The sequence below is a fragment of the Schistocerca americana genome, chromosome 4 (genome assembly GCF_021461395.2).
Source record: "Schistocerca americana isolate TAMUIC-IGC-003095 chromosome 4, iqSchAmer2.1, whole genome shotgun sequence".
Classification (NCBI taxonomy): Eukaryota; Metazoa; Arthropoda; class Insecta; order Orthoptera; family Acrididae; genus Schistocerca; species Schistocerca americana.
Window position 1 is genome coordinate 352595498 of NC_060122.1, and position 288358 is coordinate 352883855.

Consider the following 288358-nt stretch of genomic DNA (forward strand, 5'->3'; position numbering starts at 1 on the left):
ATAGCTGAAAAGAATAGCACAAGCTAAGGGATGGAGAACAGCATCAAACCAGTCGAAAGTCTGACGTTAAAAATGTAGTAAGCGGAAAGATACATTATTGTTTGATTACGCTGTTGGCGACTAGTCAGTGGGAGCAGTTAAAAGCGATAAGTATCCCGAAAAGAAAGAAATGATAGTGGGCATGAAGTACCATCCTTCACCCACCGTAAGGTGCCTTGTGCTATTCGTGTAGGTATATAACTGATGAATAGCTGAGAGAGAAAAAAAGAACTGTTTGTCTGACCTATTTTGGCGAAAGACCTAAACGGCGGAGATCGGCCATCTGGTACAAGCCGTTTTATTTGACGCCACTTCGACGAGTTGCGCGTGGACGGTGAAGAAATTATGATGAAGACAAAACATACATACTCCCAAGTCGATAAAATCCGCGACCCGGCCAGGAATCGAACCCGGAGCCCCGTGATCTAAAGTCTGCAGCGCTAATCAAAATACGGCGAGACAAGACGTAATTGAAATGTAGGAGACACTGAGAAAGAAGAAAAAAAAAGAGAAGTAGGTGGAAGGGGAAGTTAAAAGACTATATTATTCTGTCAGTTCTTTTGCAACATTTTGTACATTTTGAGAACTTTTAAGACGAAAAATTGCTTGAGTATGACAAATTATAGTGGGACGTTTTCTTCCTTTTTTTTTATAGCAGCGTGAAAAAAGGAGCATGAGAATTTCTGCTCCTTCCACAATTGATTTGAAGTCGTTTATTATTTCATTAATCCTCGAGAAGGCACGAGATAATTGAGCTATTTAAGCCTGCATATTAACGATGTCACAGACAGAAAAAACTGATATCTGGGAACCGGTTTCTTTATAAGCTGACAGTAGAACAGGGTCCCGTTGCAACGTTTCGTCCCGAGCCCGCCCATTTTACGCCATAAGTGAGAGTTGTGCGCGCTCGACTCATGCATATATTATGAACAAAAATACCTAGCATTATTTTTATTACATATCGTTATCGTTACTATCTCGTTTGCGAACAACTTAATGTTCAGATTACCTTCTATAGTTACACGTCTTTTATTTTTAAAATAAACGGAACTCCGCGATCAGGAAGTATGCGATTAGACCATGAGAACCAAGCGATCCTGACCGGCCGCGATGCCGTTCTCTGTTAAAGGCTTCTATTGGATGCGGTATGAGGCAGCACAGGTTGTAATGGTACTTGAATTACGTAACCATTACGGCACCTCATCTGAACCTCTCGATACCAGTAATATTCTACTGTGTTTCTGTGAAGTAGTTAACATATTTCTGAGACAACATTCACATTTGATTTCATTTGTGATACATCTATATGTTTATATTGCAATGATATTATTCTTATGTGTATTCTTTCTTTTGTCACTATGATCTTTGACGTACTTGTAACTCTGACTATTGGGCGCGTAAGCGATAGTTAGTTGGTTGTTAACTTGTTAGAGAGTCGGACCTTAAAAAAGGTCAAGTCTTGGAAGTCATGTTGGAAAGACGCTTGACGTAGTCAGCTTATAAAATGTGAACTTTAACAGTGACTGTGAGGAAGATGTTTTCAAGTATGTTTTGTATTGTGAAGTGATGTTTTGTGTTTACGTGATATTGTGATTAAAAAGAAGTGTAACTTAAATTCGGAGTGCTGATTATTTTTTTACGTCACCATTGTCCAGCAAAAGTGTAATCTTGAAGAATGTTTTGTGAAGCGCATCTACAAAACTTTTGAATATAGCAGGATAAAACCTAGGCCTCTTTGCATCCGAGCTTGAAATCATAACCACCTAGATTTTCAACGATTGAGCCATGATAATACGAGGCCAGCGTGGGAAACACAATAAGATGAGTGCCTAGTTTTTTGATTATTACATGAAATAACTTTATTAACTGTGCACTAATGACACCTGCCACATAACTTAGTTGTTGCCCGAAAATGCAGTATTTAGTATCGTGAGCAACTCCACAATCGTTACCAAAATTTTAACCTTTGTTGTGGTAGGGTTGTTAGAAGGTCAACACTCAATGCACCCAGCCATCGTCAGCTTTCAGAACCTTGGAACACCTTCTTCTCGTACACAGAGTTCCTCATCTGCGTTCATAGTGCACCACTTTTCGGTCCTACCACTACGAGAAAACCCGATAATACCGAGAACTGAACCCGGATCCTCCGCTTATCGCTCAGTTGCAACGGTGGAAATCAGTATCGTATTTAAAGGCAATATCTAAACTATGATTTTCTAATAAGGGTGGGAGATTTAAGGGTGGTAAACTGCGAATTTATCAGCGTAAATGTTTATCGTATTACGTATAATTCAGTTATGCATCCCAATATGCGTTTCTTCCCGCCATGTGTTTTTTTTTCAGTGACGCCTCTTACAAAGTTTTAATAATTAGCTACGCGTGCAAAAACTTTGCTGTCTGCACTTTAACTACGGCAAAAGGTATGTCGTGCAGCTATCACTCTCGCTATCGCAAACTATTTAGAAAGACCGATACATTTTGAGAACCAGCGGTTATCCAGTTGGTATCCAGTTATTATCCTGACGTAGGATGAACTATTTGCAACGCTTTTTTTAACATAGGCTTCAGATTTCAAAATTCTGGAAATAGTATTTGATCCCTCTAGGAAGCTGATACATTAGAACGTGCTATGGAAATATGAACAACACCCGTAATAGCCACTTTAATTTGAGTGTACCTCATCCCAACGCGGATGAATGTCGAAGATCTCCAAATAATGCAATACACATTTTATCGCACATTTTTAAGATTTTTGAGATGGAAATATTTGTATGTACTTGAAGCGACCCTAAAGTGATCAACTACATATTACAAAACCATTTTGCTCTCTTTTTCTTCACTCCTACTACAGAACACATGGATGGTAACTACATCTAGCTGCACTGTATATATTAATGATGATGTAATTACGGTAACAGTGCCAATACCATGCTCTCTAATTACGGAAGGATAACTATTGCGTGCCCTAAGGGCAGTTCAGTAATTAATGCTCACCACATTTCCATCCGGAATAAAACCAAATACGAGCCGGAAACGCATCTTTACGATGTTTCTGTGAATACGAAAACATGTTCTGCAGAATGCTAACATCGTTGCGGAGAGGGAACTATTTCGTGAGAAAACTATGTAATATGAAGCACATATTATACACAGTGAATTGTCCCTCACGTTGAATTGTCACAGGTTTGATAATTACTCGTACATTACCACGAATTGTTGCGGTTTCACGTGACCACTAGTTCCTAAAGGAACGCTTAGACGCAGGTCCTCAACCTTTAGCTATAGTGAGAAAAAATACTTACATTTCTATAGCCGTGGGTCCATTGGTCTGGTGTATTTTAAAACTGTAATCAAAGCAAATTACCGAGATTTTCCAGCATATTTAAATTAATATTTTATTTTATAAATAATACATATTTATCAAATCTACAGTAGGAACTTACAATTTTGTATCCAAATGACACAATATTAGTCGTTATTTACATAGGCTGAAAAAGTACAAAAATGTAAATAAAATACAAAATAAACGAGTTTATCAAACCAATATTTGGTCTCCTAAATAAGAAAAGTGTGCCGTGACTGTAAATTATCAAAAAATATAGCATATTTCTAAAAATAAACTAGCAATTCCCCAATTACAGGCACAAAATGCTCATACATATGGGCTGCTTACACTCAGTGCATAAATGGACAGTCTTTGTTCTCTTCCCGGCCAAACAAAATGAGCATCGCTTCCTATTATACCTATCCAATTTTACTGTCTCCCCAGGCCTATGGTATTGTGAGTGCTGCTGCCATGCTCATTCGGAATTGCGCGGGCAGTCTCTAGTAGTAGAATCTCAATTTCATGTATGGTTCACGTAAAGACTTAGCAAGGCATTTCAAGAACATCATACGTGTCACATTAGAAGTTCTGTCATGACTCTGCTGGATGATGTAAACATTCAGTGCACTGATGTCCAACAATCTATACAGATTATGCGTAGGCCAACGACGTGCTCCACTACTGCTTAAATACACTGAGCACATTCGGCCAAAGGCGTCAACGACTGACGGCATCGACGACCGCTTTTGTGCCGTTATGATTTCGGACTTGGTCGTGAACTTCTCCGCGGTGTTACCGTGATGCATCAAAGACACGGCTATGACACTCTTATTTATCTTTTTTCCGTATATATCTGACACCAGATGCTTCTTTTGTGAACCCGATGAGTGAAGACGCAATTGGACGATCTATGTAAGAATTTCCTTTTTGTTTTTCTTCATCGTTCCTACAACCATAATGCATTTTCTTCGCATAGTCGCAACAAGATCCATTGAGGTGCACCAACAGTCAGTCGTAATGTTACGGTTTGTGTTCAAAATTGGCTGTCATAATCGTAGACAAACTTGTATTGATATCAAAACCATGATCGATGTATAAACCTTTCTCCATCGTTTCTTCTCTGGCTGCGGGAGACCTTGTCAGAGGTGAAGTGCGGAAATCCCACCAGAACGCGAAGGAATACCGAATACGTGGGCAATGCAGAGGGCACAACATTCCAAACGTGAAGTCGGCAATTTATTTTTAGACTGAAGGTAATCGATCTTCATTCTTACGTTGCAATTTTGAAATCTAAATCGTATCTTCCTCCTTCCTGATAAAATCATTACGGTGTTTATAAATCTCAATAGCTTCTATATAGGTTGAGTCACCTAACGTTACCGCTGGATATATTTCGTAAACCACATCAAATACTGACGAACCGATTCCACAGACCGAACGTGAGGAGAGGGGCTAGTGTAATTGTTTAATACAAACCATACAAAAATGCACGGAAGTATGTCTTTTAACACAAACCTACGTTTTTTAAAATGGAACCACGTTAGTTTTGTTAGCACATCTGAACATTTAACAAATACGTAATCAGTGCCGTTTGTTGCATTGTAAAATGTTAATTACATCCGTAGATATTATAACCTAAAGTTGACGCTTGAAACCTCCGACGTTCAGTTGCGTGTTGTAACAAACACGGGCCACGGTCGGCGAGCAGCATCTGCAGGGACATGTTTACGATGACGACCGTGTTTACGAGTGTGGCTGTAGTGCACTGTTGTGGTTTGGTCTAGCTGTCGCAGTGTCCGCATGTAGCGCTTGCTGCTATTGTTATTCTGCATTCGTTCAAAATGGTTCAAATGGCTTTGAGCACTATGGGACTTAACATCTGTGGTCATCAGTCCCCTAGAACTTAGAACTACTTAAACCTAACTAACCTAAGGACATCACACACATCCATGCCCGAGGCAGGATTCGAACCTGCGACCGTAGCAGCCGCGCGGTTCCGGATTGCGCGCCTAGAACCGCTAGACCACCACGGCCGGCATTCTGCATTCGTCTCCGCACGCAGACCAACTGTAGTACACCGTGTTACCAGACATCTGTGATAGTGTAGTGTTGTAGGAACTGTGACCATGGTGTGTTCGAACTCTGAAAAGGCGGAGATGATACTCATCTATGGCGAGTGTCGACGAAATGCAGCTGAAGCCTGCAGGGTGTATGCAGAACGGTACCCGGACAGAGAGCATCCAACGTGCCGCACATTGCAAAACATCTACCGCCAACTGTATGCAACAGATATGGTCGTAGCATGCAAACGGGTCCGTAACAGGCCCGTCACAGGAGAAGCAGGTGCAGTAGGTGTGTTAGCTGTTGTTGCCATGAACCCACACATGAGTACACGGGACATTGCGAGAGCCGGTGGACTGAGTCAAAGTAGTGTCATGCGCATACTCCATCGTCACCGCTTTCACCCGTTTCATGTGTCGCTACATCTGCAATTACTTGGTGATGACTTTAATCATCGAGTGCAATTCTGTCAATGGGCATTAACAGAGAATGCGTTGCAGTTCTACCTGTTTACCGATGAAGCGGGTTTCAGAAACCACGGGGCAGTGAATCTACGGAACATGCATTACTGGTCAGTGGACAATCCTCGCTGGCTCAGACAGGTACAGCAACAGCGACCGTGGACTGTAAATGTATGGTGCGGAATCATTGGTGACCACCGCATTGGTCCTCACTTCATTGCAGGGGCCCAAACAGCTGCAACATACATCGCGTTTCTACAGAATGATCTACCAACGTTGCTCGAAAATGTCCCACTGGAAACGCGTCGACATATGTTGTATCAGCTTAATGGTGCACCTGCACATTCCGCAATTAACACTAGGCTGACCCTTGACAGGATGTTCGACGGGCGTTTCATAGGAAGTGGAGGACGCATAAATTGGCCAGCCCGTTCTCCTGATCTTACACCTCTGGACTTCTTTCTGTGGGGTACGTTAAAGGAGAATGTGTACCGTGATATGCCTACAACCCCAGAGGATATGAAACAACGTATTGTGACAGCCTGCGGCAACATTACACCAAATGTACTGCGGCGTGTACGACATTCATTACGCCAGAGATTGCAATTGTGTGCAGCAAATGATGGCCACAAGATGGAACATCTATTGGCCTGACATGTCGGGACACACTCTATTCCACTCCGTAATTGAAAACGGAAACCACGTGTGTACGTATACCTCACCCCTCATGGTAATGTACATGTGCGTCAGTGAAAAAGACCAATAAAAAGGTGTTAGCATGTGGACGTAATGTGCTGTTCCAGTCTCTTCTGTACCTAAGGTCCATCACGGTTCCCTTTGGATCCCTACGTAATTCGGTACTCTCCGATACACACGATCGAACAGCGGAGGAGTGGTACTCAAGCATCAACTTTAGGTTACAATATCTCCGGATGTAATTAACATTTTACAATGCAACAAACGGCACTGATTACATATTTGTTTATATATTCAGATGTGCTAACAATACTAATGGGATTCCATTTAAAAAAATGTAAGTTTCTGTTAAAAAACATACTTCCGTGCATTTTTGTATGGTTTGTATTAACCAATTACACTAGCCCCTCTCCTCACGTTCGGTCTGTGGAATCGGTTCGTCACTATTTGATGTGGTTTACGAAATATATCCAGCGGTAATGTTAGGTGACTCACCCTGTATACATACGCCCACGATTATGTATTATTTTCGAAATAGCTCGTCTCATTCAGTTTTATTTCGTGATCACCATATTGGTAAAGCTCTTCCACTGTGGCCGATTCGTCCTATGTCCCAGGCGGCAACTCCTCTTGTGTTCAACCAGAAGGATGTTAAGACTTCTTTTCGTGGTAGTAATATAAACCACTCCACAACCACAAGGAATTTTACATACACCCGGTGTAGCCAAAGAATATCGTATATATTTTGCCTATCTTAAACATTGTCTTATCTGCCCCACCACGACCTGTTTTCAATACAATAATGATTTTTATGAACAGATTGACAGGGTGACTGTGGGGAGACCTCTTACTCGGGCTTTAGCCAATTTATTTATGGACAACTTTGAACAACGGGAGTTGCAGGTTGCCAGTAAATAACCAGCCATGTGGTAAATGATATAAAATCTGGATCTCAATATTGCAATGTGAGAACGACGATCGATTTCTTTCAGTTGAGAGTGTTGGCATTACCACAGATAATCTCGTAGCCGATGTCTTGTGATGGACTGAGGTGCCCTCTACAATGCCCATATATTCGGCGCTCTTCGAGTTCTGGTTGCTGTTCGCCACTTTACCTCTGACGATGTGTCCCGCAGTCGGAGAGGGATCGTTAGGGGAAAGTTTTATACATCGACCACGCCTTTAAGCCCGGTAGTTTTAAGTGATGTCAGTACCAGCTTACGTGAAAGCTTACGTTCAATGATTGTACTGATATCGGTAGTTTCTTCTCTTCATCTGTCAGAGTGAGAACTGAAAGAAAAAGGATGCACTTTCGCGCTTGGCGATAACACTTTGCTAACAGTGGTTCCTACATGTAAGTGGCACAATGAGTCCGATGGATCCGCCGTTCGGTTTTGTCACTTATCAGATTTGTCCGGAACACTTCATTCGACTTCCCTGTTTTCTCATTTCTGCACACGCCAGGGAACTAGCAGTTGTAGTATGAAAACTGCGTGGTGAAGTTAAAGTTCCATTTTGTGTTAGTAGCACCGAATCCCGATTACGTTACCATTTCCCTTCATAAATCTCCGCCCACCGCAAAGACCAATTTTGTCATTTAGATTTTTATTCATAATTTTTTGCAACTGTTTTTGAAAAATGCCGATGAGTAGAAATAGCACAGTATTTGCGGTAAGAAGTTTTTTAACGCATCTGATATGCAATATCTTAATATCGGATGCCTTGTTATTCCATTCGTACGTCCACCCCCATGTGCAAGCGGACTTCTTCTTTGTGCCACCTATACTTGCTTCACACGGTCAAAGAGGAATACTGGACTTGAAGAAAGCTCAAAAATAGCAGGACTCCTTCACACACTAAAAGTAAAATTATGTTCTACTACAATTTCAAAAGAACTATTTCAAATGTTTACCGAAAATTCTGAAAATAGTATAATATAAAATTGAAATATCGCCACTCTATATTGCCATTTCGATATCGATATTTAGGGTAAAGAAATATCGCCGATACATATCTATATTTTTGGTATGCAAAAATAGAAGTGTAACGGATGCTTTACGTAAGACTGAATCAGAAGAAAATACGCACGGACGCAATCATAAATGACGGAAACATTGACGACATTGGAACAACGTCAATTTTGCCCTCATAATACGTAGGAAGTCCGAGACACATGCACGAAGCCACTCAAGGTACCAAGACCTACATAAAAAAAATACGGACGATCTTACCTCTTCATAATATTCACATGCAGCTCGTCGTGGACAGAAATCAATGGACAACTAAGATACGGGCAGACCTCTATGCTGGTTGGTTGGTTTGTTGATTCGAGGAAGGGGACCAAACAGCAAGCTCCTATCGCATTAGGGAAGGATGGGGAAGGAAATCGGCCGTGAACTTTCAAAGGAACCATCAGGGCATTTGTCTAAGGCGATTTAGGGAATCGAATAAAAACCTAAACCAGGATGGTCGGACGCGGGTTTGAACCGACGTCGTCCCGAAAGCGAGTCCAGTGTGCTAACCACTGCGCAACCTCGTTTCGTAAGCCCCCATGCATCGACTCAATATAATATTCGGAGTTTTTCGTCAAAAACAAATGAGATTTATTGAAGTCGTCACGAAATATCACATATTTGTAACAGTTAGATGCTGGATGTAGACAGACAAATAGCAAAAATGAGAACTGCCTCAGTCACACAATCTCATATGGTTACACGACGGAATTCATCCCACGAAATCGACGAAATCATCCGGAACTGTACGACATAGTAGTGAAAAGTACGATTCACGGACCATGCGGGCTACTAAACCCCAATTCGGAACCTATGAGTGATGGAAAATGTATAAAAACATACCCAAAACTATACGTTGACGACACACAAACCGCAGCTGACGGACATCGCAAATACAGAAGACGATCACCCCAAAAAGGTAGCTTCATAGCAAAAATACGAATAGGAGTCAGCAATGAACGGGCAGTAGATAATCAGTGGGTAGTGGCATATAACACAGTTCTTTCCAAAATGTTACAAGCACACAAACGTAGAATACTGCAGGTCAGTGAAATCCATCAAATATGTCTGTAAGTATGTGAACAAAGGCAGTGAAATGGCAATATTTCAATAGCCAACGACAGCGAACAACAAAACAGAAACGCCGATATCCTCATGTACAAATGGAAAGGTACATCGACAGTAACGAAGCAGCGTGTGGATTTTCGATTTTCCCTTACACAAACACGAAACAACTTGCAACGTCTAGCAGTACATCTGTAGAATTGACAGAGAGTTTACTTCGCGTTAGTCACGGCCAGAAAAATTGCAAGTGAACCACACCAGAACCCAACATTAACAGGTTTTTACCAGTTGTGTCAAACGGATCCATTCCCGAAAACATTACTCTATGTCGACATACCTACTTATTATAAATGGAACACAACAAGAAAAATCTTTCAACAACGAAAATAAGGAAGTCCAGTAGAAAATCATCCAGTGATAATGAAAACTGGCGCACTAAGCCGAGTATACACCGTACGTCTACACAACGCCGAATGTTTCTATCTCCGGATGCTGCTACACGAAATACAGGGACGTACAAGTTCCACAGATCTGAAGACCGTTGACGGTTACCTATGACAGACGTACAGGAAGCACGCCAATGCTTAGGACTACTGGAAAACGACAACCACTGGGAATTAACACAACAGCCTCAGCTGATTAAGAGACTTATTTTCCATAATTCTAACAACATGTAACACATCGAATCCAAAACAGGTATGAGACTCCTTCGAAGAGAATATGAGTGATGACATACTGTCCCAGATCCGACAGTCTCATCCCGAAGTGACCAACGAATTCAACGACGGCATCTTCAATGAAACACTCATTTGCCTAGATGATAAATCTTTAGTAATAAACAACCAGTCCTTAGTACAACTTGGGATGTAAGTACCACGAGAATCAGCTGAACTTCGAAATTACAAAGAAAGAAAGCTACAACATCAACGAACTACTTCAATACATTGATCACAACAAACCGCTCATGAATGTCAATCAAAAGGAAATTTATAATCTTATAATGGACCGGATCGACAACAATTCTGGCGAAATTATTTACTCGGACGCACCAGGTGGCACCGGGAAAACGTTTCTAATAAATCTATTACTGGTGGGAATACGTGCTAAACAACACTTCGCACTTACGCTGTCCTTATTCGACATTGCAGCCACACTTGTAGGCGGGGGATGAATTGCATATTGCCTATTCCGCCCTACAACTTAAGTCGAATGTAGTCGGAGAACAATTCACGATACGTAAAGTCTCAAGAGCATCTGGACGGGATGAACTTCACTATCACATCGAAAACAGAGGACCTAGGTATGTTCTGGAGTGTGGAAATTTCGCGTGCAGACATATGACACAAGTGACACACAGTCATCTGACCACGTTCGAAGTCTTTGAGTTCCGCGGAGCGCCCCATTCTGCTCTCTCACGATGTCTAATGATAACTGAGTTCACTGATACGGAGAACCTGGCAGTACGTGGCAGCACAATGCGCCTAATTTGAAAAACGTACGTTTCTACGGGTGTCCGGACGCTTTTGATAACATAGTGTATCTACCTCTCATAATAAAATGAAAAATGTTGTTTATGAACAAGTATTGTAAATAGAATAAGTTTTCAATAAAAAATTTTACCTTTATACTTTAAAAAGTATTGTAAATATTTAGAAAATGTTTTCAGTAAAATTTTTCTACCTTTTCTACTTTAATGTTTATCCTTTTCTTCCAGCTACCACAAATCTCATATCAACTCATCGAGCGAAGCGGGGTATCCAGCTAGTTATTTATTAGTATGCAAAGTAAAAAAAATAAGAAAACTACATGCATATCTTTTTTAGATGTAATCCCTATGATGTGTAACACACGCCTTCCAATGCTTCATGGAAATGAGAATACAGCCACTCGTGAACCGCGGCTGCTACCTCGTCATCACTTGTGAAATGCTTACTCGCAGCGCTTCTTTGAGCTGTCCTAATATATGTAACTCGGGACAAGATCTGGTAAGCATCATAGGTGTTCGAGAAGTTCAAATTTCATATCGTATACTGCAACGGTGGAACGGACAGTATAGGGACAAGCATTGTAGGGTTGTAACAAACACCTAAAATCAAAAGTCCTCGTCGTTTACTCTTTATTGCAGAGGGAGGGTGATTACGTAGCAGGTTTGAGTATGAATCACTGGCCACTATTAATCCTCTTTGCATACAATGACGCAGAATTTTAAAACATGCATATGGTAACAAATGTGTATGATTCTTGTAAAATCTGAAATCATCAGCTTCCAATAAGGCAAAGAAAATTTTCCTTTCACATTCTGTGTACACATGCTGTTTTTGCTATAGAATTTGGTTATTCGTTCTCAGACAAAAATTGTTGAGCACAACTGTGTGGTTGCTGCATTTAGGCAGAACTTGAAATTTATGGGATGCTATATTCGCCAGAATCTCTGTGCTGTTGTTGAAATCTTGTTTGTGGCATATGAACTTTTTCTGAAAGCGATGTACTTGTGCTGGTACTTCAGGTTTCTAAAATTCATTTGTAATTTACGTAAGGCAAGTTTCAAACGTTGTGTGGCATTTATCTTCTGATCTATGCTGCATAGAATAATGAATGATGTTTAAGTCTGAAGCCCCGTCCACGTTTTCAGCTCAGGTTTCCCGTGGATTTCATCTGTATTAGGGGGTAAACACGAGGAACATGATCCTCAGCACGTATAATAATCCAGACTTTGTTTAATTACCTAGCATAAACTTGATCATAACTGTAACTAATTAATTAGGTGAATACCATGCCACCGGAAGACTCAAATAATAACGTCCGTTTCGCACAACGATATCCTAATGACAACGAGTACAGTTCAATCAAATACTTCTTTCATCAAGAACACGATGTGATCAATTACAATACCTAAGTGACTAATATTTGCTGAACACTTCCAAGGTTTTGGTAACGGTTCAAATGAATAACGTGTGGTCGAATGGTGGAAGCCAGGTTACACTAATGAAAACTTCCTTTATCTTGTGAAGTAGATGTACAACGTATCTTTTGATAAATTCGTGAGGATGAACCTTTGCGCTTGATGGAATAGTCATGAAGGAACATGATAATAACAATGTCAAGTAATATTCCTGTTTGCGGACTGCCACATAGAAATTACTAACACTATTTCAGTTAAACCAAATTGATCATGTTCTCGTAGATCGGAGATGGCACACTAGTATAGAAAATGTTAGGACTCCTCAGAGGAGCAGACTGCGATTCTGATTATTTTCTTGTATTAGCCAAAGCTCACCAACGGCTATCTACAGCAACATCAAGGTGTCACAATGCAGAACTCGTTAGGTTCGACACTAACAAGCTAAAGGATGAAAACTTTAGAAGAAGGTACATGATAGAAATTTCAAATAGGTTTGATGCTCTCAGGGCACACGAAGATCAAGACGAGGATGTAAATAAACTGTGGATCACTGTAAGGAATAATATCAAAGGGGCAGCGTAGGTCACAATAGGTACAATTAAGAAGAACAGGAAGAAACCATGGTTTCATGAGGAATGCAAGAAACTGGTAGAGAAAAGAAGAAAAGTGCGATTAGATTGGGATAGAATGGGAGATAGAAAACGAGAGGAGTTCCTGAACTTTAGAAGGGAACTTGGTCATAGGCTACGGGTGAAGAAGAGGGATTATTTGAACAATCAAATTACAAAAATGGAAACAAACAGTAAAACAAAAAACATCAGGGAAGTTTACCTAGACATAAATGGGTATAGGAAGTGCTTCAAGGCTAGGACAAATGCACTTCGAGGGGATGCTGCGGGAATACTGATAGACTCCAGTGCTATATTAAGTAAATGGGGGGGGGGGGGCGTATTTTGAGCATCTATTAAATGTACACCAGGCAGCAAGAAATGAGCAGGCGTACGAAATACATACAGCAGAACCCCAGATACCTGAGCCAACGTTAAAGGAAGTAAGAGATGCAATCAACAAATTGAAAAACCATAGAGCACCAGTATCAGATTGCATAACTGCAGAGTCTGTTAAAAATGGGGGACAGAAATTGGTGGAAGTAGTTCACAAAGTGATAACTAAAGTATGGAACTCAGAGATGATACCTAAAGAGTGGCAGGAGTTGATTCTGATCCCAATTTTCAAGAAAGGTGATAAAATGGATTGTAGTAATTATAGAGGGATATCGCTATTACCAGTATGTTCCAAAATTTTCTCGAATATTCTGCTAAGCAGGCTTACACCATACACAAATGAAATTGTGGGGGAACAGATCAACTATAGACCAAATATTCACCCTGAGTCAAATTTTGGAAAAGAAATGGGAATACAATAAACCAGTTCATAATCTTTTCATAGATTTTACAAAAGCATATGATTCAGTATTGAAGTCAAAATTGTACAGAATTCTTTTGGAACTTGGAGTACCAAAGAAGTATGTTAGACTTATAGAAGCGAGTTTGAAAAATACAAAAGGTAGAGTACGCGTGGGGAAATTGGAGTCAGAAGAATTTGTAATAAAGAACGGACTTAAGCATGGAGATGCCCTGTCTCCGCTACTTTTTAATTTAGCCCTAGAATATATTGACGAATGGCAGCAGATAATTCAGAGGGTGTGGAGTTAAATGGAAATATTAAGATATTAGGGTATGCAGATGATCTAAACATCATTAGCGATAGGAAAGAATCTGTAACAGCAAATGCGAATGCGTTAATCAAGGCTAGTGAAGATGTAGGTCTAAGGATAAGTGAAGCCAAAACTAAATACCTGGTTACTACTAGAATGCCAACAGCAGTATATCAGGAAATGTTAAGAGTTGGAGACATGCAGTTTGAAAAAGTGAACGCATTTAAATATCTAGGCGTGGACATCACTTCGAGAAATGAGATTGAATCCGAACTGAAGAAGAGATTAGGGGCGGGAAATGCGTGCTACTTCTCACTGAATAGATTACTTTCATCACGGATATTGTATAGGAATTTAAAGATTAGAATACACAAAACTATTATTCTACCAGTTATGCTGTATGGGTGTGAGACTTTCACTGTGCAAAATGAAAAGCCGTTTCGAGTATTTGAATGCAAAATTTTGAGGAAAATTTTAGGAGCAAAAAGGGATGACATTAGCGGAGAGTGGCGAAAACTGCATAACGAAGAGGTTCACGAACTCTATTCAAGCCCTGACATAATCAGTATTATTAAATCACATAGGCTGCGATGGGCGGGTCACGTAGCTCGAATGGATGAGGGCAGGGCAGCGCGCAGGGTACTGGTAGGGTACCTAGAAGGAAAACGTCCTGTGGGGAGACCGAGGCGTAGTTGGGAGGAAGGCTGATTTGAGGAGCCTAGGTATTAAAGGTGAATGGAAGGAAATAGCCCAAGACAGGGACAGATGGCGAAAATACGTTGCTGTGGTAATGGACTCTCGAGTCCGGTATAATCAGTGAGTAAGTAAGTACGTAAGTATTTCAGATAATATGTTTGCGAGTTATTATCATAACTGCATTGAATGAACAGTAAAAGCTATTTGTTTTGGTTCCATTTATGGAAAAGCGAAGTCTGGAGAAAACTGATATCTGTAACACAATATTTGTTCTCTGAAAGTTATAATCGTTCTGCCTTCTTGTTCTGGCATCAGCAAATACGGATGTAACTGTACTTGGTGTGTCAATGTTGTCAAAATAACTGGACCAGTATATTTCAAACTTGCTTTCAATTTGTAAAACGACAAGCCTTAATTGCAGAAGTAATAAAGCTTTACTGTCTAACTGGGGCCATAGTAAATCAGAAATGAGTATGTCAGTGCTCTTGTTTTATGCAATAAACTTAATTTAAATTGAGGTGGAAGTGACTTGTGGGGTGACGCAGTGATCGAGCACCATTAGCGGTCTATTATTAGCTATTATACAGTGACGGAAAAAAAGCATAACACCTAGAAGGAGTTGCACGACATAAACGAAAGTTGGGAGTCGTTTTTCTACGTCTGAACGATGATGTCTCACTAAATTATACGTCAGTCGCTTAAGAGTGGCGCTAGTAGCCCCACTATGAGGATGGAAATCACGTTTGCTTTAATTACACGCTTTACGGTCGAGAGCTTTAGTTACCTTTAGATTGGACGTGGTGGATTGATGTTAGTCTACAATGCCTTTAACGGGACAAAGACGCCTTTATCAACACCTCACAGAGTTTGAACGAGGTCATGTAACAGAGCTACAAGAAGGCGGGTATTCCTTCTGCGATACTGCAGAAACACTTGGCAGGTATGTAGCCACTGTATTTGATTGTTGGCAGCGGTGGTAACGAGAAAGTAAGATCGCAAGGAGATCGGTCTCATGATGACCACGTGACACTAACGAGAGGGAAGACCATCGTGTTTGGCGTATATCTCTGACGGATCGTACAGCATCTCCAAAAGCAATCTGAGCAATAGTTGACACCGCAGTGACACAGTGAACTGCTACAAATTGGTTATTTCAAGGACTGCTCCGAGCCAGACGCCAAACCACTGCTACGAGGGTTATTCGGAAAGTAAGGAGCGATCGGTCGTTAGGTGGAAACCACAGTGAAAATCCGATGAAGTTTTGCACAGATATGTTGAGCAGTGTCTCTATTATGCCCGTCGATCTTGTTACGTCGTTCTTTTTAGTTCTGAGCACATAAAGATACTTGCAACAATTGTGTCTCCCGCCGAGTACGAGGGCCTGGTGAGAAATTTCGCTATGCAGCCAACTTTACATAACTGTCGTGCGTTTTCTTCTTCAAGACAATTCTCAGCCGCATTCTGCAGGAACAATGAAAATGCTCCTACATAGTTTTCAATTTTCCTATTGAAAACCACAATACAGCCCGTAATTGTCTCCCTCTGAGTTTCATCTGCTCACATGGACCACTGTCTATGAAGACAACTTTTTCACACAGGCAACGAGCTGTAGGCCAGCGTAGAGAATTGGCAGAAATCACTGGCGGCTGTCTTCTGTAACGAGGGTATTGGAAAGATGGTACAACGCTACGACAAACGTCTAAGTCGGATAGGCGACCATGGAGATAAGTAGCTGGAAGTTGAAGCTAACTGTTGCAAAAAAAAAAAAAAAAAAAAAAAAAAAAAAAAAAAAAAAAGTTTTGATTTGCACTGTGGTTTGCATTTCGCGACCTATCGTTCCTTACTTCAATAGAGTCAAGCGAGAGCTCATTGGAGGGCAGAGTGGAGGTCTGTTGCTTTTTCTGATGAAAGCTGGTTCTGCCTCGCGGCCAGTGATGGCAGAGTGTTAGAAGGAGTCCAGTTGTGGTTCTGCAACCCATCTGTTTGCGTGCTAGGCGTACTGGACCTACACCTGGAGTTATGGTCTGGGGTGTGATTTCGTATGTCAGCAGTAGCACCCTCGTGGTTATCCCTCGCACCTTGACTGGAAATGTGTACATCAGTCTGGTGATTCGACCTGCTGTGCTGCCATTCACGAACAGCATAACAGTGGTCACCTTCCCTGCTCTACAGGGTGTCGACATATTGCCTTGGCCTGCTCTATCAACAAATCTGTCGCCAGTCGAGCACATACGTGGCATCATCAGACGACACTTCAATGTCATCAAACTATATTAATCGCGCCTGTATTGACCGACCAAGTGCTTCAGGCATGGAACTCCAGCCCACAACTAGCATCCAGCACCTGTACAACACAGTGCATGTACGTTTTCATACTTTCATTCAACATTCTGGCAGTTGCACCAATCATTAATGTACCAGCATTTCACATTTTCAATGACTTATCTTGCGCTTGTATTAGCCTGTGCTCTTGCAATGTTAATCACTTAAATGTGTTGCCCAGACGACTGTATTCATGAAATTTCATTACTCTACATTAATTATTTTTTGTGTTGCGATTTTTTCGTCAGTTTATTACTAAAAAATCGAACCTACATCTTGATTCAAAGTCCAATTAATTTTTTTCAAAGTAATTTCTTTTGTGTGAACATTAACTACATACGCTGTCATTGATACTAGGCGCCCTGTTGGTCTGAAGCTCATTTTTATCCATTCTATTTAAATCAGTGATCATGATGGCATTTAAAGTAAAAATAAGCAGCAATTACAATTTAAATTAAAAATGAGAAAATTGGACTGCCTCTTTTCATCACCTTTGGAGTAGGTCCTTTTGCGTGAGACATCAAACACCGCTTATAGTGTGGAAAATTAGTCAGTTTGTCCAAAAGAAACTGCTTTAGGGCCTTGGTCTGTGAGTGCTGGTTACCTATCGGTTTGCAGTCTGCGCCTATATCCACTTCGTTGCCGGCCGTTGTGGCCGAGCGGTTCTAGGCGCTACAGTCTGGAGCCGCGCGACCGCTACGGTCGCAGGTTCGAATCCTGTCTCGGGGATAGATGTGGGTGATGTCCTTAGGTTAGTTAGGTTTAAGTAGTTCTAAGCTCTAGGGGACTGATGACCTCAGATGTTAAGTCCCATAGTGCTCAGAGCCACGCTTAAAAAAAGTCTTCCATTCGTTGTTTGTCTCGGTACTCAATGGTTCCGCTCAGTGAAGGACAGACCACAATTTTTTTAAAAGAAGACAGTTTAGTTTTTAAGAATTATTATTATTGTTAAACGTATGTCAATTACACATTACTTAAGAAATAGAAATAAAAGGTTACAAAATTTACAGACATTTTATTGATATAATTGATCATATCTGCTGAGTATCGAAGAAATACGACGAGTTTCGAGGGCATGAAGGTTGACTGCCTGTCTTGGAAAGACAGTGGTGTATTCTGCAGTGGTAATCCTCACTTATCTGCGTAGTAGGTCGCCGCATCTCCCTTGGTTGGTTCGAATCCTGTTGAGTGTACTCCATGTTCTATGGCGTACATCAAGTTCCCACGGTTTGTTATTGAATTGGGGAAAGTTTTCGAGCTGTAGTGCAATCCTGAGTCAAACTTCGCGGAAACTGCAGTTGTAGCGCAGCAGGTAATTACGTGTTCTGTGTGGGGATGTCTGGAGCAGAACCTATTGGTTCAAATGGTTCAAATGGCTCTGAGCACTATGGGACTTAACATCTGAGGTCATCAGTCTCCTAGAACTTAGAACTACTTAAACCTAACTAACCTAAGGACATCACACACATCCATGCCCGAGGCAGGATTCGAACCTGCGACCGTAGCGGTCGCGCGGTTCCAGACTGTAGCGCCTAGAAACGCTCGGCCACATCGGCTGACCAATGTCTTGAAGGGTTATATCTCGTTGACATTTGATTGTAACACATGATACCAAGAACGATGCGTTATTGTTAAATTGTGAATGCCCCGGTTCTTGGAAACGGCATACTTTCGTAGCAAGTAAGCTATAACACGAAATGCACCGAATACGAAAAGGCTTTCCTACTGGTAAGGTGTTCCTCGTCATTTTATTATTACAGATCATACCAAAACCGAAGCATTTTCGAGAGAACCTCAATGCTCCGGTGCTTTGCAAAAGCGCATACTTTCAACACGTAATACAAAAACCACCAAACACAGGCTTCATCTGCGAACGACGTAATCGAATATGTGGTAGCCTAAGTTCTGTTTGCTACGTGGAACTTGATGTTGCATCTCATGGACCAAGTTCCTATCTACGAAGCAAACCCGTGTCGTATCTGATTCTGCGTTTCACGCTTGAACGCTCCGCAACGTGAAATTCCACATTACGACGCCACGAAACGTCCACGTTCACTTTCACGTTCGGTGTGAGAACGACATAAAGCGTTCTCTCACGGAATGTGGAAACGCATGTGGACGAGGATCTATCGACGCCGCAGCGTGGAATTCCGCGTTCCACTACATTCTGGAGCGTGAAATACAGAACCGGGCATGTCAGATTTTTGCGTTTTGGAGACGAATGTCGCCAATGAGGTGCGACATCCTATTATGTTACATAGGTGCTGCCGTATTGTATGACGTTACAGACCGTATTTGGTAGATTTTCCAATCAAAAAGTATGTGGTACGAATATAAGCTGCTTCGAAGCTTCAGCAAATTGAGGATCTCCCGGAAACGCGTCATTTTAGCTACTATTTGTTACAGTAAAATGACAGGAAACTACATGTCGGTAGGTAAAGAGTTCCTGTAGTTGATGTTTTTAATGTTATAACTTGTGTGCTACGAAAGTATATGGTTTCAATGCTACGACACGATGATGATCTATCACAAGCTCGTGTTTCTGATATAGTTTGCATATTAAATATCAAATGAGGAGTTGTAGATAGAGGTTTTGGATAGTATATATCATACACGGAGACACAACAACTATGTTGTACTTGTAACGCAATTGATAGCATCGTAAGCAGTGGACTTTGAAGACAGAGGTAGCAGGTTTGCATCGTCCTCCTCACATAAAAGTATGTGAGTGTTTTTTTATTCATTAATAGAAGAATTATCTCAAAGTCGATGTTATTTATTATAAATGATGTATTTGCTGCAATTTTTGTTGCAAGGGCCAACGACTACAATATTTCGTCAGTGACCGTAAGTCTTAACGCGACTGCCAGTCTACGTCTGATATTAAACGCAAATAACACACTGGAAGTTTTTGTTGTTACGAAACTTCTCTAAAATACACTACTGACCATTAAAATTGCTACACCACGAAGAAATGCAGATGATAAACGGCTATTCATTGGACAAATATATTATACTAGAACTGACATGTGATTACATTTTCACGTAATTTGGGTACATAGATCCTGAGAAATCAGTACCTAGAACAACCACCTCTGGTCGCAATAACGGCCTTGATACGCCTGGGCATTGAGTCAAACAGAGCTTGGATGGCGTGTACAGGTACAGCTGCCCATGCAGCTTCAACACGATACCACAGTTCATCAAGAGTAGTGACTGGCGTATTGTGACGAGCCAGTTGCTCAGCCACCATTGACGAGACGTTTTCAATTGGTGAGAGACTGGAGAATGTGCTGGCCAGGGCAGCAGTCGAACATTTTCTGTATCCAGAAAGGCCCGTACAGGACCTGCAACATGCGGTCGTGCACTATCCTGCTGAAATGTAGGGTTTCGCAGGGATCGAATGAAGGGTAGAGCCACGGGTCGTAACACATCCGAAATGTAACGTCCACTGTTCAAAGTGCCGTCAGTGCGAACAAGAGGTGACCGAGTAACCAATGGTACCCCATACCATCACGCCGGGTGATACGCCAGTATGGCGATGACGAATACACGCTTCCAATGTCGCCAAACACGGATGCGACCATCATGATGCTGTAAACAGAACCTGGATTCATCCGAAAAAATGACGTTTTGCCATTCGAGCACCCAGGTTCGTCGTTGAGTACACCATCGCAGGCGGTCCTGTCGGTGATTCAGCGTCAAAGGTAACCGCAGCCGTGGTCTCCGAGCTGATAGTCCATGCAGTTGCAAACGTCGTCAAACTGTTCGTGTAGATGGATGTTGTCTTTCAAACGTCCCCATCTGTTGTCTCAGGGATCGAGACGTGGCTGCACGATCCATTACAGCCATGCGGATAAGATGCCTGTCATCTCGACTGCTAGAGATACGAGGCCGTTGGGATCCAGCACGGCGTTCCGTATTATCCTCCCGAATGCACCGATTCCATATTCTGCTAACATTCATTGGATCTCGAGCAATGCGAGCAGCAATGTCGCGATACGATAAACCGCAATCGCGACAGGCCACAATCCGGCCTTTATCAAAGTCGGAAACGTGATGGTACGCATTTCTCCTCCTTACACGAGGCATCACAGCAACGTTTCACCAGGCAACGCCGGTCAACTGCTGTTTGTGTAAGAGAAATCGGTTGGAAACTTTCCTCAGGTCAGCACGTTGTAGGTGTCGCCACCGGCGCCAACCTTTTGTGAATGTTTTGAAAAGCTAATCTTCTGCATATTACAGCATCTTCTTCCTGTCGGTTAAATTCCACGCCTGTAGCACGTCTTCTTCGTGGCGTAGCCATTTTAATGGCCAGTAGTGTATATGTATTTATATCTGGTTTTATGGAATGGTTCATGTTTGTGTCTTGCTGGTAAATATATTTTGCAAAGATTGCGAGCAGCTTCGAAAAGAATCTCCTCGTCAATTCAAATGAAGTAACGATACGGATTCGATTTTGAAATCTATATGATGATGTACGTTATTTCAGAGTGTTGGTAGTCAGTGCAACATCGAGAATAGGATATTAGGAATGTGGGAACTAATATTAGACCCTACACCTTAACTAAATTCAATTAACAACCGAAATTAAGGTGAAAATGCAACTGAGTTACCTAGAAAGTTCAACTAGTATATATCAATCGTTGTACAGCATTAAGTACTGTCCCTCTACCAGCAATTTACTATTCAAGACAGCGACGAGTCCAGAATTTTCTTCGCGATTTTCTCCGCCCTTCTTCGACAACCGCTAACTGAGTTAACGCCCCTTTATAAGCGTGTCCATTTTCGTATAGGGATTGTGTGGGTTGCGGGTCGAATAAAGCCGGCAACGGCCGCTGGAGAGCTCTAATAACATTAAGCAGCGCGTCACGTGGTCCAACGGCACTGCCGCGCGTGAGGTCCCCGTGCACGTCAACGTTAGTTGGCTTGTCCCGTGTGAGGTTGGTAGTGCCGCCCCATTGCTAGTAGCGACGCAGTTGCCGAGTACCGGTATCCAGCCCGGCAAGCAGACAGTCGGCGCGGCGTGGGAACGGCCCCGCGCACTCGCAGCTCTGCTCGGCGCGCGCCGGCAGGTGGCCGCTGGCTGCCGGAGCTGGCCTGGGCTGCATGCCCGCCGGCCGCGCCTCCTCCCCCTCCTACCCCTCTTCTGCTTCTGATGCTGCCGCTGCAGCCACGCGCAGGCCGTTGCTCCCACCGCGCCGCCCACTCCGCCAGCGCGATACCGCTCTTCGCTCGTACCGGTCTTCTCTGACTACTCAGAGCCGAGACTGCTCGCGCGCTATGAATGCCAATTTGCTGACGCTTCGTACTGTTGTCTAGGATCTTTTTTTTTTTTTTTTTTTTTTAAAGTGCTACTTCTTCATATGGGATGGCGGCTGTTTACGGCAGCGCCGTACTTTTCGGCCCGCGTTAAGAAATTTCACTCTGTTGTGGCATCTTTTATTTTCCTTTCTGGCAGTCTAATGCCCATTGATTTGTTCTTTTTTTTTGTATACTTAGCTTTCATTATACACTGATGTGATAAGAATCATGGGAACCCCCTAATATGGTGTCCACCAGTTTTTGCCCTGCGTAGTGCTTGCTGTAGCTCGATGTGACATCGACTCAACAAGTCGTTGGAAGTCCCCAGCAGAAACAATGAGGCATGGTGCCTCTGTAGCAGTCCATAATTACCAAGGTGCTGCCGGTGCAGGATTTTGTACACGAAGTGACCTCTCGATTGGTGTTGTTGTTGTCTTCAGTCCTGAGACTGGTTTGATGCAGCTCTCCATGCTACTCTATCCTGTGCAAGCTTCTTCATCTCCCAGTACCTACTGCAACCTACATTCTTCTGAATCTGTTTAGTGTATTCATCTCGGGGTCTCTCTGCGATTTTTACCCTCCGTGCTGCCCTCCAGTACTAAATTGGTGATCCCTTTATGCCTCAGAATATGTCCTACCAACCGATCCCTTCTTCTAGTCAAGTTGTGCTACAAATTTCTCCTCTCCCCAATTCTATTCAATACCTCCTCATTACTTATCTGATCCACCCATCTAATCTTCAGCATCCTTCTGTAATACCACATTTCGAAAGCTTCTATTCCCTCTGTGTCTAAACTATTTATCGTCGACGTTTCACTTCCATACATGGCCACACTCCATACAAATACTTTCAGAAAAGACTTCCTGACACTTAAATATATACTCGATGTTAACAAATTTCTCTTCTTCAGAAACGCTTTCCTTGCCATTGCTAGTCTACATTTTACATCCTCTCTACCTCGACCATCATCAGTTATTTCGCTCCCCAAATAGCAAAACTCATTTACTACATTAAGCGTCTCATTTCATAATCTAATTCCCTCAGCATCACGCAATTTAATTCGACTGCATTCCATTATCCTCGTTTTGCTTTTGTTGATGTTCGTCTTATATCCTCCTTTCAAGACACTGTCCATTCCGTTCAGCTGCTCTTCCAAGCTCCTTTGATGTCTCTGACAGAATTACAATGTTATCGGTTAACCTCAAACTTTTTATTTCTTCTCCATGGATTTTAATACCTACTCCGGATTTTTCTTTCGTTTCCTTTACTGCTTGCTCAATATACAGATTGAATAGCATCGGGGAGAGGCTACAACCCTATCTCACTCCCTTCCCAACCACTGCTCCCCTTTCATGCCCCTTGACTCTTATGACTGCCATCTGGTTTCTGTGCAAATTGTAAATAGGCTTTCGCTCCGATTATATCCTATAAATGTTCGGTGAGAAACATGTCGGGCTGTCTGGGCAGTCAAATCATTCACACAAATCCTCCAAAATGTTCTTCAAACCAATTGCGAAAAATTGTGGCCCCATGAAATGGCACATTGCCATCCATAGAAATTCCATTGTTATTTGGGCGTGCGACATCAAAAATGGTTGCAAATAGTCTACAAGTCTTCGATCATCCAGAGAACCTAGCCCATCCCATTTAAATACAGCCCATAACATTATGGAGCTACCGCGAACTTCCACAGTGCCTTGTTGACAACTTGGGCTTATGGCTTCGTAGGGTCTGCGCCACACTCTAACGCTACCATCAGCTATTACCAACTGAAATTGGGACTCACCTGACCAGACCTCTGTTTTAATCGTGTAGGATCCAATAGGTATGGTCACGAGCCCAGGAGATGGGTCACAGGTATTGTCGTGTTATTCCAAAGGCACTCGCGTCGGTCGCCAGCTGCCACAGCCCATTAACGCCAAATCCCTCCACATTGTCCTAACAGATACGTTCGTCGTACGTCCCACATTGATTTCTGCCGTTATTTCACTCTGCCTTGCTTGTCTCTTAGCACAGACTACCCAAACGCCGCTGCTCTCGGCCCTTGAGTAAAGGCCGTCGGCTATTGCATTGTCCTTGGTGAGAGGTAATACCTGAAATTTCGTATTCTCGGCACACTCTTGGTGCTGTGAGTCTTGGAATACTGAATTGCCTAACGACTTCTGAAATGGGATCCGGCTAGCTTCAGCTACCATTCCGGTTTCAAAGTCTGTTCACATCCGCATGCCGTCATAATCACAGCGTAAACATTTTCACATGAATCACAGCTCTGTCAATGCACTGCCCTTTTACACCTGGTAATACCGCCATCTATTTATGTCCGTATCGTTATCCCATGACTTTTTGTCACCTCAGTTGCCACTACCTAGCCAAAAGGATACGGACACGCTCATATAATGCGGAACTGACCACTGGATGTCACTGGAGGCGCATCCGCCAGTATAAAAGGACGCGGAGAGTATTGTGTTGTCAGTACATAAGCAGTAACAGCAGAATTGGTCGGTCAGAACGGCTCAGTGACTTGTGACGTGAGTTATTTATACAGGGTGGTCCATTGATCGTGACCGGGCCAAATATCTCACGAAATAAGCATCAAACGAAAAAACTACAACGAACTAAACTTGTCTATCTTGAAGGGGGAAACCAGATGGCGCTATGGTTGGCCCGCTAGATGCCGCTGCCATATGTCAAATGGATGTCAACAGCAGTTTTTTTAATTACATATTCGTGTAGTACGTAAAGAAATATGAATGTTTTATTTGGACCACTTTTTTCGCTTTGTGACAGATGGCGCTGTAATAGTCACAAACGTATAAGTACGTGGTATCACGCAACATTCCGTCAGTGCGGACGATATTTGATTCGTGATACATTACCCCTGTTAAAATGGACCGTTTACCAATTGCGGAAAAGGTCCATATCGTGTTGATGTACGGGTATTGTGATCCAAATGCCCAACGGGCGTGTGCTATGTATGCTGCTCGGTATCCTGGACGACAACATGTAAGTGTCCGGACCGTTCGCCGGTTAGTTACGTTATTTAAGGAAACAGGAAGTGTTCAGCCACATGTGAAACGTCAACCAACACCTGCAACAAATGATAATGCCCAAGTAGGTGCTTTAGCTGCGGTTGAAGCGGTATTGAATAACATATTTCATGACAGGTGGATTGGCCGTCGAAGCATCATGCCATGGCCCGCACGTTCACCCGATCTTACGTCCCCGGATCTCTTTCTGTGGGGAAAGTTGAAGGATATTTGCTATCGTGATCCATCGACAACGCCTGACAACATGCGTCAGCGCATTGTCAATGCATGTTCGAACATTACGGAAGGCGAACTACTCGCTTTTGAGAGGAATATTGCCAAATGCTTTGAGGTTGACGGACATTATTTTGAGCATTTATTCTATTAATGTGGTATTTGCAGGTAATCACGCCTTAACAGCATGCGTTCTCAGAAATGATAACTTAACAAAGGTACATGTATCACACTGGAACAATTGAAATAAAATGTTCAAACGTACCTGCGTTCTGTACTTTAATTTAAAAAACCTACATGTTACCAACTGTTCGTCTAAAATTGTGAGCCATATGTTCGTGACTATTACAGCACCATCTATCACAAAACGAAAAAAGTGGTCCTACTAAAGCATTCATATATCTTTACGTACTACACGAATATGTAATAAAAAATGGGGGTTCCTATTTTAAAAAACGCAGTTGATATCCGTTTGACCTATGGCAGCGCCATCTAGCGGGCCAACCATAGCGTCATCTGGTTTCCCCCTTCAAGCTAGTTAAGTTTCGTTCTTTGTAGTTTTCTCGTTTGACGCTTCTTTCGTGAGATATTTGGCCCGGTCACGATCAGTGGATCACCCTGTAGAATATCACGTGACTTGCAAATCCATCACGGACGTTTGTACCATTCTAAGGCTTCAAAGTCACTGTTTGCGTTGTGGTTGTGAGATGGAAACACGAAAGAACAACCACAGCAAAAGCATGACAAAGCAGATGTCTTGAAGTGACGGGCAGGTTTCGTTAAGCATTGTGAAAAGTGGCTGTAAAAAATTTCTCGAAATCAGTGATGGTAATCAGTGAGTTCCAAAGTGCTGTGAGCAGTCCAACTAGCACAATGACTGTGCTCATGGCGTTAATACAGCTTCTCGTCAGCAACACATTTCCGTGGTCAGTGCTAAGCGACGCTTGAGGTCGTGCAGAGAGCATTGCCACTGGACAATGGATCACTGGAAACGAGTGATTTAGAGTTATGGATCTTGCTATAGCCCGTGGCAAACCGATTCAACGTTTTGGACTTGGGAACGCCTGGAGAACGTTATTTGCCATCATGCATACTGCCAACAGTGAAGCACAGGGGATTTGCTCCTATGCTATAGGGGCGTTTTTTGTGTTTGGGGCGTGATCCCAGTAACTCTAAAAAGGGTTCTACTAATGTAATAGTACGAAATGATACTCATCGTGTAGTTTAACGCTATTTGCAGTTGCGGGCTTTTATATACGAAATGCTGACAGTTTATGCCCTCGTAGTTATACGAAAGACAAAATTACAGCACTGTTATATGAATTTGTAACGTAATATTTTTAGTCTCACATTAGGAAGGATTTCCTGTAGATTGGCTAGCAATGATCTAAGTGAGGCGTTGCTCTCTTTACATAAGAGCAATTTTTCACCCAAGAGCATGATTTTGTATTATTTATAGCGAAAATTGCCGATGCAATGTAGCTTTTGCTTGCACCTAAAGAGAACATTTAATACTTTTGCCAGAAGGTAAAAGTGTTAGCTGCGTTAATGTTGGAACCTACTCGGCAGTCTGCAGTCTGGTGCACCAAAAATTGGCTGAAATTACAGAAAATCTTAGTAGTGGTACTTGTGTCGTAGCTCGTCGTCAGTAAACGCGCAGTTTTTTTTCTGAATAAGTTCGCCACTGCGGCTGTATTTAAACAAATTAATTATCCATTAATGGCTGCCAACGGTGAAAATTTCCGTCTGAAATTCATTATGCCAAAACTCAGAGACAGGGTGTTAATTTTAACAAAAATATAATCACATTTCTCTTTAGCAGACATAAGTTATGTTTTAAAGATAACAAACACATTATTTACAGCAGCACAGATCTTTTATCAGCCGAGTAAAATAAGAGCATCCAGATATAACAGTTCGCGCAACGGTAAGACACAAACCAGAATGATCACAAAGAAGATCATAGTCTCTACATTACTAAAGGAACAATTTTATTTAAGTGTTCTTTGGTTTGGTCACATCAGAGGTGCGACTTGTATTCCATTTTCCAAGTCCGAAAAGATTCATGTGTCCCGCGTCTCTGTATTTTACGTCAAATTATAACAGAATTCACTTACACTCTGTGTGTGTGAATTGCTAAGGGACCAAACTGCTGAGGTTATCGGTCCCTAAACTTACACACTACTTAAACTAATTTATGCTAAGAACAACACACACACCCATGTCCGAGGGAGGACTCGAACCTCCGACGGGAGGGGCCGCGCATTCAGAGACATGGCGCCTCTAACCGCACGGCCACTTTGCACAGCACTTACGTTTTACACTAAATTATTCCAAGAGAGGTTATATCCTTTTGTTGAGCTCCATAAAACTGTATATGCGGAAGGATATGAACACATTTCACAGCATTTTGTATTGCGTACAGTAAAGGAACAGCTGGGCGACGATGACTGTTTGTACCAGCATGAGTATGCATCCTGTCATAAAGCAGCATCTGCAAGGTAATGGTTTTTTTATAGTAACATTCCTGAAACGGAGTGACCTTCCCAGATAACCTGAACCCTATGGAACACCCATCAAATGAGTTACAACGTCGACTTCGATCCAGTCTCAAGCGTCCAACATCATTACGTCCTCTGCTTTCAGCTCTTCACAAAGAATGAGCTGCCAGTCCTCCACAGACTCTTAACATAATTAAAACTGTCTCCACCAGTGTTCAAGCTATTCTAAAGGCAAAGAGTGGACACATTTCATATTAACGTCCGCTGAGAGATATCCGGATAATTTCGATCGGATAGAGTATTTCCCTGCCTGGTGGAATTCCTCACCTCGTGACTTAGCTTACAACTCAGAGGAACCATCAGCGAAAGTCTCAGTCAGGATGGACATTTCCTATTGCACTTATTATATTTACGATTTTCTACATTAAATATTTTTCTAGCTTGTCTTTGGGTGTATGCTACTTACTGTTTTGAGCGTTTTTTTCTATGTCCTAGTCCTATGGTGTCTGGTGTAAGGTATTGGCTGAATAGTCACGCATGGAAACGGGTTGGATTTCCTACTGCTGCATCACACGTGCTGAAAGGGCTCCATGTCCCATTGCCCTCGTGGTCGTGCGGTAGCGTTCTCGCTTCCCGCGCCCGGGTTCCCGGGTTCGATTCCCGGCGGGGTCAGGGATTTTCTCTGCCTCTTGATGACTGGGTGTTGTGCGATGTCCTTAGGTTAGTTAGGTTTAAGTAGTTCTAAGTTCTAGGGGACTGATGACCATAGATGTTAAGTCCCATAGTGCTCAGAGCCATTTGAACCATTTGTTTTTACCGATCGCCGCTTCGAAACTGTACTTCACTATCCCTCATCTTAGTCTATTCCAACCTATCTTGGTTTGTTAGGGAGGAATGTTTATGCACGATACTTTACTATTGTAAAGTCGCTTGGTCGATGATTTTTCGGTTAGAGTGGAGTATTGTTTTAGTTATTCTAATTACGAAGTTTGCAAAATATGTATGTTTGAACCTTGTAATGGTGAACTTGTTAGAGTGCAGTTAGTGAATGTTTTATTGGTCCATATTTACTAGCCCCGCCCTCACATATGAACGCGAATGTGAAAGCAGGAGCAGACGTAGCTTCCAGTGTGGTTGATTTCTCGGTAATATTAAGACAATAAAAATCTATGTCACAAACTTAACGAAGTAAATATACCATACAAAGAAAATTACTCACCCTCTCAGGACATATATCACAATAAGACGGTGTAACGCCACCTATAGTCTCGATGATGGACTAAATTCGGCGAGGAAAAGAGTCCACAAGCTTTTGAAGTATGTTAATAGCCTACAGAAGAAGTCGGTCATTCGTGATTAGATCTTGTAGAAGTACCAAAGCCTGGGGATGTTGACTGCTACGTTTTACCTGCTGTTCCAAGCAGTACCAGACGTTTCCTGTAAGGTTAATGTCGGATGGCTTGGCAGGCCAGTCGAAGTGTCGAGATGCGTCTTAAGTGTCTGTCAAACCAGGAAAGTATCAGTGCAACCATGTGGACACAACTGTTATCATTTTGGAAAGCGTGAATACCCACAGCATACTCAGCTACATCAGCATCTACAACCAAACTATATGAACCACCGTGAAGTGCATAGCAGAGAGCACGTCAGTCTGTACCAGTTATTACTGTTTCTTTCCGTTCCCTTCACGTGTGGAGAGCTGGAAGTATGATTGTTCAAATGCCTCTGTGTGTGCTGTAATTAATCTAATCTTGTTCTCACGATCATTATGGGAGCTATACGTAAAGGGTCGAAGTACAGAGGGCATTCATATAGTCTCTATTTTTTTATTTTTAGCAGGAGGAGAATGAATTTTTTTGTGAACATACTTGGAAAATTTAGCTGTACATTGAGCCTACTTAATGTAGCCTCCATCAGCCGTGACGCATATGGCCCAACGTTCTTTCCATGATGTAAATACACTTTGGTAAAATTCTGGCGATTGACCTTTACACCATCGCTTGACACGGGAAATAAGGTCTTTCTCACTATTAAACATTTTACCGTGCATGTGGGCCTTCAGACGACCAAAGAGGTAAAAATCAGACTGAGCCACGTCCGGAATGTAGGGAGGATGAGGGACAATTTTCTAACCCATTTTCCTGATTTTCTCCTGCGTCATAAGGGCTATATGGTGTTTGGCATCGTCATGGAGCCGTCTGATGAGATGACACTGAAATTGTGGTCCGTGGGTCTTCATGGCACGTTGCAGCGTGTCCAGTGACAAACAGTAACGGTCCCGGTTAATTGTGAAGCCAGGTTCCAAAAAGTCAAAGAAAATGACACCACACTTATCCCAGAAGAAGGAGGTCATCGTCTTTCGGCCTGCTGTTCGTGAAAGTCTTAGTTTCTTCTTCCGAGAGGAACCCGGATGACGTCACTCCATAGATTGGGATTTGCTCTCAGTTTCGGACAAAAAGTACCATGTTTCATCCTGGGTAATGACGCCGTCAAAACACTGTTTCCACTCTTCAGTAAAGGTCTTCATAAGACCTTTGCACACATTCTTCCTCATCGTTTTCATTTCCCTTGTCAATAATCTAGGAACCCAACGTGCACAGATTTTTCTGTACCCTGGTGATTGTACCAGTGATACCACACTAGCCAGTGACAAACGAGTCATTTCAGCAAGCTGTCGCGTCGTGACAAACTGTCATTTTTGATGATTTGTTCAATGGTCTCCTTATTCACATCACTCACTGCCGTCGGTGGTCTACCGCATCGTGCATTGTCCAGAGAGAGAAATCACCTTCTTTAAACCTCTGCAACCACCGCTGGATACTGCAGCGATCCACTGTGTCCTCCCCATAAACAAGGAGTAACTTCCTGTGAATCGTTGTGGCAGAGCCATCGCCGGTCTTGAAGAGGAACGCCGTCACCGACCGTTGTTGCAGCCTGACATTTACTTCACTGTCCATTATGACTCACCTCTAAATAAAAGAAAATACTTTTATACACCAACTTATAGGTAAATGTTCCAAGGATGTTCACAAAAATTTCATTCTCCTCCTGCAAAAAATACAAAAATTAGAGGCGACTGTGCACAACTTTTTGAACGCACTTTGTACGTTCCTTTTATCACCATTTAAAGCTGGTTCTTGAAACTTTGGAGGCAGACTTTCTCGAGATGATTTCCTCCTATCTTCAAGAGTCTGCCAGTTCAGTTCTTTCAACATCTCTGTTGCACTTTCCCGCAGGTCAAACAAACCGGGGGCCATTCGTGCTAGCTTTCTCTGTATAAGTTCAGTATCCCCTGTTAGTCCTATGTGGTGCGGGCCCAACACTCTTGAGCAGTATTCTAGGATGGGTCGCCATCTCCTTTGCAGACTGATTGTAACCTACTTTACCCACGACTTTGCCTATGTGATAGCTCCATTTCGTGCCCCTGTTGAGTGTTGTACTCAGGTATCTGCACGGGTTTACCTATTCCAACTGTGACTGAATAGGCTACTACGTTTTCAATTCTGTGAAGTACACAATTTTACATTTATGAACGTTTAAATCAAGCTGCCGATCTTTACATCACGTTGAAATGTTATCAATGTCTGATAGGACACGCGTGCAGTCTGGTTCAGACTATACTTCGTTGTAGCTAACTGCATCATCTGCGAAAAGTCTGAAATGACTATTAATACTGTTAGTAAGGTTATTACTATACAGCATGAACGACAAGTTACTCAACACATTTCCCCGGGGGTATACCCGAAGTTACTTCTACGTCCATCAATGACTCTCCATCCAAGACAGCATGCTGCGATCCCCTTGTCAAGAAATCCTCAATCCAGTCACAAATTTCATGTGATACTTCATACGATCGTACTTTTGATAGTAAACATACGCGTGGTACTGAGTTAAATGTTTTCGGAAATCAAGAAATATTGCATCTATCTGACTACCTTGATCCGTGGCTTTCAGGATGTTATGTGAGAAAAGTACGAGTTAAGTCTCGTATGATCTAGGTCTTTGAAATCCATATTCACAGTAAAGACGTAGTCGAAAGGGCATAACACGGCTACCGAAGACGAATGTCTACGAACAACACCCCACGAAATATTACTTGATCACCTGCGACCTGAACTGCAACCTCCGTGCGCCTTGAGCCGTCGGGTTACCCACTGCATCATTTGAAAAGAGGCAGTATACGGCTAGCAGGAGCACACTACAAGATTGCTGTCAACTACCGTTCATTATTATCTGTGTTGCATGGCACGACGGCGCAGCTTCATGGTCTGCTGTAAGCAATGCCCTTTTGCGAGGTACTCGACACCAAATATCCATTGCATACTGGTCTCTCAAAAATGTTAGTTTATGTACTGGTTGAAATGGACCAGCACTCATTTAAAGAAGCAATTCTTATCAGACATAAAAGCGACTGTCATTGACAGGTTGTGAGGTCGCTGCAATTAAGTATCCTTTTCCGTCCACTGTTCTTATGTTATGTTATATTTGTGAGTGGTACACCATATCTTGTAGACACACTGGACACTACTTACGTCAACACTAGATGGTCATATGTGAGCCATGAGTGGCTCGTGTTCTCGCCATCATGTATTTTACACCAGCCGGCCGATGTGGCCGTGTGGTTCTAGGCGCTTCAGTCTGGAACCGCGCGACCGCTACGGTCGCAGGTCCGAATCCTGCCTCGGGCATGGATGTGTGTGATGTCCTTAGGTTAGTTAGGTTTAAGTAGTTCTAAGTTCTAGGGGACTGATGACCTCAGATGCTAAGTCCCATAGTGCTCAGAGCCATTTGAACCATTTTTGAACCTCACTACGTTAATTTAAATTACTACTGAGTTGCTGCTTTGCTTGACCGTGCTAGCAGCTCGTATCGATATATCCCCTCTAGTAGTATCTTTGCTCGACTGCTATTACTTCCCGGTCGTTGTCTGTCGTAAGTCAGTTCAGGTCGGGAGTTCGGGTTGTGAGTTCGGGGCCTGCCAGTCAGTTGGAACATGTCTGGAGTGCAGTCCGGACCTGCTGGTCGAGGAGTTGCAATGAGGCACTAGTGCAGTCGGGTTGGAGCAGCAGTGAGGTCTGTGTTGACATGGCTCGCCCGACCATTGCCGCCACGCATCACATGAGCCGGCCCACGGTCTTGGTGGATCATCGGTCGGTCGTCCCACCGGACGACGCGTTTTGGCTCGCCGATATTGCATGAGTCGGCTGTGTGTGTGTGCATCTACTCCCGATTTGTCTTCGTGTGTGCTCAATTACTGTTGGGTATCGTTATGGTTTCCGTGCAAGTGTTTGTCAGTTTGTGTGTGTAGTTGGCGTGATTTCCTTTGACAAGTTATTTTAAATGTTGGCGTAATGGCTCTGAGAGGTCGGTCGTCTCATTGGGCGACGTGTAACTGGTTCCCTGAGAGCTTCTTGGCCCCTTCAATTACCACCTTGTGGAACTGGTGCAGGGATGTCACTTGGCCAGTAGGAGTGTTTCCTCTACATGGGTGGATCCGAGCCAGTATTTCCACCATCGGGTGTCTGGAAGTGAGTCGGACACGCACCAGCAGTGCAGTCGCAACGGAGCAGCAGTCGCGGAAGGACCAGCAGGCAGTCGGTCGGTTGTTGCGGACGAGGGAAGTTATCTCCGCGCAGTGCAGTCGGCTGGGGTCGCTGGCAGCCCTTGCGCAGTGTCGGAACGTGTGTGGAGCAGTCCGATTGCTACGAGCTTCGTGGTTCACCGACCCAGGACGTCAAAGTTGAGTAGTGGTTTCAACTACCCAAGCCACGTCTGTTCATGTTGTGGTGATTCGTTTCGGTGTTAGAAAGGTTTTCCTGTGAGCAACATCGCGGGTTTCTACTGCTGAAATTTAGGTTCCATGCGGTGCAATTAACTATTTTGGTTGACTTCAATTTGAGTGCACCAGTGGAATTTTCTGTCTTGTGGCCGTTAGTGTTCTGGTTACCTGCCCTGGGCACTGACGTAAATTTAGGCAGTGTTCTTTTGAGTGAAGTTCAAGTGTACCACCGGCATTTCCTGCCTAGTGGTCGTTAGAGTTCGGGTTACCTGCCCTGCCCTCACTGTTGTCGCTGTCCAACATGGTGTGTAATTTTGACAGCTAATACATACACCATTGTGGATTATCACGTTTGTAACCTTTCCTGTTTGAGTTTTCATGGACTGATTAACGGGGAGGAAGTCGTTGTGTCGGTCTTTCCGTGGCTGTCCCCTGGTTGGTTTCCGACGGATCAAGTATAGTTGGGCTCACCACTTGTCTCGCCTAAGTGAACGAGGGCAGACCACCTCCATGGAGGCTTCTGAGTGCCACCGGTGTTTAACTATCTGTTGTCAGCTACTTTAAATTCAAGGCTTATGGTTATTTTTTATTTTCTTAAAAAATTGCAAAACTAAATTTTAAATTTATCTTTCAGTCTTAAACATTGTGGCCTTCTGACTTTAAAAGATTATGCTAATATATTTTAAAATTGTTAAACTTAATTGTGGCCTTCAACCATTGGTATTGCACCTTGCATATGTATGTTCTATCTGCTTAGCCTTAAGGCCTTCCACGTAGCCGTGATACGTTTTTTTTTATTGATTTGATTTGCCTCTTTAACTGCATTTTTAATCTTGTTGATTTTTAAGATTTATTGTTGTTAAACTTTCTGGCCTTCTGCCTTTAAAAGTCTATGGTAATATATTCTAAAATTTTGAAATTTAATTGTGGCCCTTAGCCATTTGTATTGCACTTTGCATATGTTGCTGCATTATTAAAATTATTTTATTGCTATCTTAATTGGATTTTCGTCTTGTTGTTTGTTAAGATTTCTTGTTTGGAGGCCTTCAGCCGTGAAAGAGTTACATTCGGTAAAGATCTGGCTATGTGCCGCTTTCGTTGTAAAAGTTATTAAATTACAATAAATTACAATTAGAAGGAGAAACTGACCTCAACGTATTTGACCCTTTCCACAATCCTATTATCTGTTCTGCCCAGCGGGTTTAGCTGGCGTACCAATATGAATGTATGGCACCGGTTCTAAGACATTTACTGGACTCCAGAGAGACCAATGCGCTCTTTTAAGAGGGGATACCGATTTATCCTCTGAGCTTGAAGAACGGTTTTCTTGAAGGAATTAGAAATCTACCAGGAGGAAGTAATAATTGGAGCAACCAATGCAGAGATCCACAGAACCATCTTGTAGGAGGTGATCACAGTGACACGAATAAGACCGTGAAAAGACGAAACAGATGATGAAACAGTTACATACTGAAATAAGAATAGAACAGCAACAATACGAAGGTGCAACCTGAGAACTTCAGAGCATAACGAGCTTCTGACTGGTTGCATCGGGGGCGTGTACGGAATGCCATGGAGATGCGATTCCAGGGACCACGAGCACCCTTGCAAGGTATGGTCGTGGGTCGTGTCCTGGAGTGCTACGATCAGAAATTCATGAAAGAGAAGACCACACCAGACAAAAGACATTAAGATGAGAGACATTAGTCCTTCTGGGACGTGACCTGGTGTGCTACATTCAGAACTTCGTGAAAGAGGAGACCACATCAGAAAAACACACAGTACGATGAGCCACATCAACCTTTCTGGGACGTTCCCTGGAGTGCTACAGTCAGAACTCCACGAAAGAGGAGACTGCACCTGCCGGATTAATAGTAAGATGAAACAACTTAGTCCTTCTGCGCATGGCGGTCTGCATCACGCATTACATTTTCCGTTTGCTGGGGACGACAATACATACAGAAAAAGGAGGGAGTACAGAAAAAATGATTGAAAAATACGTTGATTTTCTTTTGCGATAAAACATGGGAAGGTTGGTGACATTTTACCAGTAACAGTGTTCCTGACATTTAGTATCTATATTCTTCAGTTTACTTCATAACTTCACTCATATCATAATTTTCTTCGATTTATTACGACAGAACTTCAACTGTTACAGTCACTTTACCCACTGTAACAGTAGCTGATTTCTGCGATTGTTGATTAAACTTCGGGCAGAAAATATTGCAACCAGCCAGTTGCATTAGGGAAATGCTAAGGTGTATTTCACCCAGAGCTCTATGTGCCACATTTTGCAAAATATGGTTTCACATCTTATGCGCTATAATGCTAAGAAGCGAAGTTATGTCTTGCAGGTGAAGAAACAATGCATGTTTGAAATAAGTGAAGATGTTACATCGAGGCTGCATGTAAGACGTCCTTGTTGAGGGGTAACGCCAATATAAAATTTCCAAAAATTCGTTTTTGTTGCCTCTGAATCTTCTAAAATATGAGACAAAAAGCCTAATCACTGGAAAAAAATGTCTTTATGCAATTCTGAGCTCCTCCTTCAGCGTCTCGAATAGCCCCAAACGGTCTACCTGCGCCATCTCTGGGTGTAGTTAGAGGCATTTCAGAACAATAATGCGCTAGCTTGGCGTCATCAATCGTCGGTACTTGTGTGAAGAAGGCAACTCTTGCGCTTCGAATCTTGATTTTTGTTTACGTTATTGACTTTTCATATTTTATACTGCTGGCGATTAAAATTACTACACCAAGAAGAAAAGAAGATGATAAACGGGTGTTCATTGGACAAATATATTATACTAGAACTGACATGTGATTACATTTCCACGCAAATTGGGTGCATACATCCTGAGAAATCAATACCCAGAACATCCACATCTGGCCATAATAACGGCCTTGATACGCCTCGGCATTGACTCAAACAGAGCTTGGATGGCGTGTACAGGTACAGCTGCCCATGCAGCTTCAAGACGATACCACAGTTCATCAAGAGTAGTGACTGGCGTATTGTGACGAGCTAGTTGCTCGGCCACCATTGACCAGACGTTTTCAATTGGTGAGAGACTGGAGAATGTGCTGGCCAGGGCAGCAGTCGAACGTTTTCTGTATCCAGAAAGGCCCGTACAGGACCTGCAACATGCTGTCGTGCATTATCCTGCTGAAATGTAGGGTTTCGCAGGGATCAAATGAAGGGTAGAGCCACGGGTCGTAACACATCCGAAATGTAACGTCCACTGTTCAAAGTGCCGTCAGTGCGAACAAGAGGTGACCGAGTAACCAATGGTACCCCATACCATCACGCCGGGTGATACGCCAGTATGGCGATGACGAATACACGTTTCCAATGTGCGTTCACCGCGATGTCGCCAAACACGAATGCGACCATCATGATGCTGTAAACAGAACCTGGATTCATCCGAAAAAATGACGTTTTGCCATTCGAGCACCCAGGTTCGTCGTTGAGTACACCATCGCAGGCGGTCCTGTCGGTGATTCAGCGTCAAGGGTAACCGCAGCCGTGGTCTCCGAGCTGATAGTCCATGCTGTTGCAAACGTCGTCGAACTGTTCGTGTAGATGGATGTTGTCTTTCAAACGTCCCCATCTGTTGACTCAGGGATCGAGACGTGGCTGTACGATCCGTTACAGCCATGCGGATAACATGCCTGTCATCTCGACTGCTAGAGATACGAGGCCGTTGGGATCCAGCACGGCGTTCCTTATTATCCTCCCGAATGCACCGATTCCATATTCTGCTAACATTCATTGGATCTCGAGCAATGCGAGCAGCAATGTCGCGATACGATAAACCGCAATCGCGACAGGCCACAATCCGGCATTTATCAAAGTCGGAAACGTGATGGTACGCAATTCTCCTCTTTACACGAGGCATCACAGCAACGTTTCACCAGGCAACGCCGGTCAACTGCTGTTTGTGTATGAGAAATCGGTTGGAAACTTTCCTCACGTCAGCACGTTGTAGGTGTCGCCACCGGCGCCAACCTTGTGTGAATGGTCTGAAAAGCTAATCATTTGCATATCACAGCATCTTCTTCCTGTCGGTTAAATTTCTTGTCTGTAGCACGTCTTCTTCGTGGTGTAGCAATTGTATGGGGCAGTGTATTTGTGAGCGTGTTGCAAACAGTTTTGCCTCTCAAATAAGAATGAGTGGTAAGAAAGTATGCTCGGACAGAAAAGGTATGAAAACGTCCTATCCAATGCGAAGTCGAAGCAATATGTCGTCAAAGCGTTCGAAGAATAGATGGAAGGCTGAAAGCAATTCGAAAGCAGTGAGTGCCTCTGCTAAGAAACTGAAAGACTAGGAGTTCGATGTGAATTACGGATTGGGCTAGAGGATAAAACATTTTCTTGTCGTTTTCTCTGTTATTGATCAGTACGTGAAATGTAAAATGAGCAATGCAGACATCATGTTGCAAGAACGACGTCATCAAGTCTTAACCTCCACAATAATTATTTCTTGTCCAAACTGCCCGGGGGTTGTTGTACCAAGTACTACGTTTATACGGAACGCACATGAAATCAACCGTCAAATCGGCCTAGCAATGCGTCTGCTTGGAGTAGGGCTAAACAGAATTGTAAAGTTTTGTGCGTTCATGGAACAGCCATCGCCTATATTTCAATCGTTCTATGACAACAAGTGAATATGATTTCGATAGCAATTGGAGCAGTACGACGGTCCAGTCCTGAGGTGGTAGATTAATATGGCAAGAGTTTTTTTAAAAGCAGAATTTTTCATTTGTTCATGCCTATATTTCAAAACTTCAAATGTTCTTTTCTCCGAATATGACGTTTCAAAAAAAAAGCACACAGCATGACTCCTACAATTCTTAATCTTTATCACTGAAAATGTAACCACAACGATGAAATGAAATTTCAAATTGAACCACGTAGGGGATTTTCGATTAGTTATTTTAAACAATATTTATTAACAAACTACTGTCCTTTTTTGGTGAAAACTGAACTACGTCATTCAAACATTCGCCAATAACACAAAATTCAATATTTCTAAAATCCCGTATGTGGTTTACTAGCCACATTCATTTAGATTGAACGGACTTTTTTCTTTTTTACAGATTCAAATTGGCATTTATTATAATGCGTGCCACAGATCGCCTCAAATTCAACATGCATCGGGAGAATCTGGAATATTTTTCAACAAAATTCTTTTGTAACATACTGAAATATGGGCTCGATAACTAGCGCAAGTAATGTTTCTCTTTCAAGGAAACACTTTTGTTTAGGCCGTTACAGCGGTGTTACCCATGAAGTTGTTTCTGTATAATATGATACGAACACATTCCTATCAGCGCTGCTGCTAAACGACTAGGAAATGGGAATCCACGGCGCAGAGTGGGACACATTAACATGTCACATAACAAACACAGAAACTGCCCGCGATAGAGTAACGGCTAGTACTAATTTAATTTAGAGTTCCCGGATGCTCCATATTAAAGGCACATAGTGTTTGGTGCATCGGCAAGGGCATCGTCATGATGGAGAGGTCAGTGTACGAATACATGAGGGTACACTATTGGCCACCTAAAATTGTAATAGCGTGAGAAGACTATGAATATAGATAAATATGGCTCGTAAAATATGGATATAGGCATTATAGATGACTCTGGTGCTGAATGTTTTGGGATATCGCGGGCCTCCAATGTAGAAACGTCATCATTTGCAGATACCGCACTTGGCGGCTAAACGCCTCTCAAATATATTCAGTGCCAATAAATTGGTTTAATTCACTAAGTAGACGAACGATAATCCACATTAGTTTGACATTACGTATTTCAGCAACGCTTTATAGTTTTTTGGTACATACATAATTTCTTTGCAATACAATTAAGTGTATTATAGCCTTGTTGTTTTAGATAGTTCTTTCATGTAGGTTATTTGACGACATATTTTTATCCACAGTGCATACATGTACATATCATTTCTGGTATTTATTGAGAAAGTTGCTATTTCTACATTAAATGAAGAAGTTTTGGCGTAATGAGAAACTTTATTAATGGTAACTCTTCACCATGGTTTATCATTCACGACTTCTCTTTAATCTCTAGTACAGATATAATTTATTTTAACCCATTCATTAAAATGCTTTTTAAATCCTTCGTTATTAAGGCGAGTACTCGGTCCTAAAATACTGACTGATGCAGAGCTGCTCCGCTATGGCATACCAGCACCGACCTCACAAAGTTAACACGTGAAAAATTAAACTCGTTCATGTTCTTAAGATTGACTTGACTTCAGCAAAATATTGATTCCAAAAGTGAGAAGTGACTGGTCAAACAAACTGTTTGCACAGTGCTTTGTACACTATGTGACTATCCGGACACCTGGCTGAAAATGACTTACAAATTCGTGGCGCCCTCCATCGGTAATGCTGGAATTCAGTATGGTGTTGGCCCACCCTTAGCCTTGATGACAGTTTCCACTCTCGCAGGCATACGTTCATTCAGGTGCTGGAAGGTTACTTGGAAAATGGCGGTCCATTCTTCACGGAGTGCTGCACTAAGGAGAGGTATCGATGTCGGTCAGTGAGGCCTGGCAGGAAGTCGGCGTTCCAAACCATCTCAAAGGTGTTCTATAGGATTCAGGTCAGGAGTCTGTGCAGACCAGTACATTACAGGGATGTTATTATCGTGTAGCCGCTCCGCCACAGACCGTGCATTATGAACAAGTTGTCAGTGTGTGGGTATTATGATCCTGCCTCAGGCATGGATGTGTGTGATGTCCTTAGGTTAGTTAGGTTTAAGTAGTTCTAAGTTCTAGGGGACTGATGACCTCAGATGTTACGTCCCATAGTGCTCAGAGCCATTTTTTTGCGGGTGTTATGTTGACGAGTTGCGCAACAGATTGATCTGACAAATACCCTTTAGCTCCTGCAAGAGGCAATTTCCACCCCACACTACTACAGAAGTCAGACAGATGCTCCTAACGTATCAAAAAGAAATGCCTGTAAAACTTTCCGCTGTAAGGAAAAGACATAAAAATATTCTAATTTCTTAAGTAACTAGCGGGATACTTGTGTACTGGAGTATTGCTAGTTATTAAACCAACATAAAATATTATTTATTGCAAACTTTAAGAAAAATCTTATGAAACTCTAATTTGTAAATCGATACACAAATTTCCGGGTTCTTTTCGGAATAGGAGGTTACCTCATATGGATAGGAATCCTGTTAATCACATTTATATACAAAGTGTGCGAAAAATCTTTTACCCCTTTTCTTTAAGAATGTTATTTACTCGGCAGAATAGATGAGAGCCGCGCCTAGTCAACTTGAATAATTATCCGATTCAACTGAAGTACAGTCGAGGCTCTCACGTGAGAAATGTAAAGGAGTGACGTGAAAGAAGTATGTTATTTCTAATAAAGGAAAGATGGGGCTCGCCTACGCTGTAGCGCACAATACCGTGAGCTGTGACGACTGCTGTCTGCGTCGTTCGGGCTGCAAAATCACAAAACTATCTCTTCCTATCTGGTTTAACCTTCGCCAATCGAACTCTCACTGCGTCTGATGAAGTCAAGGACTCCTATCTTCCCCTAGTCTAACTATTGGCGTGGTACACCGATCAGGTAACCAGTCCACCGTGATGCCACTCAATGTTCGCTCGGAGGAGCTAACTAATACTCTGTCTGTGTTCACACCGCACATGAAGTGTCGTGGCCAACACAGTGAACAAACACTTAATCGCGAGCAATTCAATATAGAGCATCAACTGGTTCAAATGGCTCTGAGCACTATGGGACTTAACATCTGAGGTCATCAGTCCCCTAGAACTTAGAACTACATAAACCTAACTAACCTAAGGACATCACACACATCTATGCCCAAGGCAGGAATCGAACCTGCAACCGTAGCGGTCGCACAGTTCCAGACTGAAGCGCCTAGAACCGCTCGGCCACACCGGTCGACTATAGAGTATCACTCCGATTCGCCAGCAACAGAGGTGCTCTCTCAGTGCAGTACTGAGTAGAGACTGTCCCTCACTCTATGCGTACACACACGAGCACACTCGCTCCCGCTGTGTATTCCCGCTATAAGAGCGTCACCAGAATGACTTCCATCCACGCAAAAAGCGAAAGGGTATATCATCCACTGTCTTTCCCTCACTCCTCTGGCTCATTGCATCAGAAATAGTCCAACAATCAGCGTTACTCTTACAAACGGGAGAATGGCTAAGCCGAACAATCTGAAAATATATAGCATCTACGTTAGGCGCTTACTGTCCATTTGTGAGAACTCTGAAACTGCGCACTAGGTCTGTCAAAATATGCAGGGGCTGGGGCTCTCACAAACAATACAGCGGATTTTGCTTTTAAGGTGAACATGCGGACCATTATCCCTTTTCTCTGGAAAAAACTGTTTTGGTCCGTGGGCGGTTGGCCGGCTGGCGCAGCTGCGTGCTAACTGATCCTCCTACAGACCTTCCAGCAGGCTGGTTGCCTCCGCCGAACAAAAACTCCTGTGGCCGTCGTGTCTTGAATGTTTTTGTACACCAGCCTGCACTTCTTAAACTCGGTGCACACTTGCGATTTATTTATTGGATTTGCATATCGATTAAATGGAAAAGTGTAAAATTGACTCTACCCAATCGAGTTTGGGCTTGAATGAAACGTCTTGATATGCAAAATACGATGGTGGAGTCGGAATATGTAAGAAATGAAGGTCAGGAGACCACGCCACCGTACAAAATGCTCGATCATGTTGAAAGATGCAGTCGTCATCCCCGAATTGTTCTTCAACAGTGGGAAGCAAGAAGTGTTTAAAACATCAATGGAGGCCTGTGATGTGATAGTACCATGCAAAACAACAAGAGGTGCAAGCCCCCTCCACGAAAAACCGCACCGTAACACCACCGGCTCCGAATTTACTGCTGCCACTATGCCGACTGGCAGATGACGTTCACCGTCCAATGTTCACATTTGTTATACCAAGCGAGGCAGCATTTGGCATTTACCGGCATGATGTGCGGCTTATGAGCAGCCGGTCGACCATGAAATCCAAGTTTTCTCACCTCTCGCCTGTCATACTACTTGCAATGGATCCTAAGGCAGTTTGGAATTCCTGTGTGATGGTCTGGATAGATGTGTGCCTACTACACATTACGACCCTCTTCAACTGTCGGCAGTCTGTCAGTCACTAGACGAGATCGGCCTGTACACTTTTGTGCTGTACGTGTCCCTTCACGTTTCCACTTCACTGTCATATCGTAAACGGTGGACTTAGGGATATTTAGGAGTGCGGAAACCTTGCATACAGACGTTTGACACAAGTGACACCAAGTCACCTGGCCACGTTTGAAGTCCGCGAGTTCTGTGGGCATCTCATTCCGCTCTCTCACGATGTCTAATGACTACTGAGGTCGCTGATGTGGACTACGTGGCAGTAGGTAGCAGAACAAAGCACCTAATGTGAAAACCGTAGCCGCCCGATGTGGCCGAGCAGTTTTAGGCGCTTCAGTCAGGAACCACGCGACCGCTATGGTCTCAGGTTCGAAACCTGCCTCGGGCATGGATGTGTGTGATGTCCTTAGGTTAGTTAGGTTTAAGTAGTTCTAAGTTCTATTGGACTGATGACTTCAGATGTTAAGCCCCATAGTGCTCAGAGCCATTTGAACCATTTTTGAAAAACCTATGTTTTTGGGAGTGTCCGGATACTTATGATCACATAGTGTATCTCATTTGATAACATATTAATAACAGTTTCCTATACTAATGCCATTAAAACTTTTTTCGAATACACTGTACCTCGAAATTAGTTTCACATAGGTAAGCACACCGGCAAAATATTAGTCGCTTCCTACAAAGAGCGCACTGCTCGCTCTGTCGTAGAACTTCACCGCTGACATAAGTCGTGAGAGTGAAGTGTGTGTGTGTGTGTGTGTGTGTGTGTGTGTGTGTGTGAGAGAGAGAGAGAGAGAGAGAGAGAGAGAGAGAGAGGGGGAGAGAGAGAGAACGGTTTATCGCTCTCAGTCATGTAAAATACCTAAGAACAATGACCCCAAGAGATCCTAACCGACAGCAACCGGAGATAAGTGTAAAAACTTTGTCAAACTGCTTATGTCATTGGTCCCTAAGCTTACAAATTACTTAATCCACTTAAACCAACTTGCGCTGTGGACAACACACACACACACACACACACATGCCCGAGGGAGGACTACCTCCGACGGTGGAGCGCGTGAGCCGGGGGGGGGGGGGGGAGGGGGGGGGGTCGCGGACCGACAAGACGCCTCAGACGTGGCTACCCCACGTGGCCGAGATAATTGTAACGCCTTGTCAATGACGATCGGTTTCAAACGCGACAGTAGCTGCTCCTGTCAGTGAATGCAGTTTTCAAGAGGACACTGCGAGGGGAACTGCATGCAATGGTCATTTAGAGTCGATCATCGTAAAAGAGGACATTTCTCTCAGCGGCACGTAAATCAACTGCTTTTAAGTGGCCCATAAAACACAGAAATTGGACGGTAGCTAACGGCGGACGTGCTGTGTGACCCTGTAACGTAGCACACTCTTGTGTGTTATTTTTACTTGCAGTGATGTACGCGACCTTAGGACGTGTGTTTTCTTGTAGCCAGAAGGTAGCTTTGTTCTTTTGCTCGAGACAGATATGCAGCTGTGCGACAGGGTACTGGGTCAGCCTAATGTGCCATCAAACTGTTATTATTTCCCGGTAACTAAAACTTAATTTTACATTCAACTAAGTGTGTTATGAATTTGTTTTTGATAACTCTCCATATTGCTTACGAACCTAAACGAATACCCTCCAAGGCACAAAAACGGCACCGCATCACGAAGGAATTGTCCAAATGGGACGGAAATCGTTAGATATTATCTACTTGTGCAGACAAACGAACGATTACAATTTCAGAAAACAATAGATTATTTGTTCAGGAGAAAGAGTTTGACAAATTGAACAAGTCAGTAAAGAGTTTGTCAATCTCTGGCCCTTAGGCAACCAGTTACACCGCGTGACGCTTATTGACAGAGTTGCTAGTTGCTCTCCTGAGAGATACCGTGCCAAATTCTGTCCCATTAGCTCATAAAAAAATGAGCCTTCTGAGGTCTTAACTTTTGAAGTCATCAGTCCCCTAGAACTTAGAACTACTTAAATCTAACCATCCTAAGGACATCACGCACATCAATGCGCGACGCAGGATTCGAAACTGCGACAGTAGCGTTCTTGCGGTTCCAGACTGAAGCGCCTAGAACCGCTCGGCCACTCCGGCCGGCAATTAGCTCATTAGATCGTCAAAATCCCCCGCTGGTTGGAGGGTGCTGCCAATAATGCTGCAAGCGTTCTCAATTGGCGAGAGATCCGGCGACCTTGCTTGCCAAATTAGGTTTTGTTAAGCACGAAGATAAGCAGTGTAAACTCTGACCATTTGATGGGCATTATCTTGCTGAAATGTAAGCCCAGGATGGCTTTCCATGAAGTGCAACAATGCGAGGTAAGGGTGCCACGGATGACAACCAGGTGGGATACTGCTCTAAAAAAAAAAAAAGGGCACCCCAGATCATCACTCCTGGTTGTCGGGCAGTGTGGCGGACGAGAGTCAGGTTGGTATCCCACCGCTGTCCGTGGCGTCTCGACGCACGTCTTCGGCCTGGAACAGAATTGTCTTCAGTGATAAGTCCGAATTCCAAGTGAGCTCCTATAACCTTCGAAGACATGTCAGCTGACGCACCGGACACTGGTGTGACACCAACCTTACTGTCACCCGCCATACGGCATGACAACCAGGACTGGAGGTCTGAGGTGCCATTTCTTTTCAGAACGGAAACCCACCTGGTTGTCATCCGCAGAACGCTTAAAACACAGCGGTATGCCGACGACATTCTGCATCCTGTGTCGTTGCCCTTCATAGTAAGCCCATAGAGTTTTACTGTTGGTGGATGTAGCTGTAGCAGATTAGCAAAGGAACACCGACTAACATTGTTATTTGCAAAAGGGGCAGTAGGGAAGCTGCAGTACTGATGATGTGGAGGAACATACAATCAGTTATGAACACACAAATGAGAGGCAGCCCTGCCGCAAGTTCCCATAAACTGTCACTCACAGAATGTAGCCGCTGGGCGAGCGGTAGACTTGATGATATGGAGGAACATATAACATGAACAAATAAATTAGACGCTAAATCGAGTAAAACAGAAGTGATATCTGGTGTTCCACAAGGTAGTGTCATACGCCCTCTGCTGTTCCTGATTTACATAAATCATCTAGGTGATAATCTGAGCAGCCCCCTTAGACTGTTTGCAGATGACGCTGTCATTTACTGTCTAGTACAATTAACAGACGATCAATTCCAATTACAAAATGATCTAGAGAGAATTTCTGTATGGTGCGTAAAGTGGTAATTGGCACTAAACAAAGAAAAGTGCGAGGTCATCCACATGGGTATTAAAAGAAATCCTATAAATTTTGGGTATACGATAAATCGCACAAATCTAAGGGCTGCCAATTCGACTAAATACCCAGGAATTACAATTACGACCAACTTAAATTGGAAAGTCCACAAAGGTTCAAATGTCTCTGAGCACTATGGGACTTAACATCTGAGGTCATCAGTCCCCTAGAACTTAGAACTACTTAAACCTAACTAACCTAAGGACATCACACACATACATGCCCAAGGCAGGATTCGAACCTGCGACGGTAGCAGTCGCGCGGTTCCAGACTGAAACGCCTAGAACCGCTCGCCCACACCGGCCGGCAGACCACATAGATAATATTGTGGGGAAGACGAAACAAAGACTGCTCTTTGTTGGCAGAACACTTAGAAGATGCGACAAACCCACTGAAGAGACATCCTACGTTACACTTGTCTGTCCTCTGCTGGAATATTGCTGCGCGGTATGGGATCCTTACCAGGTAGGATTGACGGAAGACATCGAAAAAGTGCAAAGAAGGGCAGCTCGTTTCGTGTTATTACACAATACGGGTAAGAGTGTCACTGATATGACACGCAAGTTGGGGTGGTAGGCACTGAAACAAAGGCGGTTTACTTTGCGGCGAGATCTATTTACGAAATTTCAATCACCAACTTTCTCTTCCGAATGCGAAAATATTTTGTTGACACCCATCTACGTAGGGAGAAATGATCATCATAATAAAATAAAAGAAATCAGAGCTCGAACGGAAAGATTCAGGTGTTCCTTTTTCCCACGCGCCATTCGAGAGTAGAATGGTAGAGAAGTAGTATGAAAATGGTCCGATGAAACCTCTGCCAGGCACTTAAGTGTGAATTGCAGAGTAACCATGTAGATGTAGATGTAGGGCAAGTTAAAGTACACAAATTCACATAGCATAATCATCTTCAGAATCAAGACCCGTCCCCAGAGTAAGCACAGCAATGAAATAGCGGGTATCACTGGAAGAGAAGAAATTAACTATGGGTGACGCTTACGATAACTCTAACAGGAGTCTGCCAAAACAGCTTACCACGCTACATATCGACTGCAGCGCCAGTATCTTGAGGAACAAACATAGCGGTAGTACAGTCGCAACCACTGTAACTGCGATGTGCGTAGTAACCCCTAAACATCACGAGGGTTCGCGGATGACTAACCTAATCTGTTCTCAAAGCAATAGGGACCATTAACCACTACATGGCGGTAATTGCTGCACTCCGAACACCTGTAGAGACTGTAACGGAGTGGGCTGCAGAGCTGTTAGCTAGGTTGTTTAAAGACACATTCAATGAGCTACGGCGTATCTCTGCGGGACACGAAAAGGTCCCTCTAGCCAGCCTAACAGGAGTGAGAGGTGGAACCGTTGCTGATGTTCTGGCCACCTGGAGTGGCCGAGTTCAGGCCCTCAAGTTGGGTGACCTGAACTGACACTAACTTTCAGAACGTGGGAGAACTGCTTTTGCTTCCGCCATCCCGTGGCTTCAACGACGATTCGAAATAATGGCCAGAAAACCAAGGTAGATTTCACGATCCTGGGCGTTTTCGATATTAATTGAACGGGGAACGTTACATCTGCCCTGCCCCCTCCAACCGATGGTCCTCTATGTAGACAATACCTCGGTTGTGTCTGTGGACTTAGGAAAATTAATTAGTTGTTACAATTCAGTAATTAAATTTGATGAATTGTTATTTAATTAATCGACTGCTCTGAGTTAGGTGTCAGTTTACTTGTAATTTTCTTTGGAGCTAGAATCTGTGATCAGTATTGAAGAATTAATTTTATTACTCTCTCTTCCTTTGTGGTGAGGACTCCTTTGGACAGACGCTGTAGTCTCATCAAATGTGTTTTTTGCTTGACAAAGTCACTGCGTTACACACCATCCTGCGCTTACATTTCAGAAGATAGGGCCCATCCGCACACGCTAGAGTTTCTTCTGAATGACTTCACGCTTGTCAAACCCTACGTTGGACTGTACGGTTTCAAGATGTCTCGCCAATGGAGAACGCTTTCAGTATTACTGACAGCGGCCTCAAACCAGTGCGGGCTTTTGACGATCTGAAGCGTCGATTGGAAAGAATACGGAACGATGTCCCTCATGAGGACATAAAACAACTCTATCAGCCAACATCAAGCCAAGTTGGCATAGGGGCCAGAGGTGGACCAAGTCGTTATTAGCTTTCTCAGTTTGTGAAACTTTTTCCCTTGAACCAGTTTTTCTGAAATTGTAATCGTTTGTTTGCCTATACATGCATATCACATTTATCTATTTCCGTGGCATTCAGATAATTCGTTCGTCGTAAGTCACTTTTTTTCTTAGTGTCTGTTATTAATTCTTGGCAATTGCGTTGCCAATTAACTTGTACAGTTTAAATTTCACACCCTTAACCACGATAATTTCAATGATCTAAAAGTTCATTGAAAAACCATAACTCTCCTTGTAACACGAAACTGAGTTAGGGATTGCAATTATTTACGACCTCTTCTGATACTGTGCTTACAATTTCACACCCTTAACTGCGATATTTTTAATGTTCTAAAAGCTCACTGAAAAACCACAACTCTCCTTGTAACACGAAAGTGAGTTTCGGATTATAATTATCTACAACCTCTTCTGATACTGTGCTTACAATTGCAGTTTGTAGAAGCTTCTTATACAGGATTCTTTTATTTTGACTAGAACAGCTTGCTGACGTAAAACTAATTATTTCAGAATTGTTTTGTTAGTTAGTTTTGTTGTGTGAGTGTTGTGGAAATAAATGTCGAAGGAATGTGTAGAGGGCATACGTGAAGCGTGAATCTTTATTTTACCGGACATCATATAGAAGTACGCGTGGGTAAACCTTGTGGAATCGTGAGTCACGTGTTACATATATCCTTTTTGAATGGTATTGTATAAAAGCAGCCAAAATAAAAGTTTGGAGCCAAATAGTTTAATATTTTGTTTCTGAGGGCAATTCCGGCATTTACTTATGTTTTTGTTTTAATTTGATTTTGTAAATTTATATTATCCTTCGTCTTTCTTTTCTGTGATCCTGTTGGCCCGGTCAGGGCTACCATTGGTATTAGAGGACACGAGCCTTTCTTATTGGGCGTTGAGATTATCAGCCTATGAGAATTAGGCATTTCCCTCGGTTAGGGTATGGCTTTGTGCTTCAAATTAGTGAGTCTGGGAGTCGCTCGGTAGTCGTCGTAGAAGTTAGTGGATGTGGAGCAGCGCTTCGCAAATTTCGGCTACGATGCAGAAACGTACGCATTCTTTCTGTTATTTTACAGCAGAAGTGTAGCGACAAAAGTTGGTCAAGTTTCGGAATTTTAATGAAGAACAGTTTGGAAGTTATTTTCGAGTGAAATTTCTGGTCGATTAACAACTCCGCGTGGCGTGCTACGTAACTTTTACGGAACATTATGGCTAGCAGTTGGCTAAAGGTTGAGAAGGAAAACATAGGTACAAAGAAGGTAGCTGCGAAGAAACCATGGGTAACAGAAGAAATAATTTAGTTGAGTGATGAAAGGAGGAAGTACAAACATGTTCCGGGAAAATCAGGAATACAGAAATACAAGTCGCTGAGGAATGAAATAAATAGGAAGTGCAGGAAAGCTAAGACGAAATGGCTGCAGGAAAAATGTGAAGACATCGAAAAAGATATGATTGTCGGAAGGACAGACTCAGCATACAGGAAAGTCAAAACAACCTTTGGTGACATTAAAGGCAACGGTGGTAACATTAAGAGTGCAACGGAAATTCCACTGTTAAATGCAGAGGAGAGAGCAGATAGGTGGAAAGAATACATTGAAAGCCTCTATGAGGGTGACGATTTGTCTGATGTGATAGAAGAAGAAACAGGAGTTGATTTAGAAGAGATAGGGGATCCAGTATTAGAATCGGAATTTAAAAGAGCTTTGGAGGACTTATGGTCAAATAAGGCAGAAGGAATAGATAACATTCCATCAGAATTTCTAAAATCATTGGGGGAAGTGGCAACAAAGCGACTATTCACGTTGGTGTGTAGAATATATGAGTCTGGCGATATACCATCTGACTTTCGGAAAAGCATCATCCACACAATTCCGAAGACGGCAAGAGCTGACAAGTGCGAGAATTATCGCACAATCAGCTTAACAGCTCATGCATCGAAGCTGCTTACAACAATAATATACAGAAGAATGGAAAAGAAAACTGAGAACGCGCTAGGTGACGATCAGTTTGGCTTTAGGAAAAGTAAAGGGACGAGAGAGGCAATTCTGACGTTACGGATAATAATGGAAGGAAGGCTAAAGAAAAATCAAGACACTTTCATAGGATTTGTCGACCTGGATAAAGCGTCGACAATATAAAATGGTGCAAGCTGTTCGAGATTCTGAAAAAAGTAGGGGTAAGCTATAGGGAGAGACGGGTCATATGCAATATGTACAACAACCAAGAGGGAATGATAAGAGTGGACCATCAAGAAAGAAGTGCTCGTATTAAGAAGGGTGTAAGACAAGGCTGTAGCCTTTCGCCCCTACTCTCCAATCTGTACATCGAGGAAGCAGTGATGGAAATAAAAGAAAGTCTAATGAGTTTCTAGAACAGAAACCAAAACATTGCTTTAAAACAAGCGTTCAGTGCATAGTGTTGTGGAATGGGGAAAAAAACCGCAAATTGGCTTTCATAAGAAGAAGAAGAACACCAAAAATGCAGCAGGAGCGTAATATGTAGGAAATTGTCCACGCAACCTGCCACTGATGATGCCTTCCAGAAAATAAAGGCGAAACGCGTATGGCACTAAAATTGTGTTTTATTCAGTTGCTGTCAGACGGTCCATAAGTAAAAATTATTAATATACCGTAATATTACACGCAACTGAGGAAGACAGGACTATAAAAGTTGAAGATATTAAAGCGAATTTACATTGTCGGCCGGTGTGGCAGAGCGGTTCTAGGCGCTTCATTCTGGAACCGCGCAACCGCGACGGTCGCAGGTTCGAATCCTGCCTCGGGCATGGATGTGTGTGATGTCATTCGGTTATTTAGGTTTAAGTAATTCTAGGTTCTAGGGGACTGATGATCTCAGATGTTAAGTCCCATAGTGCTCAGAGCCATTTGAACCATTTTGAATATACATTGATAGCAGTTTCCTCTATTGTTACAGGACTTGATAGCCATTTGATTTGTGGGATAGGCAACATAGCAGAGTTAATTGAACATTAAACCTTTTTAAGCAAATGTTTAGAACTCGGGAAGACCGATACCTTCTTAAGTACTTACAGATACTGTCACCAAACTCGAGTTGTGCGGCCTGATTTTGCTAGGTATTAGCTGGTGTTCCCTCAATGCTGCTTTTCGTTGACTGGAGTAGTATCTGTTTGTACTGAATGACGGGAATGGAGTTCCAGAAGACAATAGAGATACGTGGAGTGAATATTCTGCACCGAAACTAAAACGTGGGCTATTTGGCCAAACTGTTATTTAAAGCACATGTAGGTAGTCCGGAGTCCGACGAAACACGACAATCCGCTATGTGTAGAGGGAGCAGTACAGACTCAAGGTAGTTCTGTGAAGTTTTGGAGTACTTTTCGTACCATGATTTGAGCCCTCTCATTCAGATTATTGTGAACATGAACCAGGATGGAACCGTGTGGCGGAGCGCGATTCGAACGCTGTCCGGAGATCAGTGTATTCTGCCAGTAAGTTTCGAATCAGCAGACACACCGTTGCAGTTCAAAAAATTTCGTTCATGAATAAGAATATTTAGTTCGGCATTCTGGGTAACTGAGAGTCGCCCTCTCTTCTACATGTTCATGATGAGTATGCTGCGGACACTCCTGTGTTCTAAAATGGCACCGTTCTTGTTTACAGGTCTGCAGCATACGTTCCTGGTGTGACGTATATCAGGTATCCGATGGCATCTGACTGGCACGCCAAATAAACCGATCCTGAGTCCACAAAAAATGTACACAACTATTTGTAACTGTGTGTGAAACAGAACAAGCAGCATCCCCACAGTTTGGCAGTTCTACGGAATGTCATCAGTGAGTGATTACAGCTAGATATGGCCGTGATGTAAGCCATGCATTCTGTTTCTCACCGAACTGAGGCCACTGTCAATGTGTCTCGTGGTATCAGATTGATGTCTCTGATGTCTCTCGGAACGACTAATTGTTCGTCCGGGGTGCTCAAGCAGATGTCTTAGTAAGTGGAAGCGTTAAGGGATGTATATCTGACACAGATTTCAGCCTGCCACAATTACGGACGGAAGTACAGTGAGTGAAGATAGAGAGAGAGAGGGAGAGAGAGAGAAAGGCACACACGTCACATTGAAGACGAGTTCTCTCAGGCGAAACAGGTTGTCGGTCGTCAGTGTGAGGCGCTGACGGAAGTGTCTGGGAAGCAGGTGTGCGGTCCTTAGGAGAAATTAATGAAAGGCGGGTTCCGCACTTGAGCAGCTAGGGGACTGTAGCAGTTGTTCGGTAGCAAGCCACGGCTGGAGACGCCGCGAACAAGAGGGCTGTTCTGTACGAGAGACATTGAGCTGGTAGTGCTCCATCAACTGTTCATTGTAGCAGCTGCGCTTTCAGCGGTATCTTGACGTGACGAGAGCTGCTGTTTCTCGCCGAGTGTTCATTGTGTACTCAAGTAAATGGAGGAACTCCGTTGCGCAGCAGCCGCCGCTGTGACTCTGCGAAGCCGTCGCCGAGTTTGTGGTCTGTTTCTCACGCCACGGCAAAGTGCTGGTATTCTTGGGATCGTGACAAGTAATCCGCCCACACAAGTATTCACAATGCGTGACGGTAAAGTAGTCTGAATGTCTTGCGTAATAACTATCGTTTGAGTACTGAGCAGCAGAGTGGTTACATCCATGATGGCGCAAAAAAGAAATTTCTTTTTGTTGACTTATTTTTGTCTCAAATCGGTCCTCTCCCAGAGATCCGAATGGAGAACTGTTTTAACTCTAGATATACATATATTGAGATGCATCTTGAACATTTTCTGTAAACAGACACTTGAAAACACAGATTACCTCAATCTAAGAAGTAGAAGCCGTAACATAAGTGTAAGCTGCGGAAAGTTGATACTGTTGTTGTTTTTGTGGTCTTCAGTCCTGAAACTGGTTTGATGCAGCTCTTCATGCTACCCTATCCTGTGCAAGTTTCTTCATCTCCCAGTACTTACTGCAACAAACATCGTTCTGAATCTTTTTAGTGTATTCATCTCTTGGTCTCCCTCTACGATTTTTGCCCTCTACGCTGCCCTCCAATACTAAATTGGTGATCCCTTGATGCCTCAGAACATGTCCTACTAACCGGTCCCTTCTTTTTGTCAAGTTGTGCCACAAGCTCCTCTTCTCCCCAATTCTATTCAATACTTCATCATTAGTTATGTGATCTACCCATTTAATCTTCTGCATTCTTCTGTAGCACCACATTTCGAAAGCTTCTATTCTCTTCTTGTCCAAACTATTTATCGTCCATGTTTCACTTCCATACATGGCTACACTCCATTCAAATACTTTCAGAAACGACTTCCTGACACTTAAATCTATACTCGATGTTAACAGATTTCTCTTCTTCAGAAATCCTTTTCGTGCCATTACCAGTCTACGTATTATATCTTCTCTACTTCGACCATCATCAGTTATTTTGCTCCCCAAATAGCAAAACTCCTTTACTACTTTAAGTGTCTCATTTCCTATTCTAATTTCCTCAGCAACACCCGAATCAATTAGACTACATTCCATTATCCTCGTTTTGCTTTTGTTGATGTTCATCTTATATCCTCCTTTCAAGACACTGTCCATTCCGTTCAACTGGTCTTCCAAGTCCTTTGCTGTCTCTGACAGAATTGCAATGTCATCGGCGAACCTCAAAGTTTTTATTTCTTCTCCATGGATTTTAATACCTACTCCGAATTTTTCTTTTGTTTCCTGTACTGCTTGCTCAATATACAGATTGAATAACAGCGGGGAGAGGCTACAACCCTGTCTCACTCCCTTCCCAACCATTGCTTCCCTTTCATGCCCCTCGAATCTTATAACTGCTACTGGTTTCCGTACAAATTGTAAATAGCCTTTCGCTCCCTGTATTTTACCCCTGCTACCTTTAGAATTTGAAAGAGAGTATTCCAGTCAACATTGTCAAAAGCTTTCTCTAAGTCTACAACTGCTAGAAACGTAGGTTTGCCTTCCCTTAATCTCTCTTCTAAGATAAGTCGTAAGGTCAGTATTGCCTCACGTGTTCCAATATTTCGTCTACCTTCTACAGTTATGCTTCCTCAATTACAATACAAACTAGACGTAATGAATAACTCTGAAAAAAATAGGTAAATTAATAATTGGAGCTACAGCATTGTAAGCAATAAATCTGAGCTAATCTGAAGATCAGATGACTCATTAATGGGAAATGAATGAAACGTCGGCGTAGGAATACATGGCAAATTTTTTTCTTTCTGTCAAACTTTAGGTCCTCACCACTTAAATTTGGAAAATTTAGCCGAAGCTATCAGACTTTCAATAAGTCAACCAAAAGCCTATTTACACATGTAAGATAAGACAATCCTGTTTTATGATTTCAGAGCAGAAATATCGGCAGCTATCAATACACAGTATCCTTAAGTCATTCTACGTGAAAAAGTCCAAAAAGTAGTGAAATCCGTACAACAGAAGAACAAGACAATTGCAGTTCAGGTAATACCACTTAATTGTAGCTAAGACAGCGACGACAAAAGCATATTTTCTAGCCAAAACAGCACGGAATTAAAAAATGTTGGAGAGACTAACACGTATTTTTGAGTAAAACATACGATTAACAACACATTTCAAGAGAAATTGAAACGATCCAACAAAATTTTAATTGGGGGAAAGACCTAGGAAACCCTCATGAAAGAACGAGTGGGGCCTGATGAACCAAGAAGAGAAGCAGTAGCTATGGGAGGTCGTTTTATAATTTATTCTTTTCTCTACTCAAAGGGGGTCTGACGCTCCAGGTTAATGATTTTAATTCTAGTAGCTATCGATAAAACGTAAGAAAATGTGCTCTCCAAAATTTAGGTTGGGGCACTTTCGAATATTAAACGAAACAATAGTTACACTCCTGGAAATGGAAAAAAGAACACATTGACACCGGTGTGTCAGACCCACCATACTTGCTCCGGACACTGCGAGAGGGCTGTACAAGCAATAATCACACGCACGGCACAGCGGACACACCAGGAACTGCGGTGTTGGCCGTCGAATGGCGCTAGCTGCGCAGCATTTGTGCACCGCCGCCGTCAGTGTCAGCCAGTTTGCCGTGGCATACGGAGCTCCATCGCAGTCTTTAACACTGGTAGCATGCCGCGACAGCGTGGACGTGAACCGTATGTGCAGTTGACGGACTTTGAGCGAGGGCGTATAGTGGGCATGCGGGAGGCCGGGTGGACGTACCGCCGAATTGCTCAACACGTGGGGCGTGAGGTCTCCACAGTACATCGATGTTGTCGCCAGTGGTCGGCGGAAGGTGCACGTGCCCGTCGACCTGGGACCGGACCGCAGCGACGCACGAATGCACGCCAAGACCGTAGGATCGTACGCAGTGCCGTAGGGGACCGCACCGCCACTTCCCAGCAAATTAGGGACACTGTTGCTCCTGGGGTATCGGCGAGGACCATTCGCAACCGTCTCCATGAAGCTGGGCTACGGTCCCGCACACCGTTAGGCCGTCTTCCGCTCACGCCCCAACATCGTGCAGCCCGCCTCCAGTGGTGTCGCGACAGGCGTGAATGAAGGGACGAATGGAGACGTGTCGTCTTCAGCGATGAGAGTCGCTTCTGCCTTGGTGCCAATGATGGTCGTATGCGTGTTTGGCGCCGTGCAGGTGAGCGCCACAATCAGGACTGCGTACGACCGAGGCACACAGGGCCAACACCCGGCATCATGGTGTGGGGAGCGATCTCCTACACTGGCCGTACACCACTGGTGATCGTCGAGGGGACACTGAATAGTGCACGGTACATCCAAACCGTCATCGAACCCATCGTTCTACCATTCCTAGACCGGCAAGGGAACTTGCTGTTCCAACAGGACAATGCACGTCCGCATGTATCCCGTGCCACCCAACGTGCTCTAGAAGGTGTAAGCCAACTACCCTGGCCAGCAAGATCTCCGGATCTGTCCCCCATTGAGCATGTTTGGGACTGGATGAAGCGTCGTCTCACGCGGTCTGCACGTCCAGCACGAACGCTGGTCCAACTGAGGCGCCAGGTGGAAATGGCATGGCAAGCCGTTCCACAGGACTACATCCAGCATCTCTACGATCGTCTCCATGGGAGAATAGCAGCCTGCATTGCTGCGAAAGGTGGATATACACTGTACTAGTGCCGACATTGTGCATGCTCTGTTGCCCGTGTCTATGTGCCTGTGGTTCTGTCAGTGTGATCATGTGATGTATCTGACCCCAGGAATGTGTCAATAAAGTTTCCCCTTCCTGGGACAACGAATTCACGGTGTTCTTATTTCTATTTCCAGGAGTGTATAATTACTCTGGTTTATTATAGTAAAATGAATATTAAATACTGGCAGCCTGTGGCAACATTACCAAGGTAAGTCACAGAGATAAAAGAAGTAAATGACAACCTGTGACAATTTACTAGGCTTGTCCAGAAAGTAAGTTCCGATCGTTCACTAAATGGAAACCTCAGTGAAAATCAGAAACGTTTTATTTGCAAGAGTTAGCTACACTTTCCAGACACTTCTCCACACAGGCGCCGCTTCGACTTAGACATTTGTTGCAGCGTTATACCAGATTTCCAACACCATCGTCATAGAAGGTAGCCGCCTGCGCTTTCCGATATTTCTCTACGCTGGTTTATAGCGCATAGCCTGCACCCAAGTGTTGTCTTCGTATCCGGCGTTTCATGTGAACAGATATGATATTCAGGACGAGCCAATTAGGGCTGCGTTGTGGGTGATCGAACACTTCCCATCGAAAAGGCTGCAGGAGCGTCTTCACTGCCCCTGCAGAGTGCGGCTGAGAATTGCCACGAAGAAGGAAGTGCGTGGCAGTTGTGTTAGGTGGGCTGCATTCGTTAAGGCGGAACCTCTCAGCAGACCACCTACTCGGCAAGATACATCGTTGTTCTAGGCACCTTTACTCGCTCAAAGTGCTCTCACAACTGAAAAGAGATTCTTGAAGCGATCGACAGCCATACTGGAGACACTACCCAACACATGTGAGCAAAGCGTCATCGAGTTTTCACAGTGGTGTCCATTTTGCGAGCGATCGGAACTTACTTTCTGGACAACCCTCGTAGCCCTTACATAGGGGCCGGGGAGAAACGCTAATAATCTCGCAAGAAATTTACTTACAACTGTGCAATACCTAGTAACTGTAAGGCGAATGGAAGTAACATATACTACAAAAAGGAAAAGCGTCACCTCTGTGGACGAAGTTGAAAGCAAACCGTTTATTACTGACAAAACGCAAGCTTCACACTTGAAACAATAGAATTAGGAAAAAGTGATTCTGATCCTATGCCTCACCTCACAGCAGTGGCATGATCTCACCATAGTACTGCAGGTGATCGTTCATGTAGCTGCAGAATCGATCATTGATGGAACCAATGACTCTCGCCAGCAGCTAAATCCAAATTAGCCTGGAATATTTCTAAGCCTGGAGGCTCCGCGGCAGCTCTCAGCATAAAAGTTGGATGTTGGACGCTCCGTCTCTTGGTCTTGATATCAGAACTCTATTTCCCCATTTGATTTCCAGTCGAATGTGAAGTAAGAGGAAACTTCGCATTGCCGCGTTTAGCGTCTCTCACAGTATTTGATTCGCTCAACTCCGAATCTTCCGTGTGCTGACCAAACTGCTCGTAAAAGGAAACTCCTAGTCTCCTTCCAATGACTGGTTAACCAATTGCTTGTTCCTACTGTACTCTACCGAAAAAATCCGCGTCACTCTCTCTCCATAGTTTTCTTCATCCGGTGAGGTTCTCTGCCTCGTCACCATCTGGTGACTCCTTTTAACTTAGAGTTTGCTTATGTTTCCTAATAGTTGCAGGTTCACATAAAACATTCTTTTTCTGTGAAGTCAGGGTGTTTGGCGCCCTCCCGCAATTCCAGAGGCTTATCGTTAGTTTTCTGTGCTTTTGGGGGAAGGCCAACTTTTGACATCTCATGTACGAAAGTGAGTTCCAGTTAAAGAGGGCGAGTTCTTACGCCATTCCCTGCTCGTAAAACGTTTTCGCCAGCAGTTTCTCTACGGAAGATGTTAACTGCGTTTCTGCACAACAGACCAACTTCCTGTGGCGCCTCTGCCCAGGAACAGCCTCTGTCTGGTGGCCAGTAACCCCTCGGACCAACCCTGGCGGCCTTTCCCGGAACTTGACACTGGGGTGTGACTCTCTTATGTATTTAGCCAGTGCACATCCCTGCTCATCACCTCATGGTACTTCCAACATTTTCTTCTGCTAAATCGCATGAAAATTTGGATTAAAAGTGAGGGAACAGAAAGACTGCGTCAATTGTTTACTGACAATCGTTAGTACTGTGGTATATCAATTTTATAGATGTAAATTAAGCATTCCACTTAAATGGGAGTTTGATTACTGATTTGTATATGTTGCGATACTTTTTCCGAGAAACCGTCCTGTCACATAGCCACATTCCGTTTGACTACGGAATGTCATTGTTTGGCCAACCACTGCATAAGATCTCCACCCTGCTGTCTGCAGAATATGTTTTGTGTCACAAGATCGGTTCGACTGCGATCAAAGAACATTTAAAAAGAGTGAACAAAATCAACTAGCTGTAATTCAAGTTAACAGCACTACACTGGGATGCAAGAAGATGATAGATAATAAGTCAAGTGCCAGAAGGTTAAAATAGTGACAATAACAAAAAGAATAGGCTGATTAATTTTAGGTTACTTCCAAAGAATCAGGTCTAAATCATAGTTTTGAGAAACCGTGGAAGGTGATGCAGTCGACAAGAAACTGGAATCGCAGTTGGGAGGAAGCCAGCTCAAATTCCCATCTGACCATCGCGATTAAGGTTTTCTGTGGTTTCTCTAATATACTAGTTCTTTCCCCATCATCCCCCAGTCCGTACTTGTGCGCTGGCTCTTCTTTGGTTCTCAGCGGGTCAAGCATCAGCACTTAACATAAGGAACTCTCTTGACGTAGCATTAAGACTTAAATGAAGTTTGAATTCTGTTTCATTCCATATTTTAATTATTGTGTTGCCTCAAGAAGTAACGGAAGGGAATTATGAGAAAATTTCGTTCTCTGTGGAATGTGTAACTGTATTAAATCCATGATAAAGAGGCAGACGAAAATTTTTTTGAAATCTAAATGAAGGCTTGAAAATGTGAAAACAGTTGATGCTCCTTTTTTTTTTAAGCCATCATGATCCCTGCCTCCGTACTTCCTTATCTTATTGCTGAAATTACCTATTCATACCTGCCGCAGAGACCCGCATGTGAAGCCACTAGGTCCCTTTTTGTAGAAAATAAAGAAAAATTAAAAATTATGTAAGAAAAAAATAGCTGAGGTCCCTAACGCATGCTTATGTGGTGGCGCTCGACTCGGAGGTAAGCAGGTTCGAATCCTAGTGATGGAAAAACTTCACCCCAGTATTTGGCCAGTAAGGGAAGGAGAGGTGTTGCAGTGTCCTGAATCAATTTAAACCTCTAAGCAGTATCTCATGAAGTTAGAGCTTAATGGTGAACCGTCAGTTGTTTGGGGACATCAAGCTCAGTGGCCTGCTTGATGCTATTCTAGTGGAATAAGCTATCTGCTGGCACCAGGCTTCACCCCTCGCCCTTATCTACTCATCATACACCATAGAAATAACACCACACTGTACAAGCTTTCATCACAGTTATCCACAGGACACAGATTCACACTCGACGCTTCGTAAGAGATCGGAGGAAAGCAACGGCAAACCACCTGCAGAAGGATTCTCTAGAACGGGAATGCAGTATTCTTGTATGTGATCCTATATGCTCATTAATTGAGTGTGGGACTACTTTGTCTTTGAGGTGCCATAGAAGAATTAATACCTGTTCATTCGTCGTATCTGTCCAATAAATTTGTGGGATTTCCCCACTTCTTCTTCTGCAATGGAGTCATTCTCAGTTCTAATTTCTATTATTCAAAATTACCAACGTCTTAGCTTTCATTACCCTTAACCTATGTCTCGTTCGAAGTATGCTGTTCGTTCCATTTAACACATCTTCTAGGTCTTCCTTACTTTCAGCCAGAAGGATTATATTACCTCTGAAGCCTTTCATTTGGAAGCTGTTCTATTTCCCATTTTATTCTTGTTTTGAATTTTTTTTCTCCTCCTTCATCGTTTCTTCGCCTGACAAGTTTAAACTGGAACCATGCATTCACACTTCGAACACGACCTGGACTTTCATACACTTATATGACTCCCACTATTTTTTGTAGATGTTGCAAATTACTTGTCTGTCTCCCATTTTAGTGCAATTTAGGATTGACAACATTTTCTCCCACCTTATATTGTCAAACTCTTTAGCCATGTCTACATATGCTTGGAAGTTATCCTGATTTTTCGTTATTCTTCTTTTCCTACGTTAGCACACTGGACTCGCATTCGGGAGGACGCCGGTTCAATCCCGCGTCCGGCCATCTTGATTTAGGTTTTCCGTGATTTCCCTAAATCGCTTCGGGCAAATCCCGGGGTGGTTCCTTAGAAAGGGCACGGCCGATTTCCTTCCCCTTCCTACCCTAATCCGAGCTTGTGCTCCGTCTCTAATGACCTCGTTGTCGACGGGACGTTAAACAATACTCTCCTCCTCCTCCTTCTCTTTTCCTACGTGTTGAAATAATAAATACTGAAAATGAATTGGCTATAGAGAAGATGTATAGCCAGGTGAGTAGGTAACCGATAGAAGAAACAAGTAATTGGTCTGATTTTAAGAGACAAGAAAAACGAGAAGACAATCTAATCGAACATGGTGGATGACATCAGAAAAGTTGCAGAAGTAACATGGATCCTTATTGCTTAAGGCCGCAGTTTGGAGAACATCTTGATCCACCAGTGGATGACAAATAACTGCTAATGCAGACGATACCGAAGGCACATTGATACACAAAAAAATTGAAGGTGGAGGACAACTTGATTAGTGAAATGAACGCAAAATGGTTTGCGATTGTAAGCGCCAGCTGGAAATCAAGCTTTAGCTGAAACCGGTAACATTTCTCTAGGATTTAGCGGAGACCGCCAACACACTGCCAGTGTGGCCAGATGTTGGATGAGAATAAGATACACACGCTCACAGAAGAATGAAACACCTAGAAGACATGATCGGATGCCTATGTAGCTTCGTACACGTACAAAATGTCACTGGATATGAAAATAATTAGAGGTGAAATTCTCTTTGACGGGAAGAACGGCTACCAAAGTGCATTAGGGTTGTTCGTGTTAGTGTTTTGTGAACTGGGTATATAAAAGGTGTGAATAAGATTGGATTTTGAGTATCACTGTGAATCACACGGAAAAGCCGCGTATTTGTAGAGACGGGGTTATCAGCACCTGTCAGAGTTTGGAAGGGGCCTACTTGTGGGTCTCCTTTTGATCTACTGGTCGAATAGTGTCTTATCCAGATTTGTGGGGCATTTAGATGTGGAAAGAGCCTGATGTCGAACTGCATGGGAAAGTAGGGTTGTAGACACACTCGTCGTGAAGTGTCCAGTCGACCACGTCTGTTCACCACGAGGGTTGATTGATTGTTTGGTGCGAAGGAACCAAATAGCGAGGCCATCGGTCCCATCGGATTAGGGAAGGATGGGGAAGGAATTAGACCGTTCTCCTTCACAGGAACCATCCCAGCATTTGCCTGAAGCCATTTAGGGAAATCACGAGAAATCAAATTCAGGATGGCAGGACGCAGGTTTGAACCGTTGTCCTCCCGAAAGCGAGGGCAGTGTGCTAACCACTACGCCACTTACCACGACGGAAGATCGGCGTAGCATGCACCAATCATTCCGTAACCCCTTCACTTCTGCACCTACCAACCGAGAACAAGTGATGGACTTTTCTTTGTTCTGCTGTATTTTTCTCGGCCCGCTGCCTCATTTCTTGTTGCCTTGCGATGGGGTCTCTAGACGCTGCGTCTGGTACTGTGCACAGGGCATACCGAAACGCCAACCACGTACACAGTTGTCCGTCACTGCCACGTAGAGACGGACCATTTGTATTTTCTTTATTTTTTCTTATTTTTTGCTTGTGTATTGCAGCTTTTATATTTATTGAACATAAAATACCCATAACTGTGAAAAAGGAAATTACAGTATCTAAATTTTAAGAAGAAAATGGAAAGACGACACGACAGAGTAAAGACGAGAGGTTTGTTCCACTTCCTTAGGCGTCCGGAGAAGTCTCGGTATGATCCATCCGTACGCCTTTAATATTTTAATTATTATAGTCCTCACGTTCAATTTTAAATTATACTTGTTTTGGCTTTTTTATGTGCCATGCGTCTTTGGCGTATGTGCTGTGGCAGTTATCTCAAATCTGTTTATCTGAGGAAAGGTTTAAGTGAAGCCTTGCAGTGCAAATCTACTCTTTACGGCTATCTCTATGTTTTAGGCTATTGTTAGGTTTATTTTCTAGTCGCTTACTATAACTGAGTTCTGTTTGCTTTGTGATGCCAATCCTGATCTGCAATTACGGAGTAGTGTAACTGAATGACTACCTGATCAAGAGAATTAGCATATTGTCCTCAGAAATATGTTAGTGAAAAATTTCAAAGAAAAATGGCCTCTTACAGCTTTCAGTCTGTATTTGCATGTGTTGGTTATGTTCCTTCTGATATTGATTTTCGTGCATTCACTTTTCGTCCTTGTTTGTCTACTAAGCGGAATTTGTCCCAGTGTTACATATTTTGTAGTCAATGGCGTGGACACCTATTTAGATATTCACCGTGGAGTGCTGAAGAGATTGTATCTGCTGAAGTGCTGAGCGTGTTCCATGCGTCTTCGTTACGCAGTATGCTGTATGTGGTGTCCCCAGTGTTACTGCATTTCTGTGTTGTCCTGTTTACCGTTGGTTACTGAACAGCCTACCAGCCAGGCCGGTGTGCTCTGGGGCTCCAGTTGCCCCTTATTTAGAGTTTGAGTCGTTGCTCAGTGTCGCGGGTGTAAGTGCGTGGGATGAGGGGAGGGCCGTGTCCGATCGGAAAGTGAACCATTCAGCGGTTGGAATTGGCGTAGCTCATATTCAGCCACCCCTGTATGTCAGGGTATATAACAGTAGTAGTAGTAGTAGTAGTAGCAGAAGATTTATTCATCCGTAGATCTCTTTTTGCAAGGATATAAGACATGTCAAAGTATTTACAAGTCTAGACCAATTTAAAATAGACTAATTCGTGTACACATACGTTTAGTTAAAAACAATCATTAGATTTACTCCTGGTATACAATACCTTGTTTTACAAATAACTTATTAAATAATGTAATGCCACATTGTTCACTCATATCTCACTAACAGTCACTGTACACACTAGACACACATTGTTTCAAAACACTTCACTCACTACATACACAAAAACACAAACCCACACGCACAAACGCAAACACACACGCACACACACACACACACACACACACACACACACACACACACACACACACACACACACTAGTGATCTCTGGGCCATTTCCTGTACCGCAACTTCCCATTTACTACCTTGAAAAACTGAGTCAGCATCCCTCTATAATGAGTGAGATGTTGAGCTCAAAAAGAGGAAGAGATGTTAGTACTGTGTTATGCACAGCTGAGGGTAACTTTTTCTTGAAAAGGAAACAAAGAAGGAAAAAAACATAGTGTGAAGGTGTTATGTGGAATGTTGGATGTTTTATAATCATTATTATTTTGTATATGTATAATTTTTTTGCAGCAAACCCCTACTCTGTTTTATCTAAGTAAACCTTCAATGTATAAAATGTAGTGGATAACAGGTACTTTCTAACTGCCTTTTTAAATAAGTTTATTTTTGCAATTTCTTTAATCTGTTGTGGTAAGTTATTGTACTGTTTTATTTCTTGGTCGGAAATGCTGTTTTGTGTTTCAAGTCTATTTTTTCTTGATAAATGTAAGTTGAGTCTAGCCCTTGTTCCATGGTCATGGACAGAGCTGTTTATTACCAATTTTGTTTTTGATGTACACAAGTGACTGGTAAATGTATTCACACAGAGCAGTTAAAATCCTGTGTTTTGAACAGATCTTTTCAATGAGCTCGACTATTGTTTTTCGTTATTATTTTTATGGCTTTTTTCTGGAGTTTGAAAATTGTGTTCATATTTTGTGCATTTGTTCCCCAAAAAGGAAAGCCATGGTTAAGAACTTAGTACACATATGAATAGTACGTAACTAAAAGACACTGCACGCTACACACTCATAATAGGATTCTAAGGGTATAACATGCTGATGACATTCTGTTTGCAAATACCTTGGTGTGTTCAACCCACTTCAACTGAGAACCAATATTCATTTCCAGAAATTTTGAATTTGTTACACAGTCTATACAGGTGCCATCTATATTTAATTTAACATGACAATGTTTCCCAATTCAAACTCAAATTCATGGCGATAGTTTTTTTTTATGTTCAATGTCACTTTATTGCTTATTGACCAATCGGAAACTTCCATGAGAGTTTCATTTACTTTCTCTGCAAGGAGTTTTCTTGTTTCCTCAGTGACTATGATATTGCTGTCATCAGTGAGGAGAATTTTTTCACGATGAGTGACACTAATGGGAAAGTTATTCATGTACATTAGGGACGTTATTGGTCCTAGTATACTACCTTGCAGAACCCCTATATTAATGTATTTTGGTTCTGATAAGTGTTTTACTAAATGTTTGGATGTATCTGAAGTATGTGTTATCTCTATTCTTTGTACCATATCTCGTAGGTATATTCGAAACCCGTATTATTCCTAATGCTTCTAATTTATTTAATAGACTCTTATGGTCGACTGTATCAAAGGCCTTAGGAAGGTCCAAAAATACGCTGCGACACACCAGTCGTTGTCAAGAGCATCAAGTACAACCTTTGCGAATTCTGCTATGGCTGACTCCGTATTTTTGCCACTTCGAAAATCAAACTGTGATTAGTTTAAAAGATTGTATTTATTCGGGTAATTCATTAATCTGTCTTTCATAATTGCTTCTATTATTTTTGAGAATGGTGACAGCAGCGAAATGGGCCAGTAATTTTGTATGACTTCTGCATTACCTTTCTTAAGTAAAGGTACAACTCTTGCCTGTTTTAACTGCTCTGGAAATGTCCCTGGTATGAAGGATTCATTTATTATATTTGTTAAGGGGCCTTGTATAACCTCTATGCATTGTTTCCGTTCACACATTGGCACTTCAAATAGCCTACTGACTTTTTAGTTTTTAGTTTTTGAGCAGATTCATTGACTTCATCCTCTGTGGTTGGAAGTAGCATCATTGTATTTAGTGCACCATTATTTACAGGTGTTATATTTGTTTTGGGGAATTTTTGCTATTACTTCTCTGCAATACTTGAAAAATGCTCGTTTACATAGTTTGCTGAGTGTTGTGGATTATTTACGATCTTATTCCCCTCCCTTATCAGTATGTTATTCTGCATTTGTTTGCCTCTACCCGTTTCCTTTTCTTATAACATCCCAGACTGCTTTGCTTCTATTCTCTGAATTATGTATTATTTGTCATTTAGTGACTTTTTTGCAGCAATCAGCACCTTCCTATATATCTTATTGTATCTCTGACAGAAATTTAAGAATTCTGGATCATTGCGACTTTTTCATGGAACTGAGGTGTTTAAGTGTTTGGGAGGACTTCTTAATACCTGCTGTTATCCATTTGTTTTTGTGAGATGTTAATACAGACAAGCATACTTTTGGAAATGCCTTTACAAAGTGCAAATTAAAAAAAGAGGAGAATTAAAAAAATTTCATATTCACATTGGTTTCCTTATACACTTAATCCCAGCTTTGTTTCGCTAGTTCTTTTGAAAAATCTTATATTTTGATTTCTGATAGAAATCGTTTGTAGGCTTGTAGTTTAGGGAATGATTGTTTGCCTGACTTTACTGTTGTTATTTGACAGAGATGGTCTGATAGTCTGAGATCTTTTACAACTACATCACATTTTTTCTTGTCCATATTTGTGGCCACATGGTCAATTACTGATGCAGTCATTGTAGCAACCATTGTTGCACTATTGACCAATAGTGACATGCCAAAACTTTCAAGGATATTAATGAGGATGCTGCTGGATTCGTTTATGATATTAGTGTTGATGTTAATGTCCCCCACAGAATTATGTTCACCTTTGTACTTGAGACTTTTTATAGAACTTCTGTTAATTTATTGAAAAAAGTGTCCACACTACCACTGGGTTATCTATACACACACAGAAGCATTAATTTCTTGGTGATATCAAGCCCTGTTAATTCAGTAGCTGGTATTTCAAAGTGTCTTCACTTACTGTACTGAGGTCATGTCTTGATTTGAAATGTGTTCCTTTTCTGATATAAATGCATGATCCTCCACCCCTTGAAGCAGTTCTGCAGTAAGGGTTTGATATTTCAAACAATGATATTACTACATGTTGGATTTCTGTGTCTCTGCACCAGTGCTCAGTCAAACGAATACTGTGCAGTTCAAAGATTTGAGCTCAACTTATAATAGTTGAATTTTATTTTTATTGATTGCATGTTTTGATGGAGGATTGTTAAGCCTGTGAAATTCCCCATGTTACTCTTTCCAATTGTTTGTTTTTCTTTGTAACGTCTGGTATGTGTCATATTTAGAGTGTTAAAATCGATCCTGTGGTGATTAATTCAGTATTTCTTAAACTGCTGGAGATACTCTTCAGGCAGGGGAATATGGTGTCTGGATTTATCCTAAAGAAGACTTACTTTTCCTACCCATGACAACAGTTGTTTGACCATGTGTGGCCCGAGATTCACCCGCTATACTTTCATGAATCAGCTATACGAATCTTCCCTTCCCAGTCCTGTTTAGTTGTAGCCAATGCCTAATGTAATCCCACTGTTGGTAGTCCAGACGAGCACCAGAGAAATATGAGCAAAGTTGGCTGCCCTCAGAGTCATCCCTAACTCCACATTGATTCGCCTCACAGCTCCATCAAGGTGTAGTCGATAATGACGCCGGAACAGCTCAACAAAGTGTACGTTGGTGCCATGATTCAGGGAAGCTATCTTGTCCTAGGTCATATGTCCCATCCCTGTCCAAACTGTTTCCCACCCACTATCACTACATGGACCTCTTTTGTTAAGTCCTTATATAATGACCCCAGGTCTTCTATCACATGATTTAGCTGTGCATTTGCCTTGAAGAAACTGGTGGCTAGCTACACTGCCCCTAAACTTTCCTGCAACTAAGGGCTTACACGTCGCCCGTGGCTACTACCTAGAAGCAACACTTTCTTCTTCCTAACACTTTATACATTCCTAGGCTTCTTGACCTCTGTTGAAGTGTGCTTCACTTTACCTGCTCCTCGTTCTATCTGACGCTCTTCTCCACCAAACTCTGGCAGTGGTAGATACCAGTTTTTGGTGTTGATGATAAAACTATCATATCCCTTCTCTTTCTTCCTATCCTCCTACTAGCTGCCAGTTCCCAACCACCCTCCTCCCGCCTATCTCTCCTAAAACTTATCAGTTCCTTCCTTGCTTCGTCCAACTGTTCTCTAATCAAAATGTTCCTCCTGCTTACTCTGCAGTTCCAAGTGAGAGCGTCTTCTATTCTCCCAACATTCTCCCCACTACATGCCCCCAGTAAAAATATTTCCTACAAGATTTGCAACAAATCCCTCTACTCACTGCCTATAGCAGCTCCAACATTTCTCACTGATGGTCTGTTTCGAAAGAGTAACTAAGTTTAAAGAATGTTTCAAATTTTCAAGGAAACGAGACTGGCGTTATGTAAACAAAAAAAAAAAAAAAAAAGAGAAAAACGACACAAATAAGCGGCTGTTGTTGTTATTGTACTGATTTAGAGATGCAATGACAGGAGAATGAATTAGTAATTACTCTGCTTTTAGAGAGTTTACGTTATCAAGCGTGTTTCATCTGGTTTTTAAACGTTTATAAATAGTAAAATTTAGGCTAGATCGCGTGTATCTAACGAGTAAACTATATGAAACGTGTTAGTTAAATACGACTTAGAAAATTTTTATTACACTTTTATTGCTGCTGATACACTGATGAAACTAGTAGCTGTCTTTGTTAACGAATTTTGCACTATCAAGAAAACTTTAATAGAAATTTTTGTGTTGATGTCACGCAAAATTTCGGGTTATGTCGCTATTATCGGGATATCAGATAACACGAAGTTTTTTCAAGAACAAGCTGTGCTGGGACGCTAATATTCAGTTGTGTGACAAGAACGGATCTACAGCAAATTTACGAAACAAAAAAAATATTAAATTTGACACTATTTCCTCTTAAATAAGTTCTTTTAGTGGACGAAGAAAATACCTGTGACCTCACTCGGCGGCCATCTTGTATACAATGTGCTCCTTATCACCAGTCTCCTTTGCTTGTTGCCAGGTTTCCACCAGCCAGAGGTTACATTGGCGCTTGTCGTGAATCGGTACTCCACTGATTTGTTCAGTCCTGTCAGGTCTGCCCTTCTTCAACCAGTATGTTACTGCATTATATCAGATCGTAATATCGCTGGGTATATTCTTAGTACTACGTATAGTGCTTCCAGTGATGTGACACCAAACGACCCAGATTGTCTTAGTAGCACACTCCTCTACCCTCGCCTGACAGCTATTTTGTTCATACCGAGAAGATGTTCCCATGGACGCGCAGGAGAGCTCATAACTCATTCGAAGAGTGTACGGTGATACGTTGATAGTCTCTGACCGAGTTTACTCTGCCAGTTTGTGTAGTATCTTTTCTGCATTAACTGCTGCCAATCGTTTATGTTCATTGAAGCTACGTCTCGTCAAGGTGTGCGCCGAAATATCTCGTTACTTTTGTGCGTTAAATGTACGTGGTCCCAAGTTGAATGCAGGGATTTAATTCCAGTGATCTTTCCATTAAAATGTATGTAGTTTTATTGTGGGCGATTGTTAACTTGTTCGTGTTGCACCACTGTGTAATTGTATGAAGTGTTCCAGTTGCTTTCTCTTCTAGATGGTACTTGTTGTGAGCTGATATGATAACTAATACGTATGCAACTACTCCATCCCCTTTTGCATCTCCTTCCACTGTATGAACTAAGGGTTCAATCGAGGTATATAATAAAGTGGGCCCACAGATCTATCCTTACGGACTGCCTTTGGTTATTTTCGTAATAACTTTGCGATTGCTAGGGCGCCATCCTACTGACTCTGTCCCTACACAAATCTAGGAAACTGTGGTATGGGGCCTCATGGGCATCGAGTTCTTTGAATCTGGAAAACATTGCAGGCTAGCAGAGTTTGTCAGAGGCGCCTGAGATGACTATTTTTATCGCAGTTGCATATTTATGTGTGGTTCCTGATACTATTTTGAGTGCTCTGTTCATACTATCATCGATTGATTTCTCTTCCCGGGATCCGAAATGATATGAATTCGTAGTTCACGAAGGGCTGTGTGTACCTACGGGTGGTCGCAAAGGAACCTCTCCTGGACTTAAGCTAATGTGTTTATTAGACAGATTGGTTTGTCTGATTGAATATGATGGGTACTTATCAACGGACTTTTTGATTATTATTATACTGACTGTCTTTTGGACTGTTGATACTTTGCCAAGCCTTAGCGCTTATTTAATGTCCCAGTTAAAAATGGGACGATCTGTGGCAATCCCTGATGGATCCCCTCTGGCTCGCTTGCCTCCGGTGCATAGCTGGATGAACTTCACAATTGCCTATTCGAGATTCAGAACAGCTGTAGCCGTCTTGTCCTCTGTGTTTCCTTTAGCCGTTGTTGCCCTTGTTGGTAGATCAGTTATATTTCCACCTTCGATGGACGGCTATTGTAAACATATGATGCCTATTCTTAGCTAGTCAATGAGTTTTTGGAGTTCCACAGAAACCAAGGTGTTGTGCACAGCATTAAGCTGCAAAAACTCTCAAGGATATTTCACGTGCACATATCATCATGAACCTGTTTGTGGGAAGTTGGAATGAGCTCTCCCATGACTGTGTTTTATGTATGTCAAGGTTTACGGGTCTTCTCATGTACACTTGACGCGTTAGATCATTAAGCGGTTGTGCAGCATTTGACAGGTTTCCTGTCCTCAGGGTGATTCTGTTTGTCTGCTCCGTTGTCGGAAAGCACGCTGAACTACTCTTCGGATGCGTCGACCTTATTACCATGCGCTGGCTGTCAGGAGGTTTTATTTTCTGTCTAATCTACTTATGTTTAGGTTTAAATCTAAGTTGTCGAAATTTGCATTCCACATCGACGGGGTGGAAATATTGCCGATGCTGATTGGGGCTATGCTTGTTGTTGCAAGAAGCTGCTGTGTTGTCACTTGCAGTTTTCTCTTCATGAACCTCAACCCTTTTCTTCATGTTGCCACGCGCAACGGTAATTGGCAACAGGTCGGGTGTGGCTGATGGAAGGTCCCACAAGTAGCGGACTGCCTCAAACATTCTGTGTCACCCTGTACAACTGGTCGGAGTCTAGTGTAGCGAGACTTTGAATTTCACCGCGCTACACTCGTTCCCTCAGATATAAATTATACCGTCGCAGCGGTATTAGGGTTCGACGGCAGAGAAAATACTAAAATTGGAACTCTTCTTTTGTTTTCCATCCGTCTATTGCCTGTCGAGAGCGTAAGCTTAATGCAGACATAAAAAAATTATTAGCTAGTCTTGGTCTGATTAAGATGAAAAAACTTATTAATGTGTAGACATATTGTGGAAGTTGTTATGAAATTCGAAGGATGGAAGTAGCAACGTAAAATAAATTGCATTCAATGTCAAGATGATTTTGATTTGTATAAATTAGTGAATCCTGGACGATTGCAAGATTTTGGTGCAGACTTTTCACGCAGAAATGAAGTAGGAGATTTTTGAAGACCTGGACGCCGCACGAAAGAAGACATGTTAACATGGTAAAGGATGAACTCTTATCTACGCCATTTCCCCCTGTCAGTTACATTTTGTTATTCTCTGTTCTCTTTCAAATAATTTTTGTAGTGGAATCTGGTTTGACGTTTGCTCAGAAACGCCACAAGAACCACCCCAACAATAGCTTTTCCGAATCACGAAGTCCGATAACTATTCTGTAATACGAAGTCCGATTTGCATTTCATTCTTTCCCTTTTTCACGGTCATTAATGATTTTAAAAACCCCTTTTTATTCACCATTTCTTCCCACATTTTCAATCTTTTCTTTTCTTCTCTTTTTCTTTTTTATTAACCATTACACTAGCAGCAAACGTACTGCTAAACTACCGTCCCACATGCTAGCCACAGCACAAACGGCTGTTTTTGCAGTGGTTCTGTAATCGGGAATCAAGGGTTCCTGATAAACGACGTTGCATTATGTTGAGCAGTGAACCGCTGTTCTCCACTATCCCAGATCACCATACTCTTCTCGCACGGTGGTGACATTTGCTGGTGTCTGGGGAGCCTTCAGGTGAAGATCAGTAGTGACTGAGGGTACTCTGATTGTGTCACGGGAATCCTCATGTATTATTTCTCACGCGAGAGTACTATGCTGCGATTTTCCAACAGGACAATGCTCGATCACACATGGTAGGCGTCTCTATGATCTGTCTGCATTATGTTTAGGAACACCCATGCACATGGAGATCCGCAGATCTCAACTCGACAGAACGGGTGTAGTACCAGGTCGGATGCCTATTCCATCCCTGTGCCAGCATCCAGAATATGAAAGACCATTTACAACATTTGTGGATCAGATTTACTCAGGAGTGGATACAATTGCTTTGTAACGCCCTTCCCAAAAGTATCAGTGCGTGTATCCAGGCCACAGGAAGTGCAACGTCATACTGCCATGTTCTCTGCAAATGTAACTAGGTTTTTTAATCACTGAATTTTTATGATTTCCCAGTGTAGCTTAAGGGAAATGCTAGAATGGTTCCTTTTAAAAAAACACGGCTGGTTTACTTCCCCAACTTTCTCCTTATATAATGACCTCTTCGTGAACGAGATGTCAAACGATAATCTTCCTTTTCTTCTTTATGAAGGAAGGATTCCTAAGGGTTATTGTCACTTCCGTATGAAGATAAGTCTGAAAACGTTTACTTGTTGTTTTATGAAAAAGATATGAACACGTAAAAGTTTCTACATTGTGCAAAAGTGTGCAACTGGACCTATCTATAACATTGTAATTATGTACCAGTTCACAGATCTTGGAAACGGCTGGTCCCGGCGGAGGTTCGAGTCCTCACTCGGGCATGGGTGTGTATGTTTGTCCTTAGGATTATTTAGATTAAGTAGTGTGTAAGCTTATGGACTGGTGACCTTAGTAGTTAAGTCCCATAAGATTTCACACATATTTTTGAACAGATCTTGGAAAGCAGTACATCGTACGCAGAAAAGAAAACGACCTGTGGGACACGATGAAAATAAAAGATCAGGTCATCAGCATTGTCTCTGAAGAAAAAAAGAAAAAAAGTCGCTGAAATTCAAATCTGTATTTCTGTCACTGTCCAAGTTAACTACGAAGGCTGCCATCTCGAAATAACACACAAAAACAATCCCACCCACCCACTCACACACACACACACACACACACACACACACACACAGGTAGCAGTAATAGGATAAGACACTAGTGACACCATTACAAACGTACACGAGGGAAATCTGTAGAAGCAATAGCTCACAATTGACTCTTTACGTGTTTCTTTTCCGCAGAGCCTCAACGTCGGATCTCCAGAGGGTAGGTAAACGTATCGTCCTGCCGTTGATGCGAAGTCAGATCACGTACATCAACTTACGCAAGGCAAAGCTTCAGTCATGACGACGAAAAGTCACTCGTTGCTTTTCCCGTAAGCCTGCACACAGCGAAAGGTTAACCGTGCGGAAGATCACACAGACGGGACACACCCTATGCTCTAGAGGGCTTCTGCATTCCTTTCGAAGTTCCACGATAAACAAAACGGTCGCGACATATGCGTTTACTTTGATCGACCACAGCTTTCTTTAACGTATAGCTTTGAAATAAAACCACCCAAACACGTACAGAAATTCCAAACAAGTGGAGTAGTAGTTCTTGAACGATAGCGTCAGAGGACGTTATCTGTATCAGGAGAACGTCCCGATAAAAAAAGTGACAAATTTATATCATGAAATATTTATTTCGCTGATGAAAAGAAACTATTATCTGTTTTTCGCAAAGCGAGGTGAGGGAATGGTTCCTTGTGTAAGGTGAACCCAAACAACACTCACAAAATTTTCAAAATGGCTCGGGGGTATTTTATGAGTATTTCGTTACAAGGGACCCGTGGTCGTCCGGTGAGTCATTTCGTATGATTTCTTAACCTAAAATATTTTTATACCTGTTCCGAAAAATATCGGAATACCAAGACGGACGCTACGGTCGCAGGTTCGAATCCTGCCTCGGGCATGAATGTGTGTGATGTCCTTAGGTTAGTTAAGTTTAAGTAGTTCTAAGTTCTAGGGGACTGAAGACCTCAGAAGTTAAGTCCCATAGTACTCAGAGCCATTTGAACCATTTTGAACAAAGACGGAGTTGTGCGAAATGAACGAAATTTGGTAGACGTGTTTCTACATCGGAAAGATGTTGTCTATTCAAGTTTCGCGCCAGCTGCATAAGAGTAGCGTTAGGAGCGACACTAAGAGAATGCAAATCAGGTTTGCTTTAAATATACACTGTAACTATGGTGAGAGTTAGTTAGCTTTGGATTGGATGTGGTGAGTTAGTATTAGTCAAGAATGTCTCTAAAGGAACAAACACGCCATTGTCAGCACATCACTGAGTTTGAAAGAGGTCGTGTAATAGGGCTACGAGAAACTGGATGTTCCTCATGCGATGCTCCAGAGAGACTTGTCAAGAATGTGGCCACTGCACGTGACTGCTGGCAGCGATGGTCACGAGAATGTACGGTCACAAGAAAGCCGGACTCCGATGGCCCATGTGGCACTACCGAGAGGGAACACCATCGTGTCCCGCGTGTAGCTCTGGCGCATCTCTGCATATGCAATTGGCACCACAGAGACACAACGTACTGTTACAAAGCGTTTACTTCAAGGATAGCCTCGAAAAAGACACCCGTAGCGTGCGTTCCACTGACTCCAAACCGTCGCCATTTGCGACTTCAGAGACGTTATGCGAGAGCTCATTGGAGGGCAGTGTGAAGGTCTGGTTTTTTGTTTCCGATGGAAGCTGGTTCTGCCTCGGTGTCAGAGATGGCCGTGTGTCGGTTAGAAGGAGGACAGCTGAGGGCGTGCAACCAACATGTCTGCGTGCTACACACACTGGATCTACAGCTGGAGTTATAGTCTGGGGTGTGATTTCGTATGAAAACATGAGCACTCTCGTGGTTATCCCACTCACTCTGACTGAAAATTTGTACTGCAATCTGGTGATTCGACCTGTTGTACTGCCACTCATGGACAGCATTCTAGGGGGTATTTTCCAACAGGATAACGCTCTCCCACATACCGCTGTTGTACACATGGGACGACAACTCGAGCGTCATCCACAAATAGCATTAACATTTCCTGTGTATACCTGTTCCGACCATGGAACAGCTTTCCACAAGTCGACACCCGGCACCTGCGCAACACAATGCAATCACGTTTGCATCCTCGAATTCAACATTCTGGCGGTTTCACCGGTCATTAGCGTACCAGTATTTCACATTAGCAATGGCTTATCTTGCGCGTAGATTAACCTGTGATCTTGCAATGTTAATCACTTAAATACTCTACCGAGACAAATGTATTCCCGAAATTTCATTGCTCTGTATCAATTATATTTTGTTTTCGCAGTTTTTTCTGCTAGTACATTTGCATAACAGTGTAAATGCCGACTGTAGGCACTGCGTGTTTAGTTTGGAAAGAAACTTGTTCCACTGACTCACGGCAATAGTTACTGATAACGGTAATAAGTATTTCAAACTTCAGCTCAATGATCGCACGTGTAACGTCTGTGGATTGTTGTATTAATATATGTTGAAGCTTCAGTGATTCCATATTTATGCTTTTACTGTTATGAAAATATTTTCATAGAAATAAAGGTAGCAGAAGCAGCAAACCGAATAAATAATGAATACATTACTACTGAGGAATGAGCCACCAGAGACTACGTGCCCCTCACAATCAAAAAGTATCCCTGAACGATCTGTGGGATTTTGTCGGTGGGGTTCACTCTCCACGTCTTTGCCTAATTCTGACAGCCTCCTGTTATCTCGACGTTGAAGGAAATAGAACTGAATCTTTCCTTTTCTTTTATGTCGTAACTGTTTCAATGAAATTGTCTTCCTCAAGTATTTGTCGGAACTGGTGTAGAAAATGGAATGCAATATACAAATATTGCACAACAACTATTAATATGAGAAAACCAACTTGACACATTTCTGGAAAATTATTTCTTCAATAATTTTAAAGGTCTAAAGAATAACATAATCTGCCTTAATGTTGTTAACAAGAAAAGAGTGGCCTAATTTGAACAGACGCTATATTTCCTCAGCGGTGACGTGTACGGTGTTGACGTTGATAAACTTTAAATATGCCAGTAGCTGTAATGTGTGCATGCTTCATGCTATTTGTGAAGTGATAGAAGTGTAAGGGAACGGAACAGAACATAATTAGTCCACTATGAGAATGTAACGTTCCGTGAGAATAATATTCTATAGCTTTTTTTCCACTTCGTACGCTGAAGATCTTTTACGGGAATGGTGAAACTTGTTGATCTTTGACTTGCTAGAACAAATGTCTCTTCTTAGACCTTCAGCTTCATTCCATTGATGCGACACCAGTCACGGACCAGGTGTCACCACTGCCACAACATTTTTTCCATTTTACATTTAGCAGTCACCATTGGTTAAAGTATTGCAGACTATAATTCTGTCACACATAGTATACTGTGCTTCTTGACCCGTTTCTGAGTGTTAGGCTCCTCCAGTGGAATCGGCTGTTTCCAAACAATCGGCAGAGTTGAGAAAATTTTATCTTTGTGACTGGTACATTTCCGAATTCCATATGGTCGGGTGACACTCCATAATCCTCAATTTCATTCAACTTTCATTCACCCCAGTGTGATTCTTTTATGTCAGTTTATGGTTCGATACCCGCGACACATTACTAGCAGGATTACTCCAGAACCTTCAATTTCTATGGGCTATCAGGATACCAGTAGTGTAATTTCGAAGAAATAGTTTTTGGATAATTTGCCCTCAAAGTTAAAACTCCGGTAAATAACAAGTCACGAACACACTCCTAATTTTGGTTTTGATTTGTTCTTAAGATAAAAAAGTATTTTTCACCTATTCTGGTAAGAATCAACAACATACACACACAGTTAACACAAGTACATTTTCAGAAAACGTAAGTGGTAAATAATAATAAAATGGCAATTATTCATTATTGCAAATTGGTTTTATAAGTCTCTCTGTTGTATTTCGACAAACTTAAAGAAATCAAAAAATTCGCCGTCATCTCACTGTGCTCGTCTGCTTGAACAAGTTGGGAGTGACGAGTGTGTGATACAGCTGGCTGCTTATCGAAGAAAATGTAGTTGTTTAGAGAAATAAAATATCGTAGCTCCAAAATGTCTTTCCTTCACCACTTTTGTAAACAAAAACACAGTCCAACGCAGAGACTTGTCGAACATTCAGTAAGTGTCAGAAGTAGCCGATCTTTACCTTTCTCAGCTACATAGCTTCGAAAGAAAATTCCATTCCCATTTTTTTGGTCGCCCATACCTTTCTTGTACGTATCACTCTGAAATTAAACCTGAACGCGTAAATAAATTCCAAAAAGCAGTTCTTAAACTTTAGACATAGATATCTAGGTACCATATCGAATGGATAAAATGTTGATATATTTACATACGTCATTTCACTGTAGAATAATAATTTGTAACATCTGAGAGTTTCTATAAAATGTTATGACTGTCATTTTATACAGTCATTAGGAAAAAATGAACGCCTAGATGTAATGGAAGAAGTTCAGAGAGCAAAATAATTACTGGTAATTTTAAAGTCGTTATTTTAAATAATAACTATGGGTCTGACATAAATGAAAAATATTTTATACTTTCATTTCCGAGATCAGATTCAATGCTAGCTGAATTAGCCACATAATCTGTACCATCTGATCTGCATTACTCACTTTCAAGTCACAACACGATATTCAACAGTACATAAATAAGAACCGAAACAAACAATAGAACCCAATCTTCCATTCTACCTTTCTTCTCTCTTGATCAAGGACTTGCTTCACCTATCACCCGAACCATAAAAACTTGGCAGGTAACAGTTGTATTATGAATTTCTCACTAAAGTGCGGACAAAATGTCATACTTGAGAATATATTTACACGATATTTGATTTTAATATCTTCTGGACCTGCACTATTTGTATCCGAAAGTCTCATATTCACAAGCTTTTTCTGATAACTGATACCTTCCCTCTACACGATCAGTTATTTTCTCTGCTATAAAATGATGCAGTGTAGCCCATTCACCTGATAGGAATGCTGAATGTGGTCTCACATGTTCGAAGAGGACCAGAACCTCTCTCCATTCCGCCATTAAATAAACCTAATTAGTGTTGACTGGCGAAATATCACGAAGTAACAACTGAAGAGAGTGGATGCGTCCGTGCATGGACTGAAAAAAGAAGTAAAATTCTTGCGAAGAACTGTCGAAACCAATGGATGCATCGAGGCCCGATTTGGTGCAACATCCTAATGACTAGAGGTCTTCAGTATGCTAGTACTGCCAGTTTTGTTCTTAATTTACTTTAAATTTTTTAATCACTTACATGAAACCACAAGCCCTCTGAACATCTTCCACTCTACCCAGGTGCTCATTTTTTTCTAATGAGTGTATGAAATGGTATTTACAGCAGTTTTCGGCGACAGTGGAATCGCGTTTGATAATGATAGAAACGTTCAAATGCTATAAATAAATCTAATGCAGTGGGAGGACATATGTAAATATATCAACATTTTACCCATTCCCCATGACACCTAGTGTTTTCACATCAAATTAATAGAGAAACAGAGGAGACACTCCAGAATGAAGTGCATACATGTCCGATGGAAACTTACATGATCGAAAACTACCTGGCGGGAAACGAAAAGTTTATTGTCTGTAGTACAACTACCAAATCTTGACGGATAATAATGCTATCTGAGAAGCACGTTCAGTGCAGCGTTTTTCAAAAAAGATAATATCATCCTTCTCACCTGGCATTGACTGGCTGTTCTGTAACGTAGTAACGATCGTGAGCATGTACTATCGTTACGTGTGATACGTGGTACCGCTTCGAAAGTGTGACGAAGGAGAGGCTAGAACGATACGGTTGCGGCAGCATAGCACTACATTCTCAGGAAGAAGCGATGAACGAATTGAACAGCTTTCTAAAACCATGAACAGCACACAGTCGCTTTAATTCCCTTTCGCCACTGTAACTACTATGATGTGTCAACAGAATTCCTACTGCTATCTGACGAGGAAATTATTTTAAAAGGAACTTGGTATTTGGCTGTACAACAGCTCGTACATCACCCATTGTTCTTTAACTCAAGTGGGACGGTATTGTCACCATTAACACTTTAGTGCCTTCAAACTACAAAATCAGTTGTTAGAGTTAATACCCACACAAGATTGTGATTTCTGTGTAGCTGAAGAGCACATAACATAGCTTTAGTGGTGTACGCAAGGTAAAACATACAAAGAGTTAAAACACCACACAAGATTCTCAAAACTGTTTACTACTTTTCAGTCTGTTTGGTACGGAGGAGCTCTAATGCTAATATGCTTTTTTATTCCTACCTAATGCGACGTTTCATTTGAATTGTTTTTTAATTCGGGTTTAATTTCAAGAGAGAGAGTGTTCAAATTCTTCATACTCATGCTAAGAAAGTGTTAAGCTATTAAGTTCATAAAATTGTTCTATGTACGAACTTACTCCACATTCAGCTTGTTATATGTTTTATTAATCTCTCATTAGTTTACATAGAACATTTGCTAGAAGCTATTGCTAGTGCCATAAATAATTTTTGGAGGGCTATGCCTCGCGTCGAGACTGACAATTCTTTATAGGTACTTCATTAACACTTTAGTGCCTTCAAACTACAAAATCAGTTGTTAGAGTTAATACCCACACAAGATTGTGATTTCTGTGTAGCTGAAGAGCACATAACATAGCTTAAGTGGTGTACGCAAGGTAAAACATACAAAGAGTTAAAACACCACACAAGATTCTCAAAACTGTTTACTACTTTTCAGTCTGTTTGGTGCGGAGGAGCTCTAATGCTAATATGCATTTTTATTCCTACCTAATGCGACGTTTCATTTGAATTGTTTTTTAATTCGGGTTTAATTTCAAGAGAGAGAGTGTTCAAATTCTTCATACTCATGCTAAGAAAGTGTTAAGTTATTAAGTTCATAAAATTGTTCTATGTACGAACTTACTCCACATTCAGCTTGTTATATGTTTTATTAATCTCTCATTAGTTTACATAGAACATTTGCTAGAAGCTATTGCTAGTGCCATAAATAATTTTTGGAGGGCTATGCCTCGCGTCGAGACTGACAATTCTTTATAGGTACTTCATTGTATCGCAGAGCTGAACTGGTCTCCCTATACCATTAGCTACTTTGCGCTGTTGTTTCTTCTTTATGATCAACGAGCTGAAGAGAAAGCAATGGAAGAGAAGATGCAGAGTAAGTATTAATTTTCTGTAGAATATCCACAGTTGGTTTTTATCTTGATCTATTTGTAAACAGAACACTTAATAAAGCATATTATGTCGAAGGTACCGATTAATATTGTGTTTAGTTTTCGATTTTCTCACTTAAAATTAAAAAAAGAAAATTCACCAGGGGAAAAGTAATTTCAGAAATGAATTGACTATTCGAAATATTATTTTGCTCTGCGTAGAATAACAATGTTCCCTGATGTCGTAGACGGGATCAGCGAGGCAAGCTGATAAAGTTAATACCCACACCAAATTGTAATTTCTAGGAAGCTGAAAAGGCCATATTGTATTTTATTGATACATGTACGCTACAACATACAAAACGCTAAAACACAACACGAAATTCTCAGAACACGAAACAATGAAAAAAAAGACATGTTATTGGCTTCAATACTGTCTACTTCAAACTGCTATAATTAGGACCGGCAGCTTCGTTTTGATACGCAGGACGTGTTCTCTATCTACTACTTTGAGCCTTGTTGCTAACAGACTGTACTCAGTAAACCTCTGACCTGACCACTGGGCCAGACGGTTCGTGCCCTTTGGCGCCTCAGGATAACCGCTTACTAACTTCCACCACGCCTTCCATTCCTTTGATAATAGAAAAAATTGAGAATCCAGTATCACAGAAGCTTCGCAAATTATTGTTATCCAATCAATTTCATCCAACCTCATTTCTGAGATTCCAACTACCGTTCGAATCGCGTACTATTTAGAGGAACCATAGAAGACTGGCAACGAATTTACAAACATATTACAGGGTATCAGTGGATAACCTATGAGCCATTTTTTCTGAATGATGATTTGCCGCATTACAATTCGTATCACGGATTACATGAAATGTACAAAATTCCTTGTAGCTTACGGAACTTGTTATAAAATTTCACGAAATTAAAGCATACATGGTACTCTGCACGTATACATGTCTTGATAAAAATCCAGTGGGTAAAATGCCCATAGATGATAAAATGCACACAACTGATAAAATCCTCGTATCCCCCGAACATGTTGGCGGTAAACATAAATCCCACGAAATTGCCTTACAGCCCTACGCTGCCATAGAATCGGCAGACCAGCTGCGAAGGTACCCACCTCGCCGTTGGATGGCGTGTGTAGTACATGCTAAATGATTACCTGCTGTGGTTACACACAATGAATAGGTTTGTTGGTTTGTAAAGTAAAGGGACCAAACTACAGGGTCATCAGTTCCTTTTTCCTCATCCAAACAGGGTCTGGGGTTAAAACCAGTCCCTAAAGGAGTTGGGGAAAGTAAAAAGGCGTAAAACTATCTGGGAACCAAACTAAAAGGGGAAACGGAAGAAACAAACCAACAGGGGAAACTGTGCACTAAATGGAAAACAAGTGGTGGAAGTTAGTAAAATAATATAGCAGGTGGTCTGAGCAGACTGGTCGCAAGAATAAAAAAGGGTGATACAGCCACTCTGCAACACACTAAAATCGCCAGCCGAAAAACACAAGGCTAGAGAAACACAAAAAGGGAAAAGACGAATATCAAGGCGAACAAACAGCAATGAAAGAGCGAGGAAGAGTTAAAACAGAGGGAAGGTGAAGGCCTGGGAGAGAAGGCCAGACACCCACCCTTAGACTGATCAAAACTTCCCTCTTGAAGAAATTGTAAAACTGAATCAGCCATTGAGGAATTGTCTCCTAACACCATAGGCAGGGCGGCAGGAAGATCAAAAGTCTGCCTCACGGCGACTAAAATAGGCAGTCCAACAAGATGTCAGCCACTGACAAGTGGGAACTACAGTGACACTGAGGTGGGTCATCGCAATGTAGGAGGTGACTTTGAGTCACCCAAACATGGCCAATGTGGAGCTGGCAAAGTACAACAGAATGCCCATGAGTGGCTCGCATGGATGACCTCCACACGTTTGTTGGCTCCTTGATAACATGTGTTTTACTTGGTGCACTGAGGGTGCGCCATTCAGTGTCCCAGATCTGAAAAACTTTACATCGAAATTCTGATCTGAGATCAGTCTCTGGTGTGTCGTACTCTAGGGTCAATTTACTGGTAGCCTGTTTGGCCAGCCTGTCAGCAAGCACATTGCCTGGGATCCCTACATGCCCTGGAGTCCAAATGAAGGACACTGAACGTCCAATGTTTTCGAGGGCATAAAAACCTTATAGATAGTCATTAACAAGGGATGGCAAGGGAAGCTCTGGTCAGGAGCTTGTAGACTGTTGGAGGAGTCACTACAGACGACGAAGGACTCACCTATGCAGGAGTGATTATGCCCAAGAGAGCGGGAAATGGCTACCAACTCTGCAGTGGAAACACTGCAGCCATCCGGCAGGGGATGGTGATCAGTATGTCCACAGTGGGCCTAAGCGAAGCCAACTTGACCATTGATTCATGGTTGTAAACTATTTCTGAGCCATGGAACTCGCCAAAATTTGCCAGTGCAGGACCTCAAGTGGAACTGAGCCTTTTGAGCCTTGGAATAGGTCTAGACATTGCTGTGGCCGAGGCATGGACCATGGAAGTGTACGTGAGTGGATCTGCAAGAAAAATGGTAGACGGAAAGCCTCAAATTCAGTGAGAAGGGACTGGACATGGACTGCAATTGGAATCCCCATGGAGGCCACTGTTGCAGGAGATGGATCAACATATCAGGGAAAAGCAGATGATAACTGGGATGTTGAGGCAAGATGTGAATGTGTGCTGTATAATTTACAAGCACCTGTTGTCGCCTGATCCACAGTGGAGGACCGCGCGGGATTAGCCGAGCGGTCTAAGGCGCTGCGGTCATGGCCTGTGCGGTTGGTCCCGGCGGAGGTTCGATTCCTCCCTCGGGCATGGGTGCGTGTGTTTGTCCTTAGGATAATTTAGGTTAAGTAGTGTATAAGCTTAGGGACTGCTGACCTTAGCAGTTAAGTCCCATAAGATTTCACACACACACACACACACACACACACACACAGTGGAGGAACCCCAACTTCCATGAGGAGACTGTTCACTGGGCTCATTTGGAAAGCCCAAGTCGCAAGCACACGAAATGGTGAGTGCGATGCTGAATGATATACCAGGCTCCCATAGGCAAGATGGGACTGCACAAGTTCTTTGTGCAGCCGCAACAGTGTAGTGTGATCTGCACCCCAGTCAGTGTGACTAAGATGCCACCAGCACTTTTCCTTAACCTGACGAAGACAGGGAAGCCAAGTTAAGTGGGTGTCGAAGGCCAGTCGTAATATATGATAAGTCTCGACTAAATTAAGCAGTTGGCCACTGAGGTAAAAGCTCTGAATGCGAGTGGACATTATGATGACGAAAGAAGTGCATGACGCAAGTCTTGACTGCTGAAAACTGAAAGCCATGGGTAAGCACCCATTACTACACCTTTCGAATGGCTCCCTGCAGTCAAAGTTCAGCCACACCAATAGAGGAGTAGCAAAAGGAAATACAAAAATCGTCAGCGTACAGGAAGGAGGATACTGAGGATCCCAGTGTTGCTGCAAGACCATTAATGACCACTAAAAAGAATGGGATGCTCAGTACAGAGCCCTGCAGGACCACATTCTCTTGGATATGGGACGAACCGTGCGAACTATGAATGTGTGGAGCGACAAAAAGTTCCACATAAAAATCAGGATTAGGCCCTGGAGGCCCCACTCATGCAGAGTTGCAAGGATGTGGTGTCGCCAAATGGTATTGAAGGCTTTCGTCAGGTCAAAAGAGACGGCAATAAGGTGTTGATGGCGGGAAAAGGCCGTTCGGATGGCAGACTCCAGGTAGACAGCTATACTAATTTGTCCATGGTGGAGTGACCTTGCCGAAAACCGCCTTGGCACAGAGCCAGAAGGCCCCAACACTCAAGGAGTCAACTCATCTGCAGGCAAACCATACGTTCAAGCAGGTCGAAAAAATGGTTCAAATGGCTCTGAGCACTATGGGACTTAACATCTATGGTCATCAGTCCCCTAGAACTTAAAACTACTTAAACCTAACCAACCTAAGGACATGACACAACACCCAGTCATCACGAGGCAGATAAAATCCCTGACCCCGCCGGGAATCGAACCCGGGAACCCGGGCGTGGGAAGCGAGAACACTACCGCATGACCACGAGCTGCGGACAAGAGCAAGCAGGTCGCACAGAACGCTGATGAGGCTGATAGGACGATAGCTGTCCACATCTAGCTGGTTCTTACCACGTTTTAGCTCTGGAACAATTACACTTTCTCGCCAAGGAGACGGTAATTCTCCTTTGCCCCAGATATGCATGAAAGTGGCAGGGGGGTGGCCCTGGTAATCCGCTGATAGATAGTTAATCATCTGGTGATGGATGCCGTCTGGGCCAAGGGATGTGTCAGGACAATCGGCAAGGGCACTGAGAAATTCTCACTCACTGAATGGAACATTATACATTTGAATGGTGCGGAAAAAAAAAAATAGATAGGTGTTGTCGTTACACCCACTGTTTTAGCAGACGAAAGGCGGGGCAGTAATTCTCAGAAGCAGAGTTGCGAGGATAATGGTCGGCAAGACGCTCTGTGATTAAGTCTGGGACAGGAACTTACAGGTATACCTGGAGGGGTCTGATATGCATAAAACCGTCTCAGCTTGGTGAAAACCTGGAAAGGGGAGGTTCGTGTTCCAGTGGTGGAGATGTATTGTTCCCAACACTATTGCTTCCGTCATTTGATGGGTTGACGGAAACTGGCACGGAGCCAGTTGGAGGCAATGAGGTGCTCCAGGTAAGGATGCTGCTTGTGATGTTGGAGGGCGTGCCTGCAGTCTCTAACGGCTGCAGTGATTTCCAGCGACCACCAAGGCACAGTCGTCCACTGGAGGCAACATGAGGAAGAAGGAATAGCCAATTCATCTGCGGCAACAATGGTCTGGATCACCTTATAAATTTTGCCACGCAGTGGAGACTCAGCACATGGTAGTGGAGGTGAAAGTGTCCCAGTCTGCCTTGGTAAGAGCCCATCTGTGCACAAGACCAGGTGAGTGACGCTGAGGGAGGGACAGCAAGAACGGAAAGTGGTAACTATTACACAAGTCGAGGTGAGCTCTCCAGTGGATACACGGTAGAAGGCCATGACAGCAGATGGAAAGATCTGTGGCCGAGTATGTGCGCCGGCTGGTGTGGCTGTGCGGTTCTAGGCGCTTCAGTTTGGAGCTGCGTGACCGCTACGGTCGCAGGTTCGAATCCTGCCTTGGGCATGGATGTGTGTGATTTCCTTAGTTTAGTTAGGTTTAAGTAGTTCCAAGTTCTAGGGGACTGATGACCACAGATGTTAAGTCCCATAGTGCTCAGAGCCATTTGAACCATTTCGAGTATGTGCCAAGCACCCCACCGAAATGAGAGGGGGCACTTGTCAAGTTGAGTTAACAGATTCTCGACATCTTTACCAGTCCAGTAATGTTGGTTCCACCCCACAAAGGGTTATGAGTGTTAAAATCACTGAGAAGAAGAAAATTTGAGGGAGTTGAGAAATTAGCGCAGCCAATACAGGGCATGGTATTTCACCATCTGGAGGAAGCTAAAAGCTTCAGATGGTAATTTCCTGCGTTTTACTCACTCTGACAGCAATGGCTTTTAAATGTGTTTGATGGGGCACAGGGACGCTGTATATAGAGGTAAGGTTCAAATGGTTCAAATGGCTCTGAGCACTATGGGACTCAACTGCTGAGGTCATTAGTCCCCAAGAACTTAGAACTAGTTAAACCTAACTAACCTAAGGACATCACAAACATCCATGCCCGAGGCAGGATTCGAACCTGCGGCCGTAACGGTCTTGCGGTTCCAGACTGCAGCGCCTTTAACCGCACGGCCACTTTGGCCGGCCTAGAGGTAAGGAAATACATACAGACTGAACCTGACATCCTGTTACAGTAAATACGATTTTTGTAATACCCCAATAGCTATGAAGGCCAGGGGTCCGGATTGCTGGTAACCAAGTTTCCTGAAGGGCAACTCAAAAAGCAGGTGTAACGCTTAAAAGTTGTCATAACCCAATTGGGGAAACACATCGGCGCAGTTCCGCTGGAGGATGACGCTTTCTTAAGTCTGGAAAGGCATGAAGTGACCAAGGAGGCAGTTTACTCCTCAGAATCACCTGCTGCCACTGGATGAATATTTGTATCCATTGCCAGTTTTCACAGTGGCAGAAATACCTCGGGCCTATTCTAATCCCCAAACCCGCAGGGGCTCAGCAGTAAATAGCGGTGCACTGAAAGAAAGGAGGATTTTTGTCAGTGCCAGATATAACAATTAGGGATGCAACGTGGCCATACATATAAAATTACTATGGGCTTACATTCCGAGTAAAATCTGTAGTAATTACATGCCGGGTACTTATTAACAGTGAGAAAACAACAGCAACAATAAAAAATTTTAATAATCCTGTATCTTTAATTAAGAAAATAACGTGACGTAAAAAGAAAATCACACTGATGAGAGCGTGAATACTAAACCGACCAGATGTGAAGGGGTGGACGCAGAGAAAGGGCGCAAGGAGGGAGCGTGAGCGAAAACCACGCTGCGCTTCACTTAGTTGAAAAGTCATCTAAACCAGATGCGGATGCAAGCCTTACTGTGAGCGAGGTGTCTACTTAAGAATCAGTCGAAATTATATTTACCATAAAATATGTTGTAGATGATTATAACAAAATTAAAAGTATGAATGGCTCGTAAAGGTGCGTACACGAATACGTCATACAGTGCGCATAGGATAACTGAAATCCACGCTGTGTGTCATAAACTGCTGTAAATGGTGCCATTTAAGCAAATGGCAATTTTAAGAATCAAATGGCTGGGCTGAGTCCGAGGCTCATAATTAGTATTATGGCTAAGGGATAAGACGGAATATGCTATATCTGCAGCCCCTAAGGGTATGTAATAACCAGACTTGAAATTAATGCAGCAGACGATGAAACACTAAATCACTGCCACATGAGATACCCGCTCAGTGTTGGGCGCAAAGTGTATATTCGTCATACAGTGTGACTATTAAATGTGGAATATTTTACGTATCAGGTTTGGGGTACTGACATAGTATCTACAAGCTGTTTTACTGTAAATGCCTACATGTCAATACATACATACCTCATCTGTAAACAAACCAACTTAGTATCCTGCAATCTCTTCCCCTGGGCTACCTAGACTTACAGGACATCAAAGATGCTACAAAATTTATTGTCAGCTGGTTCTTATTGAGCATTCAGTAGGTGATCTGGGTATCTCTTTTTATTTCTGAAAATTTGTATGTTTTCCAGGATATTAAGCTTTTTACATTTGTGGGAATTATGAAGAATTTTCATACTTCGGCGTATGCCTACTACTCTATTCCTAGATGTGCGAAGATGGTCCTCAAAGACAGTTCTGTTCCATACAGATGTGGCTCTCTGAAGCGTGTGAAAAATGTTCTCCCCGTGTGGCCAACATCAAATGAGATAATGGCAGCATAAGACTGCTGAAAGCGGTCATCTTGGATAAATAGAAGTGTCAACATTGCGATCGCGGCCTACGAAGTTGTTCATTTGCAGTCATACCGATTGTCCCACAGCACAGCACGTGTAGCTTAGACAATTTTAAGTGGTCGTTTCATTCCGCACCCTCAGTTATAGATATTTTTTCATAGTAATTACTTCCAGTGATTTTGTAGTCATACAATAAAGGGTCTTTCAGTCCATACCCTATTTGTTACAATCGTGTAAGTTCGGAGTCAACTGCCCCAACCTGCGGTCCCCGCACCAAGCATCACGCCTATGCTGATCGTCCTGGATTTCGCCACACTTTCCTAGCGTCGCGACTTCTCTACATAGGACAGTATCATCCCCGGAAAGCATCATGGAACTTTCTTTCAACTTTATCTGAAAGGTCATTTACATATACAATAAGACAGAAAAAAGGCGCACCATGAAGGAATTATCCCTATGAGACGGAAATCGGTTGATGTGATGCACATGTACAGAAAAACAAACGATTACAGTTTCAGAAAAATTGGATGATTCGTTCACGAGTAAGAGCTTTACAATGAGAATGTCAATAACTCGTTGGTCCACCTCTGGCCTTTGTGCAAGAAATTATTCGGCTTGACATTTATTGATAGAGTTATTGGACGTCCTGGTGAGGGATGTCATGCTAAATTCTGTCCAATTGGGGCTTTAGATGGTCAAAATCCCGAGCTGGTTGAAGGGCCCTCAATTACGGAGAGATCTGGCGACCTTTGCTGCCCAAGGAAAGGTCTGACAAGTGCGAAGAAAAGCAGTAGAAACTTTCGCCGTGTGCGAACAGACATTATCTTGCTGAAATGTACGCCCAGATTGGTTTGCCATGAAGGGCAACAAAACGGGGCTTTGAAAATCGTCAAAGTGCCGCTGTGCTATGAGGGTGCCGTGGATGGCAACAAAAGGGGTACTGGTATGGAAAAAAAATGGCGTCACTCCTGGTTTTCGGATCGTATGGTGAGCGACAATCGGGCTGATATTTCACTGTTGTCTGGGACGTCTTTAGACACGTCTTGGACTGGAATCTCATTGTCTACTTTGCAACGACGTATTACTACAGCCTGCTAGGACATCTCGTCTGAAATGCTAGAACGTGTGCAGCAGTCGTTACGTACCAGAATGGAAGCGTGTATTGCCAATGCTGGCGGTCATTTTGAGCACATCGTGTGATGGTCAACTTACTCGTTACTGGTCTGAATCCACACAACCAGTGCATGCACTTGTGTTGTTCGTTAGTGTGTGCTACCAAAGGTATTGTACAAGTGTCGGAGTGGATACTTTTCAAAATATGATACCTCGTTAACGACGGGCACTAGAGTCCCGAAACGAACACCACTAGCACTATAATTTACCCTACTTTTAGCCTGTTAATGTTAACAGACATTGTTCCATTTTGAAAGGGTATGTTCGTAAAAAAACAATTTCTAAGTTTTATTACAATCTGTTTATTGAATAACAATACGAGCTCCTGACTAGCAATGCATTCTGTGAAAACCGCACATCGATAGCACTTTCCATTTCCGCCATCTTTCCGGTGCAAGTTTAAGGTAAATCACCCTGTATATTGTGAAATATGTAGTCCTTCGACACTCCCTAGGAGCACACCCGAAGTTATTTTTGCGCTGGAGACTTCTTTCTGTTTAGATTCGCATGAAATCTTATGTTTGCTAGAAACTCTTCAAATGGCTCTGAGCACTATCATCTGAGGTCATCAGTCCCCTGGACTTAGAACTACTTAAACCTAACTAACCTAAGGGCATCACACACAACCATGCCGGAGGCTGGATTCGAACCTGTGACCGTAGCAGCAGCGCGGTTCCGGGCTGAAGTGTCTAGAACCGCTTGGCCACAACGGCCGGCAGAAAGTCTTCAATCCATTCACACACTTGGTCTGATATTCCATACGATCGTATTTATTTTCATCTGGCGGTAGTGCGGAACTCTATCGAACGCCTTTCGGAAGTCAAGGAACAAGGCATCTACCTGCATGCCTGTATCTGTTGCTTCCTGGTTCTCGTGGACGAACAGAGTGAGCTGGGTTTCACACGATCGTTGGTTTTGGAACTCGTTTTGATTCCTATAGAGCTGATTTTCCGTCTCCAGAAACGCCATAATACGCCAGCAGAAAATATATTCCAAAAGACCACAAAAGTCTGACGTCAGATATATAGCCCTATAGTTTTGCGTGTATGCTCGACGATCCATCTTGAAAACGCATGTGGCTTAGCAGCACGTCGCTCCTCATGAGACTTTACGGTACATTGCTGCTAGAAAAGGGGCAAGTCCATTCGCATACTGTGTGTAAAATCGAACTGGTATCCCACCAGGTCCATTGGCCTTTCCTCTGTTGAGATATTTCAGTTGCTTTTTTATCCCTTAGACATTTGTTTCGAAATCCGTTATTTTGTCGTTCGTGCGACGATTTAAAGAAGGGATTACAGTGTGGTATTTCTCTGTTAAACAGTTTCGGATAAAGACGCTTATTATTTCGGCCTTTCTATGTCATTTTCAGTTTGAGAGCCAATGTGGTTACAGAGTGTCTGGACGGAAGGCTTCGATCCGTTTACTGATTGAACTTCTTATAATTTCTATCAAGTTGGTAGCTAGAATTTTACTTACGTATTCGTTGAACACTTCACGCATAATCTTCCTTACGCTAATTTAGGATTAATTTTATTTTTGTTTATCTGTGAGACTTTGCATATGTTCAAGTTTCTAGTGAAGTTATCACTAGTCTCATGTCTGAAATTGTCCGGCCAGCCTGTTATGTTTTACTACTGTATGACTCAAAGAACAATTCGACTGTAACCTAGGTAAATTTATTTAATGGTTTATAGTTTTTTACTATACAACCTATTGAAAATGGTCACATATCCGGAACTTTGCAATAGTGGTATTAACCTAATCAGTGATAGCTAGTGCAGCAAAATGCGACTATTCAGAAAATTTGTTCCGACTATGGGTCCCAAGGCAGCTGAAGCTATGCAAAAGTTCCCCCTATAGTTCCCCAATCTACAAAATACCATGCACATTGTGTCTCCTGTAATAGCCAGATTGAAATTCGACCACGGTTGTTTTCGAAGATTTCTGCACTGACAGCACTTCCGGGAAACTCCTTTTTGTCTCCTGAAGAACAAGAGGTCGCAGACCATGTTTTCTTTTAGCTTCCCGGAGGATGTGAATTAATGGCACTTACCTTGCACGAACTCGTGCAACGTGTTCATCCGTTGCCAAAGAGCATGACGGGACCGTTAGCAACGCTACGAAATGTTCTTTCGGTTTTTCTCCGCGATTCCACGAATTCTTGCGAAGTCTCTCGCGGTTCACTAAATGTATCGACTCTCTCCCAGCAGTGTTTATTGAGCCATGATAATTATGAGACGTATAAAACAGCTGGTTAGTCAGGGATCGGGGGAATTTTAGGCACTGACACATCTGTGCAAATATCTTAATAAGTGTCATCGGCGTCGTTCGGACTCGCGAGACGGAGCAGAAATTATCACTGTTCAAGCACCTGTTATAAATACCTTCTAACAATCCAGTCGCATACCGAATGATGCCGAGATCCGGTCACTGGACTGGAAAAAGTAAGTCGCACAGAGTCAATATGCAACCTCGTGCCGGTTCCTTTCCTTCTGATGAACTCTCCAGAAAGACAAAACTGGGTAACTGTTCAAAACTACATAGATGGGCAGCAATATTTCCAGGTGTCCCGATGTCGCAAAATGGATAAATTTTTAGATGCCTATCCGTTCCGGATGTTGGTGACTATCACAGTTATATCACTTCTGCTAGTCCGAAAACAAATTTAATCGAGTCCATGTCTCTGTTTCCGAGGCAAAAGATTCTTCTTCTCCCTCGTGCTCTCCTACCTGGTATCTCTCCTTGAAGTATTTTCTGCAGCAACTTATACCTCCTTCCATTCCACATTACTTTGGAGAAACATTCCATTCGAACTACTGACACCCTTGGGAGAGCCAGTCCTGACAAAATTCTACCATTTGGTGAGCAAGATGTATGAGTCAGGCGAAATTCCCTCAGTCTTCAAGAAGAATATAATAATTCCAATCCCAAAGAAAGCAGGTGTTGACAGATGTGAAAATTACCGAACTGCCAGTTTAATAAGTCACAGCTGCAAAATACTAACGCGAATTCTTTACAGACGAATGGAAAGACTGGTAGAAGCCGACCTCGGGGAAGATCAGTTTGGATTCCGTAGAAATGTTGGAACACGTGAGGCAATACTGAACCTACGACTTATCATGGAAGAAAGATTAAGGAAAGGCAAACCTACGTTTCTTGCGTTTGTAGACTTAGAGAAAGCTTTTGACAATGTTGACTGGAATACTCTCTTTCAAATTCTGAAGGTGGCAGGGGTAAAATACAGGGAGTGAAAGGCTATTTACAATTTGTACAGAAAGCAGATGGCAGTTATAAGAGTCGAGAGACATGAAAGGGAAGCAGTGGTTGGGAGGGGAGTGAGACAGGGTTGTAGCCTCTCCCAGATGCTATTCAATCTGTATATTGAGCAATCAGTAAAGGAAACAAAAGAAAGGTTCGGAGTAGGTATTAAAATCCATGGAGAAGAAATAAAAACTTTGACGTTCCCCGATGACATTGTAATTCTGTCAGAGACAGCAAAGGACTTGGAAGAGCAGTTGAACGGAATGGACAGTGTCTTGAAAGGAGGGTATAAGATGAACATCAACAAAAGCAAAGCCACGATAATGGAATGTAGTCGAATTAAGTTGGGTGATGCTGAGGGAATTAGATTAGGAAATGAGACACTTAAAGTAGTAAAGGAGTTTTGCTATCTGGGGAGCAAATTAACTGATGATGGTCGAAGTAGAGAAGACATAATATGTAGACTGGCATTGGCAAGGAAAGCGTTTCTGAAGAAGAGAAATTTGTTAACATCGAGTTTAGATTTAAGTGTCAGGAAGTCGCTTCTGAAAGTATTTGTATGAAGTTTAGCCATGTATGTAAGTTAAACATGGACGATAAATAGGATTGGGGAGAAGAGGAGTTTGTGGCACAGCTTGACTAGAAGAAGGGATCGGTTGGTAGGACATGTTCTGAGGCATCAAGGGATCACCAATTTAGTATTGGAGGGCAGCGTGGAGGGTAAAAATCGTAGAGGGAGACCAAGAGATGAATACACTAAGCAGATTCTGAAGGATGTAGGTTGCAGTAGGCACTGGAAGATGAAGAAGCTTGCACAGGATAGGGTAGCATGGAGAGCTGCATCAAACCAGTCTCAGGACTGAAAACCACAACAACAACAACATTGTGTTGAGGGCATTTTCTCTTTCATCATTTTCAGGAAAATGTCGCCGTAACTAATTTTATCTACCAATGGTGTTTTTAGCATTCTCCTGTACAGACACATCTCATATGCCTCGAGTCGCGTGCCCGCCGTCTTGGTCATAGTCCAGGTCTCAGCTGCATAGAAAAGGATGGGAAATATGCAGCAACGTGGTAATCTTAATTGTAATTGGTGAATGACGAAACCAGACACAGATACTTTTTGAATGTTTTATTTTACTGCGGTAACTGGTTTCTAACTACCGTGCTCATCTTCAGATGGCTAACATTTTTCGTTACATAGATGTTTTAGTTAACAGCATGTCGTCTGCTTCAAACTGCACAAGAATATTTGCATATTTAGTGCCACTTTACCCCTAATTTCATTAATAGAAAATACACAAAATACCCTACATATCGGGTGATTCACGAAGATACGCAAATATTTTAATATGTTATTCTACAAGTAAAACTAAAGAAAAAAGTCCATACGAACCCAGGTCCGGAAATGTTTAGTTACGGCTAGTAATAGATTTTAGCTGAAATTTAGCAACTTCGTTAATATGAAGCTACCGCGAAATTGTACAAGGTTAAAGTAAAGCACGATTTCCATTTTTTTGTTGTTATTGATCTGGCGAATCTAATAAAACATGTCCCAGACGTGTATCTGACCATTAACTGACCTTGACTTTCATGTCGCTCCAATTAGTACTTTGTTGACCTGCTCCAATGCGTCAATTTTTTTAATTACCAGTCTACATTTGATTACTTTGATGATCAAAACAGCACGTTTGACTATAGCTGTACAAGTGCAGCATCTTTCTTCATACTATGTTGTAAGGAAATACCTACCTAATGATTTAAAATTTTTATTTTCTTATGTCAAAAATTTTAGTTCCATGTACTATCTATTTTTTAACCACTAGTCACTAAATCCCGATTTTCTGCAAACTGAATCTGACTTAAGTCTTGGCAGTGAAGTGACATGTATGTGCCAGTCGGACGTCTGGAATCAGCACAATAACGTGACAGAATGCCAGAAACAGGCTGTCATGTTTAGACGTTACCGTGACCACAGAGCAAATGAAGTTGCTCCATTTCTTGTTGTACCAATGCGGACTGTTGAACAAGTCTTCAAAAAATGTTGCATCATTCACAATCATGTAACCCAGTGTAAGCACCGTGGTCGTAAAAATATATTTACTGACATGGCGAAGGGAACTGCATGCAGTGCACATTTATAATACTCGCCTGTGTTTAAGATTATGAGAGTATGCTCTTGAAAATGACAGTGGAAATCAGCTTAGTGGAGCTCCGCTTCTGTTACAACGCTTGAGGGCAGGCAAGCACTTAAATACCCTTTAGATTCCACAAGTCTGCAAGCAGACACAAGAGCAGCAATGGAGCATCACTTACCTGAATGGGTGGCGAAGTCTCCATGTATATTTCTCAAACGCTCAACAAAGATGTGCAGTTGGCACTGAGGGTGCTGCCGAATTGATGAACTCAGAGTTAACCTTTCCCGTTTTATTCATTCATGTGTCATTCTTGCATCCCTTACGACAGGCTACAGGAGGGTGCGAAACAAGAGGACTGAAAAACTATAAACACTCGTTGCTGCTTCGACCAAGTTCAGATATCGACGAATGAACAGTCCCTAGTGGTTATTCCCTGTATACCATGGAAAAAATTGCGTTCGCGCTACGCTCCAAAGGATCAGATCACGTTCAGTAGGGTTGATTGAATCGTCCTCATAGTGTCAGCAGTGTAGAACTTTGTCAAGAATGTCATCCTGTTGCTCATCTCACCTCGAACTGTCGTTTTCGCTTGTGACATGTGTGGGAATCAACGCCCGAAGGGAAGGAGTTGTTTTATTGAAGCTCTTTACACTACATCTACATCTACATCTTCATCCATACTCCACAAGCCACCCGGCGGTGTGTGGCGGAGGGTACCTTGAGTACCTCTATCGGTTCTCCCTTCTACCTCCTGAAGCCTTGCCGTGCCGATTCTGAACGGCGGTGTGTCTGAATTTTTTTTCTCTCTCACCCATAAGAGAACAACGTGATGTCAAGGCTGGGTGTCTCTGTTCTGATCTCCACCGCAGAGGCGTCAAAAGAAGGAATGAAATATGTGTAAGAGAGGGGTGTGACGACTCTCCCATCAAGTGACACTTCGATGTTGCAGCGACAACAACTGAACTGAAATTTGTTGTCAATGTGACATCATTATATCTTATATGAACTTCTGAGCTCTGGCGTCTTTTTTGTCATATGTCGACACCTTGCTGTTTGAAGCGTCGATGAGTCCGAGCGTCTCGCCGTTTTGCAACACTGCACAGGAAAATAGTTGGCGGCTTTGGGCCAAATTTGAAACAAATGCCTTGCAATGCAAGACAGTTATGGGACCTCAAGAAAGTGACCTTTTAACTCTGTTGTGTAGTGTGGTTCAAAATGACCCGTGGCACATGAATAATGGTGGTCTTAGCCTCAGGAAATGTTGATGCAAGTGAATTTTTGCCTCAGAACGTACTTGTAAAGACAGATTGTCAGATTTTATTAATCCTAGAAAATTACACTGTAAAGGGTTATTCATAAGCACCTCCAGGATTTCAGAAGACAATTGTGCGTAAACTACGTGTCATAAAGAAAATAGATACATACCAGGGGATGGAGGATCTCTCCAAGTTCTTTACTGACATCACAGGTGCTCAATATGGGCACTGTTTGTGACGCAACAATCGTCAAAACTTGTACGCAATTCATTGAAATGGTTGCAGCTACTACCCAAGAGAGTGCAGTGACAGAAGCCTGCTTTTGAAGTCTGTGCAATAGGCAGCCATCTGCAAATTCGCTGGTACAATATGCACCGAATGGACTTCATTTTCTGACATTTCTGGCCCCTGGTGGGGAACTTTGAAACTACACAACGGCACGTATTACGAATCGAAGCGTAGAAAGTTGCCTTATCCACTGATGTGTCATTTTAATGTATGTCTTGTTGTTTTGGCGAAGTCATCTTCTGAAATATGGGAGTACTTATGAATAACCATGTCTAATGTTTATATTGTGATATAACGGATTAAAAGAGTACGTAAACCGAATCAGCTTTCTGAATGGTAACTGCGAGTCCACAGCTCTTAGCGGCTCTGCATGCATGCTGATCATGACATCACTGAACTCCGGAAACAAACTACGGCTGACTGCACGCCACATTACCACAGGCAGTAAGTTCCAGAAGCAATACTCAAAGATCACGTAAAGCCGCGAAGGCTTATCCCATCAAAGAACTTGGTGCTCCACTGAGCCAGTGAGCTCGAGGCACAAGCTTAGGGAGATAGAAATTGATCAAACTTCAGTTCCTGCATGATGAAAGGATGTGAGTGATGATAAAAGGAGGAAAGAACAAACACAATCCTATCTAAGCAACTACACGACTAACATTGTGTGTATCTACCTGTCAGATCAGTAGTGCACGAACATTTACAACTCATGTCTGAGGCAGAATTGTGGCTAGAGAAACTTCAATTGCTCTCATTCAAAATTAATTTTAGCGTGTAAGATAACGAAGTCAGGTCATTTTCCAAAATTAAGAATATTTATCCGCTTCTACTAGAATGATGCTTGTACTTCATAACACACTAACGACCATTAAAATTACCATCAAGAATCTAGCACCACTCGCAATGTGGAAAGCGAAGGAATATGTTCCAGAGTAGTGTACTAGGATTCGTATCAATTATGAACCATTTAAATTGCCGCTTGGTAAATCTGTAACACAAGGAAGGATATCATATAATGAAATCGTACTCCTCCTCCTTATACAACATAGTACGACGAAATATGATTAAATTCGTAGGTGGTTTGAGAGTATACGGGGTGTGAAATTTAGTGCTCAGGACTACCGCCTCTGGTAGCCACAACAGCCCGAACTCGGTTGGGCATAGAGTCGAAGTGAGCATGGTTCACCGAGATGCTTGCGTCATTGCAAGGTGCTTCAGTTCTACGCCAGAGTTCATCAGTCGTAGTGGCTGGCGAATGGTGATATGCCCGTATCTCAGCAACAATGACCCTACGGTTTCAGTGAGTGAAAGGTCACTAGAAAATGCTCACTAAGATTCCAGTCGGACACCATTCCAATCGAGGACACACGCAGTCTTCCGTCATCTAGCTGAGACGTAGAATATAAGGTAGAACCACTAGTTTGCTGTAAATAAGCCGGTTTTCTGCTTCAAGACATGTGACAGGGCTGTGAGATCGTGCGTAGCCGAGTGAATAATAATCCTTGTCTGTCCAGTTGGGCACTAGTCGCGTGGGGCACAGAGGTACTGCATGACGTTAACTATGGCCCTCCTGAATTTGTTGTATATTCAAATGACAGCCATGTCATCCACACCAAGGCGACCAACTGAAGTGGCTCCCCTTGGGTAAAAGACTGATTGGTTGCGGTTGGCCATGAAAACATACAGGCTGGTGCTGGTTGTATCGTTCGCTCCCTGAAATGCCGAACATGGGTGTCCACTAAGCAAAGCATGCCACAGTTAGTGCAGCGTCCCTGCTCTTACAAGACGCCAGAGGAAGATTTCTGGAAGACTTGCAGAGGAGGATGATGGCCTCCTCTAGTGGATGAAGCACCTGCGAGTGACGACTTGTGGAAACACTGTACCAGCGTAGCAGGGTCAGTGGGTCCACTGCCTAGGTTTGCTGCTGCTGTGCGCCTGGAGTGACGAGGCACCGAAGTTTGGGAAGGTGGAATTAGTCATAGAAGATGGTGCAGTAAAGGCAGAGGCCCACACCAGCACTGACTGCTTGGTGACCATTATAGAACCGTCGCCTAGCAGTCTTGTCGTGGTTGGTGCTGCCGGAATGCTGATACCTCTGCTAAAATTGGCGTTACTTATATTGGTTAGCGCCCCACTTGCTGAGCCGATGAGCTGTTTCGTGGCACGCTCGGGACAACAACCCTGTGTAACGGCGATAATGAAACTGCTTGGGTCGTTCTGCAAGAGCCCCATTGTACCGCTGCCTTAGCAGGATTACGACGCTTGGCCTCTCGATGCTTAAAAATTCCTTTTCTGCAGCTTGCATGCTAACCCCTTGGCACCCGCCGGTTTGTTTTGACTTCCTTAACTGCCGTGGCTGAGCTGCGGAAAAAATATTGGCGACGCTACAGTATCCTGGACGTATAAATCATAGTCCCGACAGAGCACAATCTTGTAGCTGACGAATTCCTAGACGTGCTGGCTAAGAACTTTCCTTCTAACACTTGGCATAACGCGATATTCCCACAAATAATCAACACAACCTTGGATAGCTACTTCTGAACATAAACCCAATGTGTAATCTTTCCGTATATAGAGAATGTGGATGGAGTTATTCACCTTGTGCGTTTGCGCTGAAATGCTAATCTTTTGCATATCCAAGCGTGCAGTACACTTGATGCCAATTTGATGTTTCTTGCTTGCTTTCTTCGCGGTATTTCAATTTTAATTGCCAGGAGTGTAGATAACTGTGTTTATTAGCGTAGACAGGCATCTTCGTTTAGTATTGCCGCATACAAAAGGGTGATGCTTTCGGCACCCAGAGTCGGTTTCCTTTGGAGCCTAACGGTTATGGCGTGATTCTGAAATTACCAGGGGATACCAGCGTTGCAGCCGTGAACTGGCGCGGGCAGCCGCCCAGGGATCATCGTTATTATTTTTAATAATATAGTAGCCCCAGGGAGAGATGGAGGCCCGCTTGTAATCACGCGGCAAGCCCGCCGATTATTCAGCGCCGCGATGCGCCCACTGCCGATAGGTCCGGCCCAGCGTACGCCTAAACGAATCCATTAATATCGCGGGGCTAATAATGCGGAGTCGTAACTAACGCCACTGTAGATACAAGTGGCAGATTCGTATCTGCTAATGGAAACCCGAGCGCCAGCGGCAAGTGTTCCCAGGCCCTACGCACATGGCGAGAAGCACGCGAAACGCATTCGGATACGCACCAGCCCAGCTTGGTTTCATGCTAACTGGATTTTGCGTTGCTGTACAACAGGAGATCAGTTCGTCTATGAATACTTCCTGCGTGTTTGTGCAAGAGCCTTCTAGTGCTAAATTAGAAAAATATGTACACTGATCTAAATGGAAAGTGTTACCCAGTAATGCATCATTCCTATATTTGTAAATCTATGTGGAGGTGTTCATCACGTAACGGGTATTAAATGATTAAACTTTTATTTCATTCTGAACTGGTGCACGTCAACAATATAAGCGAGAAATGTGTCATAATTTGAGACATGGAGGCAAATAGCCTCCAAATATAATATTGCCAGCCCACGTTACATATTGTAACAGTCCACGAAGATTGTTAGCTACAGACTGTTTTACGTCCTCCAATGACATCTCAACCAGGCTCTGTGGCTGAGCAATCACGGGGCTGGACAAGTCAGTCAAAAATCCAAATATTTCTCAAGGGGTTTGTGGTGTGAACTGTAAGGTTTTCCAGTGCCCTGCAGGAATATTGCAGCCAACTGCAGTGCATTCGTTGTAGTATACTAAGTAGCGTCGCTGGTTGGGGTGCTGCGGGTTCCTATTTCAAACCTGCCCATCAGGAATTTGTTTAGCGTTTATCATGTATCAAAGACTCTTAATTCATCTTATGCTCCTAGTATTTGTATAAATAGCTGCACACACTGTGCAGGAGGTCAGTTGTGTTTTGAATGTACGCTGTTGTTCGTGATGAATGTGTTTTCACTACCAACTGTTGAATATCATTAACGAACACGATGTCGGATCTAAACTTGAGTGTGGTTCCGACGTGACATCGTTTGGTCTAGGCGCAGGCACGTCAAAACATTTACGTCACCTTGGCTCCAAATAGGTAATGCAGCCGTTTCCAGCAGGAGCAAAAACTGAAATACTAGCAGTACACAGTTCCAAAGGTCCTCACAGGAAACTATTGCGTTCCAAGCCAGTAGTAAGTCACCTGCATATCTCACATGCAGCAGTGTTCCACAGAGATGCTGGTCAGGATGAGAAAAAATGGTTGGAAAGGTTTGACTGAGTCGCCAAATACAACAGGTGGGATGACGTGATGTCTTTGGCAAATATTTACTTCTATTTGGATGGCACAGCCCAGCAGTGGTTCGACAACAACGAGAGAGTCTCAATAGCTGGGAAAATATCCACCAACAAATGAGAAAATTTCACAACAACCAGCAGCAAGTCAGCTTAGTGGAAGAACAATTGAAGAAAAGAACTCAACGTTATGGGGAAACGACACAGTCCTACCAAAAGAATTGCGAATCCAAATGTGATAAAACTTCTCACCTGATGAAAAGAGTTGCAAAAGACATGTTACATGCTCTTATGACAAAGGATAGCCCAAATAAGGAATCCATCTAGGGATGTCATTGCGTTGAGGAAATGAAACAGGAAAAATAATCGATTGAATAAAATATGACCGACACCCCAGCAGACCATTACAGAGCCTCCACCAGCTTGAACAGTCCCCTGCTGAGATACAGGACCCATGGATTCATGAGGCTGCCTCCGTACCCGTGCTCTTCCATCCGCTCCATACAATTTGACCGCCACTATTATGTACATCTTCGTACACAACAGTAAGGATGGGTGCGCTAAAGAGTGGTTTGGCAATTATCGGTGAAGGAAAATTGGACAGGAGTATAACTGATAAATTAACACAATAAACATAATATTTGCTTAACTTGCATTTCTCTAAACGTAAGCTGACTCATTACAACTAAGCAGCAAGAAACAGAGACCAGCTATCAGAGCGTTCACAAGGAAGAATTACTCCGTACTGAAGCATACACGATGAAGATGGAGCCCTGACCAGGCGGTGTCAGCATGGTTCCGCGTAGTGACGTGCTCCAAGAGTGAGTGGGCTGAGTGGCGGACACCAGCCCTCCTACACTGTGGCGGCAGAGGGCCCTAGAGGTACCGAGCCATCACAAGCGTGGCCCAGCCTCCATTGGGTCCGCCAGATTCCACAACACCGCTATCGGCGCCTCAAGGAAACTTGCAATTCATTGCTATGACGACCGTGGAGGCGGTTAAGAGCTTCTCTCCCATGAGGCCACACCATAAACGTATCGTCAACGTTCTCCTGAAACAGGTTCGTTTTAAGGACGCCTTCTTCAGCGCCATGTCCTAGATCATTTTAATTCCCTGCATCCTAGCATCAAGTTTACCATGGAGGTGGAAAGTGATGGAAAGCTTCCGTTTCTGGATGTTCTGGTATACAGAAAGGATGATGGGACACTGGGACACAGTGTTTATCGAAAGCCTACGCACACGGACCGTTACCTACATGCATCTAGCTGTCATCCATCGTTCCAGCGTATGTGGGTCTTGCGGACGTTGGCGAGAAGAGCTTATGCCATTTCAGATGGAGAAAGCTTGACACAAGAATTGGACCACCTTAAGATTGTGTTCAAGCAGAATGGCTATACAGATAAACAGATCCGTCGTGCTTTCCAGTTTGGATCTTCGCCTGAACCACCAGAAGATACCTGCAAATCGGTGGCTTTTCTACCTTTTGCTGGAAGCATTTCCTCGAAGATAGGAAGGATTCTGAAAATATATCATATCAAAAGTACTTTTCGTCCGCCAGCCAAGATTAGAGCGCTCCTTGGCTCTGTGAAGAATGACTTTGGTTTGAGGAAGCACGGTGTGTTCAAGATCCCTTGCCACTGTGGGAAGGCTTATATTGGTCAGACAATCCGGACCATTCTGGACCGATGTGTTGAGCATCAGCGGCACACACGGCTGCTTCAACCTGAGAAACTGCAATGGAGGTGCACTGTCTCACCGAGGGACACAGAATGCTGTACGATGAGACACAAATGGTTGCCCCTGCATCTCGCTATTGGGACTGTGTTTTAAAAGAATCCATAGAGATTCCTTTATCTGACAATCTTATTAATAGAGACAAGGGTTACTTTTAAGTAAGACTTGGGACCCGGCGTTATCTGACATTAAAAAACAACGGTCTGTTTCGATCGTCGGAATAAATTTTTTTTAATTTTTAACAGCGATATCTCGATTTCGCCTTTTTCCACCACTGGCGGCGCGGTATGTCTGCTGCGCTAGAGGGCAGTTACGGTACCTTCTCGCGCACGCGTTGTGGGTCTTCTGCGGCCTATATAGGGGCCGCCGCTTGCGTTGGGAAGTCAGTTCCGGCGATATCGTGCACCAGCACTCTCACCTGAAGATGGGGGCCAGTTGGACCGCGGAAATATTGTGTCATGAAGACGTTATGATCCGGCTGCATACCCGAGAAGAATATTATCACATTGTACGGAATACCAACGACAGAACAAAGTGCTGCAGTTACTCCTGGAGAATCTGGTACCAACCAGATAACAACAGCTCTATTCCACTGAATTGGAATCGATTTCTTAGGCACGTTCCCGAAGTCAACATATACGAATCAATGGATAATAGTCTGCCATGACTATTTGAACCTGCTATCTTGATAACAAAGCTGTGCCGAATGTCGAATCTCCAGAAGCTGCGAAGTTCCTTGTAGAAGAGATCATTCTGGATCACAGAGCACTATGTGATGAGCTCTGATCGTGTAAAAGTTTTCCAGTCCATATTAGTATCAGAGGTAATTTCATCACCCACAGAAAGAAAACTTCATGCCGTACACAAATAACTTCACAGAACACTTTAATAAGACATTGGCACATACGCTCACAACAGAGAGAGTGACATCAGTCAGAGAGATTTGGATACAATGGAGCTCTTCGTGATATACGCACACAACACAGAGAAGCTGATACACTACAGTTACACAGTGTTCTTTCCGCTCCACAGTCGCGAGGCTAAAAGGATAATGGATGCGCATCGTCTACCTGCAGGTGCAGAAAGCACGGCAGAGTGTTCAGCCTGTCACAGGTCCGGAATTCACTAGCAACGAGGCAGAAAGTACTTTTACGCTTTGCTTTCATACCTGCTGGTGTTACTTTACCACTCAAACCAGGATGGTCGGACCGGTATTTGAACCTGTAAAACAGCCATTTGCAGGGTTTTTCACTGTAAATTGGCAATACTTATTACAGTGAAAAATGCCATGTTGAACGACGGTTAGGAGCCCACGTTAAACTGCGAGTCTCCCTAAAAATGGCTGTGGAAGTCAGCTCAGGGGTTGGAAGAAGACAATGAATTATAACCTCGTCGAACTGACGTTCGAGTTGCTGTTTTTATTTGCTCCTGACATGATTCCCTCTGCTATTCGTTGCATCTCCTCGGCGATTACTCAAGTCGACAGCGTAATGCATTGAAATCTCACGTCTGTGTGACGTAGTTTAGTTGAGCGTGCTCTGCCTGATACCGCGTGTAAAGGGCACAGTACAGGGTCTGAGCGCGGGTGAATTCTGAACGACGACGACTATAATCGCCAGGGAGATCGAAGATGTCATACATGCAACAAAACATGAGTGGTGTATGGTGTTCTACACATACGAAAATGAAAAGGAGGACAGAAGAATGGCGTAGGGCTGCAAAGCAACCTGAGGGTTAAACATCAAAGAAGAAGGAGCGGCCTTTACTAGAATGCATCCACATACCCACGCAATTCAGGACCCTTGATCCTAGCCAGTCGGTCGTTGCGAAAATGCGGAAAACACGATCGGTACGGAAAACGAGCGTACAAGCAGTTTCTCAGCCTTTAGTAATGAGGTATTCTGCTGGCCCAGGTGGCAGCTGTTAACCGTGCTCGGCACATGTATGGGGCGACATCCCTTCCTGGCCATTTGGCACGTTCACATTCTTTTGTGGTCTGTTTTTCTGCATATTTAATACTACTTATAAAGTGTTTTATTAGGGGGGGGGGGCGGTGGGGGGGCGGAACCTTTGGAGAGCCAAGATTTCGTTTTGTCTAACGTCTGTATCTTAATAAGGCTTAATAAGGAGAGATGGAACTATTTCGAGGCAAACGGTGACCTCGTCCTTTCCTGAGGGTGTCCTGTCAGATAAAGCACGCAATATTTTCATTTACAGCTCCTACACCTCCGTCTAGAAACTTGAGAAAAAGGCTCCACGACTCTAAATGTGTCATGGAGACCATTCATTCTTTGTGCCTGCCGTGCCACAAAGGATAATGGAAACTGGTTAATAAAAAAAGCATGAAAGTTTCTACTCGGTTTACTTAAATGATTCTCTTCACGAGGTTACCAATATAAGATTATAGTAGGTTCCATATTTTAATGAAACTAGTTGTGAACTAAATATGTTTAAAGTTTAGTTAGAAAGAATAAGTTATATACACAGAACTATAAGATGTACGTTTGGCACACGTTGTTTCGCAAATTCAAATAAGGTGAATCTCAACATAGATCCTTTGGACAAAACACTGTCCATATGCTTTCACATGCTTATCCTACTTTGTGGTTCACTTCTAAAGATGAGTCATGTAGTCATACCTGGACCTTTGTCAATGCGTTGTAACACAAATTCTTTCACATATAGTGTTCCTATATAGGGAACAGTCAACGCGGGAAGGTAGCTGTAAATTTCGTAAAAAAAAGACAGTTTTAAAATTTACACGGCTAAATGAATATTCAGAGAAATATCGTGGCCGGTTGTACTTCACTGCACGATATTTCATCATCAGCATGACCTTACAACATCTGCCGAACATTTTTTTTAATGCTTTGATGCGGCCGGCCACAAATTCCTTACCTCTGCCAAACTCTTCATCTCAAAGTAGCACTTGCTACCTACGTCCTCAGTATTCCAATTTCTGTCTTCCTCTACAGTTTTTCTTCTCTGTAGCTCCCTCCGGTACCATGGATGTCATGCCCTGATGTCTTAACATACGTCCTACCATCCTGTCCGTTCTTCTTGTCAGTGTTTCCCACATATTCGTTTCCTCTCCGATTCTGCGCAAAACGTCCTCATTCCTTACCTTATCAGTCCACCTAATTGTCAACATTCGTATGTCGCACCACATGTGAAATGCTTCGATTATCTTCTGTTTCGGTTTTCCCAAAGTCCATTTTTCAATGTCATACAATGCTGTAGCTAGACGTACATTCTCAGAAATTTCTTCCCCAAATTAAGGGGTATGTTTGATACTAGCTGACGTCTCTTGGCCAGGAATACACTTCTTGCCCGTGTTAGTCTGCTTTTGATGTCCTCCTTGCTCCGTCCTTCATTGGTTATCTTACTGCCTGTGTAGCAGAATTCCTTTACTTCATCTACTTCGCGAGCATCAATCCTGATAAGCTTCTCGCTGTTCTCATTTCTGCTACTTTCATTATTTTCGTCTTTCTTCGATTTGCTCTCAGTCATATCTCCATTCAGCATATCATGTAATTCTTCTTCACTTTCACTCAGAATAACAATGTCATCATCAAATCTTATCACCTTGAATTTTAATTCCTTTTCTGAATCTTTCTTTTATTTTCGTCATTGCTCTTCGATGCACGGATTGAACACTAGGGGGCGAAAGACTACGTCCGTGCCTTATACCCTTTTTGATCCGAGCACTTCGTTCTTGGTCGTCCACTCTTAATATTTCCTATTGGCTCTTGTACATTTGTATATTACTTGTCTCTCGCTATAGCTTACCCCTATTTTTCTCAGTATTTCGAACATCTTGCGCTATTTTACATTGTCGAACGCCTTTTGCAGGTCGACAGATCCTATGAACGTGTCTTGATTTCTCTTTAGTCTCGCTTCCATTATCGTCCGCAACGTCAGAACTGCCTCTCTGGTGCCTTTGCCTTTCCTAAAGCCAAACTGATCGTCATTAACACATCCTCAATTTTCTTTTCCATTCTTCTGTATACTATTCTTGTCAGCAAGCCGAACACATACTTGATGTTAATAAGTTACGAGATTGGGGAAGTCTTCATCAGTCTTCGATAGTGCACCTGAGGGTGACTAGCAGACGCACAGTCGAAATATTGTGCAGTATTGTGAAAGACAATCGGCTGTAAGCTCGAAATTTCTTTGAATGTCCCACTACGTTGTTTCTCTATGTTGGATAATGTTTCCGATGGGTGCAGGTCTCCTCACGGCCACTGCTATTTGCTTGACAGCATTCGAACAGCATGTCGCTTCGTTTCTCATTTCCATAACTTACACAGAAATAGCACTGTTCCACTGTTTGCACCACGCTGCCCTTGCGGACTTGCTCATCCCTCCAAAGCACAGCATGATGTTAACGCGAATGATCCCGTGTCTCATCTATGTATTGCTTTGAATACGAACAGCCACAACCGCAATAAACTTTTTTTATATGAGGTTACCGTTTTCGGTCTGTTTTAGACCGTCTGCAGACATTGTTGCATGATGGTATACCTGGTAGCTGTGAACGGAGCAGGCACGCCTCTACGAACGCTAACTGACCAGTTGGGGTTCTTAGAGGTTTTGCCTGCTCCGTTCACACCCACGATCTACCATCATGTCACTATAACAGACCGAAACCGACAACATCGTATAAAAAATAAAAGTTGATTGCTGTTGTGACTATTCATGTTCATTTTTAAGTAATAAATAAACCGCTGTCCTCCAGAGAGACACGTTCTCTAAAATATGAGTGTATTAGTTATCGTGCTGTCACCACGCCGTGACTCGAGCCATGGTGGAGACAGCACTGCAACGCGACGGCGGTGGCTCACAGCGGGAGCAATATACACTACTGGCCATTAAAATTGCTACACCACGAAGATGACGTGCTACAGACGCGAACTTTAACTGACGTGAAGAAGATGCTGTGATATGTAAATGATTAGCTTCTCAGAGCATTCACACTAGGTTGGCGCCGGTGGTCACACCTACAACGTGCTGACAAGAGGAAAGTTTCCAGCCGATTTCTCATACACAAACACCAGTTGACCGGCGTTGCCTGGTGAAACGTTGTTGTGATGCCTTCTGTAAGGGGAGAAATGCGTACCATCACGTTTCCGACCTTGATAAAGGTCGGATTGTAGCCTATCGCGATTGCGGTTAATCGTATCGCGACATTGCTGCTCGCGTTGGTCGAGATCCAATGACTGTTAGCAGAATATGGAATCGGTGCATTCGGGAGGATAATACGGAACGCCGTGCTGGATCCCAACGGCCTCGTATCTCTAGCAGTCGAGATGACAGGCATCTTATCTGCATGGCTGTAACGAATTGTGCAGCCACGTCTCGATCCCTGAGTCAACAAATGGGGACGTTTGCAAGACAACAACCATATGCACGAACAGTTCGACAACGTTTGGAGCAACATGGGCTATCAGCTCGGAGACCATGGCTGCGGTTACCCTTGACGCTGCATCACTGACAGAAGCGCCCGCGATGGTGTACCCAACGACGAACCTGGGTGCACGAATGGCAAAACGTCATTTTTTCGGATGAATCCAGGTTCTGTTTACAGCATAATGATGGTTGCATCCGTGTTTGGCGACATCACGGTGAACGCACATTGGAAGCGTGTATTCGTCATCGCCATACTGGCGTATCACCCGGCGTGATGGTATGGGGTGCCATTGGTTACACGTCTCGGTTACCTCTTGCTCGCATTGACGGCACTTTGAACAGTGGACGTTACATTTCAAATGTGTTACGACCCGTGGATCTACCCTTCATTCGATCCATACGAAACCCTACATTTCAGCAGGATAATGCACGACCGCATGTTGCAGGTCCTGTACGGGCCTTTCTGGACACAGAAAATGTTTGACTGCTGCCCTGGCCAGCACATTCTCCAGATCTCTCACCAACTGAAAACGTCTGGTCAATGGTGGCCGAGCAACTGGCTGTTCACAATACGCCAGTCACTACTCTTGATGAACTGTGGTATCGTGTTGAAGGTGCATTGGCAGCTGTACCTGTACATGCCATCCAAACTCTGCTTGACTCAATGCCCAAGCGTATCAAGGCCATTATTACGGCCAGAGGTGGTTGTTCTGGGTACTGATTTCTCAGGATCTATGCACCCAAATTGCGTGAAAATGTAATCATCTCTAAGTTCTAGTATAATATATTTGTCCAATGAATACCCGTTTATCATCTGCATTTCTTCTTGGTGTAGCAATTTTAATGGCCAGCAGTGTAAAACAGCGCTCTGTGGAGCCAAAGACAGGGGCTGCGCTGAGGGCCGGAGAGGACTGCATATCAGAGGAAGGTGGGAAGTAACATCGAGCAGAATGGGTTTGACAGAAGTCTGGGTAGCTGTTGTACACTGAGGTGAAAATGTCATGGGATATCTCCTAACATCGCGTCGGACCTACTTTTGCCCGGCATGGTGCAGCAGCTCGACGTGACATGTACTCAACAAGTCGCTGGAAGTCCCCTACAGAAATATTGAGCCATGCTCCTTCTACAGCCATCCATAATTATTTAACATCACACAAACTTAGAAGAATACCAATCTGGTTTCCGGGAAAATTGCAGCATGACGACTACTCGTATACTGTAAAAGTCAGTGACGATTTTAAACGGGCCATGGACAAACAGCAGGCGACTATTATGTGCTCTTTAGATTTCAGCAAAGCATTCGACACAGTGGACTTTGACATTTTACTTGCTAAACTCAAAAGCCTAAATTTTTCTTTAAAAGCTGAAGAATGGTTCCGTTCATAACTTACATCACGTCAGCGTTGTGTAATTACTGGAACTAAAAGGTCCTATCTGAGTTATCTAGTATTAGAAATCCCTCGAGGATCAGTACTGGGCCCGCTACTATTCTCAGTATATGTTAATGACGTCCCAACTGTTCTCTCCAACTGTAAATATCACTTATACGCTGATGATCTCCAGTTATATCTAAATGAAAACTTGTGCACAGCCATCCAGCATGTGTTTGCTGATTTACTTGCCTTGTCAGTCTGGGCGCAGAAATTAAGTTTGAAACTTACCCCATCAAAAACACAAGCAATCTTAGTTGCTCATAAATGACTCATTATCCCTCAAACCACAGAATTTCTTCCGCTACTAATCCTAAAGGGTACAGAAATGACAGTTTCTTCTTCTGAAAAGAACTTGGGAGTACTTCTGGACCATCATCTAGACTGAACTGAACACCATTGCAGTCTGTAAGAAGGTGTCAGCGTCACATCACTAACCACAGAAATATAAAAAAGTTTTTACTTGCGAGCTTAAAAAGAGTCACTTATACTCCCCATACTTGGCTACAGTGATGCTGTTCTCCAGCGGCTTTCATACGAAAACTCACGTAGATTGGAACTGGCGATGAATGCTTGTGCACGATACATTTGTGACATTCGCTTTTTCGACCATATCACTCCTGTCTACAAGCAGTTATCATGGTTACGTGCCAATAAGCGTTGAGATTATCATACAATATGCTTGATTTATCGTCTTCTCAATCACTGCACTCCCTCTTACTTATCGTCAACTTTTACACTTCTATCTGAACAGCGCAGCTGGAATACCCAATATCAAGACAGTAAAATCCTCTTTGTACCAGCACATAACACTGCCATATTCTCTAAATCGTTCTCCGTATCAGGAACACGACACTGGAACAATATTCCACAAAATATCAGAGAAACCAAATCCCTTCCTAGCTTTAAAAGACAGCTATGGCCTACCTCCTATCACAATAGCCGTCTATCCAGTACTCAGATCCACAGTTAATTTCACAAATTCCTTCCACTACGTAACTCCCCCCCCCCCCCCACCCTCTTGTCATTAGAGATCACAGCCCTCTACCTGTATTTTATTGTTTCCTCTCTTCTACTGCCACTGTCATCACAGTCTTCTTATTCATATATGTTCCTTTCACTCCTGATAACTCTAATCACAAACTCAAATGCACTAAAATAATTTACATAATTCCTTATGCAGTTCACTATTATTATCATTATCATTATTATCGTATTATTATTATTATTATTATTATTAATATCAACTATTGGTATTATCATTGTTAATATTATTATAACCATTATTACTGTGAAGTTTTTTGCGAAATCTTTCGTATCTATTGTTCCTGGTCAGATGTAAGAGGTCCTTAATGTGTCCAGGCTAAATAAGCAACAAATAAATAACTAAATAATTGGCGCCGGTGAAGGATTTTGTGCACGAACTGATTTATCAATTAAGTCCGATAAATGTTCGATGGCATTCATGTCGGGTGATCCGGGTGGCCAGATTATTCGCTGGAACTGTCCAGAATGCTCTTCAAACCAGCCGATAAGAATTGTGGCCCAGTACCTGGCGCTTTGTGATCCATAAAAATTCTATCGCCAATTGGGTACAGATGGTATTCAAATAGCCGAACATAACCATTTACAGCCAATGATCGGTTCAGTTGGACCAGAGGATCCGGTCCATTCCCTGTAAACAAAACCCACACCATTATGGAGACACCAACAGCTTTCACAGTGCCTTGTTGACAACGTGAGTCCATGGCTTAGTGTGGTCTGCACCATACTCAGACCCTACCGCCAGCTCTTACCAACTGAAACCGCGACACGTATGACTGGGCCACGGTTTTCCAGTCATATACGGGCCAAATGATGAGGTCACGAGCGCAGGAGAGCGCTGCAGCCGATGTCATGTTGTGAGCAAAGGCTTTCGTATCGGTTGTCTGCTGCTATAGCCCATTAACGCCACATTTCGCCACACTGTCCTAATAGATACGTTCGTCGTACGTCCCACATTGATGTCTGCGGTTATTTCACGTAGTATTGCTTGTCTGTTAGCACTGACTACACTATGCAAACGCCTCTGCTCTCGGTCGTTAGGTGAAGACCATCGGCCACTCCGTTGTCCTTGGTTAGAGGTAATGCCTGAAATTTGGTAATCTCGGCAAGCTCTTGACACTGTGGAACTCGCAACATTGAATGCCCTAACGATTTCTGAAATGGAATGTTCCATGCGTCTAGCTCCAGCTACCATTCCGGATTCAGACCCTATTAAATCCCGTCGTGCGGCCAAAATCACGTCGGAAATCTTTTCACATGAATCACCTGAGTATAAATGACAGTCTGCCAATGCACTGGCCATTTATACCTAGTGAACGCGATACTGCCGCCATCTGTATGCGTGCGTTTCGCTATCTCATGACTTCTGTCACTTCATTGTATGTTCGGCGGCCGGTAAAAAGAGTATGCTCGTCGAGCAGTGGAATTACGTCACGCCCGACTCCTTTATCTACGGAGCTGCGTCTTGTCGGTTCCTGGAAGGCACACCTTGTGGCAGCGTCTTGGGCTGCATGAGTGCCTTGTCATAGAAGGCTTCCCAAAACTCTCGATGCAAGTTGTTAACTATCTCACCGATACTATCGGCAGGACGCTCACAGGTGAGAGGAGAGTTAATTCTGTGCACATACATGCTTGTAGTCAGTGCTAAAGACAGTAATGATTGTTGCATCCATGGTAAGTTTTGTTGTAGAGTTACTCCTGTTTCTGAGTATGACGTGCTAGTTATATAGTGTACCGGGTGGCTATAGTTAAACTCTCCCTACTTGACACGTTGGCCTGATTGAGAATCTATTAGTCTGTTGCAGAATGTTTATCTCATATTGCCACATAGTGCAGATCGTAAAATTATTTTTCTGATGGGTTATTAAACGAAAATTGTGAAGAGTATTGATCACTCACAGCTCAGCCCAACCCTCCTACTCCCTGTACGTCATACTGACTGAGACGCATTTCCTTCTTACAGCACGTAGCGTTGCGAAGTGTTCAGCACAATAATTGTGTCACCACAGTACACATCAGTATGGACACAAATTATCACAATTTGTGCTGCACCTGTACCTCACTACCAACGTACTGTAGTACATACTTCTTAGATATAATTCTTCTGCTTTCAGTGCTTGGAAAGCCTGCATAATCAGTGTTTCCTAGCCAATGATTATACGAGGATTCTCTTTCTTATGCTTATGACGAGAAATATATGACTACGGTTGGACACGATGGCAGCGTTCTCTTTACGGTAAAGAATATACATTGACACACTTCACGGTGAATCATCACGCGAGAATATCACTCATGGCGACCCTGAAGTAAAAGATTTCGACAACAGTCCACAAACAGTACGACGTCGTTTATGAAACAGTACCTTCGGTTCAGCAGATAATGACGGAAGGGTTTCCAAAAAGCCCGAAAAGTTGTTAAGCTATTTACTTTAAATTTTTACACGATGCTCTATCGGATGGGCGTGGGGTATGTAGTTTTCTTTTGTATAAGGTTGCTGTAATTAAGCTTTTGCTGCTTGATCTAGTGTAGACGGAGAACTCTTTGCCTTATGATTACCCAAATTTATAGGAATGGTGCTTAGACCGTATGTTGCAGGACTTGCATAGTTAGTAGTGTTAACGCCATGACTTACCGTTATGCACCCATCCCAGCGTCTTAGGACTGATGCACTAGCATCAGTGTTCATTAAAGTTGAATACAGTCAGCATGAGTCGGGACAAGTTGAGCAGGGCTTTACGCGTAAAGCTGTTTTATCAAAACAGTAGCAACAGTGTTGTGGCTCTTTGTGGGTGTCGACGCATTAAACGAATGCGAAACGTCCTCTTTCCACACCAGGGTTAAAGAACATTACTCGCAAGTCTGAATTAACTAGCGATTTGGGAATTGCGTCTTGGAGTGGCCACAAATTTTTGTAGAAGTTGCTGTTGCCTTGGTTGAGAACGCTGCACGCAACGTGCGATCTTCAAGCAGTGCACGAGCTGAACATTGCATGGTGCACCGTTGTTTCATAGAGCAGCAGGGCAATGTCCACTGCGCTTCCAGGCTGTCGTAAGTGCAGGTGGTCGTTACAGTGAGCGACGTTTGTAATCCGAAACTTAAGCACGGTAAGCAGTTAACACGTGTTACCCTCTCCCGTGGAAATTGAAATCTGTTTTTTTCAATAGTTCATTCGTTATTTCTTTTGCGCATGTGTTCGCCAAACGTTCCCACAAAGTTTCATTGTTCTGTGGTCAATCGTTTGTCGTGGGGTCCAGGTCCACTCAAATACCGAAAGCTTAATTACAACCACACTATTACATACAGAGTGGTCCATTGACAGTGGCCGGGCCAAATATCTCACGAAATAAGCATTAGACGAAAAAACTACAAAGAAAGAAACTTGTCTAGCTTGAAGGGGGAAACCAGATGGCGCTATGGTTGGCCCGCTAGATGGCGCTGCCATAGGTGAAACGGATATCAACTGCGTTTTTCCAAAAGGAACCCCGATTTTTTCATTACATATTCGTGTAGTACGTAAAGAAATATGAATGTTTTAGTTGAACCACTTTTTCGCTTTGTGATAGATGGCGCTGTAATAGTCACAAACGTATAAGTACGTGGTATTACACAACATTCCGCCAGTGCGGTCGGTATTTGCTTCGTGATACGTTACCCGTGTTAAAATGGACCGTTTACCAATTGCGGAAAAGATCTATATCGTATTTATGTATGGCTATTGTGATCAAAATGCCCAACGGGCGTGTGCTATGTATGCTGCTCGGTATCCTGGACGACATCATCTAAGTGTCCGGACCGTTCGCCGGTTAGTTACGTTATTTAAGGAAACAGGAAGTGTTCAGCCACATGTGAAACGTCAACCACGACCTGCAACAAATGATGATGCCCAAGTAGGTGTTTTATCTGCTGTCGCGGCTAATCCGCACATCAGTAGCAGACAAATTGCGTGAGTATCGGGAATCTCAAAAACGTCGGTGTTGAGAATGCTACATCAACATGGATTGCTCCCGTACCATTTTTCTATGCACCAGGAATTGCATGGCGACGACTTTGAATGTCGTGCACAGTTATGCGACTGGGCACAAGAGAAATTACGGGACGATGACAGATTTTTTGCACGCGTTCTATTTAGCGACGAAGCGTCATTCACCAACAGCGGTAACATAAACCGGCATACTATGCACTATTGGGCAACTGAAAATACACGATGGCTGCGATAAGTGGAACATCAGCGACCTTGGCGGGTTAATGTATGGTGTGGCATTATGGGAGGAAGGATAAGTGGCCCCCATTTTATCGATGGCAATCTAAATGGTGCAATGTATGCTGATTTCCTGCGAAAGGTTATACCGATGTTACTTCAAGATGTTTCACTGCATGAGAGAAAGGCGATGTACTTCCAACATGATGGATGTCCGGCACATACCTTGCGTGCGGCTGAAGCGGTATTGAATAGCATATTTCATGACCGGTTGATTGGTCGTCGAAGCACCATAACATGGCCCGCACTTTCACCGGAGATGACGTCCCCGGATTTCTTTCTGTTTGGAAAGTTGAAGGATATTTGCTACCGTGATCCACCGACAACGCCTGACAACATGCGTCAGCGCATAGTCAATGCATGTGCGAACATTAGGGAAGGCGAACAACTCGCTGTTGAGAGGAATGTCGTTACACGTATTGCCAAATGCATTGAGGTTGACGGACATCATTTTGAGCATTTATTGCAGTAATGTGCTATTTACAGGTAATCACGCTGCAACAGCATACGTTCTCAGAAATGATAAGTTCACAAAGGTACATGTATGACATTGGAACAACCGAAATAAAACGTTCAAACGTACCTACGATCTGCATTTTAATTTAAAAAACCTACCTGTTACCAACTTTTCGTCTAAAATTGTGAGCCATATGTTTGTGACTATTACAGCGGCATCTATCAAAAAGCGAAAAAAGTGTTCCAACTAAAACATTCATATTTCTTTACGCACTACACGAATATGTAATAAAAAAACGCAGTTTATATCCGTTTGACCTATGGCCGCGCCATATAGCGGACCAACCATAGCGCCATCTGGTTTCCCCCTTCAAGGCAGACAAGTTTCGTTCTTTGTAGTTTTTTCGTATGATGCTTATTCCGTGAGATATTTGGCCCGGTCACGATCAAAGGACCACCCCGTGTATCCCGTCATCTCCTTAACAATTTCGTTGCAAAGTCACATCATTGTTCGATAATTACTTCAGACTGGCGACACGGCGTTAAAGTCTCACTAAATTTCCTCCCGCGGTAAATCACGTCACCCTTCCATGTTGAATCTTGCAGTTTACAGCTACTAAATTCTAATTTTTAAAAATATTTCCTCAAAATACTTCTAAGAATTCATTGAAATTACTTGCAACGCGGTCACCAGAATGGCTCTGCTTAATTACGCTCCACGATACGTCTTTTTACCTTAAAACAGTTTATTAGAGTTGAAAAATCGATCCTTGTCATCTGCAAAATATCAAGAGCATCCCTTCGAGGGCGACTTTTGTGCAAATAAAGTCTACGATTGGAAGAGAGAGTGGATATCCTCCTTACTCTCCACCACTTTAAGCGTCAGTTCAAAGACATGGAAGGAATTTTTAAGTTTACGCATCTCAGAGCAGACTGACGAATAATTTTCGTTCTAATTAAAGCCCGAGATTTTCTGCGAACGTGATTCATTCACAGACGGTACCGTGGGGCTCATTAAATTTCATCTTTTTAAAGATGGTCCCGTGTTTCTTTGAACGACTCAAGACAGTTCTTTTTCTTTTACCGAAAATAATGGTACTGGTCGAGTTTGAAGCTTAACGTCTCCTCAGAAGCATGTCTTTGCACCTAGGCACGAGGGCGGACTGATCCGACGCTTATGAATCTTTGTCCACGTACTTCCTTTGAAACGTAATTCACATCATTGGTAAAACTGTTTCTCTATACGAACAATAGGATTGCAACTGCAAATTCCTTATTTATGAAGGGAACTTTTATCAAGGCATAGAGTCACATGTTGATCCAAGATTTTGGCACCCCTTGTCAGCATTAACAAAACAGGAGCTGGGATCCCAGTGCAAAGCACTGTTGCGGGAATGTAGCGTCTAACATCATGTTCATATGTTAAAACAGGTTTTCAATATGTTACCATAAAATAACCAATATCATTAGCTGAAAGTTCAGCTGACCATCTTAATTTGTTCCTGCGTGTTGTAGCGGGACACCCTCCTCTAACACTACACTTTTTTATACAAATAACCGATACCACTTATACTATCGGTTCTTGTATAGGTTAAAATTAGCTGTTTCACTAAAAGAATTCATATGATTTTGTGTACGATGTACTATACGTTTTAGGCTGAAATGTATTAAAAATAATAGTTTGTTACAATCGATTTGTACTTATGGTTAAAATTACTCTTGTTTTAGAAATGTTTGAACTTACGAAATTTCTGGCATACTTAAAATTCATATTACTAATTGCCCAATCTAACGCGAATTATTAAATTTTGTTTCTGGATTCATTTACAAAATAATGTAATATTGTGGTGATGATTTTGCATTTGTCAAGAAGATATGTAAACTCTTTTGCTTTGTAAACGCTTTGGAATAGTCCGCAGCTCGTGGTCGTGCGGTAGCGTTCTCGCTTCCCGCGCCCAGGTTCCCGGGTTCGATTCCCGGCGGGGTCAGGGATTTTCTCTGCCTTGTGATGACTGGGTGTTGTGTGATGTCCTTAGGTTGGTTAGGTTTAAGTAGTTCTAAGTTCTAGGGGACTGATGACCATAGATGTTAAGTCCCATAGTGCTCAGAGCCATTTGAACCATCTTTGGAATATTATGAGTTCCGCAGAATGTAAGTAGTAGTGGGCAAGCTTCTGATGGAAACAGACATCTTTCTGCGATTCATAATAACAATGTAACTTGCGGTGTAATAGAAGTTTAAATTGTAAAAACAATGTGGTATTTAATAATCCGACAAAGAGAAAAGTTCAAGAAATATACAGGCTAATCTTCATCAGTTATTTAGTCATCAGCAACCCACAACGTTAAATCAAAATTTCAGCCACAAGAATGTACCCCTAGACAAAAAAGTGGAGCCAACAACAACGAGATAAGGAACATAAGTAAAAAGTTTTTCTTTTGTATATCTTACGCTAAGCTTTTGAAAATAATGAAGAGACTAAGAGAATTTTAATGGTGATGTGTGGGAGAGTAAGATTACAGTGCCCTGTCAATAAGAATGTAATTTCCTTCCATTTAGCATCATTTGCTTCTTGGCATTTGAGTCCATACTGGTGTTACCACTAACGCATTTTCTTTCCAGAGAGTCTTTCGTGTCTAATAAATCATTACTGTAAGCACGGTCAAAACGCATTATTAGGATAGGCAGTGTGTTTCCAAATTCAGCAGTGTAGCGGCAGTGGATGGTTAAGTTCAAATGTGTGTGAAATCTTACGGGACTTAACTGCTAAGGTCATCAGTCCCTAAGCTTACACACTACGTAACCTAAATTATCCTAAAGCCAAACACACCCACCCATGCCCGAGGGAGGACTCGAACCTCCGCCGCGATCAGCCGCACAGTCCATGACTGCAGCACCCTCGACCTCTCGGCTAATCCCGGGCGGCTCGTGGATTGCAGCCATACGCCAAAGTCTCGTAAGTAATAACTTTGTGCATCGTGAAGTAGCAAAGTATGTCGGGTCTACATGGGCGTAAGAGATGTCGAAACGACGTGCAGTGGGTTTGCGAGTAACTATTGTCGCAAACCGCCATCGAAACCAACGCACTGACGCTAACCTAATGTATGTTAGTACGTGACTAGAAAAGACGCATTGACAAAACATACGCGCACTGTCGAGTATAAACAGGGGGCCCTCAAGTAATACCTGTGTCTTTAGTGTCACAGCTCTCTTGGACAATCGTGCTACGCTACAAGGGTGGCCACATGAAGCTTCCGACGGAGAACCACAGTTCCACTCTGTGGTTTGGCCACGGTTCCACCCTCTGAGTTCGCAAGAGACTCGGAGGCAACTGGCAGTCGGCCGTGCCGGGCCAGATCTTCCAGCAGCACGGAGGCAGAGTGTCGCATCTCGACTGCTGCAGAGGACATCCATCCATCCGTCGTCGCACGAAGCGGGTCGATGTGCCCAAGAGCTACTTGTCACCGGAAGTCAGCGCGCTGCCGTCATCGAAGATTTCACTGCATGCCTCGTCGTGGCTGGTCTACGGGCAACGAGGCTGCATCCTCAGCAAAGCTGAGCGATCAAACGGCCGAGTGAGCGAAATACGACGTGAGCGGGACGACTGACACCTCTACCGCCTGATGGAAAGGAAAATAAAATGTTTAGAAATTGCAGCAGTGTCTTTCTGCAGCCTTCAGCTGCCCTGACTCCCGCCCTACAGCCCCCACTCCAGCCACCCATACCCCTGGCGTCTTTAGTAGTAAAAGGAATTAAAGTATTAATAGCAGTCCACAAAAATTTTGATTCAACTAACATAGGTGAAATATGCCTCGGGTACTGGACTCGGAATGGACAGTGTCTTGAAAGGAGGATATAAGATGAACATCAGCAAAAGCAAAGCGAGGATCATGGAATGTAGTCGAATTAAGTCGGGTGATGCTGAGGGAATTAGATTAGGAAATGAGACACTTAAAGTAGTAAAGGAGTTTTGCTATTTGGGGAGCAAAATAACTGATGATGGTCGAAGTAGAGGGGATATAAAATGTAGACTGGCAATGGCAAGGAAAGCGTTTCTGAAGAAGAGAAATTTGTTAACATCGAGTATAGATTTAAGTGTCAGGAAGTCGTTTCTGAAAGCATTTGTATGGAGTGTAGCCATGTATGGAAGTGAAACATGGACGATAAATAGTTTGGACAAGAAGAGAATAGAAGCTTTAGAAATGTGGTGCTACAGAAGAATGCTGAAGATTAGTTGGGTAGATCACGTAACTAATGAGGAGGTATTTAATAGAATAGGGGAGAAGTGGAGTTTGTGGCACAACTTGACAAGAAGAAGGGAGCGGTTGGTAGGGCATGTTCAGAGGCATCAAGGGATCACAAATTTAGCATTGGAGGGCAGCGTGGAGGGTAAAAATCGTAGAGGGAGACCAAGAGATGAATACACTAAGCAGATTCAAAGGCTGTAGGTTGCAGTTAAGTACTGGGAGATGAAGAAGCTTGCAGAGGATAGAGTAACATGGAGAGCTGCATCAAACCAGTCTCAGGACTGAAGACCACAGTAACAACAGCTGGACTCAAGCGATCTCCCTTCGTAGCTGAGCGGTCAACGTGTGGAACCGTCACGCAGAGGACACGGGTTCGATTTCCGGTATGGCAAGGATTTTCTTTGATTCGATGGCTGGAACGGTGTTCGCTCAGCCTCATGAGAACAACTGAGGAGCCACTTGAAGGAGAAGTAGCGGCTCAAAAGTCTGGAAAGCTGACAATGGCTGTGACAGCGGAGTTACTTTATAAAGGGCGCTTAACTAACATGCGTAGGCGAGTTAGCACGCTGGTAACCCGGATGGTGATAGAGAGCGGTTTTAGTCACTTTGACGGCGAGGACATTAGGGACAGAATATGAGTTCTGCCTGGTGGAAGACAGGGAAGGAAACCAACTGTGACCTTCTTACAGGATCCATCCTCTCACTAATCGAATTCAGTTCAGAGAAACCACGGAAAATCGAAATGAGGATAGTCACATGCGGTGTTTAACGTCGGTAGCCGGCCGGGGTGGTCGAGCGGTTCTAGGCGCTACAGTCTCGAACCGCGAGACCGCTACGGTCGCAGGTTCGAATCCTGCCTCGGGCATGGATGTGTGTGATGTCCTTAGGTTAGTCAGGTTTAAGTAGTTCTAAGTTCTAGGGGACTGATGACTTTAGAAATTAAGTCCCATAGTGCTCAGAGCCATTTGAACCATTTTTTTAACGTCGGTACTCCAAAACAAAACCCGGTGTCTTAACCGTTTCGCCACTCAGATCTGCATTCAGTGGTAACACAGATGCTTCGCGGGAATAAGGAGAAGAGATGGTGGCGTACAAGGCTTTTTTCTGAGCATCGAATTCTAAGGCGCAAAATTAAATTCTAAAGCTCACACTGCAGTGTCTCATCAACTAAGTGCATGTGTCCTCATGGTTGGTGACCCGCCCGACATTGTAAGCTTAAGTTTGGGAAACACGATGGTATCAGAGAGAGCTAAAGTGTGTATAGGCACTGGGTTCCGTCTTCTTGTCACCATGACATCACACAATTGCACAACATTGATGCTCAATGTTGTCGTAAGGGAGTGTGTTATTCATTTTCATTTTTGAGTGGAGGTGTCACACGAATACCCACGAAAACGTGTCGTAACCATGAGGTTAGATATAATGACTAAGCAAAACCATTCACTGAATACTGTATGGTACTGTAGTAAGTGGGTACTATATAAGGTCGGATATCAAGGAATGGAAGGTATTAGCAGCTTCGTCTGTGTTCAATACGCAGTGATATTGCTTGGCTTGTGGGTCATCTGTCTTACCTCTTCACCTCCGAGTAGCACATGCAAGCAACGTCCTCAATTATTTGCTTGATGTATCCAGTCTCTCTATCTTTACAGCTTTTACCCTTTACCGTTCCTCTAGTGCGATGGAAGTTGTTCCCTGATGTCTTAGAGGATATACCATATTGTCACTTCTTTTTGTGTTTTCCATACATTCCTTTCCTCGGCGATTCTGTGGATTATCTCATCACTCCTCACCTTATCAGTCCACCTAATTTTCAACATTCTTCTGTAGCACCACATCTCATATGCTTCGATTCACCTCTGCTGCAGCTTTTTCACAGTCCACGATTCACATCCCGGCCATGCTGTGCTCCAAACGTACGTTCTCACAAATTTCTTCCTCAAATTACAGTCTATTGGCCAGAAATCCCCTTTTTGCCAGTGCTAGACTGGTTTTACGTCACCCTGCCCATCATGGGTTATTTTTATACCAAACTAGTACGGTTCCTTAACTTAACCTGCTTCATGGTCACCAATCCTGATGTTAAGTTTCACGCTATTCTCGTTTCTGCTACTTTCCATTACTTCCGCCTTTCTCCGATTTACTCTCAATACATATTCTATATTCATTAGACTGTTCATTCCATTCAGCAGATCATGTAATTATTCTTCATTTTCTCTGAGGATAGCAATTTCATCAGCCAATCTTACCATTGATATCCATTCACTTTGTATTTTAAGCGCACTTTCGAATCGCACTTTCTTTTCCGTGAATGCTTCTTTGGTGTATTGGCTGAACATTGGGGGCGAAAGACTAAATCCATGTCTTACACCCATTTTAATCTAAGCACTTCATTCTTGGTCTTCACTCTTTTTGTTACCTTTTGGCTCTTGTACATATCGTATATTATTCGTCTTTCCCTACAGCTTACCCCTATTTTTCTCAGAATTTCAAACATCTTGCATCATTTGACATTGTTGATCGCTGATTCCAAGTCAACAAATCCTAAACCTTATCGCCAGAATTGACTCTCTGGTGCCTTTACTTTCAAAATGTGTGTATGTGTGTGAATTCCTAAGGGACAAACTGATGAGGTCATCGGTCCCTATACTTACACACTACTTAAAGTAACTTATGCTAAGAACAACACACACACCCATGCCCGGGGGAGGACTCGAACCTCCGGCGGGAGGGGCCGCACTATCCGTGACATGGCGCCTCAAACCACGCTGTCACCCCGGGCGCCTTTACCTTCTCTGAATCCAAATCGATGATCCTGTAAGATATTCTCAATTTTCTTTTTCATTCTTCTGTACATTGTTCTTGTCAGAAACTTGGGGGCATTAGCTGTTAAGCTGATAGTGCGATAATTCTTATACTTGTTGGTTCTTACAATCTTCGGAATTGTGTGGATGATGTTTTTCCGAACGTCAGATTGTATATAGGCACTCATAAATTCTACACACCAGCGTGAAGAGTTTTTTTGTTGCCACGTCACCCGATGATTTTAGAAATTCTGGTGGAATATTATCTATTCCTTCTTGAGTCTTCCTAAGCTCTTTTAAGTTCTGATTCTAATATTGGATCTCCTATCTCTTCTGTATCGAAATCCTCTTCTTCTATCGCGTCACAAGACAAGTCTTCCCCTCATAAAGACCTTCATTGTGTTAGCGGTGTAATTCGTACAGTACTCTTAACGTTACCACCTCTACTTTAATTCCTCCGAAAGTTATTTTGACTTTTCTATATGCTGTGTCAGTCCTTCCGACAATCATGTATTTTTATATTTCTTCAGATTGTTCATGTAACCATTTTGCCTTAGCTTTCCTGCACTTCCCATTTATTTCACTCGTAAGTGAATTGCATTTCCCTGAACATCTCTGTATTTTCTTCTTTCAGCGATGAAGTGAAGTATTTCTTACGTGGCCCATGGTTTCTTCAGTTTTACCTTCTTTGTATCTATATTTTTCTTTCCAGCTTCTGTGGCTGATCTTTTTATGGAGGTCCAATCCTCTTCAAGTGAAATGCCTACTGGGCTATTGCTTATCGCAGCTTCTATAGCTTAGGAGAGCTGTCTTCCCTCTTAGCACTTCCATATCACACATCTTTGCGGATAATTAACCCGGATACTTTCTTAAACATCAGCCTACCCTTCATCACTACTACATTGTGGTCTCAGTCTATATCTGCTCCTTACAATGCAGTATTTGATTTCGTAATCTCTGTCTGATGGTGATGTAATTTAACTGAAATCTACGAGGTTATTAGAGGCGAATAGAGAAGGATGGGAAAAGAGTCGCCTGTATACTTTCGAAAGAAACCGATGATGCCTTTCCACCGTCTTGACTGCACGTCTTCTTCCTCTTATACTCGCGAAAATGCGTAAGTAGAGCGATGATCTGTACGCCAGAGATTTTTTTCTGATCGTAATTCTGCATAGTTACCTATGAAGGGAATACTAACACAAGGGTCGTACGATAAACAATGTCTCATAACTTTTTTTCTCAGAGAATATTTAGTCCTATGAGTTTGATTTTGGTGATAGTATCAGTCAACATTTGTTTTACATGCACTGTTTTTTTGTATAGTCTTCATCCCGTTCTATGGCCTTACGTAAGATCATACAGTCCTTATTTGTAAAAGCTTTTGTCCTGTGCTAGTAGCTATGTTTTCACTTCATGAATTAACCTCTCATCATCCTGAATGTCTGTTCCACGTAGACAATCCTTAAATAGCAAAAACAGATGGAACAGCGATAGTTACGGGCCCGGGGTATTTGATGGGTAAAGCAGTGATGTCGAGCTCAGTTGGTGGGAGAAGTGTTCCCGAGTTCTGAGGCTTGTGTGGGACATGTATTGTTACAGTGGAGCAAGATATTGTTTCTGAATCTTGTCAGTCCTAACACGATGGAAGCGATGCTTGAATAATTCTTTCATTCATCACGTATGGCTCTGAATTAAAAATCAGCCTTTTTGTCAACATATCCACGAGAGTGGTACCATCCAAAAAGATTTGCCATTATGATGCTGTCAGCAGAGGAAGCGGCCTAGAGAGTGTTCTTTTTTAGTGATTGTGGCAGCCTTTTTATTTCCTGCTCAGTGTGACGCACCCAGGATTCTTCATCTGTAGCGATCCATGACAGAAAAGCCTCTCCATTGTCCTCGATCTATTCTGAGAGTTCATATGAAATAGCTTCTCTTTGAATTGTGTGTTCTTAGCATTCGTGGAACCCATATGGAGCGCATTTGTGAGTATCCAAGGGTGTCAATCAGTACACACCCGCTTCTACAGCTCACGGATAGCTGTAGAGTCAACTGTGGAGCAATGCTATAGACATTGCACGTCTTTGAACTTCAGACATCTACGTGATTTTTGTGGAAGATACAGACTTTGAAGCGATTTTCTATTCCTGTCAAAAGTGGAGCGTTAAAGAGCTGCCTGCGGACAGTAACCACCGCGGTAATAAAAACGCACATTTAGAAGTTAAACATCAGATTTTAGCTTATGTAAATCGGGCTAAAATGTACTCATCTTCGAATAGAATTGGATATCTCTTGAAAGGTCGAGAATTATGTTTCCAACACCAAGGGTAGAATCAGTACATTGTGACTGGCGCGCACGAAAAATTTCAGTAGGTTGTGTTGGGCAGTGGGATATCCAATACCCTGAAACTAGCTCATTTCATGTTGCAGTGAACTGTAGGTGTAATGAAGAATCCTGTTGGTGATTGCATTTCATTAAGTACAGGAACAGCATTTTTTCAGTGAGATAACGGTTACATACATTGTTCAATCTAAGAAATAGGCATCAGTAATATACAGGGGTCCAAAAAAATGTATCCACTGTTTAAAAGTCAACTTGCAAACTAATTGACGGAGTTGTCTCATTTTTGGTGAAAGTGTAGCTTCACGTCACTGTAGGTGTTCGAAATGGTCACCATTAACATCCACATACAAACGTTGCCGTCGAAGTGTAGCACGAACTACTGACTGCAACGTGTTCAGTTGGATATTTGCACATGAATGTGCGATGGATTCTCGAAGTTCATCCAATGTGCGTGGCTTTTGTCGATAAACGAAATCCTTTAGTGTTCCCCACAGGTAAAAGTCCAGAGGAGTTAGGTCTGGGGAACGTGGTGGATACTCCACAGCACCTCTACGGCCTATCCATCTTCCTGGTAGATTTTCGTCGAGATACGCCCTAAAGCGATTTTGGTAGTGGGCTGGGACACCATCTTGTATAAAGTAAACTCTTGCATCTCCATACAAGTCTCGGATGGCAGGTAAAATGGATGTCTGGAGCTTCTAAAGGTACACCTCAACGGTAACAGTGCCGCTGGAAGATGGATAGGCCGTAGAGGTGCTGTGGAGTATCCACCACGTTCCCCAGACCTAACTCCTCTGGACTTTTACCTGTGGGAAACACTAAAGGACGTCGGTTATCGACAAAAGCTACGAACACTGGATGAACTTCAAGAATCCATCGTACATTCATGTGTAAATACCCAACTGAACACGCTGCAGTCAGTAGCTCGTGCTGCATTTCGGCGGCATCGTGTGTGGATGTTAATGGTGACCATTTCGAACACCTACAGTGATATCTTTAAGTTGGACTTTAAGCTACACTTTCACCAAAAATGAGACAACTCCGTCAATTAGTTTGCCTGTTATGGACTTTTAAACAGTGGCTAGATTTTTTGGACCCCTCTATATATATTTTTCTCTTATATGGTTTCTATCTTTAGTACGTGACGTTTCGTTAGATAACATAATCGTCTGAGCAGTGTAAATACGACCGGACTGTTACTCAGCATGTAGTCATCTACTCGAGACAAAGGTGACAGGCTGCATTACACGCTCCGGTTGCGGCGAACTAATATAGTGATTTACTGGACAGAGATGTAAATGTGGCGTAGGGAGCGTGTAAGCCGGCGCTGACCTTTGGCTCTAGCGCGCAGGTTAGGCAGCGTCAGCTGGGAGGCAGTGCCACCGCCAGACGCCCGACAGGGCACGGGAGAGGAAAAAGAAAAGAAGGCACCGCCTCCCCTAAGCGTGAGGGGCGGCGCGGGCTCACGGGTAATAACGAATAGCGGCAATAAGCCAGCCGCCGGGCGGACACCTGCGGTCCGCTCATCCCGACCCGGTTACGTAACGATGCCGCTCCAGTCGTACCACAGTGGTAGACCTCATGGTATCAGTAACCAACGATATACAAGTTACTGTGTACTCCACTTATCATTAAAACCGCAACACCGTGAAGACGACATGCAACAAACTCTACTGGAATGAATACACTTAAATAAAAAAAAAAAAAAAAAAAAAGGAAGACGAAAAAGAAAAGAAACGACGCACCGCTAAGGAATTATGTGAATGGGGCGGAAATCGGTATATGTGATATAACTGTGCAGTCAAACAAATGATTGGAATTTAAGAAAAAATTTATGATTTATTCTAGACAAAGAGCTTCACAAATTGAGCACGTCAATAACGCGTTGGTTCACCTCTGACCATTACGCAAGCAGATATTCCGCTTGCTATTGATTGACAGAGTTGTTAGGTTCCTCCTTATGGATATCGTGCCAAATTCTGTCCAAATGGCGAGTTAGATCGACAAAATCCTTAACTGGTTGGAGGCCCCTGCACATAGTGCTCCAAACGGTTTGAATTAAGGAAAGATCCGGTGACCCTGCAGGCCAAGATAGTGTTTGGCAGGCATCAGTACAAGCAGCAGAAACTCTCACCATGTGCGGGCGGACATTATCTCGGTGAATCGTAAGCCTAGGATGCTTGTCATGAAGGGTAACAAAACGGGGCATTGAATATCGTGGACCCAGCTCTTTCTCGTAGCGGTGGTGCAGATGACAACCAAAGCGGTCTTGCTACGGAATTAAGTTGCACCCCGAACCATCGCTCCTTGTTAGAAGGAGCGTTGATATATATCAAAGGGGACAGGTAAAAATGTGTGCCCCGACCGGGACTCGAACCCGGGATCTCCTGCTTACGTGGCAGACGCTCTACCCATCTTTTTTTCTTTGTTTCTTATCTCTTTCTTCTTCTTTTTATTATTTATTTTTATTTTTTACTTTTTTTTGGGGGCCGAAAAGTAACAAAAAAGAAAAATACAGTTGGACGCGAACACGGGACTGTAAGTTTAGAATTCACCACTATTACCAGTTTTTTTTAATGAGGAGAAATGAAAAAGGCGTATGGAAGGTTTGTTTTATTTCTTTTTTTATATTTTTATTTTTTTATTTTATTTTTTTCTACAATTGGGTAAAGGAAAGCCGTTCCTCTTCGGATGCATAACCAGAATAATAGAAAGTCGTCCCGTTACGACATAAGGACCCTCCATACTATAGCCCGATGCGAATTTTTCGATGACTGTCGTCTCGTTGCTGTTTTGTTTCCGTTGTTCGTTCTATCTCACTAAAAAGAAAAACTGGAAAGAGGTGCGATGGTTATCTTCTCATGTCATCGATAATCCAGCTGCGAGGCGGATTATGGAAAGCGCTCCAAATAAAATTAGAAAAATATTGCCTGTATTTAGGGTTCTTGACGATCGCACAATGTCGTTCGTTGAGGTAATACCAAAAATCTGGTACCGTTTTTTCGCTATTACCGAACAGATAGTGAACAGCGTGGCCGCTAATCCACGTCACAGAGTTCGTTTTTGCTCTTGGGAAATACATCTCATCGGGGAAAATAAGTGATCGGGCAGTTATCCTATCGGGAGTCTTGCGTGTGAGAAAAGTCAATATCTGACCCCCATTCGAAACGAATACACAGGATAGTGCGACTGGAGAGACTATCTCGCCCACGTCGCCAGCGAGACCCACATTCTCACCTTATATGTCCACACACTACATTCATAGTGTCCCTACCCAACACACTCATTACTCGTGGAAGTCATTCTTACCAATTCCCGTAAGAGTTCGGGTAATATGTGTTCATCCGCACGAAGAAGAAAGGTCCTGCCCGGTATTGCCAGAACTATATACTTATATGGATATGGTGTCTGTTCTTTCGGATCATTATAATTTCGTTCTAGGCGGCTGCATGTCATCAATGCTATATCGTACCTTGTTGTCGGCCTTTACGGCGAGCGACAGTCAGGTTGATCTCCCACCGCTCTTCGGGGCTTCTCCCACCATGTCTTCGCTGGTCATCGCGGATCTGTTCGAAGAGGGACGTACCGCTGAAGACAGTTCTACTCCAGTCAATGAGAGTCCAGGAAGAACGTTTTGTATGGGCAGGGCTCTCTACCCATCTCAGGATTTTGACGATCTAAGGCTCCAATTGGACAGAATTTGGCACAATGCCTCTCTGGAAGACATACAACAACTCTGTCAGTCAGTACCAAGACGAATGACTGCTTCCATAAGGACTGGAGGTGGACCAGCGTTTTATTGACATGCTTAGTTTGTGAAACTCTTTCTCTTGAATAAATAATCAAATTTTCTGATAATTCCTTCGTGGTGCGTCAGTTTTTTTAAGTACGTATTAACACTGCTTCACTGGAAAGACAGAAAGCACACAGGAGTAACATCAGCTACATTCTGTACCGAAGGAAGGACTGCGCAATGGCCTTGTAATTCAGAAACAACATTTTAATTTCAGTCTGCGAGAAGCTAGTGTTGTACTTTACCTAAAAAGTTCAAACGTCTATCAGCACTTCTCGGAATTCGACAGCGTCAGGATCGAGGTCTATAGAGACTCAAGTTTATTACTGGGTGATACTGCTGCTTGCGTTGTTCCGAATTCCATTACTTTCAGGAAAACACCCAGCCAGTGGGTTCAGATAGGCTGTACTCAGCGCCATGCATGATTTCAGTAACCCCGACGACTAGCGCCCAGCCGGCCGCGGTGGTCTAGCGGTTCTGGCGCTGCAGTCCGGAACCGCGGGACTGCTACGGTCGCAGGTTCGAATCCTGCCTCGGGCATGGGTGTGTGTGATGTCCTTAGGTTAGTTAGGCGTAATTAGTTCTAAGCTCTAGGGGACTTATGACCTAAGATGTTGAGTCCCATAGTGCTCAGAGCCATTTGAGCCGACTAGAAAATATACTTATTGTTCGCTTGATGGTGCACTATGGCACCACATGTAACAAACATTGTATCAGGAAAACAATGCAGATATCTACACGGAAAGCGCGATGACATCTACAGTTCCACAGACTATCGGCATGTCGACTGTTGTTGTTGTTTCCTTTGATGCGGCAGCAGACAGCGACGCACTGACGGTTGTGCACCCGTCTACAACGTTGGACACAGGAGTGGCAGCAAGTCGTCTTTCCAGGTCATCTGGGTTCTATATACGGCATCAACGTGGACTAATCCACGGTTACAAGAATAAACAATACGTACCGTGGATCTACGTGGAGTAGCAAGTGACGGCTCTGAGATCACAGCCAACACTATCACTGCTCAGTAGACCGCCATCGCCCTACTTTATTGTGATGTCACAGCATTGTTGAGTAAATATAAGGTTGTTTAAGGGGTGTGAATGCTGGCTGTAACAGTTCAGCAATTATGTACAATACGTTACTTTTATTTGGGGACAGCTGTCAATCTAGGAACCAAGCTTCGATCATTAGCAAGTCTTTTTGCATTTCACTGCAATTTTCTATCGTTGCGACTTCTCTACATGCAGTCTGAAAAGATTTTGAGGATGTTGTAGGATAGTATGTGCTGAGAGAGTCCTGTTAAGAAAAAAATTCGATGCATTGTGCTGTTTCCGAGTTAATTATCTTTGAAGTTACCCAGTCAGGTCGTTGCGCGCAAGTTAAAGTAGCCCTCAAGGTAAAATTAGTGTCAGTGTTTCTCACAACGTAGATGACAGCACACAACATTGCTCGGCCTTTGGCTCGGGTTCGATCCTTACTACTGTAACTTCTCCAATTTTTGTATCGCTCTCTAGTTCGGATTTAGAAAACCAAACAAAGAGCAGGTTTGGCGACCCGTCTCTGGCGGTCCGCTTTAATTAGTGCGCGCAACGGCCTGATTAGCTAATGTCAATGCTAATTAACCCAGAAACGGCGCTAAAGACCGAATTTTCTCTTAACAGTTACTTCCCAGCACAATCTACCTTATAACACCGTTACTAGCTTTTCAGACTGTTTGTGAAAATCGTGTATCAGAGTATCTTCCGTGATTGACGTATAAGTGCAGAGTTAGGTTGCAGTTATTAGTGTAAGACTTGGCAGTGATATGCTAGCTCTCAGATTACGTGCACTTCCTAACACTAAGGTTACGTAATCGAGTCAGTACAGCAAACAATTTGCGATGACACCTTCTCAGTATGTGCTCTGCTTAATTTACAATGGACTGATTCAAACCGCGTCTTAATCGGATATTTGTATCCGGATTCACCTGAGTGCGCGACGGCTGTGTCCGAACATTGTAGTGCTGGGGCCGCAGAGCACCCGGTAAAAAATGCAAGCCATCCATGATAGGGAACAAGTGAAGCGTTTGGAAAAGACTCTAGGCTTGGCGAAAGAACAATACCGAAAAGATCTATAAGTAATACGCAGTTTTAGTGGGCAGATACCCATTAGCAATAGTCTTTTGGGCTCATTTGAAGCCTAGAAGGACGGAGAAGCTATAATAAACCATGCAGGAAACGGCACTATCGTAATTTCTACCATCATACTACTGGTTTGGCGATGGAGGAACCAGTCTGAAGAATAATAATATCAAAATTGCGTATATTAAGAAAATGGAAGGGTCTGACGTCACAATCGGCTACAAAGCAATAAACAGAGGTCATAGACCGTTGTTTTAGGCAGAACGCGATAGGTGTTGACTGAGGACAGGCCCGTAACTGATTGCATCTCCACCTCAGTGGCGCAATACGTTTTTGGTACTTTATCTGATTTCGCAAAGTCGAAATATGAGCAGTCACGAAGGAAGTGACTCTGATTGACGTTTACAAATTATTTTATGGACTGTCACAACAACTACAGTTTGAGACATAATTGGGTCATATGAACAAAGGACAGATTGCGGTATTTCGTCATCTCTAACTTTCATATTGATAGGTGTCTGAATTATCAGTGTTGTGTTAAATAGCCCCTGACGACCTCCTGGTCGTGATTGTGGGTGTCAAATTTTACAGTCTTGGAGCATATAGCTTGTTTCGCTGGCCATCAGGTTCACAAATTTCCAGGTGTTCCACGTATAAGTCCCCTGTGGAATCAGTATTATTACGTGGTATCTGTAATATCAGATGCGAGTCGCTAGAAAGGCGAATTTACGAGAGATTAATGTTATTAGTGGCTGCGGCACAGCCTCCATGAATCCTGGTGCGTGGCGCTTTTACCTTTGTTCAAAAATGGCTCTGAGCACTATGGGACTCAACATCTTAGGTCATAAGTCCCCTAGAACTTAGAACTACTTAAACCTAACTAACCTAAGGACACCACACACACACCCATGCCCGAGGCAGGATTCGAACCTGCGACCGCAGCAGTCCCGCGATTCCGGACTGCAGCGCCAGAACCGCTAGACCACCGCGGCCGGCTTTTACCTTTGTGTTTGTATTGTTTCTACTGTACACCAGCGTTATAGAACGACACAGGATCACGATATTATAGTGTGTTACTTATTTGGTGATATACGAACGTCCGTCCGAGTTGTTTTTTGGCAGTGCCAGGAGTAACTACGCCACCCCAGAGTCAGAATGAATGCATACCAAATAAGGGCAGGTAGGTTTTAACAAGTGGATGCCGTATGGATCGACGACGAGTGTACTGAAGGAGCAGGAAGGTATCTTATCACACGATGATGCACTCCCGTTATTCCGCCACTCGCTGCTACAGACAGTTCGTTCTAAATATGTAGGAGGCCTTTTTTCGTCGTCTTTCTCCATTCAGTTCTGGATTTACGCACTAATAATTAAAATGGAGAAACGACGTTACAGCTCTTTAGAGGGGTTATGAGAGCATATTTTGAATTGTTCGCTGCACGATCCTGAGTACTACAAACCACTGCACACAACGAAAAAGTTACGGACGAAGTTTATTTTATTTGCTACGAACAATGATGCGAAACGAAAATGGATAAATACTTGTAAACGCGCCGATTTATTTTTAATGGCAGATGCTCTTATGACGTCAATACACTTTTCTGATTCGGTTTATGAAAGGGATGAGAAATCTCTTCAGTCTTCGAAGACTCGAACTTCCCGATTTGATTTGGGTGTACCGTAGTTATGAGTCTAATAAAGAGAGAAAAATTTGGTCGCTGAAACAATGTTACATTAAAGAAGCAGTAGAAGTCCTTCAGGTAGACATGTTACCAACATATGAAAACAGCAACAGTGAAAACAAACAATACCGTCCAAGCGACAATGCACGCGTCAACAGTTTGAAATCACGAAAAACGAACTTCCGCAAAAGAGCGCACATTAAGACGATGGTCCCTCGCGCTGCAACGCTGAGTTACTGTAAATGTATCATTTTCAAATAATGGCAGAATCTTCCTTTCCGACCATCAAAAGACAAGTGTTTTTGGAAGGACTAGTCATTTGAAGGTTCTGCAAAGACTGCGCCTTTATGTTGCATCTCCCATTAACCTTTATGCTTCTAAGGGGTACTCTACCCCATATTTTGAATCTTGTTCTACTTTGCCGATTTGAGCCGAAATTTAAAATAATATTTGTCACGAAAAGATGTAACAGTACCCAATTTTTGAAGACCAGAACTTGACTGGTTTTTGAACTGTTAATATGATTTTAATGGTAGTTTTGAAAACCAACTTTCGAATTCAGACACCAATTTTCACATTCTAGATTTTTCGGCACGTTCAGAAGACATTATTCAATAGTTCAATGCATTGATTTGATGAGAAATACTGTTAACTTACTTTCAGTATTCGCTTTTATTCTTGAAACTCAAAGTTTCTTTAACTGTTGGCACAGAAATAAGATAGTAAAATAAACTACATATCCCATCACATTAATGGGTAGAACAACCCAAGAACCTCAAAACGGTTCCTGCGAAAGTTTCATTGAGACTGGTTAACATTTCGGATAAAAACTTGGCTTTAAACTTAGAAAAACAAACTTATGGGAAAATAGCTTTCAAAATTTTATTAAAAAATGAATGAATATACATGACATATGCCAATTAAAATTCACTAGCACCATATTTTATCCCCTCCTGCTCCCGAAAGGCTTCTTCTTGTGGTAATTTCCAGATGAGGGTAGCCTTCTCCAGCCAGCATCGTGTGGACCGCTTGATTCGTTGTTGATTTATAGATAAGCAGATATCCTTCTGGGAGAAAGATAAAGGAGTGTCGGGTCTCCCGCTTTCTTCAGTCTTCTGCAAGACCCAAAAGTTTGTTTGTGTGTTTTTATTGGAAGGGTGCGGTGACACATGGACCAAATGACACTGTGCACAGTTTCATTTGGAATTTATGTCTTGTCATTAGTACGTATTGTCCGCAGTGGATCAGATGCAAGTCTCTGATGGACAGGTGCTACCTCGATCACTTTGGCAGCAATCAGAGTGCCACGGCCCCTCAGGCAGTCCATATTTCAAATACGGTATTTCTTAGACGTACTTGTAATTTGAATACAGGCAAATCGTTTTTGAAACTAAGGATAAACACTCCAAATATATTAAATTTTATTGAAAAATATTGAAGTTTTAGGGTGGAGTCTCCCTTAAATAAAGACAAATTAATTTGTTTGTTTAACTAACAAATACGTTAGTAACACTATAAAAACGAAATATCTCATTTGTATTCACAACTGTGAATGAGTTTAGAAGTCTGTCCGAGGTGTGTCTACAAGGTTCTATAAGGTTCCGTGAGGATAATGTGTTAGTGGTGGCGCCACCGAACGCAGCACATCCGCGCGTAGTACCTAGCATATACTTAAGTAACCGTGGACGTATCTGTGGGGGAAGTTTCTGAAGTGAAAGTCTTGGCCAGATTGAATTTTGTCATCGACATGTGCGCTCGCACCTGGTGTGATGGTATGAGATGCCACGACCACCTCTGGTTCGCATATCTAGAAATATCGGCAATGGTCGTTACATGCTTACCTCATAAGTCTGGTGGCTGTAGCCATTCTTCAAGGTTTCTGTAGTGTTATGTTTGAACAAAATAACACAATTCATTATATCCACTGTAGATTAACTGCAATTGCGAAATCAAGTGCACGTAAGTGCCGTGGTGTGTGTGTGTGTGTGTTTCTGTAAGCTGACAAAATGTACATCATCAGAATGAATTTGTCATGGATACCAGGGGGCAGTGCAGTCTCTATGACCCAAACCTCTAGCTGCACATGCTGCAGAATACAGTGTTCCAATAATACTTCCATCGGATCATCAGATTGCAGTGGCTCGAAATCTAATTAGTGATATGATGAATCGCATCAGAATCAAAAAGCACCTGGTTGCATATTATACCAAAATGCAGAGTCAAAGTTACTCCTATCAACCTCACACCCAGCCTCAAGTACCTTGGCATCACCCTTGACTGTCACCTCTCCTGGAACCCCCATCTATGGATGATCCTAGCCGAGGTACACTCCCGACTCCACCTCCTTAAGCTCCTTTCTGGCCACACATGGGCTCTGGACCCCTCCATAATCCTTCACACCGATAAATCTTTCATCTGCCCCATCTCTGTTATGCCCATCCCTCCTACCTTCTACAAGTCGCTTCAAATCCTGGAACGCCATGCACTCCACCTCGCCTATTGCATCCGCCTCCCATCCCCCATGCGGATCCTCTACAACTTGATTCCTTTCCCACACCTCCTCTTCTTTGAATGGATACGGATCCATCACACCTCCCATAAACTTGATCCCCCTTACCTGCTTGTCTCTCCATTCCTTTCCCACCCCCATCCGATGCCGCGCTTGTACACCTGCATCCCACCTGCGCTCCATCTTACCACTCTCTATACTCTTGCCCAAGGTGGCTTTTGCCAACTTCCCCTGCCGGATGATGCCCTCGTCCCCTCCGTCTACCCCTCCTACCAGAATTAATCCTCCCCTTCCTCCTGCTGTGCTTTTCCTCCAAGGCAAACTCTTTCCCTTCTCTCCCTCCTCACTTCCTCCCTCCTCTCTCCCTCTCCACCCCCCTATCAGCGCTTCCACCCCCACCCCATACCCTCTCCCTCTCATTTTCTCTCCATCAGGCATCCCTCTCCCCCCCCCCCCTACCCACCCGTATTTCGCTGTGGCAGCCCCCCTCTATTTTTTCGTGCAACAGTGTGTTTATAGTGCGCCGAAGATCACCAACATTGTATTAGTGTTTCTCTTCGTCTTAGTGCAACGGTGTTTCTTCGTCAGTGCTCCTACGTTCACGTGTTCAACCGTCTGATGCTGTAGTATACAGAGAAGTTGCAGCATTAGAAAATTGTAGCGAAATGCAGGAAGATCTGCAGCGGATAGGCACTTGGTGCAGGGAGTGGCAACTGACCCTTAACATAGACAAATGTAATGTATTGCGAATACATAGAAAGAAGGATCCTTTATTGTATGATTATATGATAGCGGAACAAACACTGGTAGCAGTTACTTCTGTAAAATATCTGGGAGTATGCGTGCGGAACGATTTGAAGTGGAATGATCATATAAAACTAATTGTTGGTAAGGCGGGTACCAGGTTGAGATTCATTGGGAGAGTGCTTAGAAAATGTAGTCCATCAACAAAGGAGGTGGCTTACAAAACACTCGTTCGACCTATACTTGAGTATTGCTCATCAGTGTGGGATCCGTACCAGATCGGTCTGACAGAGGAGATAGAGAAGATCCAAAGAAGAGCGGCGCGTTTCGTCACAGGGTTATTTGGTAACCGTGATAGCGTTACGGAGATGTTTAATAAACTCAAGTGGCAGACTCTGCAAGAGAGGCGCTCTGCATCGCGGTGTAGCTTGCTCGCCAGGTTTCGAGAGGGTGCGTTTCTGGATGAGGTATCGAATATATTGCTTCCCCCTACTTATACCTCCCGAGGAGATCACGAATGTAAAATTAGAGAGATTAGAGCGCGCACGGAGGCTTTCAGACAGTCGTTCTTCCCGCGAACCATACGCGACTGGAACAGGAAAGGGAGGTAATGACAGTGGCACGTAAAGTGCCCTCCGCCACACACCGTTGGGTGGCTTGCGGAGTATCAATGTAGATGTAGATGTAGATGTAGGTCCTAAACTTCCCTGTGCGGCCAGTGCCTTCCGTGAACGACTTCATTTCTTTTTCATTTGTCTGTCTCCTGTTGTTATCCTACATGTACATCTGTTTTTATGTCTTCATGTTTCTTGTATGCCTTTTTCTGTGGCGGAAAAACGGCGAGGATAAGCCGCTGCCGGCCTACCTTTTGTAAAGGCTGAAGAGCAGCGCATATGCTGCTGTCAGCCCGCCCCGGATGGAAAATTGAAATTTAATAATGAAAAAAAAAACACACATACAAATGTGTCAGCTTACATTACGTTGACATGGCTTAAAGCCATAATATGTAACATGGCTACGTGTTTAAAATGTCTTGTGTAATCGGCACAACGTCGAGATACATAATGAATCTGCAAAGTAATTTATTAAACATTCTGTATTTAGCAGCAGCACTTGATAATGGCCTAAGGCCGAAATTGCAATAGTAAAATAAAAATTATAACAGTCTCTGGTGTGAAGGTGACGTCCTTCAAGAAATAGAATACTCGTTTCATTGGAAACTACGGAGTTTGGAAAGCTTTCCTCCTCTCAAGTCGGAAATACAAACATTTTTAAGCACGAGTATGTAGATGAGGATGACTGCGAGCCCTTTCTGTAATAATTTGTATTCCTTTATTCGTGTATATAAGTAGTCTACGAAATCGAGAGGTAGGAAGTAAGAGAGAGTTCGATTAAATAACTGCAGCTTGCACACCACCTGGAATTTTCAAGTAGTCTGACTTCTGACAGATTATTCTCCAAGCGTGGTTCCCATTTTTTCTCCTTACCCTCTGCTTCCACTATGAAATTACATTTTTTATCTCTAGTCATTGCAGTCCACAAAACGTTGTTGAGATGCCTCGTGTAAGGAGGAGAAACGCGTACCGTCACGTTTCCGACTTTGATAGAGGTCGCTTTGTAGCCTATCGCGATTGCGGTTTATCGTATCGCGACACTGCTGCTCGCGCTGGTCAAGATCCAATGACTGTTTGCAGAATAGGGAATCGGTGAGTTCAGGAGGGTAATATGGAACGCAGAGCTAGATCCTAACGGCCTCGTATCACTAGCAGTCGCGATGACAGGTATCTTATCCGCATGGCTGTAACGGATCGTGCAACCACGTCTCGATCCCTGAGTCAACAGTTGGGGACGTTTGCAAGACAAAAACCATCTGCACGAACAGTTCGACGACGTATGCAGCAGCATGGACTGTCAGCTCGGAGACCGTGGCTGCGGTTACCCTTGACGCTGTATCACAGACAGGAGCACCTGCGACCGTGTACTCAACGACGAACCTGGGTGCACGAATGGCAAAACGTCATTTTTTCGGATGAATCCAGGTTCTGTTTACAGCTTTATGATGATCGTATCCGTATATGACGACATCGCGGTGAACGCACATTGGAAGCGTGTATTCGTCATCGCCATAAAGGCGTATCATCCGGAGTGGTGGTATGGGGTGCCATTGGTTACACGTCTCGGTCACCTCTTGTTCGCATTGACGGCACTTTTAACAGTGGACGTTACATTTAAGATGTGTTACGACCCGTGGCGCTACCCTTCATTCGATCCCTGCGAAACCCTACATTTCAGCAGGATAATGCACGAACGCATGTTGCACGTCCTGTACGGCCCCTTCTGGATACAGAAAATGATCGACTGCTGCCCTGGCCAGCACATTCTCCAGATCTCTCACCAACTGAAAACGTCTGGTCAATGGTGGCCGAGCAAGTGGCTCGTCACAATACGCCAGTCACTGCCCTTGATGAACTGTGGTATCGTGTTGAAGCTGCATGGGCAGCTGTACCTGTACACGCCATCCAAGCTCTATTTGACTCAATGCCCAGGCGTATCAAGGCCGTTATTACGGCCAGAGGTGGTTGTTCTGGGTACTGATTTCTCAGGATCTATGCACCCAAATTGCGTGAAAATGTAATAGCATGTCAGCTCTTGTATAATATATTTGTCCAATGAATACCCGTATATCATCTGCATTTCTTCTTGGTGTAGCAATTTTAATGGCCAGTAGTGTATTATGAGCAATAAATGAACAACGTTACATTCCCCGTACCCTCCTCCCTCAGGCCAACCCATTAACTGAAGGAGAACTCGTAGTGACAGACTATAAATAGCGTAACATTTTTAAGTAGGTCCCGCAGTACATTGTACAATAACTAGCGGGAAATATCTGTCGATGTCAGTAAAGATAATTTTGAGATATTATTAAGGAACCTGGGAATTTGAATACACTTGGTCTAGGAGAGGGAGGGGAGGGACGAGACCAGGAGAAGATCACATTATAAAAACATTCTGTTGCCGTACACGTCACAGTGAGTAGCAGGCTAAAATATGTAAATCGGACTAAGGCCGTTCCTCTCATGTCTTTTCCTCGCTTTCGTCGCGCTGTCAGAGCTCCAGAAGGATGATATTAGGGTGATAGCTGTGTCATGCGATCCATATTACTTATCCGACAGTGAGCGTAGAATAGAAACGCTGGCATAAGCCCGCGGCTGAGAAATAGCTCTATCTGTCAGCGGTTGTCCTCGTGACAGGCGTCGGCAGCTTTCGTTGTTGGGGGCTCCGGCTGTTTCAAACGGCGTTAACTTTGCCACCATCAGCGTAAGCGGCTTCGTCAACTGAGAGCGCTTCAAGGCGCTGAGCCCGATCGCTCTCGGGCGATAGCAGCAGGCAGAAACACCGCCGGCGCTGCGCAAGCAATACCGCACGCTATATGTGATAGCTGAGAGTTTATCAGCGGGTGATACCCTTACCTCTTGAAATGACGCGTGAGCCAGAGGTCATCGCGTTAGAATATGTGAAATGGATCAGAAGGCCAGAAGCTACATACTTCAATTACAGCCACTCCCCTGACATGCGTGGTGGCTAATTACGAAATGAGTGGAACAGAACAAAACAAACGGAATTGTCTCACATGACTGAGCAGTGACAATGGATACAAGGCAAACGTAATTAACTAGCTAAACTACTGAATCAAAGGACGTATTACACACAGTAATTTATATTATCCACACGTATGCAGGGACGACAAAAGCTAACCGTTGTGGACGACCGAATGCCAGCAAACAAAGCGCATGCATCTAATTAAGAACTAGTGACTTGGTACCCAACACGATGAGGATAATTACGAGTAGATGATAAATCTGAGGTGAAATTTAGGTAGGAAAAAGGAAGATTAAAGCCTATAACAACTTAGGCCTATTCATCTGCGTAATAAGTAAAAAAATCTAAAACCCACTAAATATAACGGCGTAACAAGAGAAAGAAAACATTCCTGTTCAGCTATTTCTCAGAGAGTAGATCCTTGACCATTAATGTATGAAGTCTTAAGTGGTACGCACTTAATATTTACAAATCTGCAAAAGCAAAGAACTGTCTCCAATTTCTCAGGCATCCTCTGTGCTCCAGAAGGTGAATACATACACATGTCCTTCTCATAGTAATACGCACTAACAGTGTTTGGAATGTGTACGTTACTATCTTGTCTGCTCACCACCGGAACCGAAACTTTGTGGTTACACAATCCAAAATCATCCTAATAAATCAATATATTGACCAACAGTCAGAACGGATTCAGAGAACTTCGTCCTCGTGATATGCAAGTAGTTTTCTATTCACGCGAAGTAATGAGTGCTATCGATAGGAGATCTCAAACTTATTCCATATTCCTAGATTTCCAGAATGCTTTTGAGACCGTTCCTCACAACTGACGTCAAATCAGCTATGGTGTATCGTCTAGCTGTGTGACTGGATTCGTAATTTCGTGACAGAAGCCTAACAGTTTGTAGTAACTGACAGTCTTCGAGAAAACAGAAGTGATATCTGACCTTCCATAAGCAAATGTTATAGACCCTATACTATTCCCAATCTTTATGAACGATTTAGGAGACAATCTGAGCAGCCCTCTTAGATTGTTCGCATATGACGCTGCAATGTACCGTTTCTTAAAGTCATAACAAGATCAAAACCACTGCAAAGTGATTTAGACAAGATATCTATATGATGAGCAAAGTGTTAATTGAGTCTTAAATAATGAAAATGTGAAGTCATCTACATGAGTAGTGAAAGAAATTCGCTTAATTTCTGTTAAGCAATAAAATACACAATTCTTAAGGCAGTGAATTCAGCTGAATACTAAAAGGAATCCGCTTAATTTCTGTTGTGCGATAGATCACAGTTCTTAAGGCTGTGAATTCAGAGAAAGCTAGCCAAAGATTGCGCTTCATTGACACAACAGGTCTAATGAAGGGACTACCTCCACTAGGTTATCGATCCCCTTCTGGAGTATTGTTGCGCGGAATGGGATCTGTATCAGATAGGATTGACGGAGGACATCGAAAAACTTCAAAGAAGGTTCAAAATATTTTGTATTATCGCCAACTAGGGGAGAGAGTGTTACAGATATGACACGTGATTTGGTGTGGCAATCAATTTATTTATTTATTTATTTATTTTTGAGATCTTCTCACGAAATTTCAATCACAAACTTTTTCCTCCGACTGTGAAAATATTAGGGCCAATCAAAAGTTTCCGTTTGAGGGCGTTCCTGCAGCGTGTGTGCAACATTTTGCGACTCTGATGCTGATCGCCATGTAGGCCAAGGATTAGTGTGACATTGGTGTCTTTCAGAAGTGTGTGTGCAGTAAATGCAGAAACGTGAACTACGCGCGACGTTATTGCCGAACGCGTCCCCACAGGACCAGTGTGCTATTATTCTTTTCTTGGCTGCCGCAGGACAAACCGGTAGACATCCATCGGACAATAAAGAGTGAGTATGGGGCAGTATGTCTGTCGAAAACAACCATTGTAGAATGGTACACCACGTTCGGTGCTTATCGCGATTTGACGTGAGATTCCGACCGATCTAGGAGGCCAGGTTCATGGCTACCTCAAGCAGGAGACGCTCGAGCATCTGTCCTGTAGTACTGATCTCTCCCCATGCTATTATTAAGCATTAGATCCATTAAAAAGGGCGTTGAAGAGTGGAAGACACCTACCGGACGAGGACGTGGAGCAGGCAGTTACTGACTGTCTTCATTCAGCAGGACACTGTGTTTTGCCAAACTAGTATCTTCAAACTAGTGCGACGGTCGGATGATTAACCAAACCCTCAGGGCAATTTTTTGTGATTGGCGTACCTATTCCGGACTGTATGGCTTTTGAACGGCAACTATTTGATGCCCTCCTACATTATTACACCGTCGCAATAAATAAGAGAAACCACAGGTTGCGCGACAAGAGTTAACTGTTCGTTCTTCAAGCGCACTGATCGAGAGTGAAATGGTAGAGCAATAGCTTGAAGATGGTTCGATGAACCCTCTGCCTGAGACTTTACCTTGAGGTGACAAAAGTCGTGAGGCACTTCCTAATATCGTGTCGGACATCCTATTGTCCGGCCTAGTGCAGCATCTCGACGTGACGTGGAACCAACTAGTCGTTAGAAATCCACTGGAGAAATGCTGAGTCATGCTGCCTCTATAACGGCGCATAATTGCGAATATGTTGCTGTGTTGCTGGTGCAGGATTTTGTGCACGAACTGACCTCTCTATTACGTCCCGGAAATGTTCGATGGGATTCATGGCGATCGATCTCGGTGGCCAAATCGTCCGCTAGAATTGTCCAGAACGTTCTTCAAATCAATCGCCAACAACTGTGATCTAGAGACATGGTGGATTGTAATCCACAAAATTTCCATCGTCGAACGGCTGCAAACGGTCTCCAAGTAACCGTCCATAACCACTTCCAATCAATCAGAATGAGATTTTCACTCTGCAGCGGAGTGTGCGCTGATATGAAACTTCCTGGCAGATTAAAACTGTGTGCCCGACCGAGACTCGAACTCGGGACCTTTGCCTTTCGCGGGCAAGTGCTCTACCAACAGAGCTACCGAAGCACGACTCACGCCCGGTACTCACAGCTTTACTGTTTGGAAGGTAGGAGAGGAGGTACTGACAGAAGTAAAGCTGTGAGTACCGGGCGTGAGTCGTGCTTCGGTAGCTCAGTTGGTGGAGCACTTGCCCGCGAAAGGCAAAGGTCCCGAGTTCGAGTCTCGGTCGGGCACACAGTTTTAATCTGCCAGGAAGTTTCACTTCCAATCAATGTTCGGTTTAACTGGACCAGAGGACCTAGTAAATTCCATTTAAACACAGCCCACACTATTACGGAGCTTGTATAGTGCCTCGTTGACAGTCTGGATCCATGGCCCCGTGGGGCCCGCGACACATTCGAAACCTAACACCAGCTCTTAGCATCTGAAGCTGGGATTCGGCTGTCCAGGCCACAGTTCTCCATTTGTCTAGGATCCAACCGATATAGTCATGAGCACAGGAGATGAGCTGTAGGCGATGTCGTACTGTTAGCAAAGCGATTTGTATCGGTCGTTTGCTATTGTAGCCCATTAACGCCAGCTTTCGCCGCACTGTCCTAACGTATAATTTCAAAATAATGGTTCAAATGGCTCTGAGCACTATATGACTTAACATCTTTGAGGTCATCAGTACCCTAGAACTTAGAACTATTTAAACCTAACTAACCTAAAGAACACCACACACATCCATGCCCGAGGCAGGATTCGAACCTGCGACCGCAGCGGTCGCGCGGTTCCAGACTGAAGCGCCTAGAACCGCTCGGCTACCGTATACTTTCGTCGTACCTCCCACATTGATTCCTGCGGTTATTTCACGCGGTGTTGCTTGTCTGTTACCTTAGACGTACGCCACTGCTCTCGGTCGTTAAGTGAAGGCCGTCGGCCATTGCATTGCCCATGGTGAGATAATACCCGAAATCTGGTATTCTCAGCACGCTGTTGACACTGTGGGTGCTGGAATATTGAATTCCCTAACGATGTTGTTGTTGTGGTCTTCTAGTCCTGAGACTGGTTTGATGCAGCCCTCCATGCTACTCTATCCTGTGCAAGCTTCTTCATCTCCCAGTACCTACTGGAACCTACATCCTTCTGAATCTGCTTAGTGTATTCATCTCTCGGTCTCCCTCTACGATTTTTACACTCCACGCTGCCCTCCAGTACTAAATTGGTGATCCCTTGATGCCTCACAACACGTCCTACCAACCGATCCCTTCTTCTAGTCAAGTTGTGCCACAATCTCCTCTTCTCCCCAATTCTATTCAATACCTCCTCATTAGTTATGTGATCTACCCTAACGATATCCGAAATGAAATGTCCCGTACGTTTAGCTGCAATTAGCATTCCGCGTTCAAAGTCTGTTAAGTCCTGTAATCACGTAGGGAAGGTTTACACATGAATCGCCCGTGTAAATGACAGCTCCGTCGTGCTCTGCCCTTTTGTAGCTTGTGCACGCGGTTCTACCGACATCTGTATGTGAGCACATCTGTATTCCATGACTATTGACGCCTCAGTTATTCTGAATTGCAGAGTAGACATGTAGATGCAGATGGAAATTCCGTCGGGGCACAACCGCTACTCCAACTGACGTACGGCTTCGGCTGTGCTTGCTTCAGTGTCGGTGAGCTGTTGAGCTGTTCAGGTACCTCTTGTGTCAGCGTGGTGAAGACGCGCACACCTGTGCGGGCGCGGCTCGGGACCCGCCGTTAGCGGCGCCGACTGTCCAGGCGCGGACGCTATTGCAGCAGAGAGCTGGCATCTCCGGCCGGGCAGCTGCTAGCTGGCTCGGCCGCAGGTGGCGAAGGTCAGCGGCTCGCCGGGCCGGGATCTGGTTGGTCGGCGGCTCGCGCCGGCGCGCGTCCGCCCAGGACGCCTGCCCGAGGAATGCAGACCTCACAGGCGGTGCTCACTGCTGATGCTGGGAACTCCGGACTCGGGGCCGCCGCCGCCGCGGCCGCGTGCTTGCGTGCCTGTGTGTGTGTGTGTGTCTGTGTTTTCCCGCCGCCGATCAATCACGGCGTTGCGCGCCAGCACGCGAATTACGTAGCAACCAACTTATTTATCAATCATTTTCAGCCCGACCTCATCATCGTTATACCAGAACACGATACACTTTTTCATTAAACCGGCACTTTGCGTTCTGCACCAGTCACTTCTTATTATCAAACGAGATCTGCACTACACGTTTCGCTATCGCGCTGCTTTTTTCGCTCGACTGTGAACCTGTTTAATGGATTCACTGTAGCCGAAATTACTTTGTAGCATAATCCGCAAGGCACAAACAGCGATAATGTTATTAATCTTTTTTTTCTTTTTGAGTGACCACACCGCCATTTGACTGTGTATTACTGAATTTTCTTCTGGACGATCTAGATTTCGGCTCTCACGCAATTATCGAGTACAAAAGACATTAATTTTGTACCACTTATACCAATGTTAAGCAAATGTTTTGAACTGCGTATTTGTCATCTTACACAGTACACACAAGAATGATGTTAATGTGCTACGAACATTGTACTCGATAATGGCATGAAAGCCGATATCTAGGTTGTGCGGAAGGAAAATACAGCAATATACAGTCATATGGTAGCGTGGTCTTTCAAAAAATATTGTATGACTGACTGAGCACCATCGAGAGCTTTGTCCCATTATTTTTGACCATCCCAAATAACCTTTTATCCAGAAGAAAAATTAAATAGAAGTGTATCAAGCACATGTTACTTAGCTACCATTTCGTAGGAGGTGGAATTTTAGGGGAAGGGGGGGGGGTTTAACGTCTGACTGCCTTACTTTAACGTTATTCGTTTCGAAATACAACCAACATTACATGTTTATTAAATAGCCCAATACATTTTTATCCAATAATTCGCCTCTTCTTCCCAAGACTTTTCGACGTAAACATGACGTTATTTAAAACATGACACAAAATTGACTGACTCTCCGCTACTGCATACAATGCTGCCGACACGAAACGAATGGAAACACATGGACAACACACACTGGTCATTCACTCAACCGTCGTCAGTTGAAGGTTTGAAATTACGGTGTGCACTAAGGAAGGGAAGGCAGAGATTCTATTCATCTATGGAGAATGTAAGTTAGCAGAACAGCAATAACTGCTGTGCGTTTTCCTTGTGTATTAATATGATTACAGACAACTCCACCAAGTAGAGGCGTTACATTAGCCTGGTTATCAGCGTATCTTAGTAAAGGAGATTGTAAGATGTTAACTTTGAAGGCTATACATTAATGTAGTACAGGAGTACAGGAGAGTCAAAATTAGTATTGTGTTATGTGTTTAATAGAGCTTTGATTACGAGAATGACACTCTGCGATACGTTTTTGAACTGGTGCTGAGAAGAGGAAGTTGATTAGTGAATAAAAATACACGGCGCTACTTAAAAAGGTCGTACTGCTGTTCATATCGACATAACGAACGATGTTATAAGAAAGAAAATCACTCTGGTTGATGTTAACTAAACAGCACTTGTTTTAAACTACCTGCAGATTAAAACCGTGTGCGGATGAGACTCCAACTCGGGACTTTTACTGCGTCACAGTCTTTGGTAGGAGATATATTGTATTACAGTACAAATGTTACTAGTACAGATATTATATTTCAGTAAATTTTGCTAGCTGCAGTAGTGTTTTTATACTGGAAACATAATTATAACATGGGTTAACAGTTACACATAAGGTAAACACACCTAGCTGATCAATCCACAATGGATATACTGAAAACCACGGCAGAGTAGTTTGATGTCAGCGCACAGAGTGATGCAAGGTGAAAATTTCATTCTCGAAAAAATTGTTTGGTAAATTTTTTATTTTGCTTCTTGACAAAACCTTATTTCATGTCGTCAAGATAAATTAGACACCCCGTGGGCCTACGTGTGAATAAAGAGTGACCGAAAATCCACCGACAAATTTTTGGAGGTCGTTCACAGATATTTTCTGTGTATTTTGGTAAGGAACCCTTGGCCTCCAGTGACTAGGTATAGATTATCAGTACAATTATGTCTTATTCGGTTCGTTACGCGAATTACCTTCGTTTTTGTGAAACGTACTCTCGACATTGTAGAAAAAGCCCATGATATCCGTTCACCATAACGTACAACACAAAACACAGAGTAATGCAGCAACCCTGGTATGCTAAGATACCATTAGGAGGTTGCCGTCCCTGTGCCTTCCTCTATAGCTTTTGCCCTCTACAGCTCCCTCTAGTACCATAGACGTCATTCCCTGATCTCTTAATAAATGTCCTATCATCCTGTCCCTTCTACTTGTCAGTGTTTTCCACATATTCCTTTCCTCTCCGATTCTGCGTAGAACCTCCTTATTCCTTGCTTTATCAGTCCATCTGATTTTCAACATTCGTCGGTAGCACCACATCTTCAATGCTTCGATTCTCTTCTGTTCCGGTTTTCCCACAGTCTATGTTTAACTGCCATACAATCCTGTGCTCCAGACGTACAGTCTCAGAAATTTCTTCCTCAAATTTAGGCCTCTGTTTGATACTACTAGACTTCTCTTGGCGAGAAATGCGCCTTTTGCCAGTGCTATTCTGCTTTTGATGTCCTCCTTGTCTGGTCATTTTGCTGCCTAGGTAGCAGAATTCTCTAACTTCATCTACTTCGTGACCATCAGTCCTGATGTTAAGTTTCTCGCTGTTCTCGTTTCTGCTACTTCTCATTACTTTCGTCTTCTATCGAGATATCTCAATCCATACTCTGTACTCATTAGATTGTTCATTCCGTTGAGCAGATTATGTAATGCTCCTTACTTTCACTCAGGATAGCGATGTCATCAACGAACCCATACTCGAGGTGAATAACGACCATTTCTTGCCGGCTGCTGCGGCTGAGCGGTTCTAGGCGCTTCAGTCTGGAACCACGCGACTGCTACGGTCGCAGGTTCGAATCTTGCCTAGGGCATGGATGTGTGTGATGTCCTTAGGTTATTTAGTTTTAAGTAGTTCTAAGTTCTAGAGGACTGATGACCTCAATTCCCATAGTGCCCAGTGCCATTTGAACCATTTGAACCGACCATTTCTTCATCGCGAAACACATCTATCTACTCGGGATTAGCCGAGCGGTCTATGGCGCTGTAGCCATGGACTGAGCGGCTGGTCCCAGCGGAGGTTCGAGTCCTCCCTCGGACATGAGCGTGTGTGTGTTTGTTCTTAGGATAATTTAACTTAAGTAGTTTGTAAGCTTAGGGACTGATGACCTTAGCAGTTAAGTCCCGTAAGATTTCACACACATTTTTTGTACTCGTACATCTACATCTGTACTCCGCAAGCTACGTTACGGTTTGCTGTTGAGAATACTTCTCCTATCACTGTTGTTTACCCTCCATCCCAGTACCATTCATGAATGATTGTCGGTAAAGCTCCGTACGATATCCAGTTTCTCTGATTTTCATTTCGTGATCATTTGGCGAGACAGTGCATCACTGTTAACGCGCATATGAAAATCTTGCAAGAAACAAACGCGAGACACAACAGCGCAGTTCTGAATATATTGAATGCAAGCTTGAGGACGAATAGCAAGCTGCGCGGAGAGACCGCGTGGTTTGCTTCGCCATGTAACGGATTGCGCGGAGCGTCCCGCCGGAGGTTCGAGTCATCCTTCGGGCATGTGTGTGTGTGTTGTTCTTAGCATAAATTAGTTTAAGTAGTGTCTAAGTCTAGGGACCAATGACGTCAATTTGGTCCCTTGGGAATTTACACACATTTGAACTTTTGGACTATTAGTAAAGTGGGACAATAACGTGAATGAATCTATTACATCTGTTTCCAAACATCCAGCGCATATCGTCCACATTTACTGTTATGTGGTGATATTTTCGGTGCAGTACAGATACAAAGATAAATGTGGGTAAGAAACTCAATTTAATTGGAGGGTTCCCTGCAAAAAGAGCCCCATCCAAAATTTATAGAAACTGAGACATCGACATCTATCGTTGGAATCATGACCTACCTACCTATGGTACAAGTTTCGCAAAGCAAGCTCAAGTTAAAAAACAAAAGTGTCCAAATAATTCAAATTTCCTCAAAAACAGCCCTTTTCCTTTCTTTTTCTACAATAATGTCCCTTGTTCATGGTTGTTCTTTTTTTTTTGGAGGGGGGGAGGAATGTTGGCTAATATTATAAGTAAGAAGACTGCTTGCATTTCAAGAGTTATTCATTTCCATTGTTGGTTTTATTACATTACATTTTCATGGAGTTCTACAAGCTGTTTAGCAAAAATATCCAGGACTCTTATTTATACCATTTAATTACGAATTTCTCTGTACAACGTAGGAGAGGAATGAAGGAAAACGGAAACGGAAACTCAGCGACTCATCACCATTCTTCTACAGGCTAATGAAAATGACAGTGCCACAGGTGTACCCACACGTCGAAATGCCTGTTAGGTTTTCGTGGGATTGCAATGCCACGTCTGAGGTACATCCAATAGAGAAATATGGTAACTGACCACGAAAGTGTCCTGAAACGATAGAGAATTTGGTTGTTCAATATACTAAGTCATTTACACCAAAAACGTCTCATAACTCAGTCAGAGATAATCCACACCGCAAATACTTACCAGAAACAATGAATATTAGTACAGTACATACAGTGTTCCTTGAGATGTATCAGACAGATGTTCCATACAAGTCCAGTTGGATTGTTTTTTATCAAAAGTTTAAAATTAAATTCGGAATATCTAGGTCTGACGCACGTACACTTTTTGACATTCTAAAGGCCAAATTCAGTCATCGTCTGTTGACAAAGCAGCCAGTGAGAGGAAGACTCCCCGGACCCGGAAAAGCCGAAGTGTTTCGGGAAAGGCAAGGAAACTGAAAGAACACTCTCGTAATGGAAAATTATCTGTAATTTCGTTTGATTGTGTGCAAAATTTATATGTACTACATCTACTCGGAAACCAGATACAGGTACCTTACGCACTACAGCTATGGTATTTTGTTTTAGGTACACACAATTTCCATGACGACAGCGCATCTCTCTACGTGTACCACGAGACCACTGGGAAGAGACGTAAAAACGGGGTAATATATCGTTTCCATTAAATTAGGAATATGGAAAACAAGAGAGAGGTTCTGGTTTTGATGTCTGGGTGTGTGTGTTGTTCTTAGCATAAGTTATTTTAAGTAGTGTGTAATTCTAGGGACCGATGTCATATGCAGTTTGGTCCCTTAGGAACTCATACACATTTGAACATTTTGATGTGGGATGTGTGTCCTGACGAGAATAAGGACTGTCTTAATTCAGTTCCTGTATCTACCTTCCCAATGATCAGGAGTTCGCATTCACCTCTAAAAGAAAACGGTGAGGACAGTAGAAACTCCAGAGCAGAGGAATGTCGTAACGTCGAAAAAAAACGAGCCTATTTAAGGTTTTAAATGTTGATCAAGAAAATATTTTCAACCTAAAGGAACCTGTAGATCCCTACTTTCTGGAAACTCCGCAGCCACTTATTCAGCTGAAGAAGCTAAGAATGTACAGAGTGGAAATGCAACATCCATTCGTGACTGTGCGAGACACTTATACCGGATCATGAAGGCCATGCATCACACGAAACAAGAAACATATGCCTTCAGAACCTCATTTTCCCCTGCTGTATACAAGACCAATTCATATCAATGTTGGAAAAATGAATGATTTGTGAAGGTTGCATCCTCAATTGACGGAGAAGGGACGAACTATTCTTAACTCTTTTAGGAAAAGTAACGTGGGCAAAGTTCACACTTATGAGTTACATAACAGCAGTGGTGAAGAGTCATGAACTAAAGACTGGGAAAAGGGGAAAGAAAGCAAATTTTCTTGTTTTAGCATTGCTCAGTCAGTTTTAACATTAAGGATTAAGAGAAAGAGAGTTATTACGTAATTCACTTACGTTGTAACACTAAAACTTAACAAAATTAAAGCTAGTAAGTAAGATATACTGTAGCAAATAAGATATATTCTTCAAATGTTCAAATGTGTGTGAAATCTTACGGGGCTTAACTGCTAAGGTCATCAGTCCCTAAGCTTACACACTAATTAACCTAAATTATCGTAAGGACAAACACACACACCCGTGCCCGAGGGAGGACCCGAACCTCCGCCGGGACCAGCCGCTCAGTCCACGAGTACAGCGCCCTAGACCGCTCGGCTAATCCCGCCCTGCTATGTTGTAGTGAACACCACTTTGGAAGGAGTAGGATACAAACTTCACAAAACATTCATTTTTCCAACATTGATATGAACTGGTCTTGTATACAGCCGGGGAAAATGAAGTTCTGAAGGCATATGTTTCTTGTTTCGTCCGCAACAAAAGTTCATTTTTGACTAAGAAAAGAAGAAATTATATTAAATAATATGATTTCTTAGTCGAAAAAGAACTTAAGCTGCATGTGTCTCTTACGCAATCTGCCCTGTCCTTCATCAGTCGTGTTTACTACACTATATCTTTATCATAACCAAACAGGAATAAATCTATTCATAGGTTAAAATATATCTTTGGTGATTTTGTTAAGATGGAAACTAAGATAGTTTAAGTATCAGAAATCTGTGAGTCGCTGGAAGACTTTACACTCTCCTGAAAAATTACAGGCAATGGTCAAGGGCTGTTTTTGTAATAAAAAAACTCTTCAATTTCCCAAATTCCCTGTAACGAGACATCGGAAATATCACTGAACAACAGCCGAAGCAGTGATTTATGGTACAACTTTATTAAAAGAAGGATCCGGTTGGCACGACACATCTGAAGGTATCAAAGAGTTGTCGATTTGGTATTGGAGGGAAGTGTGTATTTGCATACAGGTGTGTACCTGAATACAGTGAGCAGTTTCACATGGATGCAGGTTGCGGTAGTTCTGCAGAGATTGGAAATTTGTGATAAGGACTATGGGATCAAACTGCTGAGGACATCGGTCCTTAGGCTAACTTACGCTAAGGACAACACATACAACTATTCCCGAGGGAGGACTCGAACCTCCGACGGGAGGAGTCGTGCGAACCGTGATGAGACGCCCGAGACCGCACGGCTAGCCCGCGCGGCTATGCAGATATGAAGAGGGTTACACAGAATACGCTAGCGTGGTGAGCTGCATCAAAGAAATGTTTCGGTTGAAGATAACAGAAACACTACTAACATACCCCTCGTATTAAAGCTACCACTTTGGTCAAACAACTGATCTCCCTCAGGTATTAAAATATACTTTAATTACAATAATAATTCGTATTTATGTCAACGAGAAAACTGTATAAAAATTATTGAAAGCAGTAAAGTTTTCCACTTGCATATTCGGCCATATATTAACTGGGTAAAGCACACGATCTTAAGAGAATGTGAATACTCATTGTCATAGCTAACCAGCGTCACGCAAAGGTAAAATGAAATTAAATAAGTTTTAAAAACTCTACAACACTGGGACACGTGCATGGTGAGATGGCACGAAAACTTCGCCGATAGTTTCTATGAATATAAAACAGAGTTAACTTGCAGCAAACTGATGAAATTTCTGCAGCGCTAGACAGCGGAGTCCCACGTTTGCGCGGTCCCGATATGACACGGGCGTGCCCGCAGAGAGCTGCAGCGAACGCTCGCAGTGCTGCGACAGCCGCCAGTAAACAGACCGCGTTAACCGACTCCTGGCGGCTGGCGCACGGGCAGTTACAACCGGATTGCTTTCCCTCTGGCCGCGCGGCCGGAGCGGAATGCGATGCGGATTGAAATAGGAAAGAAAGCCAGCGGTACTGGCTGAATTGTAATGGGAGAGAAGCGCCCGAATGCTGCCGGCGCGCTGTTTTCGCTGCGCCACTGTGTCGCACCGCGGAACACACGGAATTTGCTGCCAGGAAATATGTCGCCCGAAGAGCGGAAATGAAGAGCGCGCTTTGCGACACGTTATAACTAGGTATTCGACCGGCCACTGGGCTCGGATTTCTGGCGCCAGCTGACACCGTTTCAAAACGAGATGAGGTTTTGCCGCTGGACCCCTCCACGCTGCAATTAATTGGATGCGATCGACACGACAAGTTTCATGTCCGAGGGACGGATACGCGCGTTTAAGAAAAATGAATTTTCGCTTTTGCAAAGCTTCACAAAGCTTCCGCTACGAATAACCGGGCATAGCGCAATGACAGCTTTGTACGATTTTGTTCTCACGCTACCCACAAAGTAAACGCCACTATAATGTCGATCACGTTCATTCCATTCAAATGAAAAATGAGTAAACAAAATCGCGTGTTTGTAACTGAAAATATTCTTATTTTCTACCTGTTTTATGAAGGACACCAGCAGAGATGAAGAATTATTACTGGGTTTCGCTAAACTTCACATCTGAAGGTACTGAAGCTATTAGGAGACATGTATAGGATCCTTCTCTAGATGTATATCACTTAAAATAACTATTGAACACTCCGATTCCTTCCTCGAATCATACAGACTTTAGTGAGAAGTAGCGGAGTCATTAAGACATTATATCCACATGCAATAAGATCTGAGTTGAAATCCTCGCCTGAACATTCTCATTTAGTTTTTCGCTCTTTTCCCTTAGCACGTTGAATACCGGGATGGTTCCTTTAAGAGCACAGACGGTTTTGTTTCTCTTCCTTGTTTTGTCAGAGCTGGCCTTTCATATCGTAACTAACTAAGCGTCTCCACAATATTAAATCCTTGCTCTGTCAGCATAAGCTTCTCCCATTTTGGAAAAAAATCCCTCTTTCTGTATCATCGTCTCGTGTTCCTTCGTACTTAACCATACCTCCTCCCTCCTTTCCCTCTTACTATCATTCTGCTTTCTTCCCTCTCATTCTAGCTCTCTCCTCGTTGTGTCTCTTCCTTTTTCTTCCTTTACCTCTTAGGATCTCGTCGCTCTGTCTCACCCTTGCTTCCTCCTCTCTTTCCCTCTCACTGTTTTTCACACACACGCACACACACACACACACACACACACACATACATACATACATACAAACATGCCGCCGGCCTGAGTGGCCGAGCGGTTCTAAGCGCTTCAGTCTGGAACCGCGCGACCGCTACGGTCGCAGGTTCGAATCCTGCCTCGGGCATGGATGTGTGTGATGTCCTTAGGTTAGTTAGGTTTAAGTAGTTCTAAGTTCTAGGGGACTGATGACCTCAGATGTTAAGTCCCATACTGCTCAGAGCCATACAAACATGCACGAACATAGAAATTCCGTGTATGTAGATTTCGAACTAAATAGTCAATAAGATAAGGATGTCAGGAACTTTTGAACGCAACAGTTTTACTAGGCACGGTCCCATTGGTGGTGCCTTTCCCTGACATTTTAACTGACTTACCAAGCCCACTGCATAGAGAATCTACTATTTAAAGTACACTTTGAAACACAATAAAAAATGCTCATTCGTTTTTAGTATATGTAATCAGTAATGGGATTAGGGGCTGCCGCGCGTGAGGTGACTATGACGAAAACGTGGAATAACCAGTGAATTGAGTATCAGAAGTCTTAACGAAGTAAGAAAGCTAGAGAATCTGAAAAGAGGAATCTGAAGGCTCAGATATAGTGGGTTTCAGTGAAGACAAATGGAAAGAAAGTAAGAATTTGTGGTAAGACAAATACAAGGTATTGTGAACTGCAGCAGAAAATGGAGTAGCGGAAGTAGAATTCGTTATGAATCAAAAGGTCGGGCAGAGAGTGTGTTACTATGAACAGTTCAGTGATAGGGTTTTTCTCATCAGAATCGACAACAAACAACATCGATAACCATAGTTCAGGCGTACATGCTGATACCGCTAGCTAAATATGAAATGATGTAGAAAGTATATGAGGATGTTGAACGGATAATTCAGTACGTAATCGGAGATGAAAGTCTGTTAGTCATGGGGGACTGGATGCAGTTGTAGGGGAAGGAGTAGAACAAAAGGGTCACAGGAGAATATGGGCTTGGTGCTAGGAATGAGAGGGAAGAAAGACTAATTCAGTTCTGCAATAATTTTCAGATGGTGACAGCAAATAGTCTGTTCAAAAATCACAAGAGAAGATGTATACTTGGAAAGACGGGGAGATATAGAGAGATTTCAGTTAGATTACATTATGGTCAGGCACAGATTCTGAGATGAGTTATTGCAGTGGAAGGCGTACCCAGGAATAGATAAGAATTCGGATGATAATTTAGTAATAGTTAAAAGTACACTGTAGCTTAAGAGAATCGTAATGAAGAATAGGTGTGGAAGGAAGTGGAATATTGATGTACTGTGGAATAACGATACGCGTTAGAAGTTCGCTAAGGACGTGGGTACTGCGATAAGGAATATCACAGCACTCATTTCTGTTGCAGAGGAGTAGACATCTCTAAAAACGTCAGTCACAAATGTTGGATAGTCAGACATAGGTACAAGGAAGATAACTAAGAAGAAACCTTGGGTAACAGAATAAATACTTCAGCTGGTCGATGAAAGAGGAAGTGGAATAACGTACAGGGAAAGACGAGGATACTGCAATATGAATGACTTACGAATGAAGTAATAGGAAATGCAGGGCAGCCGAGGCGAAATGACTGAGGGAAAAAGTGAGGAAAGCAATAAAGAAATAATGTGCGGAAGGATTGACTCAGCATGTAGAAAAGTCAAAATGACTGAGTGAAATTAAAAGCAAAGGCGCTGACATTAGGAGAGCAGTGGGTATTGCGCCGTTAAACGCAGAGAAAAGAACGGACAGCTGTAAAGAGTACATTGAAGCCATCTATAAGAGGGAGAACTTGTCTGATGGCTTGACAGAAGAAGAAACTTCTGTCGACAAGGAAGACATATCCAGAATCATAGTCAGTATTTAAAACGGCTCTGGATAACCTGAAATTTAATAAGGCAAAAGGGATAGGTAGCATTCCATCGGAGTTTCTACAATCATGGGGAGGAAACAGCAACCAAACGACTATTCAGGATGGTGTGTAGAATCTTTTAGACTGGCGACACACCGTAAGACTTTCAGAGAAATGTTATCCACACATTCCGAAGAGAGCAAGGACAGAAAGTGCGTAGACCATCCCACACTCAGCTTAACATTTCACGTGCCCTGTCTCCTGAGAACAATAATACACGAAAGAATGGAAAAGAAAAACTGAGGCTCTGTTAGATGACGATCAGTTTGGCTTTAGGAAAGGTAAAGGCAGCAGGGAGGCGGTTCTTATGAAGCAAGACTGAATAAAAAACCAAGATACGCTCTTGATATATGCCGATTTAGAAAAGGCGCTAAACAGGGTGAAATGGTGCAAGATGTCCGAAATTCTGAGAAGAATGGGGGCGAATTACAGGAAAAGACTGGAATTACACGATATGTATAAGAATCAACAGGGAACAATAAGACTGGAACACCAAGAACGAAGTGCTCGGAGTAAAACGTGTGTAAGGCACGGATTCAGGCTTTCGCCCTATTATTCAATCCATACAATCGAAGAACCCATGGCGGAAATAAGAGAAAGGTTGAGGGAGGGAGTAAATTCAGGGTAAAATATAACAATTATAAGATTCGCTGATGACATTGCAATCCTCTGTAATAGAGAAGAAGAATGCATAGAGAATATGGACTGATCGTAAACCGGAGAAAAACAAAAGTAACTAGAAACAGCAGAAATGAGAACAGCGAGAACCTTAATACTAAAATTTGCGGTCACTAAGTAGATGAAGCAAAATAATCCATGACAGTTGAAGCGAGGAGGATATAAGGACCAGCACTCTCACAGAGGACATTCCTGATCGAGATAAGTCTGTTGGTATTAAATATAGACCTTAATTTGAGAAAGAAATTTCTGAGTGTGTACATCTGGAGCACGGCATTGCAAGGTACTGTAGTGAATCATGGACAGTGGGAAACCGGAACAGAATATAATCAAAGCGTCTGAGATGTGGTGCTACAGAAGAATGCTGAAAATCAAGATGACTGATAATACTAGGACTGTGGAGGTTCTCTGTGGAATCGGTGAAGAAAGAAGCATAAGGAAAAAAACTGACAAGAGGACGGGGCAGCTTGATAGGATACGTGTTAAGGCATCAGGAAATAACTTGCATGGTACTGTATTGAGCTGTAGGGAAGACAGAGATGTGAATACATACAGCAAATAATTGAAGACGTAGTGTACAAGTGCTACTCTGAAATGTAGAGGTTGAAGTAGGAGAGGAATTCGTGAGGTGTCATATCAGTCAGAAGACTGATGAGTGGAAAAAAAGAAAGAGAATAGTAACGGAGGCAAAAAAAATCTGTATCCTCATGCTGTGATAAATTTCATCAAAATGATTCTACTCATGGAAGTGGACCAACAGTTTAATAAATGGGCATTGAGACCAGCAGGAGGTGTCGAACAGATTTTTTTACAGGAGTTCAGTTTACTCATAGGCAGAGACTTTCTCAGAACCAGAATACCAACAGCAGACCATATTTTCTCCTAAGATGATTACTGTCTAACGCTTGCAAAAGTTTTTCTATACACGCAGACACTTTTTCTAGAGTTTCTGGGCCTGCTCAAATTCGTAGGGTCTTCTTTGTCGTCATTGTTCTCCTATGATCAGGCCACCAGGAGTACCATCAAGTAGAACCACTTCATTGATGATCTGTTGAAAGGCAGATTCCGAGAAATTAAAATTTTGGTCACGAGTGAACGTTTTGGTCTTAGGTAAGAAACATTTACTGTGTAAGAATACAAACACTAAACAGTACATTCCCTCCTAAAAAGGGGAAAAATTTCCGACGATCGCAGAACATATTTTCAAGAGATTCTGGGCTCGTCCAATTGTCTAAGGGTTTTGTTTGTCGTCTGACCATCAGGATGCATAAAGTCTCACTAGAGGTACCACCAACCGGCAACCACATTTATGAATGGATTTTGGACTCTGAAAACTGAAGTTTTGGTGAAAGAAGCGGCGTTGATTAGAATTTTTAAAGAGGAAACAAAATGGATTGTGTTTGTAAATACTAAACTGCCTGCTCCAACGTGACAGTTCGCTTCAAGTAGTTTTATTTTCCCAAATCTTTTCCTTTCTAGTGTTCGAGGACAATGAAAGACACCATATCGGGTTCCCGGGTTCGATTCCCGGCGGGGTCAGGGATTTTCTCTGCCTCGTGATGGCTGGGTGTTGTGTGATGTCCTTAGGTTAGTTAGGTTTAAGTAGTTCTAAGTTCTAGCGGACTGATGACCATAGATGTTAAGTCCCATAGTGCTCAGAGCCAAAGACACCATATGAGAGATGTTACACGTGTTCTATCAACGATACGTGATGCAATCATTCTTATAAGAAGTGAGAAGTGTTTATACATGGAACCAATCACATCTTCGCGAAAATATCAGTTTTTGAGCACACATACAACTTTGACATACTGCTCGAATTTTGCAGTTGTGACTTCAATGGTATTTATGCGTTTTCTCAGCCGCATTAACATCCCTTCTATAAATGTCAAATCTATAATTAGTTCTGGATAAATACAAAGAACAATGTTGTACTGGCAGCTTTCTTGTAGTTCAGTGCTGAACAATATTGTTTTTGAGCACATCATACCGTTTGGGACGTGATAACGTCCGCATCTTCTGCACGACTTGGATTGCAGCATATCACAGTAATTCATTTCTTCTAGCTAATTTCATTCATAACATCCAGTTCAGCGCGGCTCCCCCCCCCCCCCCCACCCCCACGAAGGTTCGAGTTTTCTCTCGGGCGTGGGAGTGTGTTCTCCTTAGCGTAAGTCAGTTAGATTAAGTAGTGCGTAAGCCTAGGGACAAATGACCTCAGCAGTTTGCTCCCATAGTCATTACCACAAATTTCCATTTTCCATTCAGTTCAAACATGACACTGTAGGATATAATGAACACGGTAAATTTTTGCTGTTTATCTTGTAGGCAGGAATAACTATTACCCCTCCCTTGAAACTGAATTTTTATCACAGTTTTTAAACATACGTGGTTCACTTAATTGTAACATTCATCTTTAGTGGGCTATAAAGGTATAAAAGAGGTGGCTGTTTGTTTAGCGACAAAATTTAACTTTTGGGTGTGTTGGGTCCATGGAAGCACGTTTAGGTTGCGTTAATATCTACCTTATTTTCTTACAAGTAAGCGATTCTAGCTTTGCACTTATTTTTAAGTCTTCTGTGCTTTATGTGTGTTCATTGGATCGCATTGGACTCAAACTTCTCTGATGAATTTTGAGTCAACCGCTTCTCACAACCTTTTTGTCTTAACGTTTCAACGTACGCCGAGGGTGCTTATAGCAGAAGGTTGTAAAACGAATCATATTGCCTCTTATTTAATCTCGTTACATTGGGAAAGGTAGGTATCATTTTAAAGATTGACGAAGTTAAAGAAGTAGAGAACAGCTCCATCAAGAACCATGTAACGATGCAGTGTAGGATGTTAGCTTTGTGCTTCGCGTGTGCAGCTGTGTTTGCAAGGAGAGGTACACTTGAAGTCAGCCTACGTCACGTTTCTGGAAGCCGTTGGCCGTGGAGCAACTTTTGCTGCATCATGTACAGTAGAAAATTAGAGCATATTCTGTAAATGTGTTTACAGTTTGTTCTTTGTATCACCTTAGAATTACGAAAGAATGAACAGGCAAATGTACAACCGCATTTGCAGCACATTCGATGTTCAGCACCTTAATGGCCGTGTATATAGTAGTGAAAACTGTTGTACCATAAAGCTGTGTGCTGAACATGGTCGGAAATATCTGAAATCATATTCCAGACATCAAATCATTGTTTTTGTTTAGGTTTTTTTGACGAAATGTGTTTTCTAGTATATGGGTCAGTAACACCGTTTGCGAAAGTAGTCATGTAGCGGAAATCTGCTAGGCGCATTGGGACGAATCTGCTCATAAAAATTTTAGACAAATTTCGGAGAGAAATCATATAGTTCTTCCCATTTTCTGTCCCTATAGTTCGCACTGTGAGTTCCATGAATGTTGGCTTAGTCGATAAACTAAACCGTGACCAATGTCAAATGAGAAGGATTTCAGCAACTTCACGGCCACTATCCAATGCAAACTTGGAGCTTTCGTAAATCTGCAAACACAGGTGAATCAGTGGAATTAGACTGATTTAAAATCTAGTGAGAATGTGAATTGTAAGGACAACTAGAATAGATAAGAGGCTCTACACTTATTGAAGATTCTCTTCCTTAAAATTAACTGACTTGTATGTCCTCTGCGTCAACGAACACATTAGTAAAAAAATGCAGTGGAAAAATTCTATGACCTTGCAATCAATAATTACACAAATCTGGCACGTGAGTAATAATACGCTTGCTTAGATTTTAGACAGTCCTCGATTTTCTTGCTTAGAATGTTACATTTAAGGGTCTACAGCTGGAAAAGCAAGTACAAGTAGCTGTCAGATATGGAAATCCTGCTCTGTGGTGGACAAGCCATGAAATTACCCAACCTAGAAACAGATCAAGCAAAATTCACATTACATACCAGTAATTACATCGAAACCACGACTCAACAGAATATTTGATTTAAATACGCTGAAGTATTGTAAGCATCTCATTTGGACGTTTATTATCAGTACAGTTATGGTTGTTCTTCACACAAAAGTGGAACCCGTTTATACAAAAACATTCTGTTTCAAGCGAGTGTCGTAGCTACAAACACTGGTTTGTCCGTGTATCGGAATTGTCTGCCACTCTTGTATGGACAGTTAGGTTTTACTTGGGTACCAAGATGTGGGGAAATGTGATTCATTGCACAGGCGTTTGCAAGAATCGCTCAAAACGCCTCTCACAGTGCCGTAAAATTTTTAGGTGAGCCCATTTATCATTTGGTTTCATTTCATGCGCTATCTGAATTTAGTTTGAAATGTATCACAGTGAGAAATATGACTTAAAAACTTCACACAGAAATATCCAGGCAAGAGATTATTGCCGGACTGGGCGCGTTAGAGCGTTGCTAATGCCTGTCGCGATCGCTGTTTTCCGGATTATTTATCGAGCATACGATCCGGTCAATAACACTCCTAGTGCCATTTTTCTACTCGCTACGAGACGGTATTTCTTGATTTATAACAGCCATGCCGGGCAATTTAATAATGCTGACCGCGTTTCTACATTTATATCTACATCGATACTCAGGAAACCGCGGTGAAGTACATGTCGGAAGTGACTTCCCATTTTACTATTTATTGGGGCTGCTTCCCGGTGCATTCAAGAATGGATCACGGGAAGAATGGCTGTTTAAAAGCTTCTGTGCACGGGGTGCACTGAGGTGATAAGAGTCATGGAATAGCGATAAGCACACACACTGATGGTGGTGGTAACGCGTACACAAGGTCTTAAAGGACAGTGCTTTGGTGAAACTGCCATTTTTACTCAGGTGATTGATGTGAAAACGTTCCCGGCTTGATTATGAGCGCACGACAAGAATCATACACACTTTGAACGCGGAATGGTTGTTGGAACAAGACGCATGAGCACTCGATTTCGGAAATCATTAGGGAATAAAAAATTCCACGATCCATAGTGTCAACAGCGTGCCGAGAATATCAAATTTGAGGCATTACCTCTCACCGAGGACAACGCAGTGGCCGAAGGCTTCATTTTACGACCGGAGGCATCGGCGTTTGCGTAGAGCTGTCAGTGCTAAAAGACAAGCAACACTGCGTTAAAGAACTACAGAAATCTGTGTGGGGCGAACGGCGAAAGTATCCGTTAGGACAGTGCGGCGATGTCTGCCGTTAATGGGCTGGGGCAGCAGACGACCGACGCGAGTGCCTTTGCTAACAGCACATCGGCTGCAGCACCTCTCCTGAGCTCGTGACCGTATCGGTTGGACCCTAGACGACTGGAAAACCGTGGGCTAGTCACATGAACCCAATTTCAGTTGGTAAGAGCCGATGGTAGGGCTTGAGTGTGGCACAGACACCACCAAGCCTTGGACCCAAGCTGTGAACAAGGCTTCCAGCAAGCTGGTGGTGGCTCAATAGTAGTGTGGGCTGTATTTACGTGGGATGGAATGGGTCCTCTGGCCCAGCTGGACCGATAACTGATTGGAAATGGATATGTTCGGTTACTTGGAATCCATGTCATGAGTCCACAATTGTTAGCGATTGGTCTGGAGAACATTCTGGACAATTCGAGGGAATGTTTTAGAAGCTCAGATCGTCCGACATGAATCCCATAAAACCTTTGTGCGACGTAACTGGCAAGTCAGTTCATACACAAAATGCTGCACGGGCAACACTTTTCACTTACAGTCGGCTATAGTGGAAGCATGGCTCAATATTTCTTTAGGGGACTTCCAACGACTTGTTGAGATCATGCCACCTCGAGTTGCCACACTACGTCAGGCAAATGGAGGTCCCACACCATATTAGGAGGTACCCGATGACTTTTGTCACCTACTAGTCGTTAATCTAATCTTACGCTCACGATCGTTACGAGAATAATACATGAAGGATCACAGTACATTCCTAGATTCATCATTTAAAGTTGGCTCCTGAAACTTTGGAAGTAAGCTTTCGCGGAAGAATTTTCGTCTGTCTTCACGTGTTCGCCAGTTTATTTTTTCAGCTTCTCTGAGACTCTCTCCCATATGTTAGACAAACCTGTGACTGTTCGTGGTGAGCCGGCCGGGGTGGCCGAGCGGTTCTAGGGACTGATGACCTTAGAAGTTAAGTCCCATAGTTCTCAGAGCCATTTGAACCATTTGAACTGTTCGTGGTGACCTCCTTCGTATGTATTCAGTATCCCTTATTAGTCTTATTTGGTATGGGTCCCACACACTTGAGAAATATTCTACGATGAGTCGTTATAGTGTGCAGTAAGCGTTGTAAGCAAACTTCTCAATAGATTGCTTGTATTTCCCTAGTATTCTATCAGATAACTGAAGGGTGCCATAAGCTTTTTCTGTGACTGAGCTTATGGGTTGGTATGTTTTGGGGAAGGAGACCAGACAGCGTGTCATCGGTCTCATCGGATTGGGGAAGGATGGGGAAGGAAGTCGGCCGTGCCCTTTCAAAGGAACCATCCCGGCATTTGCCTGGAGCGACTTAGGGAAATCACGGAAAACCTAAATCTGGATGGCCGGACGCGGGATTGAACCGTCGTCCTCCCGAATGCGAGTCCAGTGTCTAACCACTGCGCCGCCTCGTTCGGTTGACTGAGCTTATGTGATCTTTCAATTTCATATCCCTACAAACAGTTATACCCAGATGTTTGTATGAGTTTACCGATTGCAGGTGTGACTCTTTGATACTTTAGTAATAGGACACTATGTTTTTTCGTTTTGTGTAGTGCACAGCTCAACATTTCCAAACATTTACAGCAGGTTTCAAATATTTGAAACATTTTGAAATATTACCAAGATCTGGCTGAATATTTGCACAGATATTTTCAGACAGCACTTCATTATAGATAAATGCATCACCCGAAAAAATTCTGAGGCTGCCATTAATGTTGTCTGAAGACCATAAATGTTTAACTTGAAAAGCAAATGCCCTATTACACTTCCCTGGGGCACATTCACGGTTGCTTCTGTCAGTAGATGGCTCTCCGTCCTAAATAATATGCGACATCCTTCCTACCAAGAAGTTCTTAATCCAGTCACAAATTTCGCTTGGCACCCCTTGCGACTGTATCTTTAATAATGAGAGTAGGTGTGGTACTGACTCAAAGCTTTTCGGAAATCGAGAAATACTGTATCTATCTGATTGCCTTGATCCAAAGCTTTCAGTATGTCACGTGAGAAAGTGCGAGTTGGATTTCACGTGATCGATGTTTTCGGAATCCGTGCTGGTTGGTATGGAAGAGGTCATGCTGGTCGAAATATTTCACACTGTTTGAGCTCAGAATATATTCAGAGGTTCTACGACATATGTGTATCACTTCTTGTTGACGGGTGTGGCCTGTGTTTTCTTCCCACTACTAGGCACTTTTTTTGTTCGAGGGATCTATGGTAAATCATGTTTAAAAGAGAGGCTAATTCAACCACAAATTCGTTATTGAATCTGATAGGGATTCCATCGAGCGATGGAGCCTTGTTCAGTTTAGGCTTTCCTCATAGGTATCAGTTCAAATGGTTCAAATGGCTCTGAGCACTATGGGACTTAACATCTATGGTCATCAGTCCCCTAGAACTTAGAACTACTTAAACCTAACTAACCTAAGGACAACACACAACACCCAGCCATCACGAGGCAGAGAAAATCCCTGACCGCGCCGGGAATCGAACCCGGGAACCCGGGCGCGGGAAGCGAGAACGCTACCGCACGACCACGAGATGCGGGCATAGGTATCAGTGTGAGTGGTGCTTTTACCCCTAGATTTTCCTGTGAAAAGAAATATCTGAAAACGGCGTAGTGTCTTTCTGATTTTGCTTTGCTACAAATAGTGTCAGTCCCTGTTTCACCAGTGACTGTCCTGGTCAGATCTTCTTTAGGTTCTGTAAGAAATCCTTCGATATCGTTTATCACGGTAATGTTTGACGACCTCACACCTGGTGACGCCAAACTGAATGAATGTTGAAAGAAACGTAAATGCAGCTCATACTGGTTCGTACAAATAATCTAGGAGTCGGAGAAGAGAGTCCAGAGCTCTAACCATATTGGCCAATACACAAAGGTAGGCAGAGGGACAGAGTCACTCATACATTTTGGAGTCCCAAAAATAACAAGTTTTTTATCTGGGTTAACAACTTCGAATCCGAGTAAGGAAGGGAGCCCAGTGACTTGTAAGACAAAATCGTACTGGTCGGCACTAATAAAAATTAGTATTTCGCCAATCAAAATAATGCATAAATAGACCTCAGAGATTATCTTGTCAGAAGCTCGCTGCAGATAGTCACTTCTTCACTTCCAGGGCTTGACTTCGAGACTCCAGCTAGTCTTCAGATCGTCCAGGGCGAGAGGATCTCATCCAAAAGAGACTGATCTTAAGTACAGGCAGAGACAGATGAGCTGTTGGTACCGAGCCATTGGCTCATTAAGCACCTATTGCTGCCACTACTTGTAGATTCCAAGTACAGTGAGAGACAGCTGCAACAGTGAAGCGAACCGTAAGGAAAGGCGAAGTCTCCGTATCGATGTTCAGTAATTGAAATCTTCATTTCATACTTCCAGTTAGAAGTTCAACATGTTTTCAACTCCAGCAATAGATCCACAGACAAAATATTCTGTAGTATTTTCAATCTCTATGTACTAATGTACAGTAATCATGATATGACTACCGCATACGTCTATGTTTTGTTCAGATACACGTTAACTATGAATTACCATTCCAGATTCTTCATCCAAGTTCACTAAGTAATTAATTTATTGATTTCAGTTCTCGTTAAATTCATCTGTTGTGCAAGTTGATTACGTGCAAATAATAAACTGATAGGCAAATGAGAACGACGTGTGCCCTCATAACACCAAAATCATTTATAAGAAATCCATAGAATAGGATTTGCAGATGTCATTACATTGGCTGGAGATTCGGAGAAGAAACTAAGGAAAATGTGAGTTTTATCATCAACACTAAAGGAAGTAAAACTTAAACTGAACAGTTAAAAAAAATAATGATTGTCCAAAAGTCTTTTAAGAGACACGAGCAGATAACAAGATAGATAATGAAGCCATACAACAGTGTAGTTAGTTCTGCTCTATAGGAAGTAGTGTCACTCAAGACAACATGTGCACCAGTGAAATCAGGTGAAAAATTGCCCTCGTTATATTGGCATTCTAACAAGAAACATCTTCTGAAAAGCAGAAATTTAAATTAGAAAATTATTCATGAAAAATTTTTTTTGGAGTATTTCTATGTATGGCTGTGAAACATGGGTCCTAACGAAACAGGATGTACAACGCCTGGAAGCGATGGAAATGTGTACGTGGAGAAGAACGCTGAAAAAATCTGGGGAGAGAAAAAGGACAAACGAGTGAGTCCTCAAAGAAGTAGTCGAAATCACTACCACAGAAATAGTTCACCATGAATTTTAACAACTATTGGCGGCTGGATATCCCCATCTGCAAATATGCATAAAATCAGGATTCATTGACCATAAGACAGTCACAACGAATTCTTGACCATCATACTCCACGGAAAGTATTTAGGGATGAAGGGAAATGTAAGATCGTGGAAGAATCTTCTAGATTTTGTGATAGATGAACTTGAACCGAAACCATGAGCTGAAGTGAAACACTCAGCGGAGAGACGTATACGGTTGCAGCGACCAGGAGTGGGCTTTAGAGGCAGAATAGGAAGAAGGTAATTTGATCAGTTGGTTCTATCACCTCATTCTCAACATGTACTATTTCCGTTTTGATATATTCAATGTGCATTGTTTTAGTGTATTCGTAGTTGAATATGAGGCCTACTTTCTTTCTTGCTCCTTTCGCTGTAGAAACATGTTTTCCCTAGGCCTATGGGCAAACACCAAAATCCTGTCCACAAAGCGGTGGTTCACTTACATTTCATTAACATGTAGTCCTTCTTCGTTTTCCTATTATGATGCTGTGAAAAAGTCTTCTACGACTGCTTGAAAAGTTTTGGTGATGCGAAATTTTCTGGCCTGGCCCCTGTTTCAATTACGCTTTTCACAGTGGTTTGACGAAGCCTGATGTAAGCTGTAGTACTGATGTATGTATTTCCGCATTGATTGAACTAATACCTCTTTTCTCAAGGACTGTTTGTACAGATATGGTTGAAATCGAGTCAAAAGGGTTCCCTAAACCTTTGTATTAGGGACTCATACTTAATACTCAGTTCTTAATTTTGACTTGCAAATGGTTTAGTTTTCTGTATCTACCTCTAGCCCAGCCTGAAAATACACCTGATTAAATTCTAACGCTTCTTTCTTCGTAATTCGTGATAGTTTGAGTGAATGCCTCGTTTCTTACGTGAGTGAAGTGATGGGTCTACAGCCATTTACGTCTTGTGTGTCTCCCCTTTTTTTAAAGTAAAACAGTTACAGCAATTTTCCGCTGATTGGAAACAGTCATCCTCCACAGAATTTCAGTAAACTACTCTGAGATTTCATTTTGTATAATTTTTCTTCAAATTTCAACAATTAATATTGAAATACTGTCATCTTCAAGTGTTTTTTTTTTATCTCCCGTAATCATTCCGCTCTTCATGCCTCGAAAAAATTTGTAAACATCATATTACATCTCTGAAATGTCACTATTTTCGTCGTTAATTATCTGTGTTACCGAGTCGTGTCTTGAACTACACAAACATTTAAAGTAATCTTCGAACGCTTGGACAATTTACACTTTATTGCTAGTTACCATACCATCTATCAGCTTAAACGATGAAATGCATTGTCCAAAACAAGATAAGCTTATTTTTTGTTCCTTTAACACTTCTACTTTTTTCCATTTGTCTCTCTTCCAGAATTGTCAGTGTGTGTTCTATTATTGGTTCTGTGAAATTCTATGATATATAGCTTCTATGATATAAAGCTTACTTTTTGTAATTTAAGAACAGTATGTTTCGAGAAAACTGTTGTTTATAAATGTTTTCTGGTGTGAATCTTATTAGATTTTCAGTAAAGACAAAAGTTTAACAAGAAGGTGTAGAAACTAAAAAGATTTTTTTTTAACATCATGCACCATCTAGTGACATTAATTTGCACCCACAGACAACGAGTTTATTTACTCTTCATAGTTACTGGAGCTCACTCCAATCTTCAGACTTCGCGGAAAAGCTGAAACACTTTACACGTATGGACTAAAAAACAACTTTATCATGTCACATGTTAGTATTGGAAGTTATTACGTCTAGTAAACACCGTTTTCCCTGTGTTTTACAGTTCTTTCTCCGTAATGAGTAAGAAAAAATGCAAGTCCACATTAACTTTCTCCGTCATATTTTAAATCGATAGCATTCAGTCTAAGGACGTTAGCTTAGTTTCCTCACCGGTAAGGGAGCACAAAGTAATCGGAGGAATCACGCACTTGAATAGACTGGAGAGTAGAATATCGACTTCGGCCGAAATCCAGATGAAACAGAATTTGCAATGTCCCAATGAGAAAATTATGAATTGATCTTCGCTTTGGATGTATAATTCTGAGAGGTTCTGCGTCCTGATGCAGACCTGAGAAGCGGTAAGAGCGAACACCCATTTTTTATCAGTTAATGGACATAAACCGCACAAGTTATTCTTTTGAGACTTTTATCTACTCCTCATCTTTCTCGGAATTTAATGACACACATCATGAAGCACAGAACAGCAGAAATCATTCGGTAGCAAAGTGATTCTCTCAACAGCTTTCTTGGCGTTAACCAAATTACTTCCGGACAAGGCCACCTGAAACGGAATGTAGCGTTCCGATGTTCCTACCTGTGGGAACAGCATTAAGATACGTCTTAAGCCTGTGAAACATGGCTGACTTGATCCTTATGAAGACGTTTCTAAAGCTAATGTGACAGGTATAAAAAGTGTTCGACAAATACCATAAATGATGGTACAACGCTGCATTGTCCGTGCAAGCATCCTTCTGTAATGAAAGCGTTTAATAAGAAGCGCTCACGCGTCTTAGCGGCTTACTTTTATTTATTACTTCATTGTCTTTCCCCCTGTCCTTTCAGTCGTTACCCCTCCTCTCCTGTCAAACGCTTCACAGCCACTCCCCAATTGTTCTGTCTCTGAATGTAAGTTACAAATACACTGGTGTTTGCTCTACTTCGTTATGTCACCATTCCATCAGCCGTTTGTGTATTTTGCCACTGAGTCGCAGCTTGTTCTGATCGTGACGGGCCACTAAATTATTTTTCTACGCAGGAAATTGGTCTAAGAATCGTTGCGTCACTATTGGCAAAGTACACAATTCATTTACTTCACTTACCTGGTAGTTCCCACCTTACATCGGACCAGCGTTTTACACAAGCAGGGCTTTTTACATCTTAATTCCTTAAAATCAAAGTAATTTTAATATGATAGACAGTAACATAATGAAAGTAATGGAATTAAAGTGATTTCCTGCAAGATTCGAATGTGTCTAATGACATTGTCATCAGAGACAAGGGCACAGTAAGGAGCGATTTACGGAACTGCCATAGGACTGCTTTTGTTCTCTACATACATCAAGAACCGTAGCGGTCACGCGGTTCCAGACTGAAGCGCCTAGAACCGCTCGGCCACACCGTCCGGCGATTGTAGGAGAATACAAGATGATATGGGCAGAATTTCTACATGGTGTGATGAGTTGCAGGTGCGTCAAAAGGTGGAAAATGCACGTTAATGCTTCTGAGTAGGAAAAACAATCCTGTAAAGTTCGAATACAGTATTAGCAGTGTGGTGATTGACATAGTCACTCCCGTAAAGTATTGAGGTGTAACGTTGCAAAGCGATATTAAATGGAACTAGCAGGTAAGATTGATTGTAGGGAATGCGAATGCGCGGCTTCGATTTGTGGAGATAATTCCAGGTAACTGGAGCCCATATATTAAGGAGCCTGAGTGCAGAACACTAGTGTGATCCATTCTTGGGTTCTGCCCGACGGTCCGGATCCCAACACAATCATATTAAACGCGGGCGAGATGCTAGATTTGTTTCCGTTAAGTTCTGTGAACAACCGAGTACAGAGAAGGTTTACAGAATCGGCATTTGCTACAGGCTGCAGAATAATTACATTGGCACCAACGTGCGTCTCGCATGAGGACTACCAACTTGAGATCAGAGCATACCAAATGTCGGCTTTACTTCGCTGCATTTGAGAGTGGAATAAGAAATGAAACTTTAGACTCGCCCAGGGGAGTGTAAGAGGACCATTACTTCACACATTATACATAAAAATGTAAATTAGTTGCAAACTACGGCGCGCACATACTTGATTCAACATGTAAACGTCGCTACAGATTTACTATACGGATTTAGGCTATGACATGCTCGATGTGCCAGCCATCATTGGCGATGACGTGGCACTGACGAATGGCTCTATTGTGCATGACCCATTGAAGTGTCGGAACATCAATGCTGTCGATGACCTCTTGAATCGCTGTTTTCAGCTCAGAAATGGTTTTGGGATTATTGCTGTACACCTTGTCTTTAATATAGCCCACAAAAAGGAGTCGCACGTGTTCAGATCTGGAGAATATGGTGGCGAATCAAGGCCTTTGTCAGTGGGCTCCGGATACCCCAAAGCCAGAATGTGGTCATCAAAGTGCTCCTCCAGGAGCATCAGAAACTCCCCTCTTTCGGTGGGGTAGATCTCCGTCTTGCAGGAAACATATTTTGTCTAAATTAGGGTCACTTTTTATAACGCATCGATTATTCCATGACTGGACATTACACACCACACAGTCACCCGTTGAGGGTGAAGAGACTTCTCGATCGCGAAATGTGGATTCTCAGTCCCCCAGATGCGTCAATTTTGTTTATTGGCGAACCTATCCAAATGAAAGTGGGCTTCGCTGCTAAACCAAACCATATTCACTTCAAAGTCCTGTTCGTTAATTATGTGGACAATAGTGTTGGCGAAACGCAACTGCTGTTCGATACCACTGTAGCTGATGGGTTCGAATTTTGTATGGGAAGAGATGTAGGTCTTCAACGCCAATTCGTCGTAGTGTCTCCCAGTTGGTCCCCACATGTTGTGCAGCTCGTCTGATAGATTTCCTGAGGCTGGTTTGAAAAACAGCGCGTGTCTTCTCCATGTTTTCACCCTTTCTGGACGACCGACATGGCCAACACCGTCATTATGAACACTATCCATTCTCTCAAACTAGCAAATCAAATTCTTGATTGTTAGTTGTCTTCGGCTTGAATTCAGTCGCAATATCCCTTTTAGCCGCAGTTGGACTGCGATTGCTCGCATAGTAGTCCTTCACAAGCGGTATACGCTTATGTACGCTTTACCGTGCAAATGGCTGACAACAAGGCGCTTGCGCATGCGCATACTAATTCCCATCACGCCCCGCAGCCAACCGTGCAGCTTGAGTGTCCTAACGCAAACGGTTCAGAAGAAACGCTGATTTTGTTTCATGTAGTTCGATAACTGTCGCCCTCTATATGAATGACCTAGCAGATAACGTCGGAAGTCCCACGCTTTCCGTGGATGATGCTGTTGTATAAAAAGAAGTCGCGACTCTAGAAAATTGTAGTGAAATGCAGGAAGACGTGCAGAGAATAGATGTTTGTGGCAATGGATCCTCGACATAAACAAATGTAACGTGTTGCGAAATCAGAGACGGAAGTACTTATTACTGTATGATTACGAAACTGCAGAACAAGGGCTGGAAGCAGTTACCCATAAAATATCAAGGAGCACTGAATCATTCTCCTCTACCATTACCTTTTTTATTGAAATAACTGATACAATCTATACTATCGATTCTCGCATAGGTTTAAATTATCTCAGCAGTTTCATTAAAAGAATTAATATAATTTTGTATACGCTGTGTTATGTTTCAAGTTAAAATGTATAAAAAAGAAATTAAGGCGTTGCAATCTGTATGTACTAACAGTTAAAATTACTCTTCCTTCAAAAATAACTGAAATTACAAAATTTGTGGCATACTTAAAATTCATATTATTAATTGCACAATCTAACGCTAATTATTAAATTTATTTCTAGATTGATTTACAAAATAATGGTATATTTTAGTGAAGATTCTTCTTTGGTAAAGAAAGTTTGTAAACTCTTTCGCTTTGTAAACTCTTTGGAATAATGTGAGTAGCGCAGAACTTAAGTAGTGGTGGGAATGCCTCTGATGGAAGTAGACTTTTCCAAGTTTCTCACCAATAATGTAATTATTGGTTATTTTGAATGTGGAAAACTTAACAACTGTGTGCTGTTGAAAGATGTGACACAGAATAAAATTCAAGAATAATACAGGCAAATCTTCATAAATTACTTAAACATGAAGAACCTACAAAATCGAAATTTCAGCTACAAGAATGTACCCCTAGACAAGACTTTGAGCCGTCGGCAACAAAATGAAGACAAGTAAAAAGTTATTCTTTTGTATATCTTACGCCTCTCGAAGCTATCAAAATTTGTGAAAAGAATGAGAATTTCAGTAGTGATGTGTGAGAAGGTAAGGTCACAATACGCATATGGAGCGATATGAAGTGGAACGACAAAATAAAATTAATCACTAGTAAGGCAGGCACCAGACAGATTCACTGAAAGAAACTAAATGTAGGCTACCAAAAAGGAAGTGAATATTGAATCATCTGCCAAGATCGCTAAAATCATTGATTCATATAATTACCAGTTTCGGCAGTTCCCTGTTGCCATTTTCGAATTTGCAAAAGATGGGACTGACGATGCTAGGATACAGCATACATAATTATATTAAAAATTTGCAACATGAGGAATACCGGCATACCTATCTTTACATCATCACAGGATCTTCTCCTTCAGTATAGTAAGTGGTGTTATAAAATGTATATCCATGTTGGTATCGTGAGCTACACTAGAAGTTGTCATGTCAGTTTTAAAATAGCAGCCATGTACACACATGTTATTGCGCCACTGACAAGTGCTCTCATTCAACAACACTTTACAGCTGACAGATCCCAGCGTAAACACTCTTAGTGATATTCAGGTACATCAGATGTCACAGTGGTAGTACGAATCGACACTATCATCTCACATTAGATGAAGGCACGGGTCTACTACTTCAAATAATTACATATGCCTAAATTATTGTCATGACATATAAGCCAAGTCAGTGTCTTACAGTTTTAAGAAAAACGTCTGTAAAATCATGCGTAAAATTCATGATTATATATGTATATACACTCCTGGAAATGGAAAAAAGAACACATTGACACCGGTGTGTCAGACCCACCATACTTGCTCCGGACACTGCGAGAGGGCTGTACAAGCAATGATCACACGCACGGCACAGCGGACACACCAGGAACCGCGGTGTTGGCCGTCGAATGGCGCTAGCTGCGCAGCATTTGTGCACCGCCGCCGTCAGTGTCAGCCAGTTTGCCGTGGCATACGGAGCTCCATCGCAGTCTTTAACACTGGTAGCATGCCGCGACAGCGTGGACGTGAACCGTATGTGCAGTTGACGGACTTTGAGCGAGGGCGTATAGTGGGGATGCGGGAGGCCAGGTGGACGTACCGCCGAATTGCTCAACACGTGGGGCGTGAGGTCTCCACAGTACATCGATGTTGTCGCCAGTGGTCGGCGGAAGGTGCACGTGCCCGTCGACCTGGGACCGGACCGCAGCGACGCACGGATGCACGCCAAGACCGTAGGATCCCACGCGGTGCCGTAGGGGACCGCACCGCCACTTCCCAGCAAATTAGGGACACTGTTGCTCCTGGGGTATCGGCGAGGACCATTCGCAACCGTCTCCATGAAGCTGGGCTACGGTCCCGCACACCGTTAGGCCGTCTTCCGCTCACGCCCCAACATCGTGCAGCCCGCCTCCAGTGGTGTCGCGACAGGCGTGAATGGAGGGACGAATGGAGACGTGTCGTCTTCAGCGATGAGAGTCGCTTCTGCCTTGGTGCCAATGATGGTCGTATGCGTGTTTGGCGCCGTGCAGGTGAGCGCCACAACCAGGACTGCATACGACCGAGGCACACAGGGCCAACACCCGGCATCATGGTGTGGGGAGCGATCTCCTACACTGGCCGTACACCACTGGTGATCGTCGAGGAGACACTGAATAGTGCACGGTACATCCAAACCGTCATCGAACCCATCGTTCTACCATTCCTAGACCGGCAAGGGAACTTGCTGTTCCAACAGGACAATGCACGTCCGCATGTATCCCGTGCCACCCAACGTGCTCTAGAAGGTGTAAGTCAACTACCCTGGCCAGCAAGATCTCCGGATCTGTCCCCCATTGAGCATGTTTGGGACTGGATGAAGCGTCGTCTCACGCGGTCTGCACGTCCAGCACGAACGCTGGTCCAACTGAGGCGCCAGGTGGAAATGGCATGGCAAGCCGTTCCACAGGACTACATCCAGCATCTCTACGATCGTCTCCATGGGAGAATAGCAGCCTGCATTGCTGCGGAAGGTGCATATACACTGTACTAGTGCCGACATTGTGCATGCTCTGTTGCCTGTGTCTATGTGCCTGTGGTTCTGTCAGTGTGATCATGTGATGTATCTGACCCCAGGAATGTGTCAATAAAGTGTCCCCTTCCTGGGACAATGAATTCACGGTGTTCTTATTTCAATTTCCAGGAGTGTATATAAATTATTGTCATGACATATAAGCCAAGTCAGTATCTTACAGTTTTAAGAAAAACGTCTGTAAAATTCATGATATATATATATATACATAAAATCATGAATTTTACGCATGATTTTACAGACGTTTTTCTTAAAACTGTAAGATACTGACTTGGCTTATATGTCATGACAATAATTTAGGCATATGTAATTATTTGAAGTAGTAGACCCGTGCCTTCATCTAATGTGAGATGATAGTGTCGATTCGTACTACCACTGTGACATCTGATGTAGGCCTACTTGAATATCACTAAGATTTCCTCTGGAATCTGTCAGCTGTAAAGTGTGTCATCTGTAAAGTGCTGTTGAATGAGAGCACTTGTCAGCGGCGAAATAATATGTGTGTACGTGGCTGTTTATGTATATATAAATAATGGAAGGAATTTTACTTAGAAATCGGGAGACGACGTTGTATACGGATGTCGGGTGCTGAGGTTTCACCAAGACATCATACGACGCGTTGTCATAGACCGAATTCAGCACGTTTATGTATCCCATCTTACAAAAAAAAAACTATTAGAAATTTTTTATAAATATTTTAGAGAATTTTTTTTATGAAAATTTGCGTATAATATTATTCTGTATGAAAATTTGCCTTAAGAATTCGTCGTTTTAAAATTACGAAGATCTAGAAACTGGTGATATTCTGTTACATGATACAACTTTTGACAATGGGTGAGTATCACGTGAATATATTTGTTATATCGGAGGTATATGTAAAAGTGAGCTGGAAGTGCTAGAAAATGGGTTCATTTCAAGAGCGATTGCAAGCCCTTACACTGTAATAGACGTACTTTGGCTGCGTTCAACATTGGAAGGTTGTTCACCCAGTTTGCAATTAGGCATCAGGTGAGTGACGACGTTTCAACCAGACCTCCAGCAACGCGTTGTCGTAGAAATTCTCATGTAAAAACCGTAATTGACAACAGAAGCATAAACCTCCAATGATGGTATATATGTTCCGAATGTATTAATGGTGAAAAATCATTTCTCTGCTTGTAAATATCAAGCTGTTTGTGGATGTATTAAAATCTGTCTATGTATGATACCGTTAGATGTACATAGAGAGCATCTAAGTGTTTACAGGCTGTGGTTTTGGTTGTGATTTGGAATAGAGAAAAATTTGGAAAAGAAGTTTTCAGACTTTTTATAAAGTACATTTTTAAAAAAAAATCTAAAATGGTATAAAAGGGTTTATGTACAAATTACGTTTTATGAATGATGCACGTGATTTTACAGATTTTTTCTTTTAAACTGTAGAATACTGATTTGGCTAATATGTCATGATAATAATTTAGACATACGTAATTATATGGAATTCTAGATCCATGCTTTAATCTAATGTGAGATGATAGTTTCGATTCCTCCTACCTCCGCCCCGTCTGATGTACCTATGTATGATTAAGAATGTTTATGCTCGTATCTGTCAGGTGTAAAGTGTTGATGAATGAGTGCATTTATAATCGGCGCAATAACATATGTGTACGTAGCTGTTGTATTAAAACTCACACGCCATCTTCTAGTACATCTCACGATACCAAAATGAAGATACACTGTGTAGCATCCCTTAGTGTACTGAAGGGGAAGATTGTGTATTGATGTAAACATCGATATGTTGTTATTCCATGTATTGTAAGCCTTGATTGTAATTATGTATGCTGTCATGTTAGTTGCTGTATCCTAGTATTTTCGCTCCCATCTTTTTCAGATCCGAAGATGACAACAGAGAATTTCCGAAACCGGTAATTATATATACATCAAAGAAAGTTTTGCATCACCCCTGTTCCCAGAACTCCTGAAGATAGACGTTGACTGAGGATATTGTACTATAGACACAGTCCCTTTGACTGTTCAGAGATGTCAGTAAGCCCGCCCAAAGATGTAAACAACCATGCATGAGCAGCGTCTATTAGACGGACGGGGTCAGATAGCCGATCAGTTCCAGTCATTCTACCAGGAAGGAGGTACACGGCTCATGTTGTCTGTAGTTCAACCGTGCTTAGATGGTCAATACCGCCGTTAGATTACGTCCGCATTGTTACTTTGTGCCACGAAGGGCTCTCAACAAGGGAAGTGTCCAGGTGTCTCGGAGTGAACCAAAGCGATACTGATAGACAGGAGCTGTCGATGACATGCCTCGCTCAGGCCGCCCAAGGGCTACCACTGCAATGGATGACCGCTATCTACGGATAATGACTCACAGGAACCCTGACAGAAACACCACCATGTTGAATAATACTTTTCGTGCAGCCACAAGGCGACGTGTACGACTCAAACTGTGCGCAATAGGCTGCGTGATGCAAAACCTCACTCCCTACGTCCATGCCGAGGTCCATCTTTGCAAACCCGACACCATGCAGTATAGATGGGCCCAACAGCATGTCGAAAGGACAGCTCAGCATTGGCATCACGTTCTCTTCACCGATGAGTGTCATATATACCGTCAACCAGATAGTCATCGGAGACGTGTTTGCAGGCAATCCGGTCAAGCCGAACGTCTTAGGTGGAGGTTCCCCGCTGTTTTGGGGTGGCATTATGTCGCGCCGACGTATGCCGTTGGTCGTTATGAGTGGCGCCGTAATGGCTGTACGATACGTGAATGCCATCCTCCGACCGATAGTACAACCATATCGGCAGCATATTGGCGAGGCATTCGTCTTCATGGACGATAATATTGCGTCCCCATCGTGAACATCTTCTGAATGTCTTCCTTCGGGATAACGACATCGCTCGACTAGAGTGGCCAGCATGTTCTCCAGACATGAAACCTATCGTACATGCCTGGGATAGATTGAAAAGGGCTGCTTATGGACGACGTGACTCACCAACTACTCTGAGGGATCTACGCCGAATCCCCGTTGAGAATTGGGGCAATCTGGACCAACAGTGCCTTGATGAACTTGTGGATAGTATGCCACGACGAACACAGGTATGCTTCAATGCAAGAGGACGTGCTACTGGGTACTAGAGGTACCGGAATGTACAGCAATCTGGACCATGACCTCTGAAGGTCTCTATGCACAACATGCAATTTAAGGCTTTCATGAGTAATAAAAAGGGCGGAAATGATGTTTATGTTGATATCCATTCCAATTTTCTGTACAGGTTCCGGACCACTCGGAGCCGATGTGATGAAAACATTTTTGGTGTGTGTATGAATAGTTTATTTTAGCGAACTTGGTGGTTGAAAATTATTCTGTTTCGTGATATTACAGATCTATCCCACGCTGAGGATGTCAGAATTGTATAACAAAGGAAGTCGGCCACAAAGAACTCGTTCGACCAAAACTTGAATACTGCTCACCAGTATGGGATCCGTACCGAATAGGATTGATAGAGGAAATAGAGAAGATCCAAAGAAGAGCAGCACGTTTCGTATCAGGTTCATTTAATGGGCGCGAAAGCGTCACGGAGATGCTCAGCCACTCCCAGTGGCAGTCACTGCAAAACTGGTGTTCTGCATCTCGTCATGGTCTGCTGTGAAGGTTCTGAGAGTATACATTCTTAGAAGAGTGAAACAGTATATTGGTTCCTCCTATGTATATCTCCCAAAAAGGCAATGAAGATGAAATCAGAGAGATTCAAGGCCACGCGGAGGCTTACCAACAATCATTCATCCAGCGAAACATGTGCGAGTGGAACAGGAAGAGGGGGAAAGTGACAGTTATACACAAAGTACCCTCCACTACACACCGTAAGGTGGCTTGCGGAGTGTAGATGGATATGTAGACCAGTAATAGTACTAAGTACGCTCTGGCATGCACCGTATGGTAGCTTGCGGAATATGTATGTAGATGTAGATATACAATGTGAATAACAGTTCTGACGAAGAACTAACAGCGTCAAGACTATCTGTATTCTTACTGTTATAGTAACCAATACTATTATTACTGCTGCCATAAAAAAAACAAGAGTGATTATAGCAGACGCGAAATTTGTTTATAGGTGTACAAAAGTGGCACATTCTCATTTAGCAGATTCAGAAGGAAAGAAATTTAGATACACTGTACCAACTAGCGGCTTTGGGAAGTGGTAAATGGTCTGGCGAGGAAAGGAGGATACCTAGTTGTAATTGGGTATTGGCTATGTAGAAGATAAAATCGGCTATTATTGTTGTATTAGTAAACGTAATCCATTAACTGCCATTTGCTTCTGGAGATCTTATTCAGTTAACTGATACAGTTGCGCAGATCACTCCAAAGGACATTGAAAGGCGGATGGGTGATGGAGGGTGACAGAATGGACTTTGCCCTGATAGGAAAGAGTGTGTTTTTCTGTGTTGTTCAGAATGTGTGGTAAAGTAGAGAAGAAATACGAGCGAGTATATGATGGTAAAACAGAGGAGACTGTGTATGTGGAAATACCTGAGAGAGTCCGCATGAAGCACCGATAACTGTGCCTAAAATGGTGAAATATGACGAAATAGTTGAACACTATATCGTACACAAGCTTTCATCGTCAATTCCTAAGATCGTGAGCTTTTTCGGGAAAGACCTTGCAAGATGTCATCGCTGTAGTGAATAATTACAAGCACAAGCGGTTTACACGGTTTTATTCGGTTAATAAGGAAGAGTTTTTCGAATTTTTTTAGGGGGCTGATATGCTGATGGGTACCCAGCAGAGTTGAGACTTCCATCTCCCTATTACTCCTATACATTTTGCTGAGGGACTGAAATTTTTATTAGAATCATTCTGGATTATGGTGGGGATTCCTCATATCTCGGAGTAATTAGCCTAGAACGACGAAAGACTGCTTGGATTATATTCATGTCGATACAAATTCAAATCGAAAAACCACTATGAGCATGTGAAATAATGACAATTGGGGGAAATGTTTAACGATATAGGAAGAAATTTGTCGTCGCGTTGTTCAATTGAAATTAATGGGGTTAAGACTAAAGTCTCCCATTTAAGAAATCATTCACGTAGGAAGATCGTATAATATATCGTACAACATATCGTATGATATATCGCCCTTTGATCGTCATACAGGCTCCCATACAGGAACAATTTCTTAATGTTCGAATACGGCGTCAGTAGTGAACTGCTTGATAGTCACGCCGATTTGATAACTGGGCATAAGGTTGCAAAGTAATATGAAATGGAACGAGCACGCAAGGATGGTAATAGGGAAGGAGAATGGTCGACTTCGGTTTATTGGAAGAATTTAAGGGACGTGTGGTTGACCTGTAAAGGAAACTGAATATAGAAAACTAGTGTCACCAATTCTTGAGTACTGCTCGCGTATTTGGGATCCTCACCTGGTCGGATTAAAGCAAGACACCGAAGCAATTCAGAAGCGGGCTGCTAGATTTATCCCGGTAGTTTGATCAACACGCGAGTATTACGGAGATGCTGTGTGAACTCCAGTGGGAATCCCCGGAGGGAACGCGATGTTCCTTTCGCGGAACGCTGTTGACAAAATTTAGAGAACTGACATTTGAAGCTGACTGCAGAACGATTCTGCTGCCGCCCACGTACGTTTCGCGTTAGGACCAAGAAGTTCAGATAAAAAAAAATTAGGACTTGCGTGGAGGCGTTTAGGCAGTTGTTTTCCCTCACTCTGTTTGCGAGTGGAACAGGAAAGAAAGTGACTGGTAGCTGTATAAGGCACCCTCTGTCACGCCCCGTGCGGTTTCGGTGGCTTGCGGAGTATGTTCGAGCGCATTATGCTTTCCTGAAACATAGCACTAACTCAGTGGAGAGGACTGCGAATCTACCTCTGCAGCGTTCACCTCTAGTGTGCAGGGAAACAACTGAAAATCTAAACTAGGTCATCCAGAAGAAATTTCAACGCTTCTCCTAAACAATACAAAAGTGTTATCTTCTGGAAAGCACCATTTCGTTAGTGCTGTTTACCTCTTCATTCGTAGTGTCATCTTCTAAGCTACACTTGCTCTTATAATAGAAGTAAGACGATGGGTACCCGTGGTCTAGGGGTAGCGTCTTTGATTCACAATCAAAACGTCTTCGGTTCCGGGTTCGATCCCCGCCACTGCCTAAATCTTGATAAATAATCAGCATTGGCGGCCGAAGACTTCCGGCATAAGAAGTCAGCCTCATTCTGCCAATGGCCTTGTCAAAGAGGGCGGATAGAGGCTCAGGGCACTCTCTTGTCCTAGGGGTGGGAAATTGCCCCTAAAGGCGGAAGAATCAGCAATGATCAACGGCATGAGGATGCAGAAGGCAATGGAAACCACTGCATTAAAGACACGTAACGTGTATCCACAGGACATGTGGCCTGTAATTGAAGAAGTGCCATGATGATCTCTCCATTGGCAAAAGATTCCGGAATAGTCCCCCATTCGGATCTCCGGGAGGGGACTGCCAAGGGGGAGGTTACCATGAGAAAAAGATTGAATAATCAACGAAAGGATAACGTTCTACGAGTCGGGGCGTGGAATGTCAGAAGCTTGAACGTGGTAGGGAAAATAGAAAATCAGAAAAGGGAAATGCAAAGGCTCAATCTAGATATAATAGGGATCAGTGAAGTGAAGTGGAAGGAAGACAAGGATTTCTGGTCAGATGAGTATCGGGTAATATCAACAGCAGCAGAAAATGGTATAACAGATGTAGGATTCGTTATGAATAGGAAGGTAGGGCAGAGGGTGTGTTACTGTGAGCAGTTCAGTGACTGGGTTGTTCTAATCAGAATCGACAGCAGACCAAAACCGACAACGATAGTTCAGGTATACATGCCGACGTCGCAAGCTGAAGATGAACAGATAGAGAAAGTGTATGAGGATATTGAAAGGGTAATGCACTATGTAAAGGGGGACGAAAATCTAATAGTCATGGGCGACTGGAATGCAGTTGTAGGGGAAGGAGTAGAAGAAAAGGTTACAGGAGAATATGGGCTTGGGACAAGGAATGAAAGAGGAGAAAGACGAATTGAGTTCTGTAACAAGTTTCAGCTAGTAATAGCGAATACCCTGTTCAAGAATCACAAGAGGAGGAGGTATACTTGGAAAAAGCAGGGAGATACGGGAAGATTTCAATTAGATTACATCATGCTCAGACAGAATTCCGAAATCAGATACTGGATTGTAAGGCGTACCCAGGAGCAGATATAGACTCAGATCACAATATAGTAATGATGAAGAGTAGGCTGAAGTTCAAGACATTAGTGAGGAAGAATCAATACGCAAAGAAGTGGGATACGGAATTACTAAGGAATGACGAGATACGTTTGAAGTTCTCTAACGCTATATATACAGCAATAAGGAATAGCGCAGTAGGCAGTACAGTTGAAGAGGAATGGACATCTCTAAAACGGGCCACCACAGAAGTTGGGAAGGAAAACATAGGTACAAAGAAGGTAGCTGCGAAGATACCATGGGCAACAGAAGAAATACTTCAGTTGATTGATGAAAGGAGGAAGTACAAACATGTTCCGGTAAAATCAGGAATACAGAAATACAAGTCGCTGAGCAATGAAATAAATAGGAAGTGCAGAGAAGCTAAGACGAAATGGCTGCAGGAAAAGTGTGAAGACATCGAAAAAGATATGATTGTCGGAAGGACAGACTCAGCATACAGGAAAGTCAAAACAACCTTTGGTGACATTAAAAGCAACTGTGGTAACATTAAGAGTGCAAAGGAATTCCACTGTTAAATGCAGAGGAGAGAGCATATAGGTGGAAAGAATACATTGAAAGCCTCTATGAGGATGAAGATTTGTCTGATGTGATAGAAGAAGAAACAGGAGTCGATTTAGAAGAGATAGGGGATCCACTGTTCAAAGTCAACGATGTTGTGAAGGTCTTTGGCATTGCGGTATCATATCGATATGTGAGTTGTGACTCGACTGCAAGTATACACCTAGGCTAGATTCAGTCTGTATGTTCTATATCAACTTTATTTGCCACTGGTGATATATGTAATAATTGGAATGGTCAGCTGCAGAGTGCTATGATATGACATACACTTTTTAAAATGCCATAAAACTGATTTATTAAAAATGGAGTTATATTTCGTAATATTTCTAGTTGGAATTTTAAAGTTGTGATATAAATATTTATGTACTGTTCAAAGGTACATTTCTGCCATGGATACACTCCCTGCTGAACGTTGAACGACGTTCAGCATGTGTTGGGTAAACCTTTTAGACAGCAAAGAACTTGTTTCCAATTGCCATACAACTTTATAAATCCATATGCTGTCTCAAATATTTAATTGTGCTTAAGGATTACTGAACGATTTACGTGACAAAATTAGTTGTACCATAACGTTTGAAATGTCACTTACTGTAATTAAGTTTAGTTTACAAACGTTAAGGCCTGTCAGATTTCTTCTGTACTATCGTGGTGTTACTTTACATCTGGACGGACTGTCATAAAGACCGGTGTCCTCTAGTAGGCTCTAGCGGTTACCCATTGTGTATCTTACAACGATTGTACTGTGGAGAGTTGCGACGATGTGCAACACATATATGATATGTTGGTTGCATACATTCAGGTGCAGCCTACACGTTGGAATTCAGGCGTGACCCATTTTTATTGGTGTCGAGTGTACCTAAACCGATGGAAGTGAATCGTACGTTAAACGTTTTCGAAGATCAAATGGGACAGGGCTCAAAGTCAAGTAACTAAGGGCTGAGTGACCAGGCACTGGGAAGTGTACTGAAGAGGAATGGGAGTTCTGGAAAGGTCGAGTAAAGGTCCGCGACTCACATACTTGCGCCACAGAGACCTGATGAACATTTCTCATTATGCTGAGAAAGGGGAGGTGGGAGTTGTTCAGCAAGTCCGATTTCTTCGTACTCTGAGGACGACGCACGGCCCTCGAAAGGCGGTAACGAGGGGGCGTGGCGCGGCGCGGTGCTGCGAGTGTCAAGGCGCAACCGTCGCTGGCGACGCGATGACAGGTCGTTACTGCGGGCTCATAATTCTGGGAGCCGCCGAGGCGGGCCGCTGCAGGCGCGGGGCGTAACGAGAGCGCCGCAACCAGCGCTGTACGTCACTTCCGGCTGCCTCTGTTGCCGCGACTCTGGAGATGTGGAGGGCACAGGCTGCTGCATGTCCCGAGCTCACCGCACGCCCAAGTCCTTCCTGCAGACAGACGTCTGCGAGATATTCTTGGAGGGGATCTTCTTGTAATGATACTTTTATTGCATCTGAGTTCGTGTACAATTATAATAACATATGAAGTTAGAAATTTCACCTATTGTGATTAGGACAGCCACTTATTGACCGCGTCCTTTTGCTATAGAGTCCCGTACGGTGTAATAAAATGTCGTGTGGCTAGGGTCTCCCGTTTGGTGGACCGGTCGGCTGGTGGAGTTAAAGCTAGTTAAAGCCACGTCGGCGGCTTCCGTTTCGATGACGATGATATGATGAAGACAACACAAAACGCAGTCTCCGAGCGGAGAAAGTCTCCGACCCAGCTGGGAATCGAACCCGGGTGTCTCGCATGGCATTCTGCCGCGCTGACCAATCAGCTATCGAGGCGGAGTTCTGTGTGTTAACATTTACATATTCAATGACACAGCTTACACGCACACATTGCGTTTCTTTCATGATATGACGTGTTGTTGCACGTAAGGTAGCGGAAACCATGGACTCCTATTCTGGTGATCGCGTGTCTCATCTCGAAGGTTTCCCTTGACCATGTTCGGTCAATCCCGTGTTGTCAAATTCTGGAGGAATGTCTTTCCTTTTCTCTGTTCCATGTTTTTAGTAGGCATTCCGAAGCGCTGGTGTTGGGTAGCATCAGGTTTGTCCGTAGGACTTCAGTGAGAAAGGATTCCCTCGCCAGAAGTTATGCGAGTCTGCATCGTGTTGTTTTGGACAGTCCGATCGCTTTCTTTATGTAGGTCCCCTTTACTCTTTTTCGTGTCGTTAGATTTTTCACTATGGGATGTGGTCCGAAGTTTTCTATGTCGTGCGTTAGCATTGGAGATATTTCGGTTCTGAATATTAACATTGCTGTCCCTAGGTGGAGGGACCTATCGAGGCGGAGTTCTGTGTGTTAACATTTACATATTCAACGACACAGCTTACACGCACACATTGCGTTTCTTTCATGATATGACGCGTTGTTGCACATAAGGTGGTGGAAACCATGGACTGCTATTCTAGTGATCACGTGTCTCATCTCGAAGATTTCCTTTGTCCATGTTCGGTTAATCTTGTGCTGTCAGATTCTGGAGGAATGTCCTCCCTTATCTCCCTTCAATGTTTTTAGTAGGCATTCCGAAGCGCTGGTGTTGGGTAGCATCAGTTTTGTCCGTAGGACTTCAGTGAGAAACGATTCCCTTGCCAGCAGGTATGCGAGTCTTCATCGTGTTGTTTTGGACAGGGCGATCGCTTTCTTTATGTAGGTCGCCTTTACTCTTTCTAGTATCGTTAGATTTTTCACTGTGCGATGTGGTCCGAAGTTTTCTAGGCCGTGCGTCAGTATTGGAGAAATTTTGTTTCTGAATATTGACATTCCTGTCTCTAGGTTGAGGGTCTCATTTATTCTATTTAATGAATGTCCGTCATTGCTTTCTCAATTACTTGTTTTGCAAAACATTTTGCACTTCTTTGAATTGTGACCCATAGGTACTTTAAGTGTGGTACGATTTTCAGTTTTCTCTCCCGTATGAAGATCTCAGCCGATGCAGCCGCTCTTCCTCAATTTCTGGGCACCATCATTTCTGTTTCTGCTACATTTGTTTCGAAACTTTGTTCGACGCACCAATCGGCCATATCGTTTATTGTTTCTCATAGATTTGCAATATCCTTTGAGCTTATTATACTATCGTCTGCATTTGCATTTGAGATCACACCTTTCTTCTGAGGAATGTTTATAATTTCTTCCACTGCAAGGATAAATAACAGAGTAATCAGTGGGTCGCTCTGAAGTACTCCGTCTCTTTCAAGTATCGGCCCTGATTGTAAGAGATTATCTGAGATCCTTATTTTGTTCCATTGCAGTATTGCACTTACGATTTATGTGCATATGTTGTTTTAACTTAGCTTTTCCATCATTTTTTTATCACTAGTTTTCTGCTTATAAAGTCAAAGGCTTTTGTGAAGTCTACAAATACTACACAAAAATTTCTCTCTCTTCAAGGGCTTAACATACGCTTCTTGTAACGAATCATTTCCTATCCTCGTCTTTGTGCTCATCCTGTTCGCCATGGTGGACTCCACACTGAGTTTACGATATCCAGGAGAAGGATGAAAAGACATGATACAACATGTCGTTAATTGAACACGATGCGCGGTAATGTTTGACATTAACCACGAGCCCACTGCACATAACCAAGTGCAGGTGTTTTCGTCGGCAAACAAAAAGCGAGAATCCAAGCAATACAATAAACCGTAACAAGTGCGCGGTCGTGGCAATGGTTGTCGTCGATGGAGTAGCCAGATGGTAACGTAAGGACATCAAACATGTGAACTTACAAGTGAGCATGGGGCCTTTTCTCAGTCCGCAGATCATTGGCTATTATTTCGGTAACCCTGCTAAATGAGTTGTGGTCGAGGTTTGCTACATTCATTATTCCTGATTTTATGACTGATAGGTATATATTAGTGAGCAGTGTATTGTTGTGGGAGAAAATTACATTGAAATACTAATGTCAAAAATCTGGTGTGGTTGACTAAAATTTTAGAACACATTCGAAGTGAATACTATTTATGTAAGAAAATAACTGAACTATGTGTAATGCCAAAACGCTCAATATCAACCATTTTATAAGCACGCAGACTACGCTACTGGACTGTAAAAGTACAGATACTTGTCGAATTTAGTACCAGTGCTACAATGAAAAAAAATTGGGGGACAAGATCACCGGACGTCCCCGGTAACAGTGCTGTTGTTCTGGTGAGACTTTTCGCCAAAGTGACAACTAAGGATTTACGTAATAGGTTCTTTTCAAGGCCACCGTTAAAGAGCAATGTCGATTAACATCGAAGAATTTTCAACAACCAATTGATTTACTATCTGACCTAAGTCAAAAACGTGATGGTGATATTTTCTGCATACGAAAAACCATCCATGGTACGAACGACTGCGGCTCAAGAGTTGATGGCATAAGACTAGCTATATAAAGACCTCACTCAAAGTATGGAAGTGTAATGTTCTGCAAACCGAGCCTAGTGATTTTCTAACAGATGATGGTGTCATCGAAACCTTCCGTAGAACTCGACACATACACTGTAACTTTTGCCTACAAACCACCTGCCGTTAAATTTGTTGTCAGACCCCCTAGAAATTATCACAATCAGAAAAAAAAACAGAATCATTTACCGGCGATTTCAACAGCCACCAAATTGATTGGGGCTATACTGCGTGTAAGAACGATGGACTTAAAGGTGAATTTTGGGCAGAGTACTAGCAACTCAAACTCATCCATGGTCCAAAGCAGCCGGAGACGTTCTATTGTTGTCGACGGATGAAGGGTTACAATCCTGATCTGCTTTTTGTCAGCTGTGACATCAGTCAAGTAATAAAGAAGCAGGTTCGTCAGGCGGTACCCTCTTCGCAACACAGGAGATTTGTGTGTACCATACAAAAAGTTTCACATCCTAAAGTCGCACAGTTTAGGTGCAGACTGAACTTCAAAAAGGCGAAGTGTGACGCTTACACCAAAATGGATGAGGACAAAGTATCGGAAATAGATGCCAATCCAAAGAACTATGATGCATTCATCAAGCTCCTGCTTAACGTTGCGTGTCAGAGCATCCCAAAGAGCTGCCGAACCAGCTACAAAAGGGGGTTATAAGATGATGATGGACAGCTGTATCCCGAATATTATCGTAGCTTTGAAGAAGACCCTCTCTCCGGCGTAGCAAGGGAGTTGGGTGAGACACTAATACAGAGAAGGCCTGGTCCACAATAAAGAAATTATCCGACGACCCTCACGAACCTGTACGATTTTGTAACGTTGCTGCAAATTAAATCACCTATTAAGTTTTACTTAATGGCAAGCGCAGCAGGAAGCGTCTGAAGACTACTAATAACGTAATACGCGATGTAAAGTCAGAAACTGACAGCATTAGTCACCTTATCACAGTGGAAGAATTCACTAAAAGTATCTGATGTCTGGAAGATGGCAAAGCTGTTGGTGTAGACATATAGAACTGCTACAACACCTTGGCAAAAGAGGTACAAACTAGCTCCGCCAAATGTTCAACAACAGCCTGGGAACGTCCAACATTCCGAAGCTCTGGAGACAAGCTCATGTTGTCGCTCTGATCTAGCCCGGCAAGTCATCAGACGATCCGAAAAATTTTCTGACAATACCTATAATCTGCCAACCTTTCATGCTATCTAGACGAGTTTTTCCAGCCCGGCTCACCCCACTTATGGAAAATAAACTCATTAGAGTAGAAGCTGGCTTCCAACAAGGGCGGTCTTGCACAGGGCAGGTATAGAATCTTACTCAATATATCGAGGACGGTTTCGAGATAGATCTTCTCACCAATGTTGCGTTTGGTGACCCGAGTGCGGCCTACGACACGGTAAGCAACAGGAAAAGTCTCCCAATGGTGTACAACACAACCATAGATTACGGCTTTTGAAGATCACTGCAGAGCTGCTCATAAGCAGAAGATTCTATGTTAGTATTAAAAACACCAAAAATCAGTGGCGCAAAATAAAAACTGGTCTTCCTCGAGGAAGTGTTCCTGCTCCCACTCTGTTCAACTTGTGCACCAACGACCAAGCACGTAACAAGGCTTGCACCTCATTTATTTATACCGACTAAGTGGCTCTCTCTACCCAGCATAAATTTGAAGGTGTTGGAAGGCAAGTATCGTCTGCTCTTGTCGACATGGGAAAGTATTTACAACTGTCTGAATGGCGTTGCTATGAATTTGGAAAATGCAGCCAACTGTTGGGAATAATGCCTGTGTTACTGAGTGAACTGTTTCCATACGCCTTTCCAGCTGCCTTCTCTTTCAGTGTGGTTATAGGAACTCGATTTAACGCCAAATTCCATTATAAACTTCCGTAAGTGTTCACAGTTTGATGAAGACTGACTGAATTGAACGCCTTCCCTGTTGTTATGCGGATCTAAACATATCCTACGATGTTGCTGTTGTTGTGGTCTTCAGTCCTGAGACTGGTTTGATGCAGCTCTCCATGCTACTCTATTTTATGCAAGCTTCTTCATCTCCCAGTACTTGCTGCAACCTACATCCTTCTGAATCTGCTTAGTGTATTCATCGCTTGGTCTCCCTCTACGATTTTTACCCTCCACGCTGCCCTGCAATGCTAAATTTGTGATCCCTTGATGCCTCAGAACATGTCCTACCAACCGGTCCCTCCCTCCTTGTCAAGTTGTGCCACAAACTCCTCTTCTTCCCAATTCTATTCAATACCTCCACATTAGTTATGTGATCTACCCATCTAATCTTCAGCATTCTTCTGTGGCACCACATTTCGAAAGCTTCTATTCTCTTCTTGTCCAAACTATTTATCGTCCATGTTTCACTTCCATACATGGCTACACTCCATACAAATATTTTCAGAAACGACTTCCTGACACTTAAGCCTATACTCGATGTTAACAAATTTCTCTTCTTCAGAAACGCTTTCCTTGCGATTGCCAGTCTACATTTTATATCGTCTCTACTTCGGCCATCATCAGTTATTTTGCTACCCAAATAGCAAAACTCCTTTACTACTTTAAGTGTCTCATTTCCTAATCTAATTCCCTCAGCATCACCCAACTTAATTCGACTACATTCCATTATCCTCGTTTTGCTTTTGTTGATGTTCATCTTACATCCGCCTTTCAGGACACTGTCCATTCCGTTCAACTGCTCTTCCAAGTCCTTTGCTGTCTCTGACAGAATTACAATGTCATCAGCGAACCTCAAAGTTTTTATTTCTTCTCCATGGATTTTAATACCTACTCCGAATTTTTCTTTTGTTTCCCTTACTGCTTGCTCAATATACAGACTGAATAACATCGGGGCGAGGCTACAACCCTGTCGCACTCCCTTCCCAACCACTGCTTCCCTTTCATGATCCTCGACTCTTGTAACTGCCATCTGGTTTCTGTACAAATTGTAAATAGCCTTTCGCTCCCTGTATTTTACCCCTGCCAACTTTAGAATTTGAAAGAGAGTATTCCAATCAACATTGTCAAAAACATTCTCTATGTCTACAAATGCTAGAAACGTAGGTGTGCCTTTCCTTAATCTTTCTTCTAAGATAAGTCGTAAGGTCAGTATTGCCTCACGTGTTTCAACATTTCTACGGAATCCAAACTGCTCTTCCCCCAGGTCGGCTTCTACCAGTATCCTACGATAGGTCACAGGGATATCACGACACGCCTGTCGATACTATACATTCCAGTTGATCCGTAGACAAGGTGAGTATTCGACGTCTGCAGTCAAGTTGATGGACTCCTTGCACCACTTTAACATTTCCTTTTATTTCTGCACTGTGTTATGTAGATGCATATAAACGATTGGCCCATCATAGACTGACACATCAGTCACTGTTGTCACACTTAACTTCTTGCACTTAACGATCCAAAATTTTCCGTGATCTTTATGAGTCTGTCATGAGTCTTGGTACAGTTGCTCAGTATATGCCAACTACATTTGGGATTGTGGAAGGAAGTCTGGAGTGACGTTTCGAAACGAACAATCACAGCATTTCAAACTTTGCATGTACCAAAAATTTTCCCTCGCTTGATGCCTATTGCGACATGCTAATATGTCAGCACAGTACAATTACTGGTAGTTCAAAACACTTGGGTAGTAGTACGAACAAAAAACAGATGGTGGTGAGCTACATGTAAGTCACAAGGGAAGCTAAAGAAATCAGGCGGTCACAGCCGTTTGTTCGTATCTCTTCTAGTGCTTGTGTTTCTTGGTGATTTTCGTAGTTGGGCAATCTTAGTTCATACCGGTAACGTCATTTAACACTATGGTTACGTCTTCTAAAAAGTCGCTTGCTTGCGTGCTTCTGAAATGTAATCTAATCTCAGGAACTGCCGTAAGGGTTCTGATCAGTTTTTGACCAACAGGTATACTGATTCACGAGGAAGGTTTCCGTATATAATTTATGAACATTTTATACAGATAGTTTGAATTATGATGAATTAAAGTTAAGAAGTGAAAACGATGCCGTTGCCATCTGGCGAACAGTCGCCATAACTCGAGAGAGCAGCAGTGCCTCGAAAACGCAGCAAGCGCTACCAGGTTCTTATGTGGCGTGATGGTCTAGTTCACGCCCGCTTCGCAAGATAGGCGAGTAGGTCTTGTCCGTTCCCGTCTCTATCGTAATGCTGCGAGAGCTTCCTCGTTTTTTGTCTTTAGTTTCGTGTGAGTCCTAGTGTGCGTCGCCCAGTTGTTCATATCTTAGCGTTTCGTGTTTGTGATTCAGTTTTGACGCAGCACTGTCTTGTACCGTGATGTCGTCCATGGCTTCCAGGAACACTTCACGCACAGGTACCATCAGTTTTAGTTTTGATAAGTCCACGTGACACGTGCAGCTAAGTTAGCTAGATATTCATGATTGGCTTGTAGACACGATCATGATAACTTCAGAACAGGTTCACATTTCTTACTTCGAATCTGAATGCTATGTGTTTTACGAGTATGTCAAGTTTCTAGATCCGCTTCAGGTTGACAGGATTATTTTGTGGCGCGGACAACAGGTTCTCGTCACTCATCGTGATAGTTCCAATACTATGATTGTTTTGACAGACGCATGTTAATGAATGTTAGAGTGTTTAACCTTCCGCCCGAAGTTGATGACAGTTTCCTCAAATCGTCCTGCTCCGTCTGGGTTCAAATGGTTCAAATGGCTCTGAACACTATGGGACTTAACTTCTGAGGTCATCAGTCCGCTATAACTTAGAACTACTTAAACTTAACTAACCTAAGGACATTAAACACATACATGCCCGAGGCAGGATTCGAACCTGTGTCCGTAGCGGTCGCGCGGTTCCAGACTGTAGCGCCTAGAACCGCTCGGCACTCCGGCGCGCACTCCGTATGGGAACATACGGAATATGCGACGGGTATGTTGGTCCGCTCATCATCGTTTACAAGTTTAGAGTGGTGTTCGATCCATGGACATGGTGCTCAAATCGATTATATCCTCTCATTTGGAGGAGTGTGGTTACTGGGCACATAAAATTCACGCACGACCAGAAGGGACTTGTCTGATATATAATTAGAGCGGACACCTCCTCACAAATAGCCAGCGTAGTGTCACGGTCTTATAATCCACTTAGGAACATCGTTAAAGGCTACCTTTAGCAGTCATGGTTCCCCAAGTGGCAGGCATTATACTTAACTAATTTTCTGAAAGGCAACGCGAGCCATTGCTTGATGGTACTAGTACACTTTCACCGTTACACTCGATAGGGACTTCGCCACTGCAGCTTCCGCGACGTCTCCGCCTCCATTTCAAAACAAGCTTAGACAGACACAAGATGATTAGGAGTCAGATGATTCCTCCCCGCCCATGTCATCGCCACCCAGCCTGAAGCTGGCTGTCGCCATTCTTTCCTCTACTGTGGCGTAATAACCGCACAAAAACAAGAAAATATGAGGGAGTCCTAGTGGAAAAAAGAAAAAAAAGAGGTATAGCTTTGTGGCAGGAAGTCGAAGCATGGCAGGAAGTCCAAACGGTATGAGACCAACTCCTAGCTGGGTCACTTTCTTTCACTTTGTCTTTTAACCAAGCATTCACCTCTAAGTAACGTGGAGATACTAATTTCAAAATATGACGTAAATTTCTGCTTCCCTGAGATTAGCAAACTCAATTCGCTCTCTTAATTCACTGCAAATTCTTCGAACAATGTGCAGTGAGTTATTGAACTTTAATGTATAGTAATAAATATGACAACGAAAAGATAACCACGTCATCATCAAGCTGTGAGTAATCATCAAGCTGTGATGTAAGACTTACAATTTCAAATCATCAAATATTTTTAACGAGTTGTATCGCTGGAATCGTTCGAGAGCAATTGCATTGAGAGCATTGCGAAAAAAAAAATGTGTATCCAAAATACGCGGTGATTTATTTCTTATGCTACAAGTAAAACGTTTTCGGCAAAAACTACTTCAGCAAATATGTTTCGTTTACATACATTACGTTCTTTAGAATCAAACCTGGATGTGGAGACGATTCTTTTGGTGGCAGAGCGGAGAAGTTTTCAATCAAGAGAACACAGAACAGCATTACGGCAATGAGCCTCAACAATGCATCACAGTGCGTACTAAGCTTCACAGGAGTAGTGCTGTAACACGAACTAAACATGTACATCATTTGTTTTTCGTATCTTTTATTTTATTTGTGCCACTTTAGCCAGCTTCTGATACATATTGAAACACTCAGACACATATACCCCCCATGATTCGCATACAGTATTTGCACTGGTTGTAAACATATCTCTTACATCACGATGTGCTCCCATCATTGCCGTGAGATGTCACTCCAAACGTCAATTCAGTATCTAACTTACATGCTGTCTTTCTTGCTTTTTCGGCTTCTTTTTTCCGCACTTGCAGATATACAAGTTGTATAGGTTAATTACTACATTTTTTGAAACTGTAAAGAAAGTCTTATTAATATTCGACACGTTTCGCTTTATTCTAAAGCATCTTCAGTGGTCACTGCAACAATTTCTTTTTCTCTCTTACAATTCTGTTTACTAGAATCATGAATAGTTCGCGTGATTTATACACTAGTATAAACAGTTCTGGTTCTAGTCGTTACTCATGGTTTCTTGTCATTGTTTACTCAATTTTTCTGTTCTTACATGTGTATGTGCTGGGGTTTCACCACACACATGTACCTGGAAGAACAGGAACAACTAAAGAAACAAACAAAGTCACTAACGATAAGAATTAAAACTGTTTATAGTAGTAAGTACAGCATGTGAACTGTTCGTAGCGACTCACACAGTGCAAACACTGACCCAACTCCGCGAACTGCGTATCCCGCAAACGTTATGCTTGTAATCGCACGAAACGTTTACCTGCCTTGGACCTACGTCCAGTGGACAAAAGTAACCACGTCTCACTATTACCATTAGGGACTTGCAAGGCAGCGGACTCCTATCTTGTTGTCGGATATAAGACGAAGGTGAGAGGGAATGGTACATTCTAATCACAAGAGGCGTATTAATAGAAAGTCTGAAGGGAGAAGGAAGAACACTTGCGCCAAATTATGTGATCAGTTATCGGATATCAAATATAAATGTATAACAATACGTAACACGTACTGCATAGAGAATCATACTGGGTTAAAGATGGGGGTCCAACTTCCGTGATCAGTATCAATTACCGGAGACAAATGCGTGCAGTTTTAGTCTGTTATGGCTATCGTACGAAATAATACAGGATTCACTATTTACGGTTTCAATAGCATAGAATCTCAGCCAGAATCTAGCCAATGTACCTCAACGACTCGCCGGTTCTCTTGATGCCCACTAGTAGATAATTGTTGCCCATAACAGTTGTGGCTACGTAAAGAATGATGTCTGGAGATGCTCCGTAATTTGCCTGATTCCATAGGCTCTAACCCAGCTTAATTGTTAAAGGTTATTCTACCAACTACTGATAATTCAAGTGACCGTAATGGATACTCAGACCACTCGCCTATCTTTTAATTCGGGTATGCCCTTTTTCACACGTCGAATGATGCAGGACCTGTAAGTGTGACGTGAACTCTCTAAGGTCCACAAAAATCGATTCTCGTTCGTCTTGTAATGAACTTTCTATGAGCTACGGCCTGTGACAAAGTGACTCTTTCCTCGTCATGCTGTCCTTCACTTGTCAGATGTGAATCAATAACACGCTTCTTGTCTGTTGCGAGTAAATGTGTCACGTGTTACCCCGTATTCAATAACCCGTTGCTTATCTGTCGCGAGTAGCTGCCTGATATTTGCTGAGTTGAAGAAATTTATATGCGTTAAAATTCTACGCGAAACATATTAGTAGAAGGCTACATTCCTATATTCGAAGTCACTTTGCGTACACACGACTCAACATCTGTCTGAGAATGGGCGTCATTGTGTGTTCTCTTGAGGTATGAATGCGCGAGTTACCTCTGAGTGAACAACTCGTTTTCCAGAAGTGACTCTCAAGCTCGTGTACGTAGCAGCCCTCTGAAGAGCAGCTCGCCGGCACTTGCTGCCGCGTCGATCTGCCCGCTTTCATCCTGACTCAAGACTTTTCTTCTAGACTGTGTGGTAATCGTACTTATTCTTCAGTTATCTTCGTAGCCAAGATCGTTAAGGAGCTGTAATGCCTTGATTCTGGATCTATGATCCTGGTAGTGGATCAAATAATCACCACATATATTGAAAGATTTATGTTAATAGTGGAAAGTAATTGTTTCGCGTTGCGTGTGACTAAACGATCTCCAACCTGAACACAAACAGGATCCACTACACAAACTGAACTCGTAACACTAATGCAATAAAGACATAAGCGCAATGGAATATATAGTCCTGCTTAAATAAAAAATAGTTGATGATCATGGCCCATCAGTAACGACTATGGCTAAAACCATGAAGTATATTCCACCATTCTTTAACAAAAATAAATACTGGATAACACGTCCGACTGCTTGAAACTATCCACTTTTTCGGTTTTGTTTGTTCCATATGGTTCAAATAGCTCTGAGCACTATGGGACTTAACATCTGAGGTCATCAGTTCCCTAGAACTTAGAACTACTTAAACCTAACTAACCTAAGGACATCACACACATCCATGCACGTGGCAGGATTCGAACCTGCGACCGTAGCGGTCACGCGGTTCCAGACTGAAGCGCCTAGAACCGCATGGCAACACCGGCCGGCGTTTGTTCCATACCTCACCATTATTGAAATTTTGTAAACTCATGTGTAACAAGAAGATAATGTTCCACTTACTTAAAATACTGCTGTTAGTGCGCCGTCTGCTGGAGCATTAGACAAAGAAAAGATCTGGTGGATAATATTTTCCAGTGAGTGGTGATACTTTGGCAAAGCTCTTTCCAGGAAACATGTGACACACACCTGAGCAAAAACTCAGCGACAAAGGGAAGTCTCATAGTCGAAATAAAGTTTCCATAATAAACTTACTTCTGAAATTCCGTGCAAATAATGTAAACAGAAAATTACGTGAGTGACAGCTAAACCAAATCCAGAGCCACAACGAATCATGATTAATACTGAAACACATGTATCAAAATTTTTCATTCCCCCGAATTACACACTAATAACGTGTTTAGAATGAAATCCTCCACTGCAGTAGAAACATTCAATAGGTACGCACGAAGAATAGACAGTTACCTCATCAAATTGAAGTGCTAGCAACGGACGTAAATTAGCTAAATGAAAACTGTTCAGAGTCCACTGAAAGCAACAAGAAGTACTTACACATTCTGACAGGTCGTTCTTTTCCCGTCGACATTACATTTCTCTAGGCCTTGTTGCACATAAGCTGGTGAACCAAAGGACTTGTTAGATTGCTCATAATGACCAAGTGGTACTTATTATTCCCAAATACAAAAATATGTACTTTCCGACATGTCACAAATTCACAGAACATTCCACATGAAAGACTCCGTAGACATTAAAAGGAAGGTCAGCGTTGGCCGTAATATTGATGTTTCATTGATAGCAAAATCGATTTTCAATCACATAGTGATCATCTTCAGTGCTGGAAGTTAAAAATTTCACGTAGCGATCAGTGAATAAAAACAACAAACCACAAATACATCTGAGTATAAACCAACTGTTGGAAAGAACATACCTGTGTACAAATTAAACTCAAACACTGGTATCAAGTTATCAGCAATCAAAACGGAGAAGCGATCACAATAACTGAAGCCGCTGTTTACATTCACCTACACAGCAGACCTCGGTGTGACAGGGTCTTGGAATGCCCTCTATGTGGCGTGTGTCACGTGAAGACTTAACAATTCTTTATTTTCCAAGAGATTACCACAAAATACCAAAGTGCACTTGCAAATCATTAATTGAATATTTCAATTTTAAAATTGTACATTAAAAAACGCATACCAAAAAAGACAGGGGGGAAATGCACATCTTGCCAACATACACTGGCGTGTTATTTTCAAACAACTTAAAAAACGTGTCAGAATAAAAATTAACAGGTGAAGTTATATGGTGTCAGATTACAGGACTAGAAAAGAAGAAGAATATACAAATAACATGACATCAAATATAACAGAAGTTGTTGTAACACAGTAACCGACATCTGGCGTAGGGAGTCAGAGATATAAAGCTCTTAATTTACGTAAAATATTACATTGAAACCAAAAAGTCAAATACATAAACGTAATTATACGATGTATGTCATAATATAGCAGGTCAAAATGCCATGAAACTCATCTCGTGTTATAAATTTTTTTAAGGGTGCAGTTTAACAATTTTTATCGTATTTAACGACTCTATGGAATCGCCAATCTGTAGACATTTTCGGAACACATGGAAGCATAAAAATTATTAAAGCTTAGGCATCGTGAAAAGAATTAGCGTGGCTCGGAATTCTGACACTCTGTTGGGAGGCCGTCCTGTCAGACTTCCCTTGCGCTCGTGCCTCGTGGTTTTGTCAGCAAAAGGAATTCTTACGCACTCCCAAGTTAACCTGCAATCCGGATATTGTCACTGAAAGTATTGTATCCTGCCTACTCGTCAAATATAGTGTGCCTAGGAAACCCGCTTCTCGGATCGCTAGATAGCAATTCAAGCAAATCCTTTAAAAAGTTTTATTACAGAAAACCAATGGCAATACTTAGCTTTGAGAAATACAGGCGTGTCGCAAGCAAAGGGCAACATGCAATATAATCAATGTCGTTCAGTATAACGATACCAATACAAGTGAAGTAATACAATGGGTGCTTCTATACATGTCGCTGGTTTTGTCACTTCTGTAGCACTAGCCGCGACCACTCGGGAGCGGCGCTTATAATCTCTTCGCCTAAAGGCCCATCGGGTCGTCGTCCTAGAGAGGGGTCGGCCAGTGTGCTATTGGCTAATGTCTTCTTTACAGCCGTCTCTGCTCTAACGTTCCCGACTGGCTTTTCGGCGCTCCACCTTACGCCAGAAAAGAACGTGACCAATATCGTTGTAATAGATTAATGAGGTGAGCGGTTATTTAACGCCTTCACTGACTGCTTCCCAAATCATTGTGGGCTGTGTAACAGCGTTCTGTTTGCTGTATGTTCAACGTTCCCGTGTAGCGCACTTCGTCTCAAATACCATTAAACACTACTGCATTGTTTCAGCGAAATATTTCTTCCTCTTTCATCTGCGAAAGTTCTTTTACACTTGTTGCTACGTCCTCGTCGTATACCTGGCTCTCCCACGGTACCTGCAACTGTGGTGAGGCAGGCAGTTTTACTGTGAAGGTAACGTAAGCGATACCCCTGACAGGCATTTACAGTTAAATTAGTGGACATTTCAGACGACCTAGTCATTAAGATAGAAACAACATAAATTACGGACAGATATATATATGTTGGACTACGGAGTTAGTGGCTATTATTGGAAACAGCCGCAGTGATATTGAACTGGTATAATTATGACTATGAACATGTGACGGCTGTGGACGATAATTACTGAACAGACGGGCTACTTCGACACACGTTTATGGTGCCTGGGAGCGTTGTTCAGGTAAGCAGTTACTGCCTGTATCCACAAATGTACGTAACGGTGGAAACTCACGAAAGAACGTATTCATCTTTGGTGAGAAACCGTAGAAATCAGTTTTAAAAGCTTCCTAATAGGCTCTAGCAGTAGTTTTCACATTACAGCAGTCCAGGTAAAATGCTCAACTTCTTTAGGATACTTATTTTTACAATAGTACATCTTTCGAACGAATATGTTGATTTTAGAATAGAATTGATAAATATACGAAAACTTTGTGAAAAACGTTGAAGGCATACTTGCATCTATGCATCACTTTGTAGATTTATTCCTCATGATTTGTGAAATGATAAAGTCAGAATGTAATCTTCTTGCAGTTATTTCACCGAAGGAAGGAAACGGCCCGCTGACCGTTACAACACATCTTGAAGCAAGTGTTAGTGCATGGGTGCCTACGTGTAGTAGCACACGCATCCAGCAAGCCCAAGGTTCATCGAGAATTACTATGGGAATTGTTTTACTCGTAGAATAAATATCATTGGCACTTGCTGTAATGCCATTTGATTTCCAACTGACACAATCCACCTACGCTGAGGTAGCACCGGACCCGTTAACGGCTGTACAGAGTATTACTTCGACGCACGTTGGAAGACGTTTTCTGGCATCTTCCAGGCTGTCCCAGTTGAATCACTGCTAGTAATTCTGTACATTTTCTGCTGGTGTAGCGCTAAGTTATAGAGCCGTTTTCTCTTGCGTGGGATCTAGATCACAAAACAAAGCATTACCAGTTAAATACAGCTAAATCACTGAACGATCAATACCTGGCAGTTACAACAAAGCGACTGTAGTGAAAATCTTGGTGTATTCTACCTCTACAAACACATTTTGCAACGGAGGATAGTGAATCATCTGAACAGTAGTCGGGGGCTGGCCCATTACCATTACAGCTCTTGCCCAGCTCGCTTAAAAATGGTACAGCAATGAGTGATTGTGACGATTATGGAACTGTTGGATCACTATTCACGCTTTCCAGGTTACGCCATAAATGTTGCTTTGAGAGATATTGTCCTATTATCCCAGTTTGCCTAAATACATGACAAAATCTCAACAGCAAAACAAATACCTTATCTCATCACAAGTATCCGGAAACCTGTCAATGGACATTAATAGGGGCTGTGTCAGTCCTTCACTTTTATGACGGCTTGAACCACAGAGCGAGGTGGTGCAATGGTTAGCACACTGGACTCACATTCAGGAAGACGACGGTTCAAACCCGCGTTCGACAATTCTGATTTCCCGTGATTTCCCTAAATCACTTGAGACAATTGCCGCGATGGTTCCTCTGAAAGGCCGACATCCATTCCCAACCTCCCCTAATCTGATGGGATGGGACCGATGACCTCGTCGTTTGGTCCCCTTCCCTGAATCAACCAACCAGCGGCTTGAACTATGTTGGGGACACTTTCAATTAGGCATCAAATGTCTGTGGAGGAATGGCAGGCAATTATTCTTCAATAGCACAAACTAGAGAAGGTAGTGAAGTTGAGCGCCAGGTCTGGATCTTAGTGAACGTTCTCTTTCATCCCAGAAGTGTTCCATTGGATTCATGTCAGGACTCTGGGCAGGCCAGTCTGTTTCAAGATGTTAATGTCCACAAATATTTGCCTCAAAGATGCTGCTTTATGCCAGGGTGCACTATCATGCTGCTAAAAAGAATAACAGCTTCGGAACTGTTCCCGTATTGTACGCAGTACACAATTCTCTGAAATGTGTTGTTATCCTTCGTCATTGAGGGTTTCCTTAAGTACAGTAAGAGGACCCCACTCGAAACACGAAAAATATACCCTAGTGTAACACCATATCCTCTGTGCTTCGTTGTTGGTACTATACATGATGGCAAGTAACGTACTCCAGGCATCGCCTAACTCAAATCCTTCCGACGACGACGATGATGATGATGACGATAATGTTAGGTTTGCGAGGCGCTCAACTGCGTGGTCGTCATTGCCCGTACGAAGTTCCAATTATTACACAGTCCAATTTTCACTCAATCCAATCTAGCCACTGTCACGAATGAGGATGATGATATGATGAGGATAACACAAACACCCAATCCTTGGTCAGAGAAAATCCTCAATCCGACCGGGAATCGAACCCAGGACTCCGTGATCCAGAGGCAGCAACGCTAGCCACTAGACCACGAGCTGCGAGCAATCCTTCCGCCGGTGGATTGCCATAGAATATAGTGTGATTTATTACTTCAAATCACTCGTTTATAGTTACTGATTCCAGTGGCATCGCTGTTTGTAACAACTCAAGCGTCGATTATCTACCGTATGAAGAGCTTCTCTATCATTGTATTCCGTTCTTTTTCTTTGCGGACAATCATTGTGGCATATGGACTGCTGGTAGCCCTTTGAAACTCATGAGTGATTGCTTCCGCTGCTTTCACACGATCTTTTACCATCCTCCACAACGCTTCACGGTCTCTGTCTGTCAGTACGGATGGTCTAGCTGGTCTGGTTTAGCTGTGGTTGTTCACATACGTTTCTGCTCAATAGTTCCATGACCAAGTTCAGAAGAGTCGAAATGTCTCTGATGGATCTGTTTCTCAGATGGCATCCAATGAACAGCCCACGTTCGAAGTGTGGTTGCTCTCCTGACGATCCGCTCTGCTGTTGCTGATTTCCTACTGAAAAGAAATAGTCTCCGCCTCCTTTCCTGCTGTTGGGTCCGCCTCTTCTGGCATCTAGTGGTCAGTTCCCCATTACACACACGATTCCCGTTACTTTCCATGAGATAATATAAAAAATGGCTCTGGGCACAATGGGATTTAACTTCTGACGTCATCATTCCCCTAGAACTTCGAACTACATAAACCCAACTAACCTAAGAACATCACACACATCCATGCCCGAGGCAGGATTCAAACTTGCGACCGTAGCAGTGCCGCCGTTCCCTACTGAAGCGCCTAGAACCGCTCGGCCACAGCAGCCGGCAAGATAGTATACACAGAAAGGCGTCGTGGGGAATGACACACTACTCTGTATGTTGAGTCCGGTGCTATAGCATAGGTTGCGAAGGCGTGGCATAGCAAAATGTAATCACTCTTTAACAGCCATTATTAAATGCCCATGTGGTTGCTTTGCAGGTGTCCTCGAGGCAACTGTTCCTTTGCTACACATATCCGAGCTGGCGTGCATCTGTGTGTGCGCACATTGAGTCGCTGATCATGCAAAAAACCGTTATTTAACATCTGCCTGTTTCAGCACACAGATTGTTTTCAAAGTTTCTTCTTTCTTTCTTTTTTATTGAATTTCATTTTCACATTCAGGGAGGGCTGGGAGTAGCATAGGTGCTGCTCTTCAGCCGAGAGACAGTAAGTACATAACAGGAACACATTTAAAACAACATAAAGGAGAAAATATGGCGGAACATAGATAAAAAGAGGAGGAACATTATGGGAGAGAGAGTACTAAGGGGGGTGACTAAAAATGGAGATAAAAATCTGAAACAGTATATTACACACAAAAAACACACACAAGGCAAATTACGGATGGAGTATAAAGTCAAGAACATGATTAAAACCACAGCACTTGGCATCACTGTAGATTGGCACCGAACAGAAACTGACATAGCACACTGATGATGAAGAAACAAACTAGGAGCATCTGCACGGGTAGGGATGCGAGGGAAAAGGGAAAAAGGGGGGGTGGGAGGATTGGTGCTAGAGAGGGTGGGAGACAAGGTGGTGGCATAACAAAGGGAGCTGGGGAGGGGAGGACAGGAGATGAAAAGAGCCAAGGAGGGAGTCCAGAGACTCAAGGGGGAGGGGGAAGAAAGTGAAATTACTCTGGGGGAAGGAGAGGAGAGGAAGGGGGCGTGTCCTGGGAAGGGAGGGGGACAAGACCAGGCTACAGTTAGTAGGAAGGGTGGACATCACAGCGAAGTTCATCATCCGGGGGGGAGGCGGGTTGTGGTGCTCGAAATTGCCCTTATCAAGAAGATGACGGGTGTGGAGGTGGAGAGAGGGGGGATATAGTGATAGAGATGCGGATACGTTGGAGGAAAAGAAGGAGGTAGGGAAAGGGGATGAGGTCAAATGGTTCAAATGGCTCTGAGCACTATGGGACTTAACTTCTGAGGTCATCAGTCCCCTAGAACTTAGAACTGCTTAAACCTAACTAACCTAAGGACATCACACACATCCATGCCCGAGGCAGGAATCGAACCTGCGACCGTAGCGGTCGCACGGTTCCAGAATAACGCGCCTAGAACCGCTTGGCCACAACGGCCGGCGATGAGGTCATATAGCAGCCATGTAGGGATGGAAGGCAGATATATACAAGGCAAGGCACAACATGTGGAGTTCTAGGATTTGGATGGCCTTATAAAAGGGGGGGGGGGGGGCAGAGATCCAGGCAACACTGCCATAACAGTGTACAGGACGGTTGAGAGTTGTAGATGTGGAGCATAGAGGAAGGATCCCATGCCCATGTCCAGCTGGACAGGAGTTTCGTGAGGCAGAGGTGGCTATGGGCTTTCTCCTGGATAGTCAGGAGATGAGGGGTCCAGGTGATATGGCGATCAAGGGTGAGGGCAAGGTGCGGGTGAGTTGGATGGGATGACCATAAATGGTTAGGTAGAAATCATGAAGATGGAAGGAGTATGTGGTGCGACCTTTGATGATTGCCTGGGTCTTGGGGGGGATTGAGATGAAGGAACCATTGGTTGCACCAAGTGGTGAACTGGTCAAGCAGGGTTTGGATGGTGTGTTGGGACTGTTGAAGGGTAGGGCAGAGAGTCAGGAAGGCAGTGTCACCAGCATACTGGAGGAGGTGTACAGGTGGGGGTGTCTTGGGCATACCGGCAGTGTACAAAAGATAGAGGAGTGTGGAGAGGATGCTGGCAGTGGGATAAAAGATACAGGAGTTATTATTTGGGTGGGTGACATAAGAGGGATTGTGTGAGAGGAAGGAAGCGGCCAGATGGAAAAGATTGATAGGCAGGGCGTAGGTTTGGAGTTTAAAGAGGAGACCAGGATGCCATATGTGGTGGTAAGCATTCTGGAGGTCGAGGGAAACAAAAATGAGGGAGCAACAGGAGTTAAGTTGGAGGGAGAGAGGGTGGATGAGGTGAAGGAGTTGGTCTTCAGCAGAGAAGGAGGGTCGGAAGCCACACTGGATAAGGGGGAGGAGGTGGTGTTGATTAAGGTGGTGATGGATACGATGGGAGAGGATGGATTCGAAGACCGAAGCACCAATCCTCCCTCCTTGGTTTCGCGGGAGAGCTTCTGTGAAGTTTGGAAGGTAGGACAACAGGGTTTGAGGACAGGAGGCCGCGGGAAATCTTCCACACGTCAGGGTAAAAGCTGGTGGAGAGAATAACGTTGTCCAAGGTGGCAAGGACAGTAAGGAAGGAGAAGGAGCATTCTTTGAGGTGGTGGTAAGTGACACAGACGTGACCATGGACGGTGCTGCATTTTGACTGGAGGATACGTTTAGTGTCGTGTGCTGTGATTGGAGTGTTGTTGTCAGAGGGGGGTAACCGCCTCAAGTACTGGAGACTGGGAGCGAGTTGAGTGACCGAGGCATCTGCACGTTCCATGATGGTGGGGAAAAGGGGATAATCAGAGTGGGGGTCGTCAGGGATGGAGGAGACCTCGGAAAGGTGGAAAGCGAAGTGGTTGGCGTTACTGAGGTTGTCGGGAAGGGACGGTCGCTATGGAGAAGGGGGTAACAGGGTGCGGAATGGGAACCAGTAAGGTGATGGAAACCCGACCAGTACTTGGAGGAGTTTGTAGGGAGGGTGGTGTTGACTTGCGTACAGGTCTGGTGCCAGTCCCGGCGTTTCTTTGCTGTAATTAGGTTCTGAACGTGCCGCTGGAGTTGCCGGTGGCCGTGGATTCAAAGTTTATCCAACGATGTCAAATAAAATAGTAGCTCGTAATTTGAGTTTCAAGTCAATAACTTTAACAGTTGTTAAGGAACAGAAATTTTCTCAAAACTCGACGTTTTGCATATAGCATAAGGAATAGCTTCCTCATATATTACTAGATGGGATCAATAAGTAATGCAACACAAATTTTTTTCTCGTCCTGTTTCGGTTGAAAAAGTACTGTAATTTGTTGTGGGACATGGTGGAACATTCACGCACGCATCAGCCCCTATAGTTTCATGCACTTCCGATAGATGGCGGCTCTATGCGTAGCTCTCAAACTGACGCCTGTAACGGAGGAGCGTTAGATTCAGGGAGCTGTCATTGAGTTTCTTTTGGCGGAAAACCAGAGCAACGCAGATATTCATAGATGCATGCATAATGTCTGCGGAGACCTGGCAATGTACAAAAGCATTGCGTCTGTCACCACTGCAACACGATCGCTCAGGTCTGTGAGATCTGCCGTGACCCGACCTGCTGCACGCAGCTGTCATTCCTGTAATATTGAAACGTACAGACACTCTCATTTGAGGTGCTACCCAAGCATGACTCCCGCCTCCTCCTTACTGCTTTACTTCTGCCAGTATCTCGTCTCCTACCTTCCAAACTTCACAGAAGCTCTCCTGCGAAACTTGCAGAACTAGCACTCCTGGAAGAAAGGATGTTCTTCCATGAGTGCTAATTCTGCAAGTTTCGCGGGAGAGCTTCTGTGAAGTTTGGAAGGTAGGAGACGAGGTACTGGCAGAAGTAAAGTTGTGAGGACGGGTCGTGAGTCGTGGTTGGGTAGCTCAGACGGTAAAGCACTTGCCTGCGAAAATTCAAAGGTCCCGAGTTCGAGTCTCGGTCTGGCACACAGTTTTAATCTGCCAGAAAATTTCATATCAGCGCACACTCTGCTGCAGAGTGAAAATCTCATTCTGAAGCCGCAGATCTACTTGACGTTTTTTTACGTAGGACCTAAATTTTCTCCGTTTCTCGGCAAGATCTAGTGCTGAGGTATGACGGTGGTAGTTGCTGTAAACTTGGCGCTTAGATCTTTTTACAGACGCACGAATTTCTACTAACTTTTGCCTGTCATCATTTTCTTGTTCTCTTTTGATCCAACAGTGCAAAAACCTTTGATTTTTCAGCAGTTTTTGAGTTTGGTTGTTAACCACGATGGGAGTTATCTGCTCTTAATCTAAGTAACTCGGCACCTACTTACCCAGAGTGTGATTTGCAATCCGTTTAAACTTGGCCCAACATTACCCTAGGTTCATCCTATTGAACTGTCCGCCTCCGGTAGCTGAGTGGTCAGCTCGACAGCATGTCGATTGTAAGGGTCCGGGTTCGTTTCTCGCCTGGGTCGAAGATTTTCTCGGCTCAAGGCCTGGGTGTTGTGTTGTCCTAATCATTCTCATTTCATCCCCATCGACTCTCAAGTCGCCGTAGTGGCGTCAAATCGAAAGACTTGCACCCTGCGACGGTCTACCCGACGCGAGGCTCTAGTCACGCGAAGTATATTTATGGTACTGAGCTAAATGATGTCAATTTTGTTGTGCAAATGGGACGTTAACACTGCCTACCTGCTCTTTCTAGCGAAAATACTGTCCTGGCCTTCTTGACTGGTTTTTTAATTTTACCAACCAAAGTCGCTATGATGACATCATGGTCACTAACCTGTGTCTCCATTCTGACGTCGTCGATTAGGTCAGACCTGTTTATAGCTACAAGGTCTAAAATATTTCCATTACGTGGGGGCTATTGAACCAACTGCTCAAGACAGTTCTCGGAAAAAAGTGTTCAAAAAGACTTCGCGAGATTCTCTGTACCCCTTACGATAAATCCATGGATGTCCCAGTCTGTACTCGGTAAGTTAAAATCGCCTAAAACTAATGTTGCTTGATATGGGTGTTCCCTTAAAACTGAGAATACACTTTCTGTCAATGACTCTGAAACCGTCACAACGGAATCGGGTGGCCGGTAAAAACATCCAACAATTAACTTTATTTCACCTAGACATGTTATAAGCTACCAGATAATTTCGCTAGATACTCTTCACATATACACACAAGCATTTGTCGTGGCATATTAGAGGGTGAGTGTTTTTTCATGACGCAGTTAACATTAGCCACCAGGAAAACTGTTTTGGTACCAATTATTGACGTATCTTCTTCTCGATTTTGACAATACTGAGTCTATAGACTTTCTCTGGTGGAGTATAGATAATAGGAGTCAAGGTTTCGACTCACTGTAGATTTGGCCTATTGATCTGTCGGTATGCAGGCGAACAAGACTGGAAACGTTTCTCAGCATTCTCACAGTGTCTTCAAAAGTACCTGATACAGAATACTCATACAAAAGACACCTGCGTTATACCGGCCGACTACACTGTACTAACTCTGAAGCTCGACTCAGACGTTCGAAGACACTATGTCCGTGGAGGCGATGAACCAAACCATTATGGTCATTGTCCGACGAGAGACTGAATGCCACCTGGTGGCAATGTGGGCGCATGAAGAAGTAAGAAAAGCATTTAGGCGGAGAAGAGACGAATGAAAAATCATTATAATCACAATACGGGCTGCAAATGGTGAAATTCACTGACGTAAGTGACTTTGACAAAGGGTAGATTGTTATGGACTGGCGCCTGGGAACGAGCATCTCGGAAACGGTGAAGTTGGTAGGCTGTTCGCGTTATACAGTCGTCTGTATCTATGGAAAATGTTTGAAGTACGGTAAAACCACAAGTAGGCGGTAACATGATGGACCTTCCTGGAATATTAAAACTGTGTGCGAGAGCGAGACTCCAACTCGGGACCTTTGCCTTTCGCGGGCAAGTGCTCTACCAACTGAGCTACCCAAGCGCAACTTACGACCCGTCCTCATAGCTTCAATTCTGCCAGATGTGAGGACGGGTCGTGAGTCGCGCTTGGGTAGCTCAGTTAGTAGAGCACTTGCCCGCGAGAGGCAAAGGTTTCGAGTTCGTGTCTCGGTCCGGCACACAGTTTTAATCTGCCAGGAACTTTAATAGCAGCGCATACTCCACTGCAGAGTGAAAATCTCATTCTGAACATGATGGACGTTCACGCCTCGTCGTAGAACGTGGAGGTCGGAGGTTTGACCACTTCTTAAAACAGGATAGGCGGCAACCTGTGTCAGATCTGACAGCTACAATGCGGTTGGAGGCACAAGCGTTTCGGAGCACACCGTTCAGCGCACATTACCAAAGCGTGCGACTGCAGAAGACTACCTCTACGATTTTCCCTGTTCAACCCACGACATCGTCTACTGCAAATGCAGCAGCAAACGGAATCATCAAGACTGCACCGTGGATCAAAGGAAACGTGTCGTCTGGTTGGATGAACGACATTTCTTGCTACACAAGGTCGATTGTTGTGTCGGGATATGCTGTCGTCCAGGCGAACGACTGCTGAGGCACTGGGTCATGAAAGCTGTCCGTTTGAGCCAGTGTTATGTTACCGAGACATTCAACTTGGCTTCCATGGGTCCTGTGATAGTAACCGGCAGCTGTAGACTAAGTGCTCATTACTGCGGACGACTTGCATCCTTTCATCCTTCAAAAGTATTTAGCACACAATACTCATACAAAATAGCCTCGACTGAATCTCCAGCAAGATACCAGTTCTTGTAAGAAAGCCAAATTCTTGCTACAGTGTTTTGAGAAACATGACAGTGATGCCTGGACAGCAAATTCGCTTGATCTAAACCAACCATAATACATCACGGATGCTATCAAGCGTCAACTCCGCGCCCACAGATCACTGGCTCGTAATTTATGGAAATCGAGAGACCTGAGTGTAAACCTCTGGCGTCACACACCCCCGAAGTCTTGCCAAGGACTTGTTGAATGCAATCCACACATAATCGCGGCTATATTGCATTCCAAAAGTGGATACGCATGCTGTTTAGCAGATGAAAGTAGTGCTTTATCTCACAATGTATGTGTTTTCTGTACTTGAAATGCGGCTGATGATTCAGCCTTTTATCGTGATGATCATTTCTCCCTATGCAGGTAGGCTCCAACAGAATGTTTTCGCAATCGGAAGAGGAAACTGGTGATTGAAATTTCATGAGAAGATCCTGTAGCAACGAAAAACGCCTTTGTTTTAATGGTTGCCACTCCAATTCACGTATCATGTCTGTTACACTATCTCCCCTAATTTCGCGATAATACAAGACGAGCTGCTCTTCTTTGTACTTTTTCGATGTCATCCGTCAGTCCCACCTGAAATGGATCCCACACCGCACAGTAATACTCCAGAATAGGGTGGACGAGCGTGGCGTAATGGTTCAAATGGCTCTGAGCACTATGGGACTCAACTGCTGAGGTCATTAGTCCCCTAGAACTTAGAACTAGTTAAACCTAACTAACCTAAGGACATCACAAACATCCATGCCCGAGGCAGGAATCGAACCTGCGACCGTAGCGGTCTTGCAGTTCCAGACTGCAGCGCCTTTAACCGCACGGCCACTTCGGCCGGCTCGAGTGTGGCGTAAGCAGTCTCTTTAGTAGTCCTGTTGCACCTTCTAAGTGTTGTGCCAATGAATAGCAGTCTTTTGTTGGCTCTACCTACAACATTATCTATGTGATCGTTCCAATTTAGGGTGTGTGTAATTATAATCCCTAAGTATTTAGTTGAATTAACAGCCCACAGATTTGTGTGACTTATCGCGTAATCAAAATTTAGCTGATTTATTTTAGTACTCATGTGAATAACTTCAAACTTTTCCTTATTCAGGGTCAACTGCCACTTTTCGCACCATGCAGATACCTTATCTAAATCATTTTGCAAATCGGTTTGATGATCTGATGACTTTACAAGCGATAAATGACAGCACCATCTGCAAACAATATAAGACGGCTACTCAGATTGTCTCCTATGTCGTTAATATAGATCAGGAACAATAGAGGGCCTATAACACTTCCTTGGGGAACGCCGGATATAACTTCTCTTTTACTCGATGACTTTCCGTCTATTACTACGAACTGTGACCTTTCTGACAGGAAATCACAAATCCAGTCGCACAACTGAGGCGATACTCCGTAGGCACGCAGTTTGGTTAGAAGACGCTTGTGAGGAATGGTGTCGAAAACCTTCTGGAAATCTAAAAACATGGAATCAATTTCACATCCCCTGTCGATAGCACTTATTCCTTCATGAGTATAAAGAGCTAGTTATGTTTCACAAGAACCATATTTTCTGAAACTGTGCTGACTATGTGTCAATAAATCGTTTTCTTCGAGGTAATTCATAATGTTCCAATGCAGTTGTTGTTGTGATCGTCAGTCCTCAGACTGGTTTGATGCAGCTCTCCATGCTACTCTATCCTGTGCAAGCTGCTTTATCTCCCAGTACGTACTGCACCCTACATACTTCTAAATCTGTTTAGTGTATTTATCTCTTCGTCTCCCTCTCAGATTTTTACCCTCCACGCTGCCATCCACCACTAAATTGGTGCTCTCTTGACGCCTCAGAACATGTCCTACCAACCAATCCCTTCTACTAATCAAGTTGTGACATAAACTCCTCTTCTTCCCAATTCTATTCAATACCTCCACATTAGTTACGAGCTCTACCCATCTAATCTTCAGCATTATTCTGTAGCACCACATTTCGAAAGCTTCTATTCTCTTCTTGTCCAAACTATTTATCGTCCATTTTTCACTTCCATACATGGCTACACACTATACAAATATTTTCAGAAACGACTTCCTGACAAATCTATACTCGATGTTAACAAATTTCCTTTCTTCAGAAACGCTTTCCTTGCCATTGCCAGTTTACATTTTATATCCTCTCTACTTAGACCATCATCAGTTATTTTACTCCCCAAATAGCAAAACTCCTTTACTACTTTAAGTGTCTCATTTCCTAATCTAATTCCCTCAGCATCACCCGAGTTAACTCGACTACATTCCACTATCCTCGTTCTGCTTTTGTTGATGTTCATCTTATATCCCCCTTTCAAGACACTGTCCATTCTGTTCAATTGTTCTTCCAAGTCCTTTGCTGTCTCTAACAGAATTACAATGTCATCGGAGAACTTCAAAGTTTTTATTTCTTCTCCGTGTATTTTAATACCTACCCCGAATTTTTCTTTTGTTTCCTTTACTGATTGCTCAATATACAGATTGAATAACATCGTGGATAGGCTACAACCCTGTCACACTCCGTTCCCAACCACTGCTTCAATTTCATGTCCCTCGACTCTTACAACTGCCATTTGGTTTCTGTACAAATTGTAAATTGCCTTTCTCTCCCTGTATTTTACCCCTGCCACCTTTAGAATTTGAAAGACAGTATTACAGTCAACATTTTCAAAAGCTTTCTCTAAGTCAACAAATGCTAGAAACGTAGGTTTGTCTTTTCTTAATCTAGCTTCTAAGACAAGCCGTAGGGTCAGTATTGCCTCATGTGTTCTAACATTTCTACGCAATCCAAACTGATCTTCCCCAAGGTGGGCTTCTACCAGTTTTTCCATTCGTCTGTAAAGAATACGCATTAGTATTTTGCAGCCGTGACTTATTAAACTGATAGTTCGGTAAATTTCACATCTGTCAACACCTGCTTTCTTTGGGATTGGAATTATTATATTCCGAGGGTGTTTCAGCTGTCTCATACATTTTGCTCAACAGATGGTAGAGTTTTGTCAGGACTGGCTCTCCTAAGGCTGTCAGTAGTTCTAATGGAATGTTGTCTACTCTTGGGGCCTTGTTACGGCTTAGGTCTTTCAGTGCTCTGAAACTCTTCACGCAGTATGATATCTCCCACTTTATCTTCATCTACAACCTCTTCCATTTCCATAATATTGTCCTCAAGTACATCGCCCTTGTATAGACCCTCTTTATACTCCTTACAACTTTCTGCTTTCCCTTCTTTGCTTAGAACTGGGTTTACATCTGAGCTCTTGATATTCATGGAAGTGGTTCTCTTTTCTCCAAAGGTCTCTATAATTTCCCTGTAGGCAGTATCCGTCTCACCTCTAGTGAGATAAGCCTCTGCATCCTTACATTTGTCCTCTAGCCATCCCTGCTTAGCCATTTTACACTTCCTGTCGATCTCATTTTTGAGACGTTTGTATTCCTTTTAGTCTGTTTCATTTACTGCATTTTTATATTTTCGCCTTTCATCAATTAAATTAAATATTTCTGCTGTTACCCAAGAATTTCTATTGGCCCTCGTCCTTTTACGTACTTGATCCTCTGCTGCCTTCGCTACGTCATGCCTCAAAGCTACCCATTCTTCTTCTACTGTATTTCTTTCCCCCGTTCTTGCCCATTGTTCCCTTATGCTCTCCTTGAAACTCTGTACAACCTCTGTAGTCAGTTTATCCAGGTCCCATCTCCTTAAATTGCCACCTTTTTGCAGTTTCTTCAGTTTTAATCTACAGATCATAACCAATAGAGTGCGATCAGAGTCCACATCCGCCCCTGGAAATGTCTTACAATTTAAAACCTGGTTCCTAAATCTCTGTCTTACCACTATATAATCTATCTGAAACCTGTCACTGTCTCCAGGTTTAATCCATGTATACAACTTTTTTTTATGATTCCTGAACCAAGTGTTAGCTATGATTAAGTTATGCTCTGTGCAAAATTCTACCAGGCGGCATCCTCTTTCATTTCTTTGCCCCAGTCCATATTCACCTACTACGTTTCCTTCTCTCCCTTTTCCTACTACCGAATTCCAGTCACCCATGACTATTAAATTTTCGTCACCCTTCACTATCTGAATAATGTCTTTTATTTGATCATACATTTCTTCAATTTCTTCGTCATCTGCAGAGCTAGTTGGCATATAAACTTGTAATACTGTAGTAGACGTGGGCTTCGTGTCTATCTTGGCCACAATAAGGCGTTCACTATGCTGTTTGTAGTAGCTTACCCGCACACCTATATTTTTATTCATTATTAAACCTACTCCTGCATTACCCCTATTTGATTTTGTGTTTATAACCCTGTATACACCTGATCAAAAGTCTTATTCATCCTGCCACCGAACTCGCTAATTCCCACCATATCTAACTTTAACCTATCCATGTCCCTTTTTAAATTTTCTGACCTACCTGGCCGATTAAGGGATCTGACATTCCACGCTCCTGTCCGTAGAACGCCAGTTTTGTTTCTCCTGATAACGACGTCCTCTTGAGTAGTCCCCGCCCGGAGATCCGAAAGGGGGACTATTTTACCTGCGGAATATTTTACCCAAGAGGACGCCATCATCATTTAACCATACAGTAAAGCTGCATACCCTCAGGAAAAATTATGGCTGTAGTTTCCCCTTGCTTTCAGCCATTCGCAGTACCAGCACAGCAAGGCCGTTTTGGTTAGTGTTACAAGGCCAGATCAGCCAATCATCCAACAACCGAAAAGGCTGCTGCCCCTCTTCGGGAACTACACGTTTGTCTGGCCTCTCAACAGATACCCCTCTGTTGTGGTTGCACCTACGGTACGACTATCTGTATCGCTGAGGCACGCAAGCCTCCCCACCAACGGCAAGGTCCATGGTTCATGGAGGGAGCTCGAATATACTATATGTTCCAAATCCCTACTGCAAACCGACGTTGGTGATATAGGCCTGTAATTCAGTGGATTACTTCTATTTCCCTTTTTGGGTATTGGTGTGACTTGAGCAATTTTCCAGTCTTTGGGTACGGATCTTTCTGTGAGCGAGTGGTTGTATATAATTTGTAAATATGGAGCTATTGTATCAGCATACCTGACTGGTATAGAATCTGGACCGGAGGCCTGTATTAAGTGATTTGAGCTGCTTTGATACCCCGATGATATCTACTTCTATGTTTCTCATGATTGGAATTCAGGAATATTTACTTCCTCTTCTTTGGTGAAGGTGTCTCGAAAGACAGTGTTTAATAATTCTACTTTAGTGGCACTGTCATCACTGACTTCACCGTTGTTATCGCGCAGTGAAGGTCTTGCCACTGGTGTGCTTTATGTATGAGCATAATTTTTTTGGGTCTTCTGCCAGATTTCGAGACAGAATTTCATTGTGGGAATTATTAAAAGCATCTCGCATTGAAGTACACGCCATATTTCGAACTTCAGTAAAACTTTGCCAATCTTGGGGATTTTTCGTTCTGTTGAATTTGGCATGCTTTTTTCGTTGCTTCTGCAACAACGATCTGACCCGTTTTGTGTACCATGGGGGATCGATACCATCACTTATAAATTTATGTGGTATATATCTTTCAAATGCTGTCGATACTATCTCTTTGAAAACGTTCCACAACTTTTTTACACTTACATGATCAGATCGGAAGGAGTGAAGACTGTCTCTTAAAAACGGGTTAAGAGCATTTTTATCAGATTTTTAAATAGATATACTTTGAGTTTCTTTTTGATGGTTGTAGGTGTTACGGTATTCATCTTAGCAGCAACTGCCTCGTGGTCGCTAATCCCTGTATTCGTCACAATACTCACTATTTGTCCAGAATTATTTGTTGCCAAAAGGTCAAGTATGATTCGTAACCATTTACTCTTCGAGTGGGCTCATGAACTAATTGTTCAAAATAAACATTACATCTGAATGAACGAGGGCGATGCGGTGCTAAGCAGGCAGTTGTGAGGGGGGAGCTGTACTGAAGTGATCAGACGTCGACATTCCTAAGTGCGCTTGCTGTGTAGTATAGTGCACGTTATTTTGAGTTAGTCGGCGCTGTAGCAGATGCTGTAGCAGATGCTACACTATGCGAGGATCTTTTATGATAATTATTCTAACAAATCGTAAGATTATTTGAACTTTCCATTTTCTTTACTTTGGCGCGACCAATGTTCCCAACTCATGCCTCTTGACGTAATAATGCACTCCTGGAAATTGAAATAAGAACACCGTGAATTCATTGTCCCAGGAAGGGGAAACTTTATTGACACATTCCTGGGGTCAGATACATCACATGATCACACTGACAGAACCACAGGCACATAGACACAGGCAACAGAGCATGCACAATGTCGGCACTAGTACAGTGTATATCCACCTTTCGCAGCAATGCAGGCTGCTATTCTCCCATGGAGACGATCGTAGAGATGCTGGATGTAGTCCTGTGGAACGGCTTGCCATGCCATTTCCACCTGGCGCCTCAGTTGGACTAGCGTTCGTGCTGGACGTGCAGACCGCGTGAGACGACGCTTCATCCAGTCCCAAACATGCTCAATGGGGGACAGATCCGGAGATCTTGCTGGCCAGGGTAGTTGACTTACAACTTCTAGAGCACGTTGGGTGGCACGGGATACATGCGGACGTGCATTGTCCTGTTGGAACAGCAAGTTCCCTTGCCGGTCTAGGAATGGTAGAACGATGGGTTCGATGACGGTTTGGATGTACCGTGCACTATTCAGTGTCCCCTCGACGATCACCAGTGGTGTACGGCCAGTGTAGGAGATCGCTCCCCACACCATGATGCCGGGTGTTGGCCCTGTGTGCCTCGGTCGTATGCAGTCCTGATTGTGGCGCTCACCTGCACGGCGCCAAACACGCATACGACCATCATTGGCACCAAGGCAGAAGCGACTCTCATCGCTGAAGACGACACGTCTCCATTCGTCCCTCCATTCACGCCTGTCGCGACACCACTGGAGGCGGGCTGCACGATGTTGGGGCGTGAGCGGAAGACGGCCTAACGGTGTGCGGGACCGTAGCCCAGCTTCATGGAGACGGTTGCGAATGGTCCTTGCCGATACCCCAGGAGCAACAGCGTCCCTAATTTGCTGGGAAGTGGCGGTGCGGTCCCCTACGGCACTGCGTAGGATCCTACGGTCTTGGCGTGCATCCGTGCGTCGCTGCGATCCGGTCCCAGGTCGACGGGCACGTGCACCTTCCGCCGACCACTGGCGACAACATCGATGTACAGTGGAGACCTCACGTCCCACGTGTTGAGCAATTCGGCGGTACGTCCACCCGGCCTCCCGCACGCCCACTATACGCCCTCGCTCAAAGTCCGTCAACTGCACATACGGTTCACGTCCACGCTGTCGCGGCATGCTACCAGTGTTAAAGACTGCGATGGAGCTCCGTATGCCACGGCAAACTGGCTGACACTGACGGCGGCGGTGCACAAATGCTGCGCAGCTAGCGCCATTCGACGGCCAACACCGCGGTTCCTGGTGTGTCCGCTGTGCCGTGCGTGTGATCATTGCTTGTACAGCCCTCTCGCAGTGTCCGGAGCAAGTATGGTGGGTCTGACACACCGGTGTCAATGTGTTCTTTTTTCCATTTCCAGGAGTGTATATAAACGCTTTTTGATTAATACCAAAGCGGATTTTAACTTATTTCTGCCTTAGTAAGTTGTCTGTGAGGAGTAACTATTGTATGTTAGTTAATTTTGAGTATTTAAGGTAAGTCACACTTCCGAACGACGAAACTGCGCCTGCCGAACTCTTATAGTATTTTTTTCCGGTGGCGTGGCATTCGTTCGCTCTTTGAATAACTGTTTCTGTGACTAAACTATGTTATGCATTGGTATTTGCCTAAACGTGTTTACGTATAGTCAGATCCTTATCGATAAGATGACTTATCAGATTTAAACTACACTCCTGGAAATTGAAATAAGAACACCGTGAATTCATTGTCCCAGGAAGGGGAAACTTTATTGACACATTCCTGGGGTCAGATACATCACATGATCACACTGACAGAACCACAGGCACATAGACACAGGCAACAGAGCATGCACAATGTCGGCACTAGTACAGTGTATATCCACCTTTCGCAGCAATGCAGGCTGCTATTCTCCCATGGAGACGATCGTAGAGATGCTGGATGTAGTCCTGTGGAACGGCTTGCCATGCCATTTCCACCTGGCGCCTCAGTTGGACCAGCGTTCGTGCTGGGCGTGCAGACCGCGTGAGACGACGCTTCATCCAGTCCCAAACATGCTCAATGGGGGACAGATCCGGAGATCTTGCTGGCAAGGGTAGTTGACTTACACCTTCTAGAGCACGTTGGGTGGCACGGGATACATGCGGACGTGCATTGTCCTGTTGGAACTGCAAGTTCCCTTGCCGGTCTAGGAATGGTAGAACGATGGGTTCGATGACGGTTTGGATGTACCGTGCACTATTCAGTGTCCCCTCGACGATCACCAGTGGTGTACGGCCAGTGTAGGAGATCGCTCCCCACACCATGATGCCGGGTGTTGGCCCTGTGTGCCTCGGTCGTATGCAGTCCTGATTGTGGCGCTCACCTGCACGGCGCCAAACACGCATACGACCATCATTGGCACCAAGGCAGAAGCGACTCTCATCGCTGAAGACGACACGTCTCCATTCGTCCCTCCATTCACGCCTGTCGCGACACCACTGGAGGCGGGCTGCACGATGTTGGGGCGTGAGTGGAAGACGGCCTAACGGTGTGTGGGACCGTAGCCCAGCTTCATGGAGACGGTTGCGAATGGTCTTCGCCGATACCCTAGGAGCAACAGTGTCCCTAATTTGCTGGGAAGTGGCGGTGCGGTCCCCTACGGCACTGCGTAGGATCCTACGGTCTTGGCGTGCATCCGTGCGTCGCTGCGGTCCGGTCCCAGGTCGACGGGCACGTGCACCTTCCGCCGACCACTGGCGATAACATCGATGTACTGTGGGGACCTCACGCCCCACGTGTTGAGCAATTCGGCGGTACGTCCACCCGGCCTCCCGCATTCCCACTATACGCCCTCGCTCAAAGTCCGTCAACTGCACATACGGTTCACGTCCACGCTGTCGCGGCATGCTACCAGTGTTAAAGACTGCGATGGAGCTCCGTATGCCACGGCAAACTGGCTGACACTGACGGCGGCGGTGCACAAATGCTGCGCAGCTAGCGCCATTCGACGGCCAACACCGCGGTTCCTGGTGTGTCCGCTGTGCCGTGCGCGTGATCATTGCTTGTACAGCCCTCTCGCAGTGTCCGGAGCAAGTATCGTGGGTCTGACACACCGGTGTCAATGTGTTCTTTTTTCCATTTCCAGGAGTGTATATTAACAGAATCCATACAAGTTAGTTTCGAAGGAGGACATGGTAAATGTAAGCATAATGTTACAGTTGTTGGGTAGCATCTCACTTAGACTATACCAGAAATTAAACTGTGATACGTATGACCAATATCGATCAGATCAGTGGTAGCGTTTGGTCGGTTATATTGTAGATGTATTACTGCTCTGCTCCGTAAGGCAAAAACAGCGGAGTTTCTCCTCAACCTTCTTAATATGAAGAGTAAGAAGAAATATTAGAGTCGTGGAGAGAACGAATGTAAGATTATGTGAGAGTCTGACCGTCATTAATGAACGTTTAGCAAGCACACGACACAAAAATACGTTTGCAATAAACTGATGGTCCAGTGCTAGTTAATCGACCGATAGTGATCACAGCCCAAGGACACAGGTCACGGTCACTGAAGTCACGCGCATATGTTCCACGGAAATAGTTTCGGTTTTTGTTTTTTTCAGGTTGTCAGACCATACACTCCATTTTATATCTTTACTAATAATTTATACGTATGACCCTCTCTAAATGTTTTTAGCTTCAAATGATCTGGTCGTCGACGGGAGGTTCAACGCTTATGTTTCTACCTTCTTTATATTCCGACTTCAAAACGACCCGGGATTTTTGTAAATTAATGACGCCACTGTTTTGTGGTTGGGGAGATGTTGGTGGCAGGGGAAACAACTAACTGCGTAAGGAAAGTATTCCCACATTACTTTAGGTTACGAAATAATTCCTTAGGAGCGAACCAACAGCCTGATGAAACTGTCATATAACGTCGTTTCTCCTTAACTTAGACGCGTATATTACCCTACCACGATCTATGTAGTCCCTTATCAAGTGATCCTAGATACAGAAAGAAACAAGATGATACATTATCGGTCGTGCTTGCTGTCAGCATCATGAGCAAAAGTGTCGCAGATTGTAAGACCATATTTACAGTATGTACACATATTTTATACTATGCACATAGAATGATAACTCCATGATAAAGCAAAGTGGACCATGCGATGCGGACCGGCCGTCGTTTCATCCTCTGCCAGATGGTGTCGTTTGGACGTAGCGTGTAGGGTCAAGGGGTCAACTCGCCCCTCTCCAAGCCGTTGTCTCATTACCAGTTCTTGAAGACGGTACTTATGATTCGTGTAGCATCTCAGTTGACCTCCAGAAACAGATTACCCCGTTACAGTATTGCATCAAGGAGAAACCATTGGTAATACAGGTAATCTTGTATGGTACTGCTAGTGGCAGCCTGACCGCTCAAATAAGGAGTACTTTTAGATACTTACAGATATTTCTATAATCTACTGATCACTTATTTCTTCTTCTTTGGTGTATCTGTCTTACAAGAAGTATCGAATTGTTGCTCTCCCCTTTTCATTTCCTTGTGCCTCTTTGTTATTTTGCCGAGCGGTTCTAGGCGCTACAGTCTGGAACCGCGCGACCGCTACGGTAGCAGGATCGAATCCTGCCTCGAGCATGGATGTGTGTGAGGTCCTTAGGTTAGTTAGGTTTAAGTAGTTCTAAGTTCTAGGGGACTGATGACCTTAGAAGTTTGGTCCCATAGTGCTCAGAGCCATTTGAACCATTTTTTCCCTATTTTACTGAGGTCACCTCCTATCTTTAATGTCACCACTCATTCCAAGTCTCGAAACCTTCTGACAGATTAAAGCTGTGTTACTGACTGGGAATCTAATATGTAGTCTTGAATTTCTTAGGGAATGCTCTTAACGAATGAGCTATCACGGCAAAAGCTGCAACCTGTCTTCACAGCTCTCCTTACAAAACCTCTCTCCTATCCTCCAAACTTTACGGAAGTTCCTCTGCATATCTTGTGCTCACTGGACAGCTCACTGGATAAGAGCATTGCGTTCGAAAGCGAAGACCAGTTTCCGATTCCAGGTCTGGCACACAGTTAGCTCTGCAGGGAAGTTTCCAAACACTGCACACACCGCAGCAGAATGAAGTATGAACTCTAGATAAGACTTTCTCCTCCCACTCACGTCCTTTCCGGCAGTCTTCCCTTTGTTGACTTTTCCTTGCAGGCAATTTCTTCGCATTATACGTGACAGTGACAACCAATATATTTTCCTCATTTTTTCTTTATCTTTTTGACAGATATAGAATTAGCTTCAGACGTGACTCACATTTTGTGTTTCGACCCTTGCTTTTCACATTGTTGATTAATGGAAATGAAATGGAAATGAGCGTTTGGCGTCATTGGCCGGGAGGCCCCTCGCGGGGCAGGTCCGGCCGCCATATCGCAGGTCTTATTACATTCGGCGCCACATTGGGCGACCTGCACGCCGGATGGGGATGAAATGATGAGGAACACAACACAACACCCAGTCCCTGAGCGGAGAAAATCTCCGACCCAGCCGGGAATCGAACCCGGGCCCAGAGGACGGCAATCCGTCACGCTGACCACTCAGCTACTGGGGCGGACATTGTTGATTAATGACCGACGTGAATTAACCTCACCCTTTTCGCAGATGAGACAATTATCTGTAATAAAGTTCTGGCTAAAAAAAAGCCGCACGAATATTCTGTTCGACTTTGAAAAGCTTTCAAAGTGATGTAAGGATTGGCAACTCGCTTTAACTGATCAGTGGTATCAAATTGTGCACAAAATCAAGCATTGTAGTATCCCAACACTAAAGTATCAGTGAGTCACAGTTGTAACCAGTCAGCTCATACAAATACTTAAGGACAATAATTTGTAGGCATGTGGAATGGAATGTAAGTTTGTCTGTTCTCCTTAGGCATACGTTTAGAGAGATTTGGTTCCCTGAGTCTTCACAACACCTCTTCAGTGGTAACTCTGTCCGTCCAGCTGATCTCAACATCCTTCCGTAGCAACAAATTTCCAGGCCTACTATCCATTTTCTCTCCTGTTTTCCTGTAGTCCAAGTTTCACACTCGTATATGCTTTCATAAACCATTATCTTATTTGCAGGCAGATGTTCATGTTGCTAAATAAGTTCTTTCTCAATGAAACGCAATTTTGACCTGCTGTACTCCGCTTACGAATCCTTTCCGTCTCCTACAGGCTCTTGTGATCCTGCTTTCCAAATAATTATTTTCCTGTATCACTTCTAACTCCTCTCTCTCAATACTCATTCTTAGATGTTAATACTGTTCTGCAGTCTGTATGCCATCACTTTAGTCATACACTTGTTTTTTCTCTATCCATACTTGTTAAAAATCATTTCCACTAAGCTGAGGACCTTCTCTAGATCTTCTTTCGTCTCTGTGACCAAAGAAATGTCATTCGCGTATCGAAGAATTTCTATCTTCTTCCCATTAACTGTAATGCTCTATCTCACTTGTTTCGCGAACTTGGCCAATAGATATGTGGACTCGACTGAATACAAGAGGAGAGACATCAGAGCCTTCTTTCATGTCTTTTCGAAATTTGGTTTCTTTTTCTTAAAGGACGGCATCAGGTAACCACCAAAAGCTGCTTTAATGCTTACTTACGAGGGAGAGTCAAACGAAAACTTTAAATTTTTTTTTTTAAATACTATTTGTTGTGCGGAAGTAGTACAAAGCTGTATCACTTTTGAACATAATGTCCCCCACGCTCAATGCAAGTCCTTCAGCGCTTACAAAGTGCATAAATTCCTTTAGAAACAAATTCTTTTGCTAGTCCGCGTAACCAGGCATTCCCTGCGTGCCGCACCTCTTCATCAGAACGGAACTTCTTTCCTCCCATTGCGTCTTTGAGTGGTCCATTAACATAAGGAAATCACTTGGGGCAAGGTCTGGTGAGTATGGTGGATGAGGAAGACACTCAAGATGCAGGTCTGTGATTGTTGCAACTGTTGCACGAGCAGTGTGGGGCCTTGCATTGTCATGTTGCTAAAGGTCACCTGTTGACAGCAATACACGTCGCTTTGATTTCATTGCAGACCTCAGATGATCTGTGTATGATGAACTGGTGACAGTGGTCCAAAATGATTCCTTTTTCGTCTCAAAAGAGAGTCAGCGAAACATTCCCTTCTGATGGTTCTGTTCGAAACTTCTTTGGTTTTGGCGATGAGGAAAGGCGCCATTCCTTGCTCGCTCTTTTCGTTTCCGGTTGGTGGAAGTGAACCCATGTTTCGTCCCCAGTAACGATTCTTGCAAGGAAGCCATCACCTTCTCGTTCAAAGCGCCGAAGAAGTTCTTCACAAGCATCAACACGTCGTTCTCTCATTTCAGGGGTCAGCTGCCGTGGCACCCATCTTGCAGACACTTCGTTGGACGAATAATGTGGTGTGCTGACCCATGACTAATCTTTAAACATGCTGCAATGTCATTCAGTGTCACTCGGCGGTTTTCTTTCACTATGGCTTCAACTGCTGCAATGTTCTGTGGAGTCACAACTCGTTGTGCCTGACCTGGACGAGGAGCATCTTCCACTGAAGTCACACCATTTGCGAACTTCCTACTCCATTCGTAGACTTGCTGCTGTGTCAAACATGCATCAGTGCGGTGATACATGTTTGTCACATCAACTTTCATTCGTCGATGAATTTCAATAGGTTTCACACCTTCACTACGCAAAAACCGAATAACAGAACGCTGTTCTTGCCTAGTGCAAGTTGCAAGTGGGGCGGCCATCTTTACACTGACACTGCGACGGTATGTGTGCATCTGCACTATGCTGCCACTTACAGACCATTCTGCACGCTGTTTGTAGCACGCTTACCAACTTACAGGATAACGGCACGAAATTTCGATTTGTTATTAGAAATTTAATGTTTTCGTTTGACTCACCCTCGTACATTGCTTGAAAGACAAAGTGAAGCACGAAAAAGACGTGGTTGGATGTCAATAAAGCTATGTACACGTACACACCATCAGCAGGTATGTGATCGACTGGAGTTGCCGTTCTATGAGACAGGTAGAATGACATTAGTGTTGTTCGTGTTTAGCGCTGTTACCAGGCCTGGTAGGGAAAGTACGGGACGTGAGAGCATCAGATGCTGAATGATCTCTGTAAAGGACACGGAGATGCCTGTTAGTCGTGGGGGACATTGTTATAATCACATGACACAGTACGAGAGTGACGTTATTGCGGGCCTCCATTTGGCCAACTGGTAAAATGGTGCAAAATCAAGATTTGTGGGGCATTCGGAATGACAATGTCCTCATGTTGGACTGCATGGGAAGATGAGGTCGGGCATACTCTCTGTATTGTACACCAAGCACACTGTAGCCCCTCATATCTGCGTCTGCCATAATGGACTCCCTGCATCATCTTTCACAACCGGTTGGAGTCTAGCAGCAGCCAGATGGGGCATTATCCTCCCAGGCATAGGCTGCCATTAACGTCAGAACACAAGTGGTTGGGTTTGGGTTGGTGACCAGAAAGCATGAATTGCTGATGAGTGGCTTCTCACTGAGTTCAGTGATGAATCGTGGTTGTGCACCACCCCAGATGAGCATCGCCAGCGACTATAGTGGCGACCTGGGTAGTGGTCCAGGTCCATTTGTTACAATATTTTGGAGAGCCTCAGTGGTGTTACATCTGGCGTCATGGTGTGTGAAGCTGCCAAATGTGACTTCAGGTCCCTGCTGGTAGTGACAGAGGGAACTCTGAAGCACAGTGGTACATTACCGATATCCTGCGTCCTCAAGTGTTAGCTCCCATGCGTCAACATCGTGGTGCCGTTTTTCAACAGGACGAATCAAATCCTCACATGTCTCGCTACTGTTTGAACTGACTGCATGATGTTGAGGATCTCCATATCGACAAATCGGCAATAGCGGAACATGTTTTTAAGGACGGAGATCACGATATAAAATTTGATGAGACAAGCGTGTTAACGAGGACGTCGCATTATTATACACGTATGTATAGAGAAGCAATTGGAATCCACAAACATCAATACAATTTTAATCGCAAAGAAGAAGGATTAAAATTGGACAAGATATGGCGGTCGACGTTGCATCAATCACGTGACAATCGATTGCCTGCAATCGAGAGAACAGACGATAGCCAGAGATAGCTACACATCGACGCCACGCGACGTGCGGTGGCGCCCTCTACGATCTCCATATAAGCAGCGGCCCCAGCTCTTAGCAGCCAGTCGTCGACTCTCCTCGGAAGATGTTCTCCGTAGTTGAGAACGAAACGTCAGGGAGAAGAAGTTCTACAGATCGACCACGGCAACTTAGCCCGGAGGTGTTTACTGGTTTTAGGAAATTGTTCCACAAACATTTCAAAGACAGTTCTGATAGCAGCCAGTTTATCATGGCGTCGCCTGGCTGGTCGATCATGTTTGTTGTCAAATCTGAGAAATCTGCTGATTGATGGAAATGCTTAAGTGACATCGTTGCACGAAAAACTGGTCGACCATTCATGTTGTCCCATAGCTCTTCAATAGATTCTCCAGCAGATCTTTACACACCAGCCAATATAAGAAGTCCCAAAGAAGCCTTCAGTTCCCAATTTGTAATTGATGTGAATGTCGCATCGTTGGCTTCGGATACTCTGGTCAATTCTCTGTTGATTTAATTCAAAATCAATGTTAACATTTCTTCAGTTAAACAGTGAAAATGACGATACTTTCGTTTCGTTAATTCGTTGAAGAACAAACGGGATAGGTCCTGGAGCAGGACGAGGAATGTTTCCAGCCCTAAAGAAATGGAAAAAAATGAATTAGATGAGAACTAACCAAAAACCAGTAAGATAAACTGCAAAGAAACACAAGAAAAGTAAATCTGGAATTAAGTAAAAATTAAAGAAATATTGCATACAAGGCCCAAGAGATTATGGAAGATGAAGGTTTTCATCCTTGTAGACAATCAGCCTTCCCTTACGTACCACAAAAATCAGCTTTGGCCAAACCGAGTTTCCAATCCAAGACCACAGTGGTGATAATGTCTACATCTACATCTACATTTATACTCCGCAAGCCACCCAACGGTGTGTACCGAGTTAGAAACTACCTTACGACGCAGACCTATAATAATAGCCATATACTCGTAAAATTCAGTTGCATATAATATATTTATTATGCTCACCTTGCCTGTGACGCAGCTGGGGGATTTGTAGACCACTCTATACCATTTCGCGACTTATAAACATTTCCAACTACATTAGTTTCCTTCATCTGCTTCAATAAAACCACTCTCCTCGCTTCCAGCTGATATATTATCAACTTCACTTCAACTATCAACAGCATCGTGAAAATCTGAATCATTGACAAGATCATCTACTGTTTCGTCATATGACTCATTTGGAAGCATTTCTAATTGTTCATCGCTTAGAAAACGACTAGCCATGCTGGCACACTAAATCAGACTGACGGTGCAGTTGTTATACTAATTCTTGCAACAATATGAAATACCTCTAAGCCATTGTAGATTATATGACAACAATCGCGCATTAAAAAACAATTTGTTGGAAGCATTCAAATGAATATCCTCCCGGGTCTAAAAGACCCATTCACAAAAAGTGTGTCAAAGCTCTACATCTCAAGAAATGTTTCACATTTTGAAACAAAAATTAAGGATAACATAAATTATTACGAACTTGGGGATTACGTAAGATCCTGTCACAAAATAAATATTATTCGCGGATTTATGTTAATCATAGTAAACTATCTGGGTCATTTAGACCCATTCACAATAGGAAGGATATATAGGGTGAATATAATTAAAGTTAAACTTTCAAACCACTGTAGAAATAACACCACATCTCAGAATGACGTCAGATTGCAACGGAATATTATCGGAGAAGGGGGAAAATGTAGTGCACAAGAAAAATAAATAGTTTCAAAATGTAGCATTAGATGGCGCTGAAAGCATCATAATTTAGTAGTGGTCGACTACAAATGACAAATGAATCATACAACAATGCCTAAAGTGTACGTTTCACGTTAAACAAACTGTACTACTCAGTGTGCATGGGTGTACAGGTGTTACACTGTCAGTTACATAAGCCCATCTACCACGGCAAAGTAATATCACAGCGGATAGGAAATATCGGTTTTTAATTGTCCTGCGGCCAAAAACTGCATAAAAAGCATGAATCAAAGTAAAATCGGATTATTAATTTCCGTATGACTGGCGCAAAACATGTTCAGTAGGCTGTCCACCATTTTCTGCAACACGTTGAAATCGAGAAACAGCATTTTCCACAACTGATCGAATTGTTTCTGGGATCACGTTCAGAACGTGTTGCGGAATGCGTGCCTTCAATGCAGCTAAGTTTACAATCGGAACACTGAACACAACATCTTTCAGATAGTCCCACAGCCAGAAATCACACGGATTAAGATCAGGTGACCGGGGCGGCCAGGCTGTAGGGAAATGGCGGCTGATAATTCTAGTGTTTCCGAAATGGCACTTCAGCAGCTGCTTAACTGGATTTGCAATGTACGGAGGTGCGTCCTCTTGCATAAAAATGATCGCATCCACACAACCACGCTGTTGGAGGGCTCGAATGACGTGATTGCGCAAAAGACACCCATAGCGCCTACCAGTGACGGTACAGCTAACAGGACCAGAAGTACCTGTCTCTTCGAAAAAATATGGCCCTATGATAAATGATGCCGTAAACCCGTACCACGCAGTGGCCTTTTCTGAGTGAATTGGAACTGGTTGATTTGCGTGTGGATTTTCCGTTGCCCATATTCGACAATTCTGCGTATTGACACATCCTGTCAGACGGAAGTGGGCTTCGTCTGTCCACAAAATCGTCTATGACCAATCATTGTCCACGTCCATGCGAACAAGAAATTCTAAATAAAAGGTCTGTCTTGCTGGCAGGTCAACAGGAAGCAACTCGTGCACGTGGGTAATTTTGAATGGATAGCAAAGAAGGATGTTTCGTAGAATGTTATGTACCATGCTGACGGGTATGTCCAATGTTCGAGCAATTCTCCGTGCTGTACACGTTTGCACACCACTACTCGTCTCCTTCTGCATCGCTGTGGCCACTGCTTCCACTGATGTCGAATCAATTCGTTTCCTCCCTCTACCAGGTTGCACACAAAAGAAACCGTCTTTTCAAATTTCCGAGTCATTTTCTCCAGAGCCTCGGCAGTCATTGAAACAACGCGTTTTTTTTCAAACCCTTCAGTGTCCGGAACTTCTGCAGAACAACGTGTGCACAGTGATCGTTCCTGTAATACAGCTTTTCAAGCAGAGCGTGATCCTGCATTGAGACTTTCATGGCGAACGTCGCAGACGCGAAAGGAGGAAAAGCTCTTTTTTTTCGTTTATTGTATTTCAATGCCCCATCCGGGGCGGGCTGGCAGCAGCATATGAGCTGCTCTTCAGCCGAAAGACATTAATCATACAATAGACGACATTGAAAATAACATAAAGAAGAGAATATGGCGTACATTGATATAAAGAAGGGGGAGCATCATGGAACAGAACAGATAAAAAGGAGGGTGACTGTAAAATGGAGATAAAAACGGTATAAAAATAGCACACACAAAACAAAACCACATACTAGATCACAAAAGTATCGACGGACGGCGTAGCACATAACAGTCACTGACAATAACATTATTTATAAGTCCAGCACACAATTAAAACCACAGCTCTTGACACACAGGAGAACAGCACCAAAAACAACAGAGATGTAGTACACTGATGACGATGAGTAAACAGAGAGGATCTGTCAGCGGCATATAGATGAGGGAGGAGGAAAGAAGGAGGAGAGGAGAAGGAGAGGAGGGGAGAGGGGAGGGAGGGGAAGACAGGATAGGAGAAGGGAAGAAGGGGGGAGGGGAGAAGGTGGGGGAGGGGAGACAGGCGGGGGGCGCGCTGAAGAGGGCCGGGGAGGGAAGAACATGGGAGGGAAGCAGTCGACGAGGGGGTGCAGGGACTCAGGGAGGGAAGGAGAAAAATCCGGTCTGGGGGAAGAGGGGAGAGGAAAAAGGGGGCCCTGCAGAGGGAGGGGAACAAGGCCAGGTTACAGTTGGAAGGAGGGATAGATGTCACAGTGAAGTTCAACATCGTGGAGGGGGACGCACTGAAAATTGCCCTGATGAAGGAGATGTAAGGTGTGGGGGTGGTGAGAGGAAGGGATACAGCGACAGAGGCGAGGGGTGGAGAGGAAGAAGGAAACCAGGGGGTGGGGGGATCAAGCCTGCAGACAGTGTAAAAGATGCAGAGATGTTGGAGGAAAAGGAGGAGGTGGGGGAAGGGGATGAGGTCATACAGGAGCAGTGTGAGGGAAGGAAGGTGGATACGGAAGGCAAGGCGGAGTACATGGTGTTCAAGGATTTGGAGGGCCTTGTGAAAGTGGGTGAGTGCGGAGATCCAGGCGATGCTGGCATAACAGAGGATAGGACAGATGAGGGATTTGTAGGTGTGGAGGATGGTGGAAGGATGCAATCTCTATGTCTGGCCAGACAGGAGTTTTAGGGGGCAGAGGCAGGAATGGGCATTCTGCTAGATGGTCAGGAGGTGAGGGTTCCAGGTGAGGCGAAGGTCGAGGGTGAGGCTAAGGTATCTCAAGGTGGGGATGACCATAAATGGTGAGGTAGAAATCACAGATACGGAAGGAGCGGGTGGTGGGGCCTATGGTGATTGCCTGGGTTTTGGAGGGGTTGAGACGAACGAACCACTGTTACACCAAGTGGTGAGCTGGTCAAGGTGGGTTTGGAGGGTGCGTTGGGACCGTTGAAGGGTGAGGAAAAGGTGTTTAGCCGGCGTATTTATACCACCTTCAGTGGGCCTCTGTGCATGACTGGTGTTCTCATTTATGTACTCTGACATATAGAGCGCCACCTATTGATCCATTTTCACACTATTTGTTTCTTGTGCCATTCGTTTTCTTATATATAAAGCAGCCTTGCATTTACGCGTACGAATAGAAATGTCCTTCGTGAACTATATGATAGCTGCATGACATCTTGAATACAAAACACTCACACAGCACATCACCTACCTCCTTTTCCACTCTAATCGAAATTAGCCTTACGAAAATTTTTGGTGCCTCTGATGTTAGGTTTGATGTTCGCTACTGTCCTGTACTAAAACACGGCTCTTGTGTGAAGATGCGTTCGTGGTTCTTTCGGAACAGCACGCGCTCTGTCCTCCCAGGGCAAAGCGCTGTGTCCTGCAGTCGGCGCTGTACATTGTACAAGCGGCGCCTCCATCCCTCGGCGGCCCGCCTGCGGCTAGGCGTATCTAGCTCTGCTCAAAGCGGCCGGCGGCGCACGTCCGACCGAGATCTTTGCTCTGGACCGCCGCACTTCCTTTGAGCTGTCCGCCCGCTGGAGGGACAGAGGGACACAGGGAGCTGGGTTGTCTCGAATCGCCTGCAGCCTCTCCGCCTCAGAGCCGCGCTATCAGAAGAACAAAGGTCGGGCCACATGTTTTTCTTGATCGGTATTTGTGTTAACAGCTACTATCGACACTGACTTCTTTTACTATATAAAGGAAGATTTCGACTATACCTTACAGTTTGCAATGGCAACGCCCTATTTTCAATTAAAACGAATAAAGGAGTATAGTATCTGTTGTGGATTGGCAAGAGAGCCAACCCACAATGAGAGGAAGCCGAAAGGCACGCATTTTAGCTCACGCAGGCTGGCGTGAGGTCTGGAACAGGTCAAGGAAATGAGACTAGCAAAAAAGGACGTGGCTGTGGAATACTTAACTTTAATCCGTAAATGGTGAACATCGCTCTTGATGGTACATGTTTTACAGCATCAGTAGTAACAGGTAATGGCGCTTTGCTAGTTCGTAGCAAAGGACGTAGCTGAAGGCTATGCTAACTATCGTCTCGGCAAATGAGAGCGTAATTTGTCAGTCAACCATCGCTAGCAAAGTCGGCTGTACAACTGGAGCGAGTGCTAGGAAGTCTCTCTAGACCTGCCGTGTGGCGGCGCTCGGTCTGCAATCACTGATAGTGGCGACACGCGGGTCCGACGTATACTACCGGACCGCGGCCGATTTAAAGGCTACCACCTAGCAAGTGTGGTGTCTGGCGGTGACACCACAGAATCAACACTGATGGTCATTAAAACTGCAGCGCCAATGTAACGCTTCCCGGTACTATCAGAGGGAATAAGACCGACCTAGAAATTCCACAACGCTTATACGCATGTTGCCAAGGTTGTTTCGAGCTAGCTCAAGAATTTTTACCGTGGATCCCTCACACATCTTCCATACAGTCCCGATTTATCGCCAAGCGAATTCCATATTTTTGAAGACCTAGCCGTCGATTTGCTTGGGACGACTGCTGTTCCTTAGGCAACCAAAATATTTTTCCGTGAAGGCACTGACTGTCTTGTCTCACAGCGCAATTAATGTGTTCATAGTTATGGCGATTACTTCTGAAGTAATTAACAGCTTACTTACCGTTTTTCCATATGCCTCCTTTTCGTTTGACTACCCCTTATATATTTTTACATAGGCCTACGGCATTTACATATTAGAAACAGTTTTTCTTTATAAATTTGGCGTACAGTTTACTTAAGCTGTTTTTTTCCTCTGGTTTACATGTTACTCGGTCCAATGATTTTTCTCTCATTGCTAACCGATCTTTCAGTTGAAAACAACATGGCTGTACATTCACCTTCCACGATTTTTCGACTTTACTTCAGTAAACATCGCAAAAGTTAGAAATTGTACTGTTATTTCACCTGTTGTATTGGCAAACTTGTGAATACTCTCGGGTCCTCGCCTCTCTGATCCAGTCACATCTCTGGTGAACAACTAACACATCTTCCGCAATATACTCATAGACTGTTCCACTCACACACAATTGTACTCCTTTACCTCGTCCTCCTGAATCTTCCATCTTCTGTCTCTCCCTCTCTTTCACACATAACACCAAACTGCAGGAAAATGTGTTCACATGGCTGGAAATACTCACTACCTGCATGGGGACCAAATGAGCAAGCAAAAACACTGTTCTGAGTGCGGAAAAGGTAAAACTACAGTTGTGTTACTATGTAGACAACTTTCGTTGAAGTTTACAAAAGTGAACTGAAGTGAAAAACACACGTGAATCCAGAAAAAGGAAAAGCAGGTTTATGAAAGCAAAAAATGGTCGCTGAAACTGAACGCGCAAGTAAGTTTTATTTACCTTCAAACTCCGCTAACAACAAGGAGAAAAGCAGTGTAGTTCAGAACCTGTTAACGTGAGGAAAAAAAACCACCGTAAGTAATTCGTCTGCAAAATTTACAAACAAAATTAATTTTTAATCTACAAAAAGCAAGATGTAGAAACATGTTTTGTACAAGAACGAGTATTGTATCTTAAAACACTTTCCAGATTTGGCCTCTAGTCAGCTCTTTAATACAAGGGTAATATATTTACTATATCATTTTTAAATGATGGTATTCATCTTTTATTTGCTGCAGTCTTTTCCTGAAATTACAAAAATTACTTCGGGAAATTAAGGTTTATTTCAAATGTGAAAACATGCTTCAAATGGTTCAAATGGCTCTGAGCACTATGGGACTTAACATCTGTGGTCATCAGTCCCCCAGAACTTAGAACTACTTAAACCTAACTAACCTAAGGACATCACACATATCCATGCCCGAGGCAGGATTCGAACCTGCGACCGTAGCAGTCGCGCGGTTCCGGACTGAGCGCCTAGAACCGCGAGACCACCGCGGCCGGCAAACATGCTTCAATTTACAAAATGGTTATGTACCTAAGAAGAAACATTCTATTGAAATTTGAAAGTGTTTCAGCAGAGAAAAACTCTTCTGCGCAGTATTTGCTCGTTTGTCTACTAGTTGTACTCTACAACAAACCAATAATCAGCAACTGAACTCAGATTAGCTGAAGTGTTATCAAGCAACTGTTACAACATAAATGTATTTCGAAATTGAATTTATTGGAAATTAACACAAATTTCCACTTTTAAAAAAGGTCAGACTGTTAAAACACTAACAAAATTAATCTAATTTGGTAATATCACGTGTTCCATTGTGAAACAGTGCCTTTTGTTTTAAAGTAGAAGATAGTACACGACCGACAAAGTAGGCTTAACTGTCCACACGTATCATAAGTGTGGCATGTAAGTAAGCAGTAAGCCAAAAAATTGATTTAGAGATAATCAGTGAAATGTGTATAGCACTTACACAAAATCTGTATAAATGCTGGGGGTCACCATACAAATACAAAAATTATAGAGGTTTCATTTCATTTGCATTTTTGTTCTACGTTAGTAGGTTTAAGAAAAAAATAATGCAAAATTTGAAGAGAATGAAACGTTTTGTGCATAATGGTTTTAATAACGATACAAATGCAAGGACACCCATTTTTGCTCATTTCACAAGATTCTCGTAAAACTAAATATTCTCCTTTTTCACAACTGGAATAATTTTAGTTATATCCCTTATGTTTTCTTCAGACAAAATAGATGTGTAGTGTAGTGTTTCCAGCTCTTCCTGTTGATGATCAGAAGGCATCATGCTCCTCTTCAAAACAAAATGTTGTGTATTGTGTATTAAAGTGCGGACCTAGAAAGGACGGAGAGGCTTCGTCCCGCCGTAGCCCTCAGTGGTACACAACCGCACAACTGCCATAGCAGTCCACCCACCCCACCACCGCCCCACAGGGAACCCAGGGTTATTGTGCGGTTCAGATCCCAGTGGGCCCACTCCCCTCCCCCGGGAACGTCTCATACCAGACGACTGTACCCCAAATGTTTGCGTGGTAGAGTAATTATGGTGTACGCGTACGTGGAGACAGTGATTCCGCAGCAATCGCCGACAAAGTGTAGCTAAGGCGGAATAATAGGAACCAGCCCGCATTCGCCGAGGTTGATGGAAAATAGCCATAAAAACCATCCACAGGCTGGCCGGCACAGCGAACCTCGACAGTAATATGCCGGGCGGATTCGTGACGGGATCGGCACGCCTTACCACTCGGGAAGAAGCGCGTTGGACCACTCGGCTAGCGGGGAGGGCAAATGTAATGTTCCTTCAACTCTTCAAGTGCAGTAAGAGTTGATCGAACTTGCAGTACCCCTAGCCGTCCAGCAGTCAGTCTGATCCACTGTGCTTTTAAAATATCCACCTCTGTGAAATTCATGTATTTTTCAGCAGCTGACTAAATGTCGTAAAAATCTGCTTCTTGCAGAACAGTCACTTTGAATGGAGATGTGTGCGTAGCTTCAGTGATGAGGCGAACTTCACACAGTTAGCATCTTTCGTTTCTCAGGGTGAACAAAATCACGATTGCAAGACACAAACAAGAGTCTTGTCACTAAAAACTTGTGTTCTATTGCCGTAAAGTAACCCTTTGCTGTTAGGGAAACCCTCAGAAACTTCGTCATCTTATTTCTTTTCTGCCCACATCTGTTGTCATTCCTCATTATCAGTATCTTTTTACAAGTAAGTTCGGATGTAAAGGCTTTGTGCACACAGGAAGCAGTTTCACCCCCATCCCTGCCACACGTGGCCTCATGCCAGAGAAACATGTGAGCGGTTTGGTTATCACTAACATGAATGCAAAAACCGTAAACTGAGAACGGTGCCTCAACAGAGGAAGAGTAATCACTTTTTGTAAATCCATTAGAGTTGCACGTACTTCCGAGTTATGCCCTTAACTCTGGTTTATGTCAGCTTTCATGGAACCCATACCATTCATTGCTTTTCTGTCATGGAATTCTAGCTGCAGTTTATTGCCTTAATTATACGAATCACACCACAATTTGGTTTTAAGAAGATTACATGCGGAATACGTGTCACATAACAAACGACGAAAATTAAGGTCGGGGAATCTGTTTTCAAAGACTTTAGCGTAGAACCAGTATGTGATTTTATTGTCTTCACGTAGCTTTTGAAATTCCTTGAATAAACGAAAAACAGTCAGGTCTTCACTTTTCCCCTCGAATAATGGCATCCTTGCATTAATATGGCGTTAATATGAGCAACAATCAGCTTTTAACTCCCTTATATATGTTTCCGGTGCTTTTATTATTTTCTCGCTTTTCTTCACAAGAAGTCTCACCACTCTGCCTCAAACTGTGTTAGTGTGTCTACTGTTCTTTTGGTGAAACTGAGACCTTCAGAAATGCATACACCTATTACGCCTCCTGAACCATCGGGAAATATGTAGCATATCAGTACTTCATTCTTCTTTGGTATTACAGGTTGTTCAGCACCTTCCTTAGTAGACAGCCGAAAAAATTCGTTACTATCATTACTTACTTTTGATCTTGGCCACTTCACTTTGCAAGCATGTACACGAAACATTGCATAGGCATTTTGCTCAACAGTATCTTTTACTGAGTAGAAATCACTATACAACTTCAGTTTCTGATCATATGAAACTTGCATGCATTTAAAGTGACATGTCGGCCGGAGTGGCCGAGCGGTTCTAGGCGCTACAGTCTGGAACCACGCTACCGCTATGGTGGCAGCTTCGAATCCTGCCTCGGGCATGGATGTGTGTGATGTCTTTAGGTTAGTTAGGTTTAAGTAGTTCTAAGTTCTAGGGGACTGATGACCACAGAAGTTAAGTCCCATATTGCTCAGAGCCATTTAAACCATTTTTTAAAGTGACATTTACAGGAAACATGAAAGAGTCAAACAATATACACTGAAGTGCCGAGGAAACTGGTATACGCCTGCGTATTCATATACAGAGATATCTAAACAGGCAGAATACAGCGCTGCGGTCGCAACGACTATGTAAGACAACAAGTGTGTGGCGCAGTTGTTAGATCGGCTACTTCTGCTACAATGGCAGGTTTTCAGTATTTAAGTGAGTTTGAACGTGGTGTTATAGTTGGCGCACGAGCGAAGGCACACAGCATCACCGAGGTAGCGATGAAGTGGGGATTTCCACGTACGAACATTTTTCATGAGTGCACCGTGAATATCAGGAATCCTGTAAAACATCAGATCTCTGACATCCCTGCGGCGTGAGAAAGATCCTGCAAGAAGGAGACCAATGACGACTGAAGAGAATCGTTCAACGTGACAGAAGTGCAACTCTTCCGCAAATTGCTGCAGATGTCAATGCTGGGCCATCAACAAGTGTCAGCGTGCGAACCATTCGACGAAACATCATCGATATGAGCTTTTAGAGTGGAAGGCAATCTCGTGTCCCCTTGATGGCTGCACGACACAAAGCTTTACGCCTCGCCTGGGTCCATCAGCACCTACACTGGACTGTTTATGACTGCATACATGTTGCCTTGTCAGACGAGTCTCGTTTGAAATTGTATTGAGCGGATGGACGCGTACGGCTATGGAGACAACCCCATGAATCTATGGAACCTGCATGTCAGCTGGAGACTGTTTAAACTTTTGGAGGCTCTGTAACAGTGTGGAGTGTATGCAGTTGAAATGATATGGGTCCCCTGATACGTCTAGATATGACTCTGACAGGTGACACGTACGTAAGCATCCTGTCTGATTATCTGCATCCATTCATGTCGAATGTGTATTCCGACGGACTTAGGGAATTCCAGCAGGACTATGCGACACCCAAAATTGCTACAGATTGTCTCGAGGAACACTCTTCCGAGTTTAAACACTTCCGCTGGCCACCAAACTCCCCAGACATGAACATTATCGAGCACATCTGGGATGCCTTGCAACGTGCTGTTTAGAAGGGATCTTCACCACCTCGTACTCTTACGGATTTATGGACAGCCCTACAGGATGCATGGTGCCAACTCCCTCCAGCACTACTTCAGACACTAGAAAAGTCCATGCCACGTCGTATTGTGGCACTTCTGCGTGCTCGCGATGGCCCTACACGATATTAGGCAGGTGTACCAGTTTCTTTGGCTCTTTAGTGCAACAACATTTTTAAACTAACATATCTAGGTCTTTGCAGCTAAGTAAATGATTCCATGAAAACAATTATAGCTTCACAATCAGAACGATGAATTCTGTCGATACGAGATTCGTTTCAATTATAAATTAAACGCATTAAAATACTTGATGCTTAGTAACGTTAATTCCAAGTCTTATAATGAATAAAACGATAGCCGGGTCCTACCTCGTTCTTGGGACCCTCCTTAGCTGGAGTTTATTCCTTTCCCTCGCTGCAAGTTTTTTTCTTTCACTTTGAGGGCCACATTCACCTCTGTTCGTTCATTTTGGTGCAGTTTCCCTTTCCACTTTGCCAAACTGTGCATTGTGTGTCAGTAACAATCAACTCAGCAGTGCCTTTTTTTTGCAAACAAACCACAGATATACTTCCACTGTCAGTAATTCACGCAATTGCGCACCAAGGCACTAATAGGGAGCAGACAGTTGGCACATGACTCATTATCTGAACATCAGTGTTGGTGTTAGACACGAGTGCCATCTTGTGACAACTGTAAACACTGTTTCCCACTGTTCTGGTGCTTTCGTCAGTATTACGTTATTGACTTTGGAGTTTATAGCAAAATTTCACCAATAACTCAAATTTTCATATTTTGGAATTTTTGACCCGTTATTTATTTTCATGCTTTAACTAGTTTTAAAAATATACAAAACTTTACTTACCATATAAATCCATAGCTGAAGGATTAGCAACATATTCCAAATATATTATGTAGTATTTAAATACGTAGAACTCGAAATATTTTCAACGCTGCACAAAACGCAACCTCGTGCATTATCACAATAAAATCTATGGAAAATGGTGGAGACTTCTTATGGCTGTTTCTAGCGCGCATTCTTTTACGTAATTCTGAAATAGGTCATTAGTCTGAAATACCGACCAAGAAATGTTATGTGTTGATAGGTACACTATCCTCTAGGTACACTTCTCTCCTCTACCATATTTCCAGAGAGACCACTGAATATGTTTTACAAATAACACCGAAACTCATCTCACTAAAAGCATTGTTAAATTGCACTATGTTTAAGATGGAAAAACCGTAGTAACGGATGTAAAACTGAACAGCACTTAAATATGTAAGGAATACCGCCCATAAGAAATTCCTGTTGCACATGTATAGGAAGATAATATTAAATGTTAAGAATCAAGAGGTATAAAGCTGCCAAAATACGCGGTGAAATACACTTGTGTTTACGTCATTTCACGTTGTTGTGTTCTGTCTGCACTGAAGATCCCTGCCGCTAGCAGTAAAGAAAACGACAAAAAGGCACAAATTGAATGTTTCTTTTCAAAGTGTAATGACAATACGTCAGAGCCGACAAAGCGTGCTGTGATCGGAAAAGTCACTTGACGTGATAATGGTGTGGCGCGCTGTACACAGAAAAATATAACGTACCTGAAATTCACCGTTAGGAGACCTTCGCCTGCCGGTTGGTACCCTGTCTTTCGTCCTGTCATTATCGATATGCTTTCGACATTCCCGAAGTCATTTTGACTTCACCGTTGACAGCTCTGTAATTTTAGGGTACAGCTGCGTAATATACGTCGTTCTAAATCATATGTCTGCTATGCAAAGTAGAACCTGACATTACGGCCATCGGGCGAAAAGAGGAGTCCAAGGCACATACGCCAAAGTCACAGTGCCTTGTAGGGCACGAGGCCCAGAGATATCACTGCGCTATCTCCTACGTTAACTTCAACGTATTTTTTATCTGTGAACTATTCTCAGTTTTTCTATTTATATTGTAGATATCTAACCATCGGAAAATACATAGAAGGATGTTCAGACGTGGCGCTCGACAGATACGAAGTGCTCCTCACAATCTGTGGTAATAACACCATATACATCAGAAAACTTACTTACAAATTAATTTCCATCACCACCTTCATAGTTGTCCGCTCGTGCTTGTGTACAACCTTCCAGCGATTTGGCCATTGTTGGGAGCAGTGCTGGAAGTCTGCTAGCTGAAACATGTTAAAAAAAAAGTTATGATTCCGCTTGAATGTCTTTTATGGGTACAACACGGCTACCTTTCAACTTCAGCTTCAGTTTCTGGAAAAGGAAGAAATTATAAGGGACTAGATAAGACGAATGTGGGGACAGTTGTCATCTTGTTTTTTTATATACGAAGATGGTACCTGTTCTTTCAGACATGTCCGAAAGAACAGCTACCATCTTCGTATATATATAGTTAAGGCTCGCCAGCCATTTGACCATCTTCTTCTTCTGTGCGGATGCACAAACAGTACCCGAACTCTTATGGGATTCGGCAACACGCCGCGAGTAATGAGTATAATGAGTGGGGGCACTACGAATGTAGTGCGGGACAATAAGTTGAGAATGTGGGTCTCGCAGGAGGCGTGCCAGAGATAAATCCCTGCAGTCGCGCTATCCTCTATGTCCTCGGTCGCTCAGCTGGATAGAGCGTCTGCCACGTAAGCTGAAGATCCCGGGTTCGAGTCCCGATCCGGGCACACATTTTCATCTGTCCCCGTTGACGTATGTCAAAGCCAGTAAGCAGCTAAGGGTTGTCGTTTCATAGTAATATTGTTTTTTGCCAGGAATTTCCCACAATGAACGAGGTGTGTGCAGGTGCATTTTCATGATACATCCAGCAATGGTTCTTCCACGTCTCGGAGTGTTTGCCTCCAACACTTACCCTCTATCACAGCAAGAAACTGCAGTCGAACTTCCCTACGATTTCCTGACCAGGTGGAAGGAATTCATTTTGGGGAATCCCATAAATGTCAAAACGTTGCTAGCACTGACTTGATGTTGCAGCAAACTTGGCGCGCTTTTCAGGGCCGCGGAGGGATACTGTCTTCCAGTGCGAAGAATGCGCTGTTTTGTTTCAGAGTCATAACCATACATCTATGATTCTTCGGTGGCTAAGACCCTGGACAGGAAATTGGATCTTCTCGAACTGCTGTTAAAAGTTTAATGTACACATGATGATCTCGTTGGTCGGAATTCGAAAGTCGAGGAAAGTACTGCGCTGCATTTCCTCTCGAGTTCAGTTCATCAGTTGCAGTGTATTGACGTCGCCCGTGTGAAGTTCCAGGAATTTCATAAACATCATCATTTCACGCAGATTCGAGATCGTTCCACAGTTGTGAATGATGGCGGTTAGTGCAAGTGTCTGTCATCCTTCACAGGCATCCTACCATCTTTATATCGCTTAAACCACTGAGATGTTCTTGCTTGGCTCAAGGCTTGCTCACCAGAAGTCACCCTTAGCATTTGGTTCGTTTCATCTGCATTTTTTTGCAGCTTAAATCAAAACTTCATGAATATTCCATAATTGAGCCGCTGAGAAATTCATAGGAACCGTAGAACACGATGTAAATAAATCAGCAACAATGTTCGCATCAAAGCACACACAATGAACCACTTGTGGCTGCTAATTGAAATACCAAACTGTAGGCGCCTATCGGTCGAAATTTCTTTTATTGTTTGCTTGGGCGCAATATTCAAATCGTCGAAAATTTTCAGTAAGCCAGATACAAAGTAACATGGTACGTCACAATTTCTCACGTTACGCGCCTGTAAGAAAGAAAACAACACAAAAATTATTTGAATTCTATAACCTATCCGTTTAACGACTAAATCGCTGTCGTTGTGTTTGTAATTGTTCTGGTAACTTTTCATATTATGTATTTGTAGTTTTATGCGTAGTAACCGGTACCATATTAAATATGGGGTTCACGTGAAGTTTACAAAAATGTGGAAGGGTGTACGTCAAGGAATCTCTTTAAATCTTCTTTTCAGCTTTCTGTTGCTTTGTTCAAATGCATGTTTCTTTGTGACATCAGGTGAACGAAAGGTATTCAATAATTTTATTGAAAGGAATACGATTCCTCGCTATCATAGCAACCATGAAATCTGCAGGCTGACTTTTCTTTTCCGCCCATGTACATACGTGCATCGTAAAGTAAATTACTCACATGCTAACTTTGATTATATATCCGCAAATGTTAGAGCAGCAGTGTTTCTATGACGTACTGTCGATTGCAATTTCGTCAATGTCCAAAAGAATTGCAAATAATTATGCTATGATTGGCCAGTTCTAGAAAATGTGATTCTTGAAGTGTTCAATAATTCCACTTCACTGAGTTTCATTTCGTATCTCCAACATATCTAGCGTGACATTGTAGTTATGGATATGCTGATTAGAGAATCAGTGAGTGAAAAACAGGAATACGTATACCTGTTGTAAAGTGCCGGGTGGAGATGCTACGGCGCAAAACAGTGCATTCTAAATTACGAATTACTAGCGTAGTGAGCTTTATCAGTAGTAAGGAATTTAAAAAACAGACTCATACCGTATACACCGTTATTTAGCTGACCTGCGCATGGGTTTTATGCAACTCACATGTGCCTTCAAAAATCACATACGAGGTTTTAATAATCTCTCTCTCGCTACGTGCAAAATATTAATTCTAGATAAAAAAAATACACCTCACCTTCTTCGTGGAAATTTAATGTAGTTAAATTTTGTTCGAGGATGCTTTTTCACTGTAGGCCACGGTTTTCGAGTTATTAAAAAAACGCGTTTGAAGGTCACTTTTGTTCATTTTTCTTCAATAATTGGAAAACTAAGACCTCTATCGAAAATGTATCCTTGTACAAAATTTAGGCGCATTAAGTTTTCTCCAAAAAGGTCTTGTTAATTTTTTTCTGTAGGACTAACAGGTTGATAGTTTGCACATAGTGAGAGAGAGAATATGAAAATCTTGTATGTATTTTTGAAGGCATTGCAGGTTGCATAAAATCCTTAAGTAGGGACAGCTGAATCACGATATATATATGTGTGTGTGTGTGTGTGTGTTGGGCAATATATCACTCTTGGATAAGATCTCACAGAGGAAGAACGTGCCCTAGGTACTCCGCAAGACTGGGTGATTAGCATAAAGCTCCACGAAAATTGCAGATTAGGTCTGTAGATTGTCTGTCACCATTTATTGGCTTGGTTTACTATTTCTACCATGTCTGTCAGTATGTGCAGTAAATAAGAAGAGAAGAATGTAAGTGAATGTAAATGTAGCAGGATAGTCATAGAAGGAAATTTTTTATTATTTATTTGTTTTTTGTGTTATTTGGAGATCATCACGTACCAGTGTGCAAGAGGTAGTAAATTCATTTCACTTAAATATCAACAGAATACGTTACTGGGCCTCATGGTACGACAATATCATCATAACTTGTCACTAAGCCTGTTGATCATCCTTTAGTTGACAATATAGAGGATGTCTCGAAGCTTTTGGGTCAAACTGAAATAGGTGATAGTGGGTCCACAACCGATTATATCGAGATAAGAAACCAATGGTCGGAGATGGATATCTATTGTGTTAAGGATATACACAGCGTACATTGCCTAACAACAACATAGCTCATAGTAACGGTTCAAAGAGACGAACGACGGTTTCAGTGCGTGTATCGCAACGGCAGTACCATGAACAACGTGTCCATGCACTGGGACCAACAGAGTTTGAGCCCAGCATTCACTTCTGTCAATGGATTATTCACCGTAGTGATTTAGTGCCGAACTTCGTACAGTTTGTTTTGTTCGCGGATGAAGTCTCATTCACCCGTGAAGGTGTTTTCGAGAGCCACAACAGCCATGTCAACAATGAGTATAATCATCACAGTGGCCACGAAGAATGATTCTCTGTCAACGTATTGGGAGGCATTGTTGCCTCACCGTTTGGCTGGTCCACGTTACCTGGTGTTCTAGCGAGATGCGCTGCCACAGTTCTTAAAGACTGTATCCCCTGCTACCCGCGATATATGTTGTTCCAACACGATAGTGCACAAGTCCATTTCGATGTTAATGTCTGCGAGCGCCTGAGCAACACGTATCCTAATCGTACAATTGGAAGGGGAAATCCTGTCCCATGGCCAGCGCGATCGCCGGATCGCACAACTGCGGACATTTTCCTCTCGGGTTACGTCAGGACTTTACTGTATGGAACCCCCAAATAAACGGATGAAGACCTACTTGCTATGATCCAAGCTGCCTATCTCCTGGTACAACAAACACCGGGGATCTTTGAGACAGAGGAGAGTGCGACAGAACTTCATATGGCGTAACCATGCATGCGTTGAGACTATAGTTCGTCACTAGCAGCTACGTTTCTGTCATGCGGTGTACGCTGTTTCTTCCATAACACAAAAATACGCATTTACTACAATTGGTTCTCTGTATCAATAGAATCCATTGTAGATCCTCTATTATCTGTTTCTGTCTGACACAAAAGGTTTGACGCCGGCCGAAGTGGCCGTGCGGTTAAAGGCGCTGCAGCCTGGAACCGCAAGACCGCTACGGTCGCAGGTTCGAATCCTGCCTCGGGCATGGATGTTTGTGATGTCCTTAGGTTAGTTAGGTTTAACTAGTTCTAAGTTATAGGGGACTAATGACCTCAGCAGTTGAGTCCCATAGTGCTCAGAGCCATTTGAACCATTTTGAACAAAAGGTTTGAGACGCCCTGTAGGCTAGTCGAAAAGTTGATTCGCTGCCGTGAAATGAAGAGCAGCAGCACTAACTTCTCTATTTTCTTGGTATTAACGATTGGTGGTGGTCGTTTTATTCACTATGTAATTTCTGTATATCATATTCCCGAGTTACTAGCTGACTTGCAAAAGATCCTTATGCAATCCAGAAGTCAGAAATATGTGGGAGAACGTGGAAAAGAAATGGACGTGTTAAACTAATAAGCTAGTATTGAGAAAGCCAATACACAGAAAACCCTATCATCATTAACCTTTCATTGTAATAACACCACTTTCTTACGGTGCAAATTCGTCTGCAAATGAACGAATCAGAAGTACGAGTTAAGGAAGAAGTATTGTAATAGTAGTTTTGTTGAAGTAGTATATGTTTAGATGGTTGAGCCGTGTATCGACTCGTGCTACACCTTGTGTTTAGATTGCATTGGTTTTCCTTTTCTTCCCCTGACATGTTTGTTTGATATGTTGTCTGACATTAAGTAGCTGCTTGCTTGTTTTTTCCCTCTGCTATCGATATCTGCGTTTTTCTTCCGGGAAACTGCTATGGAGGAAGTGAGATCTTTGACCGGTTGTAACCTCGTGTTGTGGCGTGGAAGTAGGGGGCTGCGCACGGAAAGTGTGGTAGACACGGGAGGGCAGTGTGGCTCTCCAGCGCGAAGCAGGCGTGGTCGGTTGTACCGAGTCGCCACGTGATGTATGTCGGTTGTGTGTAACGAGCTCCCCGCGTGTTGGTTGTATACAGAATCGCCCCAAGAGTAGTTGCTGTTCATTTCGCCTTGGTGGAACGTTAACAAGCTTCTTTAAATCCTCCGTTTCAACACTGGAGTTTAAACGGAGACACCTAACATGAAGGAGCGGTCACCACCCGTCAACGTTGCAGAGAAGACGTGAACGCCGGTGACAGAGCGTGTTGTCGCGTGACCGTGGCGTGTTGGTTACGCTGGCGACTCGTGCGCGGTCGGATGTGTGGATCCTTGCCATCGGATGTCGTGTACTGCCTGTTCGAGCATAATTGCAAGTTAAGTTCGTGGAAGGTTTAATCATTAAGTAATAATTTGGTGTAACCAGCGCCTCTTCTGCCTTGTGGCCTCCGGCGACCGGGTTTCCTGTCCCTGGCACCAGTGTAATTGAAGACAGTGATCTTTCCTCCTCCTCTCGTTACTGTCCGATGGGAGGTATAGTTTTGGCAGTTTAATTGTTTCGCTATTCTGTCGTGGGTTATGAGTAAATTCATGCTTCTTGTTGGTTGATCATGTGGTCGCTCATTCAGGACTGTGTGATGTAATGTTTCCTTGCACGAGGTTAGCTCTAATTTTGTCAGGAAGTTAAGCCATCTAATAACAAGTTTTCGCTGGCTAAACGTCGGTGCAGTGACCAGCTTGAGAGTGGCAATTGTGTTTACGGGCGTATTTAAATTGGTCAGTATTCTGTCTAGCCTGAGCATCCCTGAGTGGGTGATTTGTGGCCGCCTTACACGGGTCCGTCATATCTGTTATTTTCTAATGATATTCCAAGACACGTTTGTTTAAAATTCTTTTAAATTCCTCTAAGTTTGTAAATTCCTTTTATTGCCATTAATCGTGTGTTTGCTGAGGCCTGTTTCATTTGTTTAATGCCTGTGTTGGTAGCTTCACTACCTCACCGTACCTTATTAACAAAGATCTGTATTTACTTTAGCCTGTTTACTAATGTTCTTTAATTTTTTTAAATTGTTGTATTGCTATAAATTACTTAATTGGCGTTAGCGGCGTGTTTTAAATGGTAGTTTATTGCCGTACTGCTAGCTTCTGTGTTTTTTTAAAAAAAAATTAAACAGTTGTATTGCTATAAATTACTTGATTGCTGCTAGCGGCGTGTTTTAAAAGGATGTTTATTGCTGTACTGCTAGCTTATGTGTTTTTTAAAAAAAATTTAAATTGTTGTATTGCTATAAATTACTTGATTGCCGTTAGCGGCGTGTTTAAAAGGCTGTTTATTGCCGTACTGCTAGTTTCTGTAAGATACTAATAAAACATTTGTGAAAATCTCAACTCGACAGTAAACTACTAGAAATTTGGCCCCGTTTCCCAACTTGTGGTGTGGCTTGTAGTAACCGTAACCACTGTGTGTGTCAATGGTCTACAGTGATAAGATGGTTTACTCTTTCAAAAATGTTGGAGCTGGGCGCATGGGACATTCCAATTCGGAAATCGTTAGGGAATTCAGTATTCCGAAATCCGCAGTGTTAAGAGTGTGCCGAGAATACCAAACTTCAGGTGTTACTTCTCACCGCTAACAACGCACTGGCCGACTTCCTTCACTTAACGACCGAGAGTGGCGGCGTTTGCATAAAATTGTCAGTGCTAATACAAAAGCAACACTTCGTGGAGTAACCGCAGAAATCAACGTGGGACGTACGGCTAACGTATCCGTTAGAACAGTATGGCGAAATTTGGCGTTATTGGGCTATAGCGGCAGCCGGCCTACGCGAATTCCTTTGCTAAAGGAAGGACATCTCACCTCCTGGGCTCGTGGCCACGACGATTGAACTACAGACGACTGGAAAACCGCGGCCTCGTCAGATGATTCCCGAATGCAGTTGGTAAGAGCTGGTGGTAGGTAAGGTTCGAGAGTGGTCCAGGCCCCACGAAGCCATGGACCCACGCCGTCAAGAAGGCATTGTGCAAGCTGGTGGTGGGTCCATAATGGTGTGGGCTGTACTGGTATTTACACGGAATAGACTGGTACTAAGGTCCAGCTAAAGCGATCATTGACTGTAAATGGTTATTTTCGGTTACTTCTAGACCATTTGCAGCCATTCAGGGACTTCATGTTCCCAAACAATGGTGGAATTTTTGTGGATGCCAGTAAGCTATGTCACCAGCCACAGCTACTGTTTGTGGATGGTCTGAAGCACATTCTGGACAATTCGAGAGAATGATTAGGCGACGTAGATCACCCGAAATGAATCCCCTCTAACATTTATCGGACAAAATCGAGAGGTCAGCTCGTTCATAAAATCCTGCACCGTCAACACTTTCGCAATTATGGATGGTTATAGAGGCAGCATGGCTCAATATTTCTGCATGGGACATCGAACGACATTTTGAGTCCATGGCACCTCAAGCTGCCGCACTAAGCCGCCGAAAAGGAGGCCAGACTCGATGTTAGGAGGTGTCCCATTACTTTTGTCACATTAGCGTGTATGTTTTCCTACAAGACTACCGGTAGGTCTGCTTCTAATGTTGTTTGAGACAATCCCTTTTCAACGACGAAACAGCCTCGTAGTAAAATGATCCTGAATCGTGAAATTCGGAGTTTATATTGGAGACAAGAAAATCCATTGCAGAATACTGAAAATGGCCTACGTCAGTGACCCGTACCGCGGTCTTATCTTTTTTTTATACATATTTCTGATGTAACACTCACTAAATGTTGGAAGCTGCAGTATGCTGATGATCTGGCCCTTAGCTAGCAGAGTCGCAGATTGAGATATCGAAAGAAGACTACCAGATAATCTCAATCAAATTTATCAATACTTTCAAAATTGCTCTTGATACGTTCCGTGTTTCCTGTTGAAAACTCTGCTTACAGCTTTAGCAGCAGGTTCCAAATAGTACCGTTAAATTCAGTCAAAATCAAAATTACGTTGCAGTTATTGTAAACGTTAACGTTGTAAATACACTATGCTTCAAGGTTAAAAAACAGTCGCGAAAGAAAAAGCTGGCTGGAAGACGCTGGGGTTGTTTGCTGTGACTCTGTATCTCTTGTTTCTCAATTTTAGAGTATTGTGCCCGTGTGCAGAGGTAGATGCACAACTGTTCCCTTTATTGAGGACAATTATATTACACCTGCATCAAACCTTAGGCTGATTGCTGTCTGAAGGTTGAGCTGAATTGTTTGGGGGAAGAGACCAAACTGCGAGGTCATCGGTCTCATCGGATTAGGGAAGGACGGGGAAGGAAGTCGGCCGTGCCCTTTCAAAGGAACCATCCCAGCATTTGCCTGGAGCGATTTAGGGAAATCAAGGAAAACCTAAATCAGGATGGCCGGACGCGGGATTCAACCGTCGTCCTCCCGAATGCGAGTCCAGTGTGCTAGCCACTGCGCCACCTCGCTCGGTATCTGAAGGTCAAACAGGTCCACCAAAGTTAACGCAAACCTTCCTGTCGGCTCAAGGTCTACATGAAGTGCCCAAAAGTCGCCTGAAATCAAGATGTCCACTGTATTTTGAGGCAGAAGGGCTGATTTTCAATAATTTCTACCTGGAGGAAAAGTGGAAGAACACGTTTACGGACAGCTGAAAAGATTTTAGCCTACTTGCTGGTAGAAACCAACTGGGTAGATTGCCAAGTTCCTTAGTATGTAGAAAGTTGTAGTTTGGCTCAATGACTTCGAGACAGGCCCCAGGAGAGGAGAGACTATCTGTGGGAGTCGTACCTAACACATTATTACGGCACTGCAAAGACCACCATCCACATCATGGAAGACTGTTCGGTCCGACACTCTCTGCACGATGTAGATGGCGTTGCACAAAGGTGACTACAGTTTCTCTAAACCACAATTTGTTAATGCTGCTGTGGAAATATACTTCCATCTTTGTACTTCTGTATTGCTATTATGCATTTTTGTATTTGTGTCACGGCTCTACAGCTGACGTTCTTAACACATATCTGTGCGGTGGCACACGACTCCGGTGCCAATCATGGTGGCAAAAATATATTTTCATCACCATATTAGGACTGCAAGGGGAGGAGAGGTGGTGGCGTGAAGTTTCTGTTCACCAGACTTTGGGATGGTGTCCTGAGTTGAAGTCCAAACAAAAAAATAAAAAAATCAGTAGTCATCTTCACACGAAAACCTTTATCTGGTTCACTTTACCGCTTTCGAGAGTTTAAACTGTCATCTGTAGAAGTGAAATAGAATAAAACATTGCTAAAACTTTGTGTTCCGCCTTACGGCTCGTCTTGTCATGGGGGAAGCCTCGTCAGAGAGTCCACCGCATGATCGTCGAGGGAAGTGATTCTATTGGTGGTTTCCGTTGCCTTCGACTGGTGATGATGAAATGATAATGAGGACAACACAACACCCAGTCCCTGAGGGGAGAAAAATCTCCGACCCAGCCGGGAATCGAACCCGGGCCTTTTGGCGTGACATATCGCCGCGCTGACCACTTTTTTTAATCTTTTTTTTATACCGGGACTCGAACCCGGGATCTCCTGCTTACATGGCAGACGCTCTATCCATCTTTTTTTGCATTAGCGCTCTTTTTTTTTGCAACTCCATTAATTAAAATGGAAAATAAAATAAAAGGTTGTATTTATTGCTTCCACCGAGACTGGAAACGTTATGTCATATAGCACGAGCACCACAACGCACAAGGGAACCTCCTCAGCTATCGGGGCGGACTATCATTGCTAACCCAATTACAAAATAACAATCAGACGGTAGTGTCTTTCAAAGGATTGGCAAAAAATGCATATGTAAGCCAAGTATATTAAAACCAATGTACAAAGATTGAACAGCAGAAATAAAGCAAGTTTGTTCAAAAAGATGAGATAGTTAAGCTTAAGAACCACAACACACCTTTGCTACAGAGTCAGTACAACTGAGTGAGATCGCTGAAAGTATATGACACGTGCGATGAGTGTAAAACAATCAAATTTCAAATTTCACATCGCACCTGGTATGTAAGAGAAACTTTAGCCACCAAACTCATGACACGAAGGGCACTGACCACGCCTATGTAAAACGTTGGAGCGCTAGTGTACATACAAAATATAACAAATTCGGCGACAGTTGAAGCAGAACCACAGAAAATGATTAACAAAAGACAATGGACCGAGCTTAAAGCAAATAGACATATAAAAATGACATCACTGCTATGTAAAGGGACAAACGAAGGAAGGTAAATTGTTAAAATTTTATTATCATTTTATGGTGGTGTCAACGGGCACTTGCGCAGCGGTGATTCTTTGAACTGTTCAGTATCCAGGAGACGAGGCCGGCCGCTGGACGAGTGTTAGCAGGGAAGACAAGTAAGTGAGCTGCTAACGCATTGCTTTCCGGGCGGGAAGACGTGCCGGTCCCCGGCACGAATCCGCCGGGCGGATTTGCGTCGAGATCCGGTGTGCCGGCCAGTCTATGGATGGTTTATAAGGCGGTTTTCCATCTGTCTCAGCGAATGAGGGCTGGTTCCCCTTATTCCGCCTCAGTTACACTATGTCGGCGATTGCTGCGCAAGCACTTTCTCCACGTATGCGTCACCATAATTACTCTATCACACAATCATTACGGTTGCAGGTTACAGTCGTCTGGTGTGAGACGTACCCGGGAGGGTACACAGGGGGTCGAACAGCACAATAACCCTGGGTTCGGTGTGGGGCGGCGGTAGGGTGAGTGGACTTCTGTAGCCTGTTGTGGGATTGTGTACCACTGCGGGCTCTGTCAGGGAGGAAGCCTCTCCGTCGTTTCTAGGTCCCCAGTTCCATACAATACAATACAGTACAAAGTCCGGCTTCGGCAGCAAGAAGTGGACGCCGCCGAGTGTGTTTACAAATTGGCTTACAGCCACGAACAAAGTCATAACGCCCAAACATTTCCGCCATGTCTCATGAAGCAATGACATGTTATATTGTTCATGGTAGTTCGTCCGTCGGTTGGGGACCTTAAACTCAGTGGTTCCACTGCTGCTGCCGGCGCTACAGTCTGGAACCGTGTGACCGCTACAGTTGCAGGTTCGAATCCTGTCTCGGGCATGGATGTGTGTGATGTCCTTAGGATAGTTAGGTTTAAGTAGTTCTAAGTTCTAGGGGACTGATGACCTTAGAAGTTAAGTCCCATAGTGCTCAGAGCCATTTGAACCATTCCCACCGCTGCTATTAAAGGGGAGTAGGCTATGTACCAGTACTGGGCTATACCATCTCATTATCACAAAATACAAACTCGACAGCGCGCTATAAACACACTCATTACTATCGCCTATACTCTATAGATGCTCTTAAGATACTGTTTTCACACACCGCGTGGAAAAGAGCAACTGTGCACTGAGGCAGAAAATAAGAAAATCCTATTTTGATAAGACTTTTGAACTCATTACCAGTGCGGGTCTCAAAGACAACAGTGCTGTTTGACTCCATTTACTTGTATTTATCGCGAAAGTGCATCTATCCTTCTGAAACATTTTGTTGTTTGTAAGATAGTCGATAGTTTCCACCATTTCGTAATGTATGACAGTTAAAACAATATAGCGTACTCAGAATCATGAAGTTGCCGTGCAATTCCCATTAACTCTGGCATCATGTACCTGTTCCGTTAGCGCTGATCCTGATCTCATGATTAATTGGGTGTGTTACCGCGTTGTGCAAAGACTATTAATCTTGCGTGTAACCTGCCCTGCTACCAGCTGCGGCCGTTGTGTGACGGATAGTGATTTACGATAACGAAAGGAAAGAAGAGCAAGAAAAAGAAAGAAATGGAAAAAATAATTTAGCTGTGTGCTAAACGTATTGAGTCACTCATATATTTAATATTGTCCATTTTGGTAAGAATTTTATCACTTTATAGCGCAATATCACGTTTGAGCGAAGGTATGTGTCAGTGCACTTCTTGTTAACTTTGCTTTGACTTTGTGTTTTGCAGTGCGCTACTGTTGTGTGTTACACAACTTCGAACAATCTGTCATGCCATCGTCTGGCTACAGGCGTTACAGCATCTATACACGAGTCGTTCGATAAAATCTGTCACACTCTTATTTCCGTGTAGCCTCGCCAAGAAAAACCTAATACCTTTTGAGCAATTAGCGAATTCCGTAGAAAGTTTGCATGCAATAGTGTGTCATGCGCCTGTATGACTTTGAAGTCTAGTGTATCATTCAAGAAAAGGTTCTTGGTGATGTGAACGTCAGACTTATTACTGGTCACAAATGTTGTTCAGAAATTCCTCACGTTAAGTTGACTGTTTCGAAGCGATAATAAAATTTTTATGTGTATGTGTATTACAAACACGGGAGCACCGTTTCTCCGCTAAACGTCCTATAAGGCTTTTAGACTGTACTTCTCTTTGCTCCAGGGTACTTTTGACACCCTCTCAGCACATCACTAGTGTCAAAACCTTAAGGAACTCTACAGTGGAAAAAATGCATCTGTAGCTTTTTGTCACATAAGAAAGCCTTTCTTTTTGTCTCCTCTAAACGTTCTAAAATTTTGTAGGTATTTACACATGTCTCCCCAGGCTAAGACCGTTTGCGCAACGGGAGTGGTGAATTTTCAGAAGAGAGTACATGTTGTGGGTTTTATGCAGACGCAATTCTGTTGCGGTAGGGATCATAGCTGCGTCACAGTGTGGGAGTGAAACGGCACCATGACTGGAAAGGAAAGTTGAAGCATGTGTGACACTGTGAGGAAAACGTCTAAATTACACACAGATTCTCAGTGAAATCCTGACGCTATACTGACTAAATACAACATCGCGTGCAGCGGTAGCGAAACGGTGCACACAGTTTGACCAAGGCCGTACACTTGTGGGTGATTCAGACTGGAAGGCAGGGCCATCGATGTACATAACAGAGTACAATATCCCAGTAGAGCGCCTGATGGCCAAAGAGATTTTCCTATCATTAGTAGCATCACGCACTGGCTTCGTACCCCAAGAGTGGATATTTAGCGGCGATTCATTGAACGGTTACAGAACGTTCCGATCGTTTCCCAGAGAGACTTGGTGAATATATTGAAAAATAGTGTCATGTATCTGTATGACTTTGAAGTGTAGTGTACCATTCAAGAAAAGGTACTTGGCCTGCCATAATCAGTAAGTATAACTTACTGTTTGACGTCCCCTCGTAAATATAACAGCGTCTCAAAGTCTTTGCAACAGAAGTGTAGAAGCGATAGAGGACCTCATGGGGAACAACTTTTGTGAGACAGTAAATGTTCGCTGATGCTTTCTGGTGAAGCTACGCGTCTTTTATTACTGGTTATGCCCCTGAGGGACGGCAGGGCGTAGAACTCTGTGACGAGTGAATGCAATGTGTTTTGCCCGTAATCCAGTCGTAAGATGCACGTGATTTGAGTTACACTGAGCAAAATGAAACTTAGTGATTCACTTCTAAAATGCCTTTCCCCGCTCAGAGACACTCACCCTTAGGTTTTCGTTGTTGAAAATCACTCTGTCAATTTAATGGGGTAGCTACAAGGGACGATCAAAAACTTCCCATTTCAGGGTGTTTCTGCAGCCTGTATGCAACGTAGTGCGACTTCGGTGCGGGTATGTAAGGACCGACATGTAGGCAAGAAAGTAGGGTGACATTCGTATTTTTCCGACATGCGCGTGGTAATGTGAAAACGAACTATGGTAACGTTATTATCAAACCGGATCAAACAGCCCCAACGGGGTGTTATTCTTTTCTTGGCTGTCTAAGGACAAAAACTGGTAGATATACATTGGAAAATGAGGAACAAGTATGGGGAAGCACTTCAGTTCAAATCCACCATACTGGAATGGTGCGAAAAGGAGTGCTGCTGTTTCTTGATAAAGCACGTATCCATATCGCAAATGTCGTAAAGCAGAATTTAGGCGAATTTATGCGGGAGACACTCGAGCACCCGCCCTATAGTCCTGATCTCTCCCCATGTGATTACCATGACTTCGATCGCTTACAAAAGGCCTTGAAAGGTCAAAGATTCCTGTCGGACGAAGCTGAGCAGCAGGCAGTTACGGACTTCTTCACACAGCAGGACACGGTGTTTTACCACATGTGTATCTTCAGCATAGTGTTTCAGTGGGACGATTGCCTCAGCGTTCACGGCGATCGAGCCAGACTGCCATACCGATTTTGGACCGTACCGCCTCTGAATGGAAAATTTTTGATCGTCCTTTGTAGTATGCACCACATTTGGAAGTGGACCCTGCCAATTTGATAAAATCTCTTTCTCCGAGAGCGGAGAATTCACTAAAAAGACCAACAGCGTCGACGGAAAGCGTCAGTGAACAGTTGTCTCTAAAAAAAATTGTTCCCCATTGACGTGTTCTGTTAATTCCAGGCGTTTGATCCAAGGACTTTGGTACATCCTGTACCTATAATCCGTATGTGGAACTACAAGAAAGTACACTCATATTCTGAAAAAAAAACAATACTTTGGGCGACTAGAGACAGGACGTTCATATTCACACAACATGTACATTACTACGTTCTGCAGAATTGATTATCAATTGAACCACACCGGCCAGCAACATCAAATCGCGGCCCGACACCACATACCGGTAAAATGTGCCTGCGATTCTGATTGTCGCTATAAACAGAAGGTAACGGATCATTGTGACTTGAGCAGACGTGCAGGATACCTCGCAGACGTACGTGCAAAGCGTACCGTCAGACCAATTTGTTTGGAAGAGGGAGCATTATTTGGCTTGAGACAATGTGAAGCTTCCATCCACGAAATTTCTGCTCATGTGGGACGAAGTGTCTCGACAGTGCAATGGTTGTGTGCAGAATGGTTCACGGAAGGCCATAGAATATGATGAGCTGCGTCAGGCCGCACCGTCCTGACCACTCCCCGACACAGGCGTCACCTCATCTGGATGGCGCTTCAGAACAGATCTACGCCATCCTCGGTTCTGGCGCAACAGTGTACCAATGTAACACATCGTACATTATTAGGAGTGACAGTCCGAGGCCGTCTATTACGGCATGGGTTACGTGCGTGTCGACCACTTCTCCGCCCACCTTTTACGAATGTGCAAAAACATGGTATGTGACAATGCTGTAAGAAACGACGTCACTGGGAACAGAAAAAAACATCAGATAGTGTTTTCGTACGCATCCAGGTTGTGTTTGTTTCAAAATGATGGCCGCAATTTGGTTCGCTACTGACAGGGGGAGCGGCAGCACAGACTACATTTGCACAAGACTTACAGCGCCGACTCGAGACCTTATGGTGTGGGTGCTGTCAGGTACAACCACATACCACAGTTGGTGCATGTCCAGAGCACTGTCACCAGTGTGACCTAGGTGAATGACATCCTCCGACCTCCAGCCATACCCTATCCGCACAACTCCCCAGACGCCATTTTTCTGCAAGACAATGCACTACCACATGTTACTGCATGAACACGTGCCTTCTTCGTGTCACAGGATGTCAGTCTTTTGCCCTGGCCCTCCAGATGACCAGACTTGTCGCCAATCGAAAATGTGTGGGATATTGTGAAACGATCGGCGAAGCGCTGTGACCCAGTGCCAACCACCACAGATGAGATTTAGAACTAGGTGGATGCAGCATGGATGGACACCACTCGCGTCCTATTCGCATTGATGCCGTCACGCACGGACAAGTTATCAGGGCCCATGCCTACTAGGCAAGAGGATGCATGCTGAACTGAGGTGACTGAACTGCTAATCATTTCCGCAGAACATACTACTGACACACACGTCCTGTGAATGAATATGAACTTCCTATCTCTATTTTCTCAGGGTCTTTTTTAAAAAAAAAAAAAAAAAAAAAGACACGAGTATACGTATTTATGTCACCATGCGTGCCAGTGGTTTGCGCCACAGATCGTCTTCAAAACGTAAATCAGACCTCAATTGAGGACGAACCTATGTGTCGACATAATTTGTGTGAAGGCAGCTTTACTTAACATTCTGTAGATGGACTGCGCCCGAAACGCGACAATATAAAATTTTTGAACAACAGGGGACCAGTTCATTTCAAGCGACCCATTCAGCACTGACATAAAAAGTGCTCTCATGTTTACATCATAGTCGCAGGCCTCATGTGCTACTTAAAGTTGGAGGTTCAGGTAAAAACAATTCGTTACAAAAGGTATTGAGGTGTGATTTTAGTTACGGTATTTTACCTAAGATTTTCACCTACATCTGTAAATACTGTCTGCTTGTCATATACACCTGGAAATACCGTCTGCTTGCACATTTTGGATGTATGCCACTGCTGTTTATATTATTTTTGGCTACTTTCATTTTGGTCTTCTGCACTAAGCATTTCTTTGTGTGAAATACGACTCAATACAGTATCAGTGCTGTTTGATTGCATACTCCTGACTAAATGTGCCTCTGTTTGTTTTTATCGGAGTAATGTTGTAAACGCACTCCGATAGCTGTTACGGTACCGCTTCTGGGATTCGGGTGGAGGCGAGGGAGCGGCTTAACAACGCCTCACATAATCTGTTCGCAAACATTTCAAAAACGTTGTCACAAAAAGCGTATCTTGCCACCGTGTAGCACTAACACTGCCAAATCCAAATAAACATATCAACTCTGTGAAGTCATGGGACAAGACCAGGAAAAAGGAGTGTAATCAAATTGACCTCTAGTGATTGTTTTCACTTGATCTAAGAGTTTTCTCTTCAGCTTTCGTATGCCATAGTCTATAATGCGATTTTAATTGTGTTGATATGTATCTATTTAATACGTAAGTGAAATAAAGGAGTATGTGGGAGTTAGATATATAAACAGAATGAGGCGACAGAAAGCTCATCCGACCACCCTCTACCACTAACAGTGGCAAATCCAGATAAATGTTTCATCTCTGTGAAGACACAGGATAAGGATAGGAAAAAGGATTGTTGTCAACTCAACGGCTTTTTTGAGATTTTTCTTGATCTAACAGTTTTCTCTTCAGTTGTCGTTTATCATATGTTATATCGTTTCAGTTATGTTAATATGCATTTATTTAATATATAGTTGAAATGAAGAAATAGTTTGGAGTTAACGGTGTATAGTAGAGGAAAGGAGAGAGACTCGGTAATGAGGTGGAGAAGATAACGAACAGGTACAGATGGAAGAGAGAGAGAGAAAGAGACAGAGACAGAAAGAAATGATCATATGAGACAGACATACATAATTTACCAAAAAGTAAATTATTACTCTGTTATAAATAACCGATCACTAAAAAAGGGATGTGTCTTTAACATAACGTGAAAGAGACGGAAACATGGATATTAACAGTTTGATGATAACCTGATAACCACATCTACATCTACATCTACATGACTACTCTGCAATTCACATTTAAGTGCTTGGCAGAGGGTTCGTCGAACCACAATCATACAATCTCTCTACCATTCCACTGTCGAACAGCACGCGGGAAAAACGAACACCTAAACCTTTCTGTTCGAGCTCTGATTTCTCTTATTTTATTTTGATGATTATTCCTACCTATGTAGGTTGGGCTCAACAAAATATTTTCGCATTCGGAAGAGAAAATTGGTGACTGAAATTTCGTAAATAGATCTCGCCGCGACGAAAAACGTCTTTGCTGTAATGACTTCCATCCCAATTCGCGTATCATATCTGCCACACTCTCTCCTCTACTACGTGATAATACAAAACGAGCTGCCCTTTTTTGCACCCTTTCGATGTCCTCCGTCAATCCCACCTGCTCATCTTCACATTTTAATAGTATTACACTTTCACCATCGCACTTCAAAAGGATACACCATGCACAGAGTAATCTCTGCCATCTTAGACTCTGGCAGCCTGATTTTGTAACAACACGTATTTCAGGGTACCGGTACATGAAAGAAACAAAAAAGGGCAAGCAGTGCCAAGATCATTCTTATACAGGGTGTTACAAAAAGGTACGGCCAAACTTTCAGGAAACATTCCTCTCATACAAATAAAGAAAAGATCTTACGTGGACATGTGTCCGGAAACGCTTGATTTCCATGTTAGAGCTCAATTTAGTTTCGTCAGTATGTACTGTACTTCCTCGATTTACCGCCAGTTGACCCAACTGAAGGAAGGTAATGTTGACTTCGGTGCTTGTGTTGACATGCGACTCATTGCTCTACAGTACTAGCATCAAGCACATCAGTACGTAGCATCTTGATTGGGCCCAATGTTCTTCCACCAACGTTATCATGATTTCATACGGGGTACTCTACCTGTGCTGCTAGAACATGTGCCTTTACAAGTACGACACAACATGTGGTTCACGCACGATGGAGCTCCCGCCCATTTCAGACGAAGTGTTCGTACGCTTCTCAACAACAGATTCCGTGACCGATGGATTGGTAGAGGCGGACCAGTTCCATGGCCTCCACGCTCTCCAGATCTCAACCCTCTTGGCTTTCATTTATGGGGGCATTTGAAAGCTCTTGTCTACGCATCTCCGGTACCAAATGTAGAGACTCTTCGTGCTCGTATCGTGGACGGCTGTGATACAATACGCCATTCTCCAGGGCTGCATCAGCGCATCAGGGATTCCATGCGACGGAGGGTGGATGCATGTATCCTCGCTAACGGAGGACATTTTGAACATTTCCTGTAACAAAGTGTTTGAAGTCACGCTGGTACGTTCTGTTGCTGTGTGTTTCCATTCCATGATTAATGTGATTTGAAGAGAAGTAATAAAATGAGCTCTAACACGGAAAGTAAGCGTTTCCGGACACATGTCCACATAACATATTTTCTTTCTTTGTGTGTGAGGAATGTTTCCTGAAAGTTTGGCCGCACCTTTTTGTGACACCCTGTATAATAAGACAGTACATGTATTTTATATTTGTGCTTACTGGTTTATGGATACACATTTTATGTTAATGTGCCTGCTTGAACAAGATCGTCCCTCTGTTTAGTTTCTAGGTATGCATTTAAACTATATAGCACTGAGGAGACTAAGTAACCTTTTGTTTCTGGGAACAGAAGTCTTTTCAATGTTTTTTATCCTGTGTAAATTGCACCCAGCCGTTATAGGATCTTTTACAGATAACTTAAGCCGCTTCCTGTATAGATGGCATTCTCATATTGTAATTGTGTATCTCTCTATTCAACTGAATTGTATTATTTGCCTTCACGTCCACAATTGTTTAGAATATATATAGTGAAGGGACTGTGATGATATAAAGTTTCCTGAATTTATTTCTGTTGAATTGTCTTGGGGCCAGATCTGCAACGCATCTAATAGCCTTCTTTTGAAGCTTCACTAACCTATGGATATGTATTTCCCCAGATTAAAATGCAGTATGGTAAGTGGGAACAGACTAGACCATAGTACATTGTTAATAGTGCATCTGTGTCTACTGCCCTAGACATCTTCCTTATTAAGAATATGTTGGCGCTTACGGTATGTTGATGACCATTTTTGGGCATACTCTTCTGATACGGTCCTCCCACGATAAACGCTTATTAACAATGATTCCCAATAATTTGCAATTCCTTACTTTATTTACTTGTAGTTGTATGTATGTTGACTTATTTTCATTTACAAGCATGTTGTTTTCACTGACATATTTGTAAGCATCACTCAGATTTGCACAAGCACTTGATTCCAATTCTTTTACTGAGTCACTTTTTACTATGAGTGAAGTGTCAACAGCAACCATTACTGCATTGTCATCTGCTGCTGATGGCATATCATTTATGTACAGAATGAAAACAATGGGACCCAAAACTGCTCCCTGAGGTGTACTATACTTACCTCCTTGAAAATTAGAGTATATTTTTACAATAGAGCTACTTTTTAGAATCAGATTGTCACTCTGCAGTGGAGTGTGTTCTGATATGAAACTTCCTGGCAAATTAAAACTGTGTGCCGCACCGTTACTCGAACTCGGGACCTTTGCCGATCGCAGGCAAGTGCTCTACCATCTGAGCTGCCCAAGCACGACTCAGGCTCCATCAAAAATGGTTCAAATGGCTCTGAGCACTATGGGACTTAACTGCTATGGTCATCAGTCCCATAGAACTTAGAACTACTTAAACCTAACTAACCTAAGGACAACACACACGTCCATGCCCGAGGCAGGATTCGAACCTGCGACCGTAGCGGTCGCGCGGCACCGGACTGTAGCGCCTAGAACGGCCACTCCGGCCGGCCAGGCCCCATCCTCACAGCTATACTCCCACCAGTAAGTTTGGAAGTTTGGAGACGAGGTACTGGCGGAAGTAAAGCTGTGAGGACGGGGAGTAAGTTGTGGTTCCGTAGCTCAAATGACCGTGTTTGGTCAGAGTGCTGACTGGCCTCTGTAATAAAAAAACTGAGTGAAAAGATCAACAACGAACTTCAACGGATGTCACGTGACGTCCGCTACGACGAAATACAACGAACCATAACGAACAAACTGCAAGAAAAAAAAAAAGATGGTAGAGCACTTGTCTGCGAAAGGCAAAGGTCCAGAGTTCGTGTCTCGGTCAGACACACAGTTTTAATCTGCCAGGAAGTTTCAGTAGCGCTACTTGTTTTATGGTTTACTTCTACACATTATTCTCTGGTTTCCACAAATGATGTTTTGGTGTCAGCTGCCTTATCCATGACACCATAATAGTTCAGCTTGTGAATTGGTTTGTAGTAACACACAAGCAATCAAATGTCCTTGAGAGGTCAAGGAAAATAACACAGACTTTTCTTTGTTGACCTAATGCTCCTGTAACATCGACTAGAGGTTGGCTGAGGTGGTAAATCCACGTTTTCTAAAACCATACTGCACCTCATTTTGTACGTTATTTTTCCCTATAAAATTTAACATTCTATCTTTCAAGACTGTTTCCACAATTTCGAACAAGACGGACGTGATGGTAATTGGTCTATAGTTTGCAGGATTTTTCATGCCGCCACCTTTATAAACGGGAACAATCTTACTCTTTTTCAGACATTTAGGAAATATCCCATTTTCCGTGGTTGAGTTTATTAAATCAGTCACAGGTCTCACTAACCACAGAGAACTATACTTTGCTACTGAGGTATATATCCCATTAAGACCTTTCGTGTTTATGAAATTTAGAATGTTTATTGTTTTTTATCTCTGATTCACTCGCTGGCATCAGAAAAACACATTCTGTAATATTGGATATGTTATACATATTACTTTGCGATTGGGACCTGTTGTTATCCTTTATAAGTTTTTCCACTACTTCAATAAAATGTGGATTAAAAATATTGCTGACATTATTTGGTTCTCTACATTCCTTATCAATTTTCTCTAAAATTATGTTACTGCTATCTTCCCTAACAAACCGTTTATGTGTGACCATGCAGTCTTGGAAATGTTTTTAGAAGTTGAAATTTCATTATGGTAAAATTTGGATTTCCTTTCTCTTACAGTTCTACTATAGGCTCTCTTCTTTTTCTTATATGTGTCAATGTTAGCCGTAGTTTTGTTTATCCATCATTTTTCAAATGCCATTTTTAGATCCCTCCCTTGATTTTATAATATCTGAGGTGATCCATTTCTTAGTAGCTCCCATAGTCAGACTTCTGGATACAATTGGAGGAAACAATATTTATGTAACAGCCCACTGTTGAACAAAAATGCTTCCATCTCTCCTGAACATTATTTACGGAGTGTGCTTTCCTCTAATCTTCCCTTTTAGTAAGGTTTGTAGTCTATTCAAATGTTCTGGTTTTACCCGTCAAAATTCTAGCAGAATTATTCCGAATTTTTCAAGTACTTGACCATAATGGTCTGAGATAGCAGCTCTTGGGTATATTAATAATTACAAGATCGATCAGCGTTTGTGGAGTCTGACAACATCTTTTGTGTTATTACTTAGTGTATGAGGTAATTTTCCTGAGAAGTGAAGATAAATCTGTTTTTAATGAGTTTTAATACTCTCAGATTTTTTCTATTGTGCTTGACATATGATATTCCCCATTTAAAGTAGTCCGGAAATGTTGGGTTGTTTGTACTGTGCTTGCATGCCGTGTTGCATTCTTTATATCTTGTATCAAACGTCCCGATAGTGATCCAGTTGTAGATTTTTGTCGCAGTTCCTGTAACTGAGATAGCAGGTAAGAGACCATTGGTGTGCCTATTATTGGTTTTAGTTCTGGGATGCGATTCTTTATTGAATCATTCAGGCCTTAGGCGATGTTTATCTCTTGTTTTTTTAGTGTGTTACCTATTTCGTATGGGAATCTGTTGTGGTCGACCACTGTACATCATTTTCTTGTGATTGCGACTGGCAATTACCTTCTAGCGTAGTTCGGAGACAATTACTGTTCTCCGTATCGATTACCGGTTGTTTGTTAGTTACCACCATTTGAAGATTAATTAGGTGAAGATAGACTGAACATCGCTATTAGTTTATTGTATCCTTTGTCGAAATTTATTGTTTACTTGTAGTAACAAAATTGTGCTCCAGTATTCGAATACAACTTTCATGGATGCTTCACTCTCGGATGACAGTTCTATTTGCGAATTACTGCTCAGCATTATTATCAAACTTCGTCCTACTCGCGATCGTAAAATTCAGTGCACTAATCGGTTACCATTGGACTGCCTCCTGCAACCGACTTCTGACAACCGCCTGCAACTGTAGAATCCTTTTTGGAGACTTCGACGCTGATGCTCACTCAAGAATAAGATACTGTAAAATTCATTGTTGAACCCAGATATGCTTACCTGCACGTTGTCGCACCTCGCTAAGGTTGTACTTGTTCTCGTATCGATCGGGATACACCAACCGTGTGCATGCATTATTTGTCCCAGAGTTTTTATCTGAGTTGTCGGCGGGCTGTAAGTATGTTTTGGCATGCTTTGGTTTGCTTGCTACGTCTTATGTGCATTTATTTTTCTGTTAAGCTCATCTGCCAGCATTTTTATAATCATTAGGCAGCGACTGTAAATGATTTAGTGTTGAACTTCTTACTTTTGATCCTTTGTTGTCGATTCGAGCCGATTATGGAGGTGAATATTTACAGCAAAGTGCAAACGACCCATACACATTTACCATGAGTTTTTCGATAGCAGAATTTTCATTACAATCAACGGAAACCCACGATAACCATCATGACATCCAGGTACGTTAGATATTTTTGATTTTTTCTGGAATGATATCGAAAGAAACGCACTGGGACGGACAGAAATGACACTTTTATTCAAAGGCAATAATTACAGTGGAGTCAATGTGGTTCATTATGGTCCTCTGGACATTGCAAAAGACATGGTTCTTGACAGGGTGTGCGGTCACCACGGACGATAATGCATGCTCTGTAACATCCTCCCATGCCGGCCACTTTGCCCGAGTTTAGAAATTCGGAAGTCAGTTCGCCCATGCAACATTATGCTCCCTCATACATAATACCTGGACCACCAAAACGATCACGGTCGTCAGTGATGCATTGTTTTGCTCACTAGTGTATGTACGTCTATTAGTGTGCGTGTGAGGCAGAGTAATGTCTATTACAAACAAAGTATGTATAGCAGGCTTTCTTGCATATTTTATTACCGTATGTAGGCTGCTCATTAGTACATGGCAGTCTCCCAAATGGAAACGGTAGGTGATTTCCAGTTCTAGGACTGAGCTGATGATCTTAGAAAACCTCTATAAAGCGTTGGTTGAACATGGAGTGTTGGCACGATTCTTAATTTATTTCAGGGACGATGTTACCTATGGTCCTAGGCATAAATTATAAATAAGTGAATGTAATACTTTCTTCTTTTATTGGACTTGCCATTCTCTATTCTCTGTTCGATTTATGATCCACTGTACAGGCAGAGTCCTTTCAGCTGAATACCAGGCGAGCTGCAGTGGCGCAGAGGGAATTCCAGCTGAAAATATTTGGGAGAGAATTTTCAGTTCCAACAAATCAAGACAAGTCTCCTGGAAACCTTGTCTAGAACTATTGGAGGGGCAGAAAAATTTTTAATTTAATTCTGGAATAATAGGCCCTCCAAATACAGTGTGTGTGTGTGTGTGTGTGTGTGTGTGTGTGTGTGTGTTTGTGTGCTCACTGAAGAGTAGAGTCGATGACTTGCAACGACACGTGCAGTGTTCGATGACAACGACGGATATCATTTTATTTTTTCGTTCTCTGCCCCAAGCAGTAGAGTAGGATGTCGGAGATCAGGTCCATTTTAGAGCCACTGTTTCTGTCAGCCATAACAGGGACGCTAGTAGGATGGCAGTGGGCGCTCCCAACCAGGGAGTAATGGGAGGGGATTGCCAATTCCGCCACTTGCCTTACCAAAATAAATTTCCTGAGAGCCTTGCTAAAACTGAGAACTGGAATTATTTTTAATTAATTTCTGGGACAATACTGTCCAATGTTCAAGTCAAAATAAAAAATCTATTTTTGTGTGTTTTGATGGAAAAGGAAGAATAAATAATTCAATTAAAAACTGGGTAGTTGAAGTAGCATTAGCGACTATGGTTTTTTTGCAATTGTAATAGCTATATTGTTTTTTATTGTAGAAGTTGTATAAGGTGTTATAACTGTAGTAATAGTAGAAGGTATAATGATAACTGTAAATTAGTCAAGATAATTTGAAGTTACAAAAACCCATAGCTCTCTTTCGGTTGGAGTAAAGGTAGATCCGACTGAGGGTAGACAGAAATGGCATAGGATAACGTTAGGTAGCAGTCTAAATGATAGAGTGATAGCAGTAGATAGAGATAAAGATAAGGAAAATTATTATTGGCGACTATGTAAACTTAATTCATGCTTATACAAAAAAAAGGAATAGGAAAGTAAGTAGTTATCATGAGCATTCACGCACATGTAATTCTGTATGAAACGGTTCATTGTTGTTATCAAGAAAATGAACTAAGATAAATAAAAAATGTGTATTTTAATAGCTATGAAGTTGTTTATATCTTTCTTTTTTCAATGTCTCACATATAGATGTTATCTACAACATCGCTACAGCATCTCGATATATTCTAAAGCATGGTTTTTAACGTTATCATTTGCTAATCTCCTTAAAATTGTGCTTGGTCCTCAAGGGTTCGACATCGGCATAACGTTTGTTGTAATAACTTTTCGTTCTCTAAGTAGAGCGGGCTCTTCTCTACATATGGTCGGTCAGCTACTTTACAACCAGTTTCCAGGGGAGATGGTAGAGAGTGTCCCAGTTGAGGACACTTGTGAGTGGGTTTTTGCAGTTCCGAAATTTCTTTACAACTAAGAGAAAACTCCCTAAAACCATCTCAGAACCATAAGAAACGAACTGTTTTTGATTCGATTCTGGCATGATATTTTCCAAACAAAATATGAAAGCATATTGTATGTGAAATTGTATTTGCTGATGAGTTGCTCAAAATTTGCAGTTAATCTAGGTAGACCTTTTTCGTTTCTCATGAAAATTAGGTCTTTTAATTGTATCACTTACTAGACGCTTCAGTTTATTCTTCAAGAAGGAGACACGTTCTTTTTATTAGCACAGCTATTGTAACAAGGACAAGCTCAATAGCATAGAATCTAAATGTTATTCCATGTTAATTGCTGCATTAACTTCACCGAGTTTCTTACGTGTTTTATGTTTCGCATTGTATCTTCTTGGTTAACAAATAATGTCTGGACATAGTGAAAATGTAATTTAATTCAGATTGGTAGGAAAGTCAATCCTGTAATGGCCGAATACAATATTAGTGGCGTACCGCTTGAAATAGTCACGTCGATTGAGCACCTAGGTGTAACGTTGCAAAGCAATATGAAATGACCGAAGCACGTATGGGTGTTAGAAGGGAAGCCGAATGGCCGACATTGGTTTGTTGGTAGAATTCTTGGTACTATCTAATCAGTAAAGGAGACTGCGTATAGATCACTTCTGCAACCCGTTCTTCAATACTGTTCGAGTGTTTGAGATACCCACCAGATCGAATTAAAGAAAGACATTGTAGCAATTGAGAGAGGTGTTGCTACATTTGCAACCGGTAGGTTCAATCAGTACACGAGCACTTCGGAAATGCACCATGAACAAATGCTCCATGAACTCAAATTGGAATCCCTGGAGGAAAAAAAGATTTGCTTTTTGGAAACAGTATTGGAATAGTTTAGAGAGCTGGCGTATGAGACTGACCTCAGAACGATTGTACCCCACGAATATGCATCTTCTGTAAGTACCACGAAGGCAAAGTTAGAGGAATTAGCCTTCGCATGGAAACATACAGGTAGCATTTCTTTCCCTCGATCCACTTTACAGAAGAATTGAAAGAGGTTCAAATGGTTCAAATGGCTGGGAGCTCTATGGGACTTAACATCTGTGGTCATCAGTCCCCTAGAACTTAGAACTACTTAAACCTAACTATCCTAAGGACATCACACACATCCATGCCCGAGGCAGGATTCGAACCTGCGACCGAAGCGGTCACGCGGTTCCAGACTGAAGCGCCTTTAACCGCACGGCCACACCGGCCGGCAATAGAAAGAGGAATGACGTTAGATCGATTCGCAAATGACGACGATTCGTGCAGGTCGAGGCGCGGATGGCGAGTTCTGTGTCGCCATTTCTAAGAGACAATTGCGGTACGCACATACAAGTCCTTTGTACGTGAAGAAAGCGTTTAGCCTGCAAATCATGTAGGATTTATCGCTTAATACCTCCATCAGGGATTACAACGCACAACAGATACAGTCGAAATTCGCTATATAATTCGCTGCTTTTGCGTTTTATTGTTGCATTGCCTCGCATCGGCAAAGGGTTGGCATGGTTACTGATATGTTCGCCGATGGTGGCGCAGAAAGTATACAGATAACAATGACTGAACGAGTTTGCTTATCAAAGATTAATCGCACATCTATTCTGACGTAGATTCAAGTAAAACAAAAAATAAGTCACTTCTTGAAATAGAACAAAAATGCATCTGGTGGCTGAATGTCCTGGGGGACAACAGGGTGCCCACAGGAAAGGAATCCGACCATCCCTTGAACTGACCATGCCAAATCCGTTAATAACTGTGTTGTACCGAGGCTTAATGTCTCCAATGTCAACAACGTATGGGTGTTAGTAGGGAAGCCGAATGGCTGACATTGGTTTGTTGGTAGAATTCTTGGTACTATCTAATCAGTAAAGGAGACTGCGTATAGATCACTTCTGCAACCCGTTCTTCAATACTGTTCGAGTGTTTGAGATACCCACCAGATCGACTTAAAGAAACACTTTACAAAAGGCTAAGTCTCGTAGGGAGCAAAAATGTTCAAGTCCACAGTGTAGCCATTTTAAAGTTTAACTAGTCCGAAAGTCTGCTGCGACCATAGAGTCCCCATCTTCTTCAGCAAGGAGGCCATAGTTGATAGTTTCAAGGTCGCGAAATGAGACGAGAATGGCAGCAACGCCATAAAAGCAGCTCTCGAATGGGAATGCTAATTGATGGATTACTTGCAGAATTGGTGCCTGGCCCAGGAAACTCACTCTGACGCTGCAACTGCCCTAAGTTACACTCGGATAGGATACAGCCGAAGTATTTTCTGATTTTCTGTCACGTGTCTTGTGGAAGAGAACAGAATTGTGCACCCCGTAGCCTCGAACAGGGCCTGCTTCGGCTCCTCATGTACGGTAAGAGCATGGCCGTCTGTCTTCTGGAAAACTGCCCCCTGTTCGATAAGTATCTCTGAAGCACCGATGTGATGTTGGTTGTTGACATTAGAGACATTAAGCCTCGGTACAACACAGTTATTAATGGATTTGGCATGGTCAGTTCAAGGGATGGTCGGATTCCTTTCCTGTGGATAGCCTGTTGTCCCCCAGGACAGGTCATGTATACACCAACAGTCGGCACGTAATGCTATTCATGTGAATGTGACAAAAAGTCTTCTAAATGTTTGCGAATCGTTTAAGTGAGGCGGGACTTAGGTATCAGTCTGGTATTCACCTAGTGGGATGTGTGAAATCGCCTAAAGACGACATATGGGTTGACTAGCATAATGATACTTATTGGGCAGACTCTATCCGGGACCGGCGCTCCTCCAACCCTGGAAACCAAGTTTTAATACTCACGGCGATTCAGGCTAGCGCTAAATAACTTGCTATGACCACGTTTAATGCTCGCATTGTCCGCTCCAATAGCTGAACCGTCAGCGCGTTGGATTACCAAGCACGGGGGCCCCGGGTTCGATTCCCGGCTGTGGTGGGAGATTTTCTGCCCTCAGGGACCCGGTGTTATGCTGTCCTCATCATCATTTCATCCCCATTGTCGACGTGCAAGTCGCCCAATGTAACGTCGCACTCAGTAGGGCCCGCATCTCGTGGTCGTGCGGTAGCGTTCTCGCTTCCCACGCCCGGGTTCCCGGGTTCGATTCCCGGCGGGGTCAGGGATTTTCTCTGCCTCGTGATGGCTGGGTGTTGTGTGCTGTCCTTAGGTTAGTTAGGTTTAAGTAGTTCTAAGTTCTAGGGGACTTATGACCACAGCAGTTGAGTCCCATAGTGCTCAGAGCCATTTGAACCATTTGAACCACTCAGTAGGCCGAACTTCCCGCCTGGGAACTCCGGCCACTGACGCCAAACGCTCATTTATATTTTCCAATTCTCGTATTGGCTACGACACTACTGTACGCTCATTGTTTGCATGACACTCATGCTTAGTATAAACCTAAACTTGACCACCATCATTTTTGACTCTGGACTACAGTAGTGCTATAAGGTATCTCCAGGAGCACCGTACGGTGCCTTATGCAATATGCAATTTATCTAGACACACATATTTTTTGAGATATAAAGGAGCTGGTAGTACAAACCATGAAACCGCATTCATCAAAATGCGCGAAAAGCACTAGAGCAGTCCTGTCTGAAGAGGAAGTATCAGTGTTTTCAAACAGTTGTTTCTGACAGTATCTGCCGGAAGTTTATTTCGCAAATAAATGGCGAACATGGCCGCCGTTCTTGTTGTTACTACGAAAAGTACGTACCAGTGGATCTTCTTAACAGCAAAGTCAATCCGCAAACACGTTAATCGCTTTATATTCGTCAACAAACCAGAGTACTGGAAAAAGTGCTGAGCTTCACTGGGTGAGCAACAATTTTTCGCGTAGGGTACCGAGAGAGCTCACGTTCCTCACACTAATGCCCTGGAACGGCACTGGGTGCCTGAGAATGTGCTAACAGTAGTGGGCAGCGTACACGCGGCTGCCGCGCTGCTCTTACGGCAGCAAGAACACAAATGAATCATCCGATGGGAGCCAGACGAGGAGCCTACAAATCGGCCCGTGTCTCATATATCTGCATTCGACACGCCACACTTCCGGACCGGTCATTTGTCAGACTCAGTCAGAGCCGGCTCGCCTAACTGCTGGGAAGCTTTGGAAGTCTGTAAAAATATGCCTTTTTTGTCTACAAGTCAGTTCAAGAAAGCTATTACCACTGAAATATGCATCCCGACGAATTATTTCTGACATCTTTATTGTTTGGTCTCTATTGCGAAGAATACTATTACATCGTCTTTACAGTCGTGTCCCAAGCAGCTGAATTCGGTGCTGGAACCGAGGTATCGTGTGTGTTTTCAGAGTAGGTTCATAAAAGCAAAATCGGAAAGTAATGCAGCCATTTAGTTACCTGCTTACTGTCGTTCCCTGTTGGACAAGACGTCAGTTAATACGAACTATTTTTGTAATACTTTTCGGTTTGCAACAACGACGGATTCTTGATAGCCTTACACTTATATCAACGGGAATATAAAATAATTTGTATCCTTAAGGGCTCGGAGTGTTATATGTCTTGCAGAGACACTATAAGTAGAGAAATCCAAACTGCTGCTATGTTTATAGTATTTAGTGATTTGTTGTTTGGTTTGCAATAGATCTGTTTCCGCTGCAACGCCAATTTCTAGTTTCCTGCAAATAATATTGAAACGTCCCCTTAGAAAAATTAATGAATTGCTATGCTGGTAAACTCTCACGTTATTTGATTTTCAAACAGCTGAGCAGAACTGAACGTACTCAGATATTTCTCTCTTTACTTATTCTGATCAACAGTAAACTTACACACAATATTTTTAGCGCAGTGCAATCTGACTTTCAATAATCCCTACAGAAGAATGACCGTGACTAACAATATTCAATATGTAATATCGTTAACCTTTGTTTCTATTCTTGTGTATGACTATTGACAGTCATTCAGCTCTATAAAATACGCAACCAACCAGCACACAGCGACATCAGTAAAGACAAAAACTACTAAAAGAATCGTCAGTCAAACAGGAAATCTTATACTTATCTGCAACATACTTAGGATATATGTACAACAAATTAAATGATTTACTTAAAAGTTCAAGAGTAAGATTAAATTCTCGAAACATACATCATCTAGATACGCAAATTCACCCACAGAAAACGAAATTACCAGTCGACACAAATTCAGGCATATATAAAATCAAGTGTCATGTTTGTGATAAATTTTGTGTAGGACAAACAGAAAGAAATTTGGGGATTAGATATCGAAAACACATCAAAACTGGCAATACGAAGCCATCCACTTTCTTCAGTCACATGAAAACAGAAAACCACCAAGTAGACCAGACAGAACGAGCAATGTAAATACACTCCTGGAAATGGAAAAAAGAACACATTGACACCGGTGTGTCAGACCCACCATACTTGCTCCGGACACTGCGAGAGGGCTGTACAAGCAATGATCACACGCACGGCACAGCGGACACACCAGGAACCGCGGTGTTGGCCGTCGAATGGCGCTAGCTGCGCAGCATTTGTGCACCGCCGCCGTCAATGTCAGCCAGTTTGCCGTGGCATACGGAGCTCCATCGCAGTCTTTAACACTGGTAGCATGCCGCGACAGCGTGGACGTGAACCGTATGTGCAGTTGACGGACTTTGAGCGAGGGCGTATAGTGGGCATGCGGGAGGCCGGGTGGACGTACCGCCGAATCGCTCAACACGTGGGGCGTGAGGTCTCCACAGTTCATCGATGTTGTCGCCAGTGGTCGGCGGAAGGTGCACGTGCCCGTCGACCTGGGACCGGACCGCAGCGACGCACGGATGCACGCCAAGACCGTAGGATCCTACGCAGTGCCGTAGGGTCCGCACCGCCACTTCCCAGCAAATTAGGGACACTGTTGCTCCTGGGGTATCGGCGAGGACCATTCGCAACCGTCTCCATGAAGCTGGGCTACGGTCCCGCACACCGTTAGGCCGTCTTCCGCGCACGCCCCAACATCGTGCAGCCCGCCTCCAGTGGTGTCGCGACAGGCGTGAATGGAGGGACGAATGGAGACGTGTCGTCTTCAGCGATGAGAGTCGCTTCTGCCTTGGTGCCAATGATGGTCGTATGCGTGTTTGGCGCCGTGCATCGAACCCATCGTTCTACCATTCCTAGACCGGCAAGGGAACTTGCTGTTCCAACAGGACAATGCACGTCCGCATGTATCCCGTGCCACCCAACGTGCTCTAGAAGGTGTAAGTCAACTACCCTGGCCAGCAAGATCTCCGGATCTGTCCCCCATTGAGCATGTTTGGGACTGGATGAAGCGTCGTCTCACGCGGTCTGCACGTCCAGCACGAACGCTGGTCCAACTGAGGCGCCAGGTGGAAATGGCATGGCAAGCCGTTCCACAGGACTACATCCAGCATCTCTACGATCGTCTCCATGGGAGAATAGCAGCCTGCATTGCTGCGAAAGGTGGATATATACTGTACTAGTGCCGACATTGTGCATGCTCTGTTGCCTGTGTCTATGTGCCTGTGGTTCTGTCAGTGTGATCATGTGATGTATCTGACCCCAGGAATGTGTCAATAAAGTTTCCCCTTCCTGGGACAATGAATTCACGGTGTTCTTATTTCAATTTCCAAGAGTGTATTACAAATACCGAAGGTTCTAACAATGAATATTTTGGAAGAAATAGAAATTTATATGCACATATATAACTAAACAGAGGGCATACTAAACGAACAAAATGATCTCAAATACAAACTCCATATTGAAAATTTTGTTATCAACTTAAAATATAGATAACGGAGAAACATACAATGCGACAGCATTTTACCAGATTTTGCAAGCAAATATAAAATCAAAAGTAAAGTTCAATTCACTCATACATACGTTGATGAACCAAAACGTAACTACCACTCCTTGATAGCTTGTTTGTCCGTCTTTGGAACGAAATCTGGCAGTTTGTTGGTAGGTTTCTGGAGGTATGTAGCATTAGATGTCTAGGCCCAAGTCAGGTAATTCGCGTAAATAACGGGCCGCTGATTTGCGTACGCAGTGATGGTGCCCGATAGCGACCCAGATGGTTTGCATAGGAGTTATATCTGGCGAATTTGGTCGCCGACGCATCAACGTGAATTCACTATAATGTTCCTCAAACCACTGTAGCGCGGTTCTGGCTCCGAAACACGGATAATTATACTGTGGAAAGATGACTTCTCCGTTGCGGAAGACATAAAGCATGAAGATGAAAGTTGGCTGTTTAGGTTTTTTTGTTGGTAACGCCAAGTAGTTGCATGGGGGCTTAATTAATAAGAATGCAAATACTTTTAATTTTAGTAGCTGTGTGTCCGATTACGAAGTCTCGCAAACGGTTGACCCTGACCAGTATTAGTACGCAATCTGACTGCATAGAATAACAACAAGGAATGAAAGAAAACTTTCGTTAACACAATTAATTAATTAAGTCTCCAGAAAGTATGAAACCTATGAAACAACAAAGCACAAGTGTCGCTGTTCTGTGTGTGGAAGTGTGATTCAACGTACACATCTGGCACGGTTCTTGTTGACTTTCATAGTGCTCTGTATGAAAATCGGTGACTGCACTGTGTGCAGTCTGTGGCTGGTTGGACTCGTTGTTGAAATATTCGCTAGTGTGGCGTTGGGCAGTTGAATGTGAACAGCGCGCAGCGTTGGGCAGTTGCAGGTGAGCCGCCAGCAGTGGTGGATGTCGAGAGAGAAATGCCACAGTTTTGAGAGGTTACTATGAGCGGACGATCTCGACGTGCGTCCGACAGAAAAAGGAAATTTGTAAGACTGGACGTCATGAACTGATATATGATGACTTTCGAACACTATTAAGTTAAATACATTGTTTGTTCTCTATCAAAATCTTTCATTTGCTAACTATGCCTATCAATAGTTAGTGCCTTCAGTAGTTAGAATGTTTTATTCAGCTGGCAATATTGGTGCTCGCTATATTGCAGTAGTTCGAGTAACGAAGATTTTTGTGAGGTAAGTGATTCATGAAAGGTAGGTTATTGTTAGTCAGGGCCATTCTATCGTAGGGATTATTGAAAGTCAGATTGCGTTGCCCTAAAAATATTGTGTGTCAGTTTAGTGACGACCAAAATAAGTAAAGAGAGAAATGTCTGAGTACGTTCAGTTTTGCTCAGCTGTTTCAGTATCAAATAACGTAGAAGTTTACCAGAACAGTCATTCTTACGTTCAAAGGAGAAGTTTCATAGGGAAGCAGGTGGTTCGCAACAGTCAGCGTGTCTTCGATTACTTCCACGGGTCTCATGCAAACGCAGGAGAATGTCTCCCATAGCACAACACTGTTCTCACCAGCCTTCGTCTGTTTCGCGCTGCACGCTTCGAGCCGCCGTCGACGCCGTTTGTCGAGACGACCAGCTACTTAGTTTATCAAAAATGTGACTTATCTGAAGAGGCAGTACGTTTCCATCGATCGACGGTCGAATCCCCAAGGTCCCGTGCCCATTGCAGTCGTAATTGACGATGTCACTGGATCTTCATGTGAACACGTGCGGGTGGTCTGCGGCAGAACTCCACGTTCAACAGTGTACGATGGACAGTGTGCTCCGAAACACTGGTGCTTGCACCATCATGTGCGCTTTCTGCACAGATGCTACAGATCACCATCCATCCTATTTTACAGATCAGACAAGCCTGCGAGCCCACGTTATGTGAAGAGTCGTGGACGTCCATCCATTTAACCCTAGTGGTAGTTTCACTCTCCTTCTACCTCTTTCTGAAGATGCTCACGACAGCAGCACGTGAACATTCGACCAGCTTCGCCGTTATCGAGACACCTGTTCACAAGCTGAACGGAATAATAATCCGCCCTTTGTCAAAGTCGTTTATCTCAATGGATTTTCCAACTTCGCTTGGGTGATCGATCACCCGTCCTAGTCCCCTTACATATTTATATTACCACATTACATGCTTGCAACGCTACGAGGAGAGATCCATCGTCTCGGTGGGCAGTGGCCATACTGTCAGTATTTTCCCATGTGCAATCTTATAGAGTAATAAATTAAAAGAAGATTGTTAACATATAACATCGCTGACGTTCTGTCAAGCAAAACTGTCAAAAGTACAAAAACTAATAAACAGACCAAAAAACCAGTGCCAACAAAATTTCTCGTCTACAACGCTAACGATCGAGATATGGCAGTATAGCTGCCGTAATGATACAATTACAGCGCCGATAAGATATAACAATCAAATCATGGTACAGTGATAGCATCAACCGATGTTTTAATGACTTTAAAAGCAGCCAGCCGTAAGTAAAATTATATAATCACCCAGTATTGTCAACAGTATTGCATAAGAATAGAATCAAGGTTAATGAAGCTATATATTATTCACAGGCTGTCAGAAAATGACACTACAGCCAGAATAGGCCTATCGCTAACCAAACAATAATGCACTAAATGCATTAAATGTAGCAGAGATTTGAGTATATCTGCTTGTGGGAATATAAATGTTGCCGTGTCTGTGGAGCATTTAGTGGAACGGTGCCTATAAGCTAGGGTAAGTGTTGCGTCATCCCAAACTAGTTAAACGTTACATATTTGTGATTAGTGTTGTGCTAAACAGGTGAGATAATGGGTATTTCAAGACAGTTCATCCCATTTCACAAGATTAAATCTTCTAAGTGAATGAATGTAGAAACTTGGGGCGAGTTGTAACTTACATATCGAAACTGAAAGTCTATCTTGGAGCCAGTTGCAAGTTGCGGGCTCATGCGTTTGCTGGGGTCAAGCGCACGGCCCAGTTCCAACCATCTCCTTTGACACTCAAGATGTTTACGTTGCGAAGAATGTAATCGTGTTTTATTAAACGTTATCTTGGTTGTTTTAGATGCTATTCTGATCTATAATGGCTTGGGTGAAACCTGAGTGCACACTTAAATTGTCGATAGAGAAATTGGTAGCGATTTTATATATATATATATATATATATATATATATATATATATATATATATATATTTTACCACGTTACAAAAACAGCCAAATAATTGTAACAATCAATATGATAATTATAATCACTAATCATTTCGCTCACAACACTTCCACTTGTGCTCCTCAATTAACACTTAACCTCAACCTCTAAAATTGTTCCAACAAAGAAAGAAACACAAATATTTGTATATATATATATATATATGTATATATATACAAATATTTGTGAATATATATATATATATATATATATATATATAAAGAAACATAAATATTTGTGAATATATATATATATATATATATATGAATATATATATATATATATATATATATATATATAAAAAGAAACATAAATATTTATTTGAGGTTGGGGTTAGCCACTAACTAGGGAGCACAAGTGAAATTGTTGTGAGCGAAATGATTAGTGATATAATTGTCATGTTGATTGTTACAATTACTTGGCTGCCTTTGTAACGCAGCAAGCTTGTTGTTGGTGATGTTAGCCGGCAACCTAAGTGCAGAACTCAAATTGTTATGAGTGAGAGGAGTATTAATTTCACTTATAATTTTAGTTGTTAGACTGTAATATCTGACTGCTATTTTCGAATGTGATGTTGTTGAGACGCCGCATATATGAACCCAAATGTTGTTACAGAGGTCGCGTTGTTCTTAGCGGTGGCTCATTCTTGTGGTGGATGTTCTTTGTATGTGATTTGAAGTAGTGATTTGGTTGAATGAGATCAAATCTTTGGTATTTATTGGTTATTTATTTTTTCGGTGTTTCATCTTTTAAATTTTGTTTGTAGTGCGATCCAGTTTATTTAGTTTATTCTAGAGGATTAGGTAAGTGTTATTTTTTGACTAAATAGTTATTTTGTTGGGGTGTGTTTGGTATCCTTGCCTTCGTTTCAACTATATAGGTCAAGATTTTATGGGGATCCACAGTCTCTAAGTGTTTAATATTAGAACACATTGTCCGTTGTTGGCTGTATTGTACTTTAATAAAATCTTGATATTATTTAATTTCGGGAGTGAGTTGGCAGGCTGCAGCATGTTACGGTGGAGTACAGCTTCTGGTTCTATGTATGTGACATAAGAGAATTCGATAAGCACGATATATAATACATGACATAGAAAATGTGCTTGATAATGGTTCATAGCAGAAGTTAGCTAACCGCAAGATGTTAATAAAGCAGAAAACAGGCTACAACGGGCAATGTATTCTTTCATTGTGTGTTTTTGTTTATTCTGTTTTTGTTATAGGAATTCGTGTATTCCATTTATCGATTATGTGACTGTTTTCAGGAGTGTGTCGTGTACCTGTCTCTGTTTGGGCCACACAGATCCTGTGCACGCTGCGATCCCAATTGAGTATTTATTATTTTTCTTTTGGTTTATTGTGGAGGAATGTTTGTATGTTATTTCTCAAAAATGTATGAATTCCTATCGGACCAAACTGCTGAGGTTATCGGTCCCTAGACTTTCACACTACTTAAACTAACTTATGCTAAGAACAACACACACACCCATGCCCGAGGGAGGACCCGAACCACCGGCGGGGGTGGCCGCGCAATCAGTGACATGGGGCCTCTAACAGCGCAGTTTGTTGTTTTTCAATTATGTCGTTGTTATGTGGTGGTGTGTCTGGCATCGGTGTCTTCGTTTGAGGTCAAGCGAATTATTTTATTCCAGTTTTGTGTTTTCAGTGTATTTTCGGTAGGTTTATGCAAAAGGATTTTGTGTGCGTTATCTTACAATTTTCCGGTTTCTTTAACTTTATTCTAGTTTGTCGCCCCCAAAAGTCCCTCGTTCCTGTCGGCGTCCCGTTAATTTAATTTTATTAGCTGACTGAAACAATTTTTTGTTTTTTATTTTTATCGTACCCGTCTATCTTGTGGTCGCCATCTTGAAGAATCTCATCGGCTTGTTATATTATGTTGTCTGTAGCTGTCTTAAAAGTGGTTCAGATGGCTCTGAGCACTTTGGGACTTAACTTGTGAAGTCATCAGTCCCCTAGAACTTAGAACTACTTAAACCTAACTAACCTACGGACATCACACACGTCCATGCTCGAGGCAGGATTCGAGCCTGCGACCGTAGCGGTCGCTCGGTTCGAGACTGTAGCGCCTAGAACCGCTCGGCCATTTCGACCGGTGTAGCTTTCTTAGTGACTCCTGTAAACTACCCTCTTTACTCGAAATATGACGTCATAGGCCAAAGCAGAAGGTTGTAGCCGAACCTTGCTCTACTCCCTTTTGCTAGTAAGTGGCCTCTGTGGTACAGCTGGTTCACTTGCTTGTTGAGATGGTGATAAATACAAACGTGTTTCTACTTCTCTGTTTCTGGTCCAGCCCGTCGACTTCGAGGACTTTACAGATGGAGCACACGCTCGTAATATTTTCAACGAGGGGAAGGAAATCGGTCATGTCCTGTCAGAGAAACCATCTTGGCATTTGCCTGAAACGATTTAGGGAAATCACTGGAAATAACCTGGATGGCCTGACAGGGACTTGAATGGTCGTTCTCCCGAATGCGAGTACACCAATGCACAGCCCCCCTCGGTGCTACACAAGTCGCATTGCATCACTGGACTCCAAGGGCGCTTGAACTCACCTCTTCTTTTTCTTCTTCTTCTGCTCTACAGTTCAGTGTGAACAGCTCTTCGCTAGTTGTCACGATACAGCGTTCGAGCTTTCCATCCGCTACAGTACATTTTCTGTGGGTTGTCTATGGCTCCAACTATCCATTTAGCTCTCGCTCCACCCCGATCTCTCTTTGATCACCTGGATTCACATTTAATATCATTTTAGGGACTTTTTCATCACTCATCCGTGCCACTGCCCCCCCCCCCCCTCCCCATGGCTGACTTCACTACTCTTCTAATTCGAGTATCTTTGTACAGTACGTAGCGTACAGATCTTGACCGTACCCCGTCCTCCATCTTCCTCTTTCGCAGAAGATTTGCAGAAAATAAATGCATGGTGTAATGACTGGCAGTTATCTCTTAATATTAGTAAGTGTAACCTACTGCGTATAGCAAAGCGAAATCCCCCATTAATGTACGAGTACAAAATAAACGCCCAGTCTTTGGAAGCGGTAGCATCGTTAAATATCTGGGTGTGACTTTTTGAAATGATCTCAAGTGGAACGATCAGATTACACAAGTAACGGGTAAAGCGAACTCTAGATTGCGGTTTATTGGTAGAATCCTGAAACGATTCAGTCTTTCAACAAAGGATATTGCTTACAATACTTTAGTTCGTCCACTCTTAGAGTATTGTTCGTCTGTATGGGACCCTTACCAGTTGAGTCTGATACAAGAGATTGAGAAGGTCCAAAGAAGAGCGTCAAAATTCGTGACTGGTACATTTAGCCATCGCGAGAACGTTACAAATCTCATAGAATTCTTAAAGTGGGACACTCTTGCATATAGGCGACGCGCTAAACGGTAGGGGCTGCTCACTACATTCCAAAATGCGATCTTCGCCGAGAATGTAGAGCATATATTATTACCACCAACTTTCAAATGCGCAATTATCACCATTCAGAGATAAGGGAAATTAGAGCTCGTACTGAGGCGTTCGGACAGTCGCTTTTCCCTCGCTCGATACGCGATTGGGGGGGGGGGGGGGGGGGGGGGGGGATATGACTTTGGTGCGAATAGTGCCCTCCGCCACACACCGCTTGGTAGCTAGCGGAGTATATATGTAGATGTAGATGAGTCAACGGTAAGTGATTTTTTTGTCTTCTAGAGTTTTGTGAAAGACTTCATGTGCCTCCAAACCAAGTTGGATAAACTACGACGTAGCAAAAAGCAACATTGAATACAGTGATTTCAAAAATGCTCTTAGAAGTATGGGACGAGTATGAATATCGTAAGGATGCTATACGTGCGTCGAATATTTGTGAAAGGTAAATGAAGACTTTTATCCTAAACATAACTGTAAAAAGTACCACAATATTGTATGAGCGTGCATGTAAAAGATTTACCCTTGTGAAACTGGGTGGTTCTTTCGAAAATAGAAATTTTGAAGTCCTATGCGTCAGTCAACAATTACCATAATTTCCTGTCTTCATTATGTAGACGATATAGTCTTGTGAGGTCCCACAAATCGTTTCAGACATCCTGTATAAGGATGGACATTTGTTTGATGATAGTCTCAGAATGAGTGGAAATTTCATGTTACGAGAGCGAAGCAGTCGCGAGTGACATCTGTGGAACAGTCGACACTGCAGTGACAGTAGTATCTTTGAACTTATGTATCTTTGACTCGTTTGCAGAGCGGAGAGTAATCGATTGCTGGACATTGAGTAAGCTGGCAGGACTTTTAGCGTAGTGTATACTGAACGAAGATTTCCTGAAGAAAATTGTTAGCAATTATAAATCTAATGGAAGGACTTACAGATGCAGCATTTATGCAACACAGAGAATGGATTTGCATTATGGATACGTTTTTAAGGTAATAATTTTTGCTGGCACGCTCTGATATTGTTAGCTATTCTTGCAACATAACAGTCCACCTCCCAACCTCAGTTTAGATCATTTCAGTTTAGTTCATTTGAATTTGCATAATCGTGAAAACATTGCCTTGTAAGACTTTTGTAAAGAAAGCAAAGTTTTTAGTTTTCTGTGAGTTAACGTTCTTGTGCAATAAGAGTTTACAATACCACATGGTCATTATAATGAACGAATTGATACTTTCATTTCAAGTAGGAAGTTTTTTGTATGAGGAAATCATCCCAATCTTTCTCCCGGTATTTTAGTTTTACTTCAGCATATTTCAACTGAAGCGGTTTCTTCATGCTGTGCTGCTGCTGCTGGTTATGCTGCAATTTTTTACGTGAAATTGTTTTCGTATTTTGTTGGCTCGTCCGTTTCTCATCTCACGTTTCCTTTGCGAAAATTCTAAGCATTTCCTTTGTAGTTCAGATTTTTAATGGGCCAATGAAGAGTGTGTGTTCCATTGTCATGCTACGTTATTTCAGTGTTTCAATTTGTTTTGGGTAGTGCACAGTTTCATTTTGCTGGTGGTTTTTAAGTAACAGTTTTTATTGAATTTGCTGCACAGTGAACGCCACTCGGTTTTGTCTCTATGTCAATGTGTGACTAAGACACGCCGTTCGCAACAGTAATTTCAGTTCAACCTTTTTATATCAGAGGACAGTACATTCAGTTTTGAGCAAAATGCAGGCAAAGAGTTTAATGCTCGTGAACGATCGAGTCAGAGCAGTTAACTTCTATTATGTTGACTTAAGCAGCTCAGTACACATAAACTGTGGACAAATGGAAAGTTAATGAAACGTAGGTTATGTCGTAAATGCGCTTGCTGCATCCACTTAACATTAATACTAACTCTGGCTTTCTTTTGTTAAAGTAGAAAAATTTCCACTTATACCCGAATATAATTTCCATATAGATGAAACGGTTGCCAAAACCAGAGGTAAGTTATTCGCTTCGGCGGAATTCAAATGCTATTGTGTTCTCAGAAACTGTTTCTGATATCGAACTACCAGAAATAGCGGATTTGTTTTTCTTTAATATACGAATTACCTCCGTTCGACAACTCAATATTAGGCAGACATACTTTTAGATTGCTAAATTAAGAATGTTCCTCTTAATGGGCAATATTTGCTAGTGAAAAAACAAAAAGTTTGCTTAAGGCTTGATTGAAACAACATTAGGAGGTTCAGAAACATCCGATTTTTTTGTTGTTGCAAAAATCGTTAACCTAACTATCCAAGAATACGACGTCAAAATTTCAAATCGAAATTCTCATTCGTTTAGATTTTATGAGCATAGAACCGAGTGCACATCGGGTACAGGCTCGAGCAAGATAGGGCGAAGCACTACATCAGGTAGAGATGTTTAGGTGGCCACACACAAAATGCGAATGGAAGCTTTAATTCCGCTATTCGGCGATTAGCTCCTAAACGCTTGCACTCCGGACTAAAAGTCGTTGAATTGGCATCGTATTTAGCAGCGGTCTTGTTCAATGAAGGAAATTCATCCCTTCTGATGGTCATGAATGAGGCAAGCTTCCATTACGCCGAACAAATGGATAACCAGCACGTGAGCCGGCAGAATCGAGTAGTTCATTGGAATCTAAGGAAGGTCGGAAAGCCCTGAAAGCACTGATGGAAGCCCAAAACGAAACCTATGAGAAAGAAGAAGGATTACTATATGGTGCTGGAATCGCAGATTGATCGGTAAGCTTTTTACATTATTGTTAACTTTCTTGAAGTTCTAGTTTCCGATAATTTATTTTTCAAACGCGTTTATCTAGAAATGACTTTTTTCACATTTGCATGCAGTTTAATTCAAAAGTATAGAGCCGATCAATACGAAAACTGATAGTATGATTCTTTATAAAATCACGAATTGTATGAACCAACTTGTGAGATGACATTATGATTTTAAGGGCATCTTTCTTTGCATAATTAGAAAAAAATCATGACAATCGAAGTAAATTTTTAATTTTCATTATTTTCACCTGCATTGAGGTTCATATTCTTAGAAAATACGTTATTAACGTAAAGCCAAAACTTTTTTGATTTCGGTTGAAAATCGGAAAGGCTACACTGCACGCATTTGGAGAACTATACTCACAACCTTCAGCGGACATGATAGCGTAACTTCATTACTTTTGGCTGCAATTATTTAACAAAAAAATCAGAAAAACTGTTTGATATATAAATGAAATGATATCAAAATTTGATTAAATTGTAATTAATCCTTCCCACAAAAATAAATAAATAAATAAATAAATCCCAGAAACTCAGTGTCACACAGCCTCCTAATGTGGTTTCCCACCTTTAGTCAACTATCTTAGGAACACAGTCGTACGATAACATTATGTTGGAGAGATAGAGATGCGAATTTTAACGAAATACTAACGGATGAAGCTTTTGGAGCATCTTCTGTGAGGTTCGAAGAAGGTAACCTATCGCACATGCCCCCCACCCCCTCCTCCCAACGTTTAGTTTCCTTTACTCGTTCTTTAAGACCCTTACTATGTATGTAGGTGTGTATGTGTGTGTGTGCACTGGAGTTTGAGGTTGCAAATTATGTCTTATATTCTGTTAACGTAGTAAGACAAGTGTTATCTTTTAACTTTATTCTATCACATAATTGTATATAGTACCTGGGTGGTAATACAAATCAGACTCAGTATATTACTGAACATTCTACCTCGTAAAATTTGTTTTGCCTGAAACGTAAGAATGTGTCCTAAATACGATGTTAATTGTAGTCCGTAGTCACTACGTTATCCAAAATCAGTTTGGTATTTATTCTAGAAGTAGAGAGCAGCGGACCTCTACTATTATAAATTCAACATTACTCCTTTTGTACACCGCAGCAAAGCCTCCATGATGCACCGTTCCTGTCGAATAAAGCACCTTTGATATAGTGTGTCCTTTTCTGACAGCTACGCGATCGTCATTTCGCAAAAATCAGGTCATCAGCCCTCCTTCCCTCGCGATAGCTCTCGGCTGTTTCCAGACCATGTATCTGGCCACGTATCGGCATGGGACTTTTGAAGCTCACGTTAGTGTAAATCAAATGGCATCACTGACTGTTTTGAAATGACCAGATCATTCTTCTATTCTCCTGATGGAAAATGGTCACTTGTACCATAGCGTATTCCCAATTTGCTGCAGATGTCAAGGATTGTCGGTCTTAGATCTTGCAGAATTAGATCCGTAACTTTCTGAAAATTTTGAGGCCTGACGATGGTTGTTGGCCGACCGGAACGGTTATCATAAGCCGCTTTGCCATTCGTTAGCCTCTGTCCTACATTAAATGTTATCACAAAAACTGGATTTAACATTTGGTGCGTTTCTGCAGTAGTTTTCACAATGTTCTGTGTCATGACACAGCGAACCCACAAACTCAAGGAAACACGACAACGAAGGATTGCTCTCCAAGAACTAACCAAACTCGCGCCCACTTACCACACAGATTGAAGAAGAATGTACGACAAGGCACCTTGCAGTATTTCAGTGTACTCGTAACAATTTGCACGCAAAATTCAAAATTTCAAAGCTTTTGGAAGCATTTATTTAAGTTCAGTTCTGACCTTATACAGGAACACAGGCAGAAAGTAACTGTACTTCAGGATTTGTCAACCTTTACAAACAAATGTGGTGTATCAACAGTCTTAGAGCTGTTATTTTTAAAGAGTGTCTGTTGTCTTGAAGTATAGTGTTTGATTATTCGAAAGTTCAAGTTAATGCAGAATATTTCGGCATTCGTTAGTTGTGCGCAGCAGTTTTAAATCGAATGGTTGCTACGAGAGAAGAATAAAACGTGGTTTATGTTTATTACATTGTACTGCCAATTGAAATACACAAATGGTTGTAATGATTAATCTGAATGGTAACACGCTGCCATTGGATGGATCAAAATAGCCCGTCATATTTCGTTATTTGCAGCGCACTTTCGGCTCTTTATACATTTTCAAATGATTATGTAGTAGAACTCAGAAAATGATCATACTTGGATTATAATCGCAGTACTCATCAACTTATGTTTTATTATTAAAAGAGCGTGATGCACTTTGTTCAGTAACACCTCAGGAACAACTTAAAATATGATAACGAGTAGCTTATACTGTCATCTCCACTACGGATTTCGCAGGTTTATACCTCCGCCGTAAGGTTGACTTGTGTAAATTTACAAGATGTAGACGATTTGTAAATAATGGAGCTTTGGTTTACTGAAAGTTTTTGTAATGTTAATACATCGAAAAAAGTGGAACTTGACATGAGATCGCACACATATTTTTAAGAAGTTAAGTCCGGCCGAGTTTAGATAAAAGCCCTACAGAAACATGGCGGTTTATGTACGTATAACATGCAACCGGCCGCTTCTTAAATTTTATACCATATATTCTACGGTTAACTAGGTTTTGAGTCGATCGAGGGTCATTCTCATGTGGAGGTGTTAGAGGAACATTATTTTCTGGTCTATGTACTGCCTGAAGCCAGGGTCGTGCTGCGAAACGTGTACAAAACGAAAAGCTCGTTATAGCGTACTTGCACTCTCATGTCAAAGAGCGTTATGTGGAAAAGTTTAATATCTAGCATTCTCATGTTACCTGTACATACGTTCAGTGTTCATAAATATCATGTCATTTATGTCATGTATGTGCATGTGTGTGTGTGGGGAGGGTTAAGCTTCCTGTAATGTAAGATATTTAAATGGATGTGTCATGTACACTAACATGTGGGTATCCTAAATCATAATGATCTTTCGCACACAATCGTAACTTAAGCCGAAATTTTTCGTTATTTTCGCCAGCACCACGACCGTAGAGTGTAGCTGCGATCAGTCGAGGAAGTAATATTCCTGTAACAGTCCCGTCTTATGATGAGCCTCGGAAACTAGTTAGTGATGCCATAAACCGTAACAAATTGAAAACACTTTGTTTGCACATCATATTTTCATAAACCGGCTATTTGAATCACAGTTAAAGTTCGCCGTCTACAATGGACAAAATGACTTTTAGGAACTGTTTGACAATTACTCATTCAACTTAATTCTTTCAAGAGTCAAACCGTTGAAATTAGGCCTTGACTGTAAACATGGGAATGGCATGTTTCAGTAAAAAAATAGCAAAACTCCTTACGATTTGACTGAAGTGCGAGAGATTTACCTTAATAACATGCATCTCCGCACGTGAATTGAAATGAATGTAGAATCTATTGCCAAGAGCCTAATTACTCCCAGTTCTGTCAATTGGTATTTGCCATCCCTTCCATTTAGGAGTAAGCATATGAAGGGGGTTATTGACTCTTTCACTTAATTTGTTACTGGCCATGTTTTCTATAAACACTCCCGCACAGTCATCGGCCCCAGAAGGATCTCTTAACATTACCTGGCAACCAGGAAGCTCGTATAACGTGACAATAGTAATGTAAACTATCATGGTTAGACACTTCGCATTTAGCATCGAGTGTACTGATCACCACACGGTCAGAAACAAAGTAGTAGACCAGTATGGATACACGTGAGGCAATCAATATTAGTCCCAATTCAATTATTGGTTACCTGAGAAGTTTCTGTGTAAGTGGCAATCAGTCAAACTTTTCCAACATAGATTGAAATTACTGATATTAAAAAAAAGAAAGAATAGTTTACATATTTTCGGTATTATTTGTGTTTCATTATTAAACTGTGATACAAATGTCAAACAATTTTAGAAGTTTTATATAGACTAAAACTGTATAAGCGAAAATGGCTTTATTTCTAGGGTGATAACTTTTTTTGTCATACGAACTCCTTACGTATGTTTACACACATTTGTGCAAAACTTAAAAGTCACTTTCGCACGATCGGTCACTGTCAATTAACACAGCTCGACGGAACTTGGATATTATCTAGAAAAAACTGCTAGAGTATAGTATAGTATGGCATAGTATAGAAGGTATCTGAAAGGAATACGCAATGACACAAACAGAAATGACAGTTTCATTCAAAGACAGTAATTGCATTGAAGTCACCGCGATTCCTGATGGTCCCTTGAACATTAAAACAGGCGGAAGTTGGTTCTTAATAGGGTGTGGTCACCACAGATGGCAGGGGACGCTGAGGAACGTGCTCCTGTGCTGCCCAAAAGGTTAATAAGCATCTTGTGCAAGGGCGTTCCACTCCTCCAGCTAGCGCGGTTAACAACTGCTGGACGGTCGTTGGTGTAAGAATGTGGACGTGCTGAAATGCGCCTCCCAAACGCATCCCCTATGTGCTCTACGGGATTTAGTTCAGAGTTAGCGGGCAGTCCAGTACATCAATCGAAAATCCTATCTTTCCAAGAGGTCCTCCATGTGCGCAATTCGATGCAGTCGAGAAGTGTCATCCATAAAAATGAGCTTAGTGTTGAATGCAACCCTGATAAGACGCACATAGGGAAAGAGTAAGGTGTCACAATAACATTGACCGTTGAGTGTACTGTGTTCAAATATTTGGAGGTCAGTACGCCCATATGACTATGCGTCCCCACGCCCCACACCATAACCCCTGGACCAGCAAAATGATCATGTTCGACTCTGTTCCTGAGTGAATATCGTGTTCGCTCCTCTCGCCTTATGAGGATAAGTCCATCACTGTCGATATAGCGTGGGGAGATATAAAGTGGCGCCGACGTAGTCAACTCAAATCTTCGAAAACGGTATACTCAGCGGTCAGCGTTGAGCATTCAGGAATGCATTCTTCTCTGACTTCATTTTACGGATGAAAGTGCGTGACAGCACCGAAATCCACACTCGGAGGCGCTCTCGGAGCTGGAGAATTTTCGGTGAATGAACTGGCCAGCCGGTTCCCCCGACTTAAAACCCATCGAGCACGTTGGAGAGACGTACTGCTGTTCCATATGCACCAGCGGCAATCCAGCAGTCATCATTAGCGTTGTTGGAGCTCTATAACTTGAACTCCTTTCCAACCTTTTGGCCAGTAAGCGAACACGTTGCAGAGCACACACCGCACTGCCGTTCGCAATTATTACATACCCTATTAAGCACCGTCTTCCACCTTTTGTAATGTCAAGGGCAACATAATTAATCGCTGTGACGACATTATATTTATTTTCTTTGAATAAAATTGTCTTTGTCATTGCCTATTTCTTTCAGTTACCTTCTGTACTACACTCTAACAGTTCCTCCTATGTGCGGTCCAAGTTACATCGAGCTATGTTGTTTTGCAGTGACAGATCATGCGGAAGTTATCTTCGTCCTTACGTTTCGCACTCGAGTGTGTAATACGTTATCACACAGAATATTGTCTCAGTAAAATAACGAATATAATTTATAAATGGTCTTACTCATGTAACAACTATTCAACTGTCCACACCGTCACCGGTGGACGAGAAATTTTACCTTGCTCTTGCTGTAGTATAATATTTAGGAAGAAGTTTGTTGAGACGTGTTTTGTAAGAATAATTACTCTATCGTACAGCTTAAGCTTCGATTGGGTAATATTTCGAAAAGTTTGCCAGTGCATTATAGGCAATCAATATTATAGGTAATCCATCACATGGTGCCACACCTGGCAGGTTTGCTAATGGAACCTGAACATTTGTATGATAGTTCAATATTCACTGATCGCAGTATAATATTACAATATATCTCGTAATCGTTTAATTCGAATGTGTGTAGTTCAGTTTTATATGTACACTGCAGGAAATATTTATCCGAAATATTAATAACCTCAGAAGCTATAATTAATCTACGATCATGTGTCTTTCGCATAAAGAAACACTGATCACTAAGAAACGGTAATTTTTTAAAACATGGTCGACTTAAACTATTAAAAAGAATGTTAAACATTTTTACTGATGAATGAATTTAGACTGTTGTAGGTACTTGAATGTGGTATTCCTAAAAGGAGTTCAGATATGGTTTATGTTTCGCTGTCAATATGAGAAACATATGACTGTGCAATGGTAAGTGCTATCTAAGTAACAGGCTTACTCTTTTTACAATTTTCGAAATACATGAAGACTGTTTTCTAACTTTCCTAAAGAGAAGGACTACCTCGCATACACGTTTTTAACACATCTGTTACATACAATGATTACGCGATACCTCCTAAGACTGTGTACCGGCGTAGTACAGAAACTAGACGTGGCATGGACTCAACAAGACGTTGGAAGTCCCCTGCAGAAATATTAAGCCACGCTGCCTGTATAGCCGTCTATTGTTGTTGTTGTTGTTGTTGTGGGCTTCAGTCCTGAGGCTGGTTTGATGCAGCTCTCCATGCTACTCTATCCTGTGCAAGCTTCTTCATCTCCCAGCACCTACTGCAGCCTACCTCCTTCTGAATCTGCTTAGTGTTCATCTCTTGGTCTCCCTCTACGATTTTTACCCTCCACGTTGCCCTGCAATACTAAATTGGTGATCCCTTGATGTCTCAGAATATGTCCTACCAACCGATCCCTTCTTCTAGTCAAGTTGTGCCACAAGCTCCTCTTCTCCCCAATTCTATTCAATACCTCCTCATTAGTTATGTGATCTACCCATTGATAACTCCGGTTCCTGGTTTCGTGGGGTCTACGCCACACTCGAACCCTTGTCAACAGCTCTTACCAACTAAAATCGGGTCTCACGGGACCCTAGTCCTCTGGGGTCCAACCGATATGGTCACAAGCCCAGAAAAGGCGCACTGGCGATGTCGTGCTGTTAGCAAAGGCAATCGCGTCGGTCGTCTGCTGCCACAGCCTATTAACCCAAATTTTGCCGCACTGTCCTGACGGATACGTTCGTCCTTCGTCCCATACTGATTTCTGCGGCTCTTTCTCGCAGTTCTGCTTGTTCGTTAGCACTGACAACTTTATGCAGTGGCGCTGCTCCCGGTCGTTAAGTGAAGACCATTAGCCACTGTGTGGTCCATGGTCAGAGGTAATGCCTGATGTGTGGTAGTCTCGGAACACTCCAGACACCGTGGATCTCGGAATATTGAATTCCCAAACGATTTCCGAAATGGAATTCCCATGCCCCTAACTCCATACCAGCATTTCGCGTTGAAAGTCTATTAACTGCTGTCACTTGGATATAATCACGTCGGGAACCTTTTCACGATAATCATCTGAGTGCAAATGAGAGCAACGCCAATGCACCGCCATTTTACACCTTGTTTACGCTGTACTACCGCTGTAATGCGCATATTGCTATCCAATGGCTTTTGTCACCTCAGTGTACTTCATTCCTATGCAATTCACTAGAGAATATTCCCTAGTGAAAATGTTTTATTTGAACTTTTAAAATGCTCTGGGGTTCTGGGTAGAAGTTAGAAATTGCAAAACCTTAGAGTCACTTCATAGCTAACTCAGAGTCAATACACATCGGAATGAGTAAAGAGGGTGAAACCCGCAAATAAGCTTTACAGCTAAGAAAGTTTTTAATGGCTGTCCGCTTCACTGACAAGACAACTAATAGGCACTGTTACCTCGCTGGCGTTCTAATTTCTTTTCCATTCATTCTGGGCTGCCGTGTAGTAGCCGATGTAATAAAACAGAAATAAAATGCACCGGAGGTGCTACGAGGCATCGAAACCTGTCTGCCATTATATGTAGTATAATTTCACGGTTTAATGCCAGTAGAATGACCTCTCTGGACGTCTTAATACTCACATGTCAAGAGAAGAATTACTTCATGTTGCTGTCTAAGAATACAAAGGTCTACACTCAAAATAATTTCACTACCACATAACACCCTCAAAAGTGAAACGTAAATCATGTAGCCTATAAAAGAAAAGAAGAATTTGGTTTGACCCACAATGGCACTCTCGGTAGAAGCCAACAACAAATACAAGTTGCATAGTCGTTATTTATGTCTCTGGTAGTTTAGTGCGGCCCTCAAAAAGAGAAAAAATGGAGCTCTTTCCCATCCCTGCAAAATGTCGAGTTGAAAAGATGTCAGATTAAAAAGGTGTACGTCTGGAGGAACACAAAGACTGAAAAAGCTGTTGTTACATAAAATATTATTATACACGTAAATAATATTACAGTAGGGCATGTGTATTCCGCCATCCACTTCCGTTATATTCCTGTTTGGTTTACAATTTGAGTTGTTGAAAGCGCACTTATTAAACTAGGATTAGCATTTCCTCCATTTCTTCTTTAAATTTACACCAGTCTCATAATACAATTATAGTAGTTTAAAATAGTACAAGACCTGGATGATCATTTTATTGACCCCAACTCAATTGATAATTGCTGATTGTGAGGTCTTCAGTCCGAAGACTGTTTTATACATCTCTCCAAATTAATGCACCCTGTGCAAGCCTCTTCCTGTCTGCATGGCTACTGCAACCTACATCATTTAAACCTGCTTGCTGTAGCCAAGCATTGGTCCCCTCGATAACATTCACCATCTGATGTTCCCACATTTATCAGCAACTCAAACTGCTCTTGCCCGAGCTCCGCTTCAGCGAGTTTACTTAGCACCTACGTTCTTTGGAATAGGAATATTACATTCTTCTTCAAGTCTGTCGTTGTCTTACCTGTCTCTTGTACCCTGCAGACCAGATGCAATTATTTTGTCATGGTGTCGGTTAAAGGCGCTGCAGTCTGGAACCGCAAGACCGCTACGGTCGCAGGTTCGAATCCTGCCTCGGGCTTGGATGTTTGTGATGTCCTTAGGTTAGTTAGGTTTAACTAGTTCTGAGTTCTAGGGGACTAATGACCTCAGCAGTTGAGTCCCATAGTGCTCAGAGCCATTTGAACCATTTTTTTTTTTGTCATGGTGTGCTTTCACTATTATCTCAATAACTTTTAGAGAATATTGTGTGCTCTAAGTACCTTGTTCCACTTAGGCCTTGGTCATGTAGCAGTCAAACGCATCCTTAAGACCAATTACGTTATATCAAGCATTTAAGTTATTCTAAAAATATGAAAAAGCTTTACACTGCATTCGAAACAGGTCCTTGTGCCCAGAAGCGATAGTGGTACAAATTTTAACATGGGTCTTGGTGAAATAATATCGTGGCAGAACGCTATTCGTATCAGTCTGACCGTCTTTCACTTCAGTTCAGAAAAATACATAGTACCTACAACCACTAATTATAGCAATCCTAGTGACGTTTATACTGTCGTATCTAGAATTACCGTTCGTAAGGAATGGTATAGCCTCTTTCACAGTTTTTCTTAAAAGCTTGCATTCGACTGGACGGGTATGTTCACCGTCCAAACCAAAAACAACAAAGTTACAAAAAGTCTGTGATTATAAAATGGCGGACTAGTGTTAAAATGTTGTGTATGTTGCCAACTGCAACTAGCGCATCTTTGCAACTTCAAGCTCTTTGCTTTCCATATTTTGGAGGGAGGTAGCGTGGACCATAAAAAGAAAAAAAGGTCTAGAAAACATGGGCTCTGTAATGGATACCTTAAAAGCTATGAACGCTTATTCATCTTTGATACTGTGAAACACATCTCTTTTATTGCAAGCCTTTTGCTTACCAAATTTTGAGAGGAGGTAGCTGGGACCAGAACAAGAAAAAAAATTGTCTAGTAAACACAAGCTCTAAAATGCACAACAAGAACTATGAGCAGTTTGTAATGGTAGTTGAATTACGTAACCATTACGGCACCTCACCTCAGCCTCTCGATAAAAGCAATACTCTACTGTGGTTCTGTAAAATAGTTAACATATTTCTGTGACAACATTCAGATTTAATTTCATTAATGTAGAGGTACTTCGATACATAGATATGTATATATTGCAATGATATTATTCTTATGTGTATTCTTTCTTTTGTCACTTGTAACTCTGATTTTTGGGCGCGTAAGTGGTAATTAGAGAGTCAAGCTTTGGTCGTCAGGTTAAAAAGACGCAAATTGTAGTCAGTTTATGAACTGTGTACTTCAACAGTGAGGAAGATATTTTCAAGTATGTTTTATATTGTGAAGTGATGTTTTGGAACGAGTTAAGTGATATTGCAAAAAAAGTAATAAAAAAGAAGTGTAACTTAATTCTGAGTGCTGATTACTTTTTACATCACCATTGTCCTAACTTGCAAAAGTTTAATCTTCAAGAAGGGTTTGTGAAACACATCTATAAAACTTTTGTATATCGCAGAATAACACCTATGCCTCTTCGTATCCGAGCTTGGAATCATCACTACCTAGATTTTCTACGATTGAGCCACGAGTTCACAACGAGACCAACGTGGGAAACACGAAAAGATGAGTGCCTAGTTTATCCATTATTTCAAGAAATGACTTTATTAACTGTGGTCTAATGACACCTGCCACATAATATAACTTTGTTCTTGCCCGAGCCGGCCGGCGTGGCCGAGCGGTTCTAGGCGCTTCAGTCTGGAACCGAGCGACCGCTACGGTCGTAGGTTCGAATCCTGCCTCGGGCATGGCTGTGTGGGATGTCCTTAGGTTAGTTAGTTTTAAGTAGTTCAAAGTTCTAGGGGACTGATGACCTCAGATGTTAAGTCCCATAGTGCTCAGAGCCATTTGAACCATTTTTTTCTTGCCCGAAAATGCAATATTTAGCAGCGTGAGCAACACTACAAACATAATTAATTTATGACCTTTGTTGTGGTAGGGTTGTTAGAAGTTGATCAATAGAAAAGATATTTTTCACATCAGCGAAGATGAGCAAGTGCTCAAACCTCTTAGCTACACACTTTACCGCCCAGGTTTACAGGACGACTGCCCAGATTTACAGGACTTTTTTTTTCTTGTTTTTGCCTACGCCACCGTCTCTCACACTGTGGAAACAAACGATTTCCTAAATGGATAATCCCCTTGCGTCTAGCTCCAACTACCACTTCGCTTTCAAAGTCTGTTAATTCCCGTCGTGGGGCCATAGTCACGTCGGAAACCTTGTCATACGAATCACCTGAATACTAACGACAGCTCCGCCGATTCGCAGCCCTTTTATGTCTTGTGTATACGATACTTCCCCCATTCGTATATGCACATATCGCTATCCTATGACTTTTGTCATCTCACCGTACTTCCCTGTCAGAGTCACCTGCCCACAACGCCACCGGCTGACATTCAATCTTGCGGTGACCAGTGGTTACAATATTTAGCCTCATCGGTGCATACGTACGATACAGTGTTTAAGCTCTTGTGTAGCTCAATTCAGTCTCCATCTGCTAATTTCCACATGCTAACAACAAAGCGAGCGACGAGCTGCTCTGCAGGGGTCACGCACGTGGGCAGCCCCTGTCGCAAAGGCACGGTTCCGTCGCCGCCCAGGAGATGGGCGGCGTGTGGCGTGGCGTGGCGTGGCGCCGCGTCACGGTGGACGGTCTCCTGTGTGGGCGGCGGGACACGGCGTTGGGTCGCGCGTGGGTCGCAGTCGCCCACGCGCCGCCGTTACGTTGCAGGATCTCCCGCTGATACGGCCCTCTTGCGAAAGGGCAATAGGAGCGAGACTAACGCATTTCGCCTCTGATGGCCACCGCTCTCACATCGTCTCTGGTAGGAGCGTGCCCCCTAACGCAGCTTACAGAGTTATGTCATAAATTAACAAGGCGTTCCTGGAAGTTGTCCCTCACACGAAATTACAGTCGACATGTATTTTCCGTTCCAAGCAGTAGTATCTACCACACGCCTTGTCACAGGAAACCGAGGAGATACACAGAATCCATCTACATCTAGATGATGATTCTGCATTTTGTGTTTAACGGCATGAGAGAGTTTTTATACAACCACTTTTAAACTGTTCCACTTTCGAAATGCACGTTAGG